General features: G+C 48.3%; 2 protein-coding genes across 9 annotated transcripts in view; one reads left to right on the top strand and one right to left on the bottom strand.

Moving 5' to 3' along the window:
• The window catches only part of LOC140427991 (zinc finger and BTB domain-containing protein 20-like), a 502007-nt gene extending 500400 nt beyond the window's left edge, over positions 1 to 1607 (top strand). For all 7 annotated transcript variants that reach the window (XM_072513922.1, XM_072513927.1, XM_072513920.1 and 4 more), the window contains one exon: positions 1 to 1607. This exon is cut by the window's left edge and continues 12578 nt beyond it. The gene's annotated coding sequence lies outside the window, so the exon portion shown is untranslated.
• Positions 1608 to 104198: 102591 nt separating this feature from the next.
• On the bottom strand, positions 104199 to 235325 carry LOC140428755 (T-cell immunoreceptor with Ig and ITIM domains-like). 2 transcript variants are annotated; one of them, XM_072515460.1, is made up of 5 exons: positions 235269 to 235325; positions 191816 to 192142; positions 114642 to 114671; positions 114078 to 114187; positions 104199 to 106097 (listed from the first exon to the last, which is right to left on the bottom strand). In XM_072515460.1, exons 1-5 carry the CDS (start codon positions 235306 to 235308, stop codon positions 105933 to 105935), a joined length of 672 nt encoding a protein of 223 aa, XP_072371561.1. In that variant the 5' UTR covers positions 235309 to 235325; the 3' UTR covers positions 104199 to 105932. The 2 variants fall into 2 exon arrangements, with proteins under 2 accessions (XP_072371561.1, XP_072371562.1); XM_072515461.1 differs by lacking the exon at positions 114642 to 114671.
• Between the last annotated feature and the right edge of the window lie 53033 nt (positions 235326 to 288358).

Raw genomic sequence — 288358 nt, 5'->3', positions numbered from 1 at the left:
CCATCATTTCTCTGCCAAATAAGATAATGGATAACATTGGGAAGCCTTTATTGATTTGTGGCCCTGTTCTGTGAGCCCAGTGCTAATTAGTGCTGTCAGTTGACCCAAAAAGGTCCATTTTCTCACACTATCAGCTTTACCGGTAATGCACAGTGCTAAATTTGAGGAAAAGCTATGATTTAATTCAAAGCTGTGTATCACAGGGTAGGTTTACTCTGCCAAAGTCTCCTAGGAGCATGCTTATTAAATATTTCCAGGATCAGTGCTGCTACAATGTATTAGAAATGAGACTCTTATGTCAGTACAAATTTGCAGTGGTCTGTGCTGAAGGAGATTAGTTAAACCGTGCAGTGTTCATTTCAATGTTCACTTGTCATGGTTGAGCCATCTTGGTACAACAGGTGAAAACTAGCGTTTTGGGTTTTTTCAAACAGCTGAATAAACTTGTCTTGGTGTAAGGGATCACTTTAGAAATGTTGGCTTGTTATATTTCCAAAAAATTAGATTGTGAAGCACCTTATGCTTGTTGACCAATTTTGTAGAGGTCAACAGTTTACTGTTTCTGTTCTGCACCTTACCTGTGGTACGGAACACGTACCCTAATTTTCCCTTTTATAGCATCCTGCCTTTTTTGCCTTGTGTATGACCCCTTTATCTAATATTAAGGGATTTGTTAATTCGCATTAAGGGTCAAAAGAGAAATTTACAAAACTACCCTGGGTATAGTGCTTAAAATAGTTTTATGGCTGTTTATTCTTCCCTCTGAATGCAAATGTGTATGTTAACACAAGAGGGGGAGTTTAGCAAGTAGCAAAGGAGAATAGCCTCAAATTGAAAACTAAATTTAAAAAATGTTAGCAAGAGGCTTTCACTGCAGTTAAATTTTATTTGTACTTCTGACTGTTTCTTAGTTTAAAAAAAACTATCTTTGGCAGTGAAAGACTAGACTGAATGTTTGAAATGACGTATCAGCTTTGCAAAGTGGCCTAAGACAAAAGAAATTCAAAACCAGCAAGCACTGAATTGTGGTGTTATTACTTGTGAGGTAGCTTTTTGACCTTTTCAATTGACCCTTCAGGCAACAGGCTAGCATTTTTGAGGTGATCTCCAACTTATCCCCCATTTACTATAGTACAGTATGTTGGTATAAATTCAAGTACACTTTTCAAGTGCTTTAAATCCTGCCAGATTTATTAAAGCAACAGTATCCTAACTTGCCATTTATTAGACTGTATTTCTCATGTATTACCTGTGACATGTGTATTGTTAACTAGCTGTATGCTTCATTATGTTATTGTGACATTTGAATACTGTGAAGTTTTATCTGCATACTTACTTTATACTGAAGTATTAAGCCTTAAATTTGTTCGTGTGAAAGAATAATTGACATTCTGGGGATGAAGATTTCTTTTTTTAATGTTACCAGCACTTTTTTGTAAGTTTCACTTTCCAAGTTATTGTAAAGTTCACGCTGTAGTGAAGTTTGAACATGAAGGAATAAAAACTCTAGTACTTTCCTGTACTGAAAAAGTGTATTCACTGTTCTTTTAAAACTCTGATCATTGTAATCTAATGGAAATGGTCATAAAGGTGTTTTAATAATCGTATTCAGAACTTCTTTTTACAGTTCAGAGTTAATGCACATTTTGTTTAATTTCAGAATACCCTTGTGCACAGCGTCTAGGTATAAATCGTACTATCTTAGAATCTTACCGTACAAAGGGAGGGCATTTGGTATGCCATGTCTGTGCTGGCTCTTAATAAAAATGTTGTCCAGTTTAATCCCACACCCTGTTTTTTTCTGATAATCCTGCAAATTAGTCCACTTCAAGCATATGTTCAATTGTCTTTTTAAAAAGTTCCCATTTATCTGATTCCACCATGATTTCAACAGTGTGCAACTAGAAATTAGCAGCCCTCCTGTGAAGAAGTTTCTCCTATTTCCCCCTCTAAGCGTCTGCAAATTATTTTAAATCTATGGTGTCCAGCCTAATTTGCCAGATAAAATGGTTAATCCCTAATTGTTTTATCAGAGCCTCTCATAATTTTGAATATGTCTATTAGTTTCCCCTTAATCTTTTCTTCTCTAAGGAGAACAATTCCAGTTTCTCCTATCCCTCCAGGTAACTGAACTCGCCCGTATGGTCTTGGACATGGCAGGGCAGTGCCAGGTTGACATTGTTAATTGGCGGAGCCTCGCGGATGGGGGGCATGAAAGGGGGAGGCAGTCGGTGACCACATAGCGGGGTGTTGCTACTCTGGGGGAGGAGGTCGGGGTATGATGGTACCAGCAATTGTAGGGGGTCCTATTGCGAGCGAAAAGTGTGGGATGGGGGGGCCTGAATGGGGACACATTGGGAGGGTCCCGATTCCAGTGATTTGCCGGGCTTGCAGGCATCTTTAGGACCCACCCTCTTAGGGCCAGTGAAAATTACGTTCCCCCCCCTCCAAAAAAATCACTATGCGTGGGAAGATCGCAATGGGAATCGCATCAGAACAGCTGCTATGATTCACACAGATTTAAGCATCAGAAATGACTGTCATTTTTGGGGAGAATTCTGCCCAAGTATCCCAGACCTTCACCGTTTTAGTAACTTACCCAACCACCTTCAAAGATACCTCACTATATAACCCCAGATCCTTCTGTTCTTGCACACCCTCAAAATAGTTCACTTTAGATTATACTGCCTCTCCATGTTAGTTTTCCCAATGAGCATTCCCTCAAACCTTTATCCACATTAAATTGCATCTGTCAGAAATCTACCCAATTCACCAGCCTGACTTTGCCTTCTTGAGGTCTCTACTATGGTGCTGACTAACGAGTTCAGAAAATTCAAAGTAATATTCCCTAATCAATGGTTCTGGGGAGCACCATTGCATTCTTCTATCCAGTCAAGAAAACATCCACTCCCCACTACTTTCTCCCTCCTTTAATCAATTTTGTACTCAAATTAAGATAGTCATTTTAATATCGTTGACATCTCTTTTATAAATAAGCTGGACTGATATTAAGGTGATTGGCTTAGGTTTGCCAACTTTATCACTTTTTTTTTGAACGAGACAGAACATTTGTAATCCTCTAGTCCTCTGGCATCATTACAATGTACAAGAAGGACTGAAAGATTGTCGTTGGAGCTTTTGCTACCTCCACAGGCTAACTTCCCAAGTTTGCATCCCACTTGAAACAGATGATTGGTAAACTCAAGTGATGCCTGTCATGATATGCAAACATGCAGCTAATGAACACTTAGAATAGGACACGACCAATGACTAGTCAGGACACCCAGGGGTGGTATCTCACTATAAAAGGGATGAGGCACTCACACCCTACCTCTTTCCACAGACCAACATCTACAGAGTGAGACAGGGTGTATCTTCAGCATCACACCCCAGCACGTGGCTTGGAGTAGGCTGGTTCAGTTAGACTGAGTTACTACAATTAGAATAGCAGAGAGTCAAACTCATTGAGAACTGTGCTAATAGTTCAATAAACACATTGAACTCATTTCAAAGTCTGGAGCATCTTTTACTTAAAACTGCACCAAGTGGCAGCACGTGTTATTCCAAACTACATAACACAACATGATGCCAGGAGTCTGTTCAATCTAGTTAGTTCAACTCAGCAAGATCCGTGACGACCAGCGACTGCATACCAGCACAATGGAAAAGATTCAGGCTCCTCACCAGCTCAGGACCTCCGGCAATCTCAGTGCCAACTGGCAGACATTCCAACAGAAATTACAGCTTTACGTTGCAGCATCAGACCTCAATGGTGTGTCTGATGCATGGAAGATAGCTCTTCTTCTCACCACAGCGGGTGATCATGCCAAAGAAATATTCAACTCCTTTCACTTTGCCGAAGACCAGGACAAGACAAAGTACCAGACCATCCTGGACAAATTTGACAGCCACTGTGAGGTGGACGCCATCGAAATCTTCGAGTGCTACATATTCAAGCAGCGATTGCAAGTTAAACTCCTATATAACTAACCTTAGACTGCTAGCGCAATCCTGCAACTTCAGTGATATCACTGACTCCATGATCAGAGACCAAATCGTTTTTGGAGATCACTCTGATCCTCTGTGGGAGCAGTTACTGAAGATCAAGCATATGACCCTACCAGTTGCGATTGAAACATGCACTGTGCATGAGCACGCTAAAAATCACTATTCTCAGTACAAAACGGCAGAAAGTGAAAAACTAGCCTCCCACGAGGCGGAGAGTGTGCAGGCCATCTCCCGGATGCAGCGCCTCATCATTGACGAAAGCGGCCATTTCGCGCGCTCTTCCCGGGGCCCGACGCATGCGCGATGCGATCGGGATAACGAAGCGGCCGAAACCCGCACTGCGCAGGTGCAGACGTCCGACAACCGCACTGCGCATGCGCAACAATGCACAGAGCGTCATGACCCCGACGTCATGACATGTGCGAACTGTGGCACCGTCTATTTAAAGAAACACTGTCCTGCAAGAGGCAGACGCTGTTTAAACTGTGGGAAACCAAACCACTATGCAGCTTGTGCAGATCTGCACCACCAATCAGGAGCCAGCACTCCCAATTCCGACAACGGCGCATCCGGAGTGTGCTACAGGATTCTGATCTTGGCAGTGCAACGGATCCAGATGATGCATGCCTGGACAACACTTACCGTGTGGGCATTATTACTAAGTGTGAATATGCCACATCAGACACATCGCAAGGCCAGTCAATCCTAGCTGTGGATTCCGAGGACGAATGGTATACAGTGATGAAGGTCAACCACTGCCCCATCCAGTTCAAGCTGTTCACAGGTGCCTCTGCCAACCTACTCTCACAGGGACTTTAAAAGAATCAAGAAGCCCCCCACGGTCCTTCCTGCTGCCTGTAAACTCCTGGATTACAATGGGAATGCCATCACGGCACTGGGGTCCTGCCAGCTGAAAGTATCCAAACGACAAACACAAGCATGATTACGCTTCAAAATTGTTAAATCAGACAGGGCATCCCTACTAGGTACGCACACCACGACGTCCTCCCATTTGGATCTTCCAGCATCGACGACATCCTCGCCCAGTATCCAAATGTGTTCCAACGGGATGGGCACGCTGCTGTATCGATACAAGATTCTGCTACGACCTAATGCCAAGCCAGTGGTCCATGCACCACAAGGCTTCTCTGCTCCACTGAGAGAGCGCCTGAAGGCAGAGCTCACGAATCTTCAGCAAAAAGGCATCATATCCAAGGTCACCGAACCGACTGACTGGAAAGAGAGAAAGGGGTGCACATTGTTAAACAGCTCATCTGCAAGGCCGCGGACTCTGCTTCCGGCATACACTTTGCACTGCTCACATACAGGGCGACTCTATTGTCCACTGGCATGTCGCCGGCTCAACCAGGGACCTGCAGACGACACTTTCAGCCATACACCTGCCCAACCTTGATCACCTCCCGGTGCTGCAGAAGATGCAACAGCTTCGAGATCATCAAAAGCAGGACTATGATGCCCATGCCACCGATCTGGCCATGATATCCCCGGCAGACACTGTCAGGATCAAGATACCGGATGGTGGGTGGTCTGCTCCTGCTGTCGTTGTTCGACAGGCCACGCCCCGCTCTTATGTTGTACGTATGGCTGATGGCTCCATCGTGCGAAGGAATCGACGGGCACTGCGCAAAGTTGCTTGCCCACAACACTTTCCCCTCCATTTCCACATGTTGAATTGCCACCTCCAGATACCTCGAACCACAAGGCCACCAGTCAGGCCTGTCAAGATGACGTCATCCCCTCCACCACTTCTCCGGCGGTTGACCAGAATCAGACGCATGCCTCAGAGACTGGACTTACGAACATTTGTTTTGTTTGCTCTATTCTGTGTTTCTCAGTCAGTCACGGTAGACAGACGCATTCACATGTAAATACATTCACATACACCAACAAAACATTAAAAAAAAGGGAGATGTCATGATATGCAAACATGCAGCTAATGAACACTTAGAATAGGGCACGACCAATGAGCAGTCAGGAGGACACTCAGGGGTAGTATCTCACTATAAAAGAGATGAGGCACTCACACCCCGTCTCTTTCCACAGACCAACATCTACAGAGTGAGACAGGCTGTATCTTCAGCATCACACCCCAGCACGTGGCTTAGAGCAGACTGGTCCAGTTAGACTGAGTTACTACAATTAGATTAGCAGAGCGTCGAACTCATTGAGAACTGTGCTAATAGTGCAATAAACACATTGAACTCATTTCAAAGTCTGGAGCATCTTTTACTTAAAACTGCACCAAGTGGCAGCCTGTGTTATTCCAAACTACATAACACAACAATGCCGACCTATTCAGTATCTCATTTCTATTTTTCTGTCCAATGTCAGTAGCATAGTGGTTAGCACAATGGCTTCACAGGTTTGATTCCCAGCATGGATCACTGTCTGTGCAGAGTCTGCACATTCTCCCTGTGTGTGCGTGGGTTTCCTCCGGGTGCTCTGGTTCCCTCCCACAGTCTAAAGATGTGCAGGTTAGGTGGATTGGCCATGATAAATTGCTCTTAGGTTTTGTTTGCTTTGTTCTGTATTCCTCAGTCAGTCACGTTAGACAGACTAATTCACATGTACATACATTCACATACCCCAACAAAACATTAGAAAAAGGGAGATGTCATGATATGCAAATATGCAGCTAATGAACACTTAGAATAGGACACGACCAGTGAGCAGTCAGGACACTCAGGGGTGGTATCTCAGTATAAAAGGGTTGCCGTGTTACAAGGATAGGGTGGAGGGGTGGGCTTAGGTAGTGTGCTCTTTCCAAGAGCTGGTGCAGACTCGATGGGCCGAATGGCCTCCTTCTGCACTGTAAATTCTATGATCTCTACCCTCTTGTGAAGACAGATGCAAAGTACTTCTTCAACACCTCTTCAGCCTCCACAAGAAGATTTACTTTATGTCCCTAATCAACCGTGGTATTCCTTTATCCCATTACTTTTCAATGTTTATAAAATATTTTTTGGTTTCCTCTTTGTGTTTTGCTAACCCCTTCTCATACTCTATTTGCCTTTCTTATATCCTTTTTCAATTTCCCTCTGCACACTCTGTAATCTGCCTGGTTTTCTACTGCAGTCGGCGTATAAATGATCAATATCAGTGTAACACTAGCATGAATTATTACACATTTTAAGTCGGTACTAGATATTCAGTTGGATACAGCAATCTCATTGTGTCCAATTGATATAAGTAAATTGGCATATACCTTTGTGCACATTTTTTTCCATCTTCTGGAATATGGGCTAACGCACAATGTAGTAGTGAGACAAAGGCCAAATTATTTTATTTATATGAAGGAACAGAGCACAGTACATGAGATCATAAAAGATAGGGAGCAGGAGTCATCCATTTTGCCACCCTGCGAGGAATAAGAGCATTTAACCATTTCTGGCTTATCTGATTCTGTCCTGAACAACAATCCCATGCCTGTCCGCCATAACTCTTGACTCCCTTGTTAGTCAAAAATCTGTATAACGCAAACCTTGAACACATTAAATAACCCAATCTTCCTGCTCTCTGCGGAAGAGAATCCCTCAGACCAATGACCTTTTGAGAGAAGAAATTCCTCCTCATCTTCATCTTAAATGGGAGAGCCCTTATTTTTTTAAAAAGTGTATTTATTGAGGTTTTAAGTATACGCACTTGATGCCTCTATAAGCCGAATCGAAGAACAAGGGAGAATTAGGAAAAAGTCATTAAAACATGGTAAAATGGTGCACACCTTCCACACAGCGAATGCTTGCAATTGCCACGGGCATTCAGGATAAATTCTTTGCACCATATTCGAGCGCGCACCAATATATATATCGCTCCACTCCAGCAGCGCCAGAGGCACCAGTGACACACCACAAGCTCCTCTCCTCCGATACCAGGCCCATCCATACCCAAGCAGGAACCAATCACTGGTTCTTTATACCCAACCCCCAAAAAAGTAAACAATACAATGAAAATACATGAGACCTCCAGCTCTAAAAGGGTGATACATATATCTCACACAATGCAACGTAACTCCAATCTCAGGCCTATAACAGAATCAACGTCATTCCAAACATTTATGATCAGTGCTGTCAACAACTTCCAAGATAAAAAAAGTATTAGAACCAGGATAACAGAATAACAAAGGATCCGGACCCCACCATGAGTCTGTATTCCCCCAGTACAGGACCCAGCTCAACCTCAGGGCCCCATGTACAGAAGAAGCAAAACCCAGTCCCTCAGGATGTCTCTAATAAGTGCCTTCGAGAAGGGCCATCCCAATCTCCAGGGGGCACCAGCAAACCAACCACAGCACCAGAGCTGGCCCAGCCAGCACATTCTAACACACCGGAATCAATACTTCCGGGTCTTCCAGCACTCCTCAAATCTACACCCCAGACGATCATGTCACTCAGCAATCACACCCAGGACAGTGCATTGCTCACATTTACATGGAAAAAAAGATTATGCCAGTCCCAGCCGGAGAGACTCCCTCACCGAAGAGAAGAAGAATCATCAAGACGCCTAATAATTTGGCGACTTGAGAGGGGCGGCCAAATCTTCCCTCCACCCCCACCCCAGTTATGTAAGGGGAACTTCGTATAGAGCACAGCACAGGACCGGACCAGGATTTATAACACACTGCTCACCCTGATGAAGAATAATGGAAAAACACCCGAAGGGAAGAAGGCACAAGCTGCCCTAAGAATATTAGCCACTGCCCCACATTGCAAGCCATCACAAGGAGGATATTAAGGGAAACAACAGCATTGCTTCAACAGAGACACAAACACTGCTACCACATGGAAAACCTAACCACAACAAGGAGGATACTCAGGAAACCACCATATAGGACCACTTGTAGGAGGGTGCCCGACTCCCCTATCAAACCTTCCCCCACACGAGAGAAGGGCTCCAACAATGTTGCGGCATGCCAAACAGTCTCTCTCTTCAACAAATCAGTCAAGGATTGACCAAACCCACCTTGGTGTGCGCCACCACTCAATTCCTCCTATTCCAATGGCTCTAATGAACAGAAAGAAAGACACAAAAAAAACATGACTCAAGGACAACTTAGAATGAACCCACTCTTCCCCAGGATACATAATCTGCCCAAGCCATTGACGGAGGCAAGCACAGAATTTTAAATTCAAAATAACAGAAAACAAAATAAAGATCCGATACATTTACTCTAACTCAGGTGGAGGGCTATCCTCAATCTCAGTAAGGACTGAACTAACCATACCACCAAACTCCACACCAACCAACCACCCATCACTCTTCCATGGATCCACTCATCTTCATTCTAAACTAGATTAGGGGTGTCCCAAAAGCACTCCCCATAACCACAAGGATTATAGAACATGATGCAGGAAAGGAAGGGCGGAATGGGACGTAGTGGTTAGCACTGGGACTGCGGCACTGAGGACCCGGGTTCGAATCCCTGCCCTGGGTCACTGTCTGTGTGGAGTTTGCACATTCTCCCCATGCTTGTGTGGGTTTCACCCCCACAGCCCAATGTTGTGCTGGTTAGGTGAATTGACCACGCTAAATTGCTCCTTAATTGGAAAAGAAAAATAATTGGCTACTCTAAATTTATAAGAAGAAAAAATAATAATACAGGAAAGGAGTTAAACTGTGCACAAACTGTATTTCACATAATCGATTCAATATGGCTTTTGCTAGACAGGATAGCAGGCGACTCTCGCCCTCATTATTAAATCTCGCACACCTTTGTAGGAGAAAAGACAACAGCAAATAATGTACAACATAATCACAAGGAGTAACGTCCAGGGTTATTGAAGAATTGCAGGATAATAACACCATCGATGTTGCTCGAAAAGGCCAAAACCATGACAGGATCATCAAACACTCCTCAGGAACTCCCGAGGGTACCAATGAATGAAGCTCCACCGTGATGCCGCCCAAGCAATCCATAGCCTAGACCCCGGCTGGTGAGCGGGATACTCCACACGATTGGCCACCTCTAAACCCTCCTGATGAGCATTGAGAACAGGATAATATCAGGCCAATGGTTGGGGAATGCCACCAACCTAACCAAATTTAGGCCTTCATGACCAGATACACAGTGCTCTATCAAATCTGATAGGCCCAGCTTCCAGATCAAGATTACCAAAGCATGGCAGTCCGTTTTCAAACTCAAATCGGAAACTCGCCTCCCACTTCTCACCTGGGACCAGGCTTATGTACACTCCTTATCTGGCCCCTACCTCCCGAACTATCAGGATAGACAACAGATCATGCAGCCAGATCTTAATGACTTGAAGGTGGGCCCTCACCAGGGAGTGTGCTCTGTGGAATACATGGATTCTCTCCTATGCGACCACCATTCTTCCATGGACAGCTCACAATTCCTCAAAGTGAGCTCCCAAGAACTGCACCACAGAGCCAAGTTCCTCATCCAGAATAGCATCCTCAATGGCAGCCATCATCCCGATGCACACAGCACTGGCGAGGTGCTAGCCTGTTAACCAGCAACAATATCACTGCAAAACGGGCCCCACCCAGCCACGGTCAAACGGAGATTCTCTATGACTTAACTCTGCTCCTCATCCCAAAATCCTATCAAAATCAACCAGGGATAGAATGCAACACATATTTCCTGAGACATATATCCTTAAGTAAAAAAGATAATTATAAAATGTGCACTCATATAAAATGAAGGATTAAGAGATAAGTAGAACCAGAGCTCGCAAAAACGCAGCCGCTCCTGCACGCACCATGTGACCCTGGGAGATACATTGGTCAAGATTCTCCGTTTGGGAGATCATATTCTCGCGCTGGAGCTGAATCGCACTAGTTTTACGAGCCCTTTGGGGTCATAAAGCGGGATGCAATTCCGTGTTCCTTGCCATGCAAATATATGCAGGCGTGGAATACGAGGGATTCCCAGGCAAATCCCGATATTGGTCCACAATCTTGAATGGGCGGCCCGAGGGCGAGGTCCCGTGGCCAGCCAACCCCGCCCCACACTGCAAATTGGTTCCCCCCCACAGTAACCCCCACCCCTAGATTGCCTGGGTGCCACCCCCAAGTACTATGGTGAAATCACACGCTTGAGTGATTAGAATGCTGTTCGTGCTTGGAATGCACTTAGCTCTCTTTAATGTGGTCAATGTTTACAAACATTGAAGGGTGATGAAATAACCAAAGCTGCAGATGGTTTGTCGATCATACATCACTACTGGAAAACTATGAATGGCTTGCAACTAATGGATCTGTGGATACCAGCTGCAGGTCACAGCTGCTCTCCTTCGAGGAGTGGATACATGGAGCTGCTAGGTAAGTGTCACAGCTGTTATACCTCTCACTGCCCCTGTCTAGACTGCTCTCTAGCTTCTAGACAGGGATCCCTTTTCTGGGGGGGAAGGGATCCCTGTGGGGGTCCCCCTATTACAAGGATCTTTGTGGGGGCCCCCCTACTACAAGGATCTTTGTCAGGGGTCCCCCTATTACAGGGATCTTTGTGGGGGGTCCCCCTATTACAGGGACACCTGTGGAGGGTTGCCCTATTACAAGGATCATTGTGGGGGTCCCCCTATTACATGGGTCCCTGTGGGGTTCCCCCTATTACAGGGATCCCTGAGGGGGGTCCCCCTATTACAGGGATCCCTGTTGAGGGTCTCCCTATTACAAGGGTTCCTGTGGGAGGCCCTCTTATTATGGTGGTCCCTATAAGGGGGAGGGGGGGGGGGCTCTGGTAGAGGAGGCATGGTCAGGCAGTGCATTGTTGGGGGGCCGTGGCCCTCGGATGGGCTCAGATGGTCTTTACCAGCATAGCTTTGGACCATGTGATGGGCCAAGGGGGCAACGGTTTCTCTCTTGGCGTACCGCAAGATCCACCATGAGAAGGCCACATTGGTAGAGACCACAATGATTCGCACCCACATGATTCCCGGCCATGGGGACCAGAGAATCATGAGAGGCCAGAGCATAGGGCGCCGGTCCGGGTAAATAATGCAAATGGGTCATTAAGACCCATTACAATGATTTACATCCACCTGCTGACGCGCATCGTGGACCTCGCCAGCAGGGAGTCAGAGCATTGTGATTGGATCGACGCCCGGAACCGACCCCAATTTTCCCCCAGCACCTGATTCTCCGTCACATTGGGAAGCACATTCCGCGTGTCCCAGGACAGAGAATCCACGCCTTATCTTTAAACTGTGCCCCTAGATTTGGATTCCCTCAATAAAGGAAACATACTCTCAGCATCTACCCTGTCAATCCCCCTCAATGTTACGTTTCAATAAAATCAACTCTCATCCTTCTAAAAGCCAGTGGGCAGGATTTTCCGTCGGCCGACTCTGAAATCGGGAAAGACGATTGGGCGGAGAATCAGTCGTGAGGCCAAGATCTTGCCGGGCGCCCGGCCGAATGCCATGTTCTGGTGCCTCACCAGCGGCGTCAATGCATTCTACTCTGCGTGTACAGGAAACGCCGTTGACATTTCATTAACTGGCCTGACCAGCTATTTTCAGGGGCTTCCGCAATGCTCTGCCTCCGGCGGGAATTACCAATGGCGTGTTTCACTGTGGTATCAAAAATCGGGAAAAAGGTGTTGTGGCTGCTGAGGGAGAGAGGGGGTGTATGGAAAGTGTCCAACATCGCTACAGTATACAGTTATACCGCTGGCAGAGGGGGCTTCTGCCGGGGGGAGTAGTGTGGGGTGGCCAGGAGGTGGGCATCGGATTTGAGTTGACGGTCACGGAACACCATTGCTGCAGCCTGCAAGGCAGCCATGTGGCTGTGCACGCTGCTGACTGCCCACTGTGAACTTAGTGCCACGGAACGTATGGGTGCCCTCCAGGCGGCCCTCTGGCCCCAGCCGACCCATCAACAGGCTGGGCGTGCTCCAATGCAACCAGCGCCATCTTGTTGGCTGGGGTGAGTGTGAGTGGGAGAGTAATGTTAATCTGCGGCTGCAGCTTGTCAACCTCGCGAGTATCAATCCAGACTCTGGCGAATCCGACACCGTTTCTCATTGGAATCGCTTGTGTTCCACATGGCGCTGTTGCTCGCCCATGAACGTTTGCCGAATTGCTCCGGGAGCAGCGCCAATTTTGTTGTCAGAGACGTCTACCGATTTTGTCCCAGCATCAGAACCTAGGGCGGGATTCTCCGACCCCCCCCCCCCCCCCCGTCGGGTTGGAGAATCACCGGGGGTGGCGTGAATCCCACCCCGCCGCCCCAACGCTGGCTGCCGAATTCTCCGCCATGGGTTTTCGGGCAGGGGCAGGGATCGCGCCTCGCCGGTCGGAGGCCATTGGCAGCGGGCCCCCCCGGCAATTCTCCGGGCCCCGATGGGCCGAGCGGCCGCCCATTTTTGGCCAGTCCCGCTGGCGTGGATTAGACATGGTCCATCCCAGCAGGACCTGGCTTGGAGGGTGACTAGCGGAGCCCTCGGGGGAGGGGGGGGATCCGACCCCGGAGGGGTCCCCCACGGTGGCCTGGCCCGCGATCGTGGCCCACCGATTTGCGTGCGGGCCTGTGCCGTGGGGGCACTCTTTCCCTCCGCGCTGACCTGTGTAAGGCTCCGCCATGGCCGGCGTGGAGAAGAAACCCCCTGTGCATGCGCAGGGGGCATGCCAGTGGTTCTGTGCATGCGCCAGAACACGCTGGCGGTCCTGCGCATGCGCTAACTCGCACCGGCCGGCGGAGGTCCTTCGGCGCCGGTTGGTGCTGCGCCAACCCCTCCAGCGCCGGCCTAGCCCCTGGAAGTGCGCAGGATTCCGCAACTTCCGGGTGGCCCGACGCCGCAGTGGTTCACGCCGCTCTTTGGCGCCAATACGGGCCGCCCCGCCGATTCCAGGAGAATCCCGGCCCTAGTCTCTGAAACGGAGAATCCCACCCAATGAATATAAGCCAAATTGCCTCAGAAATCAGCCTGCTGAACCTTCTCTGAACTGCTTCCAATTCAAGTATAACGTTTCCTTCCTTAAATATGGCAAACAAAACTGTACACTCCTCCAGGTGTAGTCACACCAATATCTTGTACAGTTGTAGCAAGACTTCCCTATTTTTATACTCCATCTCCCTTGCAATAAAGGTCAACATAGGGCAGCACGATGGCACAGTGGTTAGCACTGCTGCCTCACGGCGCTGAGATCCCAGGTTCGATCCCAGCTCTGGGTCACTGTCCGTGTGGAGTTTGCATATTCTCCCCGTGTTTGCGTGAGTTTCGCCCCCACAACCCAAAATGACATGCAGGGTAGGTGGATTGGCCATGCTAAATTGTCCTTAATTGGAAAAAATTAATTGGGGACTCTAAATTTTAAAAAAATAAGTCAACATTCCACGTACCTTCCTAATTCCTTGCAGTAGTTGCAAGCTAACCTTTTTGAGATTCATGTACAAGAACACTCAGATCACTCTGCACTGTAGCATTCTACAGTCTATCTCCATTTAACTAATGTTCTGCTTTTCTATTCTTCCTTCCAAAGTGGACAAACTCACATTTTCCCAATTTATTTCCATCTATCAAATTTTTTGCCTAATCACTTAACCCTACTTTTTATACAGTACTGGGGCACGATTCAATAGACATAAATTAAATCCCGCTTTTGGGTGCATTTGTTGGCATGCAGCGCCGAGATTCACCCCGCTATTCACCGTCACTTTGCTGGGCTTTTGGGCCTCGGGGTGTTTCTCCCCGCCAAGGCCACACTTTAATAGATTTCCTGCACTGGGAGCTGAGCTCGCCAGCAGGACCAGCCCCTTGCAGATTGGGGAGGCATTGTGAATGGCAGCCCCGATATCTACAACACCTACATCCCCACCCCCAACCTTCTCGTGACAATTAGAATCCACCTTCATCCCTCTCTAATGGGCAAGGCCTTCCCAGACCCCGAGCAGTGCCAATCTGGCACCCGGCACCATGGGGAGGTGCACCTGGGCATCATGAGGTACCCTGCCCTGTCCCTACTCACCCAGGAGTCACTAATGGCCTCTGAGACCCCCCCCCCCCCCCCCCAACAGCTAGGTGCCACCATGCCTGCTCCAGTGCTAAATGGCACCCAGTTGAGGACTCGCAGACGCGGCCGTTGACTCCCATGCGCCTGGTGAAAGCTGTGTCTGGGTATTTCAATGAGCCTAATGGCTTGTTTAACTGCCCTGACCTGGATCACACCCAGCGAGGGCGTGATCCAAAGCCCGCCAGGCACAGCGAGTCAGGTGACTCGTAATCGGCCCGGCAACTGCCGCGGAGCCTGATTTGGGGCTCTCGTGGGATTAACCCTTTGTGGCCAGCTCTGCGCTGGGTGCAACGCAGTGGCTGAATTGCACCCTTGGTCTCCTTATTTAAGGAAAGATATAAATGCGCGGAAGCAATCCAGAGAACATTTACTAGGGTGGGGATGCCAGCCTGGCACTGCCAATGTGCCAAGTTGGCACTTTTCCCATGCCCGGGACTGGACGTGAGGGTGCCCTGCCCATATGAGGAGAGGTGTGGGGGGTTGCCTGAGGACCCCCGTATAGATGAGTTGGGACTTTGAGGAAAGGGGGGCTACTGGGGTCAGCCCGATCTCCTGCAAGAGTTCCAATGAGTGGAGCTCGTTAGTGCAGGAAATGGGACTAAGTGTGGCCTCGATGGGGCGTTCCCCACTGAGGCCCAGGATTGCAACAAAGTCCCGTTACATAGCATGGTGTTTCTCAGTGCTGCGAGTGCCGGGAAATACCCGGCTATACACGCTCGACACGGGTCTCTGTTGCAATTCAGTTAGATCGGGCATGGGATGGGCAGATTGTCTTGTGAGGAAAGGCTGGACAGGCTAGGGTTATATCTGCTGGAGATTAGAAGATTAAGAGGTGACTTCAGTGAAACATATCCTAAAGAGACTTGACAGGGTGGATGTGGAAAGGATGCCTCCTCTTCTGGGAGAATCTTGAACTCAGGGTCACTGTTTAAAAATAAGGAGTCGATCATTTAAGGCAAAGGTTTTTTTAAACGTTTTATTAAGGCATTGCAATTTCAAAAGCAAACATAACACAGTGAATAGCACCCCCTCCCAACCAACAACCATACCCACCCAACATGGCTGACACACACAGTTCCCCAGTCCCTCCTCCTCCACTCGCAGATCCCACCTAAGCTGTCTCCCCCTACGACCCCCCTCCCTAACCCCTCTCCCTCCACCTTATCTGCTGACAGCTTAATTTTCTCCAAAGAGCATTTCAGGCAACGATGAGGAAATTCTTTTTCTCCCAGAGTGTTGTGAGACTTTGGAATTCTCTTCCTCAAAAGGTGGTTGAGGCAGAGTCTTAGAATATCTTTAAGGCAGAGCTAGATAGATTATTGACAAGTGAGGGGTGAAAGGGTAGACAGGAAAGTTGAGTTGAGGTTAAAATTAGATCAGCTGTGAATGGTGGAGCAGGCCAGAGTGACCTATTCCTGCCCCTAATTCATATGTTCATAACCTATGCCTTTTCAGACTCTTTGCCTCCCCCTTTCCTACCTATCTTTATATCATCTGCAAATTTAGCTACAATACCATCAGTCCCTTCATCCAAATCATTGATATAGATTGTAAGTAGTTGAGGCCTCAGCACTAATCCCTGTGGCACTCCACTAGTTACAGTCTGCCAACCTGAAAATGACCCATTTATCCCTAGTCCCTGTTTCCTGTTGATTTTCAGTGATTCCCAGTGAAGTTCAAGTTAATCTCTGTCACTCTGTCAAAAGTAGCACATTGTGCAAATTTAGCCCAGATACCGGCCTAATTTTATCTTTACACTCTGTAATTTCTTAAATTGACTGTCTTTAAACTTAGAATAAAATTCTCTGCCTTTATGATTTTCTTCAGTCTATATTCTGCAGACAGCTGTATTCCATCTAGACGGGAGTCAAAGACTTTACGTGTGACCGTTTCCCAACTCTTCCATGATCACAGATTCGCCCTTAAGCTGCCAGTTCAATTGACTTTGACACGATTATGTACAATTCCTGGAAACTACCTCTTGATAGGATCATATGAATTAAGTCATTCTAACAAACCATGTATCAAAGTTCACTGGAAGGTCTTCGAAAACTTCCAATACATCATCTGGATCTAATGTACATTTGCGGAAGCAGGATACATTGGGCGTGATTTAACGGGGAAACAAGAGTCCTATTGTGGGCTGGTTTAGTGAGCTGTTTCAAGCGCCAGGAATGACCCCACTATCGAACGGGACCCTGTTATTTATTTTGGCCGTGACAGGGAAGGCCTCGCTGAGGCCGCACTTACCTTCATTTCCCAGGAAGAGATCGGCACAATCTCTCGATCAACCAACACGACCCCCAGACCCCACCGACTTACCTTTTGAGAGTCCTCGAGCTCCCCGCACACCACCTTATAAGGGCAGAGCACTCCTGAGCTCAATCCCCAGCGTGGGCAAAATGCCACCTTAGCGCCATACCTCTGCCAATGCAATGGCCACCCAGGCACGCAATGCCAGGCTGTCAGTGCCAAGGTGTCTGGGTGGCATCTGCAGTACCAGCGTGCCACTCAGCCCAGAGGCCGACTGCCCAGGGACCTCCGATCTCCAGGGACCCCCACCCCCCAACAAAGTGTTCCACTTGGCCTGTGTTCGTGGAGACCAGTGCTGAACTGACGCCGGCTGGGGTCTCCTCAGCGAAGGGATTTGATCCCGGGCACTGGTTAGATACAGCAAGTGGATATTCAAGTGTGCTTAACTGTAAACTTAATATGCAAATTTAGGTCATGCCGATTTTGTGCGGGATCCAGATCACAAAGTCTCTTGCAATCGTGTTAGATCTCGAGAGGCATAGTGAACTAGTCGCGGGACTTACCGACTGCGTTGGGTGCGGCCGTTACATTCCGCAAGTTACGGTAGCACAAGTGGATAGCACTGTGACTTCTGTAGCCATGGAAAATGGCTGACTCCCGATTAGAATGGCCAAACCTCGATTTAAAATGGCGAACCGAAGAGGCTGATGGGAAAATCAGCCAACAGGACTCAAACAGACAGCTGAAGGTAAAACAGTGTATTCGCCTCTGGAGAAGCCAGACCGAATCGATACCTGCAGCCATCAACATCACAACGACCCAGCCATCTGCATACTAAGCAGCAATCCCCGGGAACAATCGATACAAAATAGACACACAAAGCCGACCCAGACCTTTCGGCGCCAGCAGGAGCTGACACAAAGAAAGGTAAACGACCACCCCTCGATCTAGGAATCACTCCAGTATTGGAGAATATCGAACCAAGTGATTGGGACCAAGTCCAATCACTTGGAACCAGGTACAAGGTCCGCCCCAAGAGGCGGGAAGCCCCTGGGGACTATAAGAATAGGGGCCAAGTTCAACTCGACCCTTCTTCTCCTCTCCGCACCCTTCGAGACCCTTCTGCAAGAGAATGTAAGTTTTACTCCAACCATCGCCCCAGATAGAGACTCCTGACTATCGACCTGTACCAGCTTTTGAATCCCGCAGGCTCAGAACCCATTCGAAAGGCCATTCGTCTCCCTGACCTGGTAGGCCATTTCCAAAGTTAAGTATTGTCCTGTTAGTTGTAGAAAGTAGCCTAGAAGTAGAATTAATGTATAAGTATTAATTGCTGTATATAATAAATGAGCGTTGATTTAACTCTTACTAAGCGGTGTGTTGGATTATTAATCATTACTCGGACTTGAACCACGTGGCGGTATCAGAAAGATACCTGGCCACTCAAGAGCAAAGGTTACAGAATTAGAGCAAATAAACTAAGGCTAAAACGAGCAACATTTTGGCGACATCCTGACGGGACCCGATCTAGAAGTGGAAAACCACTCCGGGAGAACCCAAGAAATTTTGAATTAGAATCCAATTGGAAACAGAAAACCACAAGTGTTCAAGCGGTTCTGATTAATAGTCATAATTCGGAAGTGTGTGTATCCATGCGTAGCTAACATGGCTATAAGGTAAAACTGATAGATTTTTGTTGCGTCAAAACTGTCGGAAGTCTGTATTTTCGGAAATTAGCAAAAGCCGTACCTGCATCTACGACACCGCCTTAGCCCCCTGTTCCAAATTTAAACGAAGCAAACAGATAGGAAAGATGGCCATGCAGGCAATGCAGCGCCTCATGAACCCTGAGGAATTTGCGGTCGCAGCGACCAGCAGCAGTAGAGTGGGACAGTGTCCCATTTGGGAAGAGGAAATCCGGAAATATCTCAAGGGCAAAGGATGGCACCTGTGGAATGATTTCTGCGATAATGACGAATCAGGTCCCGGAATTATAGGGTATACTTGGTGGGAGAACATGAGTGAGATACATAAAAAGAGCTTAGCGAAAGCTTGTAAGCCGATGGCAATCGTGTCCTGTTTGGCACAATTGCAAGGCACAGAGGAGGTCGTCAAGACGCTCCAGAAAGAAGTTGAGGGCATACATCGGATGAGTAAAGTTGATGTAAGCGAGGTTGAGGAAGAGAATTTAGAGTTAAGGAGGAAATTGGCAGCAAAGGATGAAGAGGTGGCTGACGCCAAACGGGATCACCAGTCTTGTCTGGCGCATTTAAGCAGTTTCCAATCACAGTATGAAAAGGCCTATCAGGACACGCAGCGTGCAGTCCTGGTAAGGAAAGAGACAGAAAAGCAGGTGGCGACGCTACAGAAACAATGTAGTGATCTCAAGGCAGCCTTGCGAGCACTCCACGCTGCCACCACAGAAGAAAGACAGAGCACCATAGATCATGCCAAGTGCCGGAAGCAGATTGCAGAACTGCAATCACTGCTTTCTGTTCAGAAAGGATTTCAGGAAACCTTTGGGGAAAAGTTAGACCAGAAAGACGGCCCTGATTGGGAAGAGTTACACGAAACAGCGCAGAGATATGTTCAGGGAACATGTGCGCAGGGAAAGCCCCAAAAGAGAAAAGCACCCCAACCCCCCACACAGCAGATAGTTCAGGCTCCAATGAACCCTGTAACCACCCACCGCACAGCCACATCGGACGATGCGGAATTTCTATATTCCACCCCCTTAACCGTGACCCTGTGCGAGAAGATCACACCGTTCCTCCCCGCCTCAGACCCCCACCATTTCTTTGCCACAGTTAGACATCAGGCGAACATGTACGGCTTGAACGAGAGAGAGCATCTAAAGCTCATGGTTTTAAGTTTAGATCCGTCGGTAGCAGCAGCCCTTCCCGACCCACAGAATGTAGGAGGAGGCACCCTTGCAGAAATGCATACCGCGATCCTGGATGCGATTGGGTATAACCGGGGTGACCCCATAGATGGCCTCAATAAATGCAGGCAGGAAAAGACAGAACACCCCACAGCGTTTGCTGGACGCCTGTGGATTCATTTCACAGCAGTTTTCGGTCATTTAGAACGCGCCATTTGTCCCAAGACGGTATGGCCAAATGGACCCGCACCCTTATCTCCCATGCTACAGAGGCAGGACAAAAAGCCTGTACGAATTATGACCCCTCAGAGGAAGCCCACAATGAGAAATGGGTTTTAAAAAGATTGTCCCGCGCCTGGGAGCAATCTGTACAAAGCAAATCCACAGTTAAAAATCCCGAAGAACATCGGGCAGAAGCAGACAAACCCGCAGTTAGGGAACACGAGGAAAAGCAGGCAGACATGCATCCAGTTAAAACGCACCAGAACCCCGCATGGGTAAACGAAGGAAGCAACAGCCCCCCCCCAGAAACCACCGGAATGTTATAATTGCGGACAATTAGGACATTACGCACGAGAATGTCAAGCGCCCCTGAAACTGCAACGGAATCAGCCCACAAATGCCCCCCGAACCAGCAAAGACACCAACAGCCCCGACACCCCACCCAGGGAACCACACCCAAGGGAACAATGCACCAGAGAGCCTGCTCCACCCCCAGGGGTCATGTTACAACTGTGGGCAGCCAGGTCACTTCGCCCGAGATTGCAGGAGACCCCCACCAGCTAGACTAGCCCCCAGATATGAAAGAGAACACCACCCACAGCAGCTACAAGGTCCCAGCTGCCCCATGCAAACTGGGAGTGCTTACCCACCACCTCTCATGGCAGCGTTACCTCAGCAAGGCCACTTCATTTTTGTTTCATTCCTCCTTCCTTTCTTCTTCAGTCACGCTGCACTCCCTCCATATGCTAATTATACCCCAGCCCAAATGTGATTTACGATGTCCCGTATTCTGATGGAACCTGCAGAATGTTTTATGTTGTTAGTAAGTTTGTTTAATGTTGTTTGTCCGACAGGAGAATTTTTCCATACGCATGTTCAGCGGAACTAACTTATCTGCAGATACTGGTCAACAGACCACACGCTTGTTCAGTGGAACTAGCTTTTCAGCTGATACTTGTTTGGGTATCAGACGCCTGATCGTAACTGCCCTTCTGGTTCGAAGGATAGAACCACTATGGCAGCCCCACCACTATAACTACATTTTTGCCCGTTCTTGTCGGTTTCTCAGGCAGTGGAGAAACGGCGTGAGACCCGCCCTGCCTGAGGACCCCCCCGTTGGTCAATCACGCTCAGGTAGGAGAGATACGGCATTGGTAGCCGTCCTACCCGGGGACTCCATCCAAATCTTACCCGTCGTGGCCCATACGCACCTCATTTGACATTTTTCATTTCAAACAGTTTTCGTTTGTTTAGGTAACCTTTAGGTTGCCACCATCTGCTATTTACATCCTGGAACATTGGGATGATAAATCAGCACTGGTTCATGATTGGGAAGTGTGCCGTGTCCTAAACTTTGTTTTGAAAAAAAAAATGAGGGAGTCACACATAGTGACCAATTATAAGGGAATAATTGGCACCGAAGGACAGACACACTAGCATACTGGATATTAAACAAAGATAGTTACAGATACTATGCTTGTTTCTACAGAACTCCAGAAGCTCCAGGACCGGAGAAAATAAAGAGAACACAAAGAAAGAAAAGGAAAGAGGACAGCCATGAGGACTTCCTTCATCGTGATCAACATTTTATTTTTGGACATTTGGTTGCGCGGGAACGCGAACCCCATGACTTCAAACCTCCCTGCCGTTAATGTTTCACTGCCCCGCAGTACCCAAAGCCCAGTCACCAGCGACACTGCATCTTCCTGGTGTGCCAGGTTCATAACCTGGTACTCCCTGTCCTACGTGATCGAAACACTGTTAGCGTTGGCGATACTCTGCTGTGTAGTGCAGACTATGCGCCTACGTAAATGGAGAAGGCGAGCCTACTGCGCTCCAACCCTGGTATATAGGATCAGATCCCCAATATTCGGTTACGACCAGACCCCCGACCCCCGCGATCAATAATAAAATAATAAAGTGCATTCACCTGCGTTTATTGTTGTTGTTGTAAATAAAGAGATGTGCAAAACTTTTTCATGAGCAAAAAAAATTGTATGATCCTGAGCTTGACTGCCAAGCCAGGAAAGATTATATGAAATGCTGTGATTTTGTTGTATAATTAGGGAAGATAGAATAATGGAATGTTTAGCGAGGGTAGTATATTATGGATAAATTAGAGGTTCCAAGTTTGTTATTTTGTAATGCATGTCCCTGTCTGACATAGCGCCCTTAGAATTGTTAGTTAAATTTTTTTGTGCATAGCTAAGTGCAGTGCAGAGGCCATGTAGGAGGTGTCCCCCCCCGGTCAGGGAATGGAAAATAACAAATTGATGTGATCCTTCACACTTCGCGTTAGGATCACAAGGAGGGATTGTAGCCATGTTAAATGGCTGACTCCCGATTAGAATGGCCAAACCCCAATTTAAAATGGCGAACGGAAGCGGCTGATGGGAAAATCAGCCAACAGGACTCAAACAGACAGCTGCAGGTAAAACAGTGTATTCGCCTCTGGAGAAGCCAGACCAAACTGATACCTGCAGCCATCAACACAACAACACCCCAGCCATCTGCATACTAAGCAGCAATCCCCGGGAACAATCGATACAAAATAGACACACAAAGCCGACCCAGACCTTTCGGCGCCAGCAGGAGCTGACACAAAGAGAGGTAAACGACCACCCCTCGATCAAGGAATCGCTCCAGTATTGGAGAATATCGAACCAAGTGATTGGGACTAAGTCCAATCACTTGGAACCAGGTACAAGGTCCACCCCGAGAGGCGGGAAGCCCCTGGGGACTATAAGAATAGGGGCCAAGTTCAACTCGACCCTTCTTCTCCTCTCCGCACCCTTCGAGACCCTTCTGCAAGAGAATGTAAGTTTTACTCCAACCATCGCTCCAGATAGAGACTCCTGACTATCGACCTGTACCAGCTTTTGAATCCCGCAGGCTCAGAACCCATTCGAAAGGCCATTCGTTTCCCTGACCTGGTGGGCCATTTCCAAAGTTAAGTATTGGCCTGTTAGTTGTAGGAAGTAGCCTAGAAGTAGAATTAATGTATAAGTATTAATTGCTGTATATAATAAATGAGCGTTGATTTAACTCTTACTAAGCGGTGTGTTGGATTATTAATCATTACTCGGACTTGAACCACGCGGCGGTATCAGAAAGATACCTGGCGACTCAAGAGCAAAGGTGACAGAATTAGAGCAAATAAACTAAGGCTAAAACGAGCAACACTTCACAGCGCCAGGGTCCCAGGTCCGATTCCCCGCTGGGTCACTGTCTGTACGGAGTCTGCACGTTCTCCCCGTGTCTGCGTGGGTTTTTCCCCACAGTCCAAAGATGTGCAGGTTAGGTGGACTGGCCATGATAAATTGCCCTGAGTGACCAAAAAGGTTAGATGGGGTTATTGGGTTACGGGGATAGGGTGGAAGTGAGAGCTTAAGTGGGTCGGTGCAGACTCGATGGGCCGAATGGCCTCCTTCTGCTCTGTATATTCTATGTACGTGGCTTTTTTGTCGAATGGGATGAATTTACTTCAATGGCACAACTTAATATACATTATTATGAAACTTCTCTTCAACAAAATAGTCGAATATCCTGCTACATGACAAGGACCTTTAACCAAAACCATTTCAATTATACATTCATTAGTCTGCCATACTTTCCACAGACTTTAAGAAGTATCTGTAACATATAGGAGCCTCCTTATTAGAGCAAGTGGTCAAAAACAAAACAAAATATAATAGCCATTGGTATCCTGTCCATAGATCTGAACAAAAAAACATCCAGGATAATTGCCAGCCTATTATATGCTCGATAACCATATTGATATTTATTTTCTCTTCTCGAAACAGAAGTTTTTAATCTCGCCATATTTACTTTAGAAGCAACAAATAGGCAGAGCAATTACTGTAGCTTCCTACTGGTGGATTTTTTTAACTTGCTGTCATTTGATTCTCCCATGGGAAATCAAAGATTCCGGTTGGATTGTTTAAACAAATCATTACAAATACAATTGAGATTCACCTGCAATAATGAGCATTTTGCATTTCTGAAGTGGTTTGATAGCAAGTAACGAGTCAACTAATAGCCAAGTACACTGGCCCAGGTCCAATGTGCGGGAATCTCTGAAATTAAACATAAGAGAAGAAGTTTGTACAGCCTGATTTACTGGCGTAGCCATTTCTGAACTTTGAAAAACGAGTTTATTGACCTGTGACATTGGAACCCATGTATTTGCTCTCGTGTTTGTATAGAAATTTTGAAATCTGACGCCACCATTTAAGTTCTAAATTAATGTGTATTTTCTGTTGAAAATTATATTTACATTAATGGTTTTGGCCTTTTTCGTATTTGTAATGATTTATTTAACCAACCAAGCTGGAATTTTTGATTTCCCATGAGAGAGAATCAAATGTACAACTGAGTAACAGGGCTTCTAAACAGTTTACTGCTTAGCTCATTTGTTTAAAGTGCCTGTGGGTGGAGTGCTGCTCAGCTGATTAAAGTGATGTGCACTGCACAATAAACTATTTAAAAGCCTTGAAGGTCATTAACTGGGTAAATGTTTAAGGCCCCTGTGGAGACTCTGCTCCTAAACAGCTTTGTATCATAAATGTGGATACTTGACCAATGAATGCCAATTTGTATAAAATGCAAGTAAACTATTAATCTGTGGAAGAGTTTAGTTGCTTTATTTTTAAATGAACTCCAATTCAGCAGGTGAGCTAGCTACTCCCAGTGAAAAAGACCATGGCCTGAAACCACTGAGGAGTGGCAATGTTGAATGTTGGGAGAATGGGTGGGTGATTGGGGGGAAGGGGAGGGGAGGAGGTGGGACTAGGTCTGGTCTGGTCGGGAGTGGTTGACTCCAGGGGATGGAGTGGGAGAGGTTAGTCAGGTGGTCCTAGGGTCGTTGAGTTGGGGGGGGGGGGGGGGGGTAAATGGATGGCCGGGGGTTAGTTGGGTGATCGGGTTGGGGGGAGGTAGTTGGATCAGGGGGTAGTCAGCTGGTCAGAAGGTGTGGCCAGGTGATGGAGTAGTTGAGTCAGGGGGATAGTTTTTGCCTGGTTTTAATCTGTCTTACATTTCCCATGATGTGGAGATGCCAGCGTTGGACTGGGGTGAGCACAGTAAGAAGTCTTACAACACCAGGTTAAAGTCCAACAGGTTTGTTTCAATGTCACTAGCTTTCGGAGCGCTGCTCCTTCCTCAGGTGAATGAAGAGGTATGTTCCAGAAACATATATATAGACCGATTCAAAGATGCCAGACAATGCTTGGAATGCGAGCATTAGCAGGTGATCAAATCTTTACAGATCCAGAGATGGGGTAACCCCAGGTTAAAGAGGTGTGAATTGTGTCAAGCCAGGACAGTCGGTAGGATTTTGCAGGCCAGATTGTGGGGGATGAATGTAATGCGACATGAATCCCAGGTCCCGGTTGAGGCCTCACTCATGTGTGCGGAACTTGGCTATATGTTTCTGCTCGGCGATTCTGCGTTGTCGCGCGTCCTGAAGGCCGCCTTGGAGAACACTTACCCGGAGATCAGAGGCTGAATGCCCTTGACTGCTGAAGTGTTCCCCGAGTGGAAGGGAACATTCCTGCCTGGTGATTCTCGCGTGATGTCCGTTCATCCTACCGCGAAATCCTACCAACTGTCCTGGCTTGACACAATTCACACTTCTTTAACCTGGGGTTACCCCATCTCTGGCTCTGTAAAGATTTAATCACCTGCTAATGCTCGTATTCCAAGCATCGTCTGGCATCTTTGAATCTGTCTATATATATGTTTCTGGAACATACCTCTTCATTCACCTGAGGAAGGAGCAGCGCTCCGAAAGCTAGTGACATTGAAACAAACCTGTTGGACTTTAACCTGGTGTTGTAAGACTTCTTACTGTTACATTTCCCAGGTAACTCTCCAGGTGAGTGCCGCAGGTCTCTTCCACGTCTTCCACCCTACCTGAAAGTCGGAGAGATTTACAAAGGGTCCCGGGCAGTTGGGGAATTACCCATCGGAAGTTTAAACATCCCAGGCAATACCCCAGGTAGGTCCATGCATCAGTACCTCTGCAGGGTCCTGACGCACATCTTAAGTCCTGTGTCTGGTCTTCACTGATCTGGAGACCAGAAGATTTGGCCCCATATTTTCTTGGAGTGTATTGATATCTTGGTGTCCACCAATGAATTGGAGGTGGGAAGATCTTAATAAAAGGTCTTAAAGCCAAAGAATTTATCTTACCGCAAACAGTAAAGTCATTTGCTCATTAAGAAAAATATAAAGCCTATTGACATTGCATTTACAAAGAGTGTGTTCATACTACAGCAGCAAAAGAACTGGGCAACATCAAATAAACGCATAGCGAATTCTCCAGAAAAATGCGGTAAGTGGAAAATATCATGTGTTACAAATTGAATATTTCTCCAGCACGATTGAATGATAATTCCCCCATTGATCACCTCCATGTTGATTTGGAATATGCAACTTGAATTTCTTTGTATAATCATTCATGGGGCCTTCCTGAAAAACAATTTTTCCCAAAGAAGTGCTACTAGCAAATTAGTGCTCACTACTTGATGGTAGAACAAGGTGAGGAGAAATCAGGACATTGTGCAGAAAAGGATATTATTGACAGCTTCACCTTGGGCGTGGTTTTCCCACCCCGTTGCGCCCGCCGCCGATCCTGTTGCACCAGGTAAATAGCGGGAGTGACCAAAAAGAAAATGTGCGCCCGGCGCAAACAATTTTGCCATTCACCCAGGCCGCTCCAGATGGCGAGATCCGGATCTCACCCAAAGTGAAGACTTTTAAGCCTGATTTGCATTCATTTCAATCTCATTTGAGAGATTCAAGTCGAATGCAGCAACTCCCCCAGCGAAACGTCACTTGGGCATCATTTAGTAGTCCTCCACAAAAGTGGGGACCTGCCGCAATGGCTTCCGGGGGAAAGTGAGCAGGTGAGTAACCCTCTCCATTTACTGGCATGCAACTGAAGGGCATCGGAGCTTCTGCCCCAGTGCTCGGCGGGGGAAGGGGGGAGCTTCAGGAAGGTTTGGGTTGTTTAGGGGGCTGGAGGGGGCTAGGTTGGAGGTCACTCTTGTGCCAAGGGCGTGTTTGTATTTGTGAGGCCTTCAAGACATTATTAAATATTCTGGTGACCCATAACAGGGGCAACCACAGCTGCAGCGTGTCTGTCCTACCAAACTCTCCACGACAGAGCCCTGCTGCAACGTCTCTCTTGAAAGTCAATTTCATTCCCTTTGACTGCGAACAGCCTCTGGCTTCACAGCTGAAGGGGGGATTAGCCTTGTTAGTTGTGATCGCAATTCACTCTCTGTATTCTCAAGTGCCCCCTCAAAGGAACAGGTGGCCTGTCTGAGAGGATGATTTGTGGGCTGGATGTCCTGCAACCTTTGAAGCCTGAACAGCATGCCTGTACTCCAGGAGCATCAGCACCATAGAGGCAGCTACCAGCACTCAAACAGTAAAGAGCTGGGGTTCACCACTGAGGCCGCTCTGCACCTGAAGGGTAAATGTCTCGATTTTCAAAAGACACCTGAGCATGAGCTCCGTAATGTTGCTGGAAAATATCTGGGGTCTAGGGGTTCCTGATCTGGCTGGGAGTGAGTGTGCAGAGTGTAGTCTGCCAGCACAACTGGTTCACTGGATGGCACTCTGAGAGAAGGCAGACCAGTCTTGGTAAGGCTGAAGGATTCTTGGGGAATTTGAGGGTTCTGGGTTAGAAGACCTAACTGATTGTCGGTCTCCTACAATTCCTTCCATACACAAAAATGCATGTTGATGTCGATCCTGCAGAGGATGCCCTTGTTCTGCTTGTTGCAGCCGAGGCGGATAGACGCTTCAGAAGCCCAACACAGGCTGGGGGCGGCACCATATGTGCAGGAGACCATCTCAGAAACTCAAGACCCGGCTTCCCATCAGGCTGAGTAGGGGGAAGAAGGCAAGGCCAACAATATTTCAGGGTGTGCAGGAGTTGATGAAATAAGCTGATCAATTCTGAACATGGACACAGTGTGGTACATGTGCCATGTCCTCGTGGACACAGCACCCTGTGGGGGGGGGGGGGGAGGCCACCCCATCCAGGTGGCCGTGAAGATCACTGCGGACCTTAGTTCCTACACCATCGGGTCATTCTAGGTCTTGAGAGGGAATCTCTGTGGCATTTTGCAGTTGTCAGCCCACAGATCCATCGAGGAGCTGACGTATGCTCTTTATGTCCGGGCATCAGACTATGTCACCTTCGACCTGCACCAGGCCCACCAAGATGCCCAGGCTGCAGGATTCGCTGCCATCGCTGGGATGCCCCAAGGAACCATCGATGGCTGCATCAGGGCATCAGGAAGTGCCCCATATTAACAGGAAGGGTTCCACTCCCTGAATATCCAGATCCTGTGCAACCACCGCCTCGGGATCATGTATGTGTACATGCTATCCTGGGAGCTTGCATGTCAGCTGCATCCTGCGGCACTCGGAGATCCTCGGTGCCTCCGAAGACCACCCCAGGATATGGGTTGGCTCAGCATGGACAAGGGATACCCGCTTGAGGCCATGGCAGATGACGCCAATGCAGATGCCTGAGATCGAGGCGGTGGTCCGTTATAATAAGACCCACACTACCACACATGCTGTCATTGAGCGGTGCTTCGGGCTGCTCAAAATGTGGTTCTGCTGCCTGGATCTCTCTGGCGGGGCTTTAAAGTACACCTCCCTAGAAGGTCTCCCGTTATGTGGTGGTCTGCTGCGCCCTACACAATCTGGCACGGCAGCAAGGCGACATGTTGGCCGAGGAGGAGGAGAATAGGGAACATGCAGCCATGTTTGAGGAGGAGGAGGACCAGGAGAAGCTGGAGAATGAGCCTGAGGAGGAACCGGAGGATGGAGGATGTTAAGTAATGGGTTAAGAGACATTGCAATTAGTTGTCTCATTTATGTTAAGTATCCATTAATTGACACTGATATGTAAAGGGGCTTCAGGTGGCCTCTGTCAGGTGATGTGTAGTTAGAGTTTTGTGCAAAGTCTGTTGGAATGAAATAAATTTGTGTTGGTGAAAAAGGAACAAAACTTTAGACTCTTCATATCACAGCAACTAAAACGTCTAACAGAGGACAGGCGGCGGCAAGGGTCTGACATGCCAGGAGGACCACGGAAGCCCTCATAGTCTCTATATCCACAAGAATGGCTGAGTCTGTCAGCTTTGCACCCATCATCCCTGTGGTAGTCACCACTGTTGTATTATATTGTATATATGGGTATTACGGTAAGGCCCCTGTACTACAGGTACGGGGGTAGATCCCTGCCTGCTGGCTCCACGCAGGAGGTGGAGTATAAATTTGTGTGCTCTCCGAACAGCAGCCATTTCATAAGCTGCTGTAGGAGGCCACATATCTCTGTGTAATAAAGCCTCGATTACATTCTACTCTCGTCTCGTCGTAATTGATAGTGCATCAATTTATTACACAGAGATTTTCAGAGATGGACCTCCGCATCAAGCCGGATCGCCTGCAGCTGCATCCTCAAGCAGACAACGACAAAAAGGATTTCCAACATTGGCTAGCTTGCTTTGAAGCATACATCGGGTCTGCGCCAGACCCAATCTCAGAAGCACAGAAGCTCCAGATTCTGTACACACGGCTGAGCTCCAACGTTTTTCCCCTCGTTCACGACGCGCCTACCTACGCAGATGCCATGGCGCTACTGAAAGAGAATTACGCTCAGCAGACCAACAAGGGCTATGCCAGGCTCCTCCTATCCACGCAGCACCAACTTCGCGGTGAGTCTGTGCAAGATTTCTGGTGTGCCCTACTCGCCCTGGTGAGAGACTGTGACTGCCAGGCCGTTTCGGCCACTGAACATTCAAACCTGCTGATGAGAGATTCATTCGTTACGGGCATAGGGTCTGACTACATCCGCCAGCGCCTCTTAGAAGGGGCCACGCTTGACCGCGCGATGACCAAGAAACTAGCGCTCTCGCTCACGGTCGCCTCACGCAATGTACAGGCTTATGCCCCCGACCGCACGGCCCACCCCCCTGTACATCGTGGTCCCGGCCAGTGGCCAGCCCATCGTGGACCCCATCAGCGACCGCCCTCAGCCAACCCCACGCCTGCGCCGCGTGGCAGCCAACCAATCCCGGGGGCCCCAAGTGTTACTTCTGCGGACAGACAAAACGCCCCCGGCAGCGCTGCCCGGCACGGAGGCCTGTGGCAAGAAGGGACATTTTGTTGCAGTGTGCCAGGCCCACTCAAACGCCGCTATTGTCCCGGCACCCCCCACGTGCGACCAATGGGTGCCGCCATCTTCTTCGCCTCAGACATGTTCGACCCGTGGGTGCCACCATCTTGCTCTACTCACAACACGTGCGCCCCATGGGCGCCGCCATCTTGCTTGCCTCAGAACCAATGGGCACCACCATCTTGCCTGCCCCAGGACTCGTGCGGCCCGAGGGCGCCGCCACCTTGCCTGCCCCAGGACACATGCGGCCATTGGGCGCCACCATCTTTCTCGCCACAGGACCCCTGCCCGTTGGGCACCTCATCGGGCTGCTCATCACCTGCAACCGCGGACGACCAGCCGCGTCCCGCCTCTGTCACGATCGACCAGTCTCGACCGCACAACTCGCGACCGCTTCGACAAAGGTGAATGTCGACGGGCATGAGATATCCTGCCTTCTGGACTCCGGGAGCCCTGAGAGCTTCATCCACCCCGATACGGTAGGGCGCTGCTTCCTCGCGGTACACCCCACTAACCAAAGAATCTCCCTGGCCTTCGGATCCCACTCCATGGTGATCCGGAGGTACTGCATCACCACCCTCTCACCGTCCAGGGCGTAGAGTTCAGCGGCTTCCGGCTCTACGTCCTCCCCAACCTCTGCGCTGCCTTGCTACTCGGCCTGGACTTCCAGTGCAAACTCCAGAGCCTAACCCTGAAATTCCACGGGCCCCTTAAGTTTGACCCACCTTCCCTGTTTGCAAACCTCACCCCGGATTGCAAACCCGTCGCCACCAGGAGCAGACGGAACAGCACCCAGGACAGAACTTTCATCAGGTCTGAGGCCCAGCGGCTGCTGGTATCATCGAGGCCAGCAACAGCCCCTGGAGAGCCCAAGTGGTAGTGGTGAAAACCGGGGAGAAAAACAGGATGGTCGTTGACTACAGTCAGACCATCAATCAGTACACGCAGCTCGACCCGTACCCCCTCCCACGCATATCTGATATGGTCAATCAGATTGCACAGTACCGGGTCTTCTCGACAGTGGACCTGAAATCTGCCTACCACCAGCTCCCCATCCGTAAGGCGGACCGCCCATACACCACGTTTGAAGTGGACGGCCGCCTTTACCATTTTCTGAGAGTTCCCTTCGGCGCCACCAACGGGGTCTCGGTCTTCCAACGGGAGATGTACCGAATGGTTGACCGGTAGGGGCTGCAGGCCAGTTTCCCGTACCTGGACAATGTCACCATCTGCAGCCACGACCAGCATGACCACGAAGCTAACCTTTCCAAATTTCTCCACACCGCCACACTCCTCAACCTAACTTACACAAGGAGAAGTATGTGTTCAGCACAAACCGATTAGCCATCCTCGGCTATGTGATTCAGAACAGAGTTCTAGGTCCCAACCCCGATCGCATGCGCCCCCTCATGGAACTCCCTCTCCCTCACTGCCTCAAGGCCCTCAAACGATGCCTGGGATTCTTTTCGTATTACGCCCAGTGGGTCCCAAACTATGCGGACAAGGCCTGCCCACTCATTCAATCCACCGCTTTCCCACTGACGGCCGAGGCTCACCTGGCCTTCAACCGTATCAAGGCCAACATCGCCAAGGCCGCGATGCACGCGGTCGACGAGACGCTCCTCTTCCAAGCCGAGAGCGATGCATCAGACGTCGCTCTGGCCGCCACCCTCAAGCAGGCAAGCAGGCCCATGGCATTCTTTTCCCGCATCCTCCATGCCTCCGAAATTCGGCACTCCGTCGAAAAGGAGGCCCAAGCGATCGTTGAAGCTGTGCGACATTGGAGGCATTACCTGGCCGGCAGGAGATTCACTCTCCTCACTGACCAACGGTCGGTTACCTTCATGTTTAACCACACACAGCAGGGTAACATCAAAAACGATAAAATCTTGAGGTGGAGGATCGAGCTCTCCACCTACAATTACGAGATTTTGTATCGCCCCGGTAAGCTCAACGAGCCCCGCCGATGCCCTGTCCCGAGGTACATGTGCCAGCGCACAAGTGGACCGACTCCGGACCCTGCGCGACGATCTTTGTCACCCGGGAGTCACCCGCTTTTGCCACTTCATTAAGGCCCGCAATCTGCCCTACTCCATCGAGGAAGTTAGGGCTATCACCAGAGACTGCCATGTCTGCGCGGAGTGTAAACTGCACTTCTACCAGCCAGACTGTGCACGCCTGGTGAAGGCCTCCCGCCCCTTTGAACACCTCAGCGTGGACTTCAAAGGGCCCCTCCCCTCCACCGACAGCAACACTTACTTCCTCAGTGTGGTCGATGAATATTCCCGATTCCCCTTTGCCGTCCCATGCCCCGACGTGACATCTGTCACCGTCATCAAAGCCCTCAACACCATCTTCGCTCTGTTCGGTTTCCCCGCCTACGTCCACAGCGACCGGGAATCCTCATTTATGAGCGAGGACCTGCTCAACAGGGGCATTGCCTCGAGCAGGCGACCAGCTACAACCGCAGGGGAAACGGGCAGGTGGAGCGGGAGAATGGGACTGTCTGGAGGGCCGTCCAGCTGGCCCTATGGTCCAGAAATCCCCCGGCCTCCCGCTCGCAGGAGGTCTTCCCCGACGCACTTCACTCGATTCGGTCGCTCCTGTGCACCGCGACCAACGAGACCCCCCATGAACATCTCTTTGCCTTCCCCAGGAAGTCCATCTCCGGGTTTCGCCCCCAACGTGGCTGGCAGCTCCAGGACCCGTTCTCCTCTGCAAGCACGTGCGGCTCCACAAGGCGGACCCGTTGATTGAGAGAGTACAGCTACTCCATGCGAAGCCGCAGTACGCCTACGTAGCGTACCCCGACGGCCGCCAAGACACAGTCTCCCTCAGAGATCTGGCACCGGCTGTGTCCCCCCGCCCCGGCGCCACCCTTCCCTCCCCCGGCACACCCCACTGCAGCCCCCACTCCAGGACAATCCGTCCTCTCCTTGCTCCCACCCGGGGATGAAAAGGATTTCGACATGCTCCCGAAGACGAAGCCGACACCCGAGTCGCCACCAGCACTGCGGCGCTCTCAACGACAGATCAAGGCGCCCGATCGTCTAAATTTCTAACCTTCTCTGTAATTGTTAAACCAATGTGTATGTATGTAGTTTTCCACCAACCCCGCTGGACTCATTTTTAACAGGGGGTGAATGTGGTAGTCACCACTGTTGTATTATCTTGTATATATGGGTATCACGGTAAGGCCCTACGGGTACGGGGGTAGATCCCTGCCTGCTGGCTCCGCCCAGGAGGCGGAGTATAAATGTGTGTGATCTCCGAACAGCAGACATTTCGTAAGCTGCTGTGGGAGGCCACACATCTCCGTGTAATAAAGCCTTGATTACATTCTACTCTCGTCTCGTCGTAATTGATAGTGCATCAATCCCCTCCCCAAATCTCACCGCCCCTTCACTGACTACCCTGTTGGCCCCTCCAAGGGTCGATGTAACATCACCAGTTGGCACGACAAGCGGGTCACTATACAAGGCAGGAGAGTGATGACCACTCATTTTGAGGAAAGTCGTGGTGCTCCTCAGGTTCTTATTAAGTCTGACTCCTGTCTTTCTGCTTACAGCACACTGACACCTATCCTCAGGGAGTTTTGACCTTGGACTACTGTGCCTGGGGGAGTGGGCAAGCCCGTTGTGAAGATTGGAATGGCAGAAGCTTCATATGTTTCAGGTGTGAAATGTTTTACTGGTTAGCATTTTAATGTGGCAGATTTCCATTTCCCCCTAACTACAGATAGTTACTTTACCAGTGTCAAATCCTCAAACTTCTGAATCCGACATGGTCTCGCGCTATGTCCAGGTGTGTTCCCAGGATGCACATCAGAGGTGGAGGCAGTCTGCTGCCTTCCGCGCCCTGTGGCGTTTGATGCCCTTGGTGGTCGGCCTCTGGAGGGCCTGGAGTTGGAGGGCCCTGGCCAACTTCTCAGTGTCACAGGCGTCGCCCTGCCACCCTGTTCTGCCCACTGCCCTTGAGATGCACCGGGAGAGAGGTGGTAATTTGCAGGTTGTTTATCTTCTTCCTATATTTGACGGCGGTGCTCCTGGTCATGCTGCCCGCACTCACGGCAGTTGCCACTGCCTCCCAGCTGACCCTGCTGCTGGTTCTTCGACCCCCTCAGGGGAACAAGGTGTCCTGCCTCTCATCCACCGTGTCGAGAAGTGTGGCCAGGTCGGCATCCCCAGTGCGCGAAGCAGGCCTCCGCGCTGCCATCCTCACGTCTTGACTTGGAGTGAGTGCTGAGGGAGCATTTAAAAGCGGCTCCCCCTTGTTAGCAGCGAGCAACGGAGGTGCGGGTGGGGCAAATCCGACAATGAGGGAGTCAGGCATGGCGAGTTTCACGTTGGGATTTGTTTTTTTCGACTAAGTGCGGATGAATACCGGTCACGATTCATAGAAACATAGAATTTACAGTGCAGAGGGCGGCCATGCAGCCCTTGGAGAGAGCACCCTACTTAAGCCCACGCACCCTGCCTATCCCAGTAACCGCACCTAACCTTTTGGGCACTAAGGGCAATTTATCATGACCAATCCACCTAACCTGCACATATTTGGACTGTGGGAGGAAACTGGAGCACCCGGAGGAAACCCACACACACACGGGGATAACGAGCAGACTCCGAGGCCGGTGCAGATAGGAAGATATCCTCCCAGTTTGTTTACATTCCATTTACCTCCTTTGCTACAGGTAAAGCTTTAGTTCATAGAACAAAAAGTTATATTCTAAAACTAAAAGGCATAAAAACACGAGCTAAATATTGTATGCGCAAAATAATCAACGCAAAATAAAATTATAAACATTATAACTGGTCACTGTCCTTGTGGAGTTTGCACATTCTCCCCGTGTCTGCGTTGGTCTCACACCCACAACCCAAAGATGTGCAGGCTAGGTGGATTGGCCACAATAAATTGCCCCTTGGAAAAAATAATTGGCTACTCTAATTTAAAAAAATAAATAAACATTATAACTACAGAGGGATAAGTTTGAACAACTTTAACAGAGAGTTGGCTTTGGTTTGCATTGGCATGGGTGTTTAAAGGGACCACCTATGCTTTCTGGACCTCCGCTGGGAACCTATTAGATATGCCCTCACTGCAAGTGTTCTGTACATGCATGAAACAAAATTAACCACATTTTCCTAGATTCATGTGGAGGCTCTCCTAGTTCAGGTCCATATCCTGACCCCACTTTGCACTGGTTGAGCCAAATTTAACGTTTGTGAGGAGTTCTCACCTGCCGGTTGGAGAACCATCAGGAGACCTGAGCCACCTCTGTTGGGGAGGGCCCATCAGTATTGTGCCATCAGATCTTTCAGTGGCCAGTATCAGGCCTTCCCTGGGATGACGGAGCCGAGGGTCGCATCCTTGTGTTCAATCAGAGGGCGTCCGTCTCCGGCCTGTGTGAACCCACCCTACCTGGGGCTCTTTTGTCAAATGCCTTCCTAGGTCTCACTGCAATAATGCACCGCTGATACTGGAGAGCTGCCAGCCTCTGATCAGGCAACAACTCTTGGAGGTGGGAGATTCACTTCGCACCAGGATTTCCGGGGACAAATTCCCCTCATGAGAACCAGGAAGCCGTACAACGAGCAGATAAATGCCCAGTTGGGACTTAATCCCATGAGGCTTCCTAAAAATAGCTGCGGCAGGATTGCCACCTATTTTGCAGCTGGTGGACAGGTCGCTTGACGTAACCATTACATTCCACCCAATATGTGAAGCAAGAGCTTCTCTGGATGAGGACGGAAGAATAAAAGGGCTACTTGAGGTCACCGATATTCTCTATGTGCCATTGTTGCCTATTCAATTGTCACAACTTTGTAAGGAATGATTAAAATTTTTATAGTTTGAGGTTATATTTCCTGATGCGCTGTGCTTTATTTGGATCCTGCCCCCTCAGTTTTGAATGACTTGCAAAAATATATGGTATTACATTATATCCTTGTGTTAAAATGAGCCACAACATGTTAATTTAAACCCAGCTGTTCTGTCTGCTTCAATTCTCGTACAGTTTCATGACTTGTTTTCTCTGCTTCCATTTTTCAGTATTCCCTCATCTGAGTGGTTACTGTTTTACTTTGATGTGGTGTCGCCATGGTTTTTGTTGAATTAACATTTTGCAACATGAGGTCTGAGTAACATATATTAAAATACATATCTTTAAATGTTGAACCAATTTATTCATCATTTTTAATCAATTTTAATTTCAAGTTGTTGCTCCATCAAATAAGAGGGAATATGGGCGGGCTTCTCCATTTCAGAAACTAAGTGTTGACGCCGGGACTAAATCGATGGACTTCCATGTCAACTAAATTGCCGCCGGTCCCGGAGCAATCCAGGATCCGTTAATGGGCTAGCACCGGCTGTCTGATTCGCCAGGGTCGGGATTGCCACTCGAGAGGCTGACAAGCTGCAGCTGCATATTAGCACTCCATTCCCCACACACACTCATCCCAGCGAACAAGATGGCAGCACGGAGAGCGGCACCGCAGTTTGCAGTCGCCGGGCTGGAGACGCTGCTGGACACGTTGGAGGAGAGTTGGGGCATCCTGTTCTCTGGGTGGGAAGGAGGCTGCCACCCACTGCCGTACACCGGGCCTGGGTGCAGGTAGCAGAGGCCGTGAGCGCCATTGGCCCCACCATCACGCCCGGCCAGCAGAGCCAGAAAAAGCTGCATGACCACCTCAGAGCGGCCAGGGTGAAGAGCACACAGCACCAACCCCCGTCCCAAACACCCGTTATGAGACCATCAATTTACACGAGACAGAGAGTTGAAGTGAACGTGGCTTTAATCAATTAGAACAGTGCCTGCCTGTGACTGCTGTGCACTGAGAGCCGCCTACAGTACAGCTGCTCTATATACCTCTCCTCAAGGGGGCGGAGCCAAGAGCGGAGCCCACAAGGGCACCAACATGATACAAGCGGTGTAATACAGTACAATGGTCCGTAGGTGGAGCCCACATGGGCAACAGCATAGTAAAATGTAATACAGTGGTGAATGGTTACCATAATACGTTCACCACATTAACCCCCTGTTAAAAAATTGAAGTCCGGCGGGGGTGAAGGGCTCACAGGTTGAGTCTGTCCGGCGCCCTGATCGTGCACTGTGATCACCTGAGCTCTGGTTTCACAGCGGGCACGGGTGTCGAACCCGTCGGTGCGGGCATGGGTGTTGAACTCGTCGATGCGGACACAGGTGTGGACTCCGGGAGCTTGTCTTCTGGAGCTTCATCCCTGTAGGTCGGCGATGGGGGGAGGGGGTATAGGAGGGGGTGTGGAGGCCATGTAGGGGTGGGGGCGCTGTTCGGTGTAGGTTGGGGGGTAGGTGATGGTAGCGGATCCTGCGGGTGCCAGGTCCCGGAGGGAGACCGTATCTTGTCGGCCGTCGGGGTGCGCTGCGTATGCATACTGGGGGTTGGCGTGAAGGAGCTGGACCCTCTCGATCAGGGGGTCGGACTGATGGCTCCTCACGTGTTTCCAGGTCCCAGTGTCTTCAGTCAGGACGGAAGCGAGACCCCGGAGGCGGATTTCCTAGGGTAAACAAATAGGCGGTCATGAGGGGTCTCGTTCGTAGCTGTGCAAAGAAGTTACCTAATGGAGTGGAGTGCTTTGGGGAGGACCTTCTGCCAGTGGGAAGCTGGGAGATTCCTAGACACTAGGGCCAGGAGGGCGGCCTTCCATACTGTTGTGGTCTCCCTCTCCACCTGTCCGTTTCCCCGGGGGTTGTAACTGGTAGTCCTGCTTGAGGCGATGCCCTTACCGAACAGATACTGATGCAGTTCGTCGCTCGTAAACGAGGAGCCCCGGTCACTGTGGACGTAAGTAGGGAAACCGAACAAGGTGAAGATATTATGTAGGGCCTTAATGACAGTGGCCGCGGTCATGTTGGGGCAAGGGATTGCAATGGGGAAGAAGGAGTACTCGTCAACGACGTTGAGGAAATGTGTGTTGCGGTTGATAGAGGGGAGGGGCCGTTTGAAGTCGATACTGAGGCGCTCGAAGGGCCGGGATGCCTTCACCAGGTGGGCCTTATCCGGTCGATAGAAGTGCGGCTTACACTCCGCGCTGATTTGGCAGCCCCTGGTCATGGCCCTGACCTCCTCGGTAGAGTAGGGCAGGTTGCGGGCCTTGATGTAGTGGATAAGCCAGGTGGCAGAGGTCATCGTGGATGGCCCGGAGTCGGTCATCTTGCGCGCTGAGCTTCCCAGGACGATACACTATATCGTAATTATAGGTGGAGAGTTCGATCCTCCACCTCAAGATTTTATCGTTCTTGATCTTGCCCCGCTGTGTATTGTCGAACATGAACGCTACCGACCGTTGGTCGGTGACGAGGGTAAACCTCCTACCAGTGAGGTAGTGCCTCCAGTGCTGTACAGCTTCCTCAATGGCTTGAGCTTTTCGACAGGAGTGTCGAATTTCGGAGGCGTTGAGGGTACGGGAGAAAAATGCTACTGGCCTGCCTTCCTGGTTAAGGGTGGCGGCGAGGGCGACATCTGAAGCGTCGCTTTCCACCTGGAAGGGGACGTACTCGTCCACCGCGCGCATCGCGGCCTTGGCAATATCTGCCTTGATGCGGCTGAAGGCCAGGTGTGCCTCAGCCGCCAGCGGGAAGATGGTAACTTTGATCAGTGGGCGGGCTTTGACCGCATAGTTGGGGACCCTCTGGCCATAATAGGAAAAGAACCCGAGGCACCTTTTCAGGGCCTTGGGCAGTGGAGAAGGAGGAGTTTCAGGAGGCGGCGCATACATAGAACATAGAACATAGAACGATACAGCGCAGTACAGGCCCTTCGGCCCACGATGTTGCACCGAAACAAAAGCCATCTAACCTACACTATGCCATTATCATCCATATGTTTATCCAATAAACTTTTAAATGCCCTCAATGTTGGCGAGTTCAATACGGCCGTGGTCGGGCCCTAGAACTCCGTTTTCCATGACATAGCTGAGGATGGCTAGTCTGGTTGTGCGGAAAACGCATTTCTCCTTGTTGTAAGTGAGGTTGAGGGCTTGGGCGGTTTGGAGAAACTTCTGAAGGTTGGCGTTGTGGTCCTGCTGGTCGTGGCCGCAGATGCTGACGTTGTCCAAGTACAGAAATGTGGCCCTTAGCCCGTACTGGTCCACCATTCGGTCCATCGTTCTTTGTAAGATCGAGACCCCGTTGGTGACGCCTAAGGGGACCCGGAGGAAGTGGAAGAGGCAGCCGTCTGCCTCAAAGGCTGTGTAGTGGAGGTCCTCCGGGAGGATTGGGGGCTGGTGGTATGCGGACTTCAGAGATCTACCGTGGAGAACACCCGGTAGTGTGCAATCTGATTAACCATGTCCGCTATCCAGGGAAGGGGGTACGCATCGAGGTGCATATACCGGTTTATGGTTTGGTTGTAATCTACAACCATCTAGTTCTTTTCCCCGGTCCTGACGACCACCACCTGGGCTCTCCAGGGGCTGTTGCTGGCCTCGATGATCCCTTCCTGCAAGAGCCGCTGGGCCTCGGACTTGATAAAAGTCCTGTCCTGGATACTGTACCGCCTGCTCCTGGTGGCAAAGGGTTTACAGCCGGCGGTGAGATTCCCGAATAGTGGGGGAGGGTCGACCTTCAGGGTCGCGAGGCTACAAACGTTGAGGGGGGGTAGGGGCCCGCCGAACTTTAGGGTCAGGCTCCTGAGGTTGGAAGTCCAGTCCCAACAGAAGAGGAGGACAGAGATCGGGGAGTACATACAGTTTAAAGTTAGCGTATTCGACGCCCTGTATCGCGAGGTTCGCGACGGTGTACCCCCGGATCTGTACTGAGTGCGATCCGGAAGCGAGGGAGATTGTTTGGAATGCGGGGCAGATTTGGAGAGAACAGCACCTTACCGTGTCTGGTGAATGAAGCTCTCCATGCTCCCAGAGTCAAACAGGCAGGATGTTTCGTGCCCATTGACCCGGACGGTCATCATGGAGTTCCTGAGGTGCTTTGGGCGTGACTGGTCAAGGGTGACCGCGCCGGGTTGCGGGTAGCCGGCGTGGTCAGAGGTGGCGGGGTGGTCCCAAGATGGCTGCCCCCGTCGATCGCACGTGTCGGGCGGCGTTGAAGATGGCGGCCAAAATGGCGGCCCCCATGAGTCGCACGTGTTGTGTAGAGACGAAGATGGCTGCCCCCACGGACAACACGAGGCGGGTGACGTGTCCGAAGGGGGCGGAGCCGGTAGGCACGCAGCCACGCTGCGGGGTCTGTGGGCCTGTGAGTCTGAGAGTCGGGCCTGTGATTTGAGGATTTGGACCTGGCCAGGCAAGCTTTGGCAAAGTGTCCTTTCTTGCTGCAGTCGCTACAGTTCGCATTCCGAGCCGGGCAATGCTGCCTGGGGTGCTGGCTCTGGCCACAAAAGTAGAAGGGCAGCCCCCCGGGATGGGCGGGCAGCCGCGCGGCACAGGCCTGGAGGACCCTCTGGTCGGGTGTCCACGAGGGAGTCGCGTGGTCGGAGGGGAAAACTTGAGGCTCTGGAACGCTCCTTCTAGAGAGCTAGGTTTACCGCCTCTTCTAGGTCAAGGTCGCCCTTCTCGAGCAAGCGCTGTCTGACGTAGTTGAACCGGACTCCAACCACGTAGGCGTCCCGGACGGCGAGCTCCATGTGTTGGAGGCCGTGACGGCCTTGTAGTTGCAGCTTCGCGCAAGGACTTTGAGGTCGCGTAGGTACTCCTCCAACGATTCCCCGGGGCATTGGCGGCGAGTGGTGAGGAGATGCCGTGTGAACACTTTGTTTACCGGCCTCACGCATTGGCGCTTCAGCATCGCGAGCGCGTCTGCGTATGTGGTCGCTTCGAGTTGCACAGAGATTCGATGGCTCACCCGGGCGTGGAGGAGGCTCAGCTTCTGTTTGTCGGTGATGGAGGGCGAGGAGGAGGCGGCGAGGTAAGCCTCGAAACATCGGAGCCAGTGTGAAAAAATCTCATTGCCTTCCGCGGCCTGTGGGTCGAGTTCCAGTCGGTCAGGTTTGAGGGCTGCTTCCATTGCGATGTTGTAGTTGATTAAATTGATGCAAACATCAATTCACACGAGACAGAGAGTTGAAATGAACAGTGGCTTTAATCAACTAGAACAGTGCCTGCCTGCGACTGATCTGCACTGAGAGCCGCCTACAGGACAGCTGCTCTCTCCCCTCTAGGGGGCGGAGCCAGGGGCGGAGCCCACAAGGGCACCAACATGATACAAGCGGTGTAATACAGTACAATGGTCCATAGGTGGAGCCCACATGGGCAACAGCATAGTACAATGTAATACAGTGGTGAATGGTTACCATAATACATTCACCACAACCTGTAACCCTCCCACCCCACATGGAGGGCAACCGAACTCCACCCGCTGGGAGGACGGTCGGAGGGCGACCCGGCCCCAGGGACTAGATGCCATCCAGATGAGTCCCGGGCTTCTGGAATGGGCGGTACTATCGATAATGGTGATGCAGACACAGAGCCAGCGACGACATGAGTGGCTGTCAGCAACCATCCAGTGTCTGCAGGTGCAGTTGGAGGGGCAGGCTGCGGTGCCACCCAGGCCAACACCACACAGGAGGCATCCGCGGTGGAGAACTTGGGGGTGAAAATATCGGCCATGGGTCAGGATGTACAAGTCCTGGGGCACTCTGTACGATCGGTGTCTGAGGCACAGGACAGAGCTGCCCTGTCACAGGCAGCTGTTTACCAGGGCCACCTGGACATTGCATCAGCACTCCAGAACTGTGCCCAGTCACAACAGGTTAAGGCTGAGGGCGTTGTCGGCATTACCTGGCTGCTGGCTGACCTGAGCTAGTCCTGGAGAGAGGTGTCACAGACAATGGGTGATGAGGCACAGTGCCAGAGGGAGGTGGTCCAGTCCTTGTGCTCAATGGCCACGAGAATGGAGACCTTAATCGAGACGAGAGCGGGCTTCCAGAGCTGGCGGCGCCAGGTGGCAGGGGAGCCCCAGGAGTTTGCCATGGCTGCATGCAACAGCTCGAGGGCCATCGGACACACCGAGGGAGAAGGCGGTGATAGAGCCTGTGTCAGTGACTCCCGCAGGGGAGGTGCTGGAACACCACAGCACTTCGGACCCCCCATCCCACCGCCTGTCCCTGGCACATTGATGGGCAGCGGGCAGAACATTGTGGCACCACGCTACTTGGGACACTCGAGCGATAGCCGGGCCGATTCAGGCCCGGTTGCTCCAGAGGACGGTCAGCAAAGGGGACCCATGTCACAAGGCGGGAATCATAGCCACTTATGAGGTACCACCTGTGGGTCCACCAAGATGTAGCATTGGGTCGTAAGGCCATAAAGGTACAACCAATTAAGATGGCATGGGCCCAGCATGTATTGGTGGTTGGTGGGGGGGGGGGGGGGGGGGGGGATGGACTGTGTGTGTTGTTGGTGACTATGTATGGTGGATGGTGGATTCCTGAATCCTTTTCTTTGATGTTTGTATTTAAAATGTTGAGGGTTGTTTGGGGGTTGGTGGGAGGGAGGAATTGTTGGCCAGGGGATTGACATTGTATTTGTTATTGTTGACTGTTGGTGGATGTAAATTGGGATGAAAATGTGAAAAAAGAGAAGAAAAATATTTATTAAAAAGTGGGTGCAGCGTTAGGGGCTGGGGCACACATAGTTTCAGAGATGTTCACATGTTCCTTGTAAAATAAACACCTTTGCACAAATCTTCCAACCTGCCTCCATGCTGTGTCAGCAGGGTTTGAGAGGTGTGTTGGTCTGGGCTGGGTTGGCTGCAGAGAGGTCTGGTCACAGGCTGGGGCTGTAGCCATCTGGGATGGCCAGGTCTCGATTACAAAATGGACACTTGCAAAGAATGCAGGGAAAATTGGACAATGCTAAGAAACAAGCAGGTGCAAGCTCTGTCTGTTGGTTAGAACCTTAAACTCTCAGACAGGACAGAAACTGCCAAGCAATCTACATACTAATGAGCCATCTCCGGGGACAAAAGGGAAACATTTAGATACACAATGTTGAGGCAGACACCCCGGCGCCAGAAGAGACTAAAACAAAGCAGACCAACGGTCACCAGGACACGCCCAGAGATCAGGGAACTACCCCTTTATTGGAGGAGGATCGATACGAATGATTGGGGAAAGACCCAATTAATTGAGGCCAAGTTCAAGGCCCGCCCAAAAGCGCGCAAAGCCCTTTTTAGTATAAAAGGTATTCCCCAAGGGAGAATCTTCCTTCTTTGGCTTTGGCTCTCAGTGAAGAGAGAAACCAGCCTAGCAGCTGCATCAGACCAAGTGTAAGTTCCAAGTCAACACACGCTACAAGATAGACGTTCCTAGTTGCTACCCTGTAAACAGCTCAACCCAGCAGCCTCAGAACCGAGCAACGGCCATTGTTCCTCTGACTGAGTGTGCATCCGAAGCTAAGTATTGGCTTGAGTAATAGTGGTAGTTTAGTTTGTAGAGTTTATGCATGAGTAGATTTGACTGTGTGTAAATAAATGAGCATTGCTTTTGAACTTACTAACTGGTGTATCGAGTCATTGATCAGTATTCGGTTCTGAACCTTGTGGCGGTGTCGAAAGATACCTGGCGACTCTTGAGCAAACGTAATTAAACAGAGCCAAATTAAGAAACAGCTAAAGTTAGCAACATTTACTGGCGACATCTGACGGGACTCGACTTAGAAGTGGCCTAACCACTCCGAGAGAACCCAAATTTGAATTGAGAATCCAATTGGAAACAGAAAAACCACAAGCGTAAGAACAGTACTGATCAAGCCACTGAGGTTCGGAAGTGGGTTAATGCATGCGTACTAACAGGGATATAAGGTAAACCTGAGAGATTTTGTTGCGTAAAACTGTTGGGAGTTTTGTAGGCCGGAAATTAGCGTAAGCCGTACCCGTGTTTACATCACCACTTTATCACCCCCGTTCCAAATTCAGTAGAGACCCTAGATAGAGAAAATGGCAATGAAGGCAATAGAACGCCTTATGAACCCCCAGGAATTTGAGGTCGCAATGACCAGTGGAGTAGGACAGTGTCCCGTTTGGGAAGATGAGATCTGGAAATATCTCAAAGGGAAAGGATGGCCCCTTTGGAGTGAATTCTGCGCTAATGAGGAAACAGGTCCCGGGAGTATAGGACATACTTGGTGGGAGAACCTGTCAGAGCCAAATTAAGAAACAGCTAAAGTTAGCAACAGGGCCCACAGGTCGGACTCCGCACATCACCCCAGTACAATGTTGTGCGGCCTCCTGTGCCTGCCCGGTCCTCAAATGACAGGCGCTGCTGGTGTACTCAAGGCCTAATGCGGTGGCTCCTTCCCCCCCCAACTTCTCGGTCTGTTGGCTGACTGGCTCTCCATCCTCATCGGCTGCCCGCTGTTCCTCGGGGGCAATTTCCACAGCTACAGAGTCCTCCCCGAGCAGCTCCTGCTCGTACAGTCTCAGTGCATCCCGCTGGGGTGTGGCGGCCTGGATGAAGGCCACCATTCCTGGTTGGATTCCAAAGTCCATTGTCTGCAGGGGGTGAAAGGGGAGATACTGATATAGAGATGTTGACACGTTCTTTGTAAAATAAACATCTTTGCACAAAACTTCCAACCTGCTGTTTTGTTACCTGTAAAGCAGGTAATCTGTGCTACTCAACTCAGTTACAGTAGAGGCTTTGGAAAAAGGCTCAAAATCGTCCAGAAGTTTTACAGAAGATTTATTCAGCAACACAACTTAAATAACTGCATGAGTTCTTACTTTAAGAACTGTACTAGTAGAAAGGTTACAACTTTGCTATGCTCTACAACTAGGCCTGACCACACGAGCAGCCCTGAGCTAAATTTCTGCCTCTGTTCTCACAGTCAAATCAGACAAAGAGACCAGAGGGCTGCTTGCATCCCGCTTTTGTACACGCCAGTGCTGCCCCCTAGTGGTCTTTCCATTACCCATCAGCCCCTTCTGTACATACCCATGTAAAGATCACTACATCTCCCTTTTTCACTTTTTTTTTCATAGTTGCAGAGCTGTAACTAAAAAAAAAATCAAACACAGTTAGTTTCATGCACAAATACAGAACAGAGAGCAATGATTGTTTCAGTTCATGTTCACAAGTTCAGACAGTTGGGTGCACGTCTGATTCGGGTAGACCTCCTGAGTTAGCATGGAGACCCAGAGGTTTTTATGTCACTTTGGGCACCAACTGCTGGTGACCCGTGATGTCGCATGATAGAGTCCAGCAGATCTAACGTCAGAAATACAGGTTGATGAGGTGGAACCTTCAGCAGGTCTCGCCGATTGCGTCGAAACAGTATTCCATAATCAGACTTCACAACGTACGTTTGTGGAGATATTTGTCAGAGCACCATCGCCATGTTAGACCAACCTCCACCAGGGTGTCGCAATCTAACCATGTCATTGATCGCTAACGGATGCAGCACTTTTGCATGCCGGTCATAGTGCTGCTTTTGTCCGTGACGTTGGTGACGCATCTTGTCCAGGACTGGCGAGTGATCTGGATCGGCGAAGTGTAACGCCGGTAGCGTTGTCCTCACATCTCGATTGAAGACCATTTGAGCCGGTGACAGCCCAGAGCTCAAAGGCGATGAACGATATGACAATAGAGCCAAGTGTATGTCGGAATTCGAGTCAGTGGCCTTGCTGGTCAGTTGCTTAATGTGGACACCTTTCTCCACCCTGCCATTCGATTGAGGAAAGTGTGGACTCAACGTCATGTGCTTGAAGTTGTATTTCTTTGAGAATTCCAACCATTCCCAGCTTGCAAAGCAAGGACCATTGTCATGTCGGACATGACCGTCTGTGGGATGCCATGCCTCGAGAAGGTTTCCCTGCAGGCTTTGATAACTGACGCCGATGTGAGATCCGGAGTTTCATTACTTCCGGAAAGTTGGAGTAATAATCAATGAGAAGAACATAGTGTCGACCCATGGAATGAAACAAGTCAATACCAACTTTGTCCCACGGTGACGTAGCCATCTCATGCTGTCGGAGTGGCTCCTTGCATTGTGCCGGTCGATGTTTTTGACACGTGTCACATGTGAGCACCATGTTTGTTATGTCCTCGTTTATCCCAAGCCAGTACGCGGATTGCCGTGCTCATCTTTTGCACTTCTCGACACCAAGGTGTCCCTCATGAATCCTGCGGACCATGTCCGCTCGGAGCACCAGTGGAATGACGATTCTGTCATTTCGCAGTATGATGCCATCCACCACGGACAGTTCAGTTTGGTTGTTTTGGAACTGTGGGCACCGCCCTCTTGGCCAGCCATGCTGAAGGTTATGTATGATCTGGAGCAGGGTCGCATCTTCCCGTGTCACCTGACGAATTTGCTGCAGCCTCTTATCCGTTGCCGGGAGTGTCTCCCTGCACCACTGTGCATGAGCTTCTACGTCATTAATGGAAGCCGGACGTGGACTGTCAGCATCAATGGCTCGGGATAAGGTGTCAGCTATTATTAGGTCCTTCCCAGGAGTGTAGACCAGCGTGAAGTTGTACCTCCGCAACTTCATCATCATGCGTTGTAGGCACGGCGTCATGTCATTGAGATCTTTGTTGATGATGTTGACCAGTGGCCTATGATCAGTCTCCACTAGAAATGTGGGAAGACCATACACATAGTGGTGGAATTTTGTTATACCTGTGATCAATACCAGGCACTCCTTCTCTATTTGTGCATACCTGCACTTGGTGGCGGTCATCGCTTGAGAAGCATAAGCCACTGGGATCCAGTCCGACTGGGTACATGGTCATTCTGTTGAAGTAGCACCGCACCAATTCCATGTTGACTGGCGTCGGTGGAGATCTTTGTGAGTTTTGCTGGGTCAAAGAAGCCAGCGCTGGAGCTGCTATCAATTGGTGCTTCAGATCCATTCACTCGTCTTGGTGGCGTGGAGTCCAGTCAAACTCCGTGTCCTTCCTTATCACTTGTCGTAACGGCGTCATCCGTGCTGCTAGGTTTGATATGAACTTGTCCAGGAAGTTGACGAATCCATGAAACCTGAGCACCGCTTTCTTGTCACGTGGCCGCTGCATGTTCTGAATTGCCGCAATCTTCTCAGCGTCCGGCTTCACCCCATGCTCTGATATCGTCACCTAGGACGGTCAGAGATGAACGTGCGAAGGTGCACTTGGCTTGGTTGAACTTCAGCCCAAATTGGTGGATTCTTTGGAAGACTTTTAACCGAGCAATGTGGTCTTCCTCTGTCGTTGACCATATTATGATGTCATTAACATTTCCACGGATACCTTCAATGCCTTCCGTCATCTGCTCCATAATTCTGTGAAATATTTCGATGCAGAAATAATCCCGATTATAATTATGATTATAACAGTATTGTCCAAACGGAGTGTTGAAGGTACACAGAGTCGGCTGGAATCATCGAGCTGCATCTGCCAGAAGCCTTGTGAGGCATCAAGTTTGGTGAACATGTGAGCCTTCGCCATTTCGCTCATTGTCTCCTCTCGCTTGGGGATAGGGTAGTGCTCCCTGCGAATGTTTTTGTTCAAGTCTTTGGGATCTAAACAGATTCTGAGTTAATCGGACGGCTTCTTGACACATACCAATCAGCTGACCCAGTCAGTCGGCTGTGTGATCTGTGATATGATGCCTTGAGATTGGAGGGGTTAGAGTTCTGCTTTTAGCTAGTCCCGCAACGGAGCTGGTACCCACCTTGGTGCATGAATGACTGGTGTTGCATTGTCTCTGAGCAGGATTTTGTACTTGTAGGGTAACGTACCCATGCCAGAAAAGACGTCAGGATACTCACTGAGAAGCAGCAGGATGGCATTGGCCAGTCGTGATGAGTCAACCGTGTTCATGAAAATCCTTTATATCAGCCGCAAATCCTTGCAGGCTTGAGCACCTAACAGTGACGTTCGTTTGTCGTCCACGATCTCAAAACGTAGTCCTTTTGTGACTTTCTTATTAACTACTTGTAGATGGCATGATCCCCTCGATGTGATCTGGTTACCATTGTAGTCTGTTAACTTGCATGCAGCAGGTATCATCTCGTGTGTCCCTGGGATGGATGCGAGATCTTTGCTTGTCATCAAGTTTGCGGATGCTCCCGTGTCAAGCTTGAACGTAATTGGGGAGTTGTTCACTTGCACCGTGGCACTCCATTCGCTTGTGGATTCAATGGTATGCACGTATTGAGGCTGTGTGGTCAGCTCGTGTGGTTCCTCTGTGGCATTTATGATTCCAGCGCCGTATGCGTTCTCCCAGGAGTGGAACTCTTTGTGGTCGGAAAAGTTTTCTTCGGGTGCCTGAGTGTCCATTGCATCTACAGTGCGAACCTTGAAGTTTCCATGCCTTTGCATTGGAGAGTAATATTTGGCTGTGGACTGACACTGGGAGGCAAAATGATTCATCTTGGAGCATTTTAAACATCTTTTCCCGAGTGCAGGACATTGCCCTTTTAAATGGGCGGTGCCACAGCGGTAGCACGTCATGACGTCCGTGACATCACGCGTCGGCAGCGATCGTGCATGCGTGACTCTCTCTTCTGGCTGGGGTCGGTACTTTACATCCTGGGATCTTGCGTGATCGCGTTTCTCCTGACTGCGCACATGCGCAGACATGCTGTAATGGGCGCCAGCAGCCGGAAAAGAAGGCCTGTGAGGAGAGACCACCATTTTAACATCTTCTACCTCGTGGAGTACTTTCTCCGTGTTTTTCTTTTCAAGAAACTCCAGGTACTGCTGTTTTTTCTGTTCTTGCTGTAAGCATTTTGCTATGGTAGTTTTAAAAGTTAAATCATTTTGCTGCATTCATGATTCCCTTAAATTTTCATCTGAGAGACCATTTATTAATTGATCCCTGATGATGGAGTCTGTTACATCAGCATAGTTACAACCTTGTGCTAGCAAGCGAAGATCTGTGACAAAATTAGAGATAGTCTCCCTGTTTCTTTGGAATCTGTTACGCAGGTTAAATCGTTCCATGAATTCATTTGATTGTGATTTACAATGTTCATCAAATTTTGCCATTATCACTTGAAAGCTAGTTTTACCTTCATTGTCACCATATGTAAAAGAGTTATAAATGTCTACAGCTTGCCGGCCTGCCGTTGAGAGTAATATCCCAATCTTTCTTTCGTCGGGGGCTGCATTTAAGGCAGTAGCCGCCATGTATATTTGAAGCTGCTGTTTATACATTTTGCAGTTACTATTTAATTTACCGGTAGTTTTCAGCAACTCTGGAAGTGATGTGTGGTCCATCGCTTCGGTAGGTTGTTTGGAATCAAAATGCTGCAAAGTCTTCCACAGTCGAGCGCCGGCCCGTCACTTTTGGTGCTTGTTTTGGTTCTTTCTGGTCTCTAACCTAATCTATCTAGTACTGTCCGATTAAAGCCAATCTGGTACCATGTTTTGTTACCTGTAAAGCAGGTAATCTGTGCAACTCAATTCAGTTTCAGTAGAGGCTTTGAAGAAGGCTCGAAGTCGTCCAGAAGTTTTACAGAAGATTTATTGAGCAACACAACTTAAATAACTGCGTGAGTTCATACTTTAAGAACTGTACTAGTAGAAAGGTTACAACTTTGCTATGCTCGACAACTAGGCCTGACCACACTAGCAGCCCTGAGCTAAATTTCTGCCTCTGTTCTCCTCACAGTCAAATCAGCCAAAGAGACCAGAGGGCTGCTTGCGTCCTGCTTTTATACACTCCAGTGCTGCCCCCTAGTGGTCTTTGCATTACCCATCAGCCCCTTCTGTACCTACCCATATAAAGATCACTACACCTGCCTCCATGCTCTGCCAGCAGCGTGTGACGGATTGGCTGGGCTGGCTGTAGTGGGGGCGCCGGGGGGAGATGGACGGAGGGTGCAGGTGGTTACGGGCCGGGGCCTACAGGTGGTTCCCTGCATATCACCCCTGTTATCTGCCTCTCCCCCTCCCTCTCATCCATCTCCCCTACCTCCCCGCACCCTGCCCCCACCTCCGCCACGCCAAGGGTTCGATGGGACCATGTGATGGAATGGCCAACTCCCATACATGGACATTCAGATGCACGGTGGAAAGAGCTACCATGGGCAGGAGTCAGATGTTGTCAAACTATGCAGAGCACCAGAGCTCATCGCGGAGCGGATCGTCATTATCCTCCAACCCATGGACCTGCTGTTATTGCCAACCCAGAGTCTGCATCCTCAGGGAGGAATCATCATAGGGGTTTGCAGGGGGGCGGGAGGGGGGCGGGGATGGGATAACTGCACCGTCGGCCAGGCCCCCTAGTTGGTGCACCTGGAGGCGATTAGGGCAACTGTGCACGGCGACCCTGGCGCATATGTTGTGCGGCCTTCAGTGCCCGCCCGCTCCACAGGTCCTCAAATAATAGGCGGTGCTGGTGCACACAAGGCCTGATGCAGCGCCTCCTTCCCCCCCATCTTATCGGCCTGTTGGAGACTGGCTTTCCACCCTCACCGGCTGCCTCCTGTTCCTTGGGCGCAACCTCGCTGCTACAGGGTCCTTCCTGTGCAGCTCCTGGTCGTACAGTCTCAGTGCATCCCCCTGGGCTGTGGCGGCCTGGATGAAGGCTGCCATTCCCGGTTAGATTCCGAAGTCTATTATCTGCAGAGGATGAAAGGGCACACACTGTTACAGAGATGTTCACATGTTCTTTGTAAAATAAATACCTTTGCATGAAACTTCCAACCTGCCTTCATCCTCTGTCAGACGGGTGTGAGGGATGGGCTGGGCTGGGCTGGCTGCAGAGAGGGCACCAGGGGGGAAGATGAACGGAGGGTGGAGGTGGTCACCGGCCGGATCCCACAGTTCGACCCCGCACATCACCGCTGTGCCTTGCTATCCCCCTCCCTCTCGTCCACCCCCCCTCCCCCCGCATGCTGTTCCCACCTCCACCATCCCAAGGGTTTGATGGGAGAATGTGGAAAGAGCTACCATGGGTAGGAGTCAGACATTGTCAAATGATGCAGAGCACCAGAGCTCATGGGACCCAGCCCAACCTGCATTGGGAGCCCCTGCCTGCGATGCAAGACCCCCGAAACGGCGGAAACTCCGCACGAGGACCTGAACGCGCCACAAGGTATTCCAGTACTCGCAGAACGCCAGGACCCGACCGGATCACAAACATGTCCCCCCAGCAACCCCAAAACCACAACCAGTGCCCAGGACCCTGTCAGGCGCAACCCCGAAAAGGAAACCAGCGCCCCAGCCCCCGTCTGACCCAACCACTCACCTTCCACAAAGTCAGACTTCTCTCATCGGATCCCTGAACCATCCAGCCACAGCCACTGACTGAGGAGGTGAGAGAAATGCGGCAGTCTGCAGGTGAGACTTGAGCAACTCGGTTTCAAGACGCCTCTCCCCAGCATACCCCTGGCAAATGTTCAAGTGATCGAAAAGAAGCTGGACAAACTTAATGCCAGACCTATCTCTCAGAGGGAAGTGAGAGACTGCTGTGTGCTCTGTTTCACAGAGACATGGCTTACCCCCGCCTCACCGGACTGTGCCATACAACCTGAAGGCTTCTCAATTCATCGGGCAGACCCATACTCACCGCCAAAGCTTCCGAAGTCAGATCGACCTTCCTGAAAGTGGAACCTCGGAAGGCGATGGGACAGGACGGGGTCCCTAGTCGTGCACTCGGAGTCAGCCCGGACCAGCTGGCAAATGTGTTCGCGGACATCGTCAACCTGCCCCTACTCTGCTCTAAGGTCCCCACCTGCTTCAAGAAGACCACCATCATAGCGGTGCCAAAGAAGAACCAGGCAACGTGCCTCAATGACTATTGTCCAGTGGCCTTGACATCGATAATAATGAAATGCTTCAAGAGGTTGGTCATGAAACACATCAACTCCATAATCCCAGTATGCATAGATCCACTGCAATTCGCATACTGCCACAATCGGTCTACAGCAGACGCCACCTCCCTGGCCCTACATTCACCCCTGGAGCATCTCGACAACAAGGACTCCTACATCAGACTCCTATTTATTGACTACAGCTCCGCCTTCAACATCATAATCCCAGCCAAGCTCATATCAAAGCTCCAAAACCTAGGACTTGGCTCCTCACTCTGCAACTGGATCCTCAACTTTCTGACCCATAGACCACAATCAATAAGAATAAACAACAACACCTCTTCCACGATAGTCCTCAATACCGAGGTCCCGCAAGGCTGCGTACTTAGCCCCTTACTATACTCCCTATGCACACACGAATGCATGACAAAGTTTTGTTCTAATTCCATCTCCAAGTTTGCTGATGGCACGAGCAGCGTGGGCCGGATCTCGAATAACGACGAGTCTGAATACAGGAGGGAGATAGAGAACCTAGTGGAGTGGTGCAGCGACAACAATCTCTTCCTCAATGCCAGCAAAACTAAAGAGCTGGTCATTGACTTCAGGAAGCAAAGTATTGCATCACACCCCTGTCTGCATCAACGGGGCCGAGGTGGAGATGGTTGACAGCTTCAAATTCCGAGGTGTGCACATCACCAAAAATCTGTCCTGGTCCTCCAACGTTAACGCTACCACCAAGAAAGCACAACAGCGCCTATACTTCCTCAGGAAACTAAGGAAATTCGGCATGTCCACATTGACTCTTACTACATTTCACAAGTGCATCATAGAAAGCATCTAGCTGCATCTCATCCTGGTATGGCAACTGCTTGGCCCAAGACTATAAGTAACTACAGAGTGTCGCGGCCACCTCCCAGTCCATTACACAAACCCACCTTCCATTCATTGACTCTATCTACATCTCCCGCTGCCTTGGAAAAGTGGGCAGCATAATCAAAGATCCGTCCCACCCGGCTTACTCACTCTTCCAACTTCTTCCATCGGACAGGAGGTACAAAAGTCTGAGAACATGCATGAACAAATTCAAAAACAGCTTCTTCCCCGCTGATACCAGACTCCTAAATGACCGTCTTATGGACTGACCTGATTAATACTACACTCCTGTCTGCTTCATCCAATGCCGATGTCTAGCTATTTACATTGCATACCTTGTGTTGCCCTATTATGTATTTTCTTTTCTTTTCATGTCCGAAATGATGTGTTTGAACTGCTGTACCTCGGTATACATAACAATAAACAAATCCAATCAAATCCAATCATCGCGGAGTGGGTTGTCATTATCTTCCAGCCCATGGACCCGCTGTTAGTGCCAACCCAGGGTCCACACCCGCAGATAGGAACCATCACAGAGGGATTTGGGGAATGCGAAGGGGTGGCTGGCTGGGGCGGCAGGCGATGTGGGCTTGGATGTCTGCGCCGTCGGCTAGGCCCCTAGTTGGTGAACCTGGAGGCGATTAAAGAGTCCTGAGCGCGGCGTCCCTGGCACACGTTGTGCGGCCTCCTGTGCCTGCACACAAGGCCCTCCTTCCCCCCACCTCCTCGGTCTGGTGGATGACCGGCTCTCCATTATCACCGGCTGCCTCCTGTTCCTCTGGGGTAATCTCCACAGCTACAGGGTCCTCCCCATGTAGATCCTGCTCGTACTGTCTCAGTGCATCCCCCAGGCCTGCAGCAGCTTGGATGATGGTAACCATTATTGGTTGGATTCCAAAGTCCATTGTCTGTAGGAGGTGAAAGGCAGACATGTTAGCATGGTCCGCACACCCACCGGGCTTCACTGCAGTCCCTGCACCCGCATGTCCCCCTACCCCCCTCCTCCTCCATCGCCACACCCACCCCTGTCCGTTTTCCCTGGTGCTCTGCACCGCACCCCTGGCCCCGTCTGTGCTTGGCCCCGGGGGGGCCTTAGGCCCCGGCACCCGTTCCTGCCGGCAGCGGTACTGGTTGCTGCACTGCCCTTGCCAGCGGTATGCTCTGAGGCACCCGTCCGGCGCACTCCTTTAGGGATTACCCTTGGCGTCACCCTTGTGTGGGCCTTGTGATGCTCCGCCAGTGGGTGGCTTTCGGTTGTGTGTGTGTGTGTGTGTGGGGGGGGGGGGGGGGGGGGGAGGGGGGCGTGGCATTGGTGGGGTGGAGGGAGGGGTTGGGGTGGGGGGTAGTGGGGGCACCCATACGGCCGGTGTCACTCTGCATAACCACGGGCCACGTTGGGCGGTCAGTGGGGTGGGGTCCGTGCCTGGACACCCCGGTTCCGGGGGGGAGGGTCACTTCGACCCTCCAACCCATCCCCTCGTCGCCCCCACCCCACCTAGCCAGCCATGACAGCAGCAGGACTGGCAGCCCACGGTCACGGCTTAGGGAACATGTCCTATCTCTTCTCTCCCTCTCAGCAGCCACTGCGCCTGTTTCCCAATTTTTAAAACCACAAGTGAAATGCGGCGTCGATAATTCCCCCCGGCAGAGGCAGAGCATCGCGGAGGCCCCGGAGAATACCAGGTCAGGAATGTTAATTATCTGCCAACGACGTTTATTGTACATGTGGAATAGAATACATTGACCCTGCTGTCGAGGCACAGGTGTATGGCATTCTGTCAGGCGCCTGGAGTGGGCCACGATTATCGCCTCACGCACGATTCTCTGCCCAATCGCATTTCGCAATTCTGACATCACTGGATGGAGAATCCCGACCTATAATTTTCCCCAACAGGCCAACTTGTAAACATGCAATATTTTGGTTAGGTTTTCCCTTATTCTGTGTTTCTATCAAGAACATGTTTGTGTAAGCTATGTTGGCTGTGGCTTGTGCTCGGGGGAGTTTGTTGGTTATATTATTGTGTTCTTGTTTTTGTTGAAATTTGATGTTTAAAATTGTTAAAATTATAAATGCCTCAATAAAATATTTTCTTAAAAAAAAAGAAAATTATTTGCCTTGTGTTAAATTGGTAATCAGTGCTATTTTCACCTAGTTTTCTGTCATTCTGGCCTATACCTTCTCCTCTCTCTTTCCACACTGACAAAAGTTTAGTGATTTATTAGTTAAGCATGTGAATGATCTCAAGTTATTAAATTTGTTGCCAAAGTGTGACAATATAAACTTCAAAAATGAGTTATTATTAAGCAGTAATATATTTAATATTATGCCCTAGTATATTTATTAAACTGATATCCCAGCAACAGTCTATGAATCCCTTTTTCCAAATGACTCATCTATAAACATTCAAGTTTTATTGTAATAAAAACCAAGTTTGTTTTTTATGAAATTTGATAATTCTATTTAGTTTTGTTACATAACTTGAGTAGTAGTTGTCTAATGGTTTTGTGGTTTTATGCATTTATATTCCATCTCTAATCACCCTCGAAAAGGGGTAGTGAGCTGCCTTCTTGAACCGCTGTAGTCCTTGAGGTGTAGGTACACACATGGTGCTGTTAGGGAGGTAGTTCCAGGATTCTGACCCAACAACAGTGAAGGAACTGCAATATATTTCCAAGTTAGGATGGTGAGTAGCTTGGAAGAGAATTTCCAGCTGGGTGTGTTCCCAGGTATCTGCTACCCTTGTACTTCTCGATGGTAGCAGTCAACGGTAGCAGCACGGTAGCATAGTGGATAGCACAATTGCTTCACAGCTCCAGGGTCCCAGGTTCGATTCCAGCTTGGGTCACTGTCTGTGCGGAGTCTGCACATCCTCCCCGTGTGTGCGTGGGTTTCCTCCGGGTGCTCCGGTTTCCTCCCACAGTCCAAAGATGTGCGGGTTAGGTGGATTGGCCATGATAAATTGCCCTTAGCAACATTAAGTGCCCTTAATGTTGGGTGGGGTCACTGGGTTATGGGGATAGGGTGGAGGTGTTGACCTTGGGTAGGGTGCTCTTTCCAAGAGCCGGTGCAGACTCGATGGGCCGAATGGCCTCCTTCAGCACTGTAAATTCTATGAGAACGCAGAATTCCTCTTCCACAGTATTTATATGGCTAGTCCAGTTCAGTTTCTGCTAACACCCATGATATTGATAGGAGGGGATTTAGCAATCTTAATGCCATTGAATATCAAGGGGCAATGGTTAGATTATCTCATGTTGGAGATGGTCGTTGCCTGGTACTTGGCTGGCATGAATGTTACTTGTCAGTCCAAGCCTGGATATTGTGCAGGCCTTGCTGCATTTAGATATGGACTGTTTCAGTATCTAAGAAGTCGCGACTGGTTGTGAACATTGTACAATCATCAGTGAACATGCCCACTTCTAACCTCATGCTGAAAGGTAGGTCATTGATGAAGCAGCTGAAAATGGTTGGGCCTAGGGCACCAGCCTAAGGAATCCCTGCAGTACTGTCCTGGATCTAAGATGATTGACCTCCAACCAGCACAGTCATCTTCCTGTGTACCAGGTGTGACGCCGATCAGCGGAGACATCCCTCCCCCCCTATTCCCATTGACTCCATTTTTCTGAAGAAAGCAACAGGTTCTGTAGCACAGGTCTTCAGTACTATTGTGGAATATTGCCAGGGCCCATAGCATTTGCAGTATCCACTGCTTTCAACCATTTCTTTTTTTAAATATAAATTTAGAGTACCCAATAATATTTTGCAATTAAGGGGCAATTTAGCGTGGCCAATCCACCTAACCTGCACATCTTTGGGTTATGGGGGTGATACCCACGCAGACACGGGGAGAATGTGCAAACTCCACACGGACAGTGACCCATGGGCGGGATTTGAACCCGGGTCCTCGGTGCTGTAGTCCCAGTGCTAACTACTCCGCCCCGCCTTCAGCCATTTCTTGATATCACATCGAGTGAATCAAATTGGCTGAGGACAGGCATCTTTGATGCTGGGGTCTGCAGAGGAGGCACATTTGGCTGAAGATTGTTGAGAATGCTTTCAGCCTTGTCTTTTTATCTTTATATTAATAAATGAGATGCTCTCATATCCTGTATGTAGGTTGACATATTGACAGAAAGTACTGAGAGTACTTTTCACTATGGTTGCAGCTACTCTCCTCTTTATCGAGTGAAGTGGACAAGTCATCACAATCAAACTAGATTTGTTTTTGACAATAATAATGAGGCTGTCAGCACTCACCAATATTATGGAGCAACTTCTGGAGCTGCACATGTGCTGTTAAATCTAAAAGTTGTTGTCTGAGAACTCCTGCACCTCCACAGGTTGCACTATACAAGTATTTTGGCAAGAGACTTGCCGTTAAAATTGTAAGAATGTAAAGTTGTGGTATTTACCACTGATCTTCTCAAATCCAACTTCATCCTCATCCTGCTATTTTGCGTGATGTACAAGGAGCAGATAGTGTGACCATGTGCCTCTTGATTCCCCCCCCCCCCCCTCAAAGTCACCATCCAGGTGAATGGTCACCCACTTGTAATGGAACTTGACACTGGAGCTCAGTAATAGGACGGCAGACATTCCAGAAGATCAGGACAAGAATCCATCGCCTAGGCCTGAGGGACAATGCACACGGAAGAACCATTGACCATTGCAGGCACGACGATGACCCCAGCTGCCTATGGACAGCAATCTGTCTGGTTGCCTTTGATCACAGTACGTGGACTCACACCCAATCTGTTGGACCGTGACTGGCTGCAGAGGCTCCACTTGAACTGGCAGCAGATTTTCAGAATGGCCACTGGGGATTATATGAGCTCATAGGGAAATACCTGGAAGTCTTGGATAGCCAGAGACCTTTCATCAGGACGGAAATGGCAGTCACGAGGGGACTTAATTTTAAGGTGATTGGAGGAAGGTATAGAGGAGATGTCAGAGGTCGGTTCGTTACACAGAGTGGTGGGTGTGTGGAATGCACTGCCAGCAGAGGTGGTGGAGTCAGAGTCATTAGGGACATTTAAGCGACTCTTGGACAGGCACATGGACAGCAGTAAATTGAAGGAGTGTAGGTTAGGTTGATCTTAGATTAGTATAAGTGGTCGGCCCAACATCGTGGGCCGAAGGGCCTGTATTGTGCTGAACTATTCTATGTTCTATGTTCTTCTAGAATGGCCTGGGAAAAATAAAGGGTGCCGTGATCAAAATTTATGTCGACCCTGTTGCCCAACCAAAGTACTTTAGGGCCCACCCAATTTCCTATGCCTTGCTGACGAAGGTAGATGATGATCTCAACCATTTGGAAAGCCTGGAAATCATTCGGCCGGTACAATTTGCAGCCTGTAGTCCCGGTGCTGAAGCTGGATAAAACCATCCGCCTATTATAGGCTAGATGTTCCTGCCAATAGCGGACCACCAATTTCAAATCGTTAGATGTCTACCGAATGCCAGCCACCACTTTGAGGGCTACCATCGATAAGTTGCGCCTCTTATTTAGTACCCATGGCATCTCGGAGGTACTGGTCACGGTCAACTGTATCTCTTTTACTAGTGAGGAGTTCTCGCATTTCACAAAGTCAAACGAAGTAAAGCACATTTGGATCATCCCATACCACCTCTTTTCAAATGGTCTGGCAGAGTGGTTGGTGCAGATGTTCAAAAGGGACATGAGGATACAGGCCATGGGATCGGTGAAGACAAGATTCACAAAGTTCCTGTTCAACTATCGTACCACGCCACACAAAGACCAGAGTGGCATCGGCGAAATTGCTGATGGGCTGAAGGCTGAGGCCCCACCTTAGCCTAACATTCCCTGATACTAATGGAAAAGTAGAAAGGAGACAAGATATCCAGAGACAGTACTGTGAACAGATGTAGGACAGAGATTTTCGGCCAGGGGACACTGTATGCATTTGGAACTTTGGAGACAGTGCCCAGTGGATACCAGGGACCGTAGTGGAAAGGACAGGACTGATACCACACACGGTGAAAACACTGGAGCGGACAGTGCAAAAGACCACCTCCGGAGTAGGGAGCCAGCATCAGGACTGGCCCTGCCGGATGAGCCAGCCGTCATCCCTCCTGCCCGTCACCCAAAGGCCAACATCCCCTAGGGACCCAGAAACAACTGAACGAGATGGAAGACTCGGAGCCCGACATGGAGACTCAAACATCCATGGTTTCGGGTGTAAGTCTCGCCAGGGAATAGCCGCCGATGTTCCCCCCTCCCCAGTCGATCATCGCAAAAGCAATGTTCCCCAATACGTTACAGGTCCCCCGACCCAGCCCCGCAACAATCAAAGGTGCAACGGCGGGCAAAACGAAGAAGGAGGCCTCTTGCACCCTCCGTGACAAGAGGGCTAGTGGACTTCGGGGAAGAGGGATGTTGCAACTCCCACGAGACCCATGTGGATGGCCCAATTGATATCCCTGTAGGTCTAGTGCAATACGAGCTCCCCCATTGAGGGGCAGAGGCCCAACTGCAGGGATTGTTCAGATGGGAACCGGCATCTTTGTATGGTTCCAGCTGGGACTAGCCATGTGGCTTTACTTTAAGTTGGAAATGAAACTATTTAGACTAACCTTTTAGGGATTCCACGTGATTACTTTTAAAAAATAAATTTAGAGTACCCAATTATTTTTTTCCAATTAAGGGGCTATGTAGCATGGCCAGTCAACTGAACCTGCCCATCATTTGGGTTGTGGGAGTGAGACCTACGCAAAAACGGGTAGAATGTGCAAACTCTACACGGACAGTGACCCAGGGCCGGGATCAACCCCAGGCCCTCAGCACCGTGAGGCAGCAGTGCTAACCACTGCGCCACCGTGCCGCCCTGCCACGTGATTACAATAGGATTACAGGGAAAATAGTTGAGAATTGCATGGATTCTTAGAAGAATTGTTGGATTAAAATGACATGGAATGATTGCTTTGTGATTCCTTTTATTTCAGTTTTGAATGCAAGAGGATGCCACCACAATGCTCTATAATAGAGGAATGGCAAAATGAGTACGCTTTGACCAAAAAAGATTTATTAAGGGAAGCTGGAGTATGGTGAGATGTTCACAGACAGATGGTCTGGACTGTGGATGTGCCAGATGCCTCCTGTCTCCCTTCCTCCTCTCTCCCTTCCTCCTCCTCCTCGCTCCCTTCCTTGTCCTCCTGCAATAGTCACCAAAGCGTGGTGACAGGGGCTGCAACCTCAGAATAACTAGGCTGTGGAGGATGGAGTAAAGCACCACGACTTGGGAGACACAATCTGTTGAGTATCGGAGAGCTCCACCAGTGCAGTCCAGGCAGAGGCAATGGTGCTTCAGAATGCTGATGCTCTGCTCCATGATTTTCTTTATTGTAGCATGGCTCTCATTGCAGGCATGCCAGCTATATGTGATTGGGTTGATGTGGGAATTCATTAGCCAACTGAACTGTAGATAATTTTTGTCACCAAGCAAGCACCCTTTGGTTTGGAATGCTGATTCAATGATGGCTGGAACTATGGGCTTTATCTATCTGGGTTGAGCTAATAGAAGTTCTATTCTTCCCCACTCATTCTTGAGATGCTAGAAATTATAGTAAAGTCCCTTAGATGTAGTTTGGTTGTCAAAGGGTTAACATACTGTGTCCAAAAGTAGTCTTTAAGCTTTGGGTTTATTTCAGCCACCCCCCAACGCCATCCAAAATTGAACTTTAATATATTGAATCAGTAAAATAAAATTGCATCCTCCCTTTAATTAACTAATTTGATGAAATAATCCCACATGCATTTGTCTTGCTGGCTTTTAGCAAATGTAAATTATTACCTATCTTTACTTGATGTAACAGGTTTGTACCAAAACTAAATGCAACTCCCACTCATCACCGTATTAAATCAATTCTCTTGGTCACTGTCAGTACTCCTTGCCACAGTACCAGCACATCTCTCCTCAATTTATTTTCAATACTTTCTCAACATCGACACAGTTTGTGAAATTAAATTCATGCCTACCTTAGAATTTTACCACCTTTCAATGAAGCTGATTTATATCCACCTTGTCAGTCTGTATGTAACGTTCAAGATTCAGTACTCCACTCTCTATGCTGCTAATATTAGAATAGGTATCAGAATTTATCATCGTAATCCCGGGTGTCATTGCTTTCTACATGATTTTCATTAAGACCCATGTTTTCATCTTACTATTGCACCTGATTTGATTCTCATCATTTTCCATTTCATTTCTTTCTCCTCTGCCATGCTGTTTAAAATTTCAATGTTGCATTTCATCAAAGTAGATAAACTCTTTAGCAGTGGGCCTTGTCATGATATTCAGGTAAACATCATAGCACATACATACATACACACTGATGGACAGATCAACGGACCAATCAACACACACAAACCACAGCCAATCACAGGCAAGAGCATATACAGTACAAAACAGGGAACACGACACTTCCTGGGCACTCGAGCAGGAGACGGCTCAGGGCACAGAGCTCATTACAAGCCACTCAGACATCCACCATGTGCTGAGTGCCACTACAAGATAGAATTAGGAATAGGTCCACAGCATCAAGGGTCATGATCGAACCTCAGTAAACAGTTTACCACTGTAAATAAATGTTAGCAATAAAACTGAGTTTTACCATTCGCAACTGTGTTGGTTCGTCTGTGTAGCAGAGTACCCAACACTTCATAGTACCAGGAGTGACTTTGAACCTATCTACAAATCCTCCGGAATCTGCCATCCTGCGCCATGGACACCGTCAACACACCGCAGCCGCTGCAAGTCGCTGGAAACCTCGGCGTTAATTGGAAGCTGTTCAAACAGCGTTTCCAGCTCTTTCTGGAAGCCAACGAAAAGGAAAGCGCCTCGGACACCAGAAAGATCGCCATCCTCCTCACACGGCAGGTCAACACGCCATCCATGTCTACAACTCCCTGGTGTTTGCGGAAGGCGAGGACAAGACCAAATACAAGACGGTCCTTCTCAAGCTCGACCAACACTTCAACGTCGAGGTCACCGAGATCTTCGAGAGGTATCTCTTCCAGCAGCGCCTGCAAGGTAAGGATGAGCCCTTTCAGTCATTCCTTACGCATCTCCGCATCCTCGCGCAGTCCTGCGGTTACGACACCAGCTCTGATTCCATCATTTGGGACCAGATTGTTTTTGGGTTCACCTCGGGCACCCTACGCCAGCAGCTCTTAAAAATAAAAGGCCTCACCTTAGCCTCCGCAATCGAAGCCTGCACGAAAACGCGACTAGCCGCTATACCCAATTTCAGGCGGCCGAATCGGCGTGGCAGGCGCCCTACGAGGCCGAACGGTTCCAGGCGATCGAGTTCCTCCCGGCCCGCGGCCCGGACGAGGACGGCCATTTCGCGCGCTTTTCGAGGCTTCCCGCGCTTATGCGCGCCAAAAACTACGGTAACACTGAGGGACGTGATGCGCAGGCGCGCTCGATGCAAGACCGAACTGCGCAGCGGCGCAACGAACGCCATGACGTCACGACGTGCGGCAACTGTGGAGCCACACATTTAATGTCTTGCAAGAATCCGACAATGCCTCCGCTGTGGCAAGGTGGGCCATTACGCTGCTTGCAGAAGAGCAGCTCAACCTGTCAATTTTCCCCAACTCCGACAACCTCGCAGGGACGTGCGGACCATTCAGCCTCCTTATTACGAGTCGTGCCCAGACGATATCCAGACCAGTGACACAGACGACCGGGACGCCTTCCGTGTTGCGGTCATTGATAGGAACCGAATGTCTCCAGCCAGGACCACCAGCCGGTGCAAGTTAACACGATCAATCTGGGTGATGAATGGTGTGCCACCCTAATGGTCAACCGATCACCGATAACATTCCGTCTGGACACTGGCGCCTCTGCCAACCTCATAGCATGGTCAGCCTTCTACACCATGAAGGTCAGACCACCTATTCGGCCGTCCCGTTGCAGGATGGTCGACAACAACGGGAACGTTATCCCGGCTATGGAATCTTGCCAGCTCCAGGTGACACACAACACACACACGGCCACACTCTCATTCGAGATAGTCGGATCATCAAAGGACTCCCTGCTAGGTGCACAGGCATGCAAGGCTCTCCACCTCGTGCAACGAGTCCACTCTCTCTCTCCAGACGGCACATCTGACTTCCCGGATGCAGAGTTCAGCGCACAGCTCCAATCGCTCCTCGCCCACAACCAGGAGGCATTCGAGGGCATGGGAACACTGCCATACACCTACAGAATTCGGCTCAAACCGGACGCCAGCCCGGTCATTCACGCACCTCGCAGGATCCCAGCGCCACTCAAAGACCGCCTCAAGCAGCAACTGCAGGATCTCCAGGACCAAGGGGTCCTATCCCGGGTCACGGAGCCCACGCCATGGGTCAGCTCCATGGTGTGTGTTAAGAAGCCCTCCGGCGAGTTCCGGATCTGCATTGATCCAAAAGACCTCAACAACAACATAATGAGGGAACACTACCCCATACCCAAACGGGAAGAGATCACGAGCGAAATGGCCCGGGCTAAAATCTTCACAAAACTGGATGCCTCGATGGGTTTTTGGCAGTTCCAACTGGATCCGTCCAGCCGAAAGCTGTGCACCTTCAACACCCCTTTCGGCAGGTTCTGCTACAACCAAATGCCATTTGGCATCATCTCAGCATCCGAGGTCTTTCATAGGATCATGGAGCAGATGATGGAAGGCATCAAAGGGGTGCGCGTCTATGTGGACGACGTCATCATCTGGTCCACCACACCACAGGAGCACATCTATCGTCTCCAGCTTGTCTTTGCGCGCATACGCGAAAACGGCCTCCGCCTCAAACGAGCCAAGTGTTCTTTCGGCCAAACCGAGCTGAAGGTCCTGGGGGACCACATTTCCCGGTCAGGGGTCCATCCGGATGCAGACAAGGTGAGCGCCATTACAGCCATGCCGCAGCCGGCAGACAAGAAAGCAGTGCTACGCTTCCTAGGCATGGTCAACTTCCTAGGGAAGTTTATTCCCAACCTTGCCTCCCACACGACAGCACTGCGCCACCTCGTCAAGAAGTCCACGGAGTTCCAGTGGCTACACACACACCAGGAGGAATGGGAGGAGCTCAAACGTAAGCTCACCACTGCACCGGTATTGGTGTTTTTCGACACATCTCGTGACACTAAAATCTCGACTGATGCCAGCCAGTCCGGTATTGGGGCGGTGCTCCTACAGCGGGATGATACTGCGCCATGGGCCCCGGTCGCCTATGCCTCGCGGGCCATGACCCCCACAGAACAGTGCTACGCGGAGATCGAAACGGAGTGCCTGGGCTTGCTAACCGGGTTGGACAAGTTCCATGACTATGTGTATGGTCTCCCCCGGTTTACCGTTGAGACTGACCACCGCCTCTTGGTCAGCAATAAGGACCTGAACGAGATGACCCCTCGCCTCCAGCGCATCCTATTTAAACTTAGGAGGTATGGCTTCCAACTGGTCTACACCCCGGGTAAGGACCTTATCATTGCGGATGCCCTATCTAGAGCAGTGAGCACACCGCCAGATTCGGAGGGGTTCGTCTGTCAGGTTGAGGTGCAGGTGGCTTTCACATCGGCAAATCTGCCAGCTGACGACTCCAGTCTGGCCCGTATTCGCCGAGAGACTGCGGCTGACCCCCTTCTACAACGTGTGATGCGCCACATGACAGGAGGGTGGCTCAAAGGGCAGTGCCCGCAGTTCTACAATGTCCGAGACGACTTGGCCGTCATTGATGGTGTCCTTCTAAAGCTGGATCGGATTGTGATTCTGTACAGCATGCACAAGCTGGTCCTCGACCAATTACACGAAGGCCACCTGGGGGTCGGGAAGTGCAGACGGAGGGCCCGAGAGGCGGTATACTGGCCGGGCATCAGTGATGACATTGCCAATATGGTGCTCAACCTGCCAAAGGTTTCAACCGGCGCAACCTCCTGAGGCGCTTCTGCCCCATGAGCTGGTGACGTCCCCCTGGGCGAAGGTGGGTGTGGACCTCTTTCCCGCGCTCGGCAGGGACTATGTCATCGTCATTCACTACTTTTCCAACTATCCAGAGGTCATACGCCTGCACGATTTGACATCGTCCGCTGTCATAAGGGCCTGCAAAGACACCCTCGCTTGCCACGGCATTCCGATGACTGTCATGTCGGACAATTGGCCCTGTTTCGCCAGCCAGGAATGGTCATCTTTTGCTGCCTCATATGGTTTCACACACATGACGTCCAGCCCTCTGCATCCCCAGTCCAATGGAAAGGCGAAGAAGGGCGTTCACATTGTGAAGCGGCTCCTCTACAAGGCTGCTGCTGCCGGATCGGATTTCTGCCTAGCCCTGCTGGCCTATCGCTCGGCCCCACTAGCCACTGGCCTCTCACCAGCCCAGCTATTGATGGGTCGAGCCCTCAGGACCACTGTGCCTTCCATTCTGGCACCCACAACCAACCATGCTCCGGTACTACACAGAATGCAACAGCAGCGCGGTCACCAGAAGAGGGCATATGACACACGGGCAACTGATCTTCCCACCCTGGCCCCTGGAGACGAAGTCCGCATCCACCTACCAGAAGGTGGCTGGTCAGCACCTGCCGAAGTTCTCCGACGCGTGGCTCCCCGCTCGTTCCTGGTTCGCATGCCTGATGGATCCATTCGTCGGCGCAATCGCCGGGCTCTTCGCCTACTTCCATGCTCGCTATGGGACCTTACACCGACACCGCGTCCTCCTGTTGTTCCTGATATCGACTTTGTGGAGCTGCCTGCCACCATACCCCTTCCGTCATCGCCCGTGGCCAGGCCCATTCCTCAGCCGGTGGTTCCAGATCTACTCTTGAGGCGGTCAACCTGAATTCGTCACCCACCTACTAGACTGGACTTATGAGACTGCTTGTACATTGAACTCATACTACCACTGTGTTAATATGTTTCTGTTCTTATTGTTACAGGAATTCGTTTTGTCGTTCAACATTTCCCCGTTCTTTATTTATGGTACAACCTCGTTGTTATGTCACACCCGACATCACCCCTTGTATATAGTTTAGTCCCATGTACATGCTGTAAATATTACACACATTTTCCTACACTCAGTACACATCTCTATTTATGACCACGTAGGCACATGTTCTTGTAAAAAAAGGGGGGATGTCATGATATTGAGGTAAACATCATAGCACATACATACATACTGATGGACAGATCAACGGACCAATCAACACACACAACACGACAGCCAATCACAGGCAAGAGCATACACAGTACAAAACAGGGAACACAACACTTCCTGGGCACTCGAGCAGGAGACGGCTCAGGGCACAGAGCTCATTACAAGCCACTCAGACATCCACCATGTGCTGAGTGCCACTACAAGATAGAATTAGGAAAAGGGCCACAGCATCAAGGGTCATGATCAAACCTCAGTAAACAGTTTACCAGTGTAAATAGATGTTTTAAATACAACTGCGTTGTACCATTCGCAACCGTGTTGGTTCATCTGTGTAGCAGAGTACCCAACACTTCAGGCCTGAATGGACCATATTAGACAAAGTCAAGGATCAGGATCTCGCTCTATCTTCTACACTACTATCGTCTCCCTAGTTTAAGTCCATCAAATGCCTTAAAACCATACTTAAAGGCGGCACGGTTGCACAGTGGTTGGCACTGCTACCTCAAGGCACTGAGGACCCAGGTTCAATCTCGGCCCCAGGTCACTGTCTGTGTGGAGTTTACACATTCTCCCTGTGTCTGCGTGGGTCTCACCCCCACAACCCAAAGATATGCAGGGTAGGTGGATTGGCCATGCTAAATTGCCCCTTAATTGGAAGAAAAATGGGCACTTTAAGTTTATTTAAATAAACACACTTAATATTACTTAAACATAGTTTTCAAAGGTAGTGCTTATAAACCTGATGGCTGGATGTTCAATTCTTACAGTCTGAGCTGAATATTTCAAGCTGACCAACCCTTTTTGAATCCAAATGCTTGTTGCCAACTGTCAACTTTTATACATTTATCTCACCCGGCTATGTAGCAAATTGCACATTTCTGCATTACAAGATTATGCCAGGAGTTAAAATATAACTTTATGTAACAGACTTCTAATTATGCTTCCACTCTATCAATAATTTCAGTGAATATGCTGGTTTCTTTAATAACGAACTCCGTTTTCCATTTGACTAAAAAATTTAATATAACTCACTTACTTTATTATCTTATCAATACTTTTGCTCATTACATAAAATTGCTATTGCACCAAATTAAACTTTTACTATCCATAGGAGGAGAATTTAACCGCCAAAGATGGGTAGGTCGGGGACAGCTGAAAGGCAATTAAAAAAAAAAAAAAATTCCAACTCAATTCCAACTCGCCTCCAAACCTCCCAATTTCAGTCTTACTGGAGAGATTTTGTGTACAGGCGGCTAAGAAGTGCAATAAAATATTTTCAGGTGGTTTGATGCCTCCATTTTAACAGGATTTTTATTTTTAATCCAAATGGGTGGAGTTTCCGAGAGCTCAAAAGATTTGTCAGGTAAAGGAAGACGAGAAAGGGCAGGTCCATTATGTAAGTGCCTTTATTGTATTCCTTGTGGGCGAGGAGGAGCGGAATTGTTTCCTCTGGGGCCAACAAGCTGAGCTCTTTACTCACACCACGATCAGCTGGCCCTTCACAATCTCCAACTCTGCAGATCTCTGACACCCTTCTGACTTACCCTCATACCTGATTCTACTGCCAATCTCTGGTTCCCCACTTCCTTCCGAACCTTATTTTAGGCTCACCTCACACTCAATTCTTCTGATTTTCCCCCAGCACTATCCTCTTCCATCCAACCCCCCCCCCACCCCACCCCGCAGTCTCTGACTTCCCCCGATCTCCAAGTCCACATTCTCTTACCATCTCCCACTCTCCCCAACAAATCTCTTTCAACTCTCTCCTCATGCACCCCAATCTCGGACTCCCTCCAGTTCGCCTTTATCTCCAACTAGGTCTCAAACTCTCCCCCAGCACCCAGCCCCAACCTAATCTCTGACCCCACCCCGTTCACTGATTTCCTTCCTAGTTTCTGATTTTGTCGACTCTCCAGCCCATTCTGTGCTCTCCTGCTGATCTGCTCTGCTCCATAGCATTCATCCCCTGCTGAAAAAAGTTGTAAGAGATCCTGATGTTAATTTCAGCAGGATCTCTGCAAAGCCCATTCATCAAGGTTTCTATCTCAGAATCCCTACCCCTTTCACTTCCCCACTCTCGTATGGCCCTGGGAAAGAAATCAGGCTTTCGTCTTTCATTTTCCAACCCCAGCCAGCTTGCGATAATGGCGCCGAGGAGACTGGCCCCAAGATTCGCTGACCTGGGGGAGGCTCCTGGAGACCAGGAGGGATGGCCTGTTCCCCCCGGGGATCCCGGATGGTGGACCACAAGGCAGCCAGTGCTGCCTGGGATGAGGTGGTGGTGGCTGATAGTTCCAACAGAGTAACAAAGAGGACTGGCCAACAGTGCAGGAAGAAGGTCAATGACTTACACCGGGCAGCACGAGTGAGTAGACACCAACGCACTCCCCCCCCCCCCCCCCCCCCCCAAGCGAGCACCCCCGCACAACCCCAATTCTCCTAAGTGAGAACAGCCCTCCGTTAGCAGAAGAAATTGCTATATGTATTAAAGAATCAATATAAGTAACAATAGAGATGTTCCAGGTTTATAGCAGCACATGGCAAGGGGAAAACCTGTAGGCAAGGGATTAAAATGTTGAACCTGAAAGAGAAGTCACCTGCACTCGGGATAATCCAATCATCATGGGGACCCACATCACAGAAACCATGGCTCCAGCCTGTCTGTAGGGGATTCATTGTCCAGCCCAGAGCAGGGAATAAAAACACATTAACAACCTATCAAGGTGCTCAGGTTAAGGGGAATATTTTGGAACTGGATCCTGGAAATTGTAAAGATGCATTGTATTAATAAGTCGTTTTCCCATTAAGGGGCCCAGAAAAATATGCCTACTGATCATCTTGTATTGTTTGGAATAAATCGATGACGTCAATGCCTGCTTGTAGCTCTGAAAGAACTTTAAACATATATGCATGTAGCCCTGAATATGATCAGAGCTGACTTTTGCGAGCTAAGGGTAGCAGCAGAATCGGTCTCTCCTGTGTACACACAGCAATTTTGAATAAATGCAACGTTTATGACTCCAGGCGGTCGAGAAAAGACTGAGTTTTCCTTCCCTCCAACACCCTCCCTCCCCCTTACCCCCCAACCCCGCCTTCATACCCCCTCTCCCACCACTGAACCACCCGTGTGGCTAACGCTGCTCTCTCTGTGTCTTTTCAGGTAAAGCTCTCCCACAATCGGCGGGAGAGGGCAAGACTGGCGGAGGGATGTTGGACTTGAGCATCCTCACCTCCTTCGAGGACAAGGCCCTGGAGGTAACAGGTGTGGCCAAAAACAGGGTGGTCACCAACACAGAGGTGGCGGATGCCGCAGAGGTGAGGAACTACCAGGTTCCACCCAGAGGACCTGACAAACATGAGTAGTGATTGCATTACTGACTGACTGGCCCATCCCTCCCACTGACCATATGTCCATTCCCCTGCAGGTTCTCCAGCCCATCCCAGGCAGCCCCCACTCCTGACTCTGAGGAAAACATGTTGGAGGAGAGCTCTGAGGATGCCACCATAATAGTCGCTGCACAAGTGTCATCCCAACCCTCCACCAGCGCAGATACACACACCTCGGTGGGACATGTTAGTGGTCAGGCTTCTGGGGCACAATCTGGTGAGCACCACACTGCTGCTCTTGTATATCTGGTGGAGACAGGAACCCCCAGGTGAGACAGCAGTCGGAGGGCTGCTGGATCCCAGGACCCAGCTGGATCCCAGCCAGATGCTCAGCCTCTGGAAGTTAGTTACCCGGGGCTGATGGAGACGATAGGGATTAGACGGGACATTCAGAGGGAGATGCCAGCCTCACTCCAGCAGACCGAGAGCCTCTTGAAGGAGTCCCAGAGGCTACCGGGGCAGGAGATGGCGCCGGCAATGAGTGGCACTGAGGCCAACATTGCTCGCACAGTGACCACAGTAGAGAACCTGGTGCATGACGCCAGCACCATTAGTGAAGGTGTCCAAGGTGTCGCACAGTCAGTGACTGCCATGGCTGAGGGTCTTGGCAGTCTGTGTGCCTTGCTGGGGGATGTCACCCAGCATCAGGCTAACCTTGCTGAGGTTCTGCTGGACATGACCCGCTCTCAGATGGGCATGACCGAGGCGCTGCAGAGCTTGTCCCAGTCTCTGAGGAGCATCGCTGAGGGCTGCGGACCATGGGGAACCGCCAGGGCTGGCAGAGCAAGATGATGCAGGGGCAGCCAGGCTGAACCAGCTGCCCCTCTGTGCCAAGGTGAACCCCAGGGACCGATGGGCACCGATCAGGAGGATGGGACGCTGGGTGCTAACCTGGACGCATCCCACGGAGTGCGAAAGTGCTCCCCCAAATTCCACCCCTCTGCTGAGGCCGCATCTCACAGTCAGCACATGGGACAGGGCGGCATGGCTGTACATGTGCTGCCAACAAGTGAGCCTGGGCCCTCCGACCCCAGAGCCCCCAGAGGACACCCGCCAGGGCATCAAGGCCTATGGGACGAGGTAGGCAGCTGGCTGCCTCCACCTCAGATGTGCATACTGGGGAAACACCAATTCGTAGTGATGGAGCTAAGAGAGCCAGGCAAGTTGAGAATCACAGAGGGCACTGGGGGAGGGGGTGTGGTTGGGAGCTGGGGGTGGGGGGGCAGCTCTATCGGGAATGGGGTATTGTACTTGAGGCCTGCTGCTGTCTTGGCCAGGGTCTGCCACCCTCGTGGCTATGGAGCATATGGACCATCTCCGTCTGGGACTGCACCACATCACCCATTGACTGTGCCATTTTCCTCTGGGACTGGGCCATCTCCCTCTGCGTCTGTGCCACATCGGCCAGCACCTGATCAATGCCACCGATGCTCTCAACACGCTCGGACTGACCACACTCTGGAGCGCCGCGCAATGCCCAGGTGGCTCTGGCACATGGCTGCCTGTGAGAGGGCAGCCCTGTCTTGGGCCTTGGTCACTTCCTGCACAGAATGCCCCAGACAGAGGATCTGCTGATCCATAGCCACCGCGGACGCCACCCGTGTGGTGTTGGCCTGGGTGGCACGCATGGCCAGCACCTGCACGCGGTTGGGTTCCCCCACCTGCACTGCAGGTGCTGGATGCTCGCCGACAACCCCTCATGTAGTCCCTGGCTCTGCGGTTGCATCGCCACGATTGATGGGACTGTTTATTCAAGAAGCCCAAAGGTAGCTAGTCCCTGGGGCCTGCCCACTCTCCGACCGTCCGCCCCCTCAGGAGTTACTACCTCCACCTGTTGTACCGGAGCATTTGTGTGGTGAACACCAGAGGGAGTTCTAGGAACCTTTTCATTAAAGTGCCCGACCGGGTTGAGTGTCTGTGGGATAGTGGAGTGTGTTGGAGACAGCTGTGACAGGAAGGCTGTGACAGGAAGTCAGTGTCATCGTCCTGGGTCGGGGCATATGGGTCACCTCCGTGTCAGTATCATCGTCCCTGTTCAGCACATGGGGGGGTTCTGGCTGTGAGGGCAGGGGACACCAGCCCCATCACCAGCAGCTCCTTCAAGGCACAAGACAAGACGCATGATTAGACCGCGTGCCAGGGGGTGGTGGGCGTCGAGGAATAGTGTGAGGGTGGTGTGGCGTGAGGGTGGTGTTTGGACACACACACACACACGTGTCACAGGCAACCACAACTCAGTGGGGTCTCACCTCCTCGCCTGCGACCAACCTCCACTCCGGCGACTTTCCCTTTCCTCAGGCCCGCCGACCACGTCCAGGACCCACTGCTCTGCCAAGGTGAGGGGCTGCAGGTCCGGCGGCCCCCCTCCCTGCTGTTATGAGCGGCCTACTCTTGGGACAGGGAGGTGGGGAAACATTAAACATAGTGGCCGGGATTCTCTAATCCCGTGGCCAAGTTCTGACACCGGCGTGAAAAGCGGCGCCAACCACTCCGGCGTCAACGGTCCTCGATAATCAGGTATGCTCCCCTTCCTTGGGAGCTAGGTCGGCATCGGAGTGGTCTCCGCAGCTACAGCGTGCGTGGCACGGCCGGCGCGAGTTCGCGCATTCACGCTACGGCCAGCGCGGGTTCGCGCATGCGCGTGGGTTCCCGTCTCCACGCTGGCCCCGGGCAATATGGCGGAGCTCTACAGGGGCCCAGCGCGGAGGAACGCAGGCCCCCACGGAACCAGCCCGCCCGCTAATCGGTCGGCGACGATCGCGGGCCAGGCCTCCGTGGAGACCCCCCCCGGAGTCGGATCCCCCTGCCCCCCCTCCAGGACAGCCCCCACAGACCCCAGGTCCCGTCGTGTGGGACCATACGTGACCCACACCGGTGGCACGTGGCCCGTTGAATTTCCGGAGGGGGGGGGCTTTTAACTGCCCCCGATGGGCGTGCCGGCGATCCCGCGGGTGCCCAAAAATCGGCGATGGAGAATCGGCGAGCCGACGTCGGGGCAGCGTGGTGCGATTCTCGCACCCCCACCCCCCCTCCCCCGGGGATTCTCCGACCCGGCACGGGGTCGAAGAATCCCGGCCAGTGTTAGACAGTCCGATGCCTGCAGCCTAGGGTGTGAGTAGCTGGTGGCTTCAGTGATGGTGTGTGTGGGGTGTGAAGTGTGTATATGCGGCTGCAGCTCGTCAGCCTCCTGAATGTCCATCACAAACCTGGGATATCCGACACCATTTCTCATTGGAATCAATTGTGTTCCATGTGGCGCTGGTGCCAGCCTCTTAACGGTCGCTGAATAGGTCGAGGAGCGGTGTCAGTTTTGCTGTCTAGGAAGTCTACGAATCCTGCCCCAGAGTCAACACTTAGTCTCAGGAATGGGGAATCCTGCCCCTGAAGTTTAAACTTCCGCCCTATGTGCCAGGGATGCGTGCACGCCTGGACTTCTGAGGGGTACCTTTCGGGGTACCACCAGTCATTGACTATCGCTGACTGGATCTGGGTAAATATTTAGCTTGGTGTACCTTTTTTGAAAAAGAAACTGATCTCCTTGCATCCATTATCAATGTCTACAATGCCCTGAAACTTAGTCACCAGTATGCATGGGCACAACATAATGAGTTTCCTCATTAAGTATGATTGCTTTATATTGAACCCGGGCAGTATTTTGGAGTCAGTATTGGTTCAAGCGTTTAGTTGTTATACTATTAAAATTAAATCTTACCACCTGACTAAACTAACATTTAGCCCTTAAAAAGGCTAACATTATAACAAGGTAAAGAAAAATCAATAGTTATCTTACATTGACTCACTAAAAGTCAATCTGATTAGCCTTTCCTTTGTGGCAAAGATATTTTCTACAGTTTGCTTGTGGGATTTGTTATTAATAGTGCACGTTGTAAGTTTAACCCATCAGCCTGTATTGTTAGATTGAAGGGGGTTGCACCCGTGCTGATTCTGACAGCCCAGCTGCCATTTTACGCTCCAACAAATATTGATTTTCGTTAAGTGGGACATCCACCGCTCACTCGGGAGGAAGGCCCCTGTCATAATATACACCAGTATATCATGGTGCAGACACATACACTGATGGACACACAGCAAGACCAATCAATACACACAACACCGCAGCCAATCACCAGTTAGAGCACACTCACCCGTGACTTTGACGCAGTCCAGCCCGCTCCTGAACCGACGGCTCTCGACCCACCCTTGAGGCGGGTAACCAGAATTCGTCGCCCACCTCAGAGACTAAATTTATTAACTATTCTAATTTATGGACTCTCTGAATTGTTTCATTGCTTGGTTTGATCGTTTCCCTGGTTTGTATATAGTGTTGATCTCGTTACTCTTTTTGCATACTGCTTCTCTGCACCAGGCACCTTCCCATGTAAAGAGCTTAGTCCTCATGTACGTAGTCCTGTAAATATGTCTTCGCACCCCACACGTAGTTAGGAACATTCTCACCACGCATTATTTATTGCCACACACACACATTTTTTTATAAAAGTGGGGATGTTATAATATACACCAGTATATCATGGTGCAGACACACACACTGATGGACACACAGTGGGACCAATCAACACACACAACACCACAACCAATCACCAGTTAGAGCACGCTCACTATATAGACTGAGGGCATCAGAGTTCCCGCTCATTCGAGATGCAGCCTCTCAGAAGGACAGAGCTTACAGCGTACGGCACAGTTCTTCACCATGTGCTGAGTGCATAGACTGGTTAGGACAGGCATAGGTCTTTAGTTTAATCTAACATCGTGTTAACCCACAGTGAAAGTATGTTCAACAGTTTCTGATTTAATAAAATAGTGTTGTACTATTTTAAGTGTTGGTGGCCTGTATGTGTTCCACGGATCCAGAGCACCCAACACATCAGCCCCCTTGGGGAGCTGCCAGCCAATCGGATTGGCCAAAAATCCCCTGTGGCATCAGCGCTGCAGTGATCAGAGGAAGAATTGCACCAGGAGGCTTGAGGCTAAGTCTGGGAACCTAGGGAAAAATAAAGGGCAGGATTCTCCGGTCTCTGACGCCAAAATCACGTTCGCCGATCAGCCGGTGAATCCCCGTTTGCGCCGAAATCGGAGGTGGTGCCGCTTTTGCAATACTCCGCCCACTCCAAAACGGCGCACTCGCAGGACATCACCTGAGGCCCTCGTCTGATGCTCCGCCCCCGATGGGCCGAGTTCCTGACGGCGTGGGTCACTCATGCTATTTTGTTTTCGGGAGTCCAGCATGGCGGCTGCGGACTGAGTCCAGCACCGCCACAGTCGGGTGGGAGCTATTCCGTGGGCAGGAGGCGCTTTGGCAGGGTCTGGGGGCACTGGTGGGTGGTGGTCAGGGGGTGGCGAGCCTGGTCAAAAGGGGGGCATTATTTAGTAGGCTGGGTCCGCGCACGGCCGCGCCATGTTGCACGGCGTGGCCACTGCAGGCTGCCGGCGTGCACATGTGCAGCCACGGACCCGGCAATTCTCCAGCCGTATCAGCAGCTAAAGCCGGGGGCTCTATGCTGTGTGCTTGCCAGCCCCCCGCCAGACGGAGGATCGGTGCAGGTTTTGCATTGTTTTTCCGGGCGTAAAAAGCCACTGTTCCCACACTGGCATCAGCATTTAGTCTCCCAAACGGACAATCCAGTCCAATGTGTCAGCAAATCCAGGGTGGGGAGGTACCTTGGGGGTCACAAAGAAGGGGTGATTGAGCTTCTGAGGTGGAGGCTGGGACCTTCAGATGGGGGAATGCCCCAGTGCCGCCCCCCCCCCCACACACACCACCCTCCCCGCCCCAGACCCAGCTTGGATTAACTTTGGGCTTCTCCCGCAAAGCTTCAAACCGCACCCCAGCCTAGAAATTGAGGCTGGGCAGGAAAATGCCCATAAGAGGCCATTAATCATCCACTGAATTGCCTCAATTAATGCGAAGGCAGGCTTCACGTCTGAGGCCTTGCCTGCCCCAATATAGAATCACTGTGAGGTCAGAGTGGACGGGAAGGATATTGGCGAGCAGGCTATTGAATTGGATGATCAGCCATAATCATAATGAATGGCGGAGAAGGGCCGAATGGCCACCATTTGCTCCTCTTTTCTATGTTTCCATGGAATAATAATTATCATAATCGCTTATTGTCACAAGTAGGCTTCAATGAAGTCACTGTGAAAAGCCCCTAGTCGCCACATTCCGGCGCCTGTTTTGGGAGGCCGGTACGGGAATTGAACCCGCGCTGCTGGCCTTGTTCTACATTACAAGCCGGCTGTTTAGCCCACTGTGCTGAATCAGCCCCTGGAATACCAAGGAATACCATCCTTGCAATTTCATGCTTCCCCACCTCCACCCCCCCCCCCCCCTCCCCTCACCCACCCCTCTCATCACTACCACGCCTAAAAAGTCAATGGAGGGGGAGTAGGTGGGGGGCAGAAGTGAACCATTCTGGCCATAAATTCTCCCATGTGTTAGTGCTACTTTAGTGGTAGCAGCCTTCCCGTTGATTCAGAAGATGGTTGGCTGAAGCGCCACCGCAGAGATTTGAGCGCATAATCTCGGCTGACACTCCAGTGCATTTCTAAGAGAGCGCTGCACTGTCTAAGGCAACATCTTTGAGATGAGTTCGTAAACTGAGACCTTGTCTGCCTCCTCAAATGGCTGCAAAAAACCTCATGGTATTATTCAAATAAAGGCAGTGAAGTTTTCCCCAGAACTATTCATCTCTCAACCATCTTCAGTATAACTAACCCCTGAGCATATATTTAATTGCTGTTTGTGGACCTTGCTGTGTTTCCAGAAGCCACTCAAAAATACTCCATTTGCTGAAAAGGTGCTTTGCAACGCTCCGGGGTCATGCAGGATATAAACACAATTATATTTTTTCTCTGTCATTAATAAATAATTGTTTTGTGATGCTAGTGATTACAATATCAACCCACCTAATATTTAAAAGTTTAGGCTAGAGGGCTGCAAAGAACCTAACCGAAAGATGAGGTGCCATTCTTCAAGCATACCTTGAACTTCATTGACCAGTGGCCTCACGGTATGGCGGCATGGCAGCACAGTGGTTAGCACTGTTGCTTCACAGCGCCAGGGACTTGGATTTGATTCCCGGCTTGGGTCACTGTCTGTGCGGAGTCTGCACGTTCTCCCCATGTCTGCGTGGGTTTCCTCCGGGTGCTCCAGTTTCCTCCCACAAGATGTGCTTGTTAGGTGAATTGGACATTCTGAATTCTCTCTCTGTGTACCCGAACCGGCACCGGAGTGTGACGACTGTCATAATATCTGAAGTGTTGGGTACTCTGACACACAAACGAACCAACACGGTTGCGTATGGTACAACGCAGTTTTATTTCATTGAACTATAAATATAGTAAACTCTGGTATTCAGCACATGGTGAACCTCTGAGTGGCTGGCAATGAGGTCTGTGCCCTGAGTTCTCTCCTGCTCGAGTGCCCAGGAAGTGTCGTGTTCCCTGCTTTGTACTGTGTATGCTCTTGTCCATGATTGGCTGTCGTGTTGGTGTGTTGATTGGTCCATTGATCTGTCCATCATTATGTGTGTGTGTATGTGCTGTGATGTTCACATGAATATCATGACAATATCCACGCATGTATATAATGAAGTGCAGACAGGCAGTGATTGACACACAGGATGACCAGTAAGCACACAGCACAGTGCAGCCAATCACCAGACAGGACACCACCACTATAAAGCCAGAGGGCACTAGGTTTCCTGCTCTCTCTGGACCCAGCCACTGAGACAGTCAGAGTCCACGAGCCATCACAGTGCAAACACCACACAGGAGCTAGTCAGTCTGGTCAGTATAGTGTCGACCCACAGTTAAATATGTATGTTAGTTCTATTGTTCAATAAAACCGTGTTGGATCTTCTACAATGTTAGAGGTCTGTTACTTGCATCGCTGCATCAAGTGCAGTCCACACCGAACCCACCTGCCTAACACATCATGGTACCACAGAGTGATACTGAAAATTGACGGACCTTCCTCGAGTGAATCAGCATTGACCAGCAAGCAACCATCCGGTGAAAGGGAAAACATCCAGCCTCCTCCACAGCTCCGCATCTCCGGCAACCTCGGCGCAAATTGGAAGCTCTTCAAGCAAATGTTCCTCTGGTACATCGAGGCCTCCGACCTCGAAGCAGCATCGGATGCCAGGAAGATTGCGCTATTTCTCTCCACCACGGGGGACCACGCCATCCACATCTACAACTCCCTCACTTTCGCTGACGGCGAAGACAAAACGAAATTCAAAACAGTCCTGCTGAAGTTTGACAGCCACTGCGACACTGAGGTGAATGAGAGCTTTGAACGGTACATTTTCCAGCAGAGGCTTCAGGGTAACAATGAACCTTTTCAGTCCTTCGTCACCCATCTCCGCATCCTAGCGCAGTCATGTAACTGTGACTAGACGGCTGATTCCATGATCCGGCATCAAATCGTTTTCGGGGTCCACTCCGACTCCCTTCGGAAGCAGCTCCTGAAAGTCAAACAGTTGACCCTCTCTGTTGCAATCGAGACGTGCGTTGTCCATGAGCATGCTAAGAATCGTTACTCCCACATCAGGGTGGCAGAAACTGCAAAGCTGGCCTCTCACGAGGCGGAACAGGTGCAGGCCATTGCACAAATGCAGGGCCTAAGCATCGAGGAGAGTGGCCGTTTTGCACTTTTCCTGGGTCCCTGCGCATGCGCGCCATGACCGAGTGGACGGCGAATCCGACAACTCGACTGCGCAGGTGCGCACGTCAACCGACCGCATTGTGCATGCATGATGGCGCATGGAGCGCGCTGACATCGGCGTCATGACGTGTCCGAATTGTGGCTCTGCCCACTTAAAGCGGCAATGTCCGGCAAAAGGACGCCGGTGTCAACAACGTGGCAAGCTTGGCCACTTCGCAGCCCTTTGCAGATCTGCTCCACTGCTCAGCAACTAGTGATCCCAGCTGCGGTGCAGAAGTGTCCGCTCAATACAACAAGGCATGCCAGATTCCGATTCCGACAGCCCAACAGACCCTGATGCTGAGTGCCTCAAGTCCCCATACCGAGTGGGCACCATAACTACACATGCGCTGCCTTCCACCACACCTACGCAACGCATCTTCATCCTCAGTGTGGATCCCGATGATGAGTGGTCTGCTGTCCTCACAGTGAACAAGGCCCGCATCCAGTTCAAACTTGACACAGGCGCATTGGCGAACCTCATCTCGAAATCCGACCTCAACACCATCCGCGCCAAACCAAGCATTCTTCAACCGGCCTGTCAGCTCCTTGACTACAATGGCAACGCCATAGCTGCCAGTGGCTCGTGTCAACTGGGGGTATCCAAGAAGGCGATCAAGGTGACGCTGTGGTTTGAAATCGTCGGGCCTGACAGAGCATCTCTGCTCGGTGCTCGTGAGTTCAAACTCCTGAACCTTGTTCAACGCGTCCACACCATGTCATCATAGAACATAGAACATAGAAAAATACAGCACAGAACAGGCCCTTTGGCCCACGATGTTGTGCCGAACCTTTGCCCTAGATTAACCATAGATTATCATAGAATTTACAGTGCAGAAGGAGGCCATTTGGCCCATCGCGTCTGCATCGGCTCTTGGAAAGGACACCCTACCTAAGGTCAACACCTCAACCCTATCCCCATAAACCAGTAACCCCACCCAACACAATTTTGGACACTAGGGGCAATTTATCATGGCCAATCCACCTAACCTGCACATATATGGACTGTGGGAGGAAACCGGAGCACCGGGAGGAAACTCACGCACACACGGGGAGAACGTGCAGACTCCGCACAGACAGTGACCCAAGCCGGAATCGAACCTGGGACCCAGGAGCTGTGAAGCAATTGTGCTATCCACAATGCTACCGTGCTGCTCATCACCGGCGATGGCCTCGCCCGAGGGAAACTTGCAAGCCGACATAGATGACATCATCACGCAGTGCCACAGCGTGTTCGACGGAATGGGCACGCTCCCATACCGATACAAAATCCTGCTCAAGCCGAACGCCACCCCTGTAATTCATGCACCTCGCTGGGTGCCAGCATCACTCAAAGATCGTCTGAAGAAGCAATTACAGGATCTCCAAGACCAGGGCATCATATCAAAGGTTACAGAGGCCACAGGCTGGGTCAGCTCCATGGTCTGCGTCAAGAAGCCGTCAGGGGAGCTTCGCATTTGCATTGACCCTAACGATCTAAACTGCAACATCATGAGGGAGCATTACCCAATACCCGAGAAGGGTTGACCAGTGAGATGGCTCATGCCAAATTCTTTACTAAGCTCGACGCCTCCAAGGGTTTTTGGCAAATACAACTGGACGCATCCAGTTGCAAGTTGTGCACATTGAACACCCCGTTTGGTCATTACTGCTGCAACCGGGATGCCTTTTGGCATCATATCTGCCTCCGAAGTATTTCATCGCATCATGGAACAGATGATGGAGGGCATCGAGGGGGTGCGAGTATGCGGTGACAACGTAATTATCTGGTCCACAACGCCCCAGGAACACATCGTTCGCCTCAAGAGGCTATTCCAAAGAATCCATGAACATGGTCTTCAGCTCAACAGGGCCAAGTGCTCATTTGGTCAATCGGAGATCAAATTCCTAGGTGACCACATCTCGCAGCAGGGCGTACGGCCAGACGCCAGCAAGGTCTCGGCGATCAATGCCATGAAGACCCCGGAGGACAAAAAAGCGGTCCTCCGCTTGCTCGGAATGGTCAACTTCCTCGGGAAATTCATTCCCAATATGGCATCCTACACCACGGCCCTCCGCCATCTTGTCAAAAAGTCAACGGAATTCCAGTGGCTGCCCACACATGAAGAGGAATGGCGCGAGCTGAAAGTAAAACTCACCACAGCCCCGGTCCTAGCGTTCTTCGACCCAACCAAGGAAACCAAGATATCAACTGATGCAAGCCAGGATGGCATTGGGGCGGAGCTCCTTCAGCGGGATGACTCCGCGTCCTGGGCTCCAGTGACGTATGCCTCCAGGATCATGACGCATACTGAGCAACGGTACGCTCAGATTGAGAAGGAGTGTCTGGGCCTCCTAACAGGGATAGTCAAGTTCCACGACTATGTTTATGGCCTGCCGAAATTCACGGTAGAGACGGACCACAGGCCTCTAGTCCACATAATCCAGAAGGATTTAAACGACATGACACCTCGGTTACAGCGTGTTCTTCTAAAGCTACGCCGCTACGACTTCGAACTGGTCTACACGCCAGGTAAAGAGCTGATCATTGCAGATGCCCTGTCCAGGTCCATTACCACATCGCATGAACAAAGTGACTTCACCTGCCACATAGAAGCCTAAGTGCAGTTGTGTGCCTCGAACCTTCCGGCCTCCGACGAACGGGTGGTCCAAATTCATGAGGAGACAGCCAAGGATGCTCTGCTGCAGCGCGTGATGCAGCACCTCAGCAATGGCTGGCAGAAGGGACAATGTCCCCAGTTCTATAACGTAAAAGGCGACCTGACGGTGGTGGAGGCAATCCTTCTGAAACGCGACAGAATCGTAATTGCTCAGAGTATGTGTGCTATGGTGCTGGGCCAACTCCATGAGGGTCACCTTGGGGTCGAGAAATGCCGACGCAGAGCTCGGGAGGCGGTCTATTGGCCGGGCATCAGCCAGGACATTGCCGACACAGTCCTCAACTGCCCTACCTGTCAGAATTTTCAGCCAGTTTAACCCAAAGAAACGTTGCAGCAGCACGAGATCGTGACCTCTCCGCGGTCCAATGTCAGTGTAGACCTTTTCCACGCCAAGGGGCGTCACTACGTACTCCTGGTCGCACTACTTCTCCAGTTACCCAGAAGTAGTGAAACTGTCCAACCTCACGTCGGAGGCAGTAATCAAAGCCTGCAAAGAAAAGTTCGCCAGGCATGGGATACCGCTCACGGTAATGAGCGACAACGGTCATTGCTTTTACAGCCAGGAATGGTCTGACTTCGCACAGTCCTACAACTTCCGTCACATTACCTCCAGTCCCCACTACCCGCAGTCAAATGGGAAGGCCGAAAAAGAGGTCCACATTGTAAAGCGGCTGGTACATCGGTACCACGAGGCCACCGATCTACCAGCAATCCTGCCGGTCCACGCACCCACCGCGATGCCAGTGATCCCGACTCTCCAAGCGCAGGCGGCTCCTAATCCGCCTCTGCGGCGATCAACTAGAATTTGGCGCCCACCACGAAGACTAAATATAGACTGAGCTTTTGTACATTTTTGTGATTTCACCAATTGGACCTCTGTAAATATTGTTTCGTTTGCCATGTATCTGCACTATCGCAACCTTCCTATGTATACTTGTTCGATTAGACATCTTTCTGTATATAGTCAGGTACATATATATATATATATATAGATATATATATTTATAAGCATCCACACATTAGCATTTATTTTCTTTAAAAAGGGAGATGTCATAATATCCACGCATGTATATAATGAAGTGCAGACAGGCAGTGATTGACACACAGGATGGCCAGTAAACACACAGCACAGTGCAGCCAATCACCAGCCAGGACACCACCACTATAAAGCCTAGCTTTCCTGCTCTCTCTGGACCCAGCCACTGAGACAGTCAGAGTCCACGAGCTAGCACAGTGCCAACACCATGCGGTAGCTAGTAAGTCTGGTCAGGCTAGTACAAGGTCTCCAGTCAGTTCAGTATAGTGTCGACCCACAGTTAAATATGTATGTTAGTTCTATCATTCAATAAAACCGTGTTGGATCTTCTACAGTGTTAGACGTCTGTTTCTCGCATCACTGCATCAAGTGCAGTCCACACCGAACCGACCTGCCTAACACATCAACCACTAAGGGATTTTCACAGTAACTTCATTGCAGTGTCAGTGTAAGCTTATTTGTGAATCTGATAAAAAATATTTTAATTATTCAAAATCACTGTGGCAAGGAGGAGTAAATGATTGGAGAACCTGAAAGACCAGGTTTTAACTATGCAGTATGCTTATTTCTTTTTAAACAGGTTCCCGACCTGGAAGTCTGCTGACAATGATCAGAAAAAAAGAATGTCGGAAATAAGAGCAGGGAGCCAGCCACTTGGCCCTTTGAGCCTGCTCTGCCAATCACTAACATAATGGCTGAACTTAACTCCATCTTCTAACACCATCCCGATATGTCCAAAAGTATTGACATCTGTGTCTTGGATTTACTCAATAACTGAACCACATCCATGCCTTGTGCAACAGAGAATTTCTGAGATTCCCAATCTCAGCTCAATCCAAATGGCCAACACCTTATTCTGAGGCTACAAAATCCCTACCCAAGGGAAATATCTTCTCAGTATCTACCCTGACAAGCCCATTAAGAATTTTAAATGTTTTAATGAGATCCCCTTACATTCTCCTGAACTCTAGGGAATATACTTGATTTGTTTTATTCAAACCCTCTCAAAGGCCACCACCTGTAGGAGATTGTGTATAGTTAGGATAGGATAGGATGGGCGGAGATGTAGAGTAAAGGGTTAACATCAGAAAGACTTTATACTGATGTAACTGCTGATATAACTGTGATGCATAGAGTCTGCACTGCCACCCCAGAACCACTCTGCAGTGCTAAAGACTTGCAATTGGCTCAACACTGGGACAACTGGAAAAATATATATTTTTAAGTATCAAACAGTAGCCATCGAGGGGCGTATCGGGCGACTCTTGAACTCCATGCCAAGGCTGAGGAGGGTGGGTGGGAGACCCATCAAAAAGAACTGATGCCACCAGGCTAGATAGCCAGCAGTAGCACGCAGGCAGCCAGCCAGGAGCACACTTGAGGCCCAAGGCCCGGCCACCCGAATGATTGCCGAGAGGTGAGCAGAGCAGCAGTCGGGAGGTGCAAAGGAGGCCAGGCAAGCACCGGCGTCACTTGTCAGGGAATTGGGGAGCAGCGGCCAGCGGGAGTGGGGTGACTCAACCATAGCCAGAGGCCAGCCAGGCTGAGCTGAGTGTGAGAGGGTTGGACTGGGCAGCAACCAGACTATTCAGTGAGGGCGAGAGAGAGAGCAGAGACCAGGCCAGATAGACAGCCAGCCAGGAGCACACATGGTCGTTGAGGCTCAAGGCCTGGCCACCCAAGCGAGAATCGAGGGGTGAACAGAGCAGCAATTGTGGTGCGTGAAGAAGGCCAGGAAAGCGCCAACGTCATGTTTAGAGGAATTGGGGAGCAGCGGGAGCAAAGCGACTCAAACAGAGCCAGTGGCATGCAAGGCTACAGGGCTGAGAGTGAGAGGGCTGTGCTGAACAGTAACCAGACAGGGCAGTGAATGCGAGATTTGGGGATTCTGTGCCCTGTATTATGAGATCTGAGGGTGGGCGGGGTCAGGAGGGCATTGGGGTGGGCGCAATGTCATTGGGGGTCAGCTCAACATCACTGGGGCAGGCCGCCACATCACCTGGGGGTGGACGTAATGTGGGACCCTGCAAAGAGAGAGAGTGCAGGGCCGCCAATAGTCTAAGTCAACGGTGGCAGCGTCGATGCGGTCCATGCCCCATGCTGGCGTCAACATGTAAAACCTGCCTTCCAATACGCTAACATAATATTACTGGGTTTGGCCCGGCATTCTCCGGGACTCCGCAATGCTCACCATCACCAGCGCGGTTCACTGGTGGTATTTTAAAGGAGGGACCGGACTCCGTGGTTGCTGAGGAAAAGAGAGGAGTTAAGAAATGTTTCCAAAATCGCAATACCATGCTGACAATTGTGACGCTGGCTGGGGGAACATCTGCCAGGGCCGGGGGAGTAGCAGGGGTGACTCGGTGTCGAACCGTGGGTTCGGGGTGTGTGTCCCGGGGCTGGGGCGGCCGACCATGGGCCGCCATTGCTGCGGTCTGCAAGGCAGCCATTGTGTACAGGTTACAGGCTGTGCACTCCACTGACTGCTCACTTCTCTGTACATGTGTAGAGCACCACCAGCCATCTGGGTGTAACCCCCGTGGAAACCTTCAGACCCCAGCTGACCCATCAACGGGATGGGCATGGCCATGTTCACCCAGTGGCCCACCCTAGGTGCTGGCACTCCTCAGTGCACCTATAAGAAGTGCTGCCCCACAGCAGGGGAAGCAGGGGGCAAGAAGACCGCACACCGGACAGTGGACACATGCACTATGCCGCGCAGCCCAGGGAAATTATGTAGCCTCTTGGACCTGGACGGGCATGGGAGTACTCAACATGCTAACATGTCTACCTTTTTCTCCCATGCAAAGAATGGACATTGGTATTCAGCCTGCAATGATTCACTTCTCCCTGGCTGCAGTAGCTCTTGCGGATGCACTGATGCTGCACGCACAGGAGCTGATCTGGGAGAACCCGGCAGAACAGGAGCCTGCCCCATAGGCACAGGGGCTAGCAGTGAGGCTGGAGAACTGGCCAGCTGAGAAAGAGGTGCAAAGGAGACGACGATTCACGTCACGTGTATACCATCGGCACCTCTCCTTTGAGAACCTGCCGGACCGAGCATGTCACCAAGGACTTTGGCTAACCAGAGGGACCGTACAACAGCTATGCCACATGGAAGAAGGCATCTACTCTCGGTGGCTGAACGTCTTCGCCACAAGGTCCTTCCACCCGCCGAGTAGGGACCTGTCTGTCGCAGAAATCCGTTCACCGGTGCATATGCATCATCATGGATGTCGTCTATTACCGGCAGCAGACAATATTAACTCCAGTGCAGACCAAAACCATCAGGTTGCCTGGGTAATGTGATTCGCCGCAATTGCTGGCATGTCACAGGTCCAGGGGGTGACCAATGGGACACATGTTCCCTTCGGGGCACCGCCGAATGAGGGGGTCCCTTCATCAATAGGAAGGGCTTCCACTCAATGGATGTGTGGTTGATGTGTGACCACGGCTGCACATCATGCACATCTGTGTCCGGTATCCAGGCAGCGTGCACAACGCATTTGTCCTGGCGCACTCAACGGTGCCCGACACCTTTGAGACACTCCATCGGGTGAGGAGTTAGCTCGTGGGTGACAAAGGGTATCCACTGTGGTTGTGGCTAATGACGTCTGTCCAGAGGCCCAAGATCGATGTGGCGAACGGTTACAACCATAAGACATAGGAGCAGAATTAGGCCATTCGGCCCATCGAGTCTGCTCCGCCATTCAATCATGGCTGATATTTTCTCACCCCCATTCTCCTGCCTTCTCCCCATAACCCCTGATCCCATGCAGCAATCAGGACCGTCATTGAGCAGTGCTTCGACATCCTAAAAATACAGTTCTGATGCCTGGACCATCTCTGGTGGGCCTCTCCAATATAGCCTTTGGAGGGTCTCCCACATCATGTTGGCCTGCTGTATCCTGCACAACATCACGCTGCAGAGGGGGGACATAGTGGAGGATGAGGAAGATGCCTCTTCCGATAAGGAGGGTGGCCAAAATGGGCAGGGTATGGGACTGGGCAGACAAAGGAGGCCGCACAACATGTGCGCCAGGGCCGCCGTGTACGGGAGAAACTCATAACCTCCAGGTTTGCTGACTAGGATGCCTGGCCACCGGCAGACCAGCCTCTCTGTCCCACTCCTCCCCCCTACCCCCCCCCCCCGCCCCCCGCCCCCCAATAGTGATATTCTGGAATTGGCACAGTACCAAAGCCTAACGGTCAATTAGAATCTGCGTGGACTTGACTCAACTATATAAATCAGTGGAACATTCAATGGGTGAAAGTATCATCAAATTGGCAAACCAGTATCCTATTCAGCAAATTAGATACAGACAACGGCCTCTGGCAATTGAAAATGAAAGTGAAATGAAAATCGCTTATTGTCACAAGTAGGCTTCAAATGAAGTTACTGTGAAAAGCCCCTAGTCGCCACATTCCGGCACCTGTTCGGGGAGGCTGTTACGGGACATAGAATCCAAATTGCTATCCACTTTTATAACACCATTTGGTCATTATTGTTACAACATGTTACTATTCAGAATTTCTTCTGAAACAGAGATATTAGAAATAACAATGTCTCGGACCTTGCCCGATGGACAACATGCACAATTCATTGAGAGAAGAACATGAGCATAGAATGAGAGAAGTCCTCAAAGTTTTACAGGATGCAGGTTTGAGATTGAGTGAGCAACGTGCAAGCTTCAGGAATAACAGGGAACAAATGCGATTGGAGAGCTTCTACAACCCAGGAATATTACATTGCTTCAGAAATTCCCAGGAATGGTCAATCAAGCAGGCAGGTTCCTACCAAACTTGGCAGAAATCAATGAGCCATTGAGACAGCTGTTGTGATACGGTCAACAGTGGAATGTGGACCAGCAAAACGCTTTTAGCAAGATGAAAAATCTTCAAATTTCACCTGACATTTTAGCACACTACATTCCAGAATTTCCCACAATTGTAGCAGCTGACCCATTACAACTCTGGGTGCAGTTTTGTTTCAAATTCAAAAAGGTAAAAGAAAACCAGTTTATTATGCCTCAAGATCGCCCACAGCCACTGAGAAAAGGTCTGAGACAGGTGGAAATTAAGCATTAGCAGCTACATGTTTGCACATGAAGTTCTTTGAATAGGTGATGGGATGTTTAAAATTGAAATAGAGTCAAGCCATTGCTTCGTCATCTTAATCTAAAGGAGATTGGGAAAATGCTGCCTAGAATTCAACATTTCAGGATCAGCCGAATGAGATACATTCAAGGGAAGTACCAGACGACAGCAGGTGGGACTAACAAGAATGCCAGTGGAAGGATTTAAACTGGAAGATTTACATTTATTGAGGAAATGAAAACACTTACTTCACTCATCACCACTCACCAGTCACTGAGAAGTGACAATCAGATTAAACAAGCAGAACAGCAGGATGACAAATGCATCCAAATAAAAGAGTATTTCCAGAGGAAATGGCTAGATTATACTCCTAACAACCCAATACCACACAAATATTTTGAACAACGAAAACATCTCACAATCAATGATGGTATCTTATGTTTTAATGACAGCCTAGTCATCCCTTAGACACGCCAAGTCAAAATTGTCCAAAAATACATCAAGGTCACTTTGGGGAAAATGAAATATCAAGCAAGAGTTCAGTCGTCAGTCTGGGGATTAGTCCGTCCATAGAACTAATCTCAAATTGCCTGATGTTTACAATCAATAAACAACAGCAGAGTGAACCTCTGGCACCCTGCACTTTTCCTTTGAGGTAGTGGCAGTACCAGGAAGTGGATTGATTTGCGTTTTCATCATCATTGTCATTGCCTATTTTATGAAGGCACGGGAGTCCACACTGAGTTGTATCAAATATTTATTACAAGGCTATAATACACAGCTCCCGATAGATCCCAACCAGGTGTTAACGAGCGATGCTGTACTGGCCGACCTTATACACATATAAGGACATGTTATGCAAGGGCACGGGGAGGACAATCATCCCCACCCTGTAAGTCCCCTGCAGTGGATTATAACATCCCTCCCCGCCCCAAAGTTCTATGGAGTCCCAACGGCAGTGGGCGAGGAGGACGAGGAAGAGGAAACCAGGCTCTCGCAGGTGCAAGCGCAGCAACATGCATTTGAGACGCTGGGTCCGGAGGCATATACCACGATGGACAACGCCATTTTCTGGAGGTAACTGTATGTTGGCGTCGAGGCAACTTTGGGGCACCACAACGGGTCGCACATAAGGGTCCTTACGAAGGGGCAGTCATCACGAATGTGATCCAGATGTCTTTTCATCAACTCGTCGTGTTGGTTTGTCTGTGTCTCAGAGTACCCAACACTTCATGGTACCATGTGCAGGATTCTCTGTTTCAGAAGCTAAGTGTTGACGCCAGGACAGAATCGGTAGACTTTTACGACAGCAAAATTGACGCTGCTCCCGGAGCAATTCATAAACCGTTAATGGACTAGCAATGGCGCCACGTGGAACACGATCAATTCCAATGAAAAACGGTGTCAGACCCGCCAAGGTTGGGATTGACACTCAGGAGGCTGCCATGCTGCAGCTGCCTGTCAGCATTCCATTCCCCACACACATTCATCCCTGCAGACAAGATGGCAGCACGAAGAGCGCCAACCGCAATCACGGATGCTGAACTTGAGACCCTCCTGGATACCATGGAGGAGAGATGGGCTACCCTGTACCCCGGGGTGGCAGATGTCATGAGCGCTGTGGGCCACACTGCCAGGACCAGCCAGCAGTGCTGTAAAAGACTGTGCAACCTCCTCAGAGCGGCCAGGGTGAGTAGGCAGCCCCAGGCCCCAACCCCCGTCCGTAACTCTCTTGCCATGCAACCATATCGGCAGCCATGATCAGGTGCTCTGGCCACAAAGGCCACCAGCTACCCACCCCCTGTGCTGCAAGCGTCTGACTGTCTAGCACTGTGTTTCCTGTCTCCCCATGCCCCGTCAGGAGAAAGCAGCCCACAACTGCCGGGAGAGAGAAAATATTGGAGGGGGACCGTCGGACCTGCAGCCTCTCGCCTCAGCAGACTAGCGGGCACTGGACCTGGCCGGTGGGCGAGCAAGTGAGCACCCGCTGAGCTGCAGTTCCACCATCTTCAAACACCCCACTCCACCACCCACCCCCACGCCACAACCATCACCTCAACCCGCGATCCAATCACCATCATGCCTTGTGTCTTGTAGGATCTCCTGGTGATGTGGCGGGCCTCTCTGGTTTCCAACCCCCCGGCCCAAATACAACCCCACCCCCAATGCACGTCTGCGACCGATACCCGGACAATGTGCACAATGCCTTCATCCTGGCACACAACGATTCCTGACATGTTCAAGATGCATCAGGAGTGGAGGCGGCCTGCTGTGATTCCCTCCTAGGGCCTGGGTCCCCTTTGGCAAGCGTCATCTGGGATGACCGGGCCTGGATGGGCCCGGCTGCTGCTCGGGTGTCCCAGGTGGTGTGGTGCTGTCCTGTTCTGCCCACTGCCCAGCAGATGCACCAGGGACAGGTGGAGAGGAGGCCAAGTGCACCTTCCCTGTGGGAGTCACCAGTGCAGGCCCCATCACCTCCTCCTCCCTCAGAGTGCCCGGTAGCCCCCAGAATACTCCATGGGATGGGGGTGTGAGTGGAGCCAACCCCTGAGGCTCCCCTGCCACCTGGAGCTGCCTGTCCTGGAGGCACGCTCTGGTCTCAACCAGAGTCTGCATGCTCGCAGCCATGGAGCAGATGGCATGGACCTTCGCCGTCTGTGATCGTGCAACATCACCCATTGACTGTGCCACCACCTTCTGGGATTGTGATACATCAGCCAGTGACTGCGCCATCTCCCTCTGTGTCTGAGCCACATTGGCCAGCGCTTGGGCAATGCCGCCGATGTTCCCAGCCATGGCCAGCTGTGATGGGCTATGCTCAGGGGAGCGACTGCAATTTCCAGGTGGCTCTGGCACATGGCTGCCTGTGAGGTGGCAATCCTGTCCTGGGCCTCTTCCAGCACCTGCATAGAATGCCCCAGGACTTGGACATAGCCAAATCCCTCTCCCCCAATGCCCGCACAGTGGACGCCACCCGCGTGGTGTTAGCCTGGGTGGCAGGCATGTTTGGCACTAGCTCCTGCTCCTGCACGCGGTTGGACTCCTCCAACTCCACCTGCAGGTGCTGGATACTCACCAAAAACCCCTCATGCAGCCCCTGGCTCTGTGACTGCATCTCCATGATCGTTGGGATTGTCCTTTGCAGAAGCCCGTGTGACGGATTTAGGTTATTCCGGACCTGATAATACTTCATTAATAACCTATGCTCTAGGTTAACCCACCAAAAGAGGGAAATCTGTTTCTCTGCTGAGACTCAGAATAGATCTCACGAAGGGAGAATGCTTTTCCGGGTCTCAGACAGTTAAACAGGATCTCAGTTACTTTTTATGGGAAAAGTTCAGATCCGTCATAACTAAATTGTTACCTGTATCGTCGTGGGTCCTAGTCATTTAAGACTTCCTAAATGAGTGTCTAGGATTTTAAACTTTGAGAGTAAGTCTACACAGTATAATTTTAATCAAAGTATTTTTATTGTAAAAATACTCCTAATAGATACATACAGAATTGCAGAGTTAAAAATATAAATTGATCAATAGTCTTTAGTTATCTGTTAATAATATAAAATTGTTAACAGTCCTATGTTATCTGCTAACACACTAACTTCTCTCAATAGAATGAGATATCTGAAACATGGAAAATCTTAAGTATCTCCTATCAATTTCTAAGAAGTTAAACAAAAACATACTTACAAAATCTGAGGTTTTGTCTGACGAGGCAAGCTTGAAGAACAGAGCTTTGACCCAAACTCCTGCAGGGGAGTCAGAAGGGGTAACCCTCTGCTAAAATGCCTCCTCTTTATATACATGAAAGTTCCCTGATCGGTCAAGGACGGCAACTTGTCACTTATTGCTGGGTAATTACCTATAGCCAAATGGCTAATTAGATGTATTATCATTAATACATCTTTTAATGGTCGTAGTGTCTGTGTAAATTGTCAGGTATCTTAAGATATATTGTCAAAGGGGACTCGTATAGAGGCCTGTCTTTTTTCAGTGTTGTCATGTTCTTTAGATACCAAAACAGACACTTTTTGTGAGGGTGTTATTCTAAGTGTCAAGAGGTATCGTTAGGGAAAGATTTGTGTCTCTATTTATCTGAAGAATTCCCTGTCCTTATGTTTTGACTACTTATAGGTACAGGGAGTGATCCCAAAGAATTTATGGTCTGTCATAGAACAGTCTTTGTATTTGTTTGTATTAATGAGCCTTTGAAACCAACTTTGAGTTTCTCCCATCAGGTGGTAACCTCTACCTTAACTTTAGCTGAAGTGGTTTTATTCCACATTGAATTAAGTGCCTTATTTTAAACCGAATTCTGCGGCGAACGTGATATTCATCACACCCGAAACCTGTCTGGTCAGCATGTAGTTCCTGGGGTTGGCCCGCCGTTTGGCCGTCCGCCCTCTCGGGTGTTCCTATCTCACCTGATGTGTGGTGCACACCAGAAGGTGTCCCAGGAGACTCTTCACTGAATTTCCCACTGAGGTGAGTATCTCTGGGATGGTGGAGGGTGTTGGAGACAGCTGTGATGGGAAATCTGTGTCATTCCTGGACTCGAGCTCCAGAGTGTATTTGGTCTCTTGTTGAGTGCTGCTGTCTGCATCGCTGGTCGGCACACAGCGGGACTCCGGCTGTGGCACTGGCTGGGGGTCACCAGGTGGACCCGCTCCATCACGAGCTGGACCTGCAAGACACAAGACAGGACACATGATTAGACCATGTGCCAGCGGCGATAGTGGGGATGAGAGTGAGGGTGGTGTGTGGGTGAGCGTGTGTGGGGGTGAGCGTGGTGTGGGGCAGGGAAACAGAAAATGACAGTGTTAGACAGTCTGATACATGCAGCCCAGGGGGTGGGTAGCTGGTGGCCACAGTGGTCATGGCAGCCGGTATGGGTGCCGGCATGTCGTGCAGGGTGGGGGTTCGGCCGCCGTCTGGGTGGTGGGGAAGGGTCGGGTTACAGGTGTGTGGGACAGGGTTAGTGCCAGGGGCACAGTGCTGCCTACTCACCCTGGCTGGCCAAAGGATGTTGTGAAATTTTTTGTGGCACTGTAGGCAAGTCAGGATGATGTTGCTGGTGGCACTAACCACCTCTACCACCTGTGCCCAGGCACGGCAAATGGCGGCAGCTGGCAGCCTCATTCCTGAGCCAGGGTACAGGTTGGCCCACCTCTCCTCCTATGCGTCCCGGAGGGTCTCCAGCTCGGCGTCTGTGAAACAGGCACTGACCTCCTCGCTGCCATCTTGTTGGCTGGGATGGTGTGTGTGGGGAGTGAAGTGTGTATATGCGGCTACAGCTTGTCAGCCTCCCGAGTGATTATGTTCCACGTGGCTCTGGTGCCAGCCCCTCAATAGTCGTTGAATACCCGGTCCAGGACTGGTGGGGGCTGGTCCGGGGCTGGCGAGGGGGCTACAGGGGGGCACTATCTTGCAGGCCGGGGCCGTGTGCGGCCGACGCCATGTTGTACGGCGCAGTCACCACCGTACTGCGGCCACTGACCCGGCATTTCCCATCCGTATCTGCAGGTAAAGCCAGGGCTTTACGTGGCGCAGCTGCTAGCCCCCACCGGGCAGAGCTTCGGTGCGGGGGCGCCGCCGATTCTTTAGTCATAAGACTGGACACATACTCCGGACATTGCTTCAAAATCGTAGAATCCAACCCTTAGTCTCAGGAACAGAGAATCCCGCCGAATATATTTCCTTAAATAAGGGGGCCAAAACTGCTCACAGTATCCCAGATGTGGTCTCACAAGTGTGGTGATGTGCATCAATATCAATGCATATAGGCTAACTAGACACTAGAAGGAGCACCAGAAACATCACACACACACACACTCAGCCAATAGATCAGTTGGATAGGATATGACCAATGGACATTCACGATACACAAGGAGGTGACACGACCACAGGGGGGCATTACACTAACCCACATATAAAGGACACCACACACATGATCTGCCTCTTTCCAGTGGAGACAGTCAGTGAGAACAGACGCAGGGTTGATTCAATATTACACCCACCACGTGGATTGCAGCAACTGGTTAGTCAGTCTGGGTAGCTATAGTAGGATTAGCAGTAGTGTCGAACCCGAGTAATAGAAGTGTAAATAGTTTAATAAACATGTTGAAGTTATCTCCACGTCTGAACCTTCCTTTGTCAAGTGCACCACAAGGAAGCCGCTTATGTTACACCTACAACATAACAAATCATGGTACCAGCAGTGAACTGCTTCAATCCAGATAGCCATACCTCAGCGTACAGTGACAACCAGCAATGATACCCAGGCAAGATGTTCGAGATCCGGGTTCCGCAGCAGCTCCAGTGCCACGGCAATCTCTGCGAAAACTGGCGGGCATTCCGGCAAAGGTTTGAAATCGTCCTCGTGGCAGCCGAACTAGAAGACCTGGCCGATGCTGAAAAAACAGAGCTTCTCCTCACCTTCGCTGACGCCAGAGCAGAAGAGATCTTAAAAACATTCAAGTTCTCCAAAGGGCAAAACAGGAGCGACTTCCAGGCAGTCCTGGACAAATTCGGCAAATACTGTGAGGAAAACACACTCCAACCAGCAAGAAAAGGTAAGAGAAGCGCCAGTACTCACCTCGAGGCCGAAATCCCGGAGCAGAGAACAGTTTTGGTCGGTGGCCATCTTTCTACAGGGACTGCACTTGCGCAGTTGCGCGAGAAGCGCACAGAACGGGAAGTCCGTATGCACATGCACGAGAAGCCGCGCATGCGCAATCACGAAAAAGGCCCAATGTAACGGAGCAGCGATCTGCGCATGCGCAATCGCTTCCTACGCGCTACGTCACATGCGTCATGACGTTAGAGGTCCCGGACCACGCCCATTTAAAGGGGAAATGTCCCAAATCAAAGAAAAAATCTTTTAAAGCCGTAAAACAACCTTCCTTCACCTGGAATGACAGCACAATGCCTCAAATTGAACCAGGAAATGAAATGAACCTACGAAGAACCCTGCAACAAGCAGTTACCTATGCCCAAAACGATGTTTCCGACCTTGAATACTTCGATACCGACCTTTTGCATTTTTTCTGGACCTCGCGAGCCCAATGCCAGCTCCGACGCAGACAGTGATGATATGGTCCTAGAAGACAACGACTCAGGTGAACCTTTCACCTTGGGAGGCTACCCCAGTACCAAATCCAAACCGCAACTAGACGTGTTGCACATAGCAGACCCCCGTATTGAATCCGACGCAGACGCGGATTCGTTCTTCGGATTTGAGGATCTTCAGTCCAGCAGATATCACATCCCAACTCATGAGTGCAGGATGATGCTGCAGCCTGAAACCAAGAGACAGAGAGCGGTACAAGCCCACAGAGAGCGGCCTGCTGCCACACAGAGCATGGTCCACGCACCGCTCAGGGTTACCGACTCTACGAAAGAAGACACGCAAGACTACACACTGCAGTCCTTGCATGAACAAGAAGTGACTCCAGTCACAAGCCTCCACAGCAAGCTTGTGGACAGACTCCACAATTGCAGAAACGCAAGACTCTGACGCACAGTCCTTGCACGAACAAGACCATGAGGGTCTAGCAACCTCCTCTGACCAACTAGCAGCAGACGGTGCAAGTCTGCCATGCTCAAGTAAACAACAAGGAGACTATGACAGTCTATCACGCTCCAGTGCACAGCAGGATGACCATGACGGTCTATCATACCACAGTGAAGAACAAAGGGACGATGACAGTCCAAGCCCAAATGAAGGACAACAGCAAGTCAATGACAGTCCACCCACAATGTTTGCACCACCAGATGAAGACTCTGACAATTTACCCAACCCAAGGATCTACCCATGAGACGAGTGACGACAGCATCCCACTTCCCGTGCAAGATGTGCAAAGTGACAGACCTCAGCTAGTGTGTACAGAGGCACTCGACGATCACTGTGAGACCACTGTTGACTCCGGTGACACCACGATACTTCCACCCTCATTAGCTCGAACCTCTCCACAAGTCAATGCATTCCTGCATGTTCCGACTCCAGACGTGCAGCTTCAAGAAATCTCAGCTGCCTCCAGTGGACCTGCTAAGACTCCGGATGGGGAGCATCAACAAACCAACACTGACTCAGTTAAAACAGACCAGACTCCAGATGGGGAGCAACCAAACGCCGACTCTGATTCACGTAAGCTGGACTTTACTCCAGACAGGGAGTGTCGCAACCTCAGTGATGGCACGCTCAGGGTGACAGCAGATGCCACAACGACAGGAGATGGATCACTTAACAATTATACTGGGTCGGTAATAACAAGCAGCGGCTACAGTCCAAGAGGAATACACCAATATTCACCACAGCTATATCCACACATTTTTTCCACACCTGCAGTGCTGCCAGTGACAGCTCATGCTGGACAAACCCAGTATTCAGGCATGCAGCAGCCAGCAGTCTATGCAGCATATTCTCAAACAGGCCAGCAATACGGATTGCCCACTAATGGAATCAAGACCGAAGGAGGACTACCGCAAGCGCAATCTGCACTACAGACTGGATGCCTTAGTTACAGCCCAGGATTTGCTGCACCCCAGCCTGGCCAGACGGCATATTCCTATCAGATGCAAGGTTATAGCTTCACACCATCACCAGGTATTTATGCGAGCAGCAATTCTGTTTCCAATTCGACAAGCTTCAACGGTTCTCAGCAGGATCACACTTCCAGCACAGCACGTGGCCAGAACCAGTATGTACAGTCTTATCCAACTTCAACATATGGCACATCCATGACCTCGAATGATACTGTTGATGGTACCTCTTTAATATCAACACCTTATCAGTTACAAGATGCCATCCGACAGCATCATCACAAACATCAAAAAAAGAAAGGGACTCCAAATCAGACAGCGAAGTGATTTGACCACTTCTTGGTTCCTGTGGCACAGGGACATTGATGGCGTTCATAGCCAAGAGAGACATTTGACCATGATGATTGATGGTTTTATGGACTCACACAAATGATTTGGACTTCTTGTTTAATCACTGTTCCCATGACTTATATATACCTTACCTTTTCAACCTGTTCTTTGTTCAATTTTCTTAAAGTGTACAGAAAATATGAACATATAAAAAAAGGGGGCTGTGGTGATGTGCATCAATGTAAATGCATGTAGGCTAACTAGACACTAGAGGGAGCACCAGAAACATCACACACACACTCAGCCAATAGATCAGTTAGATAGGATACAACCAATGGACATTCATGATACACAAGGAGGTGACACGACCACAGGGGGGCATTATAACAACCCATATATAAAGGACACCACACACATGATCTGCCTCTTTCCAGTGGACACAGTCAGTGAGTAGAGACACAGGGTTGATTCAATATTACACGCACCATGTGGATTGCAGCAACTGGTTAATCAATCTGGGTAGCTATAGTAGGATTAGCAGTAGTGTCGAACCAGAGTAATAGAAGTGTAAATAGTTTAATAAACGTGTTGAAGTTATCTCCACGTCTGAACCTTCCTTTGTCAAGTGCACCACAAGGAAGCCACTTATGTTACACCTACAACATAACAAATCCACAAGTACCTTGTATAGTTACAGCAAGAATTCCTACTCATACTCCAACCGCTTTGAAATAAGGGCCAACAATCCATTAGCCTTCCTGATTACCTGCTGCACCTGTGTACTAGCTTTCTGAATTTCATGCACAAGTACCCCTAATCCCTTTGCGTTGTAGCTTTCTGCAGATGGTGTCCATTCAAATAATACTCTGCCTTTTGTTCTCCTTTCCAAAATGAACAACTTCACATTTTCCCACAGTATACTCCATTTGCCAACTTTTTTGCCATTTACTTAACCTATCAATATCTCTTTGCAAACTGCTTGTATCCCTCTGACGACTTACCTTTCCACCAGCTAAATCGCTGGCCTTTAAAGCAGATCAAGGCAGGCCAGCAGCACGGTTCAATTCCCGTACCAGCCTCCCCGAACATGCGCCGGAATGTGGCGACTAGGGGCTTTTCACAGTAACTTCATTTGAAGCCTTCTTGTGACAATAAGCAATTTTCATTTCATTTCATTTTTGTGTCATATGCAAATTTGGCGACAGTACATTCGCTTCCTTGCTCCAAGTCAATAATATATATTGTAAACAGTAGTGCTGCTAGCGCTGATCCCTGTGGGGTCCGACTGGTTACTGTTCGCCAACCTGAAAAAGATGCCCACTCGCTGTTTCCTGCCCATCAGCCAATTTTCTATCCATGCCAATATACTACCTCAAACACCTAAACTACCTAAACCTCTTATCTTATGACTTAACCTTTTGTGAGGTACTTTGTCAAATGCCTTCTGGAAGTCAAAATTCCAGACATCTACTGGTTGCCCTCTATCCACTCTGGTTGAGGCTTCCTCAAAAACTCTAATATATTTGTCAGACACGATTTTCCTTTCATGAAGTCATGCTGACTCTGTTTGATTGGATTATGATTTTCCCAATGTGCCACTATGACTTTCTTTACAATTGATTCAAACACTTTTCTAACAATAGATGTTAAGCTAATCGGCCTATAGTTATCTGCTTTTTGCCTCCCTCCCTTTTTAAGTAGGGCTGTCACATTGGCAGTTATTCAATCATCCCAAGAGGATTCGAGAACTATCTGTTCTTTAGCTTCTGGTGTTCTTTTGGAAAATATGCCTTTTGCAGCTCCCTAACCCTGTCCAGCTGCTCCTCGGTTCAGCTTACATGTAAACTCAAAATGTCCCTCTAACTTAAAATGGCCACACCAGTCTTTCTTCACTTGTTAACTTTCAGGTCGTAAATTCTCTCTAATGACAATGCAGACACTCAGACATGCAAACACCATTATTTAACATGAATCTAACTAAAGTTTTAACCTTTTCTTACACAGAAACAGAACATTAAACGAGCTTAAAGCTATATCCTATTTCTAATATCTAAAAATACACATAAAGATTATTTAAAAGTCCTCTGTTTCCCATAATTCAGCAACAGGTTTTAGACCATAAGACGTGGGAGCAGAAATGGGCCAGTCGGTTCATTGAGTCTGTTCCACCATTCAATGAAATCACAACTGATCTGATAAAATCCTCAATTCCATATACCTACTTTATCCTCATAACCCTCAATTCCCTTGCTGATCAAAATCTACCTCAGCCAGCTTTGAACATAATTAATGACCCAGCCTCTACAGCCCTCTGAGGTAAAGAACTCCACAGATTTACTACCCTCTGTGAGAAGACATTCCTCACCACTGTCTTAAATGGATGGCCCCTTACTCTGAGATAATGCCCTCTGGTCCTAGACTCACCAACAAGAGGAAGTATCCTTTCAGCATCTACCCTGTCAAGCCCCCTGAGAATCCTAAATGTCTCCATGAAGTCATCACTCTTTCTTCCAAACTCCAATGAGTACAGGCCAAATCCACTCAAGCTCTCATGACAAGAAATTCCCTCAATACCCGGGAATAACCTCATTAATCTTTTCTGGGCCGCCTCCAATGTCGGTATAGAAACCAAAACTGTTCACAGTATTCCAGGTGTGGTCTAACTAGCGCCTTGTATACCTTTAGCAGGACTTCCCTATTTTTATTGAAATAAAGGCCAACATTCTATTTGCCTCCCCAATAACCTGTTGAACTTGCATGGTAGCTTTTGGTGATTTATGCATGAGGATCCCTAAATCCCTTACTGCTGCAGTTTTCTGCAGCCCTCATCCATTTAAATAATATTCAACTCCTTTATTCATCCTACGAAAGTGCATAACTTCACATTTCTCTTCATTATATTCCATTTGTCAAGTTTTTGCCCATTCACATAACCTGTCTATATTCCTCTGTAGACTCTTTGCATCATCCTCACCATTTGCTTTCCAACCTATTTTTGTGTCATCTGCAAAACTGGCAATAGTGCAATCACTTCCCTCAACCTTGTCAATATATTTTTTGTAAATAACTGTGGCCCCAGTACTGATCCCTATGGCACTCCACTAGTTACAGGTTGCCATCCTGTAATGTATTCCAACTCTCCATCATCCATCAGTTAGTCAATCCTCTATCCATGCCCCCAACATAATGTGCTCTTGTCTTATTAAGTAGCCTTTTGTGCTGTACCTTATCAAACACTTTTTGGAAATCCAAGTATATTGCATCTACAGGTTCCCTTGCACCTATCCAGCTCGTTATCACCTCAAAGAATTCTGGGAAATTTGTCAGGCATTATTTTTCCCTGCATGAAGTTATACTGACTCTGCTTGATTGTATTATACATTTCTAAATGCTCTGCTCTTACATTCTTTATATTGTATACTAACATTTTCCCAATGACAGAAGTTAAGCTAACTGGCCTATAGTTATGTTGTTTCACCTTCCTACTTTTTTGAATGAAGGTGTTACATTGGCAGTTTTCCAATCCTTTGGGACTTTTCCAAAATTTAAGGATGCTTGGAATATTACTATCAGTGCGTCCCTTATCTCTGTAGCTACTTCCTTTAATATCCTGGGATGCATCCCATCAGGTCCAGGGGACCTAGCGGCCTTTAGCCCCATTGGCTTCCCTAGTACATTTTCCCTAGTTATTGTTGTTACATTTATTTCCTCCTCCCCTTCTTCCCCTTGATTGATTATTTATTTTTGAAATGTTATTAGTGTCTTCCAATCTGAAGACCGATGCAAAGTATTTGTTTAACTCGTCTGCCATTTCCTGGTTCCCATTATTAATTCCCCATTCTCATTCTCTAAGGGGCCTATGGTCACTTTGACTTCTCTCTTCCTTTTTATATATTTAATCAAACTCTTGTTGTCCGTTTTTATGATACTTGCACGTTTACCGTCATAGTTTATCCTGTCCCTCTTCATTATTATTTGGTCATCTGCTGTTGTTTTTTTAACCTTTTCCAATCCTCTGGTTTACCACTAATCTTTGCCACATTAAATGTTTTTTCTTAAATACTATCCTACTCTTGGTTTATTTTGAGGCACTGTGTAAGCCATCATGTAGTTTTATCAACATTTCTATAAATAGGTGATATGATTAAGTCCCTGCCTTTTCTGGCAAAAACACCCTGATTCCACTGTTCACCCATTTGAAACAGGTGCTTGGCAGCTTTCATATTGTTCATTGGGTTTGCTGTACAATATTTTTGATGTGAATGTTTTTCCTCCTAAGTGTTTCTGAGTTTCTGCAATGCTGCATGTCTTTCTTCACATCCTCAACCACAGTGTTGCTTCCATCACTGGCTGTGATCTCAGCCCGAACCACATTTCTCAATGTGAGCTTTGCAGCCTAATGAAGCTTAACCTGTTTTTGAAAAGCAGTTGAAAACAAGTGGAATTTGACTACCTCTGTAGTGACTTCCAAGATGTAGAAGCTGGAATTCTCTTGCCATTCACTGGCAGCGGGATTCTCTAGTCCCACTACAGAGCACCCCCACTTGTGGTCTTGCAGGTGTGGGGTGGCATAAATTGGAATTCCCATGGACAGTTGAGGGAGCAGTGAATCCCATTGTCAGCGAACAGCGTGTTGACTCCCACCACCGGGAAATACTTCTCTGAGGACCGGAGAGTCCATCCAACATCTTGAATTTGAGAGAGAAAGGAGAGAGATTTTACTGCTCCGTTGATAGATCTCTTCCAGATTCTCTTTTTTAAGGCAGATTCTCTTTTTGGGTGTAGTAACAAAATACATTTCAAGAATAACAATCTTTATTAGTGTCACAAGTAGGCTTACACTAACAATGCAATGAAGTTATTGTGAAACTCCCCTAGCCACCACGGTTATTCTGGTCACATGGCCTCTCTTCCCATTGTGATTTCAGAAGGTAATTGATCAGCTCATTTCTGGACAGACCTTGGTTATTGTTATGGCCTAGGGGATTTGTTTCTTTAATGTTCCAGCCATTAACTCCTGAATATTCCACACTCCATCTTGAAGATACAGGAAGAATGCCCTCGAAATAGTCATTGTCCTGGTAGGTCTTCTGTCTCAACTTGAAATGTAGCTTTATAGAAATGTAAATCGTGAGAGCCCTACAGTTGCGGTTCATCTTTTGAGGTAGTTCTTGACGTCAGCAGATCTGAAATTGCATAAGAAGTTGTCTTGGGAAGTGTTGATTTTAATCCACATTGGAACCTTCCAGAAATTGGCCAACTTGTCATGTCAGTTGACATGTGGTTGCCATTTTAAGTCAGTGTCTTTGCTTATTTGTTCAAATGGCCTTATAAAGAAGTCCAATAAATATTTGACCAGCCAATGGAATTAAAGATTAATATCACACATGCACATGTTATCATGACAATGGCTACAGAGCAGTTTGAGGAGCCATAGGAGCCAGCAACAAAACATACATGAGTCCACTGAAGTAGACAAAACCTTTTCTAGTGGCAGTTATCAAGTTTCAGCTGGTGGAAACAATGATGTCTAGTACAGACTTTCCATTCATCATTCCAACTTTGATGGTCATCTTTAGATCAAAGAATATCTTTCTCATTTTAATTCCTGCGGGTGTGGATAGGAGACAGCAATAACTTGGCTGGCCATCTCTTTGCATGCTTTCTTCAGATGATGTTGGGTGGGAGATTTCAGCCACAAAATAGTAACCTCTCTAACCTACCTCTCTTCCTACAGAATTTAAAAAAAGAATTTAGAGTACCCAATTCATTTTTTCCAATTAATGGGCAATTTAGCATGGCCAATCCACCTAGCCTGCACATATTTGGGTTGTGGGGGTGAAACCCACGCAAATACGGGGAGAATGTGCAAACTCCACACGGACAGTGACCCAGAGCCGGGATCAAACCTGGGACCTCGGCGCCATGAGGCTGCAGGGCTAACTCACTGCGCCACCGTGCTGCCCAATCCTACAGAATTTTAATTGTCAGTTTTATCACTTGTTCCAAACTTTACCTTTGTGCAGGCAGCAAGCTAATTGTCAACTGCTCTTTTAAGACATTCTGCACACCATTTCCTACCCTTCTGTGGCTGTAGTGTCAGGGAAATTCTGATTATCTTGACGTACATGAACAAAATTTAACTATGATTTTAACCATAACTAATTAGATAGACTTTCCTAGGTTACATAATATTGAACCTTTATTGTCAAAAAAAATGAAGACCACCTCTGACTTTGTCCCACATGTAAGGGAGTTGGATGTCCTCCTCAAGGCATTTTTATTTGTTTCTGTTACCTTTTACTGCTTCTAGAAAGGAGACAGCACAAGATTAAATGAAACAATGACTATTTGCAAGTCAACAGGATCCAAGGTCTCATTCATCAGCCAACGCCGAGTTAGTAGTAAGCCTGCGTTTAACAGATGGCTAGCAATCTCCACTGTTGCATTTTGATCGTGGCATGACACCGACGAACAGATTAAGAAAATATCTTGGAAAATGTCTGGGATTCAGATTCCAGTGATGGGAACGATAATATTAATCAACTGAACATGAGATATAACCTCCTCCAGGAAACTCACCCAGCAAATTCAGATGCAGATTAAGTCTAAAAGAAAATTAGAACAGCACAATATCTGTCTCGGAGAGCAGGATAGTGCCATTCTCACACAAGAAATGGCTCCAGTTCCAATCTGGGCATTATTTACAGAGCCCCAGATCTGGTAGCAGCTACGTTTAATATTGATTCAGAACAGTGGAACAGGCAAGCTGTCATTTTTTACAGGATTTCAAATGCTAGTTGTGGCACAGATTATGGAATCATGTTCATTATTGTATGTCACTATAAATTACGGTTTTTGTCATATTTATTTAAATTGAATCTCTGTGAAGCAGTCATTTTATCGACGCATTTTGTTTTGTACGCCATTATAGCATGATTTCCCTTTTGTTTTGATAATTCGTTTTCTTGAAAGGGCTGTGTATCAGAACCCATAGAATCCCGACAGTGCAGAAGGAGGCCATTCAGCCCATTAGGTCTGCACCGGCCCTCTGTAACAGCACCCTACTCAGACCCACACCCCTGTCCTATCCCCGTAATCCTACCTAACCTGCACATATTTGGACATTAAAGGGCAATTGAGCATGGCCAATCCACTTGACATACACATCTTAGGACTGTGGGAGGAAACCAAAGCACCCAGAGGAAATCCACGCAGACATGGGGAGAACGTGAAAACTCCATGCAGTCACCCAAGGCTGGAATTGAACCCGGGTCCCTGGAGTTGTGAGGCAGCAGTGTTAGCCACTGTGCCACTGTGCTGACCCATGAAAGTTTCACTTTTTATTGTGTCTGCCTTTTGAAGTAACATTCTGAGGAACAAAATATGTGGACTGGGGCAGTTTAAAACAGTTAATTCATCTGCATTAAATAAAGTAGACTAACACACTTGTTAAACGTAAATTGTATTTGTCATGAGAATGTCGCTGTAAGAAATGGTTAGCTGCTCATGTTATTGCAGTGATGTCAGAGTGTAGGTGGAGCTGACCTCTGGTTCTGCTTTTTAGTTTCCCTTTGATAAAAGGCTTGGGTGTGTCTGGGTTTTCCAATGAGCTGCAGCTGAAGTTAAACAAAGAGTTGTCCTGTTGATCTCTGCCATCCAAAGACTATCTCTGGATCATTTGGTGAATTCAGAATTATAAATGTTCTCAATAGTGAATGTGAACCTAATGTGCTCCTGTTTAAAGATTTGTTGAGCTTAAAGGATTACTAAGTGTATTATTTGGGGGTTATCTTTGAATTAATGGTTGCTAAGATATTCACTGTTTGTTTTAAAAAGGTTAACTTGAGTTCATAGAATAAACATTGTTCTGTTTTAAAAAATACTGGTCCATTTCTGCTGTACCACACCTGTAGAGTGAGCCGTGTGCTCCCCATACCACAATCAATTAAAAGTTGTGGGTCAGGTGAACTCCATGATACACTTTGGGATTCTCTAAATCCTGACCCATAACATATTAGAATGTTTTAATATACACAGCGTATTAGCTGAATACAATGTTAATCTTGTTTATTTATGGGAAACGAAGGGTACTGCACAGCAATCATTTCATATCTTTTATTGAAGCATGCCACCTAAAATACTTCAAATTGATCATTTGGCCACACTACCAATAAAAAAGCACACACAAAACTTTTGACAACAATTCAAACATTTATGGGAAGTCTAACTGTGCTAATAGGTGCAGACTGAGATTCCTTGTCAGCCTTCAGCAGGTTCACCCAAACATATAGCAATTCAGAGAAAAGACAATACGGTGAAAGTTTCCTACATTTTGATCGTCTTTGGATCTTAATTCATCCTTATAAGGCACTTTGTTGTAGCCACTGAAAACGGAAAAAAAACTATCTTTTCTGTGCAGTAAGAATGCAGACCAGACATGTATAAAACAGAAGCATTATGGTCTCATAGGAAACTACACGTGCAGCTGTTTGGAAAGAATTATCAGGATCTCTCCATTGGACTTTTAAAAAAAATTTAGTGTACCCAATTAATTTTTTCCAATTAAGGGGCAATTTAGCGAGGCCAATCCACCTAGCCTGCACATCTTTGGGTTGTGCAGCCGAAACCCACGCAAACACGGGGAGAATGTGCAAACTCCACACGGACAGTGACCCAGAGTCGGGATCGAACCTGGGACCTCGGCGCGTGAGGCTGCAGGGCTAACCCACTGCACCACCGTGCTGCCCTCCATTGGACTTTTTGCCATTGACTAAGAAATTAGTTATAATAATCTGAGCCAGATTATGAATTCTTGGAACCTTTGAGCCTTATTCCCAACCACTTACATTCAGACAGTAAGGTGTAGTAAAACCCATGAAGAACTAAGTATGTAAAGTGTTTACACGCTGCATTAATAATAAAGCAAATCATATCACGTTATCCTGTAATTCAATTGTTTCCATGCAGTTTTTCTGCATTATGTTGTGTTTTATGACAGACCCCGTATTTGATTGAGGTGACTGGGCACAGGTCTGTGCGTTAATTTGTACCTTCATCAAATATGCTGCATGATTGTATATTACACCAAACCCCTCAAACCTGCAGCCATGTTTAATGTGCTCTCTCTTTGGTAGAGCAAGATCTTGTTGGAGTTGGGTTGAGTCAAAGTTAGATATTTGTGGCCAAGGGAAAAAATAACACATGGTACATTTAGGCTAAACAAGTCCAGTTCCAGACCAGAGACGGGCAGGAAATCTGGGCGTACTAACTTCAAGACCGGATAAAAATACAAACAAAAATTATGGACCGAAAACAGCATCTCTTAACAATTTTGACACATTTGTCTATTTTCTGAAGCAAGACAATAAATGTTTAACCTTTAATATTTGTTGCATAGTCTTAATTTATCTGAATTGGTTAATTTATTGTAAATAATTTCCCTGCCACTCAAGCGTTTGCATCAGTCTATGATGTACATAGCTCTGGAAATTACCCAGAAATACCTCAAGGGGTGGTGGATCATTTTCACAACAGCTTTTTGACTCAATTGCAATGCTTTTGCACATGAAAATAACCCAAACAACATTGCTGAACCACAAAATATTTTGAAAGCTTAAGTGCAATACAATGCCAGCTGACTCTTTTTTTTACACAATTGCATTTTCTGGAGATCTAAGTTTTTTCTTTATTTGTGTATTATTCTTCACCACTACACAATATGCATCTTTAGCAATGAACAATGAAAAGTCAGCAATGAACAATGAAAAGTTATGTGAAATGGCCCAGCCTTTTGAAAACACATGAATTTTTAGTTTATAGGCTAATTGCAAGACGATCAGTGGAATAAAACATTCATATAGTTATCGCCAGTGTCTTCACCATCACTGCTGGTTGCTATTGGCCTGCTCAGCTGCTGTTTGTTGTCCTGATCATCCGTGTCAGACGGGTTTTTCAGGATTATATTGATTTGGTTTGGTAAGTTGACTCTCGACTTCCGCTGCTGCAAAACAATTTTAACATGAAAGGAAAGTCAGACAAGGAAAACACGAGTTGATATCTCAATCAAGGTTTTTTGATGTAAGAAGTCACCTTTCTACAAACAAATTTTAGAAATACGCAAGGGATGTAGAAAGCTAGAACGTTCTTTCCCCCAAAAGGCTGTGGATGGTGGATCAGTTGAAGCATTCAAAAATGAGATCTGAATGCTTTTCGCGTGATCCAATTGAATATATGTAAAGGCTCAGGGAACTGAATACTCTATTCTTTTTATTTATGTTTCCATCCTCCCCACCTCCAATAAAGTGTGATGTGATAGTGTAACTGGCATTGAAACGACGTCCCCTGTTGCACTACTGAAACTGCTCTTACCAAGGTCACAAATAACATCCCATATGACTGTCACAAAGGTAAATTTTCCTTCCCTGTCTTTCTTGACCTGTGATGTGGAGATGCCGGCGTTGGACTAGGGTGAGCACAGTAAGAAGTCTTACAACACCAGGTTAAAGTCCAACAGGTTTGTTTCAAACACTAGCTTTCGGAGCACTGCTCCTTCACCTGAGGAAGGAGCAGTGCTCCGAATGCTAGTGTTTGAAACAAACCTGTTGGACTTTAACCTGGTGTTGTAAGACTTCTTTCTTAATCTGATTGCCCTCTTCAACGCAACTGAGCACACCATTCTCCTCCAATGATTCTTGTTTAGCTGGGTTGGATTACCCTCAAGTGGTTCCATGCTTATCTATCTAATTGCATCCATTGAATCACTGCAATGGCTTCTTTTTCGCTTCCCGCACTGTTACCTCTACTGTACCCAAGGATCTATTTTTGGTCCTCATCTATTTCTCATCTACATGCCGATCATCAGCGACATCATCCAAAAGCATTGTTATTATTCATGTGTATGCTCCCAAAACCTCACCATCATCTTTCTCGACTCTTCCACCATTTCTTAAATTTCGGACTGCTTATCCAACATCCAGTGCTGGATGAGCAGAAATTTCCTGCAACTATATATTGGGAAGATTGAAGCCATTGTTTTCAGTCTCAGCTCCAAACTTAGATCCCCAATTACTGACTCCAACCCCTTCATTGGCAATAGTCAAAGATCACGCCAGCCTGTCCACAACTTTGCTGTCACATTTGATCGAGAGAGGAGGTTCAACTTCATATTTGTGCCATCACTAAGACTGCCTATTTCTCCCTCCGTAATGTCCCTGGACTTTGTCCCTGCCTCAGTTCATCTGGTGCTGAAACCCTCAATCTGACCTTTATTAGCTCTGAACTCAACTATTCCAATCAGTTCAGGCTGATCTGCTACATTCTACACTCCATAAAGTTGAGATAATCAGAAACTCTGCTATTTGTGTCTTAACTTGTACCAAGTACAATTGCCTTATCATCTCTGTGCTCGCTGACCAACATTGGTTCCTGATCAAACAATAACTTAACTTTAAAATTAACATTCTGGCATTCAAATCCCTCCATGGCCTTGCCTGTTACTGCAGGTGCAACAGCCGGTGAAGAAGACAAATGATATGTTGGCCTTCATAGCGAGAGGACTTGAGTACCGGAGCAGGGATGATTTGTTGCAGTTATGCAGGCCTTGGTGAGACCATGCTTAGAATATTGTGTGCATTTTCGGTCTCCTTATCTGAGAAAAGATGTTCTTACTATGGAGGGTGTGTAGCAAAGGTTTACCAGGCTGGTTTCCGAGATGGAGGACTGACACATGTTATTTACAGCACAGAAGGAGGCCATTCAGCCCATCGTTTCTGCACCCGCTCCCAAAAGAGCAACCTAGCTCGTCCAATTCACTAGCCCAATCTCCGTAGCCCTCTCAATTCATCACTTTCAAATATATATCCAGCTCTCTTTTGAACCCTCGTTCGGAATCCATTCTCCCAGACAGCACATTCCAAACCCCCAAAACTCTCTGAATAAAGACATTTCTCCTCATCTCACTCCTTGCTCTCTTGTTGACCATCTTGAAATTGTGACCCCCTAGTCACTGTCAAACCAACTAGTGGAAACAGAATATTCTTCTTTACCCTGTCAAAATTGTTCACAATTTTAAACACCTCAATAAGATCACCTCTTAATCTTCTCTGCTCTAAGGAGGAAAAGCCCAATTTCTTCAATCTTTCATTGTGTCTAAAATTCCTCATTCCTGGTATCATACTAATAACTTTCCTCTGCACTCCCTCCAGGGCTTTAACATCCTTCCATAAATAAGGTGCCTAGAACTGAATGCAAAACTTCAAATGTGGTCTGACCAATGATTTGTCGAAGTGTAGTATCACTTCCTTGCTTTTATGCTCTATGCCTCTATTTATAAACCCAAGGATGCTATAAGCCTTCTTAACAACTGTTTCAATTTGCCTGCCCACCTTCAGAGAATTATGCACTTGAACCCCGAGGTCCCTCTGCCCCTGTATTCCCCTCAAAATTGTACCATTGAGCCTATATTGTCTCCCCTTGTTTCTTCTGACAAAATGCGTTACCTCACATTTCGCTGCATTTGCCAGGTGTCTGCCCATTTGGCCAACTTGTTATTGTCCCTCTGAAGTCACTCAGCATCATGCTCACAATTCTCTATTTCCCCTAGCTTAGTATCATCTGCAAATTTAGAGATTTTTCCCTCAACACCAATCTCTAAATAATTTATGTAAATCAGAAAAAGCAAGGGTCCCAATACTAAACCCTGGGGAGCACCACTTTCAACTTGACTCCAGTCTGAGAAATGCCCAACTATACCTGCCCTCTGTTTCCTATCTCTTTGACAACTTTAAATCCATGCTGCCAAGGACCCATCAATCCCAATGATTCTTAATTTGCTAACAAACCTGCCATGTGGCACTCTAGCAAATGCTTTCTGAAAGTCCAAATATACAACATCCACGGCACTTCCTTCATCCACTGCCTGTGTCACCTCGTCAAAGAACTCAATTAAATTTGTCAGACATGACGTGCCCTTGACAAAGCCTTGTTGACTGCCTAGTAGTAACTTATTTTTCTTTAAGTGTCTATTTGTCTCATCCTGTATTATGGCTTCCATCAGTTTTCTCACTATTGATGTCAAGCTGACAGGTCTGTAGTTTCCTGGGTTATCCTTTGCCTCTTTCTGAAACAACGGCATCACATTTGCAATCTTTCAGTCCCTGGGATTTATCCTGTGTTCAGAGAGGCCTGGAAAATTTCTGTCAATAGCACTACAATATGCTCCCTTAACTCTCTCAGTAATCTAGGATGCATCCCATCAGGGCCTGGCGACTTCCCTACCTGGAGTGCTGCCGCCTTTTTAGCACCTTTTCTTTATCTATCACTATACTGCTCAGTTGCTCAACACCCACATTTTCAACTGGGCCATTGTCACCATCTTCTAATTTGGTAAAGGCAGGAGCAAAGTACTCATTTAGTACCTCTGCCATACCCTCTGCTTCAGTGAGTAGTTTACCCTTGCTTGTCCCTTATGGGCCAAACTCTGTCCTTCACTAATCTTTTACTATTAATATGCTTGAAGAACATTTTGCTATTTGTTTTAGCACAGCCTGTAATCCTTTCTCATGCTTCTTCTTAGCCTTCCTTATTCCAGCCTTAGCCTCTCTCCTGCATTTGAGATACTCTTCCTGATTTCTATTATTATTCTGGCATGCATCACATGCCTCTTTTTTCTTCCTTATTTTATCATCAATATCCTTAGTCATCCACAGTACTCTAGCTTTGGATACCTCATATTTATTTCTCATGGGTACATACCTAGCTTGCACTCTAGTCATCTCTTCTTTGAAGGTCTCCCATTTTTCATCGACTGTTTTATTCACCTAAATGCGTTTCCAATCAACCTGCTCCAGTTCAACTTTTAGACCCCTAAAATGTGCCCTTTTCCAGTCTGGGATCTTAATCTGTGACTGATTCTTATCCTTTTACAACTTAATATTGAATCGTATTTTATTATGATCACTACTTCCCAATGGCTCCCTCACTCTGACGTACTCTGCCTGCCCTGCCTCCCCATGCTAAGGGGAGGACAAGGCACCCATGGCTGATGAGGGAAGTCAAGGACAGCATAAAAGTGAAAGAAAAAGCATACAAGGTGGACAGGATTAGTGGGAAGCCAGAGGATTGGGAAGTCTTTAAAAGTGAGCAGAGGACAACTAAAAAAGCAATAAGGGAGGAGAAGATGAAATATGAGTGCAAGTTAGCTAGTAATATAAAGGAAGATAGGAAGAGTTTTTTTCATTATATAAAAGGTAAGAGAGAGACAAAAATAGATATTGAACCAATGGAAAATGTGGCCGGAGAAGTAATAATAGGAAACAAAGAAATGGCAGAGGAACTGAATAGTTACTTTACGTCAGTCTTCACGGTGGAAGACATTAGTGGGATGCCAGAGCGCCAGGAGAATCAGGACGCAGAGGTGAGTGCAGTGACCACCACTAAGGAGAAGGTTCTGGGGAAACTGAAAGGTCTGAAGGTGGGTAAATCACCTGGACCGGATGGACTACAACCCAGGGTTCTAAAAGAGATAGCTGAGGAGATTGTGGAGGCATTGGTGGTGAATTTTCAGGAATCACTGGAGGAAGGAAGGTTCCCAGAGGACTGGAAAGTGGCTAATGTAACACCACTGTTTTAGAAGGAAGGGAGGCAGAAGACGGGAAATTATAGGCCGGTTAGCCTGACTTTGGTCATTGGTAACATTTTAGAGTCCATTATTAAAGATGAATTCGCGGAGTACTTGGAAGTGCACAATAAAATAGGACTGAGTCAGCACGGCTTGCTTGGTCAAGGAGAGGTCATATCTGACAAATCTGGTAAGAGTTTTTTGAGGAAGTAACAAGGATGTTAGACAAAGGAGAACCAGTGGATTTCCAGAAGTTCTTTGACAAGGTGTTTCATAGGAGACTGTTAAATAAGTTAAGAGCCCATGGTGTTAAGGGTAAGATCCTGGCATGCATAGAGGATTGGATGACTGGCATAAAGGGGTCTTTTTCAGGATGGTAGCCAGTTCCTAGTGGTGTGCGGTGTGCCTCAATGGTTGGTGCTGGGACCACAACTTTTCACAATATACATTAATGATCTGGAAGAAGGAACTGAAGACACTGTTGCTAGGTTTATAGATGATACAAAGATCTGTAGAGGGACAGGTAGTATTGAGGAAGCAGGCAGGCTGCAGAAGGACTTGGACAGGCTAGGAGTGTGGGCAATGAAGTGGCAAATGGAATACAATGTGGAAAAGTGTGAGGTTATGCACTTTGGAAGGAGAAATAGAGGCATAGACTTTTCTAAATGGGGAGATGCTTAGGAAATCAGAAGCACAAAGGGACTTGGAAGACCGTGTTCACGATTCTTTTAAGGTTAACGTGCAGGTTCAGTCGGCAGTTAGGAAGGCAAATGCAATGTTAGCATTCATGTCGAGTGGGCTAGAATAAAAGACCAGGTATGTCCTTCTGAGGCTATGTAAGGCTCTGGTCAGACCCCATTTGGAGTATTGTGAGCAGTTTTGGGCCCCGTATCCAAGGAAGGATGTGCTGGCCTTGGAAACGGTCCAGAGGAGGTTCACAAGAATGATCCCTGGAATGAAGAGCTTGTCGTTGAGGACTCTGGGTCTGTACTAATTGCAGTTTAGAAGGATGAGGAGGGATCATATTGAAACTTACAGGATACTGTGAAGCCTGGATAGAGTGGACATGGAGAGGATGTTTCCACTTGTAGGAAAAACTAGAACCAGAGGACACAATCTCAGACTAAAGGGACGATCCTTTAAAACAGAGATGATGAGGAATTTCTTCAGCCAGAGGGTGGTGAATCTGGAACTCTTTGCCGCAGAAGGCTGTGGCGGCCTGTGTCTTTAAGGCAGAGATAGATAGGTTCTTGATTAAAAAGGGGTTATGGGGAGAAGGCAGGAGAATGGGGATGAGAAAAATATCAGCCATGATTGAATGGCGGAGCAGACTCGATGAGCCGAGTGGCCTAATTCTGCTCCTCTGTCTTATGGTCTTATTTCCTCGGACCAGACCTGGCACAGCTTTCTCCCTGATAGGACTGGAAATGTACTGTTACGGAAAGTTCTCCTGCACACACTGCAGGAATTTCTCCCCTTCTATGCCCCACACTCTACCCGCTTCCCAGTCTATCTTAGGGTAATTGAAATCCCCAACTATCGCAACCCTACTTTCCCTGCAGGTTTCCATGATCTGCTTACAAATGCTCTCTTCACCTCCTCCCGACTATTTGGAGGTCTATAGTAAATACCAAACTAGGTCACCGCTCCCTTCCTGTTTCTCACCTCCAACCATATAGATTCTAATTCAGGAACTGCATCTGGTTCAAGAACAATGATACTATCTTTGACCAAGATTGCTACATCTCCTCCCTTTGTACCTACCCTGTTCCGACTAAAAACCTTGTAACCCGGGATGTTAAGTATCCAGTTCTGTTCTGGCTTGAGGCATGATTTGGTCAATGCTACTATGTCATATGTCCCAAGAGCAATTTTTGCTTCCAGTTTCCCAATTCTGTTCATTATACTCCATGCATTTACATACATACACTTTAACCCTGCCCTTATCTCTTCCTTGCCCTTTGGGAGGCGACCATTTGTTTGTTCATTGTCAACACTCAAGCCTCCTCTCACTTTCTTTTCCCTATTCTCATTGGTACTTCTAAAACTAGGCCCATTAGTCAACCCCCCCCCCCCCCCCCCCCCCACTCTGGTGGGTTAGGTCGGAGAGGATTGTATTTGCTGGAGTTTAAGAGGATGAGGGGACTCTCATAGAAACATATAAAATTCTAACACGAGTAGACAGGGTAGATACACAAGCAAGCTGGTGTATTTGAGACAACTATGGTCAAAACCAAGAGTGTAAAATTTTCAACAGAAGGTGCAATTACCAGCCTTCACATTGATCATCTTTCCAATGGCATGGGAATCCAGAACCAGGGGTCACAGTCTGAGGTTATGGGGAAGACCATTTAGGACTGAGATGAGAAGAAATTCCTTCACTCAGAGAGTGGTGAGCCTGTGGAATTCTCTGCCACAGAAAATATTGAGGGCGGGATTTACCGAGCAACCTGCCGCATGTTTTCCAGTGGCATAGGTGACCCGCCAGTGGGATTTTCTGGTCCCGCCATTGTCAACAGGGTTTCCCGTTGACTGCACCCCTCATCGCTGGGAAACCCGTGCACCGTCAGTGAGACGGAATATTCCGCCGGCGAAAACAGCTGGCAAATTCCGCCCTGTATGTGGGAACAGGTTACTGAGTTGGATGATGAGCCATGATCGTGAGGAATGGCGGAACAGGCTCAAATGGACGAATGGTCCAGTCCTCTTCCTATTTTCCACGTTTCATCTCCGTAATCTCTTTCAGCCCCACAATCCTCTGTTTCTCGAATTCTAGCCTCTTCTGCATTTCCAATGCTAAAAAAGTCCACCATTGGAGGCTGTTCCTTCAGTTGCTTAGACACAAGTTCTGGAATTCCCTCCCTAACCACCCCACTTCTCCAGCATGCTACCCTCATTTAAGACATCCCTTAAAACCCACACCCTTGATCAAGCCTTTGGTCATCTAATCTAATATCTCCTCATGTGGCTTGGTATAGTTTGAGAATGTTCCTTGGAACATTTCATGAAGTTAAAGATGCTATATAAATGGCTGTTGTTGTTTAATAAAGTTCATTATCTTGAATGGGATGCATACCTAATCTAGGCTTTTCAATCCCGAAATGATAGCCTAATTTTAAGGGTTTGTTCTTTTTAAATAGCGTGCTTTCTAGTAAATTGGAAGAATTGAATAAATAAGAAAATGTGTGAATAAGCATAATTCAGTTCAACAATGACACATTAATTGGATAAATGTAAAAATTATTTGAGGGCAACAAATAAAATGAAGTGTATATTTATTATAGTCTGTTTATTAAATTACTTAATGCAGTCTGAATTATCAAGTGAATTTATCTTTAAATATAGTAAATTCTTGTTACTTACATGGACGAAGCGTAGCAAAATAAAAATGATTCCAATGGCTAGCACTGCCAGAACTACACCAATGCTAACATATACAGGTAGCCTGGAGGACTTGGTGTATTCGTTTGCATCTAGAAAGACAGAAATCATGTTTCTTTACACTGAATATAGCTAGGAAGTTAACCGATTCCAAGTTTGCATAATAATATAATACACTGTTGTTAATTAATGCAACTAATGAAGTTTGTGTTCAGATATAAATAGGTATTTCCTGATATAACTTCAGAAAATCCAAGGTAAAGATAAGAACATAAGAACCAGGAGCAGGAGTAGGCCTTCAAGCCTGCTCTGTCATTCAATGAGATCATGGCTGATCTTATTGATCATTCAATTGATATATTCAATTGTGTCACGATGTCAGATTTAATTCTGTGGTGGGACACGTAAAAGCAAATTGTCAAAGTTACATCAAATTATATTATATATGTTCATCTGTTTCTAACTCTAGAAATCTTACTTGTAACATGAATTGAAAGTATTGTGTATTAAAAATCTGACACATTTAGAACTACTGTATATACTCACGGGATGGTTGACCTTGTGTTAAATTTGACCCTGTCAGGGAAACAGATAGTTTTATGTGATTTAATAATAATAATCTTTATTGTCACAAGCAGGCTTACATTAACACTGCAATTAAGTTACTGTGAAAAGCCCCAAGCCACCACATTCTGCCGTCTGTTCGGGTACACTGAGAGAGAATTCCGAATGTCCAAATTACTTGTGGGAGGAAACCGAAGCACCCGGAAGAAACCCACGCAGTCACAGGGAGAACATGCAGACTCCGCACAGAAAGTGAACCAAGCCGGGAATCGAACCTGGGAACCTGGCGCTGTGTATTGTTAAATATTAGAAATAATACATTGTTTTAAGTGTTTTAATTTAGCTTTGCTGTGTGAGGAAGGGTAAACCTAAAGTTAGATTTATGTTCTGTGTTTTTTATGGTTTTCATTCAAAATATGCTTTTATTGTGCTTAGAGAGGGTTATGGTGTGAAAAGTAAACAACCTGGGAGAAAGTAACCAGGGGTACCTTAAGGGCAGGAAAGATTTTAGGTTCAGATTTTGCTGGATCTATACCAGTTGGCAATAGGCAATGAGAGGGAAGGCAGCACCCACAGCTCTGCTAGAAGCAGAAACACTATACAATGGAGTCCGGTGCACAAAGACAAGCTCCAGGGAAACTAAAGGACAGTTAGTTCTAGAAACCAGGGAATGGCAACGAAGTTCCAGGAATATTGAAGTGAAGAAAACCAAAGAGGAAGTGCCTTTGGAGCAGGACACTGCTTACGAAAGTCAAAGTCAGACTTGGGTAGAGAAGAACTGATGTGGTTGGCTACAGACATGCCACATACCTGAAACAATCATAAGGTTTGGTGTCCCTGTTTCCAGTATTTGAAGTAATAGTATTCCGTTGGGGACTGAGTACCTGTGTTTGTGCAAAAGCATTAAGACAAAGAAAACTTGAAAGAGAGGTGGAAAACCTGGTGTTGGATTACTTGTTAAAAAATAGAGTGGAAGTTTGTTTGACAGGATAGTTGGAAAACCTTGGGTGCAGTTTTGATGCAAACGGGAGGTGGAGAGTATTGTTTGAAAGAAGACTTTAAAGCAAGTGTCACCTGTGAGGATTGTGAGAGAAATCCATGGAAGATTGGTTGACTGACATTGGCCATTTGGCTTCAAAGTGGGGTGTTATTTTTTTGGAAACTGTACACATTTGTGGGAACACTGTATCTGAAGCATACTTTTCATGTTTGATCAAAAAAAATTCTTGTGGTTGAAACTAATTAGCGATCCTGTGACTCTGTTCCTCCACGTTTTCTTAAAAAAAAGTAAAAATTAAGGGGCGGGATTCTCTATGCCAGAAACTAAGTATTGATGCTGGGACTGAATCAGTGACATTCTATGACAGCAAAATTGGCGCAGTTCGCAGATGAATCCAGCGACCGTTAAGGGGCTAGCACCAGCACCATGTGGAACACGACCGATTTCCATTGGAAAAAGCTGACTGCTTTGCCGGATTCGGGATTGACACTCGGGAGGCTGACAAGCTGAAGCCTCACATAAGCACTCCGCTCCCCTCACACACCAACCCAGCCAAAAAGATGGCAGCAGGGAAAGAGGCACCGCGGTTCACCGATGCTGAGCTGGAGCCTCTGCGTGACGCAGTGGGGGAGAGGCGGGCTACCCGCCACCACGGGGTGGCGAGGCGGTTGCCACATGCTGCCGTGCACCGGTCCTGAGCGTAGGTGGGAGAAGTCATGAGCGCAGTGGGCAGCACCGCCGGGACCGGACAATAGTGCCACAAGAAAGTTCACAACCTCCTCAGAATGGTCAGGGTGAGCATCCCCTGTGCTGCATGCATCCGACTGTCTAACAGCGTGCATTTTCTGTCTCTCCATCCACCTTCAATGCCACCCCCTCACCCCCCCCCCAAGGGAAGGCGGCGCACAACTGCCGAGAGAGGTAGAACACCGGAGAGTGACTGCCGGACCTGCGGCCCATCACTGTAGCAGAGCAGCTGGCATTAGACCTGGTCGGTGAGCCCGGTCGGCATTGGACGAGCAGGTGAGACCTCGCTGAGTTGCAGTTTCCCATGGCACGTGTGTCCGCACCCCCACACCCACCACCACCACCCCTCCACACCCACAGCCCCCCACCACTGCCCCTTCCACCACCCCACGGCCCCCTCCACCACCACCCCCCACACGTCCCCCACACTGCCCCCTCCACCATCCCTCCACCCCAACACCCCCCTGCACATGGCCCGCCGCATCACACCCACATTCCCCCAGGACCCCACCACCATCCCCTTACCCCCCAAAATTGCCTCTCTACCATACCCACCACTCCCATGCCCCCCCCCGCCCCACACTTCCCCCTCCACCGCCACCCATCACCCCAACACACGGTCCAACCCCAACGCCAACCCCAACTGGAAGAGGAGGAAGACACCGACATGGACGGGAGCCCTCGACCTGTAGCCGGAGACACCAGTCTGGGGACGACACTGAATTTCCACTGCAGCTGTATCCAGCATCCCCCATCATCCCAGAAACACTCACTTTGATTGGGCACTTTAGTGAAGAGACTCCTGGGGCACTATCTGGCACACACGTGCTGTGGAACATCAGGTGGAGGCAGTAACTCCCGAGGGGCCGGATGGTTGGAGGGCGGTCCAAATCCAGGGACTAGCTGCCGTCCGGATAGGTTTGGGTTTCTGGAAAGGGCTGTCCCATCTATAGTAGAGATGCAGTCAGAGAGCCAGAGACTATATGGTGGGGGTGGGAGGGGAGGGGGGGGGGGGGGGCTGTTGGGAACCATCTTGTACCTGGAGGTGCAGTGGGAGGAGTCAAACTGTGCGTAGGAGCAGGAGGTGGTGCCAACCATGCATGCCACCCAGGCCAACACCGCATGGGTGGCACCTGTGGTGGAGGCCTTGGAGGCTAAGGTTTCGGCCATGGTTCAGGATGTCCAAGGCCTGGGGCATTCTGTGTGGGTGGTGGCCGAGGCCCAGGACAGGGCTGTCGTATCACAGCCAGCCATGTTCAAGTGTCACCTGGAAATTGCAGCGGCGCTCCTGAGCAAGGCCCAGTTACAGCAGGCCATGACTGAGAACATCAGCCTCAGACACAAAGGGAGGTGGTGCAGCCACTGGCTGATGTGGCAGTGATCCAGAAGGTGGTGGCAGAGTCGCAGCCAGATGTGGCGTAATCCCAGAGGGAAGTGGTCCACTCCCTGTGCTCCAAGGCGTGAGCATTGTGTCCCTAGTCGTGGCGGGCATGGGCCTTCTCGACTGACAGCGCCAAGCGGAGGGGGAGCCTCAGGGATTAGCTCCGCCCACACTCCCATCCCGTGGAGTATTCCGGAGGCCGTCGGGCACCCAGAGGAAGGAGGAGGTGCTGGGGCCCGTGCCGGTGACTCCTGCAAGGACTCACACCCCCATGTCCCGGGCACAGCTGATTGGCAGCAGGCAGAACGGGGCCGCACCACGCCACCTGGGACACCCAAACAGCAGTTGGGCCCATCCAAGCCCGGTCGTCCCAGAAGATGGCCGCCAAAGGGGACCCAGGTCACAGGGTGGGATTTGCAGCAGGCCGCCTTCACTCCTGATGCACCGTCTGGAGATTCACCTAGGAGTAGCATTAGGGCCCATAAGGCCAGAAATGTAGACACCAGTTAAGTTGCACGGCACAATATAGTGATGGAGTTCGGGCATAATGCTGTATCTATTAGATGACATTAAACACCTGTGCACAATGTTACAACTTGCTTCGGTGCTCTGTCGGAAGTGTGTGAGGCATGGGATGGGTGGCTGGGATGCAGCGGGGAGGGCGGGTTTTGTGGACATTGGGGTGGGCTTGGCCCAGGGACCTGCATCTCAGCCAGTGCTCACTGCTCCTGTATCCCATGCCTCCCACTCCCCACCCCAGCCTAACCTCCTCCACCTGAGGGATCTGATGGGACATAGAATATAGAACATAGAACATTACAGAGCTGTACAGGCCCTTAGGCCCTCGATGTTGCGCCGACCTGTAAAACCACTCTGAAGCCCATCTACACTATTCCCTTATCGTCCATATGTCTATCCAATGACCATTTGAATGCCATTAATGTTGGCGAGTCCACTACTGTTACAGGCAGGGCATTCCACGCCCTTACTACTCTGAGTAAAGAACATACCTCTGACATTTGTCCCATATCTATCTCCCCTCAATTCAAAGCTATGTCCCCGCGTGCTAGACATCACCATCCGAGGAAAAAGGCTCTCACTGTCCACCTTATCTAATCCTCTGATCATCTTGTATGCCCCAATTAAGTCACCTTTTAACCTTCTTCTCTCTAACGAAAACAGCCTCAAGTCCCTCAGCCTTCCCACATAAGATCTTCCCTCCATACCAGGCAACATTCTGGTAAATCTCCTCTGCACCCTTTCCAATGCTTCCACATCCTTCCTATAATGCGGCAACCAGAATTGCCGCAATACTCCAAATGCGGCCGCACCAGAGTTTTGTACAGCTGCAACATGACCTCATGGCTCCGAAACTCAATCCCTCTACCAACAAAAGCTAACACACCGTACGCCTTCTTACCAACCCTCTCAACCTGGGTGGCAACTTTCAGGGATCTATGTACATGGACACCGAGATCTCTCTGCTTATCCACACTGCCAAGAATCTTCCCATTAGCCTAGTACTCTGTCTTCCTGTTATTCCTTCCAAAATGAATCAGCTCACAGTTTTCTGCATTAAACTCCATTTGCCACCTCTCAGCCCAGCTCTGCAGCTTATCTATGTCCCTCTGTAACTTGTAACATCCTTCTGCACTGTCCACAACTCCACCGACTTTAGTGTCATCTGCAAATTTATTCACCCATCCTTCTGCGACCTCCTCCAGGTCATATGGAGGATAAGGTTGAATCCATTTGAGTGGAAGTCAGGAATAGTAAGGCGAAAAAGTCACTGATAGGAGTAATCTATAGGCCACCAAATAGTAACATTATGGTGGGGCAGGCAATAAACAAAGAAATAACAGATGCATGTAGAAATGGTACAGCAGTTATCATGGGGGATTTTAATCTACATGTTGATTGGTTTAACCAGGTCGGTCAAGGCAGCCTTGAGGAGGAGTTTATAGAATGTATCCGCGATAGTTTCCTCTAACAGTATGTAATGGAACCTACGAGGGAACAAGCGGTCCTAGATCTGGTCCTGTGTAATGAGACAGGATTGATTCAGGATCTCATAGTTAGGGATCCTCTCGGAAGGAGCGATCACAATATGGTGGAATTTAAAATACAGATGGAGGGTGAGAAGGTAAAATAAAGCACTAGTGTTTTGTGCTTAAACAAAGGAGATTACAATGGGATGAGAGAAGAACTAGCTAAGGTAGACTGGGAGCAAAGACTTTATGGTGAAACAGTTGAGGAACAGTGGAGAACCTTCCAAGTGATTTTTCACAGTGCCCAGCAAAGGTTTATACCAACAAAAGAAAGGACGGTAAAAAGAGGGAAAATCGACCGTGGATATCTAAGGAAATAAGGGAGAGTATCAAATTGAAGGAAAAAACATACAAAGTAGCAAAGATCAGTGGGAGACTAGAGGACTGGGAAATCTTTAGGGGGCAACAGAAAGCTACTAAAAAAGCTATAAAGAAGAGTAAGATAGATTATGAGAGTAAACTTGCTCAGAATATAAAAACAGATAGTAAAAGTTTCTACAAATACATAAAACAAAAAAGAGTGGCTAAGGTAAATATTGGTCCTTTAGAGGATGAGAAGGGAGATTTAATAATGGGAGATGAGGACATGGCTGAGGAACTGAACAGGTTTTTTGGGTCGGTCTTCACAGTGGAAGACACAAATAACATGCCAGTGACTGATGGAAATGAGGCTATGACAGGTGAGGACCTTGAGAGGATTGATATCACCAAGGAGGTAGTGATGGGCAAGCTAATGGGGCTAAAGGTAGACAAGTCTCCTGGCCCTGATGGAATGCATCCCAGAGTGCTAAAAGAGATGGCTAGGGAAATTGCAAATGCACTAGTGATAATTTACCAAAATTCACTAGACTCTGGGGTGGTCCCGGCGGATTGGAAATTTGCAAACATGACACCACTGTTTAAAAATGGAGGTAGGCAGAAAGTGGGTAATTATAGGCCAGTGAGCTTAACTTCGGTAGTAGGGAAGATGCTGGAATCTATCATCAAGGAAGAAATAGCGAGGCATCTGGATGGAAATTGTCCCATTGGACAGACGCAGCATGGGTTCATAAAGGGCAGGTCGTGCCTAACTAATTTAGTGGAATTTTTTGAGGACATTAACAGTGTGGTAGATAACGGGGAGCCAATGGATGTGGTATATCTGGATTTCCAGAAAGCCTTTGACAAGGTGCCACACAAAAGGTTGTTGCATAAGATAAAGATGCATGGCATTAAGGGGAAAGTAGGAGCATGGATAGAGGATTGGTTAATTAATAGAAAGCAAAGAGTGGGGATTAATGGGTGTTTCTCTGGTTGGCAATCAGTAGCTAGTGGTGTCCCTCAGGGATCAGTGTTGGGCCCACAACTGTTCACAATTTACATAGATGATTTGGAGTTGGGGACCAAGGGCAATGTGTCCAAGTTTGCAGACGACACTAAGATAAGTGGTAAAGCAAAAAGTGCAGAGGATACTGGAAGTCTGCAGAGGGATTTGGACAGGCTAAGTGAATGGGCTAGGGTCTGGCAGATGGAATACAATGTTGACAAATGTGAGGTTATCCATTTTGGTAAGAACAACGGCAAAAGGGATTATTATTTAAATGATAAAAAATTAAAACATGCTGCTGTGCAGAGAGATCTGGGTGTGCTAGTGCATGAGTCACAGAAAGTTGGTTTTCAGGTGCAACAGGTGATTAAGAAGGCAAATGGAATTTTGTCCTTCATTGCTAGAGGGATGGTGTTTAAGACTAGGGAGGTTCTGCTGCAATTGTATAAGGCGTTAGTGAGGCCACACCTGGAGTATTGTGTTCAGTTTTGGTCTCCTTACTTGAGAAAGGACGTACTGGCACTGGAGGGTGTGCAGAGGAGATTCACTAGGTTAATCCCAGAGCTGAAGGGGTTGGATTACGAGGAGAGGTTGAGTAGACTGGGACTGTACTCGTTGGAATTTAGAAGGATGAGGGGGATCTTATAGAAACATATAAGATTATGAAGGGAATAGATAGGATAGATGCGGGCAGGTTGTTTCCACTGGCGGGTGAAAGCAGAACTAGGGGGCATAGCCTCAAAATAAGGGGAAGTAGATTTAGGACTGAGTTTAGGAGGAACTTCTTCACCCAAAGGGTTGTGAATCTATGGAATTCCTTGCCCAGTGAAACAGTAGAGGCTCCTTCATTAAATGTTTTTAAGATAAAGATAGATAGTTTTTTGAAGAATAAAGGGATTAAGGGTTATGGTGTTCGGGCCGGAAAGTGGAGCTGAGTCCACAAAAGATCAGCCATGATCTCATTGAATGGCGGAGCAGGCTCGAGGGGTCAGATGGCCTACTCCTGCTCCTAGTTCTTATGTTCTTATTATATATAAAAATGACAAACAGCAGTGGCCCCAAAACAGATCCTTGTGGTACACCACTAGTAACTGGACTCTAGTCTGAACATTTCCCATCAACCACCACCCTTTGTCTTCTTCCAACTAGCCAATTTCTGATCCAAACTGCTGAATCACCCTGAATCCCATGCCTCCGTATTTTCTGCAATAGCCTACCATGGGGAACCTTATCAGACACTTTACTGAAATCCATATACACCACATGAATTGCTTTACCCTCATCCACCTGTTTGGTCACCTTCTCAAAGAACTCAATAAGGTTTGTGAGGCATGGCCTACCCTTCACAAAACCGTGTTGACTATCTCTAATCAAATTATTCCTTTCCAGATGATTATACATCCTATCTCTTATGAATCTTTCCAAGACTTTGCCCACAACAGAAGGAAGGCTCACTGGTCTATAGTTACCGGGGTTGTCTCTACTCCCCTTCTTGAACAAGGGGACAACATTTGCTATCCTCCAGTCTTCTGGCACTATTCCTGTAGACAAAGATCACTTAAAGATCAAAGCCAAAGGCTCAGCAATCTCCTCCCTAGCTTCCCAGAGAATCCTAGGATAAATCCCATCCGGCCCAGGGGACTTATCTATTTTCACACTTTCCAGAATGGCTAACACCTCCTCCTTATGAACCTCAAGCCCTTCTAGTCTAGTAGCCTGTATCTCAGTATTCTCCTCGACAACATTGTCCTTTTCCTGTGTGAATACTGACAAAAAATATTCATTTAGCACCTCTCCTATCTCCTCGGACTCCACGCACAACTCCACTACTGTCCTAGACTGGCCCTACTCTTACCCTAGTCATTCTTTTATTCCTGACATATCTATAGAAAGCTTTAGGGTTATCCTTGATCCTACCTGCCAAAGACTTCTCATGTCCCCTCCTGGCTCTTCTTAGCACTCTCTTTAGGTCCTTCCTCGCTAACTTGTAACTCTCGAGCGCCCTAACTGAACCTTCACGTCTCATCTTTACATAAGCCTTCTTATTCCACTTGACATGTGTTTCAACTGCTTTAGTAAACCACGGTTCCCTCGCTCGACCACATCCTCCCTGCCTGACAGGTACATACTTATCAAGGACACGCAGTAGCTGTTCCTTGAACAAGCTCCATATTTCCATTGTGCCCATCCCCTGCAGTTTTCCTCTCCATCCAATGCATCCTAAGTCTTGCTTCATCGCATCATAATTGCCTTTCCCCCAGATATAACTCTTGCCCTGCGGTATATACCTATCCCTTTCCAGTAAACGTAATCGAATTGTGGTCACTATCACCAAAGTGCTCACCTACCTCCAAATCTAACACCTGTCCTGGTTCATTACCCAGTACCAAATCCAATATGGCCTCGCCTCTCGTTGGCCTATCTACATACTGCATCAGGAAACCCTCCTGTACACATTGGACAAAATCGGACCCATCTAAAGTACGCGAACTATAGCGTTTCCAGTCAATATTTGGAAAGTTAAAGTCCCCCATAACAACTGCCCTGTTGCTTTTTCTCCTATCCAGAATCATCTTTGCAATCCTTTCCTCTACATCTCTGGAACTTTTCGGAGGCCTATAGAAAACCCCTAACAGGGTCACCTTACCTTTCCTGTTTCTAACTTCAGCCCATACTAGTTCAGTAGACGAGTCCTCATCAAACGTTCTTTCTGCCACCGTCATACTGTCCTTGACTAACAATGCCACCCCTCCCCCTCTTTTACCATCTTCCCTGAGCTTACTGAAATATCTAAACCCCGGCACCTGCAACAACCATTCCTGTCCCTGCTCTATCCATGTCTCCGAGATGGTCACAACATCGAAGTCCCAGGTACCAACCCATGCCGCAAGTTCACCCACCTTATTCCGGATGCTCCTGGCATTGAATTAGTCACACTTTAAACCACCTTCCTGTCTGCCGGTACACTCCTGCAACTTTGAAACCTTACTCATGACCTCACTACTCTCAACCTCCTGTATACTGGAGCTACAATTCAGGTTCCCAATCCCCTGCTGAACTAGTTTAAACCCTCCCGAAGAGCATTAGCAAATTTCCCCCCCAGAATATTGGTACCCCTCTGGTCCAGGTGTAGACCATCCCGTTTGTAGAGGTCCCACCTACCCCAGAATGAGCCCCAATTATCCAGGAATCTGAAACCCTCCCTCCTGCACCATCTCTGTAGCCACGTGTGCAACTACTCTCTCTCCCTATTCCTCGTCTTGCTAGCATGTGGAACGGGTAACAACCTAGAGATAATAACTCTGTTTGTCCTAGATCTAAGTTTCCACCCTAGCTCACCCCATGCCTCACATCCCTAACCCTTTTCCTACCTATGTTGTTGGTACCTATGTGGACCATGACTTGGGGCTGCTCCCTCTCCCACTTAAGGATCCCGAAAACACGATCCGAGACATGGCGGACCGTGTGATGGAATTGCCAGTTCGCATGCAGGGATCACCCAGGTGACCAGTGAAAAGTGCTACCGTGGGCAGGAGCCAGATGTTGACGAATGATGTGGAGCACCAGAGCTCATGCCTGAGCGGGTTATCATCTTCCTCCATCCTATGGGCCAGACCTGCTGTTACTGCCAACCCAGGACCTGCACCCTGTAGTGAGGCAGGTACGAATTATGGAGGGCTTTGCAAGGGGAAGGGGAGGTTACCCAGTGAGGGTGTTCATGTGAGGGGAGGGGAGGCAGGAGGGGGTGGAATGGGATGTCCGTGTCGCTAGCCAGTCCCTCTAGTCGGTGAGCCTGGAGGCAAGTAGGGCATCCCGTTCAGCAGCACCTCAGTTTCTACACTTGGGATCATAGAATTTACAGTGCAGAAGGAGGCCATTCAGCCCATCGAGTCTGCACCAGCTCTTGGAAAGAGCACCCTACCCAAGGTCAACACCTCCACCCTATCCCCATAGCCCAGTAACCCCACCCAACACTAAGGGCAATTTATCAGGGCCAATCCACCTAACCTGCACATCTTTGGACTGTGGGAGGATCTCATTAATGAGATTGAAGTAGAATGCAGCGGCCTCCAGGAGTCACCTGACTCTCCAGCGAGAGGTCATGCAGGCATTGTTTAGTATTCCTCTACAAAAAAGGGAAGCTGGCGCAGGGGAAGTGAGGAGGTGAGTAGCCCTCTCTATTTACCTACACGTAGCTTGAAGGCACTGCAGATGCTGCCCCAGTGCTCGGGCCCCTTCAGGGAGGTTGGGGTTGTTCGGTGTGGGGGGTGGCACGTGAGGGGCTGGATAGGTCCAAGTCAGGGGTCGCGCCTATGTGGGGGGGGGGGGGGGGGGAGGGCATTGCAAGAGGGCAGCGGGCCTTCAAGCCATCTTTAAATATTGTAGAACCCATAGCAGGGGCAACCCCAGCTGCAGTCTGTCTGTACTCCCATACTTTCCCAGGACAGAGCCACGTTGCAGCTTCTCTTAAGAAAGTCAGTTTTGATGTGTTGGGTGCTCTGGATCCGTGGAACACATACAGGCCACCAACACTTAAAATAGTACAACACTATTTTATTAAGTTAGAAACTGTTGAACATACTTTCACTGTGGGTTAACACGATGTTAGATTAAACTAAAGACCTATGCCTGTCCGAACCAGTCTATGCACTCAGCACATGGTGAGGATCTGTGCTGTAAACTGTTAGCTCTGTCCTTGTAGGAGGCTGTGTCCCGAATGAGCGGGAACTCTGATGCCCCCTGTCTTTATAGTGAGTGTGCTCTCACTGGTGATTGGCTGCGGTGTGTGTGTTGATTGGTCTTGCTTTGTGTCCATCAGTGTGTGTGTCTGTACCATGATATACTGGTGTATATTATGACATTCCCCCTTTTATAAAAAAAATGTATGTGTGTGGCAATAAATAATGCGTGGTGAGAATGTTCCTAATTACGTGTGGGGTGCAAAGACATATTTACAGGACTACGTACATGAGAACTAAGCTATTTACATGGGAAGGTGCCAGGTGCAGAGAAGCAGTATGCAACAAGAATAACGAGATCAACACTATATACAAACCAGGGAAACAATCAAACAAAGCAACAAAACAATTCAGAGAGTCTCTAAGTCCACAAAGTTCATAAATCAAGTCTCTGAGGTGAGCGACGAATTCTGGTTGACCACCTCAAGGGTGGGTCAAGAGCCGCTGGTTCAGGAGCAGGCTGGACTGCGTCAGAGTCAGGGGGAGGCAGAGTGACAGGGAGCTCTGCATAGTCCATGGCAGGGTCAGCAGGAGGACGAGGACACAGTGGAGGATCACGTGGCGAGCGTGGAACGAGACGAATGGCGCGTTGATTGCGGCGCAGAATAGAGCCATCCGGTAGACGAACCAGGAACGAACGGGGGGCCACCCGCCGAAGGACAAAATCGGTTGCAGACCAGCCCCCATCCGGAAGATTGACGCGGACGTTGTCATCTGGAGTCAGAGCAGGGAGATCAGCTGCACGGGAGTCATGAGCCGCCTTGTGCTGTGAACGAGACAGCTGCATCCGGCGAAGGACCGGAACGTGGTCGAGGTCTGGGACATGGATGGACGGCACCGTCATCCTCAGGGTACGACCCATGAGTAACTGGGCTGGCGACAGGCCAGTGGACAGTGGGGCAGAGTGATAGGCCAGCAAGGCAAGGTAGAAATCGGACCCAGCATCGGCTGCCTTGCATAGGAACCATTTGACTATATGTACTCCCTTCTCCGGTTTGCCGTTGGATTGGGGGTACAGGGGACTGGATGTCACATGGGCAAAATTGTACTGCCTGGCAAAGTTGGACCATTCCTGGCTGGCGAAGCAGGGGCCATTGTCCGACATAACCGTGAGCGGGATGCCGTGTCGAGCAAAGGTTTCTTTACATGCACGAATGACTGCAGACGAGGTGATGTCGTGCAACCGTATCACCTCCGGGTAATTCAAAAAGTAGTCCACGATCAGGACATAATCTCTACCCAGCGCGTGGAACAGGACGATGCCCACCTTGGTCCATGGTGACGTGACCAAATCATGGGGCTGCAGGGTCTCACGTGGTTGAGTCGGCTGGAAGCGCTGACAAGTGGGGCAGTTGAGCACTGTGTTGGCTATGTCCGCATTAATGCCGGGCCAGTACACTGCCTCTCGGGCCCATCGGCGGCACTTTTCGACACCAAGATGGCCCTCATATAGCTGTTCCAAGACGAGCTGGTGCATGCTATGCGGGATGACAATGCGGTCCAGTTTTAGAAGAACCCCGTCTACTACCGCCAGATCATCTCTGACATTATAGAACTGAGGGCATTGGCCCTTGAGCCACCCGTTGGTTAGGTGGTGCATGACACGCTGTAGCAAGGGGTCAGCCGCCGTCTCGTGGCGAATTTAGATGAGGCGTTCATCCGTGGCAGGTAGATTGGAGGCCGCGAATGCCACATGGGCGTCAACCTGGCAGACAAATCCCGCTGGGTCACATGGAGTGTTGACTGCCCTGGAGAGCGCGTCCGCAATGATGAGGTCTTTGCCTGAGGTGTATACCAGCTGGAAGTCATATCGCCGGAGCTTGAGAAGAATACGCTGGAGGCGAGGCGTCATATCGTTCATGTCTTTCTGTATTATATTGACCAGCGGGCGATGGTCGGTCTCGACGGTGAATTGAGGAAGTCCGTAGACATAATCGTGAAACTTAACCACACCGGTCAGAAGGCCCAGGCACTCGTTTTCTATCTGCACGTAGGGCTGCTCCGTGTGGGTCATCGCACGTGATGCATATGCAATGGGGGCCCATGATGAGGCCTCATCACATTGAAGGAGCACTGCCCCAATGCCGGATTGACTGGCATCGGTCGAAATTTTGGTGTCCTTTGCTGGATCAAAGAAAGCTAAGACCGGGGCCGTGGTGAGTTTTGTCTTGAGTTCCCTCCATTCACGCTCGTGGGCAGGGAGCCATTGGAAGTCTGTCGTCTTCCTGACCAGATTCCTGAGAGCCGTGGTATGAGAGGCGAGGTTAGGGATAAACCTCCCTAAAAAATTGACCATGCCCAGAAATTGGAGGACCCGCCTTCTTGTCCTCTGGTGTTTTCATAGCTGTGATGGCAACTTCCTTGTCTGCATCCGGCTGCACACCCAATTGGGAGATGTGGTCCCCGAGGAACTTGAGTTCCGTCTGACCAAAAGAGCATTTGGCCCTGTTGAGGCGGAGGCCATGCTCATGTATACGTCTGAATATGCGCTGGAGGCGACTACCATGCTCCTGGTACCACATGTGGACCAAGTGATTCTGTCGTCGACATTGACGCGAACACCTTCAATGCCTTCCATCATTTGTTCCATAATCCTATGGAACACTTCTGATGCAGATATGATCCCGAACGGCATCCTGTTGTAACAATATCTCTTTGTGCTTGGGAATTGGATAATGCTCCCTCATGATATTGCGATTTAGATCCTTGGGATCAATGCAAATTCTCAATTCGCCGGAAGGCTTTTTTACACAACCATGGAACTGACCCAGTCGGTCATTTCCGTAACTCTGGAAATCACTCCTTGGCTCTGGAGGTTCTGCAGCTGCTGCTTGACGCGGTCCTTAAGGGGTCCTGGGACCCTGCGAGGTGCGTGCACCACAGGCGTGGCATTCGGTTTTAAGAAAATCTTGTAGGTGTACGAGGGCGTACCCATGCCCTCGAAGACGTCGTGGTGCTGATTGATAATGGCGTCGAGCTGCGCCCTGAAGTCGCTGTCCTGAAAGGCAGGCGCGTCAGCAGGAAAGAGAGAGTGAGCTCTCTGAACTAGGTTCAACAGCTTGCATGCCTGCACGCCAAGCAGGGAGGCTTTCAAGGAGCCCACGATTTCAAAGGGAAGGATGGCTTTGCGTGACCTGTGCGTCATTTCAAGTTGACACGAGCCGCTGGCAGCAATGGCATTGCCATTATAATCTAATAACTGGCAGGCTGATGGGAGGATGGCTGGTTTGACACGAAGGCTTTGGAGGTCAGACCGCGCAATGACATTGGCGGAGGCACCGGTGTCCAGGCGGAATCATATTTGGGACCAGTTGACCGTAAGGATGGCACACCACTCATCGTCCGGATCGATGCTGTAAACTGACAGATGCTGGATTCTTTGCTTCAGGGACACCCTGTTTTTTGTAACGATACCGACTCGAAAAAGTGCCTTCGGGTCCTCGGTGTCAATATCGGGTAGTAGTTTCGCATCGGACTCGGTGACCGTGGGTTGAATGACCCGGACATACCTGCGAGGCTGGCTGGAGCGATACGAATTGGCAGGCTGAGCTGATCTGCATAAAGCAGCATAGTGGCCAAGTTTGCCACATCTCAGGCATTGTCGGGATTTGGCAGGCCATTGCCACTTTAAGTGGGCGGAGCCACAGTTGCCGCACGTTGTAGAGTCAGTACGTTCGCTGCCCCACCGCGCATGCGCGGTATGGCCGTACATGGTGCGTGCCTGCGCAGTACGTTCGTCGACGTCGCCGTCCCCTCGTTCGGTGTGCACAAGCGCGGGAGTCCACGAAAAGCGCCTGAAATGGCCACCCTCATCCAGGCTGAGGCCCTGGAGTTGCTCGATTGCTTGGACCCGTTCTGCATCATAGGGTCCTTGCCACGCCGTTTCAGCCGCTTGGACGTGGGAATACCGACTAGCGGCGTGTTCGTGTAGCACGCAGATCTCGATGGCGGTCGCGAGGGTGAGCTGCTTCACCTTGAGGAGCTGCTGGCATAGGGGGTCCGACTGAACATCGAAAACGATCTGGTCGCGTATCATGGAGTCGGAGGTGGGCCCGTAATTACAGGACTGCGCAAGGATGCGGAGGTGGGTGAGAAAGGACTGGAAAGGTTCATCCTTACCCTGCAAACGCTCGAAACTTTCATTCACCTCTATGTTGCAGTGAGTATCAAACTTGAGGAGGACCGTCTTGAATTTTGATTTATCTTCATCATCAGCAAAGGTGAGAGAATTGAAAATGTGGATGGCATGTTCCCCGGCCATGGATAGGAAGAGAGCGATCTTCCTGGTGTCCGAGGCATCTTCCCGGTCTGTGGCTTCAAAGTAGAGCTGGAAGCGTTGTTTGAATATATTCCAGTTGGCCCCGAGGTCACCGGTGATTCGGAACGGCGGAGGCAGGCGGACGCTGTCCATTTTGCAGGATGACTGTATGCTGGTGGAAGGCAGATCACTTGCAGGTAGGTCTAAGAAGTTCTAATATCCCTCAACTCCTGGTACCATGATGTGTTGGGTGCTCTGGATCCATGGAACACATACAGGCCACCAACACTTAAAATAGTTCAACACTCTTTTATTAAGTTAGAAACTGTTGAACATACGTTCACTGTGGGTTAACAAGATGTTAGATTAAACTAAAGACCTATGCCTGTCCGAACCAGTCTATGCACTCAGCACATGGTGAGGATCTGTGCTGTAAGCTCTGGCCTTGTAGGAGGCTGTGTCCCGAATGAGCAGGAACTCTGATGCCCCCTGTCTTTATATTGAGTGTGCTCTAGCTGGTGATTAGCTGCGGTGTTTTGTGTGTGTTGATTGGTCTTGCTGTGTGTCCATCTGTGTGTGTGGCTGCACCATGATATACTGGTGTATATTATGACAAGTTTCATCTCCTTTGACTGTGAACTATCTCGAGCTTCACAGCTGAAGGCTGTCTCAAAGGGGGGATTAGCCTTGTTAGTTGTAATAGCACTTAACGCCCCTGAAATCTGAAGTACCTCCTTGAAGGAACAAGTACGCTGTCTGAGAGGATGATTAGTGGACTGCATGCCCTGTAACCCTTGATGCCTGAACAGTGTGCTTGTACTCTCAGAGCATCAGCACCAGAGAGGCAGCTGCCAACAATCAAACACTAAAGAGCTGGGCTTCACCACTGAGGACTCTCTCATGGCCAAAGAGTAAGTGCCTGGATGAGCGGAGGACAGCTGAGCACGACCTCCCTAACATAGCTGGCAGAGGTCTGGGGTCTAAGGGTACCTGATCTGTCTGGAAGTGAGTGTGTAGAGCAATGGCACTCTGAGAGATGGCGGGATAGTCATAGTGAGGGTGGGTGAGGCTTGGGAGATGTGAGGGTCCTGGGACGGAAGGCCGAATTGATTGTCCATCTCTCATCTCTCTCCTTCTCCAATTTCTTACAGATACAAAAATGATTGCTGGTGTCGATCACACGGAAGCTGCTCTTGTTGTGCTTGTCGCAGCCAGGCGGCAGACGCCGAAGAAGTCAGTAAAAGCAACGCAGGCTAGAGGCGGCACCACATGTGCAGGGGGCTGGCCACCCCCTCAGGCTGAGGAGGGAACCATAATGGGAGTCCAGGGATGTTCCTAGAATGTACAGGAGTTGTTGGTCATTCAGCGAGCTGACGGACAGCATATACTTCTGAAGACTGCATCTCAACAGAGAGACAGAGAGGCACCTGTGCCACGTCCTCATGAACGTGGCACCCCGTGGTGGAGGATGATATCTGCTCGTGGCTGTGAATGTCACTGCACCCCTAAATTTCTACATCACTGGGTCATTCCAGGGGTTGAGCAAGGACCTGTATGGCATTTCACAGTCAACAGCCCATGGGTGCATCCAGGAGGCGACGGATGCTCTGCATGCCCAGGCAACCAGCTTTGGAGAGGGTACAGAAATGATTTACCAGGATGTTGCCTGGTTTGGAGGGCATTAGCTATGAGGAGAGGTTGGAGAAACTTGGTTTGTTCTCACTGGAATGACGGAGGTTGAGGTGCGACCTGATAGAAGTGTACTAAATTATGAGGAGCAAGAACAGAGTGGATAGTCAGAAGCTTTTACCCAGGGTGGAAGAGTCAATTACTGGGTGACATAGGTTTAAGGTGCGAGGGGAAAGGTTTAGAGGAGATGTGCGAGGGTGTTCTTTTTACACAGAGGGTTGTGGGTGCCTGAAACTCGCTGCCGGAGGAGCTGGTGGAAGCAGGGACGATAGTGACGTTTAAAGGGCATCTGAACAAATACATGAATAGAATGAGAATAGCGGGATAAGAACTCCGGAAGTTCTGATTAAGTCTGACTCCTGTCTTTCTGATGATAGCATGCTCACACCCATCCTCATGACATGAGGGGGGAGGGGTTACCGGGGGGCAGGGGGAACAGACGATGGGCCCGCTGTGAAGATTAAAGTGACAGAGGCTTCTCGTGTATCAGGTATGACATTTTTCTTAATAGTGAACATTTTACAGTGATAGATTTCCATTCCCCCTAGTTATGGATAATGACCTCACCAATGCCCACTCAGTGCTGCTTACCTTTTGTGATCTTTTGTGCGCTAATGCTATGTCTAGGTGTGTCCCCAGGATACACATCAGAGTTAGAGGCAGCCTGTTGCTTTCCATGCCCTGTGGCCTTTGATGCCCTCAGAGGTCCTCACCTTGAGGGCCTAGAGCTGGAGTATCCTGGCTGACTTACCAGTGTTACGGGCATCGCCGTGCCACCCTGTTCTACCCGCCGGCCTTGAGATGTGTCGGTGTCAGGAGGGGGGGATTCAAATGTACTGGAGACTACCTTAGTCTCCTTGGAGGAAGGCCCCGGGATGGGCTCCATGGATTCCTCCTTTCTGAGGGTGCCCTTAGGGATGTGGAGGACTCCCTGGGAAAATGGGGCAGCTGGAGAGAGCTCCAAAAATCTCTGAGTCATTTACCACTGCCAGCCCTGGAGGCTCTCCATTGTCTGCACCATAGTGTCAACACCCTCAGCGCTGGTCCTCAGTGACTCAGCCACACTCCGGAGAGTCCCAGCAATGTCTCTCAGCGAATGGGACATGATGTCGAGGCCCTCAGCCATGGTTGTTACAGACTGAGCCACGCCTTGGACATCAGCACTCAAGATGGAGACGTTGTTGTGGTATTATCATATACGAAGGTAATGTAAGGGTTAATGAAATGTATACAGACAGCTAGTAGAGGGAGCTAGATATAATACCTAGAGGTATTAAAGGGATGAATGTGAGCCTTGTGGGACAGAAGGTTGGACTGGGTGGTAGCAGGAACTGGCTAGGAAGACTCAAGATAGTGAGAAAGCAAGAGAGTAGTTTAATCTGTTAATGAATTAGATGTAGATGAGTATAGTGAGTATAGTTTCTGTGTGATCAATCAACTGTTTGTTTCTTAGGATGTTTAATAAAATAGTTTTGTTGGCTTACAAGACTCCTTTGTGTAGTGACACTACACATCAAAGCCATCCAGATAGAGCAAGGCAGAGAACACATGGTACTAGGATTTTGACCCTAAAAAACTAGAATAGGTCGATCACAGAGGACACCATGAATGAAAAAAACCCCAAAAGATTGAACAAAGCAATCCTCTACATCAAAGGGAAATCCGTGAAGCAAGATGGAGAGTCTGCGGAAACCGGATCATCTCAGAAGACTGTAAACTATGTAAAAGTTCAAGCATTCTTCAAGCAGCAGTTTGAAATTTTTCTTTATGGTGCTGTGCTCAGAACAAAGGAAGCTAGCACTCCTCTTACATTTGGCTGGACCGCTGGCTGCAAAGCTGTATAACTTATTCTATTATGAGAATGAGGATGAGAGAACTCAGTTCAAAGTGGTCATGGAAAAATTTGATGAGTATTCTGGGCTTCCAACAAGGGAAAAGCCGAGTAAACAACTGCAAAAGCAAATAAAGTAATGCTGGAAGTTTCTAGAATGTCCCGGAAAGTACCATATTTGAAAAGAAAGATTCCCAAACGATGCATCGGAAAAGTGGCGCAAAAGGTTTTGATGCCGGTAAAGCTGTGGCGCAGCAAAAAAGCCAGCGCGCTGGAAGTGAAGACCAGTTTGCGCAAGCGCACCTAAAAAAACAGGCGCGCTTCGGAAAACGGACGTTTTGCACATGCGCAGTAGAAGAAAAGGCTCGATTTGGACAATTGCCGTGATGCGCATGCGCAAAATGTTGCACATGCGCACCCCGGATGAGGATGATCTGGCATGCATAATGGTAGTGTGCGCATGACATCACGGACGTGATACGGTCAGGATGTTGGGGCTCTGCCCCCTGAAAGAGACAGGGTTTGGCAATCGAATAAACAGGTTTAAAGTGCAGAAAACTAAGTGAATCTCCACCAGCAGCAGAACAAGACTTTTGCAGCATGCAGCAGTATTGACATGACAGAATACAGCATGGAAGAAGCAGTTGGTCAAGGAAATAAAGAATCTTGCACTGTCTATAGGAATATCAGAAGTATCCAATGTGAAGAAAAAAAGTATAGTGACTCAAATGAAGACAGCGAACACGAGCAGTTCGGAGAAGAGGAAACCTTCCTGATAGCAACTGTCAACGAGGTTGCTCCCAGGAATTCGGATGAAGAATCCACTATGCCTCTCCTAAAGAAAACAAGTAAAAAATGGACTGTAGATCTCGATCTGAATGGCATAGCAACACATTTAGAATAGATACAGATGTCTATGCGAATATGAATTTGTGGAAGTCTTTGCCGCAAGCTTATGAAACGACAACCATAACGAAGTCTAGGTGTCGACTGGTGGACTACAATGGGAATACGGTCGTCACGGAAGCTACATGTCGTCTGTTGGTGAGACATGGAAATGGAGAAATGGAAATGCCTCCAGACTGCGAGGTGGTCAACGATGAGCAGATATCAGTAGTAGGTATGCAAGCTTGGACAGCATTGGATCTGGTCTGGAGAGTATATGCGATAAATATGTCAACGGAAGAAGAAGACAGGGAAAGTCTATCATGTTTATTTGATGAGCGGCAGAAGAAGACTATAAAAGTCTAACCGCTGTAGGTCACAGCAGAGACAACAATGAAAAAAATGGATGATGAGCAACACGAAGAAGACTATGAAGGTCTAAACACATTATTTGTGACTAGTGAAGTAGCGACCACTCGTGCATTCAAATTGTACAGGATAAAAGTAAGACTGGCATATTTCAGCTGGACGGTACAAAGGCTGATGATAGTCATGCTACAGTGAACAGATCACTAGAGACCACAGCAATGAAGAACAGCCAACAAGGAGATTAAGACTTCTTGGACAAGTTGGTTCCCGACGTGGAGCACCAAGAGATCGAGTATACATCTGAACATCCGACAGGAACTGATATTACACAGCTTGATGGTACATCAGAGAATCCTGAGGACATGAATGGTAGACAAGTTGAATTTTAATTGACAAGGCATCAAGGAAATGATCCTAAGCGCACCAAGAATGGTTTGGGTACCACAGAATATACTCAGTGGTACGACTGTGATCCCACTGGACAATTCGATGACACATGACACTTGCATGGCAGGAACTGGCAGTTATGTTTGATGAGCAGACAAAGGACTGCAGCACAGTGTGTGCAACACAACTACCATTTAAGGTAGAATAGACACGTGTAGAATTGCGTGTGTTGACAAGGCCAAGTTGATGAACAATGGCACTAATGTTAGGAAGAACAGGACATTGTTTGAGAAACAACAACATTCCAATGGTCGGGAAGTGGTGATTCTTGCTGGTCAATCAGATACCAAACAGGTTTTGAAGGCACAGGAAACACAAAATCAACATTACAAGCACAGAAAGAGACCACATCAGACGACGAACATGGTTCAACCATTCTAACATTTGACTGATTGGACTGATGATTTGTTCGTGATGTGAACATTACCGCGGTGAAGAATGAATGCTTACTCAAGCTTATGGACTGTAAAAGGTTTGAGCAGTTTTTAAAAAATTGTTAGCTACTACTCGAACATGTGTAATGACAAGACTATGATTTTGCTGTATTTGTTAGTAAAGATCTCCATTTATCTTAAAAGCAAGAATTAGAAAGGTAGGGGGTTAGTAGCTTATGTAGTCATTGGCTATGGTACAGGACACTGCATGTCTGATTAATACTGCGTGCTATAAGGATGTAAGAAAAATATCTTAAAGGGTAATCATTTTTCTTTCAAAAAAAGGGGGGGGATGTGGTATTATCATACATGAAGGTAATGTAAAGGTTAATGAAATGTATACAGACAGCCACTAGAGGGAGGTAATCCTAGAAGTATATGAGGGATGACACTGAGCCTTGTGGGACAGAAGGTTGGAGTAGGTGGTAGGAGCAGGAGTTGGCTAGGAAGACTGAAGATAGTGAGTGAGCAAGAGAGTAGTTCAATCTGTTAATGAATTAGATGTAGATCAGTATAGTGAGTATAGTTTGTGTGTGATCAATCAATTGTTTCTTAGGGATAAGTGTTGTATCCAGTTAGTGTTTAATAAAATAGTTTTGTTTGTTTACAAGACTTGTTCTCTGATCAACACTACACATCAAAGCCATCCAGATAGAGCAAGGCAGAGAACAACACAGTAGTGCTACAGGTTTTCCACTGCAGTTGCCACCTTAGCACTGTTGGCCTGGATGCCATACAATGCTGGCACCATCTCCTGCGTCTAAAGACTTTGTGACTCCTCCAATCGGCCTTGCCGTCACTGGAATGTCGTTGATACCCCCTCTAGAATGTCACGACTGTGTTATATCATCTGCATCAGCTCTGGGATAAATTTGTTCAGAGGCTCAATATCTGGCTGGGACCCAACTGAGCCCTGGGATCCAGCAGACCTCTGGCTGCGGTCTCCCTTGGATGTTCCAGCCTCCACCCGATGTGCATCAACAGCTATGTGGTGCTCACCAGATTGTGCCCCCGAAACCTGTCCATTAATGTTGCCCACCGAGGTGTGTGACTGGTGGAAGGTGCTGGTGATAGCTGTGAGGCATTGCTGGCGTTCTCCTTGGAGCTCTCCTCTGAGGTGTTCTCTTGGGTGTTATACGTTTTAGTTACCATTGTATGAAGAGTCAGAAGTCCTGTACCTTTTCACTAAACACCATTTTTTCCACTTCCACAGCCTCTGCTAAAAACTCCAACAACACACTACCTGACACAAGGGCCACCTGAAGCCCCTTTACATATCAGTGTCAATCATTGGATACTTAACATAAATGAGATAACTAATTGCAATGTCTCTTAATACATTACTTAACTCTTAACCCATTACTTAACAGTCTCCCCTTTGGAGAAAAAAATAATAATTAGGTGAAAACAAAATTTAAAGAAACACAAAAACACATACGCAATTTCCCCCTTTTTTTTCCCAATTTTTTTTTTGAAGAAAAAAAAATCACAGAAACATCATTAACAATATCCAAAAGTTACATTTCTGTCAATATCTGAGACATATAAAAGGCCATATCCACCGTCTCTACAAAGCTTAACGTCTCAGCAGCCAAAATGCTTTCGACCACTTTCCTTATTTTCTTTGTTTCCCACACAAGAGGACAACATTTACCATTGTTCCCCAAAGGAAAATTATAAAACCTCCTGTGCTTGATTTGTATAGGACGCATCACTATAAACTATAAATTTCAAGTGCCTAAGGTCACCTAAAAACCTGGAACCTCAAAACACACTCCTGCATTTTTAGTTTGGCCAATGCTTGATTTGCTCTTATTATGTCTTCCAATTTGGGATCATTCATTTTTGTACTCAACTCTAAGACATCAAAACTCACGTCCGGTCTAGTCTGTCTAACTAACCAATTTAGTTGCCCAATTAAACTTTGCAGTTGCTCTTTTTCCATCTTTGAAACCATGCATCTTTTTGTGAAAACCCGGCCACGACTAATTGCTATTGGGCTGATGCTTTCCAAATAAGATTGCTGAAGTAAAGTTGCCCCTAACTTAGTCTGTCCGATTTCCAGTCCAGTATATTTAAATGCACCGGAAGCATGACTTCCAACCCTGAATTCTTTCCTCAAACCAGAGATTACAAAAGCTTCAAAATCACTAGTCCCACCCCACAAAAATTATTTGACATGCATCATAAAGATGCCAGAAAGGTTCCCTTTATAGTGCCAGCAAAACATTACCGGATTTACTTTCAACTGATAACAGCCTAACTTTAACAAAACTGACCTTACCGAAAGATACCAGACTCTAGATGCAACATTTAAACCAGAATACCCCTTCTGCGTTAGCTGCTTCTTTAGGAGGACGGAGCTGAAGCCCCTGCAAGAAGGCAGCTTTCATATCTATAGATTTACATTCCCATGCCTTTGAGGCTAATAGAGCCAAGAAGATCTTAAAAATAACCTTTCCTGCTGTAGGTGAATCTACCCTTAAATCCTGATCTTCTAAGCTTTCTTCAAATCCCCTTGCCACAAGCCTGGTCTTTGCCTTATAAGTTCCATCCGGAAGAACCTTTTCCATGCAAATCCATCTGTGGGATATAGCTCTTTGTCCCCTATCCGGTACTTCCGTGTATACCCCAAATTCACTCCAACTATGCAGTTCTTGCTGTTTAGTATTTTTGATAACTTTTCATATAATTTATTGGAAGCCACCAAAATCTCACGTGCATGTGGGCTTCTACTCCTATTAGTATTCGTAGTCTTACTCATGTTCCGAGACTTTGATAAACTACATCCCCTCTTCCGCCTGGTAACTTGTTCTATACTGCTACTGCTTGATCTTTCCTATCTGCTGTGGGATGTCCTTTCAAAATTCTCGACCTTTTCCTACGGTCCTGTTCACTAACCGATGTACTATCTGAACTGGGGTGCGTTTCTGTGCCCTCCATTTTTGAACTTCGTGTTCCCAATCCATTGTCTTAACTCCCTCCCCTGAATGCTGTACATTCAACCAATGTTTATACTTTCCAGTGGCCTTCCCTGCTCTAATAACAGTTGCATCCTTCCATTGACTAGGCCCTTCAGGCAAGTATGTCACCTTTGTACCAACTTTTGGTAGTTGTCCATTTGGAAAAATGGCCTTATCCCAGATCTTAAGGTCCACAGCCACAATGTTGTTAAAATCCCTGGCCAAAGGTAGGGTTACTATCGGTCATGCTGGTGTCCTTCTGTATTTCCTACAAACTTCACAGCAATCACTAACCTGTTCTATCAGTTTAGTATAGTCTTCATCCCTTACCCCTGCATCCTTTAATACATTTATCAGCCTCCGAGGAGACGGATGTGCAAATTGCCTATGCAGTTTTAATACAACAAGCTTTTTATCAGCGTAAGTCCCATTTTCAACTGCCATTAACACATCCTTAACCATTCTACTTGAAATATTATTTGTCAGTAATGGAATACAATAGTGTCCCGACTATGTAAATTGTAAGTCCACCGTCTTTCCAAAAACTGTTGCCTTATCCTGTTCCATATCCAGTTTCATGTGTGCTTTCTTCATCGACGGTCTGCTCAGAAGCAAAGGTATCTCACTTGATACAACATCCCTGCTAATGAAATGATTCACTCCGGCAATATTGCAAGGGATCACCACTCTTCAGCGACTTCAGAGTATTATCATCCCCAAACCTGAAACTTGTGGAACTTTCAAATTCCTTAACCTTGTTACGACTTTCAGCATTCAAGGAGTCGAGGTAACATTTTAACCAGTCAATTCCACACACAGTAGATGTGCAGCCACTGTCCAATACAGCACAATTTAAAGATTCTGCAACCAACACCCTCATTACCGGCGTAAAAGTGCTTGTTAATAGGACAATGTCTTCTCTCTGAACACTATCTTTTTCCTCTTCTGACTCTTCCGTGTCATGTGTCGCTTCAAACACTCTTATCATAACGTTTTGGACAGTTGAAGACATAACGGTATTGAGAGTCACATCAAAAACATTGATTTATCATGCCCCATGCATTTCTGGGGTTCATCATCCTATTGTAAGTTCTAACTGAGTTTCTGTCTTCATACTTTTCTTGTCTCGATCTCCTTCTATAGTCTTGGGCCCTGTTCGTAGCCATACAATTTCGCCATCCTGTTAGTAGTGTATCTTCCATATTCTGCTTTATAGCAGGCTGACCTCTTTGAGTCATCAGAGTCATCGGAATCAAATGTTTCCCCAGAGACTTCTTTAAAGCTTTTGTCATCTGATCGAATAAGGTATCCTCATCCATAAACTGAACTCCTGTCAAAACCAGGAGCCTATCCATGTTGCTCACTCTAGCACAGTCAAGTAATGTAAAGGCCAACACAGACTGTGGAAATTCCAGATTGTGTTTCTGCAGCCTTTTATATAGTCTGCCAAATTCCATTATATAGTCTTCCATGGAGAATTCCTCTATTTTCCGGAACTTATCAAATTCCGACCATGCTTCATACGCACTTAACAAGTCATCTTTCTTGTAAATCTTATCCATATGTTGTAATAGAGTCCACAGACCTTCTTCTGAGTCTAACTCTTCCAATTCCAGCTCAGAAAGCACTTTGTTTCGGATTTTACTGTCATAAGGTAGAGAAAGAGCCAATGCCATACCTTGTTTTCTCTTTCCCAAGGCAGTTACCTTACTCCACATAACTACTGCACTTCTCCATTAGTCGTACGATTCCCTTTCAGAAAAAAGTGGGGATAGTCATATCCAGCCATCTTTATCCTGGGTTCAGCCATGTATCTTTTTTTTTTCCTTCTCACTCACTCCTTGGTTTGATCAGGAAAAGTTGTATCTTCCAAACCTTCACATTTGCACAGTAACCATCCTCTGCTACCATTGTTATACGTTTTAGTTACCGTTGTATGAAGAGTCAGAAGTTCTGTTCCTTTTCACCAAACACCATTTATTTCACTTCCACAGCCTCTGCTCAAAACTCCAACAACACACCACCTGACACAAGGGCCACCTGAAGCCCCTTTACATATCAGTGTCAATCATTGGATACTGAACATAAATGAGACAACTAATTGCAATGTCTCTTAATGCATTACTTAACTCTTAACCCATTACTTAACATTGGGTGGTGGGGGATGGCATGACTCTGAATGGCCCATCGTTATCAGGTGGTGATCCAGTAAGACAATGGGCATGGCGTCAGTGAAAGCGAAGTATAACTGTGGGACATCAACTCACTGATACTCTGTCATCTTGATGAAGGGGTAGTGGATCCTCACATCTCTGGCACAGGCTAACCTCGCTGTCAGTGACTTCTCTCTCCTTGGGAAACACTGAGAACTCCAGCGCCCGTTCCTTACAGGGAGTGAGGACTTTGTTCTCTGGGTCTCCAGTCACTCCTGTGTTCTCCCTTTCCTTCCCATTATGAGCTATCTTCTCCTGCGGGGACAAAGGGAGGACATTGTGAGCAGCACGCCTGATGGGTCAAGGGGGTCTATAGCAGGTGGCATGTGTGAGCACCATACCTAGATATGAAGGGGTTGTGATTATGAGTGCCAAGTGTTCTGAGGAAAAAGCTTGGAGATTGGATGTTGGGAGGATGCGAGTTGTCAGCCAGTTGATTGGGGTTGATGGGGGTGGGGGTTTGGGTTGGGAATTGAAGGGTGGCGGGCAGGACTGATGCCAGGAGAGAGGTGGTAACTTACCCTTTCATCTTCTTCCTAAATTGGACTGCGATCCTCCTGGTCATGCTGCCTGCACTCACTGCAGCTGCGACTGCCTCCCAGGTGTCATTGCTGACACTTCTGCTGGTTCTCTGACCTCGTTGGGAGAACAAGGTGCCCTGCCTCTCAGCTACTGTGTTGAGAATCCTGGCCAAGTGGCAATCCTGGCATCCCCAAAGCGAGCAGCACATCTCCGCGCTGCCACCCTTGTTTATTGACTAGGTGTGAATGGTGAGGAAACATTTAAAAGTAGCTCCCCCTTGTAAGCGACGAGCAGCTGAGGCGCGAGTTGGGTAAATCAGATGACGAGGAAACCAGTGGGAACTTGCTTTTTGCACTAAGTGCAGGCGAATACAGGTCGCGATCTCACCAAAAAAGCCGACGTGAGTCACCCGGTCAAATCGTCAAAATGACACTTAAGACGCAATTCTCTGGAAAGATTTCTAAATGTGGTAGTGAGCTTCCCGGCACTCGGCCCAGCGAGGCTGGCAACGCTATTCAACGTTGATTGGTCCACTTAACGAGGCCTCACAGGCTCCTCGCTGCAAATGAAGGCTCCCCAGCTGATTCGTTGGGACCGTGCTGGCCAGCCTCCCGTTAATAAAGTCGACCAGTATTTAAACACCACTTGTTCCGCCATCCCCAGCTGTGTCTCATCAGGAAAAGCTCTCCCATAATCATCGGGAGAGGGCCCAGAATGGCGGAGGGGTGCTGGACTTAAGAATCCTCACAACCTTCGATGAGCATGCCCTGGAGGTGACTGGGGTGGCCGAGGGGAGGGTGGTCACCCACATGGAGGCTGGTGCACGCCGCAGAGGTGAGGAACCACCTGGCTCCACCCATAGGACCTGTCAAACGTGAGTTGTTATTGCTTTACCGACTGACCCATCTCTCCCACTGACCACATGTCCATTCTCCCACAGGTCCTACAGCCAACGGCGCCGGCCCATCCTGGGTGACACCCTGTACTGCCTCCCAGGAGACCACTTCAGAGGAGAGCTCCGAAGATGCCACTGTTATAGTCGCGGCACAGCTGTCATCCCCATCCTCCACCAGCGCAGATATACACACCTTGGTGGGAAATGTTAGTGGACAGGCTTCTGGGCACAATCTGGTGAGCACAACACTGCTGCTGATGTACATCTGGTGGAGGCAGGAACTCCCAGGCGAGACAGCAGGCGGTGGGCTGCTGGATCCCAGGTCCCAGCTAGGTCCCAGCCGGATGCTCAGCCTCTGGAAGTTAGTTACCCAGAGCTGATGGAGGTGATAGGGAGCATCTTGCACATTCAGGGGGGGATGTCAGCATCACTCCAGCAGATCCATAGCCGATTGGAGGAGTCCCAGAGGCTCCGGCGCAGGAGATGTCAGCAGTAGGTAGGGGGTAGGGAGGGAGATTGGGGTTAGGGGTTAGGAACGACACTATTGGGCAAGTGGGGACTTGTATAACACATTAATATCCTTGTGCACAACCAGTATGATGCCTCTGTCACTTTGTTCTGCAATGTGGGCCAACCTCCGAATCCTTGGCCCATCTCTCCAGACATCTCCTCCTCTCCTTGGCACCCACCCACTCTCCGGCAGTGGACATGTCCACGGAGCTGTGTCCCACCCCTGGATGTTCAGATGTTGGCTGCTGCGTGTGTGATGTTGCCTTCCACAGTGTTCAGGCACAGTGTCCAGGCATCAAGTTGTGATTGGGATGCTCGGCAATGTCTCGCACATGCTATATGGCCCACCCACCCTGGGAATACACTTGGGTTGTGTGAAGTGCTCACTTAACCATGATTGCCATATCCCTATTAGCAATATCATTCAGTCGCATGGCCAGAGGCCTCGGCAATCGGTGGGGGTTATTGGTGGGTGTTGAGGCAGATGGGCATGAACAAGGGTTGCCCACAGAATGGGTAAACATGATCCAGGGTTGGCATGGTGGTGCCATGAGCGATTGTCCCCCGGTTGCCCCCCAGCACCTATCCCCCCCACCCTCCCATGGCGGCCCACCTTTGAGGAGGGTCCCCCACTCCCAACTGAGGAACCTCACAACCGGCAAGCACAGTGTTGACAATCCCAGTGCCCACAGGCTCTTTGCCTGTGAGCAAAGATGGCTACTCCCCTCCTCGATTCCCCACACAAGCCCTTCCGCCAGGTTCACGTTTTTAAAAAGGAGTACTAATCGGTGCCAGCGTGACCACTTGCTGGGAAGGCCGCTGAATGACAGGAGGCTGTTGGATATGGGTGGCTCTCGTTAATTATATTACTAGGGCTTAAGTGGTGATAATTGGTTTCTCACCACGCTACGGTGAGATCCCAATTTCGCCTACGGGAGCGGACCGGTTGCATTGCAAACTGTTTGGCACCTGGCGCGGATCTCGTTTTTTGGCCTCCCGCTATTCACCGGCCTCACTTTGCTTGAATGAGAGCGTAAAAAGGCCGGAGAATCGCGCCCTTGGTCATTTTTCAGGTGAATTACACCCATAGTTTTTCACTTGCGTATTACCCATTGATATTTGTAATAATGACTGTAAACAGCAGTAATTTTAGCGATGCATTATTGAATCTGGTTGCTGCCCTCCCTCTATGTCCATCACCCACCCTAAATGTCTCCAATTTCTTTAATGCATCGTCCCCTGAAATACAGCTAAGATAACATCATGTCGCTGTGCATTACACTTGCTGGACAAATTAGAGACGCAAAACCTGCGAGTCAAAAAAGATTGGTAAGGTTGAGTTGAGACTGCAGAGGAGTGAGGCTAATTGTGTATCTATAGCAAAGACCCAATGCAGGCATGGTGGGCCGAATGGCTTTTCTGCACTGTATCATTCTATGATGTTATATATAAGGTTTACCACATCCTCCAATTTCCATCGGAGAGCATGGTCAATAATATGAGTAGTGTTATTGCACAAGGAAGTGGGGAAAGGTGTGTGGTTTCTCTGTTTTCATATGTGGTGAACCGAATGGCAAGTGAGCCACATGGTACAATCAGTCACCTTCATGAAACTTCATACCTTTTGTTCTTTTTAAATTCAACTTTTTATTTTGCTGTACTTCATTCATTTCTGACATTACCAGGTTTTTAAAATTTAAATCCTGCCTGGCATATTTTATTTGCTGTACAGAAGGCACTGTGCGGCATCATCAGCAGCAGAATTGTGTAACAACATATAACCTCATGGCTTGACATACCCTCATGTTGCCAATACCATCAAGCTCGACAAGCAATCTTGGCTCAATGAAGAGAGAAGAAGAGCATGCCTGCAGTGGCACCATGCATATCTCAAAGTGAGTTGCCAACCTGCTGAAGCTATAACACAGGACTATTTGCATGCAAAACACTGGCAGCAATGAAGACAGCACTAAATGACCCCACGGCCCACAGATTAGATCGAAGCTCTGCAAAAAGACATGGATGAGGCAATTGCAACCATCTTCAGCCTGGACTTATTGAATGATCCATCTTAGCCTCCTCCTGAGGTCACAATCCTCACAAATGCCAGTCGTCAGATAATTTGATTTACTCTGTGTGAAATCAAGAAGCAGCTGAAGGCATTGGATGCGTCGAAGGCTATGGACCCTAATGTAAAGATGGTCAATATTGCGATATTTGTGTCTTGAGGTGAGCAAACATGGAACTGGCTGATAAACAATAAGATGCAGAAATCAGCCGATGACCTAACTGCAGCACAGACCAGTGCAGAACAGAATGAGTCAGAAAAAGTCCAGTGTAGGAGAAAATACTCCAATTAAGTGGAGTCCATTGAGTGCAAGTCCAGTATCAGCGGCATGGCTTTGTCTGGCAGGACTCCAGAATCTTCTTTTTCGAGAAGAGGCTTTCTGAAGACCAGTCTTGAGAACGATGGGGGATGGCGGTTAGAACTATCTGCATGTGAAGCAGCCATTATATCAGGGCCAGAACAGAAAATGATCCCTTTTGCAAAACAGAATTTAAACAAGAGAATATGGAAGAGTTTTTAAGATTTTCTTGCTTCATCACAATTTAGATGGCAATTTAGATAGCTTTTCTTCCACATTTTTTCTTCAAATAATCATCAATTTCATCATCGTAGGTAAAATCTTGTAAAGATGCATTTTTAATCACCAGTATTGCTGACCTTGCCAAATGGCGGCACCGTAACACAGTGATTAGCATTGTTGCTTCACAGTGCCAGGGTCCCAGGTTCAATTCCCGCTTGGGTCACTGTCTGTGAGGAACCTGCACATTCTCCCCGCGTCTGCGTGGGTTTCCTCATGGTGCTCCAGTTTCCTTCCACAAGTCCCGAAAAAGATGTGCTTGTTAGGTGAATTGGACATTCTGAATTCTTCCTCAGTGTACCTGAACAGGTGCCGGAGTGTGCCGACTAGGGGATTTTCACAGTAACTTCATTGCAGTGTTAATGTAAGCCTACTTGTGACTCTAATAAAGACGATTATTATTGTTATTAAAACTTCCTGACTCATCGTACTTAGCAAATCATTTTTCACTCTTTTCAATACAGAGGAAGAATGTTCACAGAGGCATTTGTGACAGGTATGGTTAAAAATATTTTCAGAATAGTTTCCACATTTGGCAAGGTTGCCTCCAAACTATCATATACATGTCTGTACAAATCAGCTGGTGAACTCGAAACATGGAGCTCATCATTGTTGATGAAATGGATTAATTGCTTCACTTCATCTGCAAAATGATATGTGTTTATGTACTCCATGCAGAATTTACTTAAGTTCTTACTGCAGTGGCTTTTAGCATTCTTATCCAAACTTCTGTCAAAAAGCACACAAAATAAATCCAAAGATTTTTTCAGGGATTCACTTCTACTTTGAAATTGACCATTATTACAAAGAACAAAGAACAAAGAAATGTACAGCACAGGAACAGGCCCTTCGGCCCTCCAAGCCCGTGCCGACCACGCTGCCCGACTAAACTACAATCTTCTAAACTTCCTGGGTCCGTATCCCTCTATTCCCATCCTACTCATGTATTTGTCAAGATGCCCCTTAAATACCACTATCGTCCCTGCTTCCACCACCTCCTTCGGTAGCAAGTTCCAGGCACCCACTACCCTCTGCATAAAAAAACTTGCCTCGTACATCTACTCTAAACCTTGCCCCTCTCACCTTAAACCTATGCCCCCTAGTAATTGACCCCTCTACCCTGGGGAAAAGCCTCTGACTATCCTCTGTCTATGCCCCTCATAATTTTGTAGACCTCTATCAGGTCGCCCCTCAACCTCCTTCGTTCCAGTGAGAACAAACCGAGTTTATTCAACCGCTCCTCATAGCTAATGCCCTCCATACCAGGCAACATTCTGGTAAATCTCTTCTGCACCCTCTCTAAAGCCTCCACATCCTTCTGGTAGTGTGGCGACCAGAATTGAACACTATACTCCAAGTGTGGCCTAACTAAGGTTCTATACAGCTGCAACATGACTTGCCAATTCTTATACTCAATGCCCCGGCCAATGAAGGCAAGCATGCCGTATGCCTTCTTGACTACCTTCTCCACCTGTGTTGCCCCTTTTAGTGACCTGTGGACGTGTACTCCTAGATCTCTTTGACTTTCAATACTCTTGAGGGTTCTACCATTCACTGTCTATTCCCTACTTGCATTAGACCTTCCAAAATGCATTAATGAAATGAAAATGAAATGAAATTACCTCACATTACCTCACATTTGTCCGGATTAAACTCCATCTGCCATCTCTCCGCCCAAGTCTCCAAACAATCTAAATCCTGCTGTATCCTCTGACAGTCCTCATCGCTATCCGCAATTCCACTAACCTTTGTGTCGTCTGCAAACTTACTAATCAGACCAGTTACATTTTCCTCCAAATTATTTATATATACTACAAACAGCAAAGGTCCCAGCACTGATCCCTGTGGAACACCACTGGTCACAGCCCTCCAATTAGAAAAGCATCCTTCCATTGCTACTCTCTGCCTTCTATGACCTAGCCAGTTCTGTATCCACCTTGCCAGCTCACCCCTGATCCCGTGTGACTTCACCTTTTGTACTAGTCTACCATGAGGGACCTTATCAAAGGCCTTACTGAAGTCCATATAGACAACATCCACTGCCCTACCTGCATCAATCATCTTAGTGACCTCCTCGAAAAACCCGATCAAGTTAGTGAGACACGACCTCCCCTTCACAAAATCATGCTGCCTCTCACTAATACGTCCATTTGCTTCCAAATGGGAATAGATCCTGTCTCGAAGAATTCTTTCCAGTAATTTCCCTACCACTGAAGTAAGGCTCACCGGCCTGTAGTTCCCTGGATTATCCTTGCTACCCTTCTTAAACAGAGGAACAACATTGGCTATTCTCCAGTCCTCCGGGACATCGCCTGAAGACAGTGAGGATCCAAAGATTTCTGTCAAGGCCTCAGCAATTTCCTCTCCAGCCTCCTTCAGTATTCTGGGGTAGATCCCATCAGGCCCTGGTGACTTATCTACCTTAATATTTTTTAAGACACCCCACACCTCGTCTTTTTGGATCTCAATGTGACCCAGGCTATCTACACACCCTTCTCCAGACTCAACATCTACCAATTTCTTCTCTTTGGTGAATACTGTATTCATTTAGTACCTGGCCCATTTCCTCTGGCTCCACACATAGATTCCCTTGCCTATCCTTCAGTGGGCCAACTCTTTCCCTGGCTACCCTCTTGCTTTATATGTACGTGTAAAAAGCCTTGGGATTTTCCTTAACCCTATTTGCCAGTGACTTTTCGTGACCCCTTCTAGCCCTCCTGACTCCTTGCTTAAGTTCCTTCCTACTTTCCTTATATTCCACGCAGGCTTCGTCTGTTCCCAGCCTTTTAGCCCTGACAAATGCCTCCTTTTTCTTTTTGACGAGGCCTACAATATCTCTCGTTATCCAAGGTTCCCGAAAATTGCCGTATTTATCCTTCTTCCTCACAGGAACATGCCGGTCCTGAATTCCTTTCAACTGACACTTGAAAGCCTCCCACATGTCAGATTTTGATTTGCCCTCAAACATCCGCCCCCAAACTATGTTCTTCAGTTCCCGCCTAATATTATTATAATTAGCCTTCCCCCAATTTAGCACATTCATCCTAGGACCACTCTTATCCTTGTCCACCAGTACTTTAAAACTTACTGAATTGTGGTCACTGTTACCGAGATGCTCCCCTACTGAAACATCTACCACCTGGCCGGGCTCATTCCCCAATACCAGGTCCAGTACCGCCCCTTCCCTAGTTGGACTGTCTACATATTGTTTTAAGAAGCCCTCCTGGATGCTCCTTACCAACTCCGCCCCGTCTAAGCCCCTGGCACTAAGTGAGTCCCAGTCAATATCGGGGAAGTTGAAGTCTCCCATCACCACAACCCTGTTTTTACTTTTTTCCAAAATCTGTCTACCTATCTGCTCCTCTATCTCCCGCTGGCTGTTGGGAGGCCTGTAGTATACCCCCAACATTGTGACTGCACCCTTCTTATTCCTGATCTCTACCCATATAGCCTCACTGCCCTCTGAGGTGTCCTCCCGCAGTACAGCTGTGATATTCTCCCTAACCAGTAGCGCAACTCCGCCTCCCCTTTTACATCCCCCTCTATCCCGCCTGAAACATCTAAATCCTGGAACGTTTAGCTGCCAATCCTGCCCTTTCCTCAACCAGGTCTCTGTAATGGCAATAACATCATAGTTCTAAGTACTAATCCAAGCTCTAAGTTCATCTGCCTTACCCGTAATACTTCTTGCATTAAAACATATCCACTTCAGGCCACCAGACCCGCTGTGTTCAGCAACTTCTCCCTGTCTGCTCTGCCTCAGAGCCCCACTGTCCCTATTCCCTAGTTCTCCCTCAATGCTCTCACCTTCTGACCTATTGCTCCCGTGCCCACCCTCCTGCCATACTAGTTTAAACCCTCCCGTGTGACACTAGCAAACCTCGCGGCCAGGATATTTATCCCTCTCCGGTTTAGATGCAACCCATCCTTATATAGGTCACACCTGCCCCGGAAGAGCTCCCAGTGATCCAGATAACGGAAACCCTCCCTCCTACATCAGCTGTTTAGCCACGTGTTTAGCTGCTCTATCTTCCTATTTCTAGCACCACTGGCACGTGGCACGGAGTAATCCCGAGATTACAACCCTAGAGGTTCTGTCTTTTAACTTTCTGCCTAGCTCCCTGAACCCCTGCTGCAGGACCTCATGCCCCTTCCTGCCTATGTCGTTAGTACCAATATGGACAACGACCTCTGCCTGTTTGCCCTCCCCCTTCAGGATGCCCTCTACCCATTCGGAGACATCCTGGACCCTGGCACCAGGGAGGCAACATACCATCCTGGAGTCTCTTTCACGTCCACAGAAGCGCCTATCTGTGCCCCTGACTATAGAGTCCCCTGTTACTATTGCTCTTCTGTGCTTTGACCCTCCCTTCTGAACACCAGAGCCAGCCGTGGTGCCACTGCTCTGGCTGCTGCTGTTTTCCCCTGATAGGCTATCCCCCCGACAGTATCCAAAGGGGTATACCTGTTCGAGAGGGGGACAACCACAGGGGATTCCTGCACTGACTGCCTGCCCTTTCTGGTGGTCACCCATTTCTCTGCCTGCACCTTGGGTGTGACCACATTTATATAACTGTGATCTATGACGCTTTCCGCCACCTGCATGCTCCTAAGTGCATCCAATTGCTGCTCCAACCGAACCATGCGGTCTGTGAGGAGCTCCAGTTGGGTGCACTTTCTGCAGATGAAGCCATCCGGGACGCTGGAAGCCTCCTGGACCTGCCACATCTCACAGTCAGAGCACTGCACCCCTCTAACTGACATTGCGTCAATTAATTAAAATTAAAAGTTTTTAAAAAAAATTTTAAATATATTTTTTAAATTTTTTCAAAGTTACTGTTAACTAGCTGTTTCCTAGCACTAGATTTCTAATATAAATGCGAAAGCTAAATATAGTACTCTCCGATCTCTGGCTTAGATACCCCTCTAAATTATAATTAAGTAATTATGTTTAATTAGTTACCAATGCTTAATTTTTTAAATTTAGTGTAGATTCCCAACCAGTGCTCAGGTCACAGCTTTTCTGTGATGTCGCTTCAGTTTCCCCCCGACACACACAATTTGAAAAACGCATAAAAGTAAAAATGAGTAAAAATCACTTACTTACCTTCTTACCTTCTGAGTGTCTTAGATGTTCTCAGGTTCTCTCCCTGACAGAGACTGCTCCTCCTCCTCCGAACGGCTCCCGAAACTAGGCCGCGATCTTTTAAAATCTCCGCTCTGACTTGCAGCTCCTGCGCTTTTTAAATCTCCCGCGCTGTTTTCAATGTCACAAATAGCATTGACAGTTCCAACGATGATCTTTTTCCCTTCTAAAGTGGCATCATTGTCTCCAGTTTCATAGAAAAATAACTTCCTGCATCGTGTACGCTTCTCATTATCAGAGGGACCTGTATTTTTTGTTAATGTTAGTACCACTTCTTCCACCGAGCTATAGTCATTTTGAACTTCCAAGACAAAACATTTAACTGAGGCTAACAATTGTGCAGCATTCAACAAAGTTCTATCAACATTTTACAGCAATTTTCTGATGCCATTAAGTATCTGAAGTAAACCGTTCCACACTGCAGTAAAAATAGCACTATCAAACTTTTCTGATATGGATTTTACTTCAGCTTTCACACATATTATTTTCTAAATTTGATGCAGTTATGTCTGATACGGTTTCCTTTATATCAGCAAAGTTCAGTTTCAAAGTGTAGCGCAAAAAGACTCCGTGAGACGAATAGAGTGAAGTCGATGAGGCTTTATTAAGCGTGTCTGTTCCCCCGCAGCTCGATAGTAGAATGGCCTGCGGGGGAGGACTCCGGCTTCTTATACTCCGCCTTCAGGGCGGAGCTAGAGGTCAACGGCCAACCAGGACCCGGGATCTGTCAGCCAATGACATTAGGGCTTCCAGTCCCACATGACCCCTAATACATACTACCACATTCACCCCTTGTCAAAAATGAACCCGGCGGGGTGATGCTTCGCATGGTGGTAAGGGTTTACAGGGCTGGTCCTGGGAGGAAAACATTCATACGGCAATACAGTATGTACAATTTTGTCCTGTTTCAACTATTTACAGAAGGTATCGGGAGAAAAGCAAAATTTTCTTGTGAAAAGTCCATATATTGGTTTAGATCGACGCCACGAGTCGGTCGGGCGGTCTGGTCGTCCGTGTCGATCGCCTCGGCCCCGGTGGTGGTGGTGGTGCTTGTGCCGGTGTTGTCGTCTCCGGGAGCCTTACGGTTTCAGCTTGGGCTTTATTCTTGGTCGGGCCTGAGGGGAGGGGAACCGATCCTCCTGGGAAGGGGGCGGTCGCGGGGCGCGGCGGTGGCAGGAAGGGGGGTGGTTGGGTGAATGGTGTCGGGGGGGGTGTGTGTGTTGCCGGCGGGCGCCAGATCCCGCAGGGAGACCGTGTCCTGTCGGCCGTCGGGGTACTCCACGTAAGCGTACTGCGGGTTCGCGTGGAGGAGGTGAACCCTTTCGACCAGCGGGTCCGCCTTGTGTGCCCGCACATGCTTTCGGAGCAAGATGGGTCCTGGGGCCGCCAGCCAGGTCGGCAGCGACGTTCCAGAGGAGGACCTCCTAGGGAAGACAAGGAGACGCTCATGAGGCGTTTGATTAGTGCTCGTACATAAAAGCGACCGGATGGAGTGGAGAGCGTCCGGGAGGACCTCCTGCCACCGTGAAACTGGGAGGTCCCTGGACCGTAGGGCCAGTAGGACGGTCTTCCAGACCGTGCCGTTCTCCCTCTCTACTTGCCCGTTCCCCCGGGGGTTGTAGCTGGTCATCCTGCTTGAGGCTATGCCCTTGCTGAGCAGGAACTGGCGCAGCTCGTCACTCATGAAAAGACACTCACTGTCGCTGTGGACGTATGCGGGGCAACCGAACAGTGTGAAGATGGTGTTCAGGGCTTTAATGACTGTAGCCGCGGTCATGTCAGAGCAGGGAATGGCGAATGGGAAGCGGGAGTATTCATCCACCACATTAAGAAAGTATGTGTTGCGGTCGGTGGAGGGGAGGGGCCCTTTGAAATCGAGACTAAGGCGTTCAAAGGGGCGGGAAGCCTTAATCAGGTGCGCACCATCCGGCCTGAAAAAATGCGGTTTGCATTCCGCGCAGATGTGGCAGTCCCTTGTGACTGTACGGACCTTCTCTAAAGAGTATGGGAGATTGCGGGACTTGATAAAGTGGAAAAACCGAGTGACCCCCGGGTGGCAGAGGTCCTCGTGGAGGGTTTGGAGGCGGTTAATTTGTGCGTTGGCACATGTGCCGCGGGATAGGGCATCGGACGGCTCGTTCAGCTTTGCGGGACGATACAAGATCTCGTAGTTGAACGTGGAGAGCTCGATCCTCCACCTTAAGATCTTGTCGTTTTTGATTTTGCCCCGCTGTGCATTATCGAACATGAAGGCTACCGACCGTTGGTCGGTGAGGAGAGTGAATCTCCTGCCGGCCAGGTAATGCCTCCAATGTCGCACAGCTTCCACTATGGCTTGGGCTTCCTTTTCCACTGAGGAGTGGCGGATTTCTGAAGCGTGGAGGGTTCGAGAGAAAAAGGCCACGGGTCTGCCCGCTTGGTTAAAGGTGGCCGCTAGAGCTACGTCGGAGGCGTCGCTCTCGACCTGGAAGGGGAGGGACTCGTCGATGGCGCGCATCGTGGCCTTTGCGATATCCGCTTTGATGCGGCTGAAGGCCTGGCAAGCCTCTGTCGACAGAGGGAAGGTCGTGGTCTGTATTAGGGGGCGGGCCTTGTCTGCGTACTGGGGGACCCACTGGGCGTAGTATGAAAAAAAACCCAGGCAGCGTTTCAGGGCTTTTGAGCAGTGCGGGAGGAGAAATTCCATGAGGGCGCGCATACGTTCGGGGTCGGGGCCTATTATCCCATTGCGCACTACGTAGCCCAGAATGGCTAGCCGGTTGGTGCTAAAAACGCACTTGTCCTCGTTGTACGTGAGGTTCAAGGCTTTGGCGGTCTGGAGGAATTTTTGGAGGTTGGCGTCGTGGTCCTGCTGGTCGTGGCCGCAGATGGTTGCATTGTCGAGATACGGGAACGTGGCCCGCAACCCATGTTTTTTTTTTTTTTAATAATATTTTATTGAAAGTTTTTGGTCAACCAACACAGTACATTGTGCATCCTTTACACAACATTGTAACAATACAGATAATAATGACCTTTTTAAAATTTAAACAAAAACAACAACAAATAAATAAATATTAAATAACAAAAAAAATAAAAACTAGCCCTAATTGGCAACTGCCTTGTCTCAGGCCACCCCCCCCCCCCATCCCCCCCCATCCCTCCCCCCCCCCCCCAAGTCCTGGGCCGCTGCCGCTGCCTTCTTTGTTCTCCCCTATCTATCTTTCCGCAAGATATTCGACGAACGGTTGCCACCGCCTAGTAAACCCTTGAGCCGACCCCCTTAGGACGAACTTAATCCGCTCTAACTTTATGAACCCCGCCATATCATTTATCCAGGTCTCCACCCCCGGGGGCTTGGCTTCTTTCCACATTAGCAATATTCTGCGCCGGGCTACTAGGGACGCAAAGGCCAAAACATCGGCCTCTTTCGCCTCCTGCACTCCCGGCTCTTGTGCAACCCCAAATATAGCCAACCCCCAGCTTGGTTCGACCCGGACTCCTACTACTTTCGAAAGCACCTTTGTCACCCCCATCCAAAACCCCTGTAGTGCCGGGCATGACCAAAACATATGGGTATGATTCGCTGGGCTTCTCGAGCACCTCGCACACCTATCCTCCACCCCCAAAAATTTACTGAGCCGTGTTCCAGTCATATGTGCCCTGTGTAATACCTTAAACTGAATCAGGCTTAGCCTGGCGCACGAGGACGACGAGTTTACCCTGTTTAGGGCACCTGCCCACATCCCCTCCTCAATCTCCTCCCCTAGCTCTTCTTCCCATTTCCCTTTTAGTTCGTCCATCATAGTCTCCCCTTCGTCTCTCATTTCCCTATATATATCCGACACCTTACCGTCCCCCACCCATTTCTTTGAGATGACTCTGTCCTGCACCTCTTGTGTCGGGAGCTGCGGGAATTCCCTCACCTGCTGCCTCGCAAAAGCCCTCAATTGCATGTACCTGAATGCATTCCCTTGGGGCAACCCATATTTCTCGGTCAGCGCTCCCAGACTCGCAAACTTCCCATCCACAAATAGATCTTTCAATTGCGTTATACCTGCTCTTTGCCACATTCCATATCCCCCATCCATTCCCCCCGGGGCAAACCTATGGTTGTTTCTTATCGGGGACCCCCCCAGTGCTCCGGTCTTTCCCCTATGTCGTCTCCACTGTCCCCAAATCTTCAGTGTAGCTACCACCACCGGACTCGTGGTATAGTTCCTTGGTGAGAACGGCAATGGGGCTGTCACCATAGCCTGCAGGCTGGTCCCCCTACAGGACGCCCTCTCTAATCTCTTCCACGCCGCTCCTTCCTCCTCTCCCATCCACTTACTCACCATTGAAATATTAGCGGCCCAATAATACTCACTTAGGCTCGGTAGTGCCAGCCCCCCCCTATCCCTACTACGCTGTAAGAATCCCTTCCTCACTCTCGGAGTCTTCCCGGCCCAAACAAAACCCATGATACTCTTTTCTATCCTTTTGAAAAAAGCCTTCGTGATCACCACCAGGAGACACTGAAACACAAAAAGGAATCTCGGGAGGACCACCATCTTAACTGCCTGCACCCTCCCTGCCATTGACAATGCTACCATATCCCATCTCTTGAAATCTTCCTCCATCTGTTCCACCAACCGCGTCAAATTTAGCCTGTGCAATGTGCCCCAATTCTTAGCTATCTGGATCCCCAGGTAACGAAAGTCTCTTGTTACCTTCCTCAATGGTAGGTCTTCTATTTCTCTACTCTGCTCCCCTGGATGCACCACAAACAGCTCACTCTTTCCCATGTTCAATTTATACCCTGAAAAATCCCCAAACTCCCCAAGTATCCGCATTATTTCTGGCATCCCCTCCGCTGGATCCGCCACATATAGTAGCAGATCATCCGCATATAAAGATACCCGGTGTTCTTCTCCTCCCCTAAGTATTCCCCTCCATCCCTTGGAACCTCTCAGCGCTATCGCCAGGGGCTCAATCGCCAGTGCAAACAGTAATGGGGACAGAGGACATCCCTGCCTTGTCCCTCTATGGAGCCGAAAATATGCCGATCCCCGTCCATTCGTGACCACACTCGCCACTGGGGCCCTATACAACAGCTGCACCCATCTAACATACCCCTCTCCGAGCCCAAATCTCCTCAACACCTCCCACAGATAATCCCACTCCACTCTATCAAATGCTTTCTCGGCATCCATCGCCACTACTATCTCCGTTTCACCCTCTGGTGGGGCCATCATCATTACCCCTAACAACCTCCGTATGTTCGTGTTCAGCTGTCTCCCCTTCACAAACCAAGTTTGGTCCTCATGAACCACCCCCGGGACACATTCCTCTATTCTCATTGCCATTACCTTGGCCAAGACCTTGGCATCTACATTGAGGAGGGAGATTGGTCTGTAGGACCCGCATTGTAGCGGATCCTTTTCCTTCTTTAAAAGAAGCGATATCGTTGTTTCTGACATAGTCGGGGGCAGTTGTCCCCTTTCCTTTGCCTCGTTGAAGGTCCTCGTCAGTAGCGGGGCGAGCAAGTCCAAATATTTTCTGTAAAATTCAACTGGGAATCCGTCCGGTCCCGGGGCCTTTCCCGTCTGCATGTTCCTAATTCCTTTCACCACTTCTTCTACCGTGATCTGTGCTCCCAATCCCATCCTTTCCTGCTCTTCCACCTTGGGAATTTCCAGCCGATCCAAAAACTCCATCATTCTCTCCCTCCCATCCGGGGGTTGAGCTTCATACAATTTTTTATAAAATGTCTTAAACACTTCATTCACTCTCTCCGCTCCCCGCTCCGTCTCTCCATCTTCGTCTCTCACCCCCCCTATTTCCCTCGCTGCTCCCCTTTTCCTCAATTGGTGTGCCAGCAATCTGCTCGCCTTCTCTCCATATTCATACTGTACACCCTGCGCCTTCCTCCATTGTGCCTCTGCAGTGCCTGTGGTCAGCAAGTCAAATTCCACATGCAGCCTTTGCCTTTCCCTATACAGTCCCTCCTCCGGTGCTTCCGCATACTGTCTGTCCACCCTCAAAAGTTCTTGCAACAACCGCTCCCGTTCCTTACTCTCCTGCTTCCCTTTATGTGTCCTTATTGATATCAGCTCCCCCCTAACCACCGCCTTCAACGCCTCCCAGACCACTCCCACCTGAACCTCCCCATTGTCATTGAGTTCCAAGTACTTTTCAATGCATCCCCTCACCCTTAAGCACACCCCCTCATCCGCCATTAGTCCCATATCCATTCTCCAGGGTGGACGCCCTCTTGTTTCCTCCCCTATCTCCAAGTCTACCCAGTGTGGGGCATGATCCGAAATGGCTATAGCCGTATATTCCGTTCCCCTCACCCTCGGGATCAATGCCCTACCCAACACAAAAAAGTCTATGCGTGAATAGACTTTATGGACATAGGAGAAAAACGAGAACTCCTTACTCCTAGGTCTACTGAATCTCCACGGGTCCACCCCTCCCATCTGCTCCATAAAATCCTTAAGCACCTTGGCTGCTGCCGGCCTCCTACCGGTCCTGGACTTCGACCTATCCAGCCTTGGTTCCAACACCGTGTTAAAGTCTCCCCCCATTATCAGCTTTCCGGTCTCTAGGTCTGGGATGCGTCCTAGCATTCGCCTCATAAAATTGGCATCGTCCCAATTCGGGGCATACACGTTTACCAACACCACCATCTCTCCCTGTAATTTGCCACTCACCATCACGTATCTGCCCCCGTTATCCGCCACTATAGTCTTTGCCTCGAACATTACCCGCTTCCCCACTAATATAGCCACCCCCCTGTTTTTCGCATCCAGCCCCGAATGGAACACCTGCCCTACCCATCCTTTGCGCAACCTAACCTGATCTATCAGTTTCAGGTGCGTTTCCTGTAACATGACCACATCTGCTTTAAGTTTCTTAAGGTGTGCGAGTACTCGTGCCCTCTTTATCGGCCCGTTAAGCCCCCTCACGTTCCACGTGATCAGCCGAGTTGGGGGGCTTCCCACCCCCCCCCCTTGCCGGTTAGCCATCATCTTTTTCCAGCTTCTCGCCCAGTTCCCACGCGGCTGTATTTCTCCCAGACGGTGCCCCCCCGCCCATCCTTTCCCGCACCCACTCCCCCCTTTCCCCAGCAGCAGCAACCCAGTAATTCCCCCCTCCCCCCCCCCCCGCTAGACCCCCCGCTAGCGTAATTACTCCCCCCATGTTGCTCCCAGAAGTCAGCAAACTCTGGCTGACCTCGGCTTCCCCCCGTGATCACGGCTCGCCCCGTGCGGCGCCCCCTCCTTCCTGCTTCTCTATTCCCGCCATAATTATCATAGCGCGGGAACCAAGCCCGCGCCTCTCCCTCGGCCCCGCCTCCCATGGCCAACGCCCCATCTCCTCTCCCTCCCCACCTCCCCCCATCACCACCTGTGGGAGAAAGAAAAGTTACCATACCGCAGGATTAATCATACAATCCCTCTTCGCCCCCCCCCCCCCACTCGTCCCACCACTTTGTCCAAACGTTCATTTTCGTAGTTCAATCATTCCAATTTTTCTTCTACAATAAAAGTCCACGCTTCATCCGCCATCTCAAAGTAGTGGTGCCTCCCTTGATATGTGACCCACAGTCTTGCCGGTTGCAGCATTCCAAACTTTATCTTTTTTTTGTGAAGTACCGCTTTGGCCCGATTAAAGTTCGCCCTCCTTCTCGCCACCTCCGCACTCCAATCTTGATAGACGCGGATCACCGCGTTCTCCCATTTACTACACCGAGTTTTCTTCGCCCATCTAAGGACCATTTCTCTATCCTTAAAACGGAGAAATCTCACCACTATGGCTCTGGGAGCTTCTCCTGCTCTCGGTCCTCGCACCATAACTCGGTATGCTCCCTCCACCTCCAACGGACCCGTCGGGGCCTCCACTCCCATTAACGAGTGCAGCATCGTGCTCACATATGCCCCGACGTCCGCCCCCTCCACACCTTCAGGAAGGCCAAGAATCCTCAAGTTGTTCCTCCTTGCGTTATTTTACAGTGCCTCCAACCACTCCACAGATCGTTTCTGGTGTGCCTCCTGTATCTCCGACTTCACCACCAGGCCCTGTATGTCGTTTTCATTCTCTGCTGCTTTCGCCTTCACGACCCGAAGCTCCTGCTCCTGGGTCTTTTGTTCCTCTTTCAGCCCTTCAATCGCCTGTAATATCGGGGCCAACAACTCTTTCTTCATTTCCTTTTTTATCTCCTCCACGCAGCGTTTCAAAAACTCTTGTTGTTCAGGGCCCCATATGAAACTGCCACCTTCCGACGCCATCTTGGTTTCTGCTTGCCTTCCTTGCCGTTGTTCCAAAGGATCCGCTGCAATCCGGCCACTTTCCTCTCCTTTTTCCATCCGTGTCCAGGGGGAACACCCTTCTGGTTTACCGCACGGTGTTTTCAGCCGTTAAAATTGCCGTTGGGGCTCCTATCAAGAGCCCAAAAGTCCGTTTCACAGGGAGCTGCCGAAACGTGCGACTCAGCTGGTCATCGCCGCACCCGGAAGTCGGCCCGCAACCCATGTTGATCAACCATTCGGTACATCTCCCGTTGGAAGACCGAGACCCCGTTTGTGACGCCAAATGGGACCCTTAGGAAATGGTATAATCGCCCGTCTGCCTCGAAGGCTGTGTACTTGCGGTCACTTGGGCGGATGGGGAGCTGATGGTAGGCGGACTTGAGGTCCACGGTGGAGAAGACTTTATATTGGGCAATCCGATTGACCATGTCGGATATGCGGGGGAGAGGGTACGCGTCTAGTTGTGTGTACCTGTTGATGGTCTGGCTATAGTCTATGACCATCCTTTGTTTCTCCCCTGTCTTCACTACTACCACCTGTGCTCTCCAGGGACTATTGCTGGCCTGGATTATGCCTTCCTTTAGTAGCCGCTGGACTTCGGACCGAATGAAGGTCCGGTCCTGGGCGCTGTACCGTCTGCTCCTAGTGGCGACGGGTTTGCAATCCGGGGTGAGGTTCGCAAACAAGGACGGGGGTTGCACCTTGAGGGTTGCGAGGCCGCAGATAGTGAGTGGGGGTATTGGGCCGCCGAATTTGAACGTAAGGCTCTGTAGATTGCACTGGAAATCTAATCCCAGTAAAGTGGGGGCGCAGAGTTGGGGAAGGACGTGTAGTTTGTAGTTTTTGAACTCCCTCCCCTGCACCGTTAGGGTAACTATGCAGAAACCTTGGATCTGTACGGAGTGGGATCCTGCAGCTAGGGAAATCTTTTGTGCGCTGGGATAGGTGGTCAAGGAACAGCGTCTTACCGTGTCGGGGTGGATAAAACTCTCCGTGCTCCCGGAGTCGACTAGGCATGGTGTCTCGTGGCCGTTTATTAGCACCGTTGTCGTCGTCGTCTGGAGTGTCCGGGGCCGAGCTTGATCGAGCGTAATTGAAGCGAGACATGGTTGTAGTAGTGGAGTGGGGTCCGTTGTTGCCGTCCAAGATGGCGTTGGGGATGAACAAAATGGCCGCCCCCATACATCGCACATGGCTGGGGGGTCACAAGATGGCGGCGGGGGTGGACAAAATGTCGTACAGGTCTGGGGTGGTCCAAGATGGCGGCGCCCTTCCTCCCCTCGTGGTGGCCGGGACCCAAAATGGCGGCGTATGCGGGTCGCACATGGGGCGCTGGGGGGGTTGGGGAGCGTTAGGACCGCGCGGGGCTCCCTCATCTCCGGGGACAGCGGTGGTCGGGACCCAAGTTGGTAGCGCCGGCGGGTCAGACGTGGGGCGCGGGGGGGGGGGTTAGGGGGGCGTTAGAGACGCGCAGAACTCCCTCTTCTCCGTGGAGAGTGGTGGTCGGGACCCAAAGTGGTAGCGCCGGCGGGTCATACATGGGGTGCGGGGGGGGGTTGGGGAGCGTAAGCGGCGTGCAGGGCTCCCTGTTCTCCCGGGACGCGGTGGTCGGGACCCAGAACGGCTGCGCCTGCGGGTCGTACATGGTGCGCTGGGGGGGTTGGGGAGCGTGAACGGCTTGCAGGGCTCACTGTTCTCCCGGGACAGCGGCGACCTCGCGGGACCGGCACACAACCGCGTAATGGCCCTTTTTCCCGCAGCTCTTGCAAATTGCTGCGCGGGCCGGGCAGCGCTGTCGGGGGTGTTTCGCCTGGCCGCAGAAATAGCAGCGGGCGCCCCCGGTGCGACTTGGCGTTTGGACCGCGCAAGCCTGTGGGGTGTCCGGGGGGGGGGGTGTTTGTCGTGACGGGTACGTACGGGGCCCAATGGGCTGCCGCGCGGTCGGGGCCGTAGGCGCGGGTATTACGCGCGGCCACATCTAGGGAGGCTGCTAGGGCCCGGGCCTCTGAGAGTCCGAGCGACTCTCTTTCTAGAAGTCTTTGGCGGATTTGGGAGGAATTCATACCTGCCACAAAAGCATCGCGCATTAACATGTCCGTGTGTTCATTTGCGTTCACCGAAGGGCAGCTGCAGGCTCGTCCCAAAATCAGCAGGGCGGCGTAGAATTCGTCCATCGATTCTCCGGGACCTTGCCGTCTCGTCGCGAGCTGGTAGCGAGCGTAGATTTGGTTAACTGGGCGGACATAGAGACTTTTCAGTGCTGCGAACGCCGTCTGGAAATCCTCCGAGTCTTCGATGAGGGAGAAAATCTCCGTGCTTACCCTCGAGTGCAGGACCTGTAGTTTTTGGTCTTCTGTGACCCGGCCGGTGGCCGTTCTGAGGTAGGCCTCGAAACAAGTCTGCCAGTGCTTGAAGGCTGCTGCTGCGTTCACTGCGTGGGGGCTGATCCTCAGGCATTCTGGGATGATCCTGAGCTCCATAGTCCTTTTTAGGCACGCTTAATAAATTGTAGCGCACAAAGACTCCGTGAGACGAATAGAGTGAAGTCGATGAGGCTTTATTAAGCGTGTCTGTTCCCCCGCAGCTCGATAGTAGAATGGCCTGCGGGGGAGGACTCCGGCTTCTTATACTCCGCCTTCAGGGCGGAGCTAGAGGTCAACGGCCAACCAGGACCCGGGATCTGTCAGCCAATGACATTAGGGCTTCCAGTCCCACATGACCCCTAATACATACTACCACACAAAGCCAAAACAGTATCTACATGGGTGGACCTCCCACCTGGTGTCACAAATTCTTTTGACCATCAAATGTTTTCCCTGTGTCTACTCCAGACGTGGTTGCAACATATTCCACCGATGAGTGGAAACCGAAAAAGAGGCACACAAGTTTTGAACAAAGTCAAAAATATGGCACAGCTGCCTCACAGAATTCGGCTGCAATGTTGCAGATCAATTTCAGTGAGTGACTGGAACATGGGATGAATGCACAGGTGCTTGCATTGTTCTGTCTTGATTATAGACCTGAATATTTTCCCGACATATTTGTGGCATTTTCAAAGCTCTGCCTACAACAATTTTTGATGTCCAAACGTCAATTTGTAATGATTTCCAAAATCGTTGACTCCAGACACTCAGAAGTGTGAGAATGTAGCTGGACAAAACCAAGAAATTGCGTTACAACTTCACCATCGCTGGTCATGTATCTTAAAATTATTGTTAATTGGTCCACATGGCTCAATAGTTGAATCAACTATTGTGGAATAGTATTTAGCATATTTCATTTCATTAGTGAATTGGATTCTGAGCTGCTCTGCCATTATAGTGATGACGTTGGTGTAAGTTCTGTATGTTAAAAAGCTGGTCTTCCATGAGCCATAATATTGATAACTTTTCAAATGGTCTTTGAGAAGCTCAGCAAATTCACTGAAATATTCAAGGCAGGCAAAAAAATTATCTCTTCAACTTGACACTGATGATACATCGTGTCCTCTTAGAGGTAGCCCCAAAGTAGCCAGGGGTTTGACTGTGGCAGCAACACATCTCAGCACTTTCCTCCAATAAACACTCCTTTTCAAACTGAGCCAATAACACAGAATCAATTCTTTAAGATATTTTACATCCTTAACAAATGCACACCTAGCTTTAATATGAGCTTGGAGGTTTCATGATCAGCAATATCTACCGACAATTCTCCAGTTAGAATAGCCGTCGACAAATGCTTGTTCCCCTTTCCTAGGATCAGGGAACAAATCAGCCAATCTCTAGTTTCCATTGACCCATTTCTCTTCACCCTCAAAAATAGGACTTAGGAAACCTCAAACCTCAAACTCTTGTCTGTAATTTTCCATGTTATCTGGGCGGGATTCTCTCAACCCATGCCAGGTCGGCGAATCACCAGGCTGATTCGCGCGCCGCCGCCCCGACACTGGTCCGCCAATTCTCCGGTGACCGAGAATCGTCACCACTGGCGCTGGTGCGGTCGGCGCGCCGCCGATCGGGGGCCATCTACGCGCCCCCACCCCCCCCACCACCCCGCCGATTCTCCTCCCGGGATGGGCCAAGTGGCCGCCCAAAAAAGCCCAAGACCCGCCAGCGTCGTTCACATCTGGTCTTACCTGGTGGGACCTCGGCTTCCATCCTATCGGGGGCAGCCTGGTTTGGGGGGGGGTTGGAGGGGGGTCCGACACCGGGGGGCCCTCCACCGTGTACTGGCCCATGATTGGGGTCTACCGATCATGGTGGGGGCCTCTTTTGCTCCGCGCCGGCCCCTGTAGCCCTACGCCATGTTGCGTCGGGGCCGGCACGGAGAAGGGAGCTACTGTGCATGCGTTCATTGGCGCCGGTCGCAGCATGCATGCACTGACCCGCACCGCCCATTTGACACCAGTATCGGCAACTGGAGCGGCGTGGGTCGCTCCAGTGCCATGCTGGCACCCTGTAGGGTAGAGGATCGCTACACATAGCGGTCCGATGACGCCGTTGTTAAACACTTCAGTTTTTACGACGGCGTCAACACTCTGCCTTCAGATGAGAGAATCCTGCCCCCTATGTTTTCTGGTTAATTTAGTATGACATATTCTATCATATCCAGTGCAACTGGTTATGGCCATAAAGCAATTTCTTCAGGGTAGGTTTCTTCCCTCACTTCAGCAGAAGAATCAACAGTATCTTGTAGTTTCATTCTCATTTCAGAGTCCACTTCATGTTCAAGTTTTTCAGGCGATGTGGTATCTCTGGAAAGTGGCAAGTCTTAAGATAATTCACCCATGCTTTTGGTGGATGAAGCACTGGCGGGTATAAAAGCCAGACGCAAGCAGCTCTCTCGCTCTTAGTGATTAGACTGTGACGAGAGCAGGAGCATTGATCTAGCTCAGGGTGACTATTGTCAGGGTGGTCAGACATAGCTACTGTATAGAGGATGAATGTGCAGTCTGTGCATTGCTCAATACCTCAACATTTCTAAAGTAACAAATTATCTTTTTGCCTAACTTTGTCCTCTTTCCTTGTCTTCCATTTTCTGTGATTTGTTCTGTCAGATTAATTGTGTGATTTTGACTGCCAGATTAATAGTGTCGCTTCATATTCACCTCTCTTTTTTGTTTTTAACAAATTAATTTTCTGAAAGAGCAGGCTCTTTTGCCCTCATCAGCCCTGGAGTTCAAATTGCTCCTGCTCACCTTGACTACCACTCCTCACTGCTTGTTCAGATAGCCTGGCTATGGTATGGCCTCTCTCTCTGTTACACAGCCCACCTCAGCCCTGGCATAGGGGTCAAGTAACCCATGCTGCTGCTTCCCTCGATCGTGATGACCTCGGCTCGCCTCGTTGCTGGGTCAGAAATTGCTGCTGCCTTTTTTATACTTTCAAGTTGCTCGCCTGCCCTCCTCAGCCCTGGCCTGGGATTCAAGAATCATCTTTTGTTACCTTACTGTAGTGTGTTTGGTAGCACTACAGTGCGTAACATGCGTTACTCAATCCAGTTGCTGAAGAGGCTTTCTGGACCTTGATGAAGAAGACTCGAAGTCGTCCAGAGGTATTGAAAGGTTTATTGAGTAACTAAGTTAACAACTGCGTGAGTTCTTTACTTTAAGGTCAATACCAGTAGAAAGGTTACAACGTTTATAAACAGTAGCTATGTCTGACCACACTAGTCACCCTGAGCTAGATCAATGCTCCTGCTCTCGTCACAGTCTAATCACTAAGAGTGAGAGAGCTGCTTGTGTCTGGCTTTTATACCCGCCAGTGCTGCCCTCTAGTGATCTTCTGATTTCCCATTAACCCCTTAGGTACATGCCCATACAAAGATCACAAGTCATTCCACTGGTCTTGACGACTGCCAGCCAGTGTCTGCCTCCTCACTTGGTCCTCGTAGGCTCGCACCCCCGAGGTAAGCTTGATGACCTCATTGTTGGCTCAGGCTACCTGCCTGGCTATCTGGCCTCCTCAGCCCCCAGTCAGAAACCTGGCTGCTGTTGCCTTTTTTCAAATACGGTTTACATATTAATAACAGAGAGCCCATTAAATTTCCCAATACTTTGCAAAATCTAGGCCACTGTATTTGTCCAGTACCAACTGCTATTAACACTTGGAGGAGAAACTGCCAAGTCACCAAAAGAAATTTACTTCTGACTATACGCAGTGACATGCACAAAGACATTTACTTGATTCAGTAAATATAAGTAACCTGGTCAGCTTTATGTACTTACTATTCTTTTGATACAGATGTTACATAATTATTTTTGCACTCTGTCTGGCTGAGATCATTTTTGTATGCACATTTATGTTGAAATGATAAATATTTTAGACTTTTCAAAAAATTGTGGTTACATACACTTGCTTATTCCTTCCTCTATTAGCTTTTTGGAGAAAGACTACATCAGGAAAAAGGTGTTTGTGCAGGCGTACATAGAATTTACTGGAAGCCTGTGAATCAACCAGCTGTCACGATGCCAAGGTACCAAAGTTGGACCATGTAGGTCCCAGCAACATTTTTATTTGCCAATCCTCAAACAACAAGCTACAAGATGGGCCCTGCTCTAGTATTGCTGAATGAATCAGGTGCCCAAATTGCAGATGCGGTCCTTTTTAAGAATTTATTTTGTGCGGGGTACTCTGGAGTGTTATGTATTTGCAGCACAGTTTTCCTGAATCCTCACAGAGGGGCAAGAGGACTAACTAACCCATCCACATAAAAACTATATATATGGGGGCAACACCGGCAGTACCTCTGGGTCTGCAGCACCAAAGGGATATGAAGGAAACACTACAAAGAGGTCAAGCTCTGCCCAGCGCCCTGTGCTAACTTGAAGCCGGATGTCTGAAAGCAAGAACTCAGAAAGAAAGGGTTGGTGTGAGAGCAGTGGGGAAGGATGGGAGCAAGAGGTCCCTGGTCACATCATCAAAACTTCTTTATTATGCTAGTTAGCAGGATGAAAATTATTTTGGAGCTTAGAAGGGCCGTAAGGCAGGAACATACTACCATACTTAGTGATGGTGCATGTCACAGGTTCTGACCCAGCTGTCTGCATGATTCTCAGCCATATCCCCCAAAGGGCTTAGGTGATTTAGTTGCTCTTGCCCCCTTGCCTTTCTGCTGTGCTCTCTTCTATACTGTGTCACTTTGGCTTGGAGAAGAGAGGGTAATGTCACCATAGTTCCAGATAACCATAGGCTGCCTTCCCTTTTGAGGGGAGGAACTGACTGGTGGTGATTTAACCTGAGGATCACCACACGTCAGGCAAGGGGCAAGGTTGATAAGGCAGGACTTTCAGGAAAAACCTCAGCCAGTATAGGAATTGAGCCCACGTTATTGAACTCTCTCTGCATCACGAACCAGTTGTCCAGCCAACTGAGCAGGGTAGAATGGCAGTGATTGTGTGGCACTATGGTTAGGTAATGTGTCTACCAAAGCTGAATAGCTGGAGTTAGCTGAGGCTGTGAAAGGTGGATTTGAAGCTGGCCACATAATTAGGCGTGAGAGGGTGAATCTAGTTCTGGATGTTAAATATAAGTTCTGAGTTCCAGGGAATGCTGCTGAGCAAGAGTTGGGGATTATGGCATTGAGCAACATGAGAGGCTGATGATGTGGTGGGTAGGAGTTGTTAGGTGAAGATGGATTCACTAACTTTGATCACCCATGTGAAATTATTAGACTTCCTGTAGACGGCACTGCTGCTAGGTCTTAAGGTCCACACTCTGGGAATAGATCTCGCTGACCACCACGTTAGGTGGATTGGCCATGCTAAATTGCCCTGAGTGTCCAAAAAGGTTAGGAGGGGTTATTGGGTTATGAGGATAGGGTGGAGGTGAGGGCCTAAGTGGGTCGGTGCAGGCTCGATGGGCCGAATGGCCTCCTTCTGCACTGTACTATGTATCTATGTATCTACTCTCACTCATTTCTAAGATGGTTCCTGAGGGTCTTGGCCCCATATAGAACCATGGTATCTCTCCCTTTTCCTTTCACTATGGCTACATCCATAATTCTGGAATCATCTCTCTGCCCTGCTGTTGCATTTTCCACGTTTTAACTTGCAGCAGCCTTATTCAGTGCAGATTACCTTTCAAAGGGGCAGAATGCCTACCATGTGCTCTCAGCACAACACGGTTCTGGCGCTTGTTCAATGCAGACTGCCAACAGTACAAAGAGGTAGTCAGCAGCAAGGAATCCTCTTTGGCTGTGATTAGACAAATGAGATGGGAGCACCAAATTTGTACACTGCCTACCTCCAATCAAACTGGTATGGGCAATGTTATGGGCTAGGGTTTAGAGAACCCCAAAGTGTATCATGGAGTTCACCTGACCCACAACTTTTAATAGATTGTGGTATGGGGAGCACACGGCCCACTCTACAGGTGTGGTACAGCAGAAATGGAAAAGTATTTTTTAAAGCAAAACAATGTTTATTCTATGAACTCAAGCTAACCTTTTTAAAACATACAGTGAACATCTTAGCAACCATTCATTCAAATAACCCCCAAAGAATACAACACTAAGTAACCCTTTAAGCTTTCCTTTTAACATCCATATGACTTAAAAACAAAACCTATAACAGAAGCACATCAGGTTAAAATCACTACTGAAAACATTTATAATTCTGAATTCACCAAATGATCAAGAGATAGTCTTTTGATGGCAGAGAGATCAACAGTACACCTGCTCTGTCTGGCTTCAGCTCCAACACTGAAAACGAAACTAAAACACACCCTGCAGCAAACAGCCTAAAACAAAAGTAAGAAGCTGACAGACAGCCCAACTCCACCCACTCTCTGACATCACCGCAGTAATAAACACCCATTTCTTAAAGGTAATCTCACTACAGATATTTATATATACACCCATTTATAAACATCCATTTCTTAAAGGTACTCTCACATGACACCTCCCCCAAGAAAAAAAACTTCAAGATGGATTCATTTTTCACCTTTTCACGATCATTTAAGAAACACAGGGCTAAATCACTGGCTTTGAAAGCAGACTAAGGCAGGCCAGCAGCACTGTTCAATTCCCATACCAGCCTCCCCGAACAGGCGCCGGAATGTGGCGACTAGGGGCTTTTCACAGTAACTTCATTTGAAGCCTACTTGTGACAATAAGCGATTTTCATTTTTATTTAATTTCAAATGTACTTTTAAAAAAAAATAATACACGCAAACAGGTACAACAATATAGTCCATTTTTGTTCTTCTTCCTCCAACTGAAACTGCTTCCGTTCATCACATTCGTGACAAAGCATCGGCTATCACGTTTTCTCATCCTGCCACATGTACTATTTTTAAATGAAATGGCGGTAACAATAAACTCCAACGAAACAGCCTTGCATTGTTATTCCAGAATCGCTCCAAAAACGTCAACGGATTATGATCAGTATATATAACGGTGTCAGACGGATTGCTGGTCACAAAAATGTGAAAATGTTGCAAAGCCAGCACCAAACTCAAAGTCTCCTTCTCAACCGTGGAATACATTTTACTAGTGAGAATTCAATTTCTTTGAAAAATAACCAATAGGCCGCTCTAGCCCTTCGTCGTCATCTTGTAGAAGCACCGCACCTACACCCACATCACTCACATAAACTGCCACTTTGAATGGTTTCGTATAATTTGGGATGGCTAACACAGGAGTAGTGGTTAACACAGCCTTCAGGCCGTCAAATGCCTGTTGACACTCCGCTGTCCACTGGAATTTGTTACGCTTCGTGAGCAAGTCCGTCAGTGGAGTGAACACACTGCTAAAATTCGGTACAAATTTCCGATAAAATCCACTCACACCAAGAAATTGCCTTATTTCCCATCGTGTCGAGGGTATCGGAAGCTTCCCAATAACTTTTGTTTTCACATCCCGTGGGACCATTCAACCCTGTCCGATTGTATGGCCAAGGGAAGTGACTTGGGCTTTTCCAAATTCACTTTTGGCTAGGTTTATCACCAAACCCGCCGCCTGAAGTTGATCGAATAACTCCATCAGATGTTTCAAATGTTCTGTCCATGTCTGGCTGAAAATTACCAGATCGTGATGTATACCTCACAATTGGGTAAACCTGAAACGCCTTTGTTAGTTAACCGTTGAAATGTGGCTGGTGCATTTTTCATGCCAAATGGCATAACGTTGAATTGGTATATACCGTCTGGAGTCACAAAAGCTGAAATTTCCTTCGCCCTTTCAAATAAAGGTACCTGCCAGTAACCTTTAAGTCAATCTAGTTGAAAAATAAAAGCTGATTGTCCCACTTTCTCAATGCAATCATCCAAACGTGAGATAGGATAAGAGTCCGTTCTTGTAACTGCATTAACCTTTCTATAGTCCACACACAACCGTTGGGTACTGTCTGGTTTTGGTATCATCACTATGGGTGAGCTCCATTGGCTGCAACCCACTTCAATTATGCCATTTTTAAGCATACTCTCAATCTCTTTGTTAATCGATGCCAATTTTAAAGGGTTAAGTCTGTATGTATGTTCTTTGATTGGAACAGCATTTCCCACATCTACATCATGTATAGCCATTTTAGTACTTCCCAATTTATCTCCACAAACTTGCCCATGTGATATCAATAACTCTTTCAGGTCAGTTTGTTTTTCCTCTGGAAGATAACTCAACAATTTATCCCAATTTTTAAGAACACCCTTATTTTCCAATTTAATTTGAGATATGTGAAATTCACAGTCATCTGGATTTGGTTTGTCACTGAGTTAGAATCATTAAAACCTCCTCCTTTTTCTCTCCTTCTCTTTCAAAGTACCTTTTAAGCATATTCACATGACACACTCGGGGAGTCTTCCTTCTATCTGGTGCTTTTACCACATAATTCACCTCACTTAATTTCCTTTCAATCTGATAAGGTCCACAAAACCTAGCTTTTAAAGGCTCACCTACCACTGGTAACAACACTAAAACTGTATCTCCACTGGCAAAACTACGAACTTTGGATTTCTTGTCCGCTACCCGTTTCATCACATTTTGTGCAACTTTTAAATGTTGTTGAGTCAATTCACCTGCTCTATTTAATCGTTCCCTAAAACTTGACACGTAATCCAATAATGTAATTTCCGATTTCTCACTCTCCAATTTTTTCTCAATCAATTTAAGTGGTCCTCTTACCTCATGACCAAAAATTAGTTCAAAAGGACTGAATTTGATTGACTCATTAGGTGCATCTCTAATTGCAAACAGTACGAATGGAATTCCTTTATCCCAATCCTCTGGATAATCATGACAATAAGCCCTCAACATTGTCTTTAATGTCTGATGCCACCTTTCTAACGCTCTCTGCGATTCTGGATGGTACACAGTTGATTTAAATTGTTTTATTCCTAAGCTATCCATAAATTCTTTGAATAACCTTGAGGTAAAATTTGATCCTTGATCTGATTGTATTTCTGTGGGTAGTCCATATCTAGTAAATAATTTAAGTAATTCCTCCACAATCTTCTTAGCTGTAATATTACGTCCTGGAATGACCTCTGGAAACCTAGTAGACACATCCATTACAGTCAAAAGATATTGATTCCCACTTTTCGTTTTAGGAAGCGGTCCTACGCAATCAATTAGGACCCTTGTAAAAGGTTCCTCAAATGCTGGAATGGATATTAAGGGCGCTGGTTTTATCACTGCTTGAAGTTTCCCTATCACTTGACATGTGTGACATGATTGACAAAATTTAACTACATCTTTATGTAGTCCAGGCCAATAAAAATGTTTTTGGATTTTAGCTTGAGTTTTCCTTATTCCCAAATGACCTCCCACTGGTACCTCATGTGCAACTCGCAATACCTCCTTTCTATACCCTACCGGCAATACTACTTGATGAACTTCTGCCCACTTTTCATCCACCTGCATATGCAAAGGTCTACATTTTCTCATCAAGACATCACTTTTACCGTAATAATACTCTGGTATACACTCAGATTCCTCTTCCGTATATGCTTTCTGATCCATCCGTTTTATTTCTATATCTTTCTGTTGTAACTCCGCCAGTTTCCCTGAACTAAAAATATCCGCCTCATCCTCCACCTGTTCTTGATCTTTTTCAACCATCTGATCAAAAATTGTTTCTGATAATTGCACTTCAACTCAATCTTCACTCTTTGCGACCTTGTTACTAGACAATCCGGAAAAATCCCAGGATATTTGTCCTTCAACACTTCAGTTGTCTGATTTTCCACTGGCTTATCCACCACAGTAGTCATCACTCCCACCTGCGATCTAGCTATATCATTACCCAAGGTAAACTGCATTCCTGGACAAGATAGTTTCTCTACTACTCCTACTACCACTTCACCACTCTTCACCAAACTTTCCAACCTTACCTTATATAATTGAACACTGCTCCTCTCACCCTGAATTCCATATATTACCACATTTTCTGGCAACGTTCTTCCCAGACTACATAACTCCTCATCTCTTACCACTAAAGATTGACTAACTCCCGTATCTCTTAAAATTGTGACTTCTTTACCTGCTCCTCCTGATTCACATGAATAAACTTTACCCACACAAGTAAATTCTTTAAAGAGATCTGGCACCTTCTTATCAATCACCTCTTGATCAGGCTGTACACTCTGTTGCACCTCCTTCGTTTCACTTGGGCTTTCCTTTACCACTTTCACAAACCCCACTGTCTTATCCTGTTTTACCACATCAGCCTTCCCAGTGCTTTTCTTCAACCACCAACACTGTGACTTTACATGGCCTCGTTTATTACAGTGAAAACATTTGGCATTTTTCATTTCTTTTCCATCTTCCTGGATTTCTTTTTTAATCTGAGGTACACTATCCTTATTATCTCCCATCAGATCACCTTTACCTTTACCACTTGAGTGTTTCTCATGTCCCCAATTTCTATTCCTCACAGGCTGAAACTGATGTGTTGGAAACCAAGCTTTGATTTATGAACTAATTCATAATCATCTGCCATTTCTTCTGCTAATCTCGCAATTTTAACCCTCTACTCTTCCACATGGGTTCTCACTACATCAGGAATTGAATTTTTAAACTCCTCCAAAAGCATAATTTCTCTGAGAGCTTCATACGTTTGGTCTATTTTCAAAGCCCTTATCCACCTATCAAAATTACTCTGTTTGAGCCTTTCAAACTCCATGTATGTTTGACCAAACTCTTTCCATAAATTTCTAAACCTTTGTCTGTCGGCTTCAGGCACTAGTTCATATGCACCTAAGATGGATGTTTTCACCTCCTCATACATCCCAGGTACCTCCTCCGGTAGTGATACAAACACTTCACTAGCCCTACCTACCAGCTTTGTTTGAATCAGTAATACCCACATGTCCTGTGGCCATTTAATTTGTTTAGCTACCTTCTCAAATTAAATGATAAAGGCTTCTACCTCCTTCTCATCAAACCTTGGCAATGCTTGGACATATTTAAATAGATTCCCACCAAGCCTTCGACTATGATGCACTTTCTCACTATCCTCATCACTATCATCCAACTGTACATTTCCCTTTATGTCTGCCAATTTTAACTGACTGTCATGTTTCATGGCCATTTTCTGAAGTACAACCTCTCTCTCTTTATCTTTTTCCCTGATCTGTATCTCCCTTTCTCTTTCTTTTTGTTCTGAAGGGCTATTCTTTCTTTTCTCTTTTCTTCTCTCTCCTTTTCTTTTTCCTCTCTCTCTCTCTTTCTTTTTCCTCACTTTCGTATTCAAGCTGCTTTAATTCATTCTCATGTTCTATTTGTTTAATTTGTAACTGAATTTTTGCCATTTCCAATGAGTCAAACTGTATCTCAGGCAACTTTAAATGCTTAGCCACCGCTATAATTGCCTCATCTTTTCGCATTTTGTCAGGTAATGTTAATTGCAATGTTTTTGCCAAATTTAACAGTCTGCTTTTAGTCTCTGTCCGTAAGGTACTGCGTGTGACCGTCTCCACCCCCAAAAACTTCTGAGCCTCTGAAAGAGCCATTGTCCACAACACACACCACACTTAAACTGGAATACCACACCTGATAAGCAACCACAATATGCTCACCCCTCACTGTCTTTAAGTCCACTAAGCCAATCCAATAGATAGACTTTTATCCTGGACGAGCCCCCAATTTGTTATGGGCCAGGGTTTAGAGAACACCAAAGTGCATCATGGAGTTCACCTGACCCATAACTTTTAATAGATTGTGGTATGGGGAGCACTCTGCCCACTCTACAGGTGTGGTACAGCAGAAGTGGAAAAGTATTTTTTTAAAGCAAAACAATGTTTATTCTATGAACTCAAGTTAACCTTTTTAAAACATCCAGTGAACATCTTAGCAACCATTAATGCAAATACAACCCCAAAGAATACAACACTAAGTAATCCTTTAAGCGTTCCTTTTATCATCCATACGACTTAAAACAAAACCTTGAACAGAAGCACATCAGGTTAAAGACATTACTGAAAACATTTATAATTCTGAATTCACCAAATAATCAAGAGATAGTCTTTTGATGGCAGAGAGATCAACAGTACACCTGCTCTGTCTGGCTTCAGCTCCAACACTGAAAACTAAACTAAAACACACCCTGCAGCAAACAGCCTAAAACAAAAGTAAGAAGCTGACAGACAGCCCAGCTCCACCCACTCTCTGACATCGCCAGTAATAAACACCCATTTCTTAAAGGTACTCTCACTACATATATTTATATACACACCTATTTATAAACACCCATTTCTTAAAGGTACTGTCACAAGACAGCAGGCAAAACCTGGTGCAAACTATTGCTAAAAATGCATTGCTGAAACTGAAAGGAGAAATCTGCAAGACAGTTGTGACACTGACCTTATTGTATAATGCATAAATTTGGGCAACATCTAGGAGAGAGGAACTGCAGATATTGAGATGAATGTGTGCAGTAATGAGAAAGGACAAAATCAAGAACCAGTACATCAGGGGGTCAGTGAAGATTGTGGGAGCATCAAGGAGGAAGTTAATAATAATAATTATTATAATCTTTATTAGTGCCACAAGTAGGCTTACATTAACACCGCAATGAAGTTACTGTGAAAAGCCCCTAGTCGCCACATTCCGGCATCTGTTCAGGTACACGGAAGGAGAATTCAGAATGTCCAATTCACCGAACAAGCACATTTTTCGGAACTTGTGGGAGGAAACCAGAGCACCCGGAGGAAACCCACACAGACACGGGGAGAACGTGCAGACTCCATGCAGACAGTGTCCCAAGCCGGGAATCGAACATGGGTCCCTGGCGCTGTAAAGCAACAGTGCTAACCACTGTGCTACCATGCCGCCAAGTTAAGAAAAGCTGCTGGCTGATTGGAAATACCCAACTATTTCAATAATGCTCTTCAGACTAGTCTGACCTATATGTGATTTCAATCTCATGTCAGCAGGCCAGATAAATCAAACCCCCACACAGTCTGGGCAATAATCGGCACTGGCAGAATCACCCACATCCTGACAACAAATAAAAAGCAAACAACATTGCAGTAGGATTAGAAATGAATTGCTCAAGCAAAGACCTGGCAATGAGCTGAAATGCTCCTCTATGGATAAATATGTTGACAATATTTTTAATTAAAAAGGAATTAGCTAAGTCACATTTACAGAATAGATCTATTTTGATACCATCCTCTCAATAACATCAAAATCAAAATGTTCACACAATTCGTGTAAGAAATGTACACTATTTTTCATCTAAGCTAAACCTTGGGGTGAACTTTTCCCACTCACGTGGATGAAAAAATAAAATTAGGATTGAGGAAGTGAAATCCTCTTCCTGTATTTCTTCCTGTCCCAGATTGGAATCTCCTAATGGGCCAACTGAGGAGCAATATTGGTGATAAGTCAACACATGGACTATTTTACAATCCTCTGCGGGAGGGGTAGCTTGATTTTTGTTGGGGTTAGAAATTAGGCAAAAATTCTACTTTACAAGAAGTTAGTAACATATCATGTGGTAATTAGCAACTGCAACTAAAATTAGAATCTTCCTGGCAAAGTGCAATATTAACCAATTAAAACTCATTGAAAATCTCTTATCAATGCAACTTACTTTCCTCACAAATTTGCTTTACTTATTTTCAAAATGCAGTGTTTTTTACGATTATTAATGGACAAGAAACCCAGCTGGATTGTCCATATAATTACTGTGGGCGTGATTCTCTGGCCACGTTGCGCTCGAACAAGAGCACAACCCGGCCAGAGAAACTAGGGAGAGCCCTCTTGTGGGCTTCCTGGCAGCCTCTTGCGTCTCGCGAGATTCACCCAAGTCCCTGAACTCACACCCAAAATGGGCTTGACCATACGGCTCTCGCAGAAGTAGGTCTTAAACCTATTTAAGACCAGTCACCCGGGATACACCAGCCTCCCTCAAGTCGCCCCGGGGGGCTGCAGCTGGGCGCCGATCAGTGCTGGCCCACAAGAACGTGGATCAGGTGGAATGGCAGCCAGGGGGTCTTCTGGGCCATCGGAGACCCCTGGATAGCCAGGGATAGTGCAGGGTGTCTCCCTGGCCCTCCCCCTGGAATGTGGGCACCTTGGCACTGCCACTCTAACACTGTCAAGCTGGCTGGAGCACTGTCCAGTTGCAAATTGGCAGTGCCAAGGGCCAGGACCTGAGGGGGGCCATGTCCATGAAAGGAGGATGGTGGGGTTTGAAGGATGAGGGAGTGCAGGACAGGTAAGTAGGGGCCTCTGGGACGTGGGGGGGGGGGGGGGGGGGAGGGGGAGGGGTGTAACGGGTGGGAGTCTGGAAGGGAGGAGATGCTGTAAGGTGGCTTGGGGGGACCTGAAGAGAACCATGTAAAGTTTATTGCAGGGTTTGCTGTGTGTCATTGTATATTTGGATAATGTACAGATTACTGGCACAACCGCAGAAGAACACTTGGAAAATCTGGAAGAAGTACTGCGAAGATTTCAGAAGGCTTGACTTTGACTAAAAAAGGAAAGATGCACTTTACAGACCAGCGAAGCAGCTTACCTCTGTTACCCTATGGATGCCCAGGAATTGCATCCTATGGAGAAAAGGCAATAAATGTGGCACCGGCCACTAGAAAAGCCTCGGAGCTTAAATAATTCCTGTGGACGGTTAATTATTAAGGGCGTTTCCTTCCAAATCTGTCAACACTATTGGCCCCTTTATATGTGCTACTGAAGAAATATCAGTGATGGTTCTGGAAATCACCACAGAGGGAAGCATTTATTAACTTCAAGCAACTATTACGTTTACCGTGGCTACTGGTACATTTTGACCCATCTAAGAAGTTAGTGCTGACGTGTCATGCCTCCTTATACGGTGTTGGGACAGTTTTATCTCACAGAATGGATGATGGATCTGAGAGGCCTATTGTATTTGTGTCGAGAACCCCTTCAGGAGCTGAGAAAGGTTATTTACAGGTAGAAAAAGGGGGACCGTAGCTGAGAATATTCCACCGATATGTCAACGGAAGGCATTTTACTGTTGTAACGGACCACAAACCATTGTTGGGTCTGCTCAAAGAGGACAAGGATGTCCCCCAATTGCATCAGCCAGGATTGAACGCTGGGCTTTGATCTTATCTGCGTATTGAATAAACATTTGAACACCGACCTGGAACACATATATTCAACGCTGACTCCCTTCCACTGCCAGAGAGTACACCACACCCCCTAATACCGCAAGAAATCATGATGGTAATGAATTTCCCAAACACTTTGCAAATGTCAGCACAACAACAAAAAATTTGGACCAGCAGAGACTGCCTGTTATCAAAGATAAGGTACAAAATATCAGTAGGTTGGCAGAATGAGATGATTTCTGAAGACATGAAGCCATACCACATTAGGATAGATGAGCTAAGCTGGGAGGATCCTACTGGGAGTGAGTGTAATCATCCCTGTACCAGGGAGGGAAATGCTCCTTGCAAAGTTCCATAATGCCTATTCAGCCGTATCGAAAATGAAGACGCTTGCCAGAAATTATGTTTGATGGCCAGGCATTGAGGCCGATATTGAGGAATTAGTGAAGCACTGCGATCAGAACCAGTTGCAGCAGAAGTTACCTGCTGCAGCCCTGTAGCCCTGTTTTATGCTTGGGAACGGCCAGGCCAGCCATGGGTGCGAGTCCACATAAATCATGTTGGACCATTTTTGGACATGATATTTCCACGATTGGTAGATGCCCAGTCCAAATGACTGGAAGTATTTGAGATAGGGTCCACAACCACACATGCCACAGTCAAGGAGCTTTGCCAGTGCTTTGCACTCCATAGATTACCTGAAGTACTCATATCAGATAATGGAACGGCTTATACAAGAGACAAATTTCAATGTTTCATCTCTTCAAATTGCATCGTATCATCCCTCAGCCAATGGACTGGTTGAGAGGGCAGTCTAGACTTTTGAGGCCAGTTTAAAAAAAACAATCAGCTGCATCTTTGCAAACAAAAATAGCTTGGTTCCTTTTTGCATACAGGACCACCCTGTACGCGAGCACAGCTTTTTCTCCTGTGGAACTATTGATGGTTTGACATTTAAGGACCAGGCTCAGCCTGTATTTCCAAATTTGGCAGGGTGGGTAGAGGCAAAACAGTGCAACCAAAAGAGGAACCATGATGCAACTAAAGTTGTAAGATCATTTGAAATTGATGACCTAGATTATGTGCGATATTTTGGGAGAGGTCCAATCTGGGTTCCAGGAATTGTTGTGGCCAAGACAGGACCATTATCTTACAAAGTGAGTTTTACAAGGCAGGCTTGTTAGGAATCATGTGGACCATTTTCATGGCCGAAAGTCACCTCAGGTGCCAGCGTTATGGCCTGATTCGTTGTTGCCAGCTGGAGGAGTTGTTGGCTGCCCGAGAAATGAAATTTCTAATCAGCCAGTGTCAGGCGCGAGTATTGTTCCGACTGAAGGAGAGGAGGTTGGAACACCAATACTAGGAGAGAGACCTAGTCTAACAGTTCTGACAGAAAGTACCCCATCAGAAGCACACCAGTCAGTGGAGTTGTGCCGCTCCATGAAGAAGCGGAAGCCATAGAGGGACTGAGCTTTTGAGGACTGATTTTTGTATCAATATACATAATTGTAAATTATGGGGAACTGTATAAGTTAACTATCATTCTGTATAGTAAGGAACTTAGAGGGGAGCACCTTTAAGGGGTGATCTCCAGAAGGGTCATGTGACCCTCTCATCCAATCAGTAGCTAGTGTGTTTGATCACCCGAGCAGAGTGCGGGCTTTTGCTCAATTCGATCCAGGAGGCAGACAGGCAGCATTGTGTTGCACTACTCTGCAAAAAGCATGTTGTGTAAATAAATGTTTGTACCTAACTGGTGGAGCAAAGTTACTATAGTATGGATACAAATTACCAAGAAACTTGTTGAACTTTAGTTAACCTTTACAGGTTGTGATTTGAATACTGTGCCTCTTGTTGTGACATAAACAATGTGGCTTGCAATCATTACACTAAACCAGAAACACATGTTCATATCACTAAATGTTTAAATGAACATTCAATAATTCAGAAAGGACATAAACCCTTTCAATAACACACCCATGCTGTACGAATGTGAAAATATTCTAGCCATTTCTTTTGCTTTTTAAACGAGGGCTTGAACATTTGTAGCAATGGTAGGTGCTTTGAAAGAATTGTGCAAGTTTGCGGAAAGCTTTATCAGATTACCTCTTTCATTAGGTCACAATCTTATCATGTGCTGATACAATCTTTGATTGCAGCATGTAAAGAACAAAACTTAATTTAATCCTGAGTACCGGTTTGCACTTCTAACATGTTCTACAATATACAGTTAAAACAACCTAAATGAGTATGCCACCAACGTCACAGACTTTATCAGTAAGTGTGGAAGAGATTGCGTGCCAAACAGGGTAGTTACTGCGGTCCCAAACCAGAAACCATGGTTTAACCGGGAGATTCACTCCCTACTGAAGTCCAGGTCTGAGGCGTTCAAGACAGGCAGCCCTGATAAGAAATCCATGTACGTTCTCAGCAAAGCCATCAGGGATGCCAAGAGACAATACCAGACTAAGGTAGAGTCACAGACTAACGACATGGACTGTCGGCGGTCGTGGCAAGGCTCACGCAACATAACAGGTCACAAAGCAAAGCTGAGTAAAATCTCTGGCAAAAGCGCACCCCATAGACCACAATCAGTAAAATTAAACAACATCTCCACCACGATAGTCTTCAATACCGTGGCCCCCGCAAAGCTGCGTACTTAGCCCCCTACTATACTCCCTATACACAGACGACTGCATAGCAAAATTTGGATCCATCTCCATCTACAAGTTTGCTGATGACACGGCCATAGTGGGTCGGATCTCAAACAATGGTGAATTAAAGTATAGGAGGAAGCTGGAGAACCTAGTGACGTGGTGTAGCGACAGAAATCTCTCCCACAACGTCAGCAAAACAAAGGATCTGGTCGTTGACTTCAGGAAGTTAAGTATTGCACACACCCCTGTCTGCACCAATGGTGCCAAGGTGGAGATGGTTGACAGCTTCAAATTCCAAGGTGTGCACATCACCAATAATCTGTCCTGGTCCACCCACGTCAACGCTACAATCAGGAAAGCGCAACAGCGCCTCTACTTCCTCAGGAAACAAAGGAAATTCGGCATGTCCACACTGACTCTGACCAACTTTTACAGATGCAACATAGAAAGCATCTTATCTGGCTACACAAAGCTATTGCTCGGCCCAAGACGTAAGAAACTACAGAGAGTTGTGAACACCGCCCAGTCCATCACACGAACCCGCCTCCCATCTATTGACTCTGTCTACACCTCCCGCTTCCTTGGGAAAGCGGGCAGGATGATCAAAGACCCCTCCCACCCAGGTTACTCTCTCTTACAACTTCTTCCATCGGGCAGAAGATACAGAAGTCTGACACGTACTAACCGGTTCAAAAACAGCTTCTTCCCTGCTGTAACCAGACACCTGAATGACTCTCTTGTGGACTGATCTGATCTCTCCACACATCTTCTCTACTGAGTAGCACTACATTCTGTATGCTTCACCCGATGTCTATGTTTATGTATTTACTTTGTGTATTTATCGTATGTACTATGTTTTTCATGGATTGAACTGTCTGGACTATATGCAGAATAACACTTTTCACTATACCTCGGTACGTGTGACAATATATTCAAATCCAAAACTCACCCCCCCTCTAGCCTTGTCTACTGGATAGCCACCCAACCCACCAGCTCAGGCCTCCTGTCCCAGTTCCAGGACCCTTTGACAAAGCAGAAACCTACCAGCTGATGTTTTCAGTCTCATTATGGGTTAACTTTGTGACTTCCTTCCCTTCTCATCACTGAGTCCTTCCCCCCTTCAAAGACCAAACCATTCCCACTTCTATGATAAAGGCCAATGCCCCTCTGCCCCCCACCTGCTCCACCTCCCAATACTAACTCTGCTAATGAACTATCCCCACTCCCCCCGTGCAGCCATGGTGTGTTTGCCCCCATTCCTCCTACTGCAGCCCCGGTGCCCTTGTCCCAATCTTCCTCCCCCTCCCACTGCAATCCCAGTGCCTTCTCCCCTATTTCCCACCCCCCACAGCAGCCCTGGTGCCTTCACCCCAAGCGCCCCCCCCCCCCCAACACTGCCACCCCGGTGCCTTTGCCCCCAACCTCCTCCCTGCCCCACAGCAGCCATGGTGCCTTCACTCCAAGCCCCCTCCCCCACACACTGCAGCCTCAGTGCTTTTGCCCCCAACCTCCTCTCCCCCCACTGCAGCCCTGGTGCCTTCACTCCTAACCTCCACACTGCAGACCCAGTGCTTTCCCTACCATGCCAATGCAACCCCAACTCCCAACCAACTGCCCCCAACCAATTTCCTGGACACTGAGCCCCGTAGAAGTGTCAGTTCCCGTGCCCCGCTCTGAGACTAGCCTCTAAGGCCACTGGCCCTCCCCCTCAGTGCCCACTCTTCGACTGGCCTTTAAGGATTCCAACAACCTGACCTCTAACCTGTGCACCGCTTATGGGCAGGCCTCTGAGGCCTCCAGCCCAACCCTCCTAGCGACCCGTTCTTGGGCTGGTCTCTGAGGCCTTCTACCCCACTGCCCCCACCCCGCCCTGAAGCACGAGCCCCATAGCTGCCCCCCCCCAGCTACCCCCCCAGCTGCTCCCCCCCAGCCGCCCCCCCCAGCAGCCCCCCCAGCTGCCCCCCCACCCCCCGCTGCCCCCACACCCCCCAGCTGCCCCTCCCCCCCAGTGCCCCCCAGCTGTCCCCCTAGCTGCCCCACAGCTGCCCCCTCCCAGCCGCCCCCCCCAGCAGCCCCCCCAGCTGCCCCCCGCTGCCCCCACACCCCCCAGCTGCCCCTCCCCCCCAGTGCCCCCCAGCTGTCCCCCCTAGCTGCCCCACAGCTGCCCCCTCCCAGCTGCCCCCCCCCTCAGCTGCCCCCCCAGCTGCCCTCCCCCCCCAGCTGCCCCCCCCGGATTAACATCGGTGGCTAGTGGCGAACTGTGCGCTCGCCTCTGAGTTCCCTTTCTAAGTGGGCTCGCCAGTTCCCCATTTTTAGAAAACAGTTGTAACTCACACATGGGGCGGGGTTCTCCGCAAACGGCGCGATGTCCGCTACCCGGCGCCAAAAGTGGCGCGGATCAGTCTGGCGTTGGGCCGCCCCAAAGGTGCAGAATTCTCCGCACCTTTCGGGGCCAAGCCCTCCCCTTGAGGGGCTAGGCCTGCGCCGGAGCGGATTCCGCTCCGCCGGCTGGCGGGAAAGGCCTTTGGCGCCATGCCAGCCGGCGCTGAAAGGACTTCACCGAGCGACGCAGGCGCGGGATCATCAGCGGCCGCTCACGGCATCCCTGCGCATGCGCAGGGGAGGGGGTCTCCGCCATAGTGAAGACCATGGTGAAGGCGGAAGAAAAAGAGTGCCCCGATGGCACAGGCCCGCCCGCGGATCGGTGGGCCCCGATCGTGGGCCAGGCCACCGTGGGGGCACCCCCAGGGCCAGATTGCCCCACGCCCCTCCCCAGGACCCCAGAGCCTGCCCGCGCGACCTTGTCCCGCCGTTCAAATTGTCTACTCCATGCTGGCTGGCGAGGGTTGACAGCGGCGGGAATCGCGCCCATGATGTCAAGCTGCCCGGGGCAGACTTTTCAATATGGGGGGGGGGCGGGGGGAAGTTGCTGTGAGAAGGCCCGTTAATGATATTCAAATTTCCCGCTAATTCCATTTCTCGGCTCTTGCGAGATTTACGCCTGCGACAAATGGGGGTGCCAAATCCGGACTATTGTTTTCAGATTCCCAAAGTGTTAACTGTTTTAATCACCTCAACGGCATTTCAAAAATATTAGGTTTTGCTCATATAAATATAAACAAATATGAATAAATATGAGTAGGTGAAAAACCATTCCTTTTTGGGAAGAATTCATTGTCCTCTTTTTTTTTAGAAGGTTACTTGAAATGTCATCTATTCCAAATGATCAACTGTTATTAAGGTACCAAACTCACGCCAGCTGGAAGAAGAAAGTAGACAAGATTATGAGAACTTGGGAGGCCTTCTTATTCAATTTGACCCCATTTGGATTTTATATGAATACTCAAATACTAGTGAAGTAAGAGCTTTACAGAGAAAAGCAACAAATCTTCCCTGTCTTATTTGTATTGCTGCTATTTGAACTGTTTTAGAACATTCCAAGCCAGCAGCTCTGCATTGGTCTGTACTTGGGAAGCGTTCAGTGCTGTGCATGAATTCATGTGGAGTTTGGTATTCTAGCCAAGATGTTTTATGATGGCCTGGTGTGGGTCAATTGTACTCTCACTAGAGCAGTCAACAGGGTAAAATTGATGGAAGCTATTGAACTATTTGGAGACAATAGACTTGAAGGTAAATATGTAAAAAAAACATTGATTGGTTCTTTCAATTCACTCTAGAGTAACTTCATCCACGGCAACACTTTTACTACACTTGTAGAAAGCGGTGACACCATCTGGATGGGGCAGGACACCAAACCACAGAAGAGCTCAGAACTTCAGGAATTGAGACCTCCAAGTCCTCTGAGGAAATCAAAGGCAAAGAGCACAGAATTCTGAGTGTGAGTTACAAGCTAATCATGCTATCTGGACAGAGAGGAGAGAGGTTATTGACTCTGAAAGTATCAATATTTTTACCACCAGGCTTGTGAGGGTTTCAGGACTTTACTGAAGCTGGCATGGTAATATACTGGGCAGACTCTCTCTTCTCTTCCTTACCCATCCTGGGCACCAGAACACCCTTCACCCTCTTCAAGAAAAGTTGCCATAACTAACCAGCCACTCTATATTCTTGTCTAGGGCAGCTCTATTTCAACACCTTGTAGAATGGCTGCTCCCCTCACACCAATTATTTACATGAACAGGTTTAAAGCCCCTTCCTCTGCCTGAGCAGCATCAAATTGTTACAGCTTTCAACCCCACAGCTACCCCTAATCTCATTCACTCTATATTCTTGCAAGACAAATAGAAACACAATGCATGCCATTAAACCTCTCAGACCCTACATCTTCTGGGCACTCACTTATCTCTTGCTGTGGGTGATGGATAAATCAGCAACAGTCTGCCAACGCCAGGTGAGCAATTGTACATCTACACCGTTCTCTTGGGATCCCTCTGAAGTAGCACACAGATAGAACACGACCCTCTTTCTCTGTCTCTTCATTTTCAAAAGGGTAATGCTCACATATTCTTTTATCTTATCCTCTTTGCTGGCAGATCTAAACAGTGAAGGGTGGCAGAGGAGGAAATGATGATAAAGAGAAGGAGGGGTAAGTGGAGCTAGGGAATATTTTTGTGCTTCATTGCGAATGGGGACGATGAGAAAGCAGATACGGCACATTCACCAATGGCTGTTGCTTCATCCTGTCCTATCTTCCTTTTTCCCAAAAGTCACCAGCATACCAACTGCCTCTCTCCCAGACACAAAGTTCCAATTCAGCAACTTCTCACTTCTGCCTTAATCAGCTGATCTTCTAAGTCTCCACTGATATTACCCCGAATGAATTATTGATGCAAACTCAGGAAATTTGCAGTTTTTACACTATGTGTTCTCACACTGACTAATGCCCACAAGGCCAGTGAGGACACATGGACACTTGGGGGAAGTCTTTTAACGGGACACTAGCAACGGAAATGATTCCCACCCAAAATTCCTCAATAAATACCTTTACTGTATTACATGCACATGTGCAGACACGAGCACACACACACACACGCTGCATTAAGAGCAGCCTCCGATATGTCTTAGTTACATTCGGGTGGTAACTGAATTTACATGGAGCTACATGTGTCAATTTCTTTTGAAATTGGGAAAAAGCAAATATTTCGAAACTGTATCCTAATCCAGAGGGAGGTGTAACTCTTGAGTGGTTTCCATTTTATGCTCTGTCTGATTTTCTTTGCCATTGACCTCAATGACTGTCCAAGACAAATATCAACTGTACCTCTTCTAAAAGAGAATAGAAAAAGTGGCCTTTAGCTAAAGTTGTGGTTATGGCGGTACAACATCCAACCATGAGAACAGGAAACTAATGCTGACATATGAAAGAGAACTGTCTAAACCAGAATCCTCTATGCACACATATAGTGATGGTGTGATGCAGGAAATAGATACAAACTGAAAATTCTGGTGATCTGGGGGCTTTCTAAATCTGAAGAGCCAATTAGCCAAGTTTAGTATACTAAATGTACTTTAGCATCCTAGAATCATTCATGACACGGGAGGAGGTCATTTGGTTCATCAGGCCTATGCTGGGTCTCCCTGGAGCAATCGAGTCAACCATATTCTCCCCTCTATCATCAGCCCTGTAGTTTATTCCCTTCAAGTTCCCATCCAACTTCCTTTCAAAATCATCGATTGTCCCTGCTTCCATCAGACCCATCGTGTAAAAATGTTTTTCCTCATATCCCCCTTGCACCCAAAACATTAAACATGTATCACCTAGTCTTTGTTCCATCAGCTAATGGAAACACATGGGGCTGGATTCTCCTCATCAGCGGCTAAAGTGCTAACGCTAGCGGAGCTTGTGCGGTCTTTTACGACCAAAAAATCTGCGTGAAACTCTCACCAATTCGGGGACGAGTGAGAGACTAGCACTGGCGCCAGATGAAACTCCTGGCTCCCGTGCCGAAAATGAGTGGAGAATGGCCAAGTCCCTGACCACGCATGCGCACAGCTGGCGACCTGCAGCGGTCATCCCATCAACATGGTACAGGCTGTGCGCGGACCAAACCCGCCATCTGCGACCCCACAGCCCACCCCCTGGCCACCCCCCACCAGCCTCCCCAGCCCTCGCAGAAGCCCCACCGGTCAGCAGCCTGGATCCCAGCCGAGTGTGGCACCGCTGGACACAGTCCGCAGCCGCCATGCTGGGTTCCCGCACGGCTGAGACCACACGTGTCCCGTGCAGTCAGGAACTCGGCCTATCAGGGTGGGGCATTGTGGGAGAATCCCTTTCTTTGCCAGTTGCTAGTTCATTATTAAGGGCAATACATTGACCAATCATAGTCAAGCTGTCTGATTTAAAATTCAAACGATGCTTGTCAGTTAACTGTCAGTTGCCATCAACTGGTGTATTCTCCATGGTAATGCCTTTACCAATCAAAGATCACTTGCCAACCAATCAACACTCTCTTCTCATACACTGTAAATTTGTTGCTTCCTCACATTGGTATTCTTGTGAATTGTCCTGATGAGTGCAAAACAAAAAGCTTTGACAAAAATGTTTCTTTTTTCCGCAATACTCTGTTCTGTGCTACCAAATACCCTTATCTCTAGTTTGTTAACCAACCTTTTATGTGGTCCTTTATCAAATGCTTTCTTCATATACATGTAGACAATATCCACCACATTCCTTCATCAACCTCCTCTGTTCCATCATCAAAAAACTCAATTAGATGCATGAAGCATGATCTGTCTTTTACAAATCTGTGTTAGCTATCATTTATGATATGAAACCTCTCCAAGTGTCTTTTGATTGTTTTCCCTTATTATTGTTTCCAAAACTTTACCCACTAATGACGTTAATCTTATTGACCTCTAGTTGCTGGGATTGTTGTTGCACCTTTTCTTGAATAAGGGTGTCACATTTTCCACTCTTCAATTCTCTGGCACCTCTTCCATATCTACAGAAGATTGGAAGAGTATGATAAGCCCTTCAATTAACTCCAACCCCACTTCCTTTAGCAATCTGGGATGCAAGTCATCTGATTCAGCAGATGTATCTGTAAGTGTAACCAACCTTTCCTGTATCCCTACAATTTTCACCCCACTACTTTCACTATCTCTGCTTCAACTGATATTTTGTCAGTTTCCTCTTCCTTGGTAAACACTGACACAACTTCTTTGTCCCTAAGCGAAGCCATGTTATCTTTCTCCACCCACTTACTATTTTTGGGTTTCCTTTTTTGTTGACTGTCATTTTATTCCCATATTCTCGCTTTGCCATTCTTATATCCATATGCAGTAAGCCTGGAATAATATTCCAGCTAGTAATATTCATGCCACACAATTGCCAGAAAATGACCATCTCTGACAAGAGAGAATCTAACCACCGCCCCTTGACATTCAGTGGCGTTACCATTGCTGAACCTCCAATATCAACATTCTGGGGGTTACCATTGACCCAAAACTGAACTTGAGCAGTTATATGAATACTGTGGTTACATGAGCAGGTCAGAGGCAGGGAATTCTGTGCCAAGTAACTCATCTCTTGAGTCCCAAAAGCCTGTCCACCATCTACAAGGCTCAAGTCAGGAATGTGATGCAATGCGCTCCACTTGCCTGGGTGAGTGCAACTCCAACAACACTCAGAAAGATTGACACCATCCAGGACAAAGCAGCCTTCTTGATTGGTATCCTTTCCATAAATATTTATTCCCTTCACCACTGACAAACAGTGGCAATTATTTGTACCATCTACAAGATGCACTGCAACAACTCACCAAGGATCCTTCCAACCCTACAACCTTGAAGGACAAGAGCATTAGACATGATGTGGAGATGCCGGCGTTGGACTGGGGTGAGCACAGTACGAAGTCTTACAACACCAGGTTAAAGTCCAACAGGTTTGTTTCAATGTCACTAGCTTTCGGAGCGCTGCTCCTTCCTCAGGTGAATGAAGCATTAGATGCATGGGAACACCGGCACCTGCAAGCTCCATTTCAAACCACATACTATCCTGACTTGGAACGATATCAAAATTCACTGTCATTGTGTCAAAATCCTGGAATTCCCTGTGGATGTACTCACCATGTGGCCTCCAATGGTTCAAGAAGGTGGCTCACAATCATTTTCTTTAGGGAAATTTGGAATGGGCAATAAATGTTGGCCTAGCCAGTGAAGCCCAAACTCCCGTAAAAGATTTTAAAAAAAATCCTCTTCACTTCCCTTTCAACCTATTGTATTTGGCCTGGAGTTCTTACTTGAAGAATTTCCCTGTTAGACATCAGATACTATTTTTTTTGTTTCATCATATTCCCTACCTCCCTCACGTCATCCATGGAGACCTGCTTTGCTTTCAATATTTTTTGCCAATTGTTGGAATGTACCTAACCTGTATCTGATGTATCTCTTTAAAGGTCATCAATTGTTTTGTCAACTTGTGTTCCATTTTATCTTGGTTAGATCCCTCCTCATTCCACTCTCTTCTAATTTATGTGTTTTACTTTAGATTATTCCTTGCTCGTCTGCATTATTGAGTTGTCTGGAAGGGGAGGGGTGAATTGTGTGAGGGGACAATATCACACACTGATATGCTCCTCCAGTATAGACATTCTTACATTGGGAAAGGTATCTTTGCAGGTACCCTGGATGGCCAACTGAAACATTAGACATCTTACATCTGTAAGTGAGGGCAAACACTTGTCTTTAGCTTCCTTGCAGTCTAATGAACATTATAGGAGGTGGGTATGATCGATTTCTGATTCTTAAGCAGCAGTTGTGGCCTAAGCAACAGTCACAATCAGGTAAAAAGGTTTCAATGGAACTAGGAGGATTAGATCTGCTCTCCCAATTCCACAAACTTTTAATCATACTCAATAATCTCTAATTCTGGTTTAGCACAGTGGGCTAAACAGCTGACTTGCAATGCAGAACAATGCCAGCAGCGCGGGTTCATTTCCCGTACCGGCCTCCCCGAACAGGCGTCGGAATGTGGCGACTAGGGGCTTTTTACAGTAACGTCATTGAAGCCTACTTGTGACAAACGATTATTAATTCCCATCCCAGAGAACTTGCCTTCAAACTGCTAAAATGGGATGATTGAACCATGATGTCTGCCAGGAATCTGCATGATATGCTACTTGGGGTCACAAACAAAGTACACACTCAGGGAGTGGTGTTCCTTTCCATTAATAGAGACACCAGACTCTGATAGGGAGCATGCAAGGCAATGTTGATGGAATCTGTTACATCTTGGATATTGCAGAGGATGAATTCATTTTTATTGCTATTCACTATTTTCATGAGCAGGTTGATGTATGTATATCGCCTGGTGTAAGAAGCCTCGGTGACATCCTTGATACAGTGGTGAAAAGCAATCTGTAAATACCTTTGCTTCCCTTTCAAACTCTCCAGCCATTAGCCCTCCATTTGACACACATTTCTTCAGCTACCTTTCTTCTCAATCACACATTCATCTCCACCTTAGACATGCTCATCCTTATTCAAAACAGGACTCTTTCTCTCACACTGACTTTCCTTGAGGTCCAGCCCTCATCTCCATTCCCTTAAGTCCAAGGGAGGCAGACTTGAAAAGATCTGGTGAATGACTGGTTTAGCCATCCACTGCCAGATCTGGTTGGACCACACAAAACACTATCAGTCCCTACTCTCACCTTAAAAAACTGTCAACCATCACAGGATCATTCAGAAATGCTGAGAAAACCCCACGCTTTTTATCTCTACTGCAAACAATCTAATTAAGCCCCTCTCTCTTGTCTCCTCCACCCTCACCCCCAACAAGTGGGAGATGCTCAAAGATCAATAAGATCAAGGTCATCTGATCTACAGACTATGTCACTTCCCTTACTTTCCCTAACCCACAATCCTAAACTTTCTCTGCGATTTAACCCGCCTTAATTCTGAACTTGTACCTTTCTCTAGCTTCTCTCCTATCTCCCGTCATGCCCTCTCTGAGCTCATCTTGTCCAAGACATACACCTCCTGCTCTCTCGACTGAATCCCAGCCAAACTACTACTAATCCAACTTCCATTCCTGGTTCTGATTTTAGCCATCATTGTTAACTGGTATCTTTCCTCAGGTTTCCTCCCTTTCCCTCAATTTTGCCATTGTCACCCCTACTCAAAAACAATCCTTGACACCTCTACAATTGCAAACTACTGCTTCACCTCCAAAATTCTTTTTCTCTCTAAAGTCCTTGAATGTGTTGTCACCTCCCAAATCCATGTCCAGCCAACACGGGATCCCTCCAATCAGACTTTTGCCCCTGTCACAGTACCAAAAGTTAAACTAGTCCCCATCGTCCTTCTCAACCTGTTAGCAGCCTTTGACATAGTTGATTACACCATTCTCCTCCAATCCCTCTCCACCATCATGCAGTTGGGTGAGACTTCAGGGGCGTCATTCTCCGACCCTCCGCTGGGTTGGAGAATCGCCGGGGGCTGCCGTGAATCCCGCCCCCGCCGGTTGCCGAAGTCTCCGGTACCGGATATTTGGCGGGGGCGCGAATCGGGCCGCGCCGGTTGGCGGGCCCCCCCGCGCGATTCTCCGGCCCGGATGGGCCGAAGTCCTGCCGATAAATTGCCTGTCCAGCCGGCGTAAATTAAAGTACCTATTTACCGGTGGGACAAGGCGGCGCGGGAGGGCTCCGGGGTCCTGGGGGGGGGGGGGGGGGACGCGGGGCGATCTGGCCCCGGGGGGGTGCCCCCACGGGGGTCCTGGCCCGCGACCGGGTCCCACCGATCCGCGGGCGGGCCTGTGCCGTGGGGGCACTCTTTCCCTTCCGCCTCCGCCACGGTCTCCACCATGGCGGAGGCGGAAGAGACTCCCTCCACTGCGCATGCGCGGGAAACAGTCAGCGGCCGCTGAAGCTCCCGCGCATGCGCCGTCCCGAGATGTCATTTCCGCGCCAGCTGGCGGGGCAACAAAGGCCGTTTCCGCCAGCTGGTGGGGCGGAAATCCCTCCGGCGCCGGCCTAGCCCCTCAATGTTGGGGCTCGGCCCCCAAAGATGTGGAGCATTCCGCACCTTTGGGGCGGCGCGATGCCCGTCTGATTGGCGCCGTTTTGGGCGCCAGTCGGCGGACATCGCGCCGTTTGGGGAGAATTTCGCCCCACTTCTCCAAAAACTGGTCCGTTTTCACATGTACACGAATGTCACCCAGCTCTACTCCACTTTCGCCTCTCTCAACTGGCCTCCAGTACTGGATGAACAGAAATTTCCTCTGATTATATATTGGGAAAACTAAAACCATTGGCTTTGGTCCCTGTCACAAACTCTACACTCTATTCCTCTCCTTGGCAATTGTTTTCTGGCTGAACCAGACTGCTCATACCCTGGTGTCATATTTGACCCCAGGATGAGCTTCCTTCCAAATATCCATGCCATCTGCGCCATCGCTAAGACAGCTTATTTCCACCTCTGTAACATTGCCCTGCTCATCCATTGCTGAAATCCTCATCCATGCCTTTGTTATGTCTAGACATAACTATTCTAATGCGCTGCTGCCTGGTCTTCCACATTTGACCCTCCATAAGCCTGAGGTCATCCCAAACTCTGCTACCTGTTTTCTAACCCGCATGAAAACCTGTTCACCCACCACCTTTACTAGCTGTCCTAACTGGTTCCTGGTCAAGCATTTTGAAAACTCAAATTTATTCTCATCCTGGTTTTCCAAACACTACTTGGTCTTGCTCCTCCCTATCTCTGAAATCTCCAACCCCACAACCCTCCGAGATATACTCATCTAATCCTGGCCTTTTGAATATCCCTGATTTTAATCACTCCACCAAGCACTGTGCCTTCAACTGCCTTAAGCCTAAGCTCTGGAATTCCCTCCCTAATCCTTTCGTCCTTTCTACCATTGTCTCCTCTTTTAAGACACTCCTTAAAATCCACCTCTTTGGCCAAGTTTCTGGTTATCTACCCTAATGTCTCTTTAGTGGATCTGTGTTTTATGTTGTTTTATAGGGTCCTGCAGCAGGGCCTTGGGGCCTGTTTCTTATTTTGAAGATGCTATGTAAATTCAAGTTGCGGATGTTATCTACTGGAGCCTGGAACAAACCAATTGTGCACAAAGTAAGGGCTGTGGTGACAGTGCAGAAGTGACATAGCTCAGTGACAGTCTCCTGGGTGAAATGAATGCAGGTATGAAAATTCCTCCATGAATTACAGGTATGGCCTTTTGTGCAGGACCCTTCTTGGAGACTCTGCCCCTTATTCCTGGCTCCCAGGTTTATGAGGAGTTTTATGGCTTCAGGCTTTGCTTTTACTGTCAGGCACCTGCATCGACCTGAATTAAATGCATCTTGGTTTACCATCTCAATATCAAACTTGACTCACTGAGTTCCTTTATATTTGGAATACCCCATCACCAACACAGCAGAACAAATCAGTCCTCGTCTATTTCAGTTTTACAACAGGGAGACATTTTGCCTCCATAAAACACAGAATTGTGAGCCTGGGTAAATGTCTTTCAAATACTGGTAATTGCAATCTTGTAAGATATACCCACTAGACATAGATGGCTGCAAGCTAAATTTCTTTAAATATTAGCACAAACCATACAGTTTTAACAAACTTTTTTTTGTATGTAAACTAACCCAAAAAATAGCCAGGCGTACAACTTCTTGCTTTTCGCATTAAGAAATGCTTTATTATTGCAATACTTCATATCATCCAGAGAGGTTATAAACATAAGAAATTTTCCAAAATTTTTCTTTACCTTTTACATCCAAATATATTTCGTTCTCCTGTTTTCCATTTGGAAAGGTTTGGAATATGCAGAAATACCAGCCTTTGTCTGATTGAATAGCCTCTTGGATTGTGATTGTGGAATGTTGATCTTTAACTTCCATTCTTATTCGCTGATCAATATGATGTGTTCTGTTTGGATGTTGGTAAACGGCAAGTTTTGTTTTGTTCCTGTATTTACTCCATTCAATCATTACTAGCGTGCCACTTTCTTCAGAGGAGTCACATTGTAAGGTAACTGAATCACCTTTCACAATGGTTACATTCTCTTTAGTTATATGATTTATTGTTTGGACACCTAAGAAGAGAAAGAGAATGAACATATTATTGATTCACTTTGTAATGATATTTATCATAATAAACCCAGACACAATTAGAGTTGGTACTGATGTAGCAGAAATAATTGTACTTATATAAAGCCCTCTCACATCGTCAGGATATTGTCTGTCTCATAACCAGGGATGTACTTTTGAAAAGTAATCATGATTGACTGTTAGGGCTGTGCATTTCCTTAGAGTTGTTTCTATTCCTTCGTAGCAACATTGCCGAAAACCTATTTATTTGCCAAAACAGAAGTTTCCATCATGTACTGTCAGCAAAGTTGAGAGGAGAGACAATAAAAACAAATGGGTACAATGCTGGAGGGACCTTGGGAAATAACACTGGTTAGGCCTCACTTGGAGTATTGTGGGCACCACACCTTAGTGAGGAAAGTTTGGTCTTGGCGAGAGTGCAACGTAAGTTTACAAGAATGATACCTGGACTTCAGGGGTTAAGTTATGAGGAGAAATTACACAAATTGGGCTATTTTCTCCAGAATTTATAAGGTTAAGGGGTGATCGAAGTCTTCAAGATATTAACCGGAAAGGACAGGGTAGATAAAGATAAACTATTTCCACTGGTAGAAGATTCTAGAATTAGGGGCATAGTCTAAAAATGAGGGTCAGACCATTCAGGAGAGATGTTATGAAGCACTTCTTCATGCAAAGGGTGGTAGAGGTTTGGAACTCTCATCCACAAATGGCAATTGATGCAAGATCAGTTGTTAATTTTAAATCTGAAATAGATACATTTTTGTTAAGCAAAGATATAAAGGGCCAAAGGCAGGTAAATGGAGTTAGGGCACAGATCAACCATGATCTCATTGCACATTGGAGCAGGCTCAAGAGGCTGAATGGCCTACTACTATTCCTATATTCCTATTTGTGCCAATCAGTGAAGGAGGCGGACCAGGATGAAAAAGCAGTTGCAGGGAGTCTGCACGTTCTCCCTGTGCTCCGGTTTCCTCCCACAGTCCAAAGATGTGCAGGTTAGGTGGATTGAACTTGCTAAATTACCTTTAGTGTCCAAAAAGGTTGGGTGGGGTTATTGGGTTATGGGGATAGGGTGGATGGATGGGCTTGGGTAGGGTACCCTTTCCAAGGGCTGGTGCAGACTCGATGGGCCGAATGGCCTCCTTCTGCACTGTAACTTCTATGATCTTGGGCTAAATTGAAGCATAGAGTATATAAGCAACACATCTATGATGAACCTTTTTAGAACATTGGTTTGGCTCAAGCTGGAGTAATTGTCCAATTCTGGACATCTCACTTTGGGAAGGATATGAAGGCTTTAGAGAGAGTGCATAACAAAAATATAAGAATGATTCCAGTGATAAGAGAATGCAATCATGTGGCTAGACCTATCAGTCATGTGATTGTGGTGTTCAAAATTATGGGGAATCAAGTCAGAGTTAAGAGTGAGGAACTGTTTCCATTGGTGGAAGGGTTTGTAGACAGAGGCCAGTGACTTAAAGCACACAAAATATTTTTTTTATTTACACAATAGGTTGTTAGGATCTGGAAAGCACTGTCTGAGATTGTGTTGGATGGAGGTTCAATTGTGGCATTCAAAAGAGAATTGTACTTGAGGTGGAAAATAAATGTAGGCCCATGGGGAAAGGGTTCTCATAAAAAATATCATCACTTCTGATCACTGTCTTGTGATTGCTGTTGCAAACTGCACACATCCAGATGGATTTCAAATGAGGTCATGTGGAAACTTTGTGCCATACATAGAGTTGAGAGCCTTGCATGCATTAACAATAAAGCACAAAGAAAAATCATTTGAGTATTTTGGCCATGCCTCAGTTGATAGTATGAGTCAAAAAGTTGTGGGTTCAAGTCCCAGTCTAGAGACTTGAACACACATATCTTACACACTAATGCAGTAGTGAGATGGTGCTGCGGTGTCAGAGGTGCCAATTTTGGATGAGATGTTAAATCAAGGCCACGTTTATCTATATTTATGTAAGCATTTTTCCTTTTCGATATCGTAGCCTGGTCAGCACCCATGAAACAATATGCTTCATTTCATTGGGCGTACCGGCTGTCACTGCATTGCTGGGTCTTTTTCTGGTCCCGGAATGGGAGCTCCAAATATAGAGTCACTGCTCTCCCTCTGCTCTGTTATTTGCATTATAAGGGGCCAACTAGGTTGTGACCTTGACAAGGCATTAGGAACTTGTCATGATATTTAGGTAAACATCACAGCACAAACATACATACATACTGATGAACAGATCAACGGCCAATCAACACACACACAACACCACAGCCAATCACAGGCAAGAGCATACACAGTAGAAAACAGGGAACACGACACTTCTTGAGCATTCCAGCAGGAGACAGCTCAGGGCACAGAGCTCATAGCAAGCCACTCAGACATCCACCATGTGCTGAGTGCCACCACAAGATAGTATTAGGAATAGGTCCACAGATTCTAGGGTTATGATCGAACCTCAGTAACCAGTTTACCACTGTAAATAAAGGATAGTCATAAAACTGAGTTGTACCATTCGCAACCGTGTTGGTTCGTTTGTGTAGCAGAGTACCCTACACATCATAGTACCAGGAGTAACTGTGGGACCTACCTAATAATCCTCCGGAATCTGCCATGGACACCGTCAGCACACCGCAGCCGCTACGAGTCGCTGGAAACCTCGGCGTTAATTGGAAGCTGTTCAAACAGCGCTTCCAGCTCTTCCTGGAAGCCAACGAAAAGGAGAGCGCTTCGGACACCAGAAAGATCGCCAGCCTCCTCTCCACGGCAGGTCAACACACCATCCATGTCTACAACTCCCAGGTGTTTGCGGAAGGTGAGGACAAGACCAAGTACAAGACGGTCCTTCTCAAACTCGACCAACACTTCAACGTCGAGGTCAACCGAGAGTTTCGAGAGGTATCTCTTCCAGCAGCACCTGCAGGGTAAGGATGAGCCCTTTCAATCCTTCCTTACGCATCTCCGTATCCTCGCGCAGTCCTGCGGTTACGACACCACCTCCGATTCCATGATTTGGGACCAGATCGTTTTTGGGGTCACCTCGGGCACCCTACGCCAGCAGCTCTTAAAAATAAAAGGCCTCACCCTAGCCTCCGCAATCGAAGCCTGTGTCCTGCATGAAAACGCGACTAGCCGCTACTCCCAATTTCAGGCGGACGAATCGGCGCGGCAGGCGTCTTACGAGGCCGAACGGGTCCAGGCGATTGAGTTCCTCCCGGCCCGCGGCCTGGACGATGGCGGCCATTTTGCGCGCTTTTCGAGGCCTCCCGCGTTTGTGTGCGCCAAAAACGACGTCGACACAGAGGGATGTGATGCGCAGGCGTGCTTAGCGCAAGACTGAACTGCGCATGCGCGGTGGTGCAATGAACGCCATGACGTCACGACGTGCGGCAACTGCGGAGCCTCACATTTAAAGCGGCAATGTCCCGCAAGAAACCGACAATGCCTCCGCTGTGGCAAGATGGGCCACTATGCTGCCTGCTGTCGAGCAGCTCAACCTGCCAATGTTCCCCAATTCCGACAACCTCGCAGGGACGTGTGGACCATTCAGCCTCCTTAATACGAGTCGTGTCCAGACGATATCCAGACCAGTGACACAGACGACCGGGACGCCTTCCGTGTTGCGGTCATTGATGGGAACCGGATGTCTCCAGCCAGGACCCACCGGCTGTTGCAAGTGAACACTGTCAATCCGGGTGATGAATGGTGTGCCACCCTAACGGTCAACCGATCACCGATAACATTGGGTCTCGACACTGACGCCTCTGCCAACCTCATAGCATGGTCAGCCTTCTACGCCATGAAGATCAGACCACCAATTTGGCCATCCCGTTGCAAGATGGTCGACTACAATGGGAACGTTATCCCGGCTATGGGATCCTGCCAGCTCCAGGTGACACACAACACACACACGGCCACACTCTCATTCGAGGTAGTTGGATCATCAAAGGACACCCTGCTAGGCACACAGGTATGCAAGGTTCTCCACCTCGTGCAACGAGTCCACGCTCTGTGGGCACATCTGACTTCCTGGATGCAGAATTCAGGGCACAGCTCCAATCGCTCCTCGCCCACAACCAGGAGGCATTCGAGGGCATGGGAACACTGCCCTACATCTACAGAATTCGGCTCAAACCGGACGCCACCCCGGTCATTCACGCACCTCGCAGGGTCCCAGCGCCACTCAAAGACCGCCTCAAGCAGCAGATGCAGGATCTCCAGGACCAAGGGGTCCTATCCCGGGTCACGGAGCCCACGCCATGGGTCAGCTCCATGGCGTGTGTTAAGAAGCCCTCCGGCGAGCTCCGGATCTGCATTGATCCAAAAGACCTCAACAACAACATCATGAGGGAACACTAACCCATACTCAAACGGGAAGAGATCATGAGCGAAATGGCCCGGGCTAAAATCTTCACGAAACTGGATGCCTCGAAGGTTTTTTGGCAGATCCAACTGGATCAGTCCAGCCGAAATCTGTGCACCTTCAACACCCCTTTCGGCAGGTTCTGCTATAACAGAATGCCATTTGGCATCATCTCGGCATCCGAGGTCTTTCACAGGATCATGGAGCAGATGTTGGAGGGCATCGAAGGGGTGCACGTCTACGTGGACGGCATCATCATCTGGTCCACCACACCACAGGAGCACATCAATCGTCTCCAGCGCGACTTTGCGCGTTTACGGGAAAACAGCCTGCGCCTCAACCGAGCCAAGTGTTCTTTCGGCCAAACTGAGCTGAAGTTTCTGGGGGACCACATATCCCGGTCAGGGGTGCGTCCGGATGCAGACAAGGTGAGCGCCATTAGAGCCATGCCGCAGCCGCCAGGCAAGAAAGCAGTACTACGCTTCCTAGGCATGGTCAACTTCATTCCCAACCTTGCCTTCCACACGACGGCTCTACGCCACCTCGTCAAGAAGTCCACGGAGTTCCAGTGGCTGCCCACACACCAGAAGGAATGGGAGGAGCTCAAAATTAAGCTCACCACAGCCCTGGTATTGGCGTTTTTCGACACATCTCGTGACACTAAAATTTCGACTGATGCCAGCCAGTCCGGCATTGGGGCGGTACTCCTGCAGCGGGATGACACTGCGTCATGGGCGCCGGTCGCCTATGCCTTGCAGGCCATGACCCCCCCCCCCAAAAGAACAGCGCTACGTGCAGATCGAAAAGGAGTGCCTGGGCTTGCTGACCGGAATAGACAGGTTCCATGACTACGTGAATGGTCTCCCCCAGTTCACCGTTGAGACTGACCATCGCCCCCTGGTCAGCATCATAAATAAGGACCTGAACGAGATGACCCCTCGCCTCCAGTGCATCCTACTTAAACTGAGGAGGTATGACTTCCAATTGGTCTACACCCCGGGAAAGGACCTTATCATTGCGGATGCCCTATCCAGAGCAGTGAGCACACCGCCCGATTCGGAGAGGTTCGTCTGTCAGGTCGAAGCACAGGTGGCCTTCACATCGGCAAATCTGCCAGCACACGACTCCAGTCTGGCCCGTATTCGCTGGGAAACTGCGGCTGACCCCCTTCTACAACGGGTGATGCACCACATGACGGGTGGGTGGCTCAAAGGACAGTGCCCGCAGTTCTACAATGACAGAGATGACTTGGCCGTCATTGATGGTGTCCTTCTAAAGCTGGACCGGATTGTGATTCCGCACAGCATGCACAAGCTGGTCCTCGACCAACTACACGAAGGCCATCTGGGGGTCGAGAAGTGCAGACGGAGGGCCCGAGAGGCGGTATACTGGCCGGGTATCAGTGATGACATTGCCAATATGGCGCTCAACTGCCCCACCTGCCAAAGGTTTCAACCGGCGCAACCTCCTGAGATGCTTCAGCCCCATGAGCTGGTGACGGCCCCCTGGGCGAATGTGGGTGTGGACCTTTTTCATGCGCTTGGCAGGGACTATGTAATCATCATTGATTACTTTTCCAACTATCCAGAGGTCATACGCCTGCACGATTTGACATTGTCCGCTGTCATAAGGGCCTGCAAGACACCTTCGCTCGCCACGGCATTCCGATTACTGTCATGTCGGACAATGGGCCCTGTTTTGCCAGCCAGGAATGGTCGTCCTTTGCTGCTTCGTATGGCTTCACACACGTGACGTCCAGCCCTCTGCATCCCCAGTCCAATGGAAAGGTGGAGAAGGGCGTTCACATCGTCAAGCAGCTCCTCTGCAAGGCTGCTGCTGCCGGATCGGATTACTGCCTCGCCCTGCTGGCCTATCGCTCGGCCCCACTAGCCACTGGCCTCTCACCAGCCCAGCTGTTGATGGGTCGCGCCCTCAGGACCACTGTGCCTTCCATTCTGGCATCCACAACCAACCATGCTACACAGAATGCAACAGCAGCGCGTTTGCCAGAAGATGGCATATGACACACGGGCAACTGATCTTCCCACCCTGGCACCTGGAGACGACGCCCGCATCCACCTACCAGAAGGTGGCTGGTCAGCACCTGCTGAAGTTCTCTGATGCATGGCTCCCCGCTCGTTCCTGGTTCGCATGCTTGATGGCTCCATTCGTAGGCGCAATCGCCGGGCTCTTCGCCTACTTCCACGCTCGCTACGGGAACTTACACTGACACCGCGCCCGCCTGTTGTCCCTGATATCGACTTCGTGGAGCTTCCTGCCACCATGCCCCTTCCGTCGTCGCCCGTGGTCAGGCCCATTCCTCAGTCGGTGGATCCAGACCCACCCTTGAAGCGGTCAACCCGAATTTGTCGCCCACCTACTAGACTGGACTTATGAGCCTGTTTGTACATTGAACTCATAATACCACTGTGTTAATATGTTTCTGTTATTCCTTGTCGTTACAGGAGTTCGTTTTTGTCGTTCAACATTTCCCCGTTCTTTGTTTATGGTACAACCTCTTTGTTATGTCGCACCCGACATCGCCCCTTGTATATAGTTTAGCCCCATGTACATGCTGTAGATATTGCACACACACATATTCAGCTGCACTCAGTACACATCTCTATTTATAACCACATAGGCACATGTTCTTGTAAAAAAAGGGGGGATGTCATGATATTTAGGTAAACATCATAGCACAAACATACATACATACTGATGGACAGATCAACGGACCAATCAACACACACACAACACCACAGCCAATCACAGGCAAGAGCATACACAGTAGAAAACAGGGAACACGACACTTCTTGAGCATTCCAGCAGGAGACAGCTCAGGGCACAGAGCTCATAGCAAGCCACTCAGACATCCACCATGTGCTGAGTGCCACCACAAGATAGTATTAGGAATAGGTCCACAGATTCTAGGGTTATGATCGAACCTCAGTAACCAGTTTACCACTGTAAATAAATGATAGTAATAAAACTGAGTTGTACCATTTGCAACCATGTTGGTTCGTCTATGTAGCAGAGTACCCAACACATCAGAACTGTTGGAAAGAACAAGAAAGCCTTTAGAAACAGCCACTTGTATGACCATACTACTGGGCTCCTATTGGAGTTAAGGTGGGTGACTGGCAGAACCGCCAACTCCAGTTAGTAAATTCTGAAGGGGAAAATTGTTATTCAATACGAATAGAGGCTTGATACAAATTTCCTGTATGTGACAAACATGATGGCCGTGATTCTGCGTTTGGGAGACTAAGTGTTGATGCTGAGACTGAATTACGTGCGGGAATTGATTCCGGATATGCAAATGAGGGGTGGCATGATGGCGCAGTGATTAGCACTGCTGCCTCACGGCGGTGAGGACTCTGGCCCCGGGTCACTGTCTGTGTGGAGTTTGCACATTCTCCCTGTGTTTGCTTGAATCTAACCTCACAACCCAAAATATGTGCAGGGTAGATGAATTGGCCATGCTAAATTGCCCCTTAACAGGGAAAAAAAAGAATTTAGTACTTTAAGTTAAAAAAAAAAGAATATGCAAATTGGACAGCACTCTGCCCACATGAATTCCCATTCCTGCTGGTGTCTGATTCGCTAGTGCTGGAATTGGCACTGGAGAGCCTGACAAGTTGGAGCTGCTTCTAAGCACTCCATTCCCCACACACACTTATTCCAACCAAGAGGATGGCTCCACGGAGTTCGTTTCCGGGGTTCACTGAGACTGAGTTTGAGAGAATGCTGGATGCAGTGGAGGAGAGGTGGGACATCCTCTTCCCCAGGATGGGCAGGATATTCAAGCCTGCCAAACCTAGGCAAGAAATCCAGGTAAGACCTCCACAAAGTCATCCAGGATGCCAACAGACAATATCAGACCAAGGTAGAGTCACAGACTAGCTTTACAGACTCTCGTTGGTTGTGGCAAGGCCTAAACAACATAATGGGATACAAAGCGAAGCCGAGCAGCATATCCGGCAGTAGCACATCCATCCCTGATGAACTCAATGCATTCTATGCTCGGTTCGAGCAGGAAACCATCAATCCGCTGTTGACTGCCCCAGCAGCCCTGAACACACCCATACCCACCATCACAGCTTCCAAAGTCAGATTGGCCTTCCTGAAAGTGAACCCTCGGAAGACAACCGGTCCGGACCGGGTCCCTGGTTGTGCACTCAGAGCCTGCGCGGACCAGCTGGCAGATGTGTTCGCGGACATTTTCAACCTGTCCCCACCTGCTTCAAGAAGACCACCATCGTACCGTTGCCAAAGAAGAACCAGGCAACGTGCCTTAATGACTACCATCCAGTGGCCCTGACTTCAGTCGTAATGAAGTGGCCATGAAGCACATCAACTCCATACTTCCAGGATGCCTAGATCCACTGCAATTTGCATACCGCCGCAACTGATCCACAGCACGCTATCTCCCTTGCCCTACACTCATCCCGGGGGCATCTCGACAACAAGGACTTCTACATCAGACTCCTATTTATTGACTTCAGCTCCGCGTTCAACACCATAATTCCAGCCAAGCTCATATCAAAACTCTAAAACCTAGGACTTGGCTCCTCTCTGCAACTGGATCCTCGACTTTCTGACCCATAGACTACAATCAGTAAGAACAACAACAACACCTCCTCCACGATAGTCCTCAATACCGGGGCCCCACAAGACTGCATACTTAGCTACTATACTCCCTATATACACACAAATGCGTGGCAAAATTTGGTTCCAACTCCATCTCCAAGTTTGCTGACGACACGACCATAGTGGGTTGGATCTCGAACAACGATGAGTCAGAATACAGGAGGGAGATACAGAACCTATGGAGTGGTGTAACTACAACAAGCTCTCCCTCAATGCCAGCAAAACTAAAGAGCTGGTCATTGACTTCAGGAAGCAAAATACTGTACACACCCCTGTCAGCATCAATGGGGCCGAGGTGGAGATGGTTGACAGCTTCAAATTCTTAGGTGTGCACATCATCAAACATCTGTCCTGGACCACCCATGTCGACGCTACCACCAAGAAAGCACAACAGCACCTAACTTCCTCAGGAAACTAAGGAAATTCGGCATGTCGACACTGACTCTTACCAACTTTTACAGATGCTCCATAGAAAGCATCCTATCTGGCTGCATCACAGACTGGTATGGCTCAGCCCAAGACTGCAATAAACATTAGAGAGTCGTGATCACCGCCCAGTCCATCACACAACCCACCTCCCACCCATTGTCTCTATCTACACCTCCAGCTGCCTTGGGAAAGCGGGCAGCATAATCAAAGACCCCTCCCACCCGGTTTACTCCTGAACTTCCAACTTCTTTCATCAGGCAGGAGATACAAAAGTCTGAGAACACGCACAAACAGATTCAAAAGCAGCTTCTTCCCCACTGTTACCAGACTCCTATACGACCTTCTTATGGACTGACCTGATTAATACTACACTCCTGTATGCTTCACCAGATGCCGGTGTCTCTGTATTTACATTATGTACCTTGTGTTGCCTTGTCATGTATTTTCTTTTCATGTACCAAATGAACTGTTTGAGCTTCTCGCAGAAAAATACTTTTCACTGTACCTCGGTACACGTGACAATAAACAAATCCAATCCAATCCATCGTAAACAAGGCCTGGGAGGAGGTGACAGTGGTACTCGGTGTTGCCAGCCTCACCAGAAGGACTAGGACCCAGAGCCGAAAGAAGATGAATGGCCTCCTTCAGGTAGCCTAGGTGAGTCACCAGCTCTGTGCCCTGCCATCACTCCTATCCCTCACTTCTTACATCACTTCTCCCCCCCTCCCCCTCCCCTACAGGCCTCCACCATTGCAGAAACTATCACCTCTGTGGGATATTTTAGTGAAGAAGCTCCTGGGTCACTTTCTGGTGCACACTTCACACATGCTGCAACACATCAGGTGGAGACAGGGACACCTGAGGTAGCGGGCGGTCAGGAAACAGCAGTAGACCGGACAGGTATCGTGCTTCTGGAAATTATGATCCCATCACTGATACAGGTGCAGACACAGAGAAATAATTTATAGGAGGGATTGTCAGCAACTTTCCAGCACCTGCAGATGCAGCAGGAGGAGTCTAATCGCCTTCAGACATAGGAGATGGTGCCGACAATGTGTGATTCCCAGGTGAACACTGACCAGGTGGTGTCCGCAGTGAGAGGCCTGGGGCAAGACGTCAGAACCATGAATCAAGACTTCCAGGCTTGGGTACACTGTGCAGTCGATGGCTGTGGTGCAGGACGGGGGGTCACAATCACAGACAGACATGTCCCGGACCCACATGGACATTGTTGTTGCGCTTCAGAGTTTGGCTCATTCACAAAGGGACATGGCTGAGGGCATTGGCCAGATGCTGACTGACCTTGGCCAGTCACAGAGGGACATATCACAATCACAGCGGGACATGTCAGCGGCAGTTAGCGACATGACCGAAACAGTGAGGGACATGTTTCATTCGCTGAGGAATGTGTCCTTGTCTCATTGCTCCATGGTTGAGGCATCGAGACCATGGCTGAAATGAGAGCAGACCTCCAAGACCGGCAGCACCAGGTGACGGTGGAGCCTCCGAAGCTCACTCTGGTCTCACCTCCGTTCCATGGAGTAGCCCAGGGCCATCGAGTATCCCGCAGGAGGTGGAAGGGAAGTCACCCATGCCACTGCTGGAACACCTCACCTCAGAACAGGGTGGCACTTCGTCACCTGTGACACCCAAATATTGGCCGGACACATTCAGGCCCAGGCTCTCCAAAGGACATTTGCCAAAAATATATCTGGTCAGAGGGCGAGAAACACAGCAGGCCGCCTCCGAGTCTGATGTGCTGTCTGAGGTAACACATAGAAGGAGTGGTAGGCTACATATAATTAGAAAGTTGGACACCATGGGTGCAGCACATAGGTGATAGGGGTCAGGGCACAACAATGTATATTGTCACCAGTAAACACTTTTTTCCGACCTACCTCTGTCTGAAGGATGTTAGGGATGGGCTGAGTGTAGGGGTGTGCCGGGTGAAGGTTGTGGGAGGGTGGGGGTAGTTGGGTTGGGTGGTGTATGAGGGTGGCACGGGGCAGTGCCCCCAGAATACATGAGCATCCCAAATGGGGTCACACCTGGAGAGGTGGCAGGCCAGAAGTGTGGGGCCGCCTTATAGGACAGCTTACCCAGTGAGTGACCTGTCACCGCTCACCATCTCCAGAAACCACCCCCCTGACACCCCACTACCCCCCTCCCCACCAAAGAATATATGGCCCCATGAGATGGAATGGCCCACACAAATGCAGGGAAACACCGAGGCAGACAGTAGAATGTGACCCTAAAGGCAGGAATCAGACTTTGTCAAACAATGTGGAGAACCGGAGCTCATCTCACAGCGAGTTGTCATCATCCTCCCTGCGAATCCCCTGTCCCAGGCAGCCACCCCCCAGAAAACCCAACACGTTTGGAGAATTCTTTAAAATTATCTCACCTTCTTGCCCTCCCTCAGTAGCCATGGCACTGAGGTCCCGCTTGTAAATACTTGTATTAATTTTCGCACTCGTGACTTCTGCCTAAGAGGTGAGAAGCATTGCTCTTGATAGATTTAAATCCATGTAAACGGTTTTGCATGGACCCGCCGGTGCGGGGTGCCAGCTTCAATTGTGCCTCGAGATTGGACCGGAGCATGGTGCTGAACTTGGCTTTGGGCGCAAAACTCAATTCTGGCACTATGCTCGATCGTGTTTGCGTTTCCGGAGTCGTGAAGTGGAGAATCCAGCCCAATAAATATGTTGCAGTATTTTCCTACAGTGTATGTATTTAACTTCTTAATGCTTTATTAAGAAATTCCAAAATATATATTTTTATTAAAAAATTTCCATTTACAATATATTTTCTAACCAAACCCACATTACCCACAGCAGATGTTATACTAAACCAACATAATGGTGTACTTGACTTTCCCCAGGTAAAAGAATTCCATTTGTTCACCCTGCCATATCGAGGCACTGGAGGGGAGCAGAAGACCTCTACCACAACAGGTCTCGTCTTCGGCCCCCGTTTGCAGCCCCGGCAAGTCTGACACTCCACAAATGGCCACCAGAAGACAAGGCTCCAGATCAAGATTCAGAATCGCTGACATGGTGCTAACGAAGGAGACCCAAAAGCTGAGAACAAGACCAATTCATGGGTGTGTGATTAGCCAGCCCCCTGGAACACTGCTCTTTCCTGTCCTCTGCCTCCGGAAAGAAGCCACTCATCTTAGCTTTGGTCAGGTGTGCCCTGTACACCACCTTAAGCTGGATCAGACCAAGCCGTGCGCATGAAGACATGGGGCGACCGGGGGTCAGAGAATCGCCGGGGGCTGGCGTGAATCCCGCCCCCGCCGGTTGCCGAAGTCTCCGGCACCGGAAATTTGGCGGGGGCGGGAATCGCGCCGCGCCGGTTGGCGGGCCCCCCCGCTCGATTCTCCGGCCCGGATGGGCCGAAGTCCCGCCGATAAATTGCCTGTCCCGCCGGCGTAAATTTAATCACCTACCTTACCGGTGGGACAAGGCGGCGTGGGCGGGCTCCGGGGTCCTGGGGGGGGCGCGGGGCGATCTGACCCCGGGGGGTGCCCCCAAGGTGGCCTGGCCCGCGATCGTGGACCACCAATCCGCGGGCGGGCCTGTGCCGTGGGGACACTCTTTCCCTTCCGCCTCCACCACGGTCTCCACCATGGCGGAGGCAGAAGAGACTCCCTCCACTGCGCATGCACGGAAAACTGTCAGCGGCCGCTGACGCTCCCGCGCATGCGCCGCCCCGAGATGTTATTTCCGCGCCAGCTGGCGGGGCAACAAAAGTCGTTTCCACCAGCTGGCGGGGCGGAAATTCCTCCGGCGTCGGCCTAGCCCCTCAATGTTGGGGCTCGGCCCCCAAAGATGCGGAGCATTCCGCACCTTTGGGACGACGCGATGCCCGTCTGATTGGCGCCGTTTTGGGCACCAGTCGGCGGACGTCGCACCGTTTCCGGAGAATTTCGCCCATGAAGTTCACCCTATGAAGGGCCTCGCTCCACATCGCAGCAACCACTATAGATCCCAACTCTCCCACTTCGCCTTCACCTCATCTACTGGAATGAAGAGCTTGTCGTATGAGGAATGGTTGAGGACTCTGGGTCTGTACTCGTTGGAGTTTAGAAGGGTGAGGGGGATATTATTGAAACTTACAGGATATTGAGTGGCCTGGATAGAGTGGACGTGGAGAGAATGTTTCCAATTGTAGGAAAAACTAGAAGCAGAGGACACAATCTCAGACTAAAGGGACGATCCTTTAAAACAGAGATGAGGAGGAATTTCTTCAGCCAGAGGGTTGTGAATCTGTGGAACTCTTTGCTGCAGAAGGCTGTGGAGGCCAAATCTCTGAGTGTCTTTAAGACAGAGATAGATAGGTTTTTGATCAATAAGGGGATCAGAGGTTAAGGGGAGAAAGCAGGAGAATGGGGATGAGAAAGATATCAGCCATGATTGAATGGCGGAGCAGAATCGATGGGCCGAGTGGCCTAATTCTGCTCATATGTCTTATGGTCTTATGGTCCCAATCCTCTGACAGAATCCACTAAGGATGGACGTGCTACCCTTGTCCGATCCCACTAGCGAAAGAGTCCTCTCAATCGGAATCGCCGGCGCTGCCATGGGAAATGTCGGGAAGGCCCCTCGTACAAAATTCCTTATCTGGAGGTACCTCAATGTGTTCGGCCCTAAAAGCCTAAACTTCACCGACAATTCCTTCAAGTTACCCAACCTATCCTCCACAAGCCAATCCCTGAATCTCTCAAGCCCCTTCCCTCCCCAGACCCCAAACCCGGCGTCCAATTTCGGAGTCTTGAATAGGGGATTTACACAAATAAGGGTCATCCTTGAAACGGATCCAAACTTAAAGTGCTGCCTGAATTGTATCCATATCCTTCAAATGGAAGCTAGCCAGGCAAACAGGTAGCAGCCCAAGTTGGCTCCCCTTCCTGGGGATTAACCGGAAAGTGCTTGTTCTTTTCCAAATTCAATTTGTATCCCCAAAAAAACCAAAGCTCCTCAGTAGCTCCATTATTTCACCCCTAGTGGGACCAGGTCCATAACATAAAGCAGGAGATCATCAGCATATAGGGACACCCTATGTTCCACCCCTCACCTCTTTTTCCCCTCCACTTACCCAAAGCCTTTAAAGCAATAGCTATCGGTTGAATCGCGAATGCAAATAGGAGGGTGAACATTGGACACTCCTCTCTTTTTCCCCTATTCACTTAGTACTACTCGCTCAAAGCATTGATGTGAACACTAGCTGAGGGGGCCTTATTCAATAACCATACACACAAAATCACATTTGGCCCTAGACCGAATCTCTCCTGAACTTCAAAAAGGTCACCCCCACTCCACCCTATCAAATGCCTTCTTGGCATCCAAATACACAATAAACTCCGGCTCAGGCCAACAGACAGGGATAGAACAACATTCAGCAGCTGCCGAATATTGGCTGACAATTGCCGCCCCATATCAAAGCCTGTCTAATCCTTCACAATCACCTCAGGGAGATAGGGCTCCAGCATCACCGCCAACACCTTAGCCAGTATTCGGTGTTCCCATTTAACCGCAAAATAGGCCGGTATGACCCACACTCCGTGGGGTTTTTACCCTTCTTCAACAGAAAGGAAATAGACGCCTGCGAGCGTGTAGCCAGCAGGGGTCCCCGGTGTGGTATTTGAGGTATTACGGTACCTGATAAGCTGGAGCACTATTGGTGGAAACTGTATGCTTGCTATTGGTTAGGATGTATGGTAGTTCCGCCCTGCTAGGCGGAGTATAAGAGCCCGTGCCGCCCCAGCAGCCTTCATTCTGTACCTGAGCTGCTGGGGGAAACATCTACCTTATTAAAGCCTTCAGTTGGACTACAACCTCACTTTAGTGGTCATTGATCATGCATCAATTTAATAAGCTAGTTTTTAAGAAGAAAGGATGGAGCACCGAATCAAGCCGGAGTGTCTGCAACTTCACCCCCACGCGGCGAACTCAGCGGCAATCTTCAAGCACTGGCTGGCGTACTTTAAAGGGTATCTCGGGACGGCCGAAAACACACCCATGGGAGAGCAGAAAATGCAAGTCCTGCACTCAAGGGTGAGCCCGGAGATTTACACCCTCATCGAGGAAGTGGAAGACTTCGATGCAGCAATAGAGCTGCTAAAACAACATTATATTCGCCCGGTAAACCAGGTCTACGCCCGGCACCTGCTTGCAACAAGGCGACAAACCCCTGGGGAATCACTGGAAGAATTCTATCGTGCACTCCTGGTGTTGGGGTGAAACTGCAGCTGCCCGCGAGTTTCGGCGAGCGAACACACTGAACTCTTGGTCCGGGACGCTTTCGTGGCAGGTATGCTATCCTCACAAATCCGCCAGCGATTGCTAGAAAAAGACACTCTGGGTCACAAGGAGGCTTGGGCCCTTGCAGGCTCCCTGGACGTAGCCTCCAGGAATGCCCGCGTTTATGTTCCTGACCGCGCGGCAGCCCCCTGGGCAGCGTGGAACCCCTCCGCAGCCGACCCCGAGACATCCCCCATCCCCCCACAAGCCTGCGCTGCAAGGCGGCCTGGCAACCCCGGGGGGCCCCGCTGCTACTTTTGCGGGCAGGCCAAGCACCCCCGCCAGCGCTGCCCGCCCCGCGCATCCACCTGCAAGGGATGCGGCAAAAAGGGCCATTTTGTGGGGGTATGTCAGGCCCGTGCGGTTGCCGCGTTCTCCGGCGGCGAATGCGGACCGCCACCACAAACTTCTCCACGCTCCCCGTGCGGCCAGCGGTCGCTGCTATCTTCTTATTCCAGGGCCACGTGTGGACCCCGGGCACCGCCATCTTGTCCCACGGACGCCACGTTAGACGGATGGGCGCCGCCATTTTGTGCACCCCCAGCCATGTGCGACAAATGGGAGCCACCATCTTGGATGAACCCCTAGGACCCCAGCTCGGCTGACCTCGCACTGCCCAAAGAGAACTCTCAACTGCTGCGATTAGCCTCGGTGACCCTGGATCAGTCCCGGCCTCGAACACTCTCAACTGCTACAACGACCGTATTCATCAACGGGCACGAGACGTCCTGCCTAATCGACGCTGGGGGCACAGAGAGCTTCATACACCCCGACACGGTAAGGCGCTGTTCTCTCCTCATCCACCCCGTTAATCAAAAAATCTCCCTGGCCTCCGGTTCACACTCAGTGGAGATAAAGGGGTTTTGAGTAGCAAACCTCACAGTCTAGGGAAGGGAGTTCAAAAATTTCCGCCTCTACATCCTTCCCCACCTCTGCGCGGCTATGCTCCTGGGTTTAGACTTCCAGTGTAACCACCAAAGTCTAACCTTTAAATTCGGTGGCCCTATACCCCCCCTTACTGTCTGTGGCCTCGCGACCCTTAAGGTCGACCCGCCTTCCCTGTTTGCGAACCTCACCCCGGATTGCAAACCCGTCGCCACCAGGAGCAGACGGTACAGTGCCCAGGACCGGATCTTCATTAGGTCAGAGGTCCAAAGCCTACTGAGGGAAGGGGTCATTGAAGCCAGTAACAGCCCCTGGAGAGCTCAAGTAGTGGTGGTAAAGATCGAGGAGAAGCATCGGATGGTCATCGACTACAGTCAGACCATCAACAGGTTTATGCAGCTGGACGCGTACCCTCTCCCCTGCATATCCGACCTGGTAAACAGGATCGCGCATGATAAGGTCTTCTCCACGGTGGATCTCAAGTCCACCTACCACCAGCTCCCCATCCGCACTAGTGAACGCAAATACACTGCCTTCGAGGCAGATGGGCGGCTCTATCACTTCTTAAGGGTTCCCTTCGGTGTCACCAACGGGGTCTCGGTCTTCCAGCACGAGATGGACCGAATGGTTGACCGGTACGGTTTACGGGCAACATTCCCGTATCTCGATAATGTCACCCTCTGCAGCCACGATCAGCAGGACCACAACACCGACCTCTGAAAATTCCTCCAGACCGCTAAAATCCTTAACCTTACATACAACAAGGATAAATGCGTGTTTAACACCGACCGCCTAGCCACCCTCGGCTACGTAGTACGAAATGGAGATATAGGCCCCGACCCTGAACGCATGCGCCCCCTTATGGAGTTCCCCCTCCCTCACTGCCCCAAGGCCCTGAAGCGCTGCCTAGGGTTTTTCAGTTACTACGCCCAGTGGGTCCCCAACTATGCAGACAAGGCACTTCCCCTGATCCAATCTACAGCTTTTCTCCTGTCGATAGAGGCCCGCCACGCCTTCAGCCGCATCCAAGCAGACATCGCAAAGGCCACGATGCACGCCATCGATGAGTCCCTCCCCTTCCAGGTCGAGAGCGATGCGTCTGACTTAGCTCTGGCGGACACCCTCAACCAAGCGGGCAGACCAGTGGCCTTTTTCTTTCGAACCCTCCAAGCTTCCGAAATCCGCCACTCCTCAGTCAAAAAGGAGACCCAGGCCATAGTAGAAGCTGTGCGACATTGGAGGCATTACCTGGCCGGCAGGAGATTCACTCTCCTCACTGACCAACGGTCGGCTGCTTTCATGTTTGACAATGCACAGCGGGGCAAGATAAAAAACGACACGATCTTGCGGTGGAGGATCGAACTCTCCACCTACAACTATGAGATCTTGTACCATCCCGGGAAGCTAAATGAGCCTCCTGACGCCCTGTCCCGCGGCACATGTGCCACCGCACAAGTCGACTGCTTCCGAGCCCCCTACGAGGATCTCTGCCACCCGGGGGTCACTCGCTTTTTCCATTTTGTCAAGACCCGCAACCTGCCCTACTCCATCAAGGAGGTCAGGACAGCCACCAGGGACTGCCAAATCTGCGCGGAGTGCAAATCGCACTTCGACCGACCAGAGAAAGCGCACCTGATAAAGGCTTCCCGTCCCTTTGAACGCCTCAGCATGGACTTCAAAGGGCCCCCTCCCCTCCACCGACCGCAACATGTACTTCCTGAACGTGATGGATGAGTACTCCTGGTTCCCATCCGCCATCCCCTGCCCCGACATGACCGCAACCACCGTCATCAAGGCCCTCCATAGCATCTTTTCACTGTTCGGGTTCCCCGCTTACATACATAGTGATAGGGGGTCCTCCTTTATGAGCGACAAACTGCATCAATTCCTGCTCAGCAAGGGCATCGCCTTGAGCAGGACGACCAGTTACAACCCCCGGGGTAACGGACAGGTAGAGAGGGAGAAGGAACGGTCTGGAAGACCGTCCTACTGGCCCTATGGTCCAGGAACCCCCCAGTCTCCCGCTGGCAGGAAGTCCTCCCGGATGCCCTCCACTCCATCCGGTCACTGCTTTGTACCACCACCAACCAGACGCCTCACGAACGCCTCCTTGTCTTCCCCAGGAAGTCCTCCTCTGGGACCTCGCTCCCGACCTGGCTGGCAGCACCCAGGCCCATCCTGCTCCGAAAACACGTGCGGGCGCACAAGTCGGACCCGTAGGTCGCAAGGGTCCATCTGCTCCATGCTAACCCCCAGTACACCTACGTGGTGTACCCCGACGGCCGACAAGATCCAATCTCCCTATGAGACCTGGCGCCCGCCGGTTCCCCACGCACACCCCAGCCACCAGTCCCACCCTCCCCTCCACCGGGGCACCTTACAGGAGGATCGGTCCTTCCGCCGGCCTCGTCTAGGCCCCCCCACCCACCGACGCACCCCGCAGGCGCTCCCTTCCCAGGTCAACCGTTTTCCCCACCAGTGCCGTCTAGGGGTGCCGAAGCTGCCATGGAGATCAAAGCCAGGCTCCCGGAGTCACAGACACCGGACCCTCCACCGGAGTCACCACCGAAGTCCGATGGTCACAGAGGACAACCAGGGCCCCCGATCGACTGATTGCTTCATTTTAAATTGTAAACTGTAAACTGTAAATTTAAATCATCAATTGTAAATAGCTATCAGAATGGAAATAGTTACAAAACGCTGTACGGAGGTATTATGGTACCTCCATAACTAATTCTACCACGTTGCCATGTTTGTAGTATCAGGCCACCACCCCCGCCGGACTCTTTTTTAACAGGGGGTGATGTGGTATTCGAGGTATTACGGTACCTGATAGGCTGGAGCACCATTGGTGGAAACTGTATGCTTGCTATTAGTTAGGATGTATGGTAGCTCCGCCCTGCTAGGTAGGGTATAAGAGCCCCTGCTGCCCCAGCAGCATTCATTCTGTACCTGAGCTGCTGGGGGAAACATCTTGCTTATTAAAGTTGGACTACAACCTCGCTTTAGTGGTCATTGATTGTGCATCACCCGGGAAAAAGAATCATTAAACATGCCTGCCAGCAACAGGACCAACTGATCAGCAATCTTCTTGTAGAATTCCATAGGAAACCCGAATGAAAGACCTGGCTCCCCCACCCATTCTGCAGTCTAGTCTGGCCCCCTCACCGGCAAATGTGTCTCCTGCAAAAACACCACATTAGCCCTCAAATTCTTTAGGTGCGAGAAAACTCTCAACCTTTTTAACGGGCCTCACTTCCTCTTAATGTTCCAGGTGACCAACCGATTGTGGGCCTCCCACCCCCCCTCGACCCAGAATTAGCAATTTCCACCGTGAAGGATTATCAATTGCCTGCCCAAAGGATGTAGGTCCAAGGCCCACTCAAGATGATCACCAAACCCACCAATAAAGTGAAACAATGAAAACGCCATAGTCACCATCTGAAAACTAACGCTACCCCCCACCCCCCACCCACCCCCCTCCCCTGAACCAGACCCCACTCTATCATAGCTGGTTATTGCATACCAAAGAACAATGCTCCCTACTAACCAACCGCAACCCTAATGAACCAAAAATGCGAGGCTCATTGAACCAGAAAAAACAGGTCCAACAGGCCACAGCCCCTCCCACCACCTCTCTCCCATTCGCTAGTTAAAAATGTACTGCTAATGAAGAAGCCACTACCCAGGACAGAAGAAAAATAAAGAAACACCCCTACTCGCCCGGCTGCAAAACGTAAAATAAAATTCAACACCCCGACAAAGGTCAAAATCCCACCGGGAGCCATATATTTCCAAAACTACTGCCTTTAACAATACCCCTCAGAGCAGGTATTCCCCCCATCCCACACCATACAACTTATGCAAAACACTCCCATGCCATCCCAAGAACAAAGAAATAACAACAAATATATACAAAATAACCCCAAACCCTTCCCATCAACGACTAGAAAAGTCCCACAGAGCCCATTTAACCTGATCCCAGTCCATGCTTTGCCGGAGTGTTCGATGGGCCCTGTCCAGCTCTGGAGGAGACGCCAGTCCACCCTCCCCCATCATCTTACCGAACATCTGCGAGAAATACGCTGCAGTATTTGGGTCCTCCACACTCACCGGCAACCCCATGACTGTGAGGTTTTATATCCTCAACTGGTTGTCCAGGTCACTCAGCTTCAACCCCAGACTCTTATTTTATCTGCCACCAATGACATCTCGGCCTCCAGGCATTTTGGTCGCAGTGCCCTGACAAAGCCGTCTCCACCCCCTTCAAACCTCCCCATGCTCCTTCGCAGCTCCTAAAGTTCTCTTCAACTTTTCTCGAACAGGACCCAACACCTGCTCAATCGATTTATGGAGGGTTTCAAACATCCCTCTCCATTGCCTCTCGAAATGCTTATCAAATTCAGTCGCCAGTACCCCAGTTCGCATGTCTGCCATGATCGAGGGGGCTGCATTTGCAAGAGTCGCCATCGTCATCTTCCCTGCTGAGGTGCCACATGAAACCTCCGAACCTATCGAAGAATTTCCACTTGCAGACTTCTTACTTCCAACTTTTTTGGACATCCTTACAGGTTTCTTCTAATTTCATATGGGTAGAACTTGTCCACCAAAAACCCCCGGGAACAGGGCAAAAACGGCCAAAAAACAAGTTCCCTAGTGGGAGCTACCTAGTGCACAACCTCCTCCTACATGCCGCCACCAGAAGTTCATGCTTTATTAAGAACATTAAATAAGCGTATCATTTGCTGTGGTAGTTTGGTCCTGTATACTGCATTGTGTTTCATAGAGGGAAGTACAGTGTTTGATTCTATGGTTGTCTTAGTGATAGGCAGCATGAGCACTGATACTGAGAGCCAGCATTTTCTTTGTTGCATTGTGTTAGTTGTGTGGTACCAATTTGCTTTGTCTGCAATACTGATGCCACAGAATGCTCACTGCCTGTTGGTGAATGTGAGTTGCTATGGTTACTACCAACTGTCCTGGCTTGACACAATTCACACCTCTTTAACCTGGGGTTACCCCACCTCTGGATCTGTAAAGATTTAATCACCTGCTAATGCTCATATTCCAAGCATTGTCTGGCATCTTTGAATTTGTCTATATATATGTTTCTGGAACATACCTCTTCATTCACCTGAGGAAGGAGCAGCGCTCCGAAAGCTCGTGATATCGAAACAAACCTGTTGGACTTTAACCTGGTGTTGTAAGACTTCTTACTGTGCTCACCCCAGTCCAACGCCGGCATCTCCACATCATGGCTATGGTTACTGATAGCGCTTGATGCTGATGTACCCCAGTGTGCCATTATTTCAATTTATTGTGACTCGTATCGGCTTGTGGCAAGGTTGTTCTGACTGTAGATGGAAAGACCTTGAATTTTCATGGTTGAGTCAGAGAAATCTATTTGTATTGTAGCTTTGTTGCCCATACGTTTTAAAATTAGAAACAACATTTCAGTTAATCTCTAAGACTATCTGTTACAATTGTATGAACTAATTAATATTTTTTAAAAATCCATTATGTTTTAAATTGGTTAGATCTCTGAATAAAAGTGTTGATTGGATATTTTGGCAACTCCCCTCCTGATAATATGTTTTTATAATTAAAATACACACTGAAATTGATATACTGCGCGATCCTCCAGCCATGCTGCGCTGAAAAGCAGCTTGCCGTGGTGTAACGTGGCCATTGAAAGCCAGGACATTCAGGTCCCAGGATTGACCCGCTCACAACGCCTCGGGAGATTCAATGCAATCTCGCAAGACGTTGCAAGGGACCTGACTACAATGGGCGGGATCACTTTTTAAGCAAATCTGCATATTATAATGAGGCAGTAAGCCTTTGTCTAATGTGCAGATTCCCAAGGTACCTCAGGCTTTGGGATTTGATCCCTTCGCCTCGGGGACCTTAGGCGAGTGCCATTTGGTACTGGTCCCCACAATTGGGACCAGACGGAATGTCACTCATATGGGGTCTCCAAGAGGATTGGAGGCTCTCAACTGCATGCCTTTGGGCACGTTGGTGCCCTGGAACTGCTGGTGCCACAACTTATTGGAAGTGGCAGCCTGGCACTGACAGCCTAGCAGTGCCACCTGGATGGAAGCCTGGCACTGCCCAGGTGGCACTGCCAGCTGGCAGTGGCACTCTCAAGATGCCAGGTTGGCACTGCCAAGGCTTTCTGCGTGTTCACGCGCAATTGGGCCGGGGCTGCTTGGATGGGTGTTGGGGGTGCGGGGGGCTGGAGGACCCTACCCTATTGCCTTGGGGGGAGGTTGGGAATTCGTTTGGCAGCCTCTCTAGCTACACGTGGAGTTCCGTAGAGCAAAAGTCCCCATTGTAAAAAATCTGCGATCTCGGCCACGCGTTCCCCCTTCAGTCCCCTTATTCAAAGTGAGTCGCGTTGAACAGCCATGTGTTTCTCGGCACTGCAAGTGCCGGGAAACACATGGCTAAACATGCTCGCTTGGTGACTTTGTTCCTTTTTGGCAAGATCGCACCCATAATATAGACTATTGCCCAAGTTGGATAAATGCAATCATATTTTTTCAATTTTCTGCTTAAGCGCCTGGAAAATACTGGGTCAAGAAGAAAAAGTTCAGTTCAGAGGCAAACAACAGATCCAAGCCATTTTTAAGAGAGTTTGGACAAACTGGGACTGTATTCTCAAAAGTTTTGAAGAATGAGAGGTGCTCTCATTGAAACCTACAAAATACTTAAAGGAATATGATGTGTTGGGTGTTCTGGATCACATACAGGTCACCAACACTTGAAGTAGTGCAACACTATTTTATTAAAAGGTTAACTATTTAAACATACTTGAACTGTTTGTAAATACGATACCAGCTTTAACTAAAGACCTTTGTCTTGTCCTAACCAGTTGATGCACTCAGCACATGGTGAATGTCTGTGTTGCAGGCTGTGAGCTCTGTGCTCCTAGCTAGCTGCTACTCGAGTGAGCGCGAGCTCTGATGTCCCCTGTCTTTATAGTGCGTGGGCTCTCACTGGTGATTGGCTGCGGTGTTGTGTATGTTGATTGGCTCCACTGTGTGTCCATCAGTGTGTGTCTGCACCATGATATACTGGTGTATATTATGAATGAATAGACAGGTCGGATGCAGGTAAGATGTTTCCCTTGTTTGGGAACATGAGAAACAGGAGTCTACTTGTCAGCATACTGCGTTCTGCTTTGCCATTCAATTGGGTCATGGCTGATCTGCAGTTTAACCTTCCTCTCTTTGCCAAACAACATCTTATTACGTTATCAAACAAAAATCCATCTATCTTAGTCCCCTACTGGTTAAATCCCAGTGTCGGTGGTACGAATATTTAAAGAGTCCACTAACTGGCCACTTAAGGGCCTCAATTTATCCATGGGTGGGCGGGCCTACTGATGCCTCCCAGCCACTGGTGGAATTGCAGCGGGGAGGGGCAGGTAGGCACCCATGGCACGCAGTCAAATTTGACAGCTCTTTTTCCCTGCTAACCTGACCACAGAGGGCTTAAAATTCAGCCCAACATTTCTGAGCAGTGTGAACTCAGTGGACGATATCCTCGAGAACCAGGGGGCACAATTTCAGAATAAGGGGGATGCCACTTAGGAACGAGATGAAGAGAAATTCCTTGACGCAGACGATTGTGAATCTTTGGAATTCTCTATCCCAGAGGCCGTGGAAGCTCGGTCATTGTGCATGTTTAAGGTAGAGATTGATTAACAAGAATGTAAAGAATTATGGGGATAGTGTGTGTAAAAGGCATTGAAGTGCCTAATCAGCCATGAGTGTATTGAATGGTGGAGCAGGCTCGATGGGCTGAATGGTCTATTCCTGTTCCTATGTTTCTAAAGAAATAACCAGATATTCCTCCAATTATTTTCTTTATATCAATCATGGGGTGTGGGTGTTTCCGAAGACTGGCACTTATTGGTCATTCCTAACAACTGAGTGACTAGCCTAGGCTGTCTCTGAGACCAGTTAAGAGTCAATCATGTTGGTGTGGATCTGGGGTATATATAGGCTACAGTGGATAAAGACATCATATTTCCTCCCCTGAAGGATATTAGTGAATCGTAGAATCATAGAATTTGCAATGCAGAAGGAGGCCATACGGCCCACCAAGTCTGCGGCCCTTGGAAAGAGCACCGCACTGAAGCCCACGGTATGGAGGATACCCGCAACCCAGCAACCTCACCCAACCGCCCCTGGACACCAAGGGCAATTTGGATTGGATTGGATTGGATTGGATTTGTTTATTGTCACGTGTACCGAGGTACAGTGAAAAGTATTTTTCTGCGAGCAGCTCAACAGATCATTAAGTACATGAGAAGAAAAGGGAATAAAAGAAAATACATAATAGGGCAGCACAACATATACAATGTAACTACAAATTTACCACGGCCAATCCACCCACCCTGGACCGCGGGAGGAAACCGGAGCACCCAGAGGAAACCCACGCAGACACGGGGAGAACGAACGAACCATATCGTTTTTTTGTGCCAATTCAGTAGTTTCATGGTCATTATTACTGACACTGGTTTTTTTATTCCTGGGATATTAAAAATTCTACAGCTACCATCGGGGAGTTGAAACTCACATCTCTGAAACATTAGTCCAGATCTCAGGAACGCTAATCCAGTAATTTAACTAATATTCTACAATACCCTCTCTGCAATGTATTAAATCTCTTTCATCATTTTAATTCTTGATCAGTGCTGAATATTGAAGAAATAGTATGTTAAATAGACGTGTGAATCTCACCTTTCAAAGGATGTCTATTACCTGTAAACAAATTGTCAACACTTGAAAAAAATCTATATTTTTATTTTTCAGGATTCTAATACTGATGTAAGAACTAACTGTTGTTTTCTGCCACCATGGCGGGTCCACAGCACGAGGATATCTTCCACTGAGTTTGCACTGCTCAGAAATGTTGGGCAGATTTTTAAGATCTCCTGTGGTCGGGTGAGCAGGTTAAAAGTGCTGTATAATTGGTTTGGCACTCTTTTAGCACTCTGGAATGCATCCCAGAGTGCTAAAAGAGATGGCTAGGGAAATTGCAAATGCACTAGTGATAATTTATCAAAATTCACTAGACTCTGGGGTGGTCCCGGCGGATTGGAAATTAGCAAACGTGACACCACTGTTTAAAAAAGGAGGTAGGCAGAAAGCGGGTAATTATAGGCCAGTGAGCTTAACTTCGATAGTAGGGAAGATGCTGGAATCTATCATCAAGGAAGAAATAGCGAGGCATCTGGATGGAAATTGTTCCATTGGGCAGACGCAGCATGGGTTCATAAAGGGCAGGTTGTGCCTAACTAATTTAGTGGAATTTGTTGAGGACATTAACAGTGCGGTAGATAATGGGGAGCCAATGGATGTGGTATATCTGGATTTCCAGAAAGCCTTTGACAAGGTGCCACACAAAAGGTTGTTGCATAAGATAAAGATGCATGGCATTAAGGGGAAAGTAGTAGCATGGATAGAGGATTGGTTAATTAATAGAAAGCAAAGAGTGGGGATTAATGGGTGTTTCTCTGGTTGGCAATCAGTAGCTAGTGGTGTCCCTCAGGGATCAGTGTTGGGCCCACAACTGTTCACAATTTACATAGATGATTTGGAGTTGGGGACCAAGGGGAATGTGTCCAAGTTTGTAGACGACACTAAGATAAGTGGTGAAGCAAAAAGTGCAGAGGATACTGGAAGTCTGCAGAGGGATTTGGATCGGCTAAGTGAATGGGCTAGGGTCTGGCAGATGGAATACAATGTTGACAAATGTGAGGTTATCCATTTTGGTAGGAATAACAGCAAAAGGGATTATTATTTAAATGATAAAATATTAAAACATGCTGCTGTGCAGAGAGACCTGGGTGTGCTAGTGCATGAGTCGCAAAACGTTGGTTTTCAGGTGAAACAGGTGATTAAGAAGGCAAATGGAATTTTGTCCTTCATTGCTAGAGGGATGGAGTTTAAGACTAGGGAGGTTCTGCTGCAATTGTATAAGGTGTTAGTGAGGCCACACCTGGAGTATTGTGTTCAGTTTTGGTCTCCTTACTTGAGAAAGGATGTACTGGCACTGGAGGGTGTGCAGAGGAGATTCACTAGGTTAATCCCAGAGCTGAAGGGGTTGGATTACGAGGAGAGGTTGAGTAGACTGGGACTGTACTCGTTGAAATTTAGAAGGATGAAGGGGGATCTTATAGAAACATATAAGATTATGAAGGGAATAGATAGGATAGATGCGGGCAGGTTGTTTCCACTGGCGGGTGAAAGCAGAACTAGGGGGCATAGCCTCAAAATAAGGGGAAATAGATTTAGGACTGAGTTTAGGAGGAACTTATTCACCCAAAGGGTTGTGAATCTATGGAATTCCTTGCCCAGTGAAGCAGTAGAGGCTCCTTCATTAAATGTTTTTAAGATAAAGATAGATAGTTTTTTGAAGAATAAAGGGATTAAGGGTTATGGTGTTTGGGCCGGAAAGTGGAGCTGAGTCCACAAAAGATCAGCCATAATCTCATTGAATGGTGGAGCAGGCTCGAGGGACCAGATGGCCTACTCCTGCTCCTAGTTCTTATGTTTCCATTGTGGCCAAATGGCCACCTTAGGTGGCGTTCTGCAAGGTATACTGGGAAAATTAGCCAAGTGCAGGAACAAGCAGGCAGCAGTCTGAATAAATATTGATGAGCAGGCTGCAGCCTGGACATTGAAATACACAAGGAAAAGACCATCTCCAGCCCATCCCAGGGACAATAGAACTGCATTGTCAATCACACTTGTTTACCAGGCACAGCGGCACCTCAACTCTTTCTTTGGAAAGCTTGTCTGCCCCCCAACACCTGCAGGCATGGCCTTTGAGTGCACACCCCAAAATCAGTGTGGCAGCTCCTGATTGGACTTAATCGATCAGGGTGAAGGATAAAGGTGCCTCAAAACCTAAGAAACTCTCTCTGCAGCAGCCAGCAACAGGAACAGAACAACAGTGATCTTCACCAGTCACCACAAGGAGGACCATCAACAGAAGGAAGACCAGAGCCAGAGCATCAGACGAGACCAAGGACCAAGAATCGAGGGCAACAGGAACCAACACACAGATAAAGGCCAATATCTGTTTGGGTACTTGTCAGTCACTCAAAGTTAAGTCAAGGTCTAGAACTTATGCTTTCTTTGTATAACTTATATTGATAGTGTGATTGATTGACACTAACATTGTGTGTGTGTGACTAAAGATTATTGATTTAATACAAAGTCAACTCGCACTTATTTGTCCACCACATAAGGGTTAAAGACACACTGTGTGGCAGATGCAACAGATTGGCGACTCTGGTGGGATATTGGCAAGAAGTAACTTTGTTGCTCCGATATCGAATCCCACAGAACCTAATATTCCTGGAAATTTAGCCTGTACCCGAATTATGATGGCAAATGCCCCACGTGACAGACAGGATTTCAAGTAAATTGAAGGGAATGGAAGATCTATATTAAACGATTATTTGAAAAAATCAGAGCCCACAGCTGTGTATTCCGTATTGGACAATAACTGTTTTTTTTTGGAAATTGTGTATTGCATGTATTGTTACTAACAGTGTGGACAGGGTAAACTACATTAGAGGGATCAGGACAAGAACGTAGCAATAAGCCGTACCCGCAGTCCAATCAACTCCCTATCCCTTGTACTTGAGGACAGAATGACAGGAGATAGTGTGCAGGTAGAGAACTGTCCCAAATGGAAAGAAAAGATACAAAAATACATAAAGAAGAAAGGGTGGCCCCTATGGGCAGAATTTTATGTGAACTCTGAAAGGGGATCCAAAGTCTTAGGACAGAAATACTGGGATGATTTAATGAAGGCTCAGGAAAAGCGAGCAGCCAAATATGAGTAGGCAACGGCCATCGTGAGCTGCTTAGGACAGCTAGTAGGATCTGAACGGGTATTAAACACCATTCGCAAGGAGTTAGAGAAATCAAAGCAGTTACCGGACGAGAAAGAGGAAGAAATTAGGAAACTAAAGGAGAAACTGGAGGAAGAGATTTTAAAAGTGAAAAGAAAAAAAAGGAGGAAGACATTAAAAAGCTAGAGGAAGAAAAGGAGAAAGAAATAAAGAAGTTGAAAGAGGAAATGGTTAGGAATTAAAGGAGGGAAAAGAGACTAAAGTATCAGCAGTAGGAGAGGATGGAGCAAACAGAAGCAGACAAGGGCAAATAGATAAATGAATTAAAACAAACCAATCAGGCTAGCTTAGTACATCTGGGTAGTTTTCAGACCCAATGCGAGAATGCCTACCAGGACACCCAACGCGCTGTCTTGGCAAAAGATGAAGCTGAGCACACGATGACTCGATTAGAATCCAAGTGCATCAATCTGCAGGTGGCAATAAAAGTGCTCCATCAAGCTAGCAAAGAGCATAGACAAGCAACTGCTGATCACTCTAAGTGCCAGTGATAAATTACATGATTAAAATCCCTACTCTTGGTTCAATACGGTTTTATGCGTACCTTTGGGACAGTAGAGGAAGAGGAGGCAGAGATTGCAGATTTGGCAGAGCTAAAAGAGGATCCCAAAATGTACGTCATCAGAACCGAGGGTTGAGCCCGCCAACATCTTTCCCAAAGGAGGCCATACCCACCGCGCCACCATCCTTCCGACAGCAAGTCATATCCATTGCGCCCTGGATCCATCTCCAGTACCCATGCACCCAGTGACAACCGAACGACGGGTAGACGATGCCTCAGGCCCGGCTGTCACCTACCCAACCCCGTTTACGGTGGCACAATTGGCCGACATTTCCAATAAAAGTACAACATTTGAGCCAATTGTTGACCCACACAGCTTCTTTGAGGATGTTAGGGAACAAAAGATAATGCACGGGCTAGATGAAAGGGAGCAGGTAAAGTTAATAGTTATGTGCTTAATCAAGTCCGTACGATCGGCCATGCCAGCCCCTAAAAACGTCGGGGAGGGAGCCCAGGATGAGATGAAGGAGGCAATGTTAACTGCAGTGGGATACAATAAAGGAGTTCCCGTAGACGGGCTAAATAAATGCAGGCAAAGAAAAGGGGAACGCCCGACCGCCTTTGTCGGTGGTTTGTGGATCCTTTTTAAGGGAGTGTACGGGGATTTAGAACGCTCCAGATTAGATGAAGCCAATTCCTCCGAAATGGCTAGGACCTTAGTCTCACATGCTACTGAGGAAGGCAAGAGAGCCTGCATTAATTTTTCCCCGTAGAGCCCACACACAATTAAACATGGGCTCTTCGACGGCTAGCTAGAGTCTGGGAGCAGGCAGTTCAGGAGCATCCACCATCGATTGTGGCCAGATACCGAGAGAGGTTCTAATTGAGGGGCCGGATCCGAAACCACAGAAACAATACGGTTTCCCCAGACAGGCGGAGACAGAGATAGCCAAAGTGATTGACAGCCTTTTACAGCAGGACGTGTTGAGACCAGTTGCATCAACAAACAATGCACCGATATGGCCTGTGAAAAAGCCAGATGGATCGTGGCGCTAAATGATAGATTATAGGGCATTAAACAAGGTTACACCACTCACAGCCCCCACCGTAGCTACAAGCCCCATCACCATGATGAAACAAGGGGTACAGGCAAAGTTTTTCACAGTGCTGGATATCAGCAATGGTTTTTGGTCCATCCCGTTAAATTGGTACTGCCAGTACAAGTTTGCTTTCACTTTCCAAGGTCAACAATACACTTGGACTTGCCTACCACAGGGTTTCCATAATTCTCCTTCCATTTTTCACAGACAACTAGATTAGAACAATTCTCCCTTGATTCAGTGACGTACTGTTACAGACCAACACCAAAGAGGAGCATGTAACATTGCTCGCACTGCTCCACTCAATAGGTTGTGAAATCAACCTGCAAAAGGCCCAAGTCATGCAATCTAAAGTCCTATACATAGGTACAGTCATCACATATGGGAAGAGGGAGATCTAACAGAAAAGGATAGATTCCACAGTGCAGCTCCCAATACCCAGGGATGTGAGTGCCCTCCAATCTTTCCTAGGTCTGGTAGGGTACTGTCGGAATCATATAGATGACTTTGACACCAAAGCAGCCCCACTGTCTGACTTACTAAAGAAGGACATCACTTGGAAATGTACTGCGCAGCACACAGCTGCAGTAACTGATTTAAAGCTCGCCCCCGCCACAGCACCAGCCCTACTAGTCCCCATCCCAGATCTGCCATACGCCTTAGAGGTTGCAGCCGCCGACCCCATGCATTCGGCAGTACTAATGCAGGAACGACACGGTAGATTAGACCCCGTAGCCTACGCCTCTCGAGTATTCGACCCAGTCGAATAGGGCTTCTCCGGATGCGAACGGCACCTGCTCGCGGTTTTTGGGCTGTGCAACATTTTGAGTACATTACCGGATTAAGTCCCAACACTGTCCTCACTGAACACACCTCAACCCAGCTTTTTCTGGACGGCCGACGGTAAGCCATGTCCGCGCCGCACGCTGGACACTACTATTACAGGGCAGTGACATCACCATAAAATAAACCAAAGTGTCCAAGATCTTGACAGATAATCTGCATTATGGGGGAGACCCACCTGAGTGCCAAATCATAGCCACAAAGGACCCCACAGGTCCATTTATCCCGAACAACAGGAGGCACTGTCAGGGACAAAGCAGACTGCCTCCGGGCAATTAGACACAGCACTAAAGATATATGTAGATCGCTCATCCACAATAGAGGATGGGATCAGAATCACAGGATGTGGAATATATATGGAGGGTACAAATAGAACTCACCCTCAAATTACCCAGACACCTGAGTGCCCAAGCTGCCGAACTCGCAGCAGTCGCATACTTAGTCAGCCACCCAGATTTGTTTCCCACCCCCGCCAACATTTATTCCGTCAGTATGTACGTGTGCAACAGCTCAACCGAGTTCCTTCCATTACGGGAAGTTAGAAGTTTCATCTCTGAAGGTGGGAATCCCCTACCATCAGCCCCCTTTTAAAATATATCCTGCAGGCCACCGATGGTCGTACATATGGGATCGTTAAAGTTCAGAGCCACCACAGGAACTCCCCACCTGGCAACTGTAAGGTTGATGCATTTGCCAAAGCCGGCGCCTGTACCGGATGCTTTTGGCAACCACCCGTAGGAGAGAAAGTAAACGCTTTGGCCGTCTGCCAAACCAATACAGCCGGCCTGGTCCAAGGATAGCACACTAACGATTCCCTAAAACAGATTTTAGATGGAGTCTACCCAGCCCCATACGAGAAATGGAAGGATAAAATATAATTTTGTGACGGCTTAATTCTGAAGAGAGGCACATATGTAGCCCCCACCCAAGGTAGAAACCAGCTCACCTACCAGTTCCCTGACTGGCAGCAACATCAGGGCACAGAGACAACAACTGACCGATCAAAAGAATTATGTTGGTGGCCGGAACTGCGCGGCGATGTCACTCACTAAATTCAAAATTGCCTCATTTTCACCCAGAATAACCCTGATAGACACGCCAGGAAAGGAGAGCTAAGGCACACACGCCCAGTAGAAGGCCCCTGGACAAATATCCAAGTTGATTACATTGGCCCATTTCCACTTTGTAGGAACGGATATATGTATGTCCTGGTAATAATAGATACCTTCACCAAATAGGTTGAGGCATTCCCCACTAGATCCAATATAGCTAAGGCCACTGCCAAAATACTAGCCCAACAGGTACTTACACAATGGAGTCTTTCCCGCAGCATAACGACACATTTCACCGGGTAGGTGATGCAGAACGTCATGACTATGTTTGGCATCAACAACACTTTCACATCACCAAATAAACCAAATGCTAAAAGGGATCATCAGGAAAACTGTGCAGCAAAATAACACAACCGTGGATATAGTGCCATCATGATGATGCGGTGATACTGTCTCCACCTCTACTGGATTCACCCCCCACACATTAATGACCGGCCGGCCCATGAAGGGAGTTGAATATATATAAGGGCTTGATTTAATGGAGCTAGCCACCACAGCGCTCATGCATGAGAAGGCTGTCCAGCAGATCACCGAGAACATTAAAGCTGCCCAGTTAGCTGTGGCTGTCCGACTAGGAGCAAGAAAGAAACAGTGCAAGGCATATTTTGATAGGAAGGTACACCCCGAAGAATACACGGTTGGACAGCAGATAATGATAGCCCTTTACAATCCCAGTTCTTTCATGTCCCCAAAATATGCAGGCAAGTACACCATCACCGAAAAAATAAGTCACTCAGTATATAAGACCTTGTTCGCTAACTGGAAGTCTGGATAGTTTCATGTGAACCAGCTAAAAGTATTCGGAGCTCAGAGTAATCACTTCCACAATCTTAGACGAGGGATAGGGGAGGATGACTCTGATATCACTTCCCTGCCACAGCCAAAAGCTTCTTCCACACCTAAAGTGCCCTTCGGTGCACAGATTGACCAGGACAGAGCAAGAAACTTGTGCACCCTGGAAGACTGCGCAAAATGCTACACACCAGGCTTCACGACATTATCGATTCTGCTGTAAGCATAATCCCCACTAGCCCCAAACTTAACAGCCCAGATTTGACTAAACGACACCGGGCCACTTTGATGATTACACCCGACAGCGCATCCCTTTCCTGGGTAAGGGATTGGACCTGTACACTAATTAAGATAGGGGATAAGGACAGAGAGCTCCTGAATACCGCTACAAATCCCACTGTGTGGCCCAAGGAACAGATACGAGTCTGGAAACCAGGTGAATAGATGCATAGATACATAGAAGATAGGAGCAGGAGGAGGCCTTTTGGCCCTTTGAGCCTGCTCCGCCATTCATCGCGATCATGGCTGATCATCCAACTCAATAGCCTAATCCTGCTTTCTCCCCATAACCGTTGATCCCATTCACCCCAAGTGTTATATCTAGCCGCCTCTTGAATATATTCAATGTTTTAGCATCAACTACTTCCTGTGGTAATGAATTCCACAGGCTCACCACTCTTTGTGTGAAGAAATGTTTCCTCATCTCTGTCCGAAATGGCTTACCCTGAATCCTCAGACTGTGACCCCTGGTTCTGGACACACCCACCATCGGGAACACCTTCGCTGCATCTACCCTGTCTATTCCTGTTAGAATTTTATATGTCTCTATGAGATCCTCCCTCATTCTTCGGAACTCCAGCAAGAACAATCCCAACCTAGTCAATCTCTCCTCATATGACAGTGCCGCCATCCCTGAAATCAGCCATTTAAACCTTCGCTGCACTTCCTCGAGAGCAAGAACACACTTCCTCAGAAAAGGAGACCAAAACTGCACACAATATTCTAGGTGTGGCCTAACCAAGGCCACGTATAATTACACCAACACATCCCTGCTCCTGTACTCAAAACATCACACAATGAAGGCCATCATATTATTAGCCTTCTCTACCGCCTGCTGCACCTGCTTATCTTCAGCGACTGGTGCACAAGGACACCCAGGCCCCACTGCACACTCCCCTTTCCCAATTTACAACAATTCAGGTAGTAATCTGCCTTGCTGTTTTTGGTCCCAAAGTGAATAACCTCACACTTATGCACATTATACTGCATCTGCCATTAATTTGCCCACTCACCCAACCTATCCAGATCATGCTGTAGGATCACTGCATCCTCGTTGCAGTTCACCCTCCCACCCAACTTGGTATCATCTGCAAACTTTGATGGAGCCTTATGAGATAAATGATTCAGATGATGAGTCTCTGTTGGGTGATTTGCAGAATGTGATGTTGAGTGTGGATATTTAAGCTGCTCCAGATGGTGAATTCAGCCTACTTACAAACAACTGCATGGTACAAAAATTTCTGATGGACAGCAGGTATCACTAGTAGGAGTAACCAGGTCTGATAACCAGGTCAAGGCAGCCTTGCTAAAATGTAATTCTTCTAGGATTCTTCGAGGCAGTTTTCTAATTTTTAAAAATAAATTTAGTGTACCCAATTCATTTTTTCCAATTAAGGGGCAATTTAGACAGCATGATAGAAGTGATGGTGTCTCGTGCTCTGATTGATGGAACCTTTTAGAGATCCAGAAGAGTGCTCACTGAACCTGGCTTATCCTTATCTTCTCATGCAAGGTGGATGGTGTCTTTATCTTGCCATTGACCCTGCAATTTTTCTACAATCCTGGACGTTATTCCCTTATGATTATGTTGTTGATTATTTAATATTTTAAAAAAACAATTTAGAGTACCCAATTCTTTTTTTACAATTAAGGGGCAATTCAGCTTGGCCAATCCACCTACGCTGCACATCTTTGGGTTGTGGGGGCGAAACCCACACAGACATGGGGAGAACGTGCAAACTCCACATGGACCGTGACCCAGAGTTGGGATCTAACCGGACCTCGGCACCGTGAGGCAGCAGTGCTAACCACTGTGCCACCGTGCTGCCCACGTTGTCTAAATTTTAAGATCATCAAGGCAGCCTTGCTAAATTTTAATTCTTCATGGCACAATATGCCACATCTAACACCAGCCATCTACTTCCTCAAATCTTGATGAACTCACTCCGCTGGTTCACTGCCAACACTGGACCAATGTGTCCACCACCCCCCTAGTTTTGTTTCATTTCTCCCTTTCTTTGTAAACAGAATGAAGACTTCCCCACTTCACCTTGGACCCGACTTGTGTTCATTTCCGTACGGTCTGGCAGACAAATATCTATTCTTGTAGCAGGTATATCCCTTGCAGTGCCCACCAGTACTGCCAAAGCTCCAAACGAAACGGCCCACACAGCTGATTCATCTTGTCACTTTTCAACAGGTGCAGCCAGTGCAGGAGTACTATGACAAAGTTACTATCTTATGGTTCGCCTTAAAACCTGCAAGTCCCCCATGGCAGGGATACCCTACCTAGCCCACGTCCCAAAGCACGCTCCAATACCAACCTTCGCCGGTCACACTAGACTGACTCCACATGCCATTTAAACCCCAGGCCTTTTGATTGCTGCTAAATAAAACAGGCCATCCTGATATTGCAGGCCAGTTAAAATAAAGTTGTTTCCGACTACTCCATGACTCGTGGACTTAAAAAAAAATGGGGTGGGGGGGCGCCACATCGTTTAAACACATTTAAATGTAGATGCATCAAATATTGGACATGCTAACAACAGAAATGATGTTGATCTCCTCAGGACAACGACGGACAACGGCGAAGCTGCAACCCGGAATCTACCTCATCGCATTCATCATCGGGATCAACACACAGGACATCCCAAGCAACATTAATGTTTTGTACCCCTGATACCTGAGGTTTGCTCCACCTCACGCAGGAGAAAGCAAACATTGCGCAGCAGCAAAATGTAGGGCCCACACTCGAATCGCAGTCCCCTGTAATCTTGTATAGACAGAAAACCCACCGAGATGGCTAGTTGCACTAATGGACAATTAGTACCGGAATATGCCTCGGATCGCGAATGTTTATTGTAATGTTTCTATAAGTAGCAGTAGAATGTTTGTAATGTTAAAATTAGTATTAGAATCATTGCCCTTTTGTAATACGTTATAGGAATTCATTATCATGTATGTGCCTTGGCCTTGCTTTACTGCTGAGTGACTGGGGAATGCCTGACAGATATCAGTCCTAAGTCTGTGATCCACCACTCTTCACGTTCAGGATCCAGAGGAGGGACATGTGGTCGAACGGCCACCTAAGATGGCATTCTGCAAGGTATACTGGGAAAATTAGCCAAGTGCAGGAACAAGCAGGCTGCAGTCTGAATAAATATTGATGATCAGGTGGCAGCCTGGACATTGCAATACACAGGAAAAAGGCCATCCCAGGGACAATAGAACTGTACAGTCAATCACACTTGTTTACCAGACGTAGCAGTGCCTAAACTCTTTGTTTTGAGAGCCTATGTGCCCCCCAACACCTGCAGGCATGGCCGTTGAGTACACCCCCCAAAATCAGTGTGGCAGCGCCTGATTGAACCCTGATCAATTGATTGGTGATCATCCAGGGACCGCCCAAAAGGGGGCAAAACCAGTGAAGGATAAAGGTGCCGCACAACCTAAGAATCTGTCTTTGCAGCAGCCAGCAACAGAACCAGAACAACGGTGAGGCTCTCCGGCCACCACGAGGAGGAACATCACGCCGTCAACAGAAGGAAGACCAGAGCCGGAGCATCAGACCAGACTAAAGACCAAACATCGAGGACGACAGAGACCAAAACAGAGATAAAGGCCAATATCTGCTTGGTTACTTGTCAGTCACTCAAAGTTAAGTCAAGGTCTCGAACTTTAGCATTCTGTAGTATAACTTAAATTGATGGTGTGATTGATTGACATTAATATTGTGTGTGTGTGAATAAAGATTATTGATTTAATACAAAGTCGACTCGCAGTTATTTTTCCACTTATAAGGGTTAAAGACCATGCTATGGGTGTCTACCTGACCTCCCCCCATGCAATTTAACCAGTGGCTGAGAGGCATATGTAGGCCCACCTACCCATGGACAAATTAAGGCCCTTAAATTTGTGGTCCCTTTAAAGCATCCTCCCATCAACATTGGAATTTAATCTGCACTGATTATAGATAGCTCTTTGTTTGATAAGAAGATGTTTGGTAAAGAAAGGAAAGTTGAACTGCAGATCAGCCATGATCTGATTGAATGGCAAAGCAGGATGTGGTGTGCTGGAAAATCAACCCATGTTTCAAATATTCCCAAATGGCATCGCCTCTCGGACACCAATATAGAAAGTGCCTGATTTTAATCTCTGTTGATGATAGAAAGCTTGAATATTTTTACTTGAGGGTTTGGACACTAATTCTCCCAGTGCTGGGTGGCAAGTTGAAATTGTACCTTGTGTCTAATCTTGAGCAGACATCTGCCAGGGGCGGGATTCTCCCAAAAACGGTGGGGCGGGCCGTACCGGCGCCAAAGAGTGGCGTGAACCACTCCGGCGTCGGGCAGCCCGGAAGGTGTGGAATCCTCCGCACTTTCGGGGGCTACGCCGGCGCTGGAGTGGTTGGCGCTGCGCCAACTGGTGCCGAAGGGCCTCTGCCTGCCACGTGAGTTGGTGCATGCACAGGAGCGCCAGCGTGTTCTGGCGCATGCGCAGAACCGCTGCCGTGATTCCTGCGCATGCGCAGGGGGTTTCTTCTCCGCGCCGGCCATCGCGGAGCCTTACACAGGCCAGGGCGGAGGGCAAGACTGCCCCATGGCACAGGCCCGCCCACAGATCGGTGGGCACCGATCGCGGGCCAGGCCCCCGTGGGCGCCCCCACCGGGCTGGATCCCCCCGGGCCTCCCCAAGCCCTCCAAGCCAGGTCCCGCCGGTATGGACCTTGTCTAATCCACACCGGCGGGACTGGCCGAAAACGTGCGGCCGCTCAGCCCATTGGGGCCTGGAGAATCGCCGGGGGGGGGGCCACTGCCAACGGCTCCCAACCGGCGCAGCGCGATCCCCGCCCCCGCCCAAAAACCGGCGCCGGAGAATTTGGCCGCCGGCGTCGAAGCGGCGGGGCGGGATTCACGCCGCCCCCGGCGATTCTCCGACCCAGATGGGGGGATCGGAGAATCCTGCCCCTTATATGCTACTTCTATCATACTTTGTACAATAATAATAATACTTGGAACACTTTGTTGACATTTATTGTATCAAAACATCTTGAGCTTCACGCGTAATTAATTATTGTGACATTCAGCCACTTCAATCATTCTGCACCAATAATATCCAATAAACAATGAGACAATTCAGTTGTTTTAGTAGTAGATATAGACATAGAATTTACAGTGCAGAAGGAGGCCATTCGGCCCATCGAGTCTGCACCGGCTCTTGGAAAGAGCACTCTACCCAAGGTCAACACCTCCACCCGATCCCCATAACCCAGTAACCCCACCCAACACTAAGGGCAATGTTGGACACTAAGGGCAATTTAGCATGGCCAATCCACCTAACCTGCACATCGTTGGACTGTGGGTAGCACTGTTACTTCACAGCTCCAGGGTCCCTGGTTCGATTCCCGGCTTGGGTCACTGTCTGTGTGGAGTCTGCATGTTCTCCCTGTGTCTACGTGGGTTTCCTCCAGGTGCTCCGGTTTCCTCCCACAAGTCCCGAAAGACGTGCTGTTAGGTCATTTGGGCATTCTGAATTATCCCTCTGTGTACCCGAAAAGGTGCCAGAATGTGGCGACTAGGGGCATTTCACAGTAACATTATTGCAGTGTTAATGTAAACCTACTTGTGACAATAAAGATTATTATTATTCTTTGCTCGTAGATTAACTGATAGCAATTGATTATTAGTTAGCTACTCCATTGTAATTGTTTCTTGCTAATTCCAGGATGGTATAATGTGAACAAATCTTTCTCAACCAGCAGTTCCAATGTTTTCATGTTTAATGCCCACCCAAAATACAGGCAGACACAGACAAGACCACGATTCAATACTTCATCTGAAAGGTACAGACAATGCAGCATTCCCTTAGTGCTATACTGAACTATTAGCCATTACTTGGGTATGAACATGTTCAGATCTATGTACACATGAATGAAACAAATCTGTGCATGCAGGAAACAGTCTTACATATGTGAAAAATGCATAAATACACCTGGAGTGGGATTCTCCGAAATGGAGGCAGAGTGTTCGCGCCGTCGTGAACGCCGTTGAGGTTCATGACGGCGCGAAACGGCCCCTATCCCAACCAATTCAGGGCCCGATAATGGGCTAGGAGCGGCGCCGCATCATCTACACTTGCCAGGCCTTGGTGCCGCGTAAAGGCGGCGCCGCATACATGACGCGGCCGGCGCCGCATAACTGGCGTCACCCGCGCATGCGCATGCGTGGTTGCCGTCCTCTCCGAGTCCGCCCCGCAAGAAGATGTCTGACGGATCTTGCAGGGCTGCGGAAGAAAGGAGGTCCTCCTTCAGAGAAGCCGGCCCGATGATCGGTGGGCACCGATCGCGGGCTAGACCCCATTTGAGGCCCCACCCGGTGCAGGATCCCCCCTCGCCCCGCCGCAGGCCGCCCCCCCCCAGCGTTCCCGCCGGCAGCGACCAGGCGTGGACGGCGCCGGGGGGAACCCACCATTTTGGGCAGGCCGCTCGGCCCATCCGGCACTGAGAATCGCAGGGGTACCGCGCCGTGCAAAACGCGATTGTGCCGATCTGACCGCTTCCGTGAATCGCGGGAGGGCGTTGGACCGGCGGCGCGGGAAAATTTGGCGACCCAGGCGATTCTCCCAACCGGCGTGGGAGCGGAGAATCGCGCCCCCATACTTTAAACACCTTTCAACTGGCAACTATTAACCCATTAAAATATTTAATTGTGGGATTAAACAAACCTAGAATATCCTTTATATTTTCTTCACACTTTTGAACTATTTTAAGTTCATCAAATTAAAATAAGTCAACAAATTGAGGGACAAGTAAAAGGGGCCGTTCCTTAAAGAGGCACTGCCTTAAACAAAAACCAAGAACAAATGAAACTTAAAAACTTAAACCAAAAGGTGTCTAAAAGGATCAGTAAAGCACCCCAGACCCTGTGGTGCCACTGGGCATGGAAGGCCTTGATGGTGCCTGTCTGCACCACATGCTTCCTCTCCAGAGAAACCTGGGTGCAAATGAAGCCACCAAAGAAGGACAGTCAGGCTAGGCGACTCCTCGGTCGCCCGTTACCTGGACCTGTTAATGGCAAGTTTCACCAGGCCCAGGAGCAGGTTCACAAGGAGGTCGTGCTCCTTCCCTGCTCCTCTCCACATACATCGGATGCCCATAGATCAAGAGGATGGGGCTGAAGTGCAAACTATACTTCAATAATAGGTTTTGTCAAAAAAGTAAAAAGGGGGAAATAAATTTGTGCATGCAGGAAATAGTCTTACATATGTGAAAAAGGTATCAATGCACCTGTACTATAAATTTGTTTTAACTGGCAACATTTAACAACCCATTAAAATATTGAATTATGAAATAACCCAAACCTAGAATATTCTTTATTTTTTTCTTCACACGTTTGAGACAGGCAAATTAACACCATATTGTGTTTTGATTGAATGCTTCCTTAAATGAGATTTGGCCTCGAATGTGCTTAATTTGTTTTCTCACATTTTTCATTGAGGTAGACTGTGACTAATGCAGAATTGTAAGTCAACAGTTTATGTCTGAACAGAAGCATACTTTGCAAACACACACCATACATTAAACAGAGTAGTGCACAACCCAAATGCATTAAGCACAACCCAACATGCATTAAGCAGTTAAGCAGAAAGGCTTTAGATGGCCCACTACCAATGACATCATGTCCTTCCCCAATGGCATCGAACTCTGCCATAATGATGTCGAGCCCAACCCTGAATCTCGTCAATGTTGCCCTGTTACTGTCCATCATCAACTCAAACAATGCAAGGCACAGAAACCCAAAATCTTGCTCTCGCTGCTCAGCCCAGTTGCTGCCCAGCCCAGCCCTCTCACTCTCTACCCTGCTGCCTGGCTGAACCCTGGCTCTGGCCGAATCACCCCACTCCCATTGGCCGCTGCTCCCTGATTTCCCGAGACATGACACTGGTGTTTGCCTGGCCTTCTTTGCACCTCGCAACTGCTGCTCTGCTCACCTCTTGGCTCTCGTTTAGGTGGCTTGGACCTTTGATGACTGTGTGTACTCCTGGCTGACTGTCTGCCTGCCTGCTGCTGCTGGCTTTCTAGCTTGGTGGCCTATGTTCTTTTTGTTTGTTTCCCACCCCCCCCCCCCCACTTCTCAGCCCTGACCTGCTGCTCCCATTGATGGCCGGTAGCCAGTGCCTCCGCCTCACCTCATTGAATGCTTCACAGCAGAGGTGGACTTACACATTTGGGGCACACACAGGCACCTCTCAGTATGGGCCCCCCAATTGGCTGGGGCTTCACACTGTAGTGCTGTGGGTATCTTTGTATGTCCGCCTTTGGCTGGATGCACACATGAAACTGATACAGAATTTTTAAAAAATTAATTTAGAATACCCAATTCTCTTTTTTTTTCGAATTAAGGGGCAATTTAGCATGGCCAGTCCACCTACCCTGCACATCTTTGGGTTGTGGGGGTGAGACCCACGCAGGCACGGGGAGAATGTACAAACTCCACTCACACAATGACCCGGAGCCGGGATCGAACCCAGGTCCTCAGTGCCGTGAGGCAGAAGTGCTAACCACTGCGCCACCATGCCGCCCTTAAACAGATATATAAATATATGTGACTGCATGATTGTACTTGTATGCACTTGGTCTTTTGCACTTAACACCTCATAAAGGTTGTTTGATGTATAATAATAATTAGGTATTTTTTATGAAGGAATCTAGGTGATGTGCTCAGGATCATAATTCAGGATATTAACAAGATTTAAAAGAGCTGGGGAGAAGACAAAATATGTAATTTAATCATCAGATCACTTTAAATTTGAGGTTTAAAGGCTAGTACACATGGAAAGAGAAAATTGTGGAAGGTGAGCAGTTCCTAAATCTTGAGATTCTGAGAAAGAATGGACTGTCCCACTATAGCAGTCTATGATGAGTCTTGGTTTGGTGGCAGAAGGAATTGAAAAGGCTCTGCTCAATTTTTAACTAATTTCACAGAGCAGTTTTTAAACCGGCAAAAGACCTCTTATTGCCATATTCAAACGAACAAATGCCTATAAAGTGTTTTCGGGCATATCTGTTCTTGCCTGAGTTAATATGGCATCAGGCGGCAGGACATAGATTGTCATATTGGAACTTTGAGCCTTTGTTTCCTGTCCAAGAAATGGATTAAAGAAGGTGCAATTTAACTCCCTGGGAGCTTAAATGATGAATGTCATCTTCTAAATATATGATTTTAAGAATTGGTCATTTAGACTGTTGCTGAAAATGGAATACAACAACATCTCACACAATTTGTTTCCATATAGTGAAAGGATTTGAAATTCAGAATTCAGTGACTTCAAGTCACACCATTGATCTGCTTATTCAAGTTACTTTTCCAGGAAATTTTGGATTAAGTTCATATCAGGGAAAAATGAGACATAAAATGGCATAGTTTGCAACGTAAGTCACAGATTGCATCATACGACTGGGTAATCAAAACTAATGAATAAATCAAGCTTTCAAATTCTGAAAGGATTTTTCTTAGAGCTCAGGACCTTTTGTCAAATGCACGTTAATTCACTTGGCCCTGATTACAATATTTGTTGATAATATCATGGCATACTTGCATTTAAACATATCCCTTGCTGCACATGCAATAATCCCCATTTACAGAAACCATATAAACTTGCATCTCACTACAGTAACATGCTTTCTAAATAGTTTCCACAAACAGCGTTTTGGAGTTGCCTCTTACATTTACAAAACCCTTTGTATGGCAACCCACATGCTCATTACTTTCCATCTAAGAGGAGTTCCTGAATTCAGACGTCCTGTTCTAACTGGTTTCACAGAATAATTTGTTCGTTTTGGGCTAAATGGTTCCTTTGCCACTTTAAAAAATATCCCCCAACAGTAAGAATGACAGACTTACCCGTCACGATTAACAGGTAAACGACAACTGTTCTTATCATGATGTTTCTGAACAACTGTCTCAGAATTATTCTGGCAGAGGAATTGCCTGGTTCTTAAAAGGTAAAACAACAGCAATAACAGGAAGCACTGATTAAAAAGAAACCACAGATTCGTATGCGCTGGCTGTTCAAAATATCCCTAACCTTACATTTGTACCCGTACATTCTGGCCTGAAATCAACTGAGTTTACTTTTTTTTCAGTTAAGATGTCGAAGTCCAGATAACTATTTTGTTTGAATTATTGTTCATCATACTCAATCTCATGCAGTATTCCCTGAGTAACATTTTTTTTAAGACTGTAAATATCAGCTTCTCCTTAAATATTTCTGCCTTTCCCTTGGGTATAAATTCATCTTGAGGTGGTTGCCTGGGGTGGGTGATGGTGCTATGGGGCATGATGATGGGTAATCCCTCTTAGAAGAGTGGAAGGAATTTCTTTAAAAAAAATAAATTTAGAATACTCAATTCACTTTTTCCAATTAAGGGGCAGTTTAGCATGGCCAATCCACTGAGCCTAGGGTTGTGGGGGCGAAACCCATGCAAACACGGGGAGAATGTGCAACCTCCACACGGACAGTGACCCAGAGCCAGGATTGAACTAGGCAACAGGGCTAACCCACTGCGTCACCGTGCTGCCCCCTGGAATTTCTAATAGTAAGTGGCATCGTCACCGAATCCAGCTTTAAGTTTGATGTGCCACACTCAATGTGCCGTGGAGCCTAAAACATTTCTGTTTTCTCCTGCAGATTTTCTTTCCCCACAGTTTAAATATAGAGAGCAATGCATTCTTTTAGGTAGTATGATTCAAATTAGATCACATCGCACTGCATTATATTAACATATGAGCGTGTTGGCGTATCTGAAAGCTAGTATCAGGTGGTGGTTTTCACCTCGAAAAAGCAAATTCTGATTTTGGTTAGTGGAAAACTTCTGGCAAAAACTGTATCTGGGTTATTTTTGTCCTTCACAAAGTTGAATGTGTTTGCTAAGGGTGAGACGAGGCAGCTTCTTAAGCCAGGTGCCATTTCATTTACACATGTATTTGAAGGTAGATCTGCTGAGAATGTGTTTTGTAATATGCTGAAGAAGAATATGGGCCCAATAACAGAGCAGCACCTAAATTGAAAGGCCTAGTTATAGGTTGCACTGGTCTGGATACTGCAAATTATCCCTTTACAGGACAGATAATCCTGAGGTGCACTGGATATTAGGCCTAGGGCAACCTGGACTGGGTTTTATAGAATTATTGCTCCATGCGCTGGATGATCTCTAGAAGAAAACATGCTCGTTTGAAAGCCCCGCTAATATTGCACAGACAACCCACCTTGACTAGCTGGAATGACCAGACGCCAGAAAGTGTTATTTGAGGTTGTGACGGCCATATCCTTCTCATACAGGCAGAAGAGTGTGGTGTAGGCCCTCATGCATTAGCTGGTACAGCTCCCATATTGCCTCTTTAATGGAGTACACTTACCCAACACAGAATTCCATTGTAGAATTTATGTTGCTTCCATGAGTCTATGGGGCGGCATGGTGGCACAGTGGTTAGCACTGCTGCCTCACAGCTCCAGGGTCCCAGGTTCAATTCTGGCTTCGGGTGACTGTCTGTGTGGAGTTTGCACTTTCTCCCCGTGTCTGCGTGGGTTTCCTCCGGGTGCTCTGGTCTCCTTCCACTGTCCGAAGAAGTGCAGGTTAGGCAGATTGGCCATCTTAAATTACCCCTAAAAGTTTAGGTGGTGTTACTGGGTTACGGGGACAGGGTGGGGTGTTCTTTCCAAGGGCCGGTACAGACTCGATGGGCCGAATGGCCTCCTATCGCACTGCAAATTCTATGACCCGTTAATTCCTGGCAGTACGCGCACCACTTCTCAATGAACTCAATGCATTCTATGCTCGGTTCGAGCAGGAAACCATCAAACCGTTGTCAACTGACCCAGCAGCCATGGGCACGCCCATACCTACCGTCAAAGCTTCCGAAGTCAGATCGGTCTTTTCAAAAAGGGAAATCAAATCAAATCATCTCCTGTTGCTCCCCATCCTTTTCCAACACAACGGCAAAGAACCATACCCCCACTGAGAAACCATGTTGTTAAGAAATTCTCACTGTGGAGGGTATAAACGTTCCCAGAGCGTTGCTAATTCTATAATCCGTTAGATCAGGCTGCTAATGCAGACAACGTTTTGACAGTCTTCAGGTGCAAGACCTCTTCCAGACCTTGGCAAAAGGTAAACCTTTTGGAAAGTTTCTGGTAACTTAGAGTGTTGTTCCTTAGGGTTTAGGTAAAATGTGCATGTTTCAGTGTTTGTTGGTGCGAGTTGGGCTGTTGACATATCACCCCTGATTTTAACCCAATCTGCCCAGTGGAAACAAGAGGGCTTTTGTCAGTAGCTCATATACATAGCATAAATTATTAAGTTGCAGAAGAAAGCCATTTGGCCCATTATGCCTGCTCCGGCTCTCCAAACAAGCATCATGACTTAGTGCCATTCCGCTTCCCCATACCCCTGTACATTGTTTCTGTTTAAGTAATCATCCAATGCCCTCTTGATGCTTTGATTGAATCTGCCTCCCACACACTTCCAGGCAGTGCATTCCAGACTTGAGCCTTAAGATGGTCTCACGTGGCAGCACGGTGGCACAGTGGGTTAGCCCTGCTGCCTCACGGCGCTGAGGTCCCAGGTTCGACCCCGGCTCTGGGTCACTGTCCATGTGGAGTTTGCACATTCTCCCCGTGTTTGCATGGGTTTCGCCCCCACAACCCAAAAGATGTGCAAGGTAGGTGGATTGAACACATTAAATTGCCCCTTAATTGGAAAAAAATGAATTGGGTACTCTAAATTAAAAAAAAAAGATGGTCTCACGTCACATTTGTTTCTTTTGCAAATCACTTTAAATCTGTGCCTCTCGTTCTTGATCCTTTTCCGAGCGGGAACAGTACACTGACATTTACACACCAGCTTTCCTGTACATTCACTGGGCGCCTTTCCACCAATGTAGGCATGTGGAAAGCTGGTGGTATTGTATTCTTTTTGGTTTTGGTGTGCAGCTGGAGTCCTCGTTATATTCCTGCCTATTTTGTGTTCTCCTTCAGCGCACGCTACTGGGGGTGGGGTGTTCTTTCTCCTTCTTGCGCTGAACCTGTGTCAGTGTCCTTTTCCGGTTGTTTGAGTCGCTTGATGGCGCTCTCCTCGCCGTTGTAGGTCTGATACTGGGGCCTGTGGGTGCCCCCCCACCCACAGGCCCCGGTATCAGACAGCTGGTGACATTGTTTATGTGATTTTTTTCTTTGGCATTTGTCCTGGTGTACGGTTGGTGTCTTCACTGTCTTCCTGCCTGTTTTGTGTTTTGCTTTGGTGGTTGCTCTGTATTTGGTTTGGTTTATAATGTGCTCCATATTGGTTTATCATGTGCCGGATCTGTTCTGGGATGAACTGTGCCCCTCTTGGGTAGTGTGGAATGGTTTTCTCTCTCTCCTCCATGTGCTCCGTGTTGGAGTGGCCTTTTTTGGTGGGCTGGGCTGGTGAGCCTTTCCGCTGATGTCGGGGGGAGGGGGTGTTGTGGGGAGAGGGGGTTGGGAGTGTGTTTTGGGTGCCAAGTGATTGGTGTCCTCATTGTATTGTCTTTTGTATTTTGATACTGTCAATAAACTAAAATATGTGCAGGTTGTGTTTGCTGCTGCTGTAGCTGCAAATTTCTGCAGGCTGCTGTTTCCTTCTTTTTCTGTAGCCGGAAAGAAGGACAATTTTTTCTAAGATACCTGGAACACCTTGCTCAGGGAGAAGAATGAGTCCAGAAGGCAATAAGGTTTGCAGCAAGAAAACGCTGCGGGACCTGTTACGCAACATTGATCCAAATGGGCAACCTGCTGCAGACTTTGAAGAAATGCTTTTGCAAATTGTGGATGCTTTTGTTGCAGATGTGGTGAGTGCTGCACATAACTGGCACTTCTCCACGGGTTAAACACGCTGGAAGTCAAGGATGTTCAACTGCACTGTGAGCACCAGTGGAATATGTGGATGCCAGGATTTGGTTCCAGTGAGATTGGTCTGTGTGGGAGGGTCTGCACAGCTGCAGCTCATACAGAGAATGGCACTGATACGTGGAACAATCAATAATAACGCATTGATGAACAGATCATTTCTATGACAAACCTCTGGACATGATAAAACATTCTCAGTCTTACCCTCTGTTTCTGTTGAGGAACTTGTGAGGGATCATATCATGGGCGGGATTCTACGCCCCCCCGCAAGGTGAGGGCTTGGCCCCTAAAGGTGCGGAGAAATCTGCACCTTTGGGGCGGCCCGACGCCGGAGTGGTTCCCGCCACTCTATCCCGCCGGGAGCCCCCGCCCCGCGGGGTAGGGGAGAATCCCGGCCCATGTGTTTGTTCTTTTTTGTGAAAATGAGCTGATATAGCTTTGTGTTGGTAACAATATGGAACAGTGACATTTCCTTGTTGTTTACTGGTTAGTGTGATATGTGGAATGTTACGTAGTTGATTTTCAAATTGTTAATGTTGCCAGTTTTTGTCAATAAAATATTACTCAAGTGGATTCTCATGGGTACACCTGTTATGTCTCAATGATTGTTGCATCGCATTTCAATCAAACCTTGGAGCTTGAAAACTTTGCCTAACCTCTAGAAGAGTCAGCACCACAGACTGTTCACAACGCGGTTCCAATGCCTGGACTCTTCTGATAGTGCACTGCAATACAGCTCCCAGGGGACACCTGCTTTGTGGTGAACTGCTGCAGTTCACAACCTGGCAAAGCAGCAGGGCAACTTGCTGGAGGAGGAGGAGGGACATGCAGACCAGGAGGGAGGGTGATGAGCCCAGAGAGAGCCACACGAGGAGTCGGAAGGTGGAGGACAGGTGGTGGCAAGAGTCCAGCCTGCCAGGAGGTTCAGCGAAGCCCTCGCCCAAGCACCCTCCAACCCCCGCAATTCCCCTCCCTCCCCCTTTCCTCTCATTCCTCTCCTTCCCCCATTCCCCTCCTTCCACCCCCATTTCCCGACCCTTCCTCCACCCTCCCAGGGTTTGTGTAACATCACTTCAGGTTGATGGACCTGTGTCAGCACCATCAGTGGATTGATATACAAGGCAGTGATGATAACTCGCTGTGAGGTAAGTTCAGATACTCATCATCTAATGTCAAGTCTGCCTCCTGTCTTCCTCTTGACAGTGCACCCACACCCATCCTCTGAACGGGGTTGCATTGGGGCACTTGATCTTGGATCCCTGTGCCCAGGGGGAGCGGAGGGCAACAGGGGGTGGGGGTGCAGGCAGGCCGCGGTGAAGATTAACATTGACAGAGGCTTCACATGTATCAGGTGTAACATGTTTTAATAGTGAACATTGGACATTTCCATTCCCCCTAGCTACATATAGTGACCGCCCTCATCCCAGTGCCCACTCAATAGTCCTCTCTCTTCTTGATCTTTTGTGGTCAACTGTTACGCCTAGGTGCGTCCCCAGATTTCACATCAGAGGTGGAGGTAGCCTGCTGCTTTCTGTGCTCTGTGGCCTTTGATAGCCTTGGCAGACTTCATCTGGATGGCCTGGAGCAGGAGGGCCTAGGCCGACTTACCTGTGTCACAGGCGTTGCTGTGCCATCCGGTCTTTCCCGCTGCCCTTGAGATGCGTTGGTTCAGGAGAGAGGGATCCGGAAGAACTGAAGACCGCCATTGTCTCCTTGATGGCAGGCCCTGGGTTGGCTTCCAGTGCTTCCTCCTCCCTGATAGCGCCCGTAAGGACTTGGGGGTCTCTATGGGATGGAGGGGCAGATGGAGTGAGCTCTAGAGGCCACTGCGTCATCTGGCTTGGTCAGTCCTGGCACCTCCGCATTGTCTGCACCCTCAGCGATGCTCCTCAACGATTGGGCCACACAATGCCCCGGCAATGTCCACCTGTGTCTGGGACACGTCTCTCAGCGACTGGAACATGCTCTGCAGTGCCTCGGCATGTCCACCTGCTTTGGGGTCATGCCCCTCAGCGACTGGGACATGATGTCGAGGCCCTCAGCCATGGTCGTCACAAACTGAGCCATGCCTTGGACATATTCACTCAAGGCACTGATCTCGTACTTCAGGCTTTCCACTGCGGTTGCCAGCCTAGCAATGTTGGCCTTGGTGCCACGCATTGCTGGTATCATCTCCTGCGCCGGTACCCTTTCGGACTCCTGCAATCAGCTATACACTGGCTGGAATGTCACTCACATGCCCTCATAAGTCTCACGGCCGTGTCCTAGCATCTGTTTCAGCTCTGGGATAACTTTGTTCAGGGGCTCGGCATCTGATTGGGACTCAGCTGAGTTCTGGGATCCAGCAGACCTCCGACTGCTGACTCCTTTAGATTTTCATGCCTCCACCTGATGTGCATCAGCAACTATGTGGCGCTCACCAGATTGTGGCTCAGAAGCTTGTCTACGAATGTTGCCCACTGAGGTGTGTATCTCTGTTGGTAGAAGGTAGAGACGATAGCTGTGACACGTCGATGGTGGTCTCTTCGAAGATCTCCTTCAAGGTGGTCTCTTGGGTGGCGGGGAGAATAGCCAATGTTGTTCTTTTGTTTGAGGATAGCAGGGTGTGGTAGTATGTATTAGGGGTCATGTGGGACTGGAAGCCCTAATGTCATTGGCTGACAGATCCCGGGTCCTGGTTGGCCGTTGACCTCTAGCTCCGCCCTGAAGGCGGAGTATAAGAAGCCGGAGTCCTCCCCCGCAGGCCATTCTACTATCGAGCTGCGGGGGAACAGACATATAGAACATAGAACAATACAGCGCAGTACAGGCCCTTCGGCCCACGAAGTTGCACCGAAACAAAAGCCATCTAACCTACACTATACCATTATCATCCATATGTTTATCCAATATAGAACATAGAAGATGAGGCTTTATTAAGACACGCTTAATAAAGCCTCATCGACTTCACTCTATTCGTCTCACGGAGTCTTTGTGTGCTACAATTTATTAAGCGTGCCTAAAAAGGACTATGGAGCTCAGGATCATCCCGGAATGCCTGAGGATCAGCCCCCACGCAGTGAACGCGGCAGCAGACTTCAAGCACTGGCAGACTTGTTTCGAGGCCTACCTCAGAACGGCCACCGGCCGGGTCACAGAAGACCAAAAACTACAGGTCCTGCACTCGAGGGTAAGCACGGAGATTTTCTCCCTCATCGAAGACTCGGAGGATTTCCAGACGGCGTTCGCAGCACTGAAAAGTCTCTATGTCCGCCCAGTTAACCAAATCTACGCTCGCTACCAGCTCGCGACGAGACGGCAAGGTCCCGGAGAATCGATGGACGAATTCTACGCCGCCCTGCTGATTTTGGGACGAGCCTGCAGCTGCCCTTCGGTGAACGCAAATGAACACACGGACATGTTAATGCGCGATGCTTTTGTGGCAGGGATGAATTCCTCCCAAATCCGCCAAAGACTTCTAGAAAGAGAGTCGCTAGGACTCTCAGAAGCCCGGGCCCTAGCAGCCTCCCTAGACGTGGCCGCGTGTAATACCCGCGCCTACGGCCCCGACCGCGTGGCAGCCCATTGGGCTCCGTACGTACCCGTCGCGACAAACCCACCCCCCCCCCGGACACCCCACAGGCTTGCCAAGTCGCACCGGGGGCGCCCGCTGCTATTTCTGCGGCCAGGCGAAACACCCCCGGCAGCGCTGCCCGGCCCGCGCAGCAATCTGCAAGAGCTGCGGGGAAAAGGGCCATTTAGCGGTTTTGTGCCGGTCCCGCGAGGTCGCGCTGTCCCGGGAGAACAGGGAGCCCTGCAAGCCGTTTACGCTCCCCAACCCCCCCAGCGCCCCATGTACGACCCGCAGGCGCAACCGCTCTGGGTCCCGACCACCGCGGTCCCGGGAGAACAGGGAGCCCTGCACGCCGCTTACGCTCCCACCCCCCCCCCCGCGCCCCATGTATGACCCGCCGGCGCTACCACTTTGGGTCCCGACCACCGTTCTCCCCGGAGAAGAGGGAGTTCTTGCGTCTCTAACACCCCCCAAACCCCCCACCGTGCCCCACGTCTGACCCGCCGGCGCTACCAACTTGGGTCCCGACCACCGCTGTCCCCAGAGATGAGGGAGCCCCGCGCGGTCCTAACGCTCCCCAACCCCCCCAGCGCCCCATGTGCGACCCGCAGATGCCGCCATTTTGCGTCCCGGCCACCATGAGGGGAGGAAGGGCGCCGCCATCTTGGACCACCTGTACGACGCGTGGGGGCGGCCATTTTGTCCACCCCCGCCGCCATCTTGTGACCCCCCAGCCATGTGCGATGTATGGGGGCGGCCATTTTGTTCATCCCCGACGCCATCGTGGACGGCAACAACGGACCCCACTCCACTACTACAACCACGTCTCGCTTCAATTACGCTCGATCTAGCTTGGCCCCGGACACTCCAGACGACGACGACAACAGTGCTAATAAACGGCCACGAGACACCATGCCTAGTCGACTCCGGGAGCACGGAGAGCTTTATCCACCCCGACACGGTAAGACGCTGTTCCTTGACCACCTATCCCAGCGCACAAAAGATTTCCCTAGCTGCAGGATCCCACTCCGTACAGATCCAAGGTTTCTGCATAGTTACCCTAATGGTGCAGGGGAGGGAGTTCAAAAACTACAAACTACACGTCCTTCCCCAACTCTGTGCCCCCACTTTACTGGGATTAGATTTCCAGTGCAATCTACAGAGCCTTACGTTCAAATTCGGCGGCCCAATACCCCCACTCACTATCTGCGGCCTCGCAACCCTCAAGGTGCAACCCCCGTCCTTGTTTGCGAACCTCACCCCGGATTGCAAACCCGTCGCCACTAGGATCAGACGGTACAGCGCCCAGGACCGGACCTTCATTCGGTCCGAAGTCCAGCGGCTACTAAAGGAAGGCATAATCCAGGCCAGCAATAGTCCCTGGAGAGCACAGGTGGTAGTAGTGAAGACGGGAGAAACAAAGGATGGTCATAGACTATAGCCAGACCATCAACAGGTACACACAACTAGACGCGTACCCTCTCCCCCGCATATCCGACATGGTCAATCGGATTGCCCAATATAAAGTCTTCTCCACCGTGGACCTCAAGTCCGCCTACCATCAGCTCCCCATCCGCCCAAGTGATCGCAAGTACACAGCCTTCGAGGCAGACGGGCGATTATACCATTTCCTAAGGGTCCCATTTGGCGTCACAAACGGGGTCTCGGTCTTCCAACGGGAGATGGACCGAATGGTTGATCAACATGGGTTGCGGGCCACGTTCCCGTATCTCGACAATGTAACCATCTGCGGCCACGACCAGCAGGACCACGACGCCAACCTCCAAAAATTCCTCCAGACCGCCAAAGCCTTGAACCTCACGTACAACGAGGACAAGTGCGTTTTTAGCACCAACCGGCTAGCCATTCTGGGCTACGTAGTGCGCAATGGGATAATAGGCCCCGACCCCGAACGTATGCGCCCCCTCATGGAATTTCCCCTCCCGCACTGCTCAAAGCCCTGAAACGCTGCCTGGGGTTTTTTTCATACTACGCCCAGTGGGTCCCCCAGTACGCAGACAAGGCCCGCCCCCTAATACAGACCACGACCTTCCCTCTGTCGACAGAGGCTTGCCAGGCCTTCAGCAGCATCAAAGCGGATATCGCAAAGGCCACGATGCGCGCCATCGACGAGTCCCTCCCCTTCCAGGTCGAGAGCGACGCCTCCGACGTAGCTCTAGCGGCCACCCTTAACCAAGCGGGCAGACCCGTGGCCTTTTTCTCTCAAACCCTCCATGCTTAAGAAATCCGCCACTCCTCAGTGGAAAAGGAAGCCCAAGCCATAGTGGAAGCGGTGCGACATTGGAGGCATTACCTGGCCGGCAGGAGATTCACTCTCCTCACCGACCAACGGTCGGTAGCCTTCATGTTAGATAATGCACTGCGGGGCAAAATCAAAAACGACAAGATCTTAAGGTGGAGGATCGAGCTCTCCACCTTCAACTACGAGATTTTGTATCGTCCTGTAAAGCTGAACGAGCCGTCCGATGCCCTATCCCGCGGCACATGTGCCAACGCACAAATTAACCGCCTCCAAACCCTCCACGAGGACCTCTGCCACCCGGGGGTCACTCGGTTTTTCCACTTTATCAAGTCCCGCAATCTCCCATACTCTTTAGAGGAGGTCCGTACAGTCACAAGGGACTGCCACATCTGCGCGGAATGCAAACCGCATTTTTTCAGGCCGGATGGTGCGCACCTGATTAAGGCTTCCCGCCCCTTTGAACGCCTTAGTCTCGATTTCAAAGGGCCCCTCCCCTCCACCGACCGCAACACATACTTTCTTAATGTGGTGGACGAATACTCCCGCTTCCCATTCGCAATTCCCTGCTCTGACATGACCGCGGCCACAGTCATTAAAGCCCTGAACACCATCTTCACACTGTTCGGTTGCCCCGCATACGTCCACAGCGACAGGGGGACCTCTTTCATGAGTGACGAGCTGCGCCAGTTCCTGCTCAGCAAGGGCATAGCCTCAAGCAGGACGACCAGCTACAACCCCCGGGGGAACGGGCAAGTAGAGAGGGAGAACGGCACGGTCTGGAAGACCGTCCTACTGGCCCTACGGTCCAGGGACCTCCCAGTTTCACGGTGGCAGGAGGTCCTCCCGGACGCTCTCCACTCCATCCGGTCGCTATTATGTACGAGCACTAATCAAACGCCTCATGAGCGTCTCCTTGTCTTCCCTAGGAGGTCCTCCTCTGGAACGTCGCTGCCGACCTGGCTGGCGGCCCCAGGACCCATCTTGCTCCGAAAGCATGTGCGGGCACACAAGGCGGACCCGTTGGTCGAAAGGGTTCACCTCCTCCACGCGAACCCGCAGTACGCTTACGTGGAGTACCCCGACGGCCGGCAGGACACGGTCTCCCTGCGGGATCTGGCGCCCGCCGGCAACACACACACCCCCCGACACCATTCACCCAACCCCCCCCCCCTTCCTGCCACCGCCGCACCCCGCAACCGCCCCCTTCCCAGGAGGATCGGTTCCCCTCCCCTCAGGCCCGACCAAGAATAAAGCCCAAGCTGAAACCGTAAAGCTCCCGGAGACGACAACACCGGTACAAGCACCACCACCACCACCGGGGCCGAGGCGATCGACACGGACGACCAGACCGCCCGACCGACTCGTGGCGTCGATCTAAATCAATATATGGACTTTTCACAAGAACATTTTGCTTTTCTCCCGATACCTTCTGTAAACAGTTGAAGCAGGACAAAATTGTACATACTGTATTGCCATGTGAACGTTTTCCTCCCAGGACCAGCCCTGTAAACCCTTACCTCCATGCGAAGCATCACCCTGCCGGGTTCATTTTTGACAAGGGGTGAATGTGGTAGTATGTATTAGGGGTCATGTGGGACTGGAAGCCCTAATGTCATTGGCTGACAGATCCCGGGTCCTGGTTGGCCGTTGACCTCTAGCTCAGCCCTGAAGGCGGAGTATAAGAAGCCGGAGTCCTCCCCCGCAGGCCATTCTACTATCGAGCTGCGGGGGAACAGACAAGCTTAATAAAGCCTCATCGACTTCACTCTATTCGTCTCACGGAGTCTTGCTGCGCTACACAGGGATAATCCAGGAAATTGTAGGAGGGTGAGACTTACATGAGTGGTAGGGAAATTATTGGAAAAGATTCTTAGAATTTACTCACATTTGGAAACTCACATTTGGAATAATGTGTACAGTTTTGGTCTCCTTACTTGAGGAAGGGTGTACTGGCACTGGAGGCTGTGCAGAAGAGATTCACTCGGTTGATTCCGAAGTGGAGAGAATTAATTTAGGCGGAGAGACGAAGTAGACTGGGACTATATTTATTGGAATGTAGAGGAATGAGGGGGGATCTTATGGAAACATATAAAATTATGAGGGAATAAATAGGATAGAAGCAGGGAGGTTGTTTCCACTGGTGGGTGAAACTAGAACTCGGGGGCATAGCCTCAAAATACGTGGGAGCAGATTTAGGACTGAGTTGAGGAGGAACTTCCTCAGCCAAAGGGTCGTGAATCTGTGGAATTCCCTGCCCAGTGATGCAGTTGAGGCTACCTCGTTCAATGTTTTTAAGGCAATGGTAGATAGATTTTTGAACAGTAAAGGAATAAAAGGTTACGGTGAGCGGCTGGCTAAATGGAGCTGAGTCCACAAAAAGATCAGCCATGATCTTATTGAATGTCGGAGCAGGCTCGAGGGGCCAAATGGCCTACTCCTGCTCCTAGTTCTTATGTTTGTATGTTCTTAAATGGACTTATAGGCAGCATGGGTTTGTGAAGAGGAGGTCGTGGCCGGGATTCTCTAAAAATGCGACTAAATGTTGACGCCAGCGTAAACACTGGAGTGTTTCACGCCGGTGTCAACGGGCGTCTTGGCCCAGCGATTTTGTAGCCCACAGGGGGCCAGCACGGCACTGGAGTGCTCCGCGCTGCTCCTGCTGCCAGACGCGGCCCTGCACCGCTGGCCACGGGCCAGTGGCATGCACGCGGCGGCCGTTTGCGCGCCGGTGCCGTGCAACATGGCAGAGCCACACAGAGGGCCGGCACAGGGGAAGGTAGGCACCTCCCAGATCATGCAAGCCCGCCGATCGGTGGCCCCAGATCGCGGGCCTGACCATCGTGGAGGCCCCGCCTGGAGACTGACCCCCCCACCAGGGCGGTCACCACAGCCGCGATGCCGAGCTCCCGCCAGGTGGAACCATACGTGAACCACGCCAGCAGGAACACGGCCAGTCGACCTCGGAGAATCACCACGGGTGTCTCTTTCAAGACGTGAGCTGACAAGATAGATATAGAACTGGCTTGGTCATAGAAGACAGAGGATAGCAATGGAAGGATGCTTTTCTGAATGGAAGGCTGTGACTAGTGGTGCTCTGCAGGGATCAGTGCTGGGACCTTTGTTCGTAGTATAAATAAATGATTTGGAGGAAAATGTAGCTGATCTGATTAGTAAGTTTGTGGACAACAGATGCAGTTTAATATGGACAAATGTGAGGTAATGCATTTTGGAAGGTCTAATACAGGTGGGAATTACACAGTAAATGGCAGAATCCTTAGGAGTATTGACAGGCAGAGAAATATGGGCATACAGGTCCACATTTCATTGAAAGTGGCAACGCCGACGGATAAGATAGTAAAGAAGGCATATGGCATGCTTGCCTTCACCGGCCGGGGCATTGAGTATAAAAATTGGCAAGTCATGCTGTAGCTGTACAGAACCTTAGTTAGGCCATATTTTGAATATTGCGTACAGTTCTGGTCACCACACTATCAGAAGGATGCGGATGCTTTGGAGAGGGTAAAGAAGAGGTTTACCAAGATGTTGCCTGGTCAGGAGGGTATCAGCTATGAGGAGAGGTTGGATGAACTCGGATTGTTTTCAATGGAACGACGGAACAAAGAACAAAGAAAAGTACAGCATAGGAACAGGCCCTTCAGCCCTCCAGGCCCGTGCCGACCATGCTGCCCATCTAAACTAAAATATTCTACACTTTCTGGGTCCGTATCCCTCTATTCCCATCCTATTCATGTTTTTGTCCAGATGCCCCTTAAATGTCACTATCGTCCCTGCTTCCACCACTTCCTCTGGCAGCGAGTTCCAGGCACCCACTACCCTCTGTGTAAAAAACTTGCCTCGTACATCTCCTCTAAACCTTGCCCCTCGCACCTTAAACCTATGCCCCCTAGTAATTGACCCCTCTACCCTGGGGAAAAGCCTCTGACTCTCCATTCTGCCTATGCCCCTCATAATTTTGTAGATCTCTATCAGGTCGCCCCTCAACCTCCGTCTTTCCCGTGAGAACAAGCCAAGTTTATTCAACCGCTCCTCACAGCTAATGGCCTCCATACCAGGCAACATTCTGGTAAATCTCTTCTGCACCCTCTCTAAAGCCTCCACATCCTTGAGGGGCGACCTGACAGATGTTTACAAAATTATGAGTGGCGTGAACAGATTGGATAGTCGGGCGCTTTTTCCAGGGTGGAAAAGTCAATTACTAAGGGACAGAGGTTTAAGGTGCGAGTGGGAAAGTTCAGAGGAAATGTCTCGGGACAGGATTTTTACACAGAAGGTGGTGAGTGCCTGGAATGCACTGCCAGGGGAGGTGATGGAAGCAGGTACAATGGCGACCTTTAAGAGGCATTTTGACTAATACATAAATAGGATCGAAATAGAGCGACACAGATCCTGGAAGTGCAGAAGGTTTTAGTTTAGACAGGCATCATGATCGGCGCAGGCCTGGGGAGCTGAAGGGCCTGTTCCCACATCACATGGACTGCACTAGCTCAGGAAGGTGGCTCACCGCCACCTACTCTTGGGCAACTAGGATAGGGCAATACATTCTGGCTTACATCCTGCAAAAGAATTTTTTTTAAATCCCCATCGTGTATGTTCGTGTGTTGATGTATTAGATTGTATCCAATTTGTCACTTAAACCAAACTGCCATAGGCTATGGCCTCAAGTGCCATGGGGTTCTGAGGCTGATCATGCATTCACCTTCCTCATCAAGCTGCATACATACACAGATACAAGCCTAATGTCCATGGGAGACAATCACATGTTACTATCACACAACATACCCGGGCAAATCGACAGAGGTCATTTGACATTTTCCTTGCACTGGACCGAGGATCTTCAGTGAACCCCATGTTTGCTGACCTCCTCTGCAATCGCTGTCATGGAAGCCTCGATCAGACAGGAGACCCTCTTATTGCCATTATGAGGGAAAATGGGTCCCAGGACAATAATGATTAATAAGGGGAGGACTGATGGGCAGCGAGGTTTGAGTGGGGCTAAGGGGGATGAAGGTGCGCATTGAACAAATAGCTCAGATTTCTGACAAAAAGGAGGTGGGTAATAAAATTACGTCCTTGATACAGAGCCTCTCCGCTTCTCTGGGCATATCTATATAGCCCATCCAAGCCCAGACCGTAGATGGTGGGATCCCCCAATGCAGCCCACCTCAGTCACATAAGTGCAGGTGCTTCACGTACCTGCCAATGGCTGCTTAAATTTTGAGAGGAATCACATGGGCACTGGTTCATGACACAAAAAGCAGAAGTGGCTCCCAGTTCAGCGCCACCTGATGTGCCATGGATTAAGTTATGCCTACTGCAGAAGAATTCCAGATTCCCACAAATCTTTTGGTGAAGAACTTCCTTCTGAATTCCCAATTAGATTTCTTGGTGACTATATTGATTATCTGTTTGAAACTCTATCTCATTTTAGTCTCCATTATCTTCAGTTGAGAGTAAAATGGGATTGGATGTAAAATGAGTATCAGGCCTAAACCAGGTGGATTAGATAAAATTTAGGATTATCGATGCTATAAGCACTTGCCAATGCACTTCCTTCTGGCTTTTTGCTCCTCAAAATAAGATCAGTACTTTATCACTAAAGGTGCATTGTTGAAGCTTTCTATTGGGCCAAATATAATCAAAAGACTTATTGTGAAAAATCATGAGGAATTCCATTTTCGCTCTTAATTTGATGTCATGTTTACCTAGTGAATCAATTTTTAAAGAGGAATTGAACATAAAATTGCCAGAGGGTAGTGTTTCACTTCCTTATGGGATGGGAACAGTTGGAAAAATGTAACTCAGACTGACATGCATGTGGTTGGAGTCACGTGATACTGTTACACCAAACTGATTTCAGCCTTCTGAGATTTTGCAAGGTAAAATGGTTACTTTATCAGGAAAAATTATATTCTTAACAGTCAGTCAAGGAGAAGAATCTGGGAGCAGGGACAGACTTCCCTTGCATTCAAAAACGGAACTGAAATTATCTACATTATCATAGTTGGGCCTGCCAGATTCTCCGATTCTGGGGCTATGTCCCCATGCTGGCGTGGAACCGGTGGCGTTTTACGGCAGAAGCACTGCAGCAGAACGGCCACCAATTCCCCGTTTTGCTGGGGGCTAGCAATACAGCAGCGTAGAGCAACCGGCTCCAGCTGCCGATAAGCCCCAGAGAATTGCTGGATATGTGGCCCCGCATGCGTATGGTGGCGGCGCTGTTCTACATGGCGGCAGCCACTCGCGGACCTGGCCCGCAAAATCATCCGGCTTGCGCGCCCTGAACCACCCCTGCACAGTGCCACCAGCCCCGAATAATGTCCCCCACCTGCCCACGAACCGACTCTCCCCTGACTGTGGCGGTGCTGGACTGAGTCCGCAGCTGCCACGGCGAGTTCCCGACGGGCGAGACCACACATGTTCCACACCATCGGGAACTCGGCCGGTCGGGAGCGGAGCATCGGGGGATGGACCTCAGCCAATGTCCTGAGGCCGTCGATACGGCGTGTAGCGTACTGTTAGAGTACGCCGCTTGGAGGGGGCAGAGCATCGCAAAAGCAGCACCGCCCCCTATTTGGTCGGTTGCCGAACGTGATTTCGGCTTGGCGACCCGAGAATCCAGCCACATGGGCGGGAAAACAAATCTGAGAAATATTAAGTAATGGGGTTGATTCCTCGGCTGTGTTGCGCTTGGCTGTGATGTGCTATGCTAGGGGAATAGCCATAAAGCCCCTAAATGGGGTTTGTGCCAGATGCTGAACAAGGTGCCTGCTGCAGCTTTGTAATCTGATTCACGTCCTCACTGGGTGTCTTTATGCTATCTTTAACTTTCTTGCTTTTTCCCTATCTTACAATCTTTCTTCCTCTCTAGAATATATTTTAGTTGGAAGGAATTGAATATCTCTTTAAACATCTGCCACTGCTCATCAACTGTCCTGTCTTTTATTCACCCCGCCCAGTCTCTAAGGCTAAATCTGTCCTCATACCTATGTAATTACCTTTGTTTAACTCCAAACCATAAGTTTCCAGTTCATTCCAGTTTCTCGTCACAATCTGAATTTCAAATTCTTACATGCTATGATCACTCTTCCCTAGAGGATCCTAAAGGGACAGTAGAGCGGAGCTGCTGATTGGCTGTTGTGGGGGAAATTTGCATACGTGCATTGTTGTCACCGTAACTTAAAGGTGGTTTGTGGAGGAGCTGTTGTCAAATGACACTTAAACCCGAAACACTTCTTCAGTATTCCCCTCCCTATCCTCTCCTCTAACAAAAAAAAACAACTGCTGTAAGGATCCCAGCCGAGAGGAAGGCTCGAGGGCAGGTAGAAGTAGAAAGAAGTTGAACCGTGACATCACAGCCTGCAGGTAAGTGATTGACTGATGACTGGTAAGTAAGTATCCCTGAGGTGTTATCGTGCGGGGTGCAGTGGTTGCTGAGTGAGTGCTTGCTGAGAAGGGGAGTAAATTTTAAAAAACTTACTGTAGGAGTATCCAGCTGAATCCAGTCGGAGTGAGGACAGAGTGACTGCTGGGTAAGTAGTAAAGATTTAAATTGTTTGCGCAGGCCCAGTACAGCTGATTGCTGTTTTTGTGTGGGGCGCAGTTGTTGCTGGTTAAGTGTTTTATTTTTACCTGTATTTAAGTTGGGCAGTTTCTAAACCCTAGACACTACACTTGTAGTGTCCCCAACCCTTCCACCTCCTTTAACCAAAGGGGTAGAGTGAATAATAGGTAAGCTCTTTCTTTCTTTTTTTTTATCTAGAAGGGATGGCAGGGAAGGGAGTGCAATGTTCCTCCTGCAGAATGTTTGAGGTGAGGGACGCCGTCAGTGTCCCTGCTGATTTCAGCGAAAGCAACAGGGTAGTTGTTATGGGGGACTTTAACTTTCCAAATATTAACTGGAAATGCTATAGTTCGAGTACTTTAGATGGGTCCGTTTTTGTCCAATGTGAGCAGGAGGGTTTCCTGACACAGTATGTAGATAGGCCAACGAGAGGCGAGGCCATTTTGGATTAGGTACTGGGTAATGAACCAAGACAGGTGTTAGATTTGGAGGTAGGTAAGCACTTTGGTGATAGTGACCACAATTCAATTACGTTTACTTTAGTGATGGAAAGGGATAGGTATATACCGCAGGGCAAGAGTTATATCTGGGGGAAAGGCAATTATGATGCGATGAGGCAAGACTTATGATGCATCGGATGGAGAGGAAAACTTCAGGGGACGGGCACAATGGAAATGTGGAGCTTGTTCAAGGAACAGCTACTGCGTGTCCTTGATAAGTATGTACCTGTCAGGCAGGGAAGAAGTGGTCGAGTGAGGGAACTGTGGTTTACTAAAGCAGCCAAAACACTTGTCAAGAGGAAGTAGGAGGCTTATGTGAAGATGAGACATGAAGGTTCAGTTAGGGCGCTCGAGAGTTACAAGTTAGCTAGGAAGGACCTAAAGAGAGAGCTAAGAAAAGCCAGGAAGGGGCATGAGAAGTCTTTGGCAGGTAGGATCAAGGATAACCCTAAAGCTTTCTATAGATATGTCAGGAATAAACACATGACTAGGGTAAGAGGAGGGCCAGTCAAGGACATTAGTGGGAGGTTGTGCTTGGAGTTCGAGGAGATTGGAGAGGTGCTAAATGAATAATTTTTGTCAGTATTCACACAGGAAAAAGACAATGTTGTCGAGGAGAATACTGAGATTCAGGCTACTAGACTAGAAGGGCTTGAGGTTCATAAGGAAGAGGTGTTAGCAATTCTGGAAAGTGTGAAAATAGATAAGTCCCCTGGGCCAGATAGGATTTATCCTAGGATTCTCTGGGAAGCTAGGGAGGAGATTGCTGAGCATTTGGCTTTGATCTTTAAGTCATCTTTGTCTACAGGAATAGTGCCAGAAGACTGGAGGATAGCAAATGTTGTCCCCTTGTTCAAGAAGGGGAGTAGAGACAACCCCAGTAACTATAGACCAGTGAGCCTTACTTCTGTTGTGGGCAAAGTCTTGGAAAGGTTTATAAGAGATAGGATGTATAATCATCCGGAAAGGAATAATTTGATTAGAGATAGTCAATACGGTTTTGTGAAGGATAGGTCGTGCCTCACAAACCTTATTGAGTTAGTTGAGAAGGTGACCAAACAGGTGGATGAAGGTAAAGCAGTTGATATGATGTATATGGATTTCAGTAAAGCGTTTGATAAGGTTCCCCACAGTAGGCTACTGCAGAAAATACGGAGGCATGGGATTCAGGGTGATTTAGCAGTTTGGATCAGAAATTGGCTAGCTGTAAGAAGACAAAGGGTGGTGGTTGATGGGAAATGTTCAGACTGGAGTCCAGTTACTAGTGGTGTACCACAAGGATCTGTTTTGGGGCCACTGCTGTTTTTTATAAATTACCTGGAGGAGGGCATAGAAGGTTGGGTGAGTAAATTTGCAAATGACACTAAAGTCGGTGGAGTTGTGGACAGTGCGGAAGGATGTTACAAGTTACAGAGGGACATAGATAAGCTGCAGCGCTGGGCTGAGAGGTGGCAAATGGAGTTTAATGCAGAAAAGTGTGAGGTGATTCATTTTGGAAGGAATAACAGGAAGACAGAGTACTGGGCGAATGGTAAGATTCTTGGTCATGTGGATGAGCAGAGAGATCTCGGTGCCCATGTACATAGATCCCTGAAAGTTGCCACCCAGGTTGAGAGGGTTGTTAAGAAGGCGTATGGTATGTTAGCTTTTATTGGTAAAGGGATTGAGTTTCAGAGTCATGAGGTTTTGTTGCAGCTGTACAAAACTCTGGTGCGGCCGCATTTGGAGTATTGCGTGCAATTCTGGTCGTCGCATTATAGGAAGGATGTGGAAGCATTGGAAAGGGTGCAGAGGAGATTTACCAGAATGTTGCCTGGTATGGAGGGAAGATCTTATGAGGGAAGGCTGAGGGACTTGAGGCTGTTTTCGTTAGAGAGAAGAAGGTTAAGAGGTGACTTAATTGAGGCATACAAAATGATCAGAGGATTAGATAGGGAGGACAGTGAGAGCCTTTTTCCTCGGATGGTGATGTCCAGCACGAGGGGACATAGCTTTAAATTGAGTGGAGATAGATATAGGACAGATGTCAGAGGTAGATTATTTTCTCAGAGAGTAGTAAGGGCGTGGAATGCCCAGCCTGCAACAATTGTGGACTCGCCAACACTCAGGGCATTCAAATGGTCATTGGATAGACATATGGACGATAAGGGAATAGTGTAGATGGGCTTTAGGTCGGCAGAACTTCGAGGGCCGAAGGGCCTGTACTGCGCTGTAATGTTCTATGTTCTATGTTAACTATGATATCATTAATTAATCCCTCTTCATTACACAATACCAAATCCAGAATAATGTGAAACCTGATTGGTTCCACTAAATATTGCTCCAAGAAATAATCTCTCATACATTAAATTAACCCAACCTCGAGGCTACGCTTGCCAATTTGATTAATCCAGCCAATATGCATATTAAAATCACCCATGATCATTGCCGTACCTTTCTTACAAGCCCCATTATTTTATGGTTAATACAATGCCCCACTTTGCAACTACCATTTGGGTATTTATAGATTACTCCTACCAGAGACTTCTTTCCTTTGCTATTTCTTATTTCTACCCTGACTGATTCTATGTCTTGATCTCCAATGCCTATATCATTTTTCACTGATCCCTTCCTTTACTAGCAAAGCCACACCACCTCCTTTTCCTTTCTGTCTATTCTTCTGAAATACCGAGTATCCTTAGATATTCAATTCCCAGACCTGTCTCCATGTAATCATTTCTCAGTAATCACCACCAAATCTATTTGTCTCTATTGCTCAGTTAACTCATTGATTTTATTCCGAATGATTAGTGCATACAGATATAAAGTTCGGTCTGTTATCAAGTTTCCCTACTCTTGTATGATTCCTTGGTGCAATATCACGTCCACACGTTCTGTCCCTTCCTTTTATTGTTTGGTGACAATTCACCTCATCACTAACCTGCACTCCTACCTTCTCCTTTAACTTTGATTTTCTAATTTTACATGCAACTGAACCTCCACCCACCTCCACTATTTTGTTTAAAGTCCTATTTACAGCCCTACTTATGCAATTCGCCAGAACTCTGGTCCCCGCATTATTCAGGTGAAGTGTGCCCCTTCGGGACAGCTCTCTCCATCCCCAGTACCGGTGTCAATGTCTCATGACCTCAAACCCATTTCTCTCACACCAATCTTGGAGCCACAGAGTTACCTGTTTAATCTTATTTATCCTGTGCCAATTAGCTCATGGCTCAGGTAGTAATCTGGAGATTATTTACTTTTTGGTGCTGCTTTTTAATTTAGCCCCTAGCTGCTCATATTCCTTCACCAGAACCTCAATCCTTGCTCTACCTATGTCGCTGGTACCTATGTGGACCCCGACATCTGGATCTTTCCCCTCCCACTCCAAGTTCCTTTACAGCTCAGATGAGATATCCTGAAACTTGGACCAGGCAGGCAACACAACTTCGGGACTCTTGATCCTGGTCACATAAAACTGTGTCTATGCCCCTAACTATACTATCCCCAATGATGACTACATTTCTCTTTTATCCTCCCTCTTGAATGGCTTCCTGTACCATGGTGCTGTGGTCAGTTTGTTCATCCTCTCTGAAGTCCCTGCTCTCATCTACACAGGGAGCAAGAATCTTGAAGTTGTTGGACAAGGACTGGGCTGTGGCTCTTGCAACCCTACCTCCTGGATCCCTCATAATTGCACCTCCTTGTCCCTGACCACTGGCCAAATTCAAGGTAGTTAATCTAAGGGATGTGACTGCCTCCTGAAAAACAGCGTTCAGGTAACTCTCCCACTCCCTGATGTGTCACAATCTCTGAAGCTCTGACTCCAGCTCACCAACTCTGAGCCGAAGTTCCTCACGAAATAAACACCAAATCCATCAAGAAACCAACAGGTGCGGTCACTAGGAACTACAATGTGGTCTATCAGCTCCCACATTGTGCAGGTACAGCATACTGACTGGCCCTGCATCCCTATTTTATTTAATTAGATACAAATTTTAAAAATATTTCCGACAGGTGTTTAGTTTTTTAATCAGTAAAATATTTCTCCTTTTTACTTTAAATCTGAAAGCAATTTAAAATAGATAATTCATGTTTATGGTCAGCTCCACCCACAGCTCCTTCCTTTTACTTCTCTTTCCTTCCCTTCCTTCCCCTCCTTGTCCCTCTCCTGTCCTCTCCTCACCCTCCCTTTACCCCGATGTCTGCCTCTCTCCATGCTATTTCTCACTTTTTTTTAATAAATGTTTTTTATTGGGTTTTTGAACAAAGTATATTTGCCGTTAGGTACACAGGATATGATATATATATATATATATATATATATAGAAGAAGAGAAGGGCACACACATTCAAATCACAAAGGGAAAGAAAAAGAAAGAAAAAGAAAAAAGGTAGCAACACGAGAGAGATACAAAATCAATTATTTACACACGTAAGTAGGCATCTGTTTGTGGGGGGGGGGGGGGCAGAGACTGGGTGGGGGGGAAATCCAATCCACGCCGGAGGGACTGGCCAGAAACCGTCGGTCGCTCAGCCCATGGGGGCCCGGAGAATTGCCGGTGGGGGCCGCTGCCAACGGCCTTCGACTGGCGCGTCGTGATCCCTGCCCGAAAACCGGCGCCGGAGAATACGGCAGCCGGCGTCGGAGCGGCAGCCCCCAGGGATTCTCCGACCCGGTGGGGAGTCGGAGAATCCCGCCCCTTAACTTTGATCAAATAGATTCAGCTTTAGCATCATCTCTAATTCCTAGTGGGGTATAACAGCATCTGCCACCTCTCCTCACTTAATTCCTAAATCTCCTGAATATTTTCTGAGAGAATATTTGGGTTTCATTCCTACTCTATCCTGAGCCACATTTGTAACTGCACTTAATTTGTGCCTCAAAATCAGCAATTGTATTCACAATACTTGATGCAATAATGTACATACAATTCAAATCTGCCTTTGTTTGGCAACCATACTCATTTTTATCCCTCACCCTCTGATCTGTTCATTAAGGTTTTTTTTCCTTTATCTTTCTGGATCTCCTTTTTTATTTTGCTCTGCTTTCTGCTTTCTTGTGTTTTGCTGCCTCCATTTGAATTCTCACCTCCAACAATAGCTGCTCTCCCAGTAAGATCACTGGACACAGCCTTATTCGGAGTGTTGTTGTGTCATGTGCTAGTCATTCTTACAATGAAATTTTCTCGCAGTGTTTCCACAAATTATTTGAAAATGTTATTGTCAAATCCATACCCAACAATATCTTATTTACTGCAACAAACGAGGATAACAGCAAATGCACATATCCAGGGAATGTTGTCATGTCAAGGGATTGTAAATATCTTGTTTTGGTCAGTCAGGAATTGGATTTGGATTTGGATTTTTGATTTTTGTTTATTGTCACGTTTACCAAGGTATAGTGAAAAGTATTTTTCTGCAAGCAGCTCAACAGATCATTAAGTACATGAAAAGAAAAGGAAATAAAATAAAATACAATTAACATTGAATTAATGAATCATAGAACAGTATAGAACATGCTGACTGAGTATGCATGTTTTTTCAAAGATTAATCCAGTCAGTTCCAATCCCACACACATACACCCAACCCTGCAACTTTTCTCATTCAAATATTTATTCAATTCTTTTAAAAGACTGCTCTTGCATCTATATGTACCATCCTATTAGGCAGTATGTTCCCAATCCTAACCACCATTGTGCAAAGTAATTTTTCCTCAGGCCACCTGTTTTTTTCTAATCACCTTAAATCTGTGTACTTTATTTACTGAACCTTCGGTCAGTTTCCATTCAGTTACTCTATCTGAACGCTTCAAGAGTTCAAACATGGCCCCCTTCTCTAGGGAGACATGTCAAAAAGCCCACCGCCACGTTTTCGAATCTCTAAACCATGGGTTCGATTTTATGGGCACCACAGTGCCTACCTCCCACCTCTAACCCTTTCCCCATCTCCCGTGCATGGCCACAAATGTGGCTGGTATACCTGCTGAATGCTGTCCTGTACAGTTTAATGCTAGGAACAATGTTAATTACTTTAAGCCAACACTTTCATCATTACTTTAGTTGGAAGTTCCGCCTTAGCGGGCTGCGCACCAATTGTATGGCGAGAAACTCTGTAACCCCAGCAGCCTAGCTGAAGTGGTAGCCATTACATTCAGTCCCATTGCACCGAGGAGCCCAGGTAAGTCCTGAGTTGGTGAAATGGATGAGGAGAATGGAATTGGGTTCAAGCGGCTGGGATTAAAGGGCTACAGATAGGCTGGGGGGGAATAACAGCAGGTGGTGGTATGGGTGTGGGTTGTCTCCGTTGGATCTAGAAAGCCCACAAAGGAGGTTGCTCGCTCACCTTACACTAGGCCACTCAGCTAAAGCTGTCAGGCTTCCAAACTGGTGTTGGCCTCCCCACTGGACTTAAATACAATTAGGGTAAGGTGCCCATTAGATGGCTATTTGAGGGCAGCAATAGACCCAAGGACAAATGGGCCTTGCTGGTCAGAGATGGCCTGAAGATTACCTGCTGGATTTTATATGCCCTCTGTGCTTTTAGAACAGCTGGTGGGGAGTGTAAAATCCAATTCTAAGTTGCTGAATAAATTGATTCCAAAATGCAGCATTTTAAATGGCCTTAATATCAGCAACGTTGTGTGAACCAGATGCCATTTCACAATTACTTTGTATTCTTCAGATGCATATTTCTTCCATTGTTGTGTCATGACCCCCTGAGCTAGTACGTTGTCAATTCCAGCCCCGTTACCTGGAGCCGCAATACAGGTGAAATTAGATTTTGTATTAATACCCTTGGCTTTGGTTGAGTTAAATTGACTACAGTGGCCAGGTTTGCAAAATCTAAACACAAGTACACTTTTATTAACAGTAATCATAATATAATAGGCAAAAAACACAACTGGCTATCTACTATCTGTTTCCCAACACTCACTTTCTAACTTGCCCCACCCTCTACACACACAGACAAACAACACAGAAGGGAAGCGTGGTGGAAAGGGGAGAGAAATAACAACAAAATAAAAGGATAAGGATCTTTGATTCAGATGGATGTCTTCCAGTTGATTTCTTTTTGAAGGTTAGGCCTTGTAGCCACCTAAAATGGCTGATTCCCGGTTAATTTGGCCAAACCCCGATATAAAATGGCTGACCGAAAAGGCTGATGGGAAAAGCAGCCAACAGGGCACAAATGGACAGCTGCAGACAGAATAGCGTATTCGGCTCTGGGGAAGTCGGCCCAGATCGATACCTGCGACTATTAGCAGCACATCAACCCAGACATCTGCAGTTTAATCGGCTATCCCCGGGAACAGTTGCAACATATTAGCAATTGAATGCCGATTCAGACCTCTCGGCGCCAGCAGTGGCCGAGACAAAGACAGGTGAACGACCACCCCCCCGATCAAGGAATCGCCCCATTATTGGAGCATATCGAACCCAGTGATTGGGAACAAGTCCAATCACTTGGGACTCAGGGTCAAGGTCTGCCCCGTGAGGCGGGAAGCTCCTGGGCCCTATAAGAGTAGGGGCCAAGTTCAGATCGACCTTTCTCTCCCTTCTTCTCCTGCTCGCAACCTTCGCAAGAACCATCGACCAGTAACCGTAAGTTTGACTCCAGCGATCGCTACCCGATAAGAGTCTCCTAGTCATCGAGCCGTATTAGCCTTTTGAATCCCGCAGGCCAAACTCAATTCGATAAGTCATTCGTTTCCCTGACCTGGTGGGCCATTCCCAAAAGTTAAGTATGGGCCAGTAGTGGTAGATAGTGATACAGAAAGTAGGATTATTGTGTAAGTATTTATTGCTGTACATAATAAATGACCGTTGATTTCAATCTTACTAAGCGGTGTGCTGTCTTATTAATCATAACTCGAGCTTGAACCACGTGGCGGTATCAGAAAGATACCTGGCGACTCGTGAACAAAGGTGACATAATTAGAGCTAATAAAACTAAGGCTAATAAGAGCAACATAATTGGCGACTCCGCCGGGACCCGATATAGAAGTGGAAAACCACTCTGGGAGAACCCCAGAAATTTGAATAGAATCCAATTGGAAACAAAAACAAAAATACCCCACAAGTGTTCAAGCGGTTCTGGTTACTAATTCACAATTCGGAAGTGTGTGTATGCATGCGTAACTAACAGGGTTATAAGGTAAAACTGATAGATTTTGTTGCGTCAAAACTGTCGGAAGTCGGTATTTTCGGAAATTAGCGCAAGCCGTACCCGCATCTACGACACCACCTTAGCCCCCTGTTCCAAATTCGAACAAAGCAAACAGATAAGACAGATGACCATGCAGGCAATGCAATGCTTCATGAATCCCGAAGAATTTGCGGTCGCAGCGATCAGCAGCATTAAAGTGGGACAGTGTCCCATTTGGGAAGTGGAAATTCGGAAATTTCTACAGGGCAAAGGATGGCCCATGTGGAATGATTTCTGCAATAATGACGACTCAGGTCCCGGATGTATAGGGCATACTTGGTGGGAGAACATGAGTGAAATCCATAAGAAGAGCTTAGCAAAAGCACGCAACCGATGGCAATTGTGTCCTGTCTGGCACAATTGCGAGGCACAGAGGAGGTCGTCAGGACGCTCCGGAAAGAAATAGAAGGCATACATCGTATGAGTAAAATCGATGTATGCGAGGTTGAGAAAGAGAACCTGGAATTGAAAAGGAAGTTAGCGGCAAAGGACGAAGAGGTGGCTGACGCCAAACGGGGTCACCAGTCTTGTCTGGCGCATTTGAGTATTTTCCGGTCCCAGTATGAGAAGGCTTATCAGGACACGCAGCATGCAGTCCTGGTAAAGAAAGAGACAGAGAAGCAGGTGGAGACGCTACAGAAACAATGCAGTGATCTCAAGGCAGCCTTGAGAGCGCTCCACGCTGCAACCACGGAACAAAGGCAGAGTACCATTGACCATGCGAAGTGCCGAAAGCTAATTGCAGATCTGCAATCACTGCTTTCTGTCCAAAATGGATTCCAAGAAACCTTTGGGGAAAGTTTAGAACAGGAAGACGGCCCTGATTGGGAAGAATTGCAGGAGACAGCGCAGAGATATGTTCAGGGAACATGTGCGCAGGGAAAGCCCCAAAGGAGGAAAGCACCCCCACCCCCCACACAGCAGGTAGTTCAGGCTCCCATTAACCCTGTAACAACCCACCGCACCGCCACGGCAGACAAGGCGGAATTCCTATATTCCACCCCCCTCACAGTGACCCAATTATGGGACGCGTGTGTGAAAATCATACCGTTCCTCCCCGCTTCAGACCCACACCATTTCTTTGCCACCGTCAAACACCAGGCGACCTTGTACGGCCTGGATGAGAAAGAGCATGTAAAGCTCATGGTTCTAAGCTTAGACCCATTGGTAGCAGCAGCCCTCCCCGACCCACAGAACGTAGGAGGAGGCACCCTTGCAGAAATGCATACCGCGATCCTGGTTGCGATCGGGTATAACCGGGGTGACCCCGTAGATGGCCTAAATAAGTGCAGACAGCAGGGGCGTCATTCTCCAACCCCCCCGCCGGGTTGGAGAATCGCCGGGGGCTGCCATGAATCCCGTCCCCGCCGGTTGCTGAAGTCTCCGGTACCGGATATTCGGCGGGGGCGGGAATCGGGCCGCGCCGGTTGGCGGGACCCCAGCTCGATTCTCCGGCCCGGATGGGCCGAAGTCCCGCCGATAAATTGCCTGTCCCGCCGGCGTGGATTAAACCACCTTTTGAACGGCGGGACAAGGCGGCGTGGGCGGGCTCCGGGGTCCTGGGGGGGGCGCGGGGCGATCTGGCCCCGGGGGGGTGCCCCCATGGTGGCCTGGCCCGCGATTGGGGCCCACCGATCCGCGGGCGGGCCTGTGCCGTGGAGGCACTCATTCCCTTCCGTCTCCGCCACGGTCTCCACCATGGCGGAGGCGGAAGAGCCTCCCTCCACTGCGCATGCGTGGGAAACTGTCAGCGGCCGCTGATGCTCCCGCGCATGCGCCGCCCGGGGATGTCATTTCCGCGCCAGCTGGCGGGGCAACAAAGGCCGTTTCCGCCAGCTGGCGGGGCAGAAATTCCTCCGGCGTCGGCCTAGCCCCTCAATGTTGGGGCTCGGCCCGCAAAGATGCGGAGCATTCCGCACCTTTGGGGCGGCGTGATGCCCGTCTGATTGGCGCCGTTTTGGGCGCCAGTCGGCGGACATCGCGCTGTTTCGGGAGAATTTTGCCCAAGAAGTCTGAACACCCCACAGCGTTCGCAGGACGCTTGTGGATTCACTTTGAAGCCGTTTTCAGAAACGTAGACCGTGCCCACTTGTCCGCAGACAATATGGCCAAATGGACCCGCACCCTTATCTCCCATGCCACGGAAGCAGGACAGAATGCCTGTAGTAATTATGACCCCTCGGAGGAGGCTCATAATGAGAAGTGGATGGTAAAAAGATTGTCCCGCGTTTGGGAACAGTCTGCTCACAATAAACCCGCCGCTAAAACCCCCGAGGAAAAACAAGCCGCCGCAGACGTGCAGGCAGTAAGAACCACTCCTCACAACCCCACCTGGGTAAACGAGGGAAAGAGCAGCCCCCCAGCAAAACTGCAAGAATGCTACAACTGCGGACAGTTGGGACATTTTGCCAAAGAATGCAATGCCCCTAAAAAACCACAGAGAGCCCAACAGACATGCACTCTCACTAAGAAAAAGGCAGAGCCCATACATAGCGTTAGCGCCCGGTCGGATCAGACAGACTTGACCGGAACGGACTGACGGTGTACAGGCTCCCCCAGTTGGGTCTGCGATACCCTTTGGGATAGGTCAAGATGACCCGTAGTCGCAGCGAAAATTCGGGGACAGCCGATCGAGCTTCTCTGGGACACAGGAGGGTCCCGCACCACCTTAAATTCCTCCACCCTTGGTAAGGACACGTGGCCCACTACAGCCACTATCACCCTTAGCGGCTTCACAGGCCACTCACAACAGGGACACATCACAGCCCCTGTGCCCACCCAAATCGGAACCATTAACACAAAACACCCCGTAGTCTTAGTCGACCTGCCCCAAAAAGCAGAACACATTTTGGGAATCGACTTCATGAATTCCCACCACCTCTCTTTCGATCCAGTCAACCAGTGTGTCTGGAAGATGGCAAAATCCGCTAGAGCCCCTGCAACGCTCAAAATTGGGGACTACATGAACAAAATTATTGCAGTAGGCGAGTTTTGGTTCAACCCCACCACACTCAGCATGGACCGACAGGTTAGTGCAGTCCTGCAAAAAAACAGGGCAGCATTCGCGACCCACAAGCACGACTGTGGATGGATGACTGGCTCCGTACAAATAACAGGACCGGAGCCTAGACCCCAAAAGCAGTACGGATTCCCCCTAGAAGCAGAGGGAGAAATCCTAAAGGTTATAGAAAGCTTCTTAGAGCAGGGTGTCCTAAGATCAGTAGCCTCAACTAATAATGCCCCAATTTGGCCAGTAAGGAAGCCCAATGGATCATGGCACTTGACCATTGATTATCGGGAACTCAATAAAGTCACCCCCGTAGCAGCCCCCACCGTAGCAACAAGTCCCGAGACCATGCTCAAACAGGGACTCCATGCCCGATATTTCACGGTTTTGGACGTCAGTAATGGATTCTGGTCCATTCCATTGGCAAAGGCGTGCCAGTATAAATTTGCCTTCACTTTCAGAGCGCAGCAGTACATGTGGACATGCCTGCCACAAGGCTTCCACAACTCCCCCTCCATTTTCCACCGACAGCTGGCAAATGGACTAGCTAAATGTTCTCGCCCCGAATGTCTGGTACAGTATGTAGACGATCTACTACTGCAGACAGACCAAAGGAAGAGCACATTGAGCTTCTGTCCGAACTCCTGGAATTATTACATTCCATTGGATGTAAGGTAAACCCCAAAAAGGCCCAGATATTGGAAGAAAAAGTGGTATATTTGGATACTATTATCACACACGGCAAACGCGAGATCGAGCACAAAAGAATTGACTCGATCGCTAAATTGCCCCTTCCCCAAAACGTTTCAGCCCTCCGGTCGTTTTTAGGACTGGTTGGCTACTGCCGAAACCACATTGACGGTTTCGCCAGCAAGGCAGCGCCCCTCTCAGACCTCTTAAAGAAAGGAGCCCCCTGGGGGTGGCTTCCGCAGCATACGGATGCTGTGGAATCATTAAAACAGACGCTCATAGCCGCCCCAGCACTACAAGTTCCAGACCCGCTTTTCCCTTACGCCATAGAGGTAGCGACCACAGACCGCACCCTTTCAGCCGTGCTCCTGCAGGAACGGCATGACCAGCTAAGACCCGTGGCTTATGCCTCCCGAATTTTAGATGCTGTGGAGCAGGAATTCTCAGCCTGTGAGAGGTACCTGCTCGCAGTTTTCTGGGCAGTCCAGTACTTTTCATACATCACCGGACTGAACCCCATCACCATTTTGACCGAGCACACCCCCACCCAACTTGTACTAGACAGACGACTTAAAGACGGTACTGTTAGCCAAATCCGCGCTGCTAGGTGCACCCTTCTCTTACAAGGACGGGACATCACAGTCAAACGGACAAAGACCCACACATATTTAGCGGACAATTTGCAGTATCCCGGAACCCCCCATGAGTGTGAAATCATCTCGCCCCACCATAATACAGGCCCCTTTATAGCTAAAACACCCCCCAGAAAACTAGCCACTCCATCTCAAAGCCCCCCTCACCCAGACACGTGTGATCCCATTAGGATCTATGTGGATGGGTCTTCCACAGTCCTGGATGGGCAACACATCACAGGTTGTGGGATTCATGTGGAGGACTCGCAGGGACGCGCCCTCGAGGAAATCGCATTAAAATTACCCGGACACTTAGACGCGCAGGCAGAGCTTGCGGCCATCGCTGACATTGTCGAGCACCCAGATTCCTTCTCCAGCCCAGCAGACATATATTCAGACAGTCTATACGTCTGCAACAGCCTCACCGAATTTCTGCCCCTCTGGGAAACAAGAGGATTTGTTTCCGCGGATGGGAAACCCCTCCCCTCAGCCCCATTACTCCGCCATATTTTGCAAAAAGCCAAGGACAGGACTTTTGGCATTATAAAAGTCCGCAGCCACCATCGTTCCTCCCCCCCTGGAAATGTAAAAGCCGATGCACTGGCTAAGGCAGGATCCAGACATGGGTATTTTTGGAAACCCCCCGAAAGCGCGCCAGTGAGTGCGCCAGTGAGTGCAGTTCAGGTCATACAGACTAGGATCGAGGATCTAGTAGAGGCCCAGAAGCAGGATAGCGCTCTCACTGAGATTGTGAAAGGGAAGTTTCCAGCCTCCTACGAGAGGTTCAGAAATACACTGACCACACAGGACGGTGTGGTGTTATAGGACACCCTTTATGTAGTTCCTGAGCAGGATAGGAACCAATTAATCTGTTTATTCCATGATAGTCATGGACACCAGGGAATCGATCCCACCACAGCCCACCTCAAACAGCTTTTTTGGTGGCCAAATCTCAAGGAAGATGTAAGCCATTACATTGAGAATTGCCTTATCTGTCCGCAGAACAATCCCGATAGATATGCAAAAAAGGCCCAACTCAGCCACACCCGACCCGTTAACGGCCCCTGGAGTAACCTCCAGATTGATTTTATAGGTCCATTGCCCCCTTGCAGGAATGGCTATAAATATGTTCTGGTGGTCATAGACACTTTTACAAAGTTGGTGGAAGCATTTCCAGCCCGCACCAACACCGCGAAAACCACAGCCAAAATCCTAACCCACCACATCTTTACAAGATGGGGACTCCCCCGCAGTATTGAATCGGATCAAGGGTCTCACTTTACGGGACGGGTCATGCAGAACGTCCTCACGATATTTGGCATAACCCAAAAATTTCACATTGCGTACCACCCACAGTCGAGTGGTATAGTGGAGCGCATGAATCGGACCCTAAATACCACCCTCCGAAAAATGGTCCAGCAGAACAACACCACTTGGGATTCTGTCCTCCCCTTTGCGCTGATGTTTTTGCGTAACACTGTTTCCACCTCCACAGGTTACACCCCACACACTCTCATGACCGGACTCCCCATGAAAGGGACAGAGTACTTGTTAGGTTTAGACCTGACCAGCCCTGAAGTTACGGCCCTCACCCACGAGAAAGCCGTTGAGCAATTAGTTGCGAATGTAGAAACGGCTCAGTTAGCAGCCGCTGTTAAACTGGGCACCAAAAGAAAACAGAGCAAGGCCTGTTTTGATAAGGCAGTACATGCAACGGAGTATAATATAGGACAACAAGTGATGTTGTCCGTGTATAACCCCAGCACATTTCTGTCTCCGAAATACTCGGTTCCGTACTCCATTACGGATAAAGTGAGCCCATCGGTATATAAAATCAAATACCCAAATGGTAAGACTGCGTGGTTTCACATAAACCAGTTAAAGGCTTATGGAGCCCAGTCAAACCACGCCCATCATGTCATGCTTGACGCAGCAGACCACACCCCGCCCACAGCCAACGTAACCAGACCATCCCCCACCACGTCCAGCCCAGACACGGACTCGCCCTCGACTCCACCCCCAAAATCTACACTCCGCCCCGGAACGCCCACAGACTGCAGCAGCAGAGACAGCGACTGTGACTCTGACGATAGCCACAGCACGCCTCCCTACTATCCCCATACAACCGGACCCACACCTAGTGACTCCGATTTCGACTCCAGTGATCTCTTCATGATCACTTTCCTAAACAAACCAAGTCTTACAACACCAGGTTAAAGTCCAACAGGTTTGTTTCAATGTCACTAGCTTTCGAAGCGCTGCTCCTTCCTCAGGTGAGGAGGGGTCACATTCACCTGAGGAAGGAGCAGTGCTCCGAAAGCTAGTGACATCGAAACAAACCTGTTGGACTTTAACCTGGTGTTGTAAGACTTCGTACTGTGCTCACCCCAGTCCAACGCCGGCATCTCCATATCATGGCTAAACAAACCACACCACCGACCACCGAACCACACGGACGACCCCGACTTTGTCCCCACACAACTCGACGAAACCCATTGGCACTGCGACAACTCCTACAGACTCGTCCAAAACGACGAAAGCAACCCCAACTCACACCACGCAGCCCTCTCAACATTAATTCACTCCAGAGTTTGGCACCCGGGAGAAGGGGACGACCTTGAGTCGGACCCCCAATCCGCCAACCCCATTGCGACCCTGTTCACAACAGAGAACTGAGGTGTCCACATGATGATTTAAAGGAAACACTTGGGAAAGGTGTTGTCCTTCCTGATGGAACCTGCAGGATGTTTTATGTTGTTCGTATGTTTTGTTTAAGTGTTGTTCGTCCGACAGGAGAATGTTTCTCACTGTCACACACCCATTCACCTGAAACTTCTGAGCTCTTGCCCTCAGAGACCCACCGCGGCCACACGCTTGTTCAGCGGTACCAACTTGTCCACCGATACCTGGTCAACAGACCAGACGCTTGTTCAATGGAACTAGCTTATCTGCAGATACCTTATCTGCAGCCCACACACTCATTCAGAAGAACTAGCTTCTCGTCAGACGCCCGTTCTGATTTGAGGGTAGAATCACAGCAGCAACGTCACCGTGATGACTACATTTTTGCCCGTTCTTGTCGGTTGCTCAGGCAGTGGAGAAACGGCGTGAGACTCGCCCTGCCTGGCGACCCCCCCCCCCCCCCCGTTGGTCAAACACGCTCGGGTAGGGGAGATACGGCATTGGTAGCCGTCCTACCCGGGGACTCCATCCAAATCTTACCCGTCGCGGCCCACACGCACCTCATTTGACATTTTCATTTCAAAAAGTTTATTTATTTTTTGGTGACCTTTAGGTTGCTGCCATATGCTATTTACATCCTAGAACATTGGGATGGTAAATCAGCACTGGTCCCTCACTGGGAAGTGTGCCATGTCCTAAAATTTGTTTTGAAAAAAAAATGAGGGAGTCACACATAGTGACCAATTATATGGGTATAATTGGCCCCAAAAAGGACAGACACATTAACATACCGGATATTATACCAAGGTAGTTACAGATACTATGCTTGTTTTACAGAATTCCAGAAGCTCCAGGACCGGAGAAAACAGAGAACACAAAGAAAGACAAAGAAAGAGGACAGCCATGAGGACTTCGTTCATCGTGCTCAACATCTTCTTTATGGACCTTTGGTTGCGCAGAACACGGACCCCATTACTCCAAACCCCCCTGCCGTTAATGTTTCACTGCCTCGGCCTACCCAAAGCCCAGTCACCAGCGACACTGCATCTTCCTGGTGTGACAGGTTCATAACCTGGTACTCCATGTCGTACGTAATTGAAGCACTGTTAGCGCTGGCGATACTCTGCTGTGCAGTGCAGACTATGCGCCTCCGCAAATGGAGAAGGAGAGCGTACCACTCGAACCCCGGTATATCGGATCCGATCCCCTATATTCGGGTATGACCAGACCCCCGACCCCCGCGACCTATAAAACAATAATTTTCAAAAAAAACATGCACTTGCGTTTTTCTGCAAATAAAAAAATGTACAAAACCCCCATCAACAGAAAATGTATGATCTTGAGCTTGACTGCCAAGCCAGGAAAGAGTATATTGAATGTTATGATTGTTGTTGTATGTTTTAGAAAGATAGGATGATGCAATGCGTGATGAGTGTATTTAGGTAAAATTAGAGGTTCCAAGTTTTTATTTTATAGATGCATGCCCCTGCCTGACATAGCGGCCTTAAGAATTGTTTAGGTAAATTTTTGTGCATAGCTAGGGTCAGAGTAGTGGCCATGTAGGAGGTGTCCCCCCCCGGTCATGGAACGGAAAGGACAAAATTTAGGTGATCCTTCACGCTTCGCGTTAGGATCACAAGTAGGGAATGTAGCCACTTAAAATGGCTGATTCCCGATTAATTTGGCCAAAACCCGATATAAAATGGCTGACTGAAAAGGCTGATGGGAAAAGCAGCCAACAGGGCACAAACGGACAGCTGCAGACAGAATAGCGTATTCGGCTCTGGGGAAGTCGGCCCAGATCGATACCTGCGACCATTAGCAGCACATCAACCCAGACATCTGCAGTTTAATCGGCTATCCCCGGGAACAGTTGCAACATATTAGCAATTGAATGCCGGGCCAGACCTCTCGGCGCCAGCAGTGGCCGAAACAAAGACAGGTGAACGACCACCCCCCCAATCAAGGAATCGCCCCATTATTGGAGCATATCGAACCCAGTGATTGGGAACAAGTCCAATCACTTGGGACTCAGGGTCAAGGTCCGCCCCGAGAGGCGGGAAGCCCCTGGGCCCTATAAGAGTAGGGGCCAAGTTCAGATCGACCCTTCTCTCCCTTTGTCTCCTGCTCGCAACCCTCGCAAGAACCATCGACCAGCAACCGTAAGTTTGACTCCAGCGATCGCTACCCGATAGAGACTCCTAGCCATCAACCCATATCAGCCTTTTGAATCCCGCAGGCCAGACTCAATTCGATAAGTCATTTGTTTCCCTGACCTGGTGGGCCATTCCCAAAAGTTAAGTATGGGCCAGTAGTGGTAGGTAGTGATATAGAAAGTAGGATTATTGTGTAAGTATTTATTGCTGTACATAATAAATGACCGTTGATTTCAATCTCACTAAGTGGTGTGCTGTCTTATTAATCATAACTCGAGCTTGAACCACGTGGCGGTATCAGAAAGATACCTGGCGACTCGTGAGCAAAGGTGACATAATTAGAGCTAATAAAACTAAGGCTAATAAGAGCAACAGCCTTCAGTTGGGTACTTTCTTTCCTTCAGCTTGTAATGATCTTCACTGCAGACTCATAAAGACTATAAGCAACCAGCAGCAGAGAGGGAGAAAACACAGCTCCTCTTCCTTCAAGGGCAGAGCTTCTGGCAGGTTCTCTTCAAAGAAACCACCTGGCCGGAACCAATCGCTGACTGTTGTCAGGCAGAACGCTGAACCTGCCAGTTAGCCAATTGAACCAACTTCTTCCAAAAAGTGAAAAAAAAAAGTTAGGTACGGTAACTGGTTTACGGGGATATGATGGGGACTGGGCCGAGATAGCGTGTTATCTAGAGGGTCAGCGCAGACCCGATGGGCCAAATGGTCTCCTTCTGCACTGCAGGAATTCTATGATTCTATGCCTCTATCAAAACCGATTCCGAAGCTTTACTTGGTGCTGACGAGTCTGGTTTCTCCGCTTCAAAATACAAGACCTAGGAACACACTGTCCTGGCACGCGCTCTTCTGCTTAAAGGCACATGCTGATATTGGATCTATGAATCAAAAATACTAAATTAAAAGAAAGGGAATAAAGAAAATATACAAGAAGACTCACAATTGTCCTTTATAGTCATCAGTTTTATTGACGTTAGTGCTGGGATACAGAACAATTTTCTACTGCAAATGAAATGCTTCCAAGATCAGGCATAGCTGAGGTGAATGTTCCGTTATACTGTGGTCTGAGATCAGCAGCTCAAACTGTAGCAATGATATCTCCATTTTGTAACAGCAATCATCAGTAGATTTCTAAGTGAGATTATCATTTACGATATGTCTGTAGTTTGGACTCGTTCGCACCCATTAGTAACTGAACTGCAAATATGCTATTTCTATATACTCAGAGACAGCTTATACAGAAGATTTTCATCTGAATTCAGTTTGAAGCTTTAAAATGAGCCAGCTCTTTGATTAATTGTTTTTCTTTTATGAAGGTTTTTTATTGGGTTTTTCGAACATAGTAATACAAACATGATAAAAACAACAATGCTGTATAATTAGCAAAATCACGTAAATTAAAAGTAAAAAACCAAGGTGTGGGGAAGTAAAAACTGGGGAAGTGTATATACATCGAGGTACTGGAGAGACAATTGCAGTCTACCTGTATACATGTCTGGGGTTGGAGAAGGTGGGTGAAGAGCCCCCCACCCCGCTTCTTTTGCTTCTGTTTTTTTTAACAAAGGGAGTGCATACAACACCAGTAATACAAAATAGATCTAGGTGGGGGGGGGGGTGTGTGTCTGATGTTGCTTGCTTTTCCCGGTCAGTTTTCAATATTGTTGTGTGTTTGCCTCTGCTTTGACTGTTCGTCGTTTCTTCCTCCTGCACTGTCTTACTCTCTGTTGTTGTGTTTGTCATGGTCTTTGTCATTTCCTGTGCTCTCCTTCCAGTTTGTGTTCCCTCGTCTTACCCCCGCCTCTGGTTACCCTCTATTGTTCTTTGCCCCCTGCAACTTCCTTCTTCCCCCCACTCCCTGCCCCCCTCCTCTCCCCTCCCCGCCCCCTCTCTCCATCTCAGTCCCTGCAGATCACCTTTCTTTGCTGTTGAGTTTAGCTACCCCCTCTTGCACTGTTGCCCAGCCCTGGGGTCTTTCCCTCCTTTCTTCTCTTTTCTCATGTTTTAGCTACTTTCCTCTGGCTCTTGGCTACTTGATTATTTATCTGCTTGTTGGCCATAAACAGGTCCCGGAACAGTTGGGTGAATGGCTCCCATGTTCTGAAGAAGCCATCATCCGACCGTGGGATGGCGAATTTGATGTTCTCCATTTGGAGAAATTCCGATAGGTTGGACAGCCTGTCTGCAGCTTTGGGTGGTGCTGCTGACCGCCAGCCGAACAGGGTTCTACAGCAGGCAATCAGGGAGGCAAAGGCAAGGGCGTCTGCCCTCTTCCTTATGAAGCGATCTGCCTGGTCTGATACCCCAAAGACCGCCATTTTCAGGCACAACTCCACCCTCACCCCTACCACTTTGGGCATTGCCTCGAAGAAGGCCCCTGGTTGTGGCCCTTTGTAGCCTTCTTGCTGCTCTTGCTCTAGTCATATTTGTCCCCCCTCCCTGTGCTGCCCCCCCCCCCGCTCTCTCCCTTCCCCCCCGCTTATCTCCCCCTTCCCCCTGCTCCTATCCCTGTTTGCTCCCCCGTCCTTGTTGTGTGTTCCCCCCCCCCCCCCCGCCTGGGGCAGTCCCCCCCGTTGGGGGTGTGCCGCGGTCCTGCTCTGCTGCATACCCCCGGCGCTAGCTTTCCCGCTCGCGCGGTGGCCCCCCCTCCCGGGAGTTCCTGTCTCGCTTCTCCCTTGCCCATTTTCTGTGGTTCCTGCCCATTCTTTCCTTGTCTTACCCTGCTCTCTTCTCGCTTGCCACTTTGCTTTCCCATCTTCGCTGTGTTCGTTCTTTTGTATAAGGTTACGATTTACCACGTGAAGTGGTCCCTCGGGTAGTGGTTTGCCTTTTGTCATTCAGGGTGTGTTTTGTGGTGGGGGGGGGGCAAGGTGTTTCCTCCCCTCCCTCCCCCCTCCTCAGCTTGTCGGTGTGCTGTTGCTCCTTGCCAGACAATTGCTTTCCCTACTGTCGCTGTTCCAGCCCGCATTCCAGGACAAGCTTGGTTGCCTCGGTGGGGGCTGTGAAGAACTGTTTTTTGCCTTGATATGTGATCCAGAGCTTCGCTGGGTACAGCATACCAAAGCATACACCGTTCTTGTACAGGGCTGCTTTTGCCCTATTGAACGCAGCCCGTTTCCTAGCCAGGTTTGCCACAATGTTTTGGCGTATCCTAATACTATGTCCTTCCCAGTTACAGTCCTTGGCCTGTCCAGCCCAGCGCAGGATTCTTCCTTGGTCCTGGTATCAGTGCAGTTTGGCTATTACTGCCCTCGGTTGTTCCCCGGGCACAGCGACCGGTGTGCCCTGTCCATTTCTGGTGGGTTGGGGAAAGTTTCCCTCCCACTAAGTTGCCCAGCATCTCGGCCATGTACACCGTGGGGTCCCTGCCTTCGATCCCCTATGGTAGGCCCACATTTTGCAAGCTTTGCCTTCTCGAGCGGTTCTCTTAATCTTTTATCTTGCCCTTCAGACTGCCCTGCGTCGTGACCAACCTTGCCACCTCCTTCTACAGTGCCACGATCCGATCGCTCTGGTCGGTTGCGGCCTTTTCCAACTCTTTGATGGTCGCCTCTTGAGCTTCCAGGCTGTTCTCTGCTCTGCTCAGGACGAGCTGCATTTGAGCCAGGGTCTCGGCCACCGCTGCCTTCACTGCAGCCTCAATGTTCACTTTTACCTCCGTCTTTATCTCCTGCTGGTGCTCCCTAACTGCGTCCGTGAAGGATGCCTTCCAGTTCGTTCCTGATGCGGGAGGGATTTGTTCCTGTCGGTCCTGCTCTTTTTGTTTCGGCGAAACTTGCGCTCCGCCGTCTCGTGCGCCGGTTGGCTCATCTGAGTGTGGTCGCCCCTGGCCCCTTCTACTCCTGGCTCTAGTTCTGCCTCTAGTTTGACTTCCTTTGGGCATTTTTGCTTGTATTTCCCTCACTTTCTTCCTTCCTCTGTCCTATTAAGGTTGGGGAATGGATGCTGCGTCTTTTTGGCGAATTATGTTGAAAATTGCCTGTTTTTCGGGTCCACGGGAGGTGAGCCACCGAACCTGCAACTGCTCAGCACGTCGTCATCACCGGAAGTCTCTTTTTGATTAATTGTTGATTGAACCAACTGTTGGGACATTTTGGTAAAAGTACAGTCACCAATGGAAGTCTCCGTTTCCTGTTGTTAAAAACTCAGGACAAGTGGCTTGTCAGACTATGCATTCTGATGGGAATTCACAGATCCCTTATGATGAATACATAATTTGAATTAATTTTACTGCATAGTCCTCAATTTTGGGTGGGTTTGAGTCCGATCTGATATGGAGCTCTCCCTCACACCATACGCACGATTACCCTGTTTGTGCTTCGCCACTTTAAGCATGAAGTTCCATTTGCCTTAGCTCAATCAACACCACTTTAGTCTTCCTTTTGCTCTTGCCTGCCCTTGCCGAAATGGACAAGATGAGGGCCATGTCAAGATATGTCAACTGCTGCTTGTCAGGTAAGCTCTAGATAGAGTGAAGTCTGTAAATGATGCACATGACCGAGGGAAATATATAAAGCATTGATTGTCTTCTGAAGAGCCTTTGAAAAAGCCATAACTTTTGTACATACTGGTTTGCTAGCTTGTGGTCCAATTTTGTACAGCTAATGGAACAGATAAGGTTATTTTAATGCCTTCATTGGGTTAAAAAGAATGACCTTTAACAGTTTGTTAATTTCCTGTAGCCCGTTGTGGTTACAAGCTCAGCCTTATTTGTCTCAAAGTATGAAGCACAGTTTCCTGACTTGTTTTGCGAGCCTTCTGTCAGCTAACTTCATATTAGTAGCCATCGCTTAATGTTTCTCTCCCAGTTTGTGTGACCTATATAACATACAAGTTAAAGGGGTGCAGTGGTGATGAAAAATTGTTGGTAAAATCTTTGTTCAGAAAGTCAAGAAGCCACATGTGATAATAATGTCAACTTCCTTTGGCACATTTGAAACAAAGAAGCAATTCAACATGATTCACATTGTTTCATTACTTGTTTCGAAACAAGTTCCTAAAATATATACCAAACCCGTTTCATGAAACAGGTGACGCTTTTAAATAATTGTACCTTCTCAAACTCTCAGATCTCTATAGCATTATGGTTTTTTTCCATTGCACAGGATTTGTGTGTCATTATTGTGGCTCTGAACCATTACATTTAGATATTGATAAGGTACATTTTACAAGATGCCACAGCAGTTAGCCCACTACTTTTTTCCATGAGCCTCACCTCGCAGTATTTATTGTACATAGAGCGTGTTGCTGAAGCACAATTCCTGGAATTGTCAAAATCTTGCTCATAAAAACGAACAAATTGGAGAAAATTCTTTTTCGGTCTTATGCAGTGAGGTAGCCTTTTGTAGCCTTACATGGAGTGTACAGCACTGAAACAGACCATTCAGCCCAATTGGTCTCTGCTAATATTTATGCTCACATTATACACCTCCCATCCTACTTCATTTGACCCTTTCAGCTTATCCTTCTATTCTTTTCTCCTCTTGTGTTGATCTAGCTTCTTCAGAAATGCATCCGTATGATTTGTGTCACCTATTCCTTGTGGCCATTCAGTAAGAGAGTCATAGAGGTTTACAGCACAGGAAAGGCCCTTCAGCCCATCGTGTCTGCACCGGCCAAATGCAACCAAGTAGTCTAATCCCTTTTTCCAGCACTTGGTTCATAGCCTTGTACGGCTTGGCATCGCAACTACAAAGTTGGGACTATGCTCGTCAGCCCCCTGCTAACAAGGGAGAGCAGCACTTAAGCCACTCCTGCACAGCCAACTCCACTCAGCTCGCAGCCATGCCGCCAAGGAGACCAGCCCTACGATTTGGGGAAGGGCATGAGGGACCATATAGATTGTTTGGGAGGCGTTGTCTGCCACGGGGGAGGGGCATGAGGGGCCACAGGGAGGGTATGGAGGGTATAGCTTGGCATGGAGGCATTAGTTGCCAAAGGGATGGGTGGGAGGCATGGGTGGATCCTGGGGATGTGTGGAGGTGAGAGGGTGTGAAGAGTGATAGCCTTTCTGTTTTATTTTAAGTGAAACACAGTCCCACAGCCCTGAGGAGGGGCTTTTAACAGCCTGCTTCTGGACTTGTCAGCCTTTGTGGCTGCCTTTGAACTTTTTCCTGGAACGGCTGGCCCAACTGCGACCTGGTTTAGCACACTGGGCTAAACAGCTGGCTTGGAATGCAGAACAAGGCCAGCAGCACGGGTTCAATTCCCATACCGGCCTCCCTGAACAGGCACCGGAATGTGGCGACTAGGGGCTTTTCACAGTAACTTCATCAAAGCTCACTTGTGACAATAAGCGATTATTCTTATTCTTATTATTAACCTGCACCCAAGACCCACATTGAAAACCCTGCCCTCGCGGGCACTTTCCCCTGAGGTGGGCGCGCTAAGCCCAGTGTTTCCCCAAATCCTGCTATCTATCTCGAGGTTGAAGATCCAGGTCAACGTCTCATTTCAGGCACTTACCTTGTGAATCTTTTTTTTTGCACCTTCTCCAATGTCTCTATAACCCTGTTTATAATATGGGAGCCAGAACTTTGCACAGGACTCCACGTGTGGGCTACCGATGTTTAGATACAAGTTGACGATAACTTTTCTGCTTTTTCATTCCATCTTTCTGCTTTTTCATTCCATCCTTCCAGAAATGAATGAGCGTTCGATTTGTTTTATTTTTGGCCTTTTTAAACAGTGCCACTACTTTTCAGGATTTGTGTAGCTGTACTCCTTGATCTATTTGCTCATCCACCCCATTCATTATTCTTATGATCCAAGCAGCGGCATCCACACCCATGAATTAATATATTTTTCCACCAAAATGAATCATATCACACCAAGTAATTATTCCATTACATGCTCATCCTGTAAGCTTCCAACAGGGGGGGCCCTTTGGCCCACTGGGCGGCCCACAACACCAGGGCCACACTGGTAGAGACTGTCCGAGCCTATCTGAGGGCCACCACGAACCAACAATGCACTGCCTGCCCACGCCTCCTCTGCCAGACCCCCCACCCACCCCACAGGGACCCCTGTAATAGGAGGACCCCCCCACAGGGACACCTGTGATAGGGGAACCCTCCACAGGGACCACTCTACCTAAAGGGACCGCCCACTATACACCCCCACACAAACCCCGCCCACCCCAGACAAAAGACCCCTGTCTGGAAGCTAGAGAGCAGCCCAGACAGGGGCAGTAAGAGGAATGACAGCTGTGACACTTATCTTGCAGCTCTTGCAGCTCTACGTGTCTATTGTTTGACGGAGATCAGCTATGACCTCTGTCTGGTTCCCACAGATCCATTAGCTGCTGGCCACTCGTAGCTTTCTAGTAGTAGTCTGTGATTGACAGCTTCTACAAACTATCCGCACCTTTGATTCATTCTTTTCCCTTCACGGTTTAGGGGCCTAAGTGGTGAAACCACAATGTTTGTAAACATTGACCACATCAAAGAGAGATAAGTGTAGTGAAATCATACGGTTGAGTGATTGGAATACACTTAGTCCTTGGAATTCACTTAGTGCTTGGAAAATCAGAGGCGATACGCTGTGGAACCCCTACCTGCAATATTTTTTTTCTACGTCCCAGAGTATATGGTGGAAAAAGCCACCATTGCCATCGGCGAGCTCAATGCCGCTTTCTCCACCGGACAATTGCCTTTGCCGATATCAGAGAAAATCGCATTATATGTGTTTTTCTCTTACACCTTTGGATAAAAATTTCACTAACCTTCCTACTGGTGTAGTCGACTGATCTACAGGCCTCTGGATCCGTTCTGTCTCCCATTTTGAAAAAGCTATAATATTAGCTGCCTATCCAAACTCTGGCATTATTCACTTTTCTAATGATTTGTTGCACAGTTAAAATAGTGTCTCTATTTCTTATCTAACTTCTTTTAAAATGTGTGGATGCAACCATCCAAACCGTGTTTAATCCTTTTTGAGCTTGATAAGTTTATCCATTACCGATGCCCTTTCTACCTTAAATGTCTTTATTTCTTTCTTGATTGTATTCATCTAATGTTCCCCTTGCTAGTTTCTCTGGTGAATACTGAGACAAAGTAAATATTAATTATTCCTGTCAATTCAGTTTCATTACCTGAGAACTTCTCATGTGCATCTTTTAATAGTCCTATTCATACCCTATTTTGCTATTTATGTGTCTGTAAGAGTATGTTACCATTTATTTTTACATTCAGTGTTCATTGAATTTGTAGTTTCTTTTTGGCTTTCTATTTTACAATCCTTTCCTATTCTCTTCATATTCACATTTGGCATCCTTTCTTTCATCATCTGTGTAATAAATGTATACGTCTTTCTTTAGTTTCAATTTTGCTCACACCTCTTTGTTCATCCACGTTGCCTCATTATTGACTAGTTGTTTTTTGTAGCAGAATATATCTCTCCTCCACACTATTGGTCACTGTTTTAAATATTTCCCACTACTGTTACATATCTCTTTGTCGTTCAAAATATTTTCCAGTTTACCTTCCCTAATTCATTCTTACTCCCTCAACGTTAATTTTTTTGTGACCTATTACTTGGTCTTTATCTTAATTGTGTCTTTCGCAATTGCGGTGGTTTGACTCTTGAAGGGGGGTGGGCGCGTCTCCCCAGAGGGTCACCCAATTGGCTAATGGGCCGAGGCACATGAACCCTGGGGGGTGGAGCGTGAGCTCCTAGTCAGTTAGGAGTTTGGAGTCTTGGTAGCTTTTGTCTCACCCTCTGCACATAGTTTCTTACTTCAATAGATCATTAATTTGTGAATCCATCTGGTGGTCGCCCATCTGTTAGGATATTTCAGTGATCATTATTTCAAACTTGTTTATTGCCTAGATTTTGCCCACTGCTTACTTCTCTCTTTTGCTCTATTTCATTTCCCTTTACAAGATCCAGTAGTGATTCCTCTGTCATTGGTCTCTTATGTACTGGATACGAAAAACACCTGGTTGCAATGTAAAATCCTTAATTCTCTTTCCCCACTTCTTCTTAACAATTTATTCGGGGCAGTTGCAAGTTTTCATGATCACTATGCTATGTTTTTCACTCATTTCATAGATTTGCCAATGTATTTATTCTCAAACTTCTCTTCCACCATGAGGTGGCCTGTAGATGATCTCTTTTAATGTGGTTGATCCCTTCTTAACCTTAGTCTCATCTCCTATTCCTTTTATATCCAAATAGATATTATGTTTGCCAGATTCCTTCTCCCACTTTATTAGTTTAAAGTCCTAGCCAAAGCCTTATTTATCCTTTTCGGCTGGGACACTTGCTCCCATTATGGTTCAGTTAGAGTCTGTCCCAGCTTTTGGTGCCAATGTCCTATGTAATGGATTCCACTTTTGTCCACTCCTGTCTTTCAGCTTTACCTTCCTGATCTGTCTACCTTTATGCCAATTAACACATGGCCTGAGTAGTAATCCCATGATATTCTGTTTCCTAATTTAATTTACAGCTTTTAATATTCCATTGGCAATATGTTCTCCCTTTTCTTCTCTATGTTATTGGTACCAAAATGTATCCCAAACTTTCCCCTTCCTTTCAAAGTTCCTCTCTCGTTGTTTCAAGGCATCCTTTACTCTTGCACACCCTATCGCACTCTTGGTTGTGACGGACAAGGGCTATCCTTTAATTTTCAAAAACGTATTGTGTGCGCTCGGGAATCCACATTATGGACATTATCCACACGGCAGCATGGTGGCACAGTGGTTAGCACTGTGCCTCACAGCACCAGGGACCCCAGTTTGATTCCAACCTCGGGTGACTATGTGGAGTTTGCGCATTGTCCCAGTGTCTATGTTTTCTCCGGGTGCTCTGGTTTCCTCCCACAGTCCAAAGATGTGCAGGTTAGGTGGATTGGTCATGCTAATTTGCCCCTCAGTTAGGTGGGGTTACGGGGATAGGGTGGGGGTTTGTCCTAGGTAGAGTGCTTTGTCGGAGAGTCTGTGCAGACTCGATGGTCCGAATAGCCTCCTTCTGTACTGTAGAGATTCTATGATTCTATGATCATAGGAGGGATACAAGAGCACTGGAAAAGGTGGGAAGGATGTTGCCTGGGCTGGAGAATTTTAGCTATGAAGAGAGATTTAATAGACTGGGGTTATTTTCCTTTGAGCAGATGAGACTCAAGGGGGACATGATTGAGATGTATGAAATTATGAAGGGGCATAGATAGAGTAGTCAGGAAGAAACTTTATCTCTTGGTGGAGGGGTCAATTGCCAGGTGGCATAGATTTAAGGTAAGGGGCAGGTGGCCTAGAGAGGATATGAGGCAAAGCATTTTCATCCAGTGGATGGTGGGAGTCTGAAAGGGTGGTGGATGCAGAGACCCTCAGAACATTTAAGAAGTATTTGATGTGCTCTTGCAATGCCAAGGCATACAAGGCTATGGGCCAAGAGCTGGAAAATGGGATTAGAATAGTTAGATGGTTGTTTTGACCAGCGCAGACACGATGATCCAAAGGGACTTTTCTGTGCTATTTCCATGACTATAAATCCTCTATGATTACAACCTTTCCATTCTTCTCTTCTACTCTGCCCTGTTGGCTGTCACTCTGTGAACTTTCTGGCCAACCTCTCTGAAGCCTTTATCTTCATCCTGACAGGTAGTAAGTACACTACACCTGTTTAATTGGGCCAGGAACTCTCACTTTATCTCCCCTTCTTTTCCCATCGCACCCCAGTGACCAACAGTCTCACTCTCCCCTCCCTGCACCTATGCTTTCCTCGAAGATATGATTTCATTTTGGGGAAAACCAGCTAGATATTCCACCACTGCCCCCGCCCATTCCCTAAATCACCATCAAGCTCAACAAATCTGAACTGGAATAATTCAAGGCAGAGGCATTTCCTGCAGATGTGAAGATTGAGGACAGTCTCACTGTTAAAACCGCGAAATGTCATAGTCTCAACATATTGCTTGTTGTCGGGATTTAGAATCTATACAAAAACCAAGAGTAACAAAATTGTTGTTGGGGAACAATCTCATTGGCAAAAAAGACAGTCACTAATTTAGGGTACAAACTAATAGCATTTATTGGACAAGAAAGATTGTTACTAAACATTCCATTAGTCAATGAATGGCCAAATGCCCAATTTCAACGGTGTGTCAGCCTGTCTTTCTGGAGATCTTGGGACTTCTGGGTCCTCTCTTCTTGGTTCCTTGAACCTGACCTTTTGATTCATGATATCCTCTGAGGTTTTAACTTAACTGTAAAATACATACGCATCCCTTGCAACTTTTAGACCTCAACTCTAGTAAATAATTTTCTCTCCCTTTCGTTCGCTAGTGGGGACAATTTTGTAACAAAGACTATTCATTTTTTCCCCCGGAAAATTAACTTTGCTCCTCATACTAACATCGATCTGGAGTCTTGTGACAATCCCCAACTTGTGACAATTACTTCTGAGTTCTTATGGCTACTCCAACCGCTGAAAATTACCCATTGACTGGAAATAGTAGGGGCTGGTTTAGCACAGTGGGCTAAACAGCTGGCTTGTAATGCAGAACAAGACCAGCAGCGCGGGTTCAATTCCTGTACCGGCCTCCCTGAACAGACGCCAGAATGTGGCAACTAGGGGCTTTTCACAGGCACTTCATTGAAGCTGACTTGTGACAATAAGTGATGATGATTATTTTATTATTATTATTAATATCCCACACAAATATTAACTTCCTACCAAGTAAAGCACTTGACAAATGCCCCCAGCAAGTGTCCTGAGATGAGCGCTATTTCTGGCAGGTGAATAAACCTCAATAGTGCTTCCCATTTTTATGCTCTTTTTCAGGCAGCCATCGTAACATTCAACTTAAGTGTGTAAACCTATGTCAACACAACTTCTAACCAAAGATTTGCAATTCTTGAGCAATGGGAAGAGTGCTCCTGGCTTCCCTACAATAATCTTAACTAGTATCATTTTGACTGGAGATCCATCTTCAGACCATTCTTCAAGCTAATCAATATTGCAGTCTTACCATCTGTTTGCTGATAAAGCTAGACTCACTGGAGCTCAAATGTGAAACATGTGCCTAGCTGTAACTCTACATGGCCTTTCGTAAAGTTACATTGCAGCATTTAGGCACTTAAAGAGATGCCAATTTAAAGACTTCCTTGACAACATTCCAATAATACATACAAATTAAGACTTTTAATTAGTAAGCTTACACGCAGTTCAATTTGAAACTTAAACCTCATTAATTACACAAGTGTGTCAAGGAGATGAATTCTAACACTAATGTTACCATTACTAGTATTTACTTATTTATTAATTAGTAATCATTTTGTTCTGGAACTAATGAGATTGCTTGAGATTTAGTATTAATTAACTGATGGATTAATTTGATTTGAAATTATTTTATAATTAATTTGATTATTTACATATGGCAGATCCTTAATGCAAATTGGATGTACTTAATGTTGGTTTTCTCGACTTAGTTTATTTTGTTACACAGAATTATTTAGATTATTTATCTCCTTAAGTCTATCTGTTTACCCAAATGGTATTGGTGTAATGTATAAAAAATATATAACTTTAGCACCTCACTCTATTTCTCTGGCTCTGCTGCTCTGTTTCCATTTTTTGATTTTTTTTCCCTCTGTTTCTCAGATATGAGCTGCTTTCTGCATTTGCTCGTACTGGAGGCTCCTGTTTTTTTTAATCAAATGCTCTCTGGCTCTATTAATTTTAAACTGAATATCCAGAAATAATCATTCTCTTCCGACAGATAGCAAAATCCGTCCATTGTAGTTGACTCACATAGAATGTGTGTTGGAAAATCTTTCATTTTCCATTGGCATTGAAAGAGCGGTCTGAGAAGAACGTACTTTTGTGAACCTTGCTTCCCCTTTAAATGTACAGATCAAATTTTAACTGTAGAGCATTAAATATTTGCATACACGACAGATGTGATGAATTGTTTTACTCTACACCAAGCAGATATACTGAGAAAAGCCACCATAGAATGTTTGTACATGTTTAAAAACAGCAAATATACACCAACTAGAAAGTAACGTTTAAATATTCACCTTAAATATGTAAACACAGGAATTAATTCTTAACAGATACTGCACTTAGTAACATTTGTGACACCACCAGCTGCTCCATTGACGAATTGCAGCTCATGGATAAAGTGAAAAAAAACCCTAAATGAGGCGGTTGCTGGTGAGTTCACAACATGGAGTCATATCTGTTATTGTCATCAGAATTCAGTATAATCTGGTCAACTGGATTCAAATGTATATTTATAATTATGATCATAGCAATTATTCACACAAAAAGAGAATTAAAACGGCTAAAAAGAACACTTCCTCGTGCTGAAATTCATATTTTTAATCAATTGTAAAGGAAATCAACAGCTCCCAAGAAGATGCTGTTACAGGTTCCACGAATTGGAAAGTGTCCACCACTGAAGATAAGTTTCTATAGCAACAGGAGAGGCATATTGTGCCAGTGAACATGTGAATTGTTTTCCCTTTATATTTTTTAAATTTTATCTACCAGCTATTTTCTGTACTGACAATTGTACATAATTGCTACTTTGGTATAATAACAGCCTCATTGCAAAGCTAAAGAATTACGTGATCCTATTCCTCACTATATTGTCTGTGTTTCAAAAATGTTCCGCAGGGTATCTTAAACTACTTATGCCTCATAATTCCTTCCTTTAAATTCACCAGTTGAATATATATTTCTTGATGTGTTGGAGGGTTGGGACCAGGAAAAATGACATATTTCGTGACATATTATGCTCAAACTTTAGCCAAATGACAGTTTACTAATCTTAACCAGGGCAATGGCCATAAGAACATGAGAAGCTAGGATCAGGAAGAGACCATATAGCCCGTTGAGCCTGTTCTGCCATTCAATATGATCATGGTTGATCTTTAGCCACAACTTCACTTCCCCACCTGTTCCCGTTGATACCCCAAGTGGTCAAAACCTGGTCTATCTCTGCCTTAAATATATTCAACAATGGAGCATCTATAACCCTCTCGGGTAGAGCATTCCAAAGATTAACAACAGTTTGAGTGAAGAAATTTCTCTTCTTCTCAGTCCTAAATGATTGTGTCCTTATCCTGAGATTGTGCCCCCGCATTCTAGATTCCCCAGCCAGGGGCAACAACTGCCCCTGTCTATGCTGTTCAATGAAGAGGACAGGAGGGCATTCCAGCTGCAGCGACAGGGATATTTGAAAATGAGATGTCAACCCCGTGAAGCTGCAACACAGGACTACTTGCATGCCAAACAGTGGAAGCAGCAAGCGAGAGACAGCGCTAAGGGATCCCACAGCCAAGGATCAGATCTGAGCTCTGCAGTCCTGCCACATCGAGTTGTGAATGTTGGCGGACAACTAAACAACTAACAGAAGGCGGAAACTGCACAAATATCTGCATCCTTAATGATGGGGACCCCAGCACATCAGTGCAAGGCTCAAGCATTTGCAACCGTCTTCTGCCAGAAGTGCTGAGTGGATGATCCATCTTGGCCTCATCCTGAAGTCCCCAACATCAGAGATGCCAGTCTTCAGCCAATTTGATTCACTCCAAGATATCAAGAAGCAAGGATACTGCAAAGGCTGAGTCCTGACAACATTCCGCCAACAGTACTGAAGACTTGTGCTCCAGAAATAGCTGCATCCTTAGCCAAGCTGTTCCAGTACAGCTGGCATCTATCCACCCACATTGAAAGTTGCCCAGTGTACCCTGGCCCACAAGAAGTAGGACAAATCTAATTCAGCCAATTACCTCCCCATCAGTCTACTCTCGATCAGAAGCAGGGTGATGGAAGGGGTTATTGGTAGTGTCATCAGGCAAACTTTACTCAACCTGCGCACTGACCTCAATTTGGGTTCCACAAGGGCCAGTGAGTTCCTAACCTCATTACAGTCTTGGTTCAAACATGGACAAACGAGCTGAACCAAAGCGGTGAGGTGAGAGTAACTACGCTTGACATCCTCAACTCAACTATCTTCAGTGCTTCATCAATGATTTTCCTTCCATTATATGGCCAGAAGTTGGTATGTCCCTTGATGATAATATATTGATGACCTTTGATAAAATATTAAAACATTCTGCTGTGCAGAGAGACCTGGGTGTGCTAGTGCATGAGTCGCAGAAAGTTGGTTTTCAGGTGCCACAGGTGATTAAGAAGGCAAATGGAATTTTGTCCTTCATTGCTAGAGGGATGGACTAGGGAGGTTCTGCTGCAATTGTATAAGGTGTTAGTGAGGCCATACCTGGAGTATTGTGTTCAGTTTTGGTCTCCTTACTTGAGAAAGGACGTACTGGCACTGGAGGGTGTGCAGAGGAGATTCACTAGGTTAATCCCAGATCTGAAGGTGTTGGATTACGAGGAGAGGTTGAGTAGACTGGGACTGTACTCGTTGGAATTTAGAAGGATGAGGGGGGATCTTATAGAAACATATAAGATTATGAAGGGAATAGATAGGATAGATGCGGGCAGGTTGTTTCCACTGGCGGGTGAAAGCAGAACTAGGGGGCATAGCCTCAAAATAAGGGGAAGTAGATTTAGGACTGAGTTTAGGAGGAACTTCTTCACCCAAAGGGTTGTGAATCTATGGAATTCCTTGCCCAGTGAAGCAGTAGAGGCTCCTTCATTAAATGTTTTTAAGATAAAGATAGATAGTTTTTTGAAGAATAAAGGGATTAAGGGTTATGGTGTTCGGGCCGGAAAGTGGAGCTGAGTCCACAAAAGATCAGCCATGATCTCATTGAATGGTGGAGCAGGCTCGAGGGGCCAGATGGCCTACTCCTGCTCCTAGTTCTTATGTTCCTATTTATGATGGCACAATTTTCAGTGCCATTTGTGACTCCTCAGATACTGAAGCCACTCATGCCCAGATACAGCAAGAATTGGACAACATTTAGGCTGAGGCTGATAAGTGCCAAGTAATAGCCAAGCGCCAGGCAATGTCCATCTTCAACAAGAGAGAATCTAACACTTTCCTTTTGACATTCAATGGCATTACCACCACTGAGACCCCCTCTATCAACGTCCTGGGGGTTACTATTGACAGAAACTGAACTGGACCGGCCATATAAATACTGTGGCTCTAAAAGAAGGTCAGAGGCTAGGAATCCTGTAGCGAGTAACTCACTTCGTCACTCCCCAAAGCCTGTTCACCATCTCCAAGACTCAATTCAGGAGTGTGATATAATAGATCTGAGGGGGTTTTAACACAAGTGACTGCTTTTCCCCTTCCAGGAAATGGCACGTGGTGCTTCCTGTATCTGAGCCAACAGGTGTATTGCCCAGGTGAATGTTACAACAATAATGTTTTTCACTTCCTCTGTCTGGACTGCTCTCTAGCTTCCTGACAGGGATCTCTTTTCTGCAGGGTTCCTGACAAAGGTCTCATTTCTGGGGGGTGCTGTGAGGCGTCTCTTTACTTAGGGGATCTCTGGGGGAGGGGGGGGGCGGGTCTCCTTACTTAGGGGGTCTTTAGGGGGGTCTCTTTATTTAGGGGGTCTCTGTGGGAGTGCGGGTCAGGTCACCCCCATAGTGAGGGGAGGAGGAAACCCCGAAAAGCCAGGAAAGGGAGATTGAATTGCGATGCGGGGGGATGATAGAATCATAGAATTTGCAGTGCAGATGGAGGCTAATTGGCCCATCGGGTCTGCACCGGGCCTTGGAAAAAGCAGCATAATTAAGCCTACACCTCCATCCTATCCCCGTAACCCAGTAACCCCACCTAACGTTTTGGACACTAAGAGGCAATTTATCATGGCCAATCCACCAAACCTGCACATCACTGGACCGCGGGAGGAAACCAGAGCACCCGGAGGAATCCCACGCAGACACGGGGAGAAAGGGCAAACTCCACACAGACAGCCACCCGAGGCCGGAACCGAACCTGGGTCTCTGGAGCCGTGAGGCAGCAGTGCCAACCACTGCGACAGCATGCCACCCTTGTGGGAGAATCTAGAACAAGGGGGTCACTGTTTAAAAATAAGCGGTCACCCATTTAAAACAGAGAGAAAATTATTTATCTCGGAAGATGAGTCTTTGGAACTCTCTTCCTGAAAAGGCAATAGGTTATCAGGGGTAGGCGGGATGCAGATTTGAAGTTACTATCCGATCAGCCATGATCTTATCAAATAGTGAAGCAGAGCCGAAGGGCTGAATGGCCCACTCCTGCTCCTTGTTCATATGGCACACTCATGGAGGGCATCGCACACCCATTCAGTGCATTCCTCCTGAGTTTTGTATAAGCTCTGTTGTAAGTGATGCACACAGCAGAATCACTCTGTGATTTCAGAGTGGGTTGGGATCTGGGGTGAAACAGAGATGGGTACTGAATGGAGACTTTACCTCAGTCATTCCCTACTGAGTAGCAGCCAAGCCAGCTCTCCTGCTCGGTGCTGTACAGATTCCTATTTCTCATCACCACCCAGTCGGTCCTTTTGGCCAATGACAGGTTCTGACTCAGCTGTGAGGCTCCTCCAGGTCAAATATCCTACATATGTCCACCATTCTTACTGACACCTGAAGAATGATCACTTTGGTATGAACTGTTGGCGAGCAGGAGTGTAGCCATCTGTCTTTGTTGTTCCTTTTCAATATCTTTGGGCGTGATTAGCCACGGTCTCCAAATACCAACAGCGCTCCTTCCAGGTGCTGGGTGTTCGGCACAGTCTGCATTAGATGTGGGGGAATGGCCAGCCGTGGGATTTAACTATTGGGCCACTCACTCAAAATAGTGACCCGATAGTCGAATTCGCTATGGAATCCCTCGCAATCCTCGCCATGCATAAATTTGCATGCCGACAGATTGGAAATAGGAGCGCAAATCACGTG

Source organism: Scyliorhinus torazame, chromosome 8 (genome assembly GCF_047496885.1).
Source record: "Scyliorhinus torazame isolate Kashiwa2021f chromosome 8, sScyTor2.1, whole genome shotgun sequence".
Taxonomy (NCBI): Eukaryota; Metazoa; Chordata; class Chondrichthyes; order Carcharhiniformes; family Scyliorhinidae; genus Scyliorhinus; species Scyliorhinus torazame.
This window is presented reverse-complemented; position numbering and strand designations above follow the sequence as displayed.

Bases quoted from the DNA above. Each gene is read 5' to 3' on its own strand.
- LOC140428755 (XM_072515460.1), bottom strand. From the start codon at position 235,308: ATGATAAGAACAGTTGTCGTTTACCTGTTAATCGTGACGG. The intron at 192,143-235,268 runs GTAAGTCTGTCA...TTCTCTTCTTAG, and splicing joins TTACCTGTTAATCGTGACGG to GTGTCCAAACAATAAATCAT. The intron at 106,098-114,077 runs GTAAGTAACAAG...ATTGTTTTGCAG, and splicing joins TTTTGCTACGCTTCGTCCAT to CAGCGGAAGTCGAGAGTCAA.